This window comes from Panthera leo, chromosome A2 (assembly GCF_018350215.1).
Source record: "Panthera leo isolate Ple1 chromosome A2, P.leo_Ple1_pat1.1, whole genome shotgun sequence".
Classification (NCBI taxonomy): Eukaryota; Metazoa; Chordata; class Mammalia; order Carnivora; family Felidae; genus Panthera; species Panthera leo.
This window is the reverse complement of record NC_056680.1, coordinates 13,724,551-13,988,234: the sequence shown is the minus strand read 5'-3', so window position 1 is coordinate 13,988,234 and position 263,684 is coordinate 13,724,551. Positions and strand designations below refer to the sequence as shown.

The 263,684-nt window shown below is 55.5% G+C and overlaps 9 protein-coding genes, 1 long non-coding RNA gene and 1 other non-coding gene across 28 annotated transcripts; 6 read left to right on the top strand and 5 right to left on the bottom strand.

The window, feature by feature from the left end:
- Positions 1-17,709: 17,709 nt before the first annotated feature.
- HOMER3 (homer scaffold protein 3) lies at positions 17,710-25,875 on the top strand. Of its 5 annotated transcripts, none has more exons than XM_042928968.1 (10): positions 17,710-17,849; positions 19,578-19,659; positions 19,741-19,897; positions 20,144-20,275; positions 21,448-21,555; positions 22,640-22,761; positions 23,286-23,442; positions 23,751-23,861; positions 23,957-24,043; positions 25,145-25,875. In XM_042928968.1, the coding sequence occupies exons 2-10, from the start codon at positions 19,646-19,648 to the stop codon at positions 25,334-25,336; spliced, it is 1,080 nt and encodes a 359-aa protein (XP_042784902.1). In that variant the 5' UTR covers positions 17,710-17,849; positions 19,578-19,645; the 3' UTR covers positions 25,337-25,875. The 5 variants fall into 5 exon arrangements, with proteins under 5 accessions (XP_042784902.1, XP_042784906.1, XP_042784903.1 ...); XM_042928972.1 differs by lacking the exon at positions 25,145-25,875 and adding an exon at positions 24,185-24,445; XM_042928969.1 differs by lacking the exon at positions 17,710-17,849 and adding an exon at positions 17,878-18,531.
- Positions 25,876-25,970: 95 nt separating this feature from the next.
- On the bottom strand, positions 25,971-33,159 carry DDX49 (DEAD-box helicase 49). Its single transcript, XM_042928967.1, has 13 exons — positions 33,005-33,159; positions 32,055-32,178; positions 30,996-31,081; positions 30,785-30,906; positions 30,268-30,455; positions 29,984-30,124; positions 29,168-29,243; positions 28,821-28,897; positions 28,563-28,660; positions 27,850-27,924; positions 27,030-27,118; positions 26,877-26,948; positions 25,971-26,789 (listed from the first exon to the last, which is right to left on the bottom strand). Exons 1-13 carry the CDS (start codon positions 33,117-33,119, stop codon positions 26,601-26,603), a joined length of 1,452 nt encoding a protein of 483 aa, XP_042784901.1. The 5' UTR covers positions 33,120-33,159; the 3' UTR covers positions 25,971-26,600.
- Positions 33,160-33,435: 276 nt separating this feature from the next.
- Positions 33,436-48,769, top strand: COPE (COPI coat complex subunit epsilon). Its single transcript, XM_042928973.1, has 10 exons — positions 33,436-33,631; positions 38,567-38,629; positions 39,767-39,867; positions 42,171-42,323; positions 43,605-43,658; positions 44,096-44,177; positions 45,073-45,228; positions 47,264-47,332; positions 48,360-48,434; positions 48,570-48,769. The coding sequence occupies exons 1-10, from the start codon at positions 33,506-33,508 to the stop codon at positions 48,615-48,617; spliced, it is 927 nt and encodes a 308-aa protein (XP_042784907.1). The 5' UTR covers positions 33,436-33,505; the 3' UTR covers positions 48,618-48,769.
- Positions 48,770-51,830: 3,061 nt separating this feature from the next.
- CERS1 (ceramide synthase 1) lies at positions 51,831-70,358 on the top strand. 3 transcript variants are annotated; one of them, XR_006199790.1, is made up of 9 exons: positions 51,831-52,079; positions 54,424-54,583; positions 59,016-59,196; positions 60,864-61,025; positions 61,474-61,621; positions 61,868-61,977; positions 68,895-68,916; positions 69,237-69,623; positions 70,276-70,358. XR_006199790.1 is itself a non-coding variant. In XM_042928965.1 (8 exons), the coding sequence occupies exons 1-8, from the start codon at positions 51,831-51,833 to the stop codon at positions 69,558-69,560; spliced, it is 1,356 nt and encodes a 451-aa protein (XP_042784899.1). In that variant the 3' UTR covers positions 69,561-69,693. The 3 variants fall into 3 exon arrangements, 2 of the variants coding, with proteins under 2 accessions (XP_042784899.1, XP_042784900.1); XM_042928965.1 differs by lacking the exon at positions 70,276-70,358 and having other exon boundaries at positions 69,237-69,693; XM_042928966.1 differs by lacking the exons at positions 68,895-68,916; positions 69,237-69,623; positions 70,276-70,358 and having other exon boundaries at positions 60,909-61,025; positions 61,868-62,233.
- Positions 69,572-71,060, top strand: GDF1 (growth differentiation factor 1). Its single transcript, XM_042927302.1, has 2 exons — positions 69,572-69,623; positions 70,276-71,060. Exons 1-2 carry the CDS (start codon positions 69,572-69,574, stop codon positions 71,058-71,060), a joined length of 837 nt encoding a protein of 278 aa, XP_042783236.1.
- A 387-nt stretch (positions 71,061-71,447) lies between these two features.
- On the bottom strand, positions 71,448-108,795 carry UPF1 (UPF1 RNA helicase and ATPase). Of its 2 annotated transcripts, none has more exons than XM_042928963.1 (24): positions 108,347-108,795; positions 93,970-94,112; positions 92,257-92,346; positions 89,577-89,744; positions 89,045-89,225; positions 87,173-87,334; positions 86,405-86,522; positions 86,151-86,249; positions 85,572-85,680; positions 85,243-85,402; positions 85,008-85,126; positions 84,383-84,547; positions 84,167-84,281; positions 83,536-83,679; positions 82,653-82,866; positions 79,836-79,953; positions 79,014-79,170; positions 78,213-78,355; positions 76,898-77,072; positions 76,285-76,366; positions 74,732-74,893; positions 74,379-74,596; positions 73,884-74,006; positions 71,448-73,296 (listed from the first exon to the last, which is right to left on the bottom strand). In XM_042928963.1, the coding sequence occupies exons 1-23, from the start codon at positions 108,575-108,577 to the stop codon at positions 73,887-73,889; spliced, it is 3,393 nt and encodes a 1,130-aa protein (XP_042784897.1). In that variant the 5' UTR covers positions 108,578-108,795; the 3' UTR covers positions 71,448-73,296; positions 73,884-73,886. The 2 variants fall into 2 exon arrangements, with proteins under 2 accessions (XP_042784897.1, XP_042784898.1); XM_042928964.1 differs by having other exon boundaries at positions 86,438-86,522; positions 108,347-108,794.
- A 29,997-nt stretch (positions 108,796-138,792) lies between these two features.
- LOC122214205 (cartilage oligomeric matrix protein) lies at positions 138,793-146,413 on the top strand. The gene is made up of 19 exons (XM_042928962.1): positions 138,793-138,886; positions 139,130-139,215; positions 139,622-139,673; positions 140,132-140,301; positions 140,991-141,128; positions 141,395-141,469; positions 141,566-141,724; positions 141,823-141,927; positions 142,016-142,123; positions 142,358-142,517; positions 143,091-143,209; positions 143,399-143,451; positions 143,554-143,735; positions 143,899-144,077; positions 144,189-144,237; positions 144,558-144,754; positions 145,380-145,552; positions 145,980-146,119; positions 146,209-146,413. Exons 1-19 carry the CDS (start codon positions 138,808-138,810, stop codon positions 146,253-146,255), a joined length of 2,271 nt encoding a protein of 756 aa, XP_042784896.1. The 5' UTR covers positions 138,793-138,807; the 3' UTR covers positions 146,256-146,413.
- Positions 146,414-151,836: 5,423 nt separating this feature from the next.
- Positions 151,837-223,027, bottom strand: CRTC1 (CREB regulated transcription coactivator 1). Of its 10 annotated transcripts, none has more exons than XM_042928956.1 (16): positions 222,897-223,027; positions 181,044-181,160; positions 179,803-179,850; positions 178,139-178,276; positions 177,074-177,135; positions 175,199-175,293; positions 173,098-173,183; positions 169,069-169,109; positions 168,362-168,582; positions 163,500-163,633; positions 160,344-160,496; positions 160,185-160,235; positions 157,884-157,988; positions 154,755-154,841; positions 153,952-154,132; positions 151,837-152,582 (listed from the first exon to the last, which is right to left on the bottom strand). In XM_042928956.1, exons 1-16 carry the CDS (start codon positions 223,020-223,022, stop codon positions 152,371-152,373), a joined length of 1,857 nt encoding a protein of 618 aa, XP_042784890.1. In that variant the 5' UTR covers positions 223,023-223,027; the 3' UTR covers positions 151,837-152,370. The 10 variants fall into 10 exon arrangements, with proteins under 10 accessions (XP_042784890.1, XP_042784892.1, XP_042784886.1 ...); XM_042928958.1 differs by having other exon boundaries at positions 168,362-168,429; XM_042928952.1 differs by having other exon boundaries at positions 160,185-160,496.
- Positions 172,811-172,914, bottom strand: LOC122214648. Its single transcript, XR_006200029.1, has one exon. It is a non-coding gene; the product is annotated as a U6 spliceosomal RNA (small nuclear RNA).
- On the top strand, positions 186,411-188,601 carry LOC122214204. Its single transcript, XR_006199788.1, has 3 exons — positions 186,411-186,505; positions 187,391-187,467; positions 187,997-188,601. It is a non-coding gene; the product is annotated as an uncharacterized LOC122214204 (long non-coding RNA).
- Positions 223,028-232,219: 9,192 nt separating the features above from the next.
- Positions 232,220-260,695, bottom strand: KLHL26 (kelch like family member 26). Of its 2 annotated transcripts, XM_042928951.1 has the most exons (4): positions 260,610-260,695; positions 249,927-250,449; positions 237,521-237,703; positions 232,220-235,385 (listed from the first exon to the last, which is right to left on the bottom strand). In XM_042928951.1, the coding sequence occupies exons 3-4, from the start codon at positions 237,700-237,702 to the stop codon at positions 233,804-233,806; spliced, it is 1,764 nt and encodes a 587-aa protein (XP_042784885.1). In that variant the 5' UTR covers position 237,703; positions 249,927-250,449; positions 260,610-260,695; the 3' UTR covers positions 232,220-233,803. The 2 variants fall into 2 exon arrangements, with proteins under 2 accessions (XP_042784885.1, XP_042784883.1); XM_042928949.1 differs by lacking the exon at positions 249,927-250,449 and having other exon boundaries at positions 260,610-260,688.
- Between the last annotated feature and the right edge of the window lie 2,989 nt (positions 260,696-263,684).

Below are 263,684 nucleotides of genomic sequence, written 5' to 3'. Positions count from 1 at the left end.
CCCTGGGAGGAGGCCCAGCCCCTGCCCGTCTCCCTGGCTTTCTCTCCCTCCCTCTCCCCCTTGTTCACCCTGCTCCAGCCTCAGCACCTTCCTTGAAGCTCCTCAAACACACCCAGCTCCTTTCTTCAAACATGCCCAACTCCCTTCCACCTCAGGACCTTTGCACATGCTGTGCCTGCTGGGACACCCTTCCCCCTGATCTCAGTGTGCCTGACTCCTTTCCCTCCTTCAGGTAGGTCTCAGCTCAAATGTCGCTTCCTCAGAACAGCCCCCTCCCCATGCTCTCCCTGTCACCTCCCATTTCCTGTTTGATTTCCTTCTCAGTACATATTGCCATGTGACCTCTCCTTGTTTATATATTTGCCTTTGATGCTTATTATATCCCCCACACCCAGCCCAGAACCCATGAGGTAGTTACGCCTTGACATATATTTGTAGAATGAGTGAGTGAATGAATGAATCAACGAATGAACGAACGAACGAACGGAGGCAGCTCAGGGACCAGAAATGATAAGAACCCCTTCTGAGGCCCAGCTACAAGGTGGATTGTTTATACCTTCCCCAGTTTGGACACGGGCACCTCTGGAAGCAGCCAGGTGGGCGTGAGGGGTGAGGGTGCACTCGGCTGGATTTAGCCCTGCACTCAGCTGGCTTGATGTCTGCGGCAACGCCAGCACTCTGAGCCTCAGTTTCCTTCTTGGAAAAACAGGCATAGTAATCACTGTGACCTCTCCCACCCTCCTCCTCCTCCACCTGGGTCGGGCCAGGGCAGGGTCCAGGCATGTCAGCTGCTGTCATCACTGGGGAGCTGGGAGGCCCGGGAGCCACAGTTGGTGCCTAATCGATGCTGAAGGGAGTCTTGCCTTCTTTTAGGTCTTAGTTTGCAGATCTCCTAGTTCTTCTCTCTGCTCCTCCTTCCCTTGCCCCAGAGGGGATGATTCATCTCTCTGGCCCCTGCTGAACCCCCAATTTGGGAGAAGATGGGGAATTGGGGCCTCGGGGACCCCCACCTCTTCGTGGCAGCCCAGATGGGGCAACTGAGGCCCAGAGACGCTTCCCTACCTGTCCAGCGACACCTCTCCAGGCCTCTCAGGTATAGGCTGAGGATGGGCCCAGGGGGCTGAGCCTCCAGGGAGGTGGCCTTGCCCACCCAGAGGCACAGAGTAGGGAGGGTCAAAACCAGAATCCTCCTGATACAAGGGGGTCCAGGCTGCCTGTGCACCCTGCAGGATGAGGGCAAAAGCAACCAAACACTCCTGCTTCCGAATGCCAAGGAGTGCCCGGCATGCGTGGGCCCAGACTGTAGAAGGGATTCTGAGCACCTTCCATCAGACGCCCAGGAAATCCCTCCTTCCCTCCCTGTCTTGTTCCTTTCCTCCCTCTCTTCTTCCTTCCCTCCCTCCCTCCCTCCTTCCTTCCTTCCCTCTTCCTTCCTTCCCTCCTTCCTTCCTCCTTCCTTCTTCCTTCCTTCCTTCTCTTCTTCCTTCCCTCCCTCCCTCCCTCCTTCCTTCCTCCTTCCTTCTTTCCCTCCTTCCTTCCTTCCTTCCCTCTTCCTTCCTTCCCTCTTTCCTTCCTCCTTCCTTCTTCCTTCCTTCCTTCCTTCTCTTCTTCCTTCCCCCCCTCCCTCCTTCCTTCCTTCCCTCCTTCCTTCCTTCCTTCCCTCTTCCTTCCTTCCCTCTTTCCTTCCTCCTTCCTTCTTCCTTCCTTCCTTCCTTCTCTTCTTCCTTCCCCCCCTCCCTCCTTCCTTCCTCCCTTCCTTCCTTCCTTCCTTCCCTCTTCCTTCCTTCCCTCTTTCCTTCCTCCTTCCTTCTTCCTTCCTTCCTTCCTTCTCTTCTTCCTTCCCCCCCTCCCTCCTTCCTTCCTCCCTTCCTTCCTTCCTTCCTTCCTTCCTTCCTTCCTTCCCTCTTCCTTCCTTCCCTCTTTCCTTCCTCCTTCCTTCTTCCTTCCTTCCTTCCTTCCTTCCTTCCTTCTCTTCTTCCTTCCCCCCCTCCCTCCTTCCTTCCTCCCTTCCTTCCTTCCTTCCCTCTTCCTTCCTTCCCTCTTTCCTTCCTCCTTCCTTCTTCCTTCCTTCCTTCCTTCTCTTCTTCCTTCCCCCCCTCCCTCCTTCCTTCCTTCCCTCCTTCCTTCCTTCCTTCCCTCTTCCTTCCTTCCCTCTTTCCTTCCTCCTTCCTTCTTCCTTCCTTCCTTCCTTCTCTTCTTCCTTCCCCCCCTCCCTCCTTCATTCCTCCCTTCCTTCCTTCCTTCCTTCCTTCCTTCCTTCCCTCCCTCCTTCCTTCCTTCCCTCTCTCCTTTCCTCCTTCCCTCCTTCCCTCCCTCCCTCCCTCCCTCCTTCTTTCCTCCCTTCCTCCCCTCCTTCTTTCCTTCCTTCCTTCCTTCCTTCCTTCCTCCTTCCTTCTTTCCCTCCTTCCTTCCCTCCCTCCCTCCCTCCTTCTTTCCTTCCTTCCTTCCTTTGAGCATCAACATGAATTCATGGATTTTTAACACATCTGCTGGGCTTGCATCCCATGAGCTCTTACTCTCATTCAGGTTTACTTGTCTCACATTTAGCTAGAGGAGACTGTCGGCATTTGCCCCTTTGACAGGCCCTCGATGATCTTTAGAAGCTTCCTTGTCTTCTGGTTTCACGATATACTTCAGGCTCTTCTGGCCCATCTCCTGCCCAGATATGGAACAAGCTCTTCCTCCAGGAGCTCTGGCTTCTTTCGTGGGAAGTGAGACCAGAGCTGGCAGGAGGGGTGCTCACTGCTACAGGTCTGGTCCCTGTTTCTAGACCTTCTTGGTGGACTGGCCCAAAGCATGCTTTTCCTTTTTGGAAGAAAATCCATTCTGTGTTCCTACTGATTTTCCAAAATTACTTAGGATTGCAGAATTTTACTTAACTGCTTTGCTTTTATATTCGTACCTTTCCTCTGACACTGAAAATCTTGCTGGCTAACATTAGCAAAATCACTTATTTGCTTTATCCAAAACAATACAGTAGTTTCAGAATAGCAACATCAATATTATTACTAACAATTGTCAAAAACAGCTTAAGATTTCTTTGTAATCCTTTTTGTCCTTGGGGTAAAGCTCACCAGGGAATGTGCTGTGCGAACCATGCACGGTGTTCAAATGATCGCGTTTTAAAGTCATCTGAAGTAATTCCTGTTTGTGGCATGAAATTACCAACTCAAAACCAGAGTTAGGTTAATTTCTCTCTCTCTCTCTCTCTCTCTCAGCATATTTTTTAAGGTTTATTTATTTATTTTTGAGAGACAGAGAGAGAGCAAGGAAAGGCAGAGAGGCAGGGGAACAGAGAATCCCAAGCAGGCTCCGTGCTGTCAGCACAGAGCCCAACGCGGGGCTTGAACCCACAAACCATGAGATCATGACCTGAGCCAAAACCAAGAGTCAGACGCTCAACCAACTGAGCCACCCAGGTACCCCAAATTTGTCTCATTTTTATTTCAAGTGGTTTTTATTTTGCCTCTCTCTCTCCCTCTGTCATTTAATTTTGTTTTATAACCACACAAAACATTTACGTGATCCCAAAGTCACATTTATAAAACAAGGTAAACTCAGAGAAACTAGCTCCTTAGACTGCCCCTTACATCCTGTTTCTTAAGTGTTGAGGCTTATTTTTCCATTTAAAATATAAGCAACAAATATACACTCGTAATCCTCCTTTAGATAAGTGATAGCATATTATGTGCACTTTTCCCTGCTTTGCTCTTTGTGACATATTTAGGGATTACTCTGGTTGTTCCTGATAAGTGTCCCCCGTAGGTTGTTTCCAGTCTCTGTTATAACCAAGCATTTCACACACATCTCTTTGGAAGACATCCCTGGAAGGAGAGTGGCTAGTTCAAAGGGCAAATGAACATGCAGATTTGCTCCATACTTTCACATTCCCTTCATTGACCATGACATTAGACTATTTTACATTCCTACTCGCAATGAACGAAAGCACCTGTTTCTCCATGGCTTCATCCAGGCTATAGGGTCACACCTCTTTCTCCATGTATTTTTTTCCCCCAGACAAAATGGAAATGTAACTTCTTTCTTGTAAGAGTTTAGAAGTATGTGGTCCAGGGCAGGCATGGTGGCTGTTCCACGAAGTCCTCTGAGATTCAAGATCCTTCCTGAAACTTCCTGTCCAAAAGACACCGAGCTCAACATGGCTGTTTCAGCTCCAGCCATTATATGTGCGTTCCAGGCAGCAGGAAGGAGAGACAGAGAAGGTCAAAGAGGGCACTCTCTGTGTAATTTTAACTTGTATTTCTCATTAGAGCGTGTTTCCAAGGCAATTGCATTTATTTACTGTGATTTCTTGCCTTTTTCTTTTTACATAGGGTAGTTGATTTTCTTATTTGTTTTTGGAAACTGTATATTAGGTATACTAACGCTTTGTAATATAGGTTTCAAGTATTTTTCCCATTTCATTCATCATCTTACATTGATAATGACATATGTTGACATACAAAACCTTTGTTCTATTTTACATGTTCACTGACACCTACATCCTTTCCCTTATGACTTCTGGGCTCCGAATGGTCATTAGGAAAGTTCTCTTCATTCCCAGACAGAAGAGTACACACACATTTTCTTCTAGTGCTTGTAGAGTGTGTTTACAAGTACATCTCTGATCCATTAGGAATTATCCTACTACACCTGGTGAGGTATGGACCCAATTTTATACATTTTTGTATTACTATGCAATTGGCCCAACATCCTTTTTTCCTCTCATAGATTTGAAACTGGGCGGGGGCGGGGGAGGGAGGCTACTTTGGCCAGGGTGGCAGCATTTGAACTGAGTGGCCTGAAGGAACAGCTAGTCAGGAGGAAGAGCTGAGGGAAGGAGCTTCAGGCAGAGGGAGCAGCATGTGCAAAGGTCCTGAGGTGAGAATGTTATTGCCCTGCGCGAGGACCAACAAGGATGTCTCTGGCCGGAGCGGAGTGAACGAGGGAGTGTGGAGGGAAAAGAGGGTGTGAAGGAGAGATGTTTGCCTTTATTCTGAAGCCTGCAGGGCGCAGAGAAGGGACCAGCCCTGGTGCACGAAAGGCCCCTTCTGGCCCTGGTAAGGCGTGCCATTTGTCAGATGTGGAGGCTTAGAGAATCGAGGGGGAATGGAGCGCAGTCAGGGGGTGACGATCGCGGGCCCCATTTCCCTGAAGAGGAGCTTAGGCCTGTGGCCTCCTCCCCTCTCCTACTGCGTGAACCACGTGGGCCGACAGCCTCATCTACACCCGCTCCCTGGAGTTGTCAGAGGGGACACCGCAATTGGTGCGCGACCACCCGCGGCTGGCTCTCCGAATCCTCAACTGCACCCCTGTTCCCCGCCCCTCCCAGGCCCCGCCCACCAGGCGCGACTCCACCCAACCCCGCCCACGAAAGGGCAATCCTGTGGTTCTGGGAAACTTCGCCACCTGCCCCCCCCTTGAAACCCACACTCCTGCTCAAGGCCTCAGCATAGGCGCGCCCCATCTGGCCCCCCTAGAACCCGTCAGGAGTGTCTGGGTTCAAGTCCACTCCCCAGTAGCGCGGCCTCTGACCCCCGGCTGATCTCTGTGCCGCACCTTTCCCCTCTATGCAGTGGACACGAAAATAGCCTTACCCCCAGATCTGCCCCTGCACGTTCTTGCTTGTGACCTCGGACGTGTCACTTCACCTCCCCGAACCTCAGCTTACCCCTCTCTAAGATGGGTGCAGGTCGACCTCGCCCTTCAAAACCCTGCCCCTCGTTTCCCAGCTCTGTCAGCTTTGGCGAGCGTCTTAACTGCCTCTTTGCCTCAGTTTACTCACTGACAGTGGGCTGTTGAGAGGGGCGAACTTGGAGGGTGCGGGTTGGACGCTCAGCATACAGCCGGTTCTGGAGAAGTGTTTGAGGTTGTTGATTCGGTTGGTCCAGGAGGGGAGACGCAGAAAAGAGGCTGTGGTTGGAGGGGGCTGGCTGAAGGAAAAACCAGTGGGTTGGGGTCCCAGGGCGGCACTGAACCTCGGTTTCTTAATCTGCAAAATGGGCCTGTGAGGTTGTGGTGAGGCCAAAGGGGAATCACCCATGGGGGCTTGGTGACAGCACAGGGTAGGTGCTTTAGAAATGAGTGTTTTCCCTCTGGTAGTATCAGTGACAGCCACCCCCAATTTGTCACCTCCCACGACACCTTCTTTCCCTTACCTTGGGGAGCCACTCTTTGGAAGAGTTGCAGGCCACCTCCCACACTCTGTGTGGGTAAATGCACACAATTCCTTTGCCCTCCAGCTGTTTATACGGATAGAAGTTGAGGGAAATACACAGGCAGGGGGAGATAGGAATCGTGTGCTGTACCTCCCGCCCCTGGAGCCCCACACTTCACCTTGCCAGTTGCCTTTTTCTGGGTGGATTTTGCTTTTCCTTTCCTGGCTCTGATCCCGCTCTCTGCTGTATATCGTGCCCGGCCTTTTTGGTGGACAGGACAGCCAACAGTCGGGTTGTGACTATCGTTCCATAAGCTTTCATTTATTCAACCCGTCATTCCTGAGGACCTACTGTGTGCCCAGCAAGGCTAGCGAATGAATGAATAAAGAAATGAATGAAACAATGCCGGGGAGTAATGGGCGTTATGAAGACAATAAGAGGACAAATGGAAAGTGCTAGAAGATATATGGGGGGAGAGGTTGGGGAGTCTCTGGAGGAGGTGGCATTTGAGCAGAGTTTGGGGGACACCAGGTTGGCACCTCTGATTTTTTTTTTTTTTTGAGATAAAATTCACATTATATAAAACTAACCACTGGGGAACCTGGGTGGCTCAGTCGGTTGAGCGCCCGACTTCGGCTCAGGTCATGATCTCGCGGTTCGTGGGTTCGAACCCCGCGTCGGGCTCTGTGCTGTCAGCTCGGAGCCTGGAGTCTGCTTCGGATTCTGTGTCTCCCTCTCTCTCTGCGCCTCTCCCGCTCATGCTCTGTCTTTATCTCAAAAAAATAAACACTAAAAAAAAAAAAAACCATCAAAACAAAACACCTAACCACTTTCGACTATACAATTCTGTGGCATTTAGTGCATTCACAGTATCACGCAACCGCCACCTCTGATTCAAGAACATTTTTATTCCCCCCAAAGAAAACTCTGTACCTATTAAGCAGTCACTCCGCACTCCCTCCTTCGGAGTCTCTGATTTTAACCCACATCGTGCAAAGCAAACGTCTCTAATATTGATTTGCAAATGTCAGATGTTCAAAGAAATGGACACACACACACTCATTGCTGCTGGGAACAGACTGAAATATGGGGTACATGGGGGCGCCTGGGTGGCGCAGTCGGTTAAGCGTCCGACTTCAGCCAGGTCACGATCTCGCGGTCCGTGAGTTCGAGCCCCGCGTCAGGCTCTGGGCTGATGGCTCGGAGCCTGGAGCCTGTTTCCGATTCTGTGTCTCCCTCTCTCTCTGCCCCTCCCCCGTTCATGCTCTGTCTCTCTCTGTCCCAAAAATAAATAAAAAACGTTGAAAAAAAAATTAAAAAAAAAAAAAAAAAAAAGAAATATGGGGTACATGATATGGAAGTCGGTGTGGCCCTAAGTATCCATCAAAAGTCTTCAAATTATGATTCCACTTTTTTTTTTAACGTTTATTTATTTTTGAGACAGAGAGAGACAGAGCATGAATGGGGGAGGGGCAGAGAGAGAGGGAGACACAGAATCCGAAACAGGCTCCAGGCTCTGAGCTGTCAGCACAGAGCCCGACGCGGGGCTCAAACTCACGGACCGCGAGATCATGACCCGAGCCGAAGTCGGCCGCTTAACCGACTGAGCCACCCAGGCGCCCCTATGATTCCACTTTTAAGGCTGTCCCCCAAAAGCCACCTGGGCGGCCCAGTGGGTTAAGCGGCTGACTCTTGGTTTCGGCTCGGGTCGTGATCTCACAGTTCCTGAGCTCAAACCCCACACTGGGCTCTGTGCTGACAGTGTGGAGCCTGTTTGGGAATCTCTCTCTCACCCGCTCTCTGCCCCTCCCACATGCTCTCTCTCTCTCTTTCCCTTTGTCTCTCAAAATAAATAAATAAACTTTAAAAACAATAAAGCTTTTAAAAAGGCGATTCCCTTGGGGCGCCTGGGTGGCTCAGTCAGTTAAGCGTCCAACTTCGGCTCAGGTCACGATCTCGCGGTCCGGGAGTTCGAGCCCCGCGTCAGGCTCTGGGCTGATGGCCCAGAGCCTGGAGTCTGCTTCCGATTCTGTGTCTCCCTCTCTCTCTGTCCCTCCCCCGTTCATGCTCTGTCTCTCTCTGTCTCAAAAATAAATAAACGTTAAAAAGGCGATTCCCAAAAAGGGTCCCTGTAGCAAGCAACCTAGGAGCACCTGGGTGGCTCAGTTGGTTGAGCTTCTCTGACTTGGCCCAGGTCATGGCCCAGGTCATGATCTCATGATTCATGAGTTCGCGTCCCACAGTGGGCTCACTGCTCTCAGTGCAGAGCCTGCTTGGGATCCTCTGTTCCCTCTCTCTCTCTACCCCTCCCCGGCTTGCACTCTCTCCAAAATAAACATTTAAAAAATTTTTTTAATGTTTATTTATTTTTGAGAGAGAGAGAGAGAGAGAGAGACAGAGTGTGAGCAGGGGAGGAGCAGAGAGAGGGAGGGAGACACAGAATCCGAAGCAGACTCCAGGTTCCTAGCCGTCAGCACAGAGCCTGATGAGGGGCTCGAACTCACGGGCCGTGAGATCATGACCTGAGCCGAAGGCGGATGCTTAACTGAGCCACACAGGCGCCCCTGGGCATTGATTTTATTCTAAAATTTTCATTCACTCCACAGATATTTAGGGAGCACCTGGTGTGTGCCAACCCATGCCAAGGGCAGGGACCGCGTCTGAGTTTCGTTTCTTTTGCCAGTGGGTTTTTAACTTGCCAGTGAGCATCAGGCACATCATAAGTGCATAATAAAAATTCTTCAGGAAATTAAATGCTACGACGAGGGAGCTATTTAGATTATTTACATTATGTCTGTGTTTTCTGAAACCGTTTTTCCACCGAGCAAAAATTATTTCGGCGCTCAGGAAAGAAAACATGTAAAGAGGCTTCTGTTAGAAAACCTACACGTTGTGTCCCATGCCCTCCCTGACCCCCCAACATGTCCTCCTGTCTTCCCAGCCACCCTTCCTTTCCCCCAGCCTGGCTCCTCCTGGCTTCTCACCAAGAGTGGGGCCTGGAGCAGGTCTGGGAAAATGTACCAATTAAGATGAGACGGAGAGGGGCGCCTGGGTGGCTCAGTCGGTTGAGCGTCCGGCTTCGGCTCAGGTCACGATCTCACGGTTCGTGGGTTCAAGCCCCGCGTCGGGCTCTGTGCTGATGGTTCGGAGCCTGGAGCCCGCTTCGGATTCTGTGTCTCCCTCTCCCTCTGCCCCTCCCCGAATTGTGCTCTCTCTCTCTCTCTCTCTCTCTCTCAAAACTTAATAAACATAAAAAAAAAAAAAAAAGATGAGATGGAGCGATTTCCAGATGGAGGAACTGAGGCTCAGAGAGGTACAGTAACCTCCCCAATGTCACCCAGTGCGTAAGTTTCAGGGGAAGCTGTCTACTCTCAGAGCTCCTTCTGTGTCCCTTAAAGCGGTTGCAGGCCAAGCCCGATTCTTTCCTTCCCTGTGGCCCTGTGGTTGTGCCTCCATGACAGCCCACGTGGAGGCCTGTCTGATTTCTCAACAAGCTTCAGGCAGAAATCACTGCACTTCTCCTCGGTACCCACCTCACGCTGGTGTCGCTGGGCCCCCCGAGAAGCCTCAGTCCCAGGCCCTCGAAGAGCCCCAGTCTGGGGAGGCCAAGTCAGACACATTCGCTCTCAGCTGCACTGAGTCAAGCAAGAGCCGGGTGCTCTGTCTGAAGAGTCCGGAGGGCTGCCTGGAGGAGGGGACACAGAGTCGGGGCTTGATGAATGAGTGTGCTAGAACAGATGCACGGATGGGGAAGCTGGAGGCGAATCATGGATGATGCCTGCATCTGTGGGAGGGCGGGCAGGTGGGGGGATGGGTGGCCGGGTGAATGAGTGGGAGGGCGGGTGGTGAATGGGTGAATGGGTGGCTGGGTGGGTGGGCAGATGGACAAGTAGGTTTGGGAGTGGAGAGGAGGAGCTCGGCTTTGGGCTTCTACGCTCTGTCAGCACCCCACCACCACCTTCCTCCCGGAGACCCCAGTGTAGAATGTCACGGTGGTGGGGGGGCCACAGAGCTGCCTACATTGCAGCCCCGTCCATCTCCAACCTGGCCCCCGCAGGTGCCTCTGGAAGGGCCAGCCCCTTCAGCCACATGACTCTCTGCTCTCGAACCGGCCTGATGGTGCTCAACACCACAGAGGCCATGGCAGGGCGCTACGACCGCCAGCTGGTGGAGGGCACCGGCGGGTGTGACTCAGCAGGTCCCCGTGGCCAGCCGCACCCTGTCTTGGATGCAGACACGACTGCAGTTTCCCAGCTGGGCTCAGAGGTGCCCCCAGGACCGGCCAGCCCCCTGGGGCAACCCCTGGGAGCGGCTATTCTCCAAGGTCTGTATGTCCGGGTTTGCCTTCCCGTCCCTCACCCTTCTCACCTAGAGCTGAGTGTGGGGTCATGTGCTCCCGGGCACCCCCGGCCCCTGATTGCAGCCTGGACGTACTGTCTTCCCCTGTGTATGCAGTTGGTGCCCAATGTGTGCTCTTTTACCTTTCCCTCCGTGGTCTTCCTCCCCCAGCTGGGCGGAGGGAGGGCAGCAGGTTCCTCTGTGACCCCCTTTGGGGCTGCCCAGGGAAGCAGATGTTTCCGTCTACTCAAAGGCCTGGGATTGCAGCGATAAGTCCAGGGCCAGCATCAGAGCTGATGTGTGGGAGAGAAAGGAAAGCTGGACAAGGCGGAAAGAGGGTTATTGAGATGGACTTCCTCCCTGAGGCCCTGGGAGATATAAACTCAGAGCCTGTGGACATCCCCAAAGAAATAATGATAGTGCTAATAACAATGTCATTTGTTTATCAAGCACAGCCCAGGATACCTTCTGCATTGTGATAATAGAGAAGGCAAGTATTAAAGTCAGTCTGTCAAAAGCCTCCCGTGGCTCTCCAGGGCTCCGAGTATAAAGCCCATACTCTCTGCTGGGGCCCATAGGGCCCCTTGTGACCCAGCCTACGGGTCTGCCTACCCATATGCCCTTCCCACCCCCCTAGGTTCCCCCCAACTCACCCTGTTCCAGTCACATCCACCTCCTTGATGATGATGCTCCAAGGAGCTGAGCACATTCCCACCTCAGGGCCTTTGCACGCGCTGTTCCCCTGAATCACTACCGCATCAGAGTAACCTTCACTGACCACCCATCTTTGCTTGTTGCTTTGGCTGTTTTTCTTTCCTTTGCAAAATGCTGTCAGTAGTCATTCCACTTACGGGGCACCTGGGTGGCTCAGTTGGTTAAGTGTCCGACTTCGGCCCTCACAGTTCACGAGTTTGAGCCCCGCACTGACAGCTTGGAGCCTGCTTTGGATTCTTGCTCTCTCCTCTCTCTCTCTCTCTGCCCCTCCTCCGCTCACACTTTCTCGCTCTCAAAATAAATAAACGTTAAAGAAAAAACAAAATGGGGGGGCACCTGGGTGGCTCAGTCGGTTAAGCGGCCGACTTCGGCTCAGGTCATGATCTCGGGGTCCGTGAGTTCGAGCCCCGCGTCGGGCTCTGTGCTGACCGCTCAGAGCCTGGAGCCTGTTTCAGATTCTGTGTCTCCCTCTCTCTGACCCTCCCCCGTTCATGCTCTGTCTCTCTCTGTCTCAAAAATAAAAAACGTTAAAAAAAATTAAAAAAAAATTTTTTTAAAAAAACAAAATGGGGCGCCTGGGTGGCTCGGTCAGTAAAGCACCCAACTTTGGCTCAGGTCATGATCTCACAGCTTGTGGGTTCGAGCCCCGTGTCGGGCTCTGTGCTGACAGCTCAGAGCCGGGAGCCTGCTTCGGATTCTGTGTCTCCTTCTCTCTCTGCTCCTCCCCTGCTCATGCTCTGTCTGTCTCTCTCAAAAATAAACAAACATTAAAATAAATAAATAAGAATAAAATAAAATAAAATAAAATAAAATAAAATAAAATAAAATAAAAATAAGCATGAGTTAACAGATGAAGAACCCCCATCTTACGGAGAAGGAAACCCCCAGAGAGGCTCCCCCTGCATCCATGGAGACGGACTGTCAGACCCTTGGAGTCTGAGCCCAGACTGTCCCAAATCTACTTTCAAGCAAGTGAATGCCTTCTTCCCCCTCCCTATGGGTAAATAAGCTTCCAAAAGCTACGGAGAACAGGGTTTGGTCTCTCAGACCTGGGTTTGAGGCCAAGCTTTTCCACTTGGCCAGTTTTTAATTGGGGAAGCCCCCTGAGCCTCAGTTTCCTTTTCCATAAAAATGGAGTTAAAGGCAGGGCCATGGAGATTCCTCCTCCCCCAGGGTCTCTTTGAGCCTTCCCACACTGGACAACAATTGGGGCCCTGAGAGGCCTTGCGCTGGGCCAGGACTCTAAGGAGCCCCCAGTCCGCATCCGGGACGGAGCTGGATACAGACACTCCCGGTTGGGGCAGTGGAGGGCATCTGGGAAGGCTTCCTGAAGGAGAGGGTGTTAGAGCTGACATTTCCAGTCATAGGTGGGGCTGAGTGTGAAGGCTCAGTGGTGGGGTTAAGGGTAAAGGTCCAGAGACGGGGTTCAGCTGCTTGGCCAATGGCAATTAGGAGTCAGATTCTCCCACTGAAGCCTCCAGCAGAGCCAGAGAAGCTACGAGAGCAGGAAAGCGAGCAATGCATCCAGTTAAGGGGATCCCTGCAGTGGAGGCTGGGACGGACTGGTTTGGGGCCCACCCAGAGGGGCACATGCTGATTCTCACCTATGCCTAGCGACCAGGAATGGCCTCCCCTAGCAGACTGAGGGAGGAGGCTGCGGCATCTGAGTCACCGGGTTCCTGTAAGAACATTTGGCCCCATGTGGGCTGTCACCAATCGGGAACACGGCCCCCGGAGCCCCTCCGTGTTGCCTTCCCCGCGGCTTCCCGCTCTCTGTTCCCACAGCTGTTCCTTTAAGGCCACAGAAGGAGAGTAGGAGGAGAGGGCAGGCAGAGAGGAGGGCATGTAGGAATTTGGGAGCTCGGGGGAAGGGAACTTCCCCGACTAACGGTCCAGTGTGTCCTGGGGCTGTCTGAGCCTCAGGACTCTGTCTCAGATAAGAAAACTGAGGCTCAAAGAAAGGGAGGGTCTGTCCCCATTCTGTACATGTACAGATACCGGATTCTCTCTCAAGAGCTGAAACCTGGCCTGGAGACTGCAATGTAAATCTGATCACGTCCCTTCCTCTCTGTCTCCAAACTCTCTCATGGCTCCCCGGTACCCTTGGCGTGAAACCCACACACCACATCACCGCTTATGAGGTCTTACCTGGCTCCTGTGACCTCCTTAGCCTTCAGTGACCCCTACTCTCTTCCTATTCACTCCTCTCTGGCTACCAGAGACCTTAGCCTTCAGTGACCCCTACTCTCTTCCTATTCACTCCTCTCTGGACCCTCACTGTTCCTCCAGCATACTCAGCCCATCCCCACCTCAGGGCCTTTGCATATGCTGTGCCCTCTGCCCAGAGTACTCTTTGTGAATTATTATCCCCATCTGATCCGTCAGGAAAGGTGCAAAGAGAGGAGCTCACATGCTCAGTAACATGCATCAAATTGGTGGAAGTCAGAATTTGCACTCAGGCCCATCTGACTACCTACTCAAGCCCTGTCCCACCAGTGGGACATTTAAGACAGGCCTCCAAACCAGTGCACCATGGATCTGGATGATTCTCAGCCCCTCTAGGTCTTGCTGCCTCCAGCTAGGTACCAAAGACCCTGAGGCCTCGGACCCAAACCCCGCTGCTCAGGGAGCTCCTGGGCCGACCTGACCCCTAAGTCTCCGAGTGTCCCTACTGATGTGGCCGCAATTTTTCCGCCCCACTTTCTGCCCTTCACACAGAAGGATGGCAGAGTCTTCAAGGACGACACAGCCAAAAATAATCGGGCCCCGACCTACCTCCCAGAAGTGGGCCAGCCCCGCCCAGCCACCTGGCACCGCGGAGGTAATTAGTGCATGTGGCAAATGAGGGTAATTAGGTCTGTGGGAACCAAACCGCAGATCCAGGTTTGGAGTTTGGAGGGGGCTCAAGTGTTGCCTACCCCCACCCCCAACCCTCCCAGGTCCTGGGAGCTCAAGTCCATAACCCAGTGTCAGACCCCCTCCCCTTAGCCCTTTCATGCCTTCCTGGAGGCGGCTTGTTTAATGGATTTACTTTGTCCTTGTGCATAAGTTGAGTTGGATCTGAATTTAAGGTGGGATCACTTTCAAGTGATGAAAAATCACCAACACTGAGTCACCAAACTCTCCTACGCCATGACCCCCATGCTGGGAGATGCCAAGCCCAAGAGAAGCTTCAGCCCCGCCCTTGAGGTACCTTCAGGCTGGGGGAGTCAGAGCTGGACACAGACACCCCTAGCCCATAGGGATCAGGGTTGGGTCAGAAGGAGGGAGTGTGTTGGGGAAGGTCTAGAGGGAGACACGGAAGGGCTTCTCAGAGAAGAGGGCATTGGAGGTGGGACTTTGAGGGACGAATAGGAGCTTTTCAGGAGGATAAGTTCTGGTGGCTGGCCCAACTGGCCACGGCTGGGGGAATGGGGAGACAGAGGAGGAGTGTGGCTGGGGGAGCATATAAGGGTCCCAGAGATAAAGATTTAGAAATCATCATGCCATCGGACCTCCTTCTGTCCTTGAAAGCTCATGCCTAGTTGGGATTCTTCAACCCCTGAAAGAAAATCTTAAGAATTTGGCTCAGGATCAAAAACCACATGCCCAGACGGCCAAGAATAAATATAATGTTTATAACAACCAGCATTTGTTAAGCTCCTGGGGTCATGCCCTTTGCACACAAAGACTTGTTGGGTCCTTACAGGAAACTTCAGAAGTGAGTACCATTTTTATGCCCATTTTATAGATGGAGTAACTAAGGCACAGAGAGGGAAAATGTCTTCTTTAAGGCCACACTGCTGGTAAGAGGCAGGGCTGAGATGCACTCCCTGGTCACGTGACTCTGGAGACCATCAAGGATCAATACTGGGGTTTGGGGAGCCTCTCCTCCTTGAAGCATTTAAAGAGTTCCTGCTGCAGGTCAGTCCTGCTCTAGGTGTCGGGATAGAACCACAGAAGAGGTGGCTAGGAACCAAATCATGTCATAAACGGATCGAAGTGGCCACTGTCCTCCATACCATGAGATTGGGCATGTGGCTTTGGGGAAGAGTGACAGACTTCCCCTGATCTGGTGGGACAGGAACCCTCCAGGGAAGAGAGACAATTTAGCTTCAGTCCAAAGGTGGGTCCGATTTAACTAGGCAGAGGCCAGAGACTAACCCGGAAGAGCCACTCTGCAAATGCAGCTTCTCTAGAGCCAAATAAACTTGTTCTACTCTCTGCTTGGTCCCCTCTGTGACAGGAAGTTCATTTTCTGATATCCTCCCTCAGCACCAAGGGAAAGCTGTCGCTCATAATCAGTCACCCTGGGGTGGTGGCCTCTGCCCACACTGTAAGGACATCCCCAGGCAGAAGAGGTCTCAGGCTGGGGTGGAGGTGGCAGCTTGGGGCAGCCATGCTCGGGGCAGTCTATACCCAGGGGAGAATGAGGAACTGCCATCTTCAGGTCAGGGCTGCTCAAGGTGAGCCCCAGCCCAACCCCTCCCGGAAGCCTGAGGGGGGCCTGGGAAGTGATTCAACTCCCACTCTCTCTCATGTCGTTGCCTTCTGCCCACACAAGGGGTAAAGTCTACCTGGGCCCCTCTCCTGGCCGCCCCCACAGAGCGGCCACATGGCCGTGGCCCTGCAGCCGGCCAGCACTCGGCACACCCTGAGTGGCTTCCAGAAGCCTTGGCCGTGTCGGCACCTTTCCCAGTTACTTAATTTTTTTTTGGTAATAAGGAAAAGTCACTCTTTGCACAGAACAGACGGTATTTTCTTTGTTCCCCACAATGTTCAAAGCGTTTTGTGGCTTCAGGCCTGAAAGCAAAGCCAAGTCCTTTGCTTGTGCAGATGCCTTGTGAAGTTAGAAGCAGCTGGGGAAACTGAGGCCGCAGGCTCCGTTTCCCTAGCATTGGTGAGCAGTTCCTCTCATACTGGCTGAGGCTGAGGCTCCAGGATGGGCCAGCCCTCCCCAAAATGCCCAGATCTGGTCACCACCCAAGTAATAAACAGATAGTACAGGTCAGGGATCGCACAGAAAGTGATGGGGGCATAGCGCAGAACACAGTGAGATCCCCCTCCAAGCCCAAGACAGAGAAGTTTCCAGGCGGAGAGGGGGCAGTGGTGCTGAGCCTGGAAGGACAAGGCGGAGTATATGCCTCCAGAAAGGTGGAAGGATCCGGTTGGGCAAAGACTTGAAGCGAAATAAACCCTGATCTTGGCCTGGGAATAAGTCTCCGGAAACGACATGACCAGGAATTCACCTAAAAGTAATTTGAAGATAGCTACCAGCCTAGATGTAGGATTCTTGTCAGGGAAAACAGAAATAAAGGAACAGAGAAAGGAGACGGGACGAAGAAGGTGAAAAACAAAACCTGTGAGGTGGTCGGCAAGCTCAAACATGAGGTTCAGGCAGCTCTCTGCCCATGGATCCCGGTCCCCTTGCTTTAATAAAATCACCTTTTTTTGCACCGAAAACATAACAAGACAAAACAAAACATGAGGTTCAGAACTTTAGGGAACTGTGGGCCTTGGTTCTGAGGAGCTGGCGTGCCTCTGTCCATGAACCCCATGGCACTGTGTGACTTTGGAGGAGTCCAGAGAAAGGGCAGCCACAGGATTGACCAGCGGGCCCCACAGGTGGACTTGGGCCTGGGGAGGCTGAGCCTGGCTCAGCTCCAGAAGGACCCTCTCCTGGCAAGTGCATGAAGGGCTCCTTCTGACCCAGGCCCGAGGACCTCCAGGGGATTCACTCATTCGGTGGCAACCAGGCCCCAGTGTTCCATCCGCCCTAGGTTCTGGGACCCTATAGCATAGCAGTGCTGATAATCTAACCATGGCTGGCACTGTTAAACCATCCTCTTGAGGGAGACCAGGTGGACAGAAGCCCGTCCCCAACTGGGGATCAGAGCTGGGTGGGAAGTCAAGCAGGAAGGATTCTGAACGGTGCACCCCTGATCAAGTCTCATTAAGTGCCTGCTGTTTGTCTCTCTCAGCCTCTTCCAGCCTGTTTCTCTTTCATTTCCCGGTAACACCTACTGAGCACCTACTGTGTGCAGGCACCCACCTCTGTGCGGTAGAGAGGCCCCTGCCCCTGGATCCCTGTCAAGTGGAGAGGGAATCCCATCAAAAGCAGAAGGTCATGACCTCAGGCAGTGAGAAACGTGGGCAGCAGTGACCTGGAGGGTCAAGGCCACCCCTGACGGGACGGTGAAGCCACACGCTCCTTCTGTCTCCTGTGTCTCTCCCCCGTCTTTCTATCTCTGGGTCTGGGTCTCTGTCCCCATCCCCACCCCCCCTGTCCCTCTTCCCCGTCCTTAACCCCTTCCCCACCGCTCCCTTCCCGCCTTCCTCCCAGCTTCCGCCCCTCCCTCTCCCCCTCCCCCCCCCCGCCTCGGAGGGCCGGCAGGGGGCGCTGCGGGGCAGCCTCGGAGGCCCGGGGAGGCGGGGCGGGCGGCGGCCGCGTCGGGACCGGCCGCGATGGGACCGGAGGCGGCGCGGGCGGCGGCGGAGGCGCAGACAAAGGCGCGGGCGGTGCGGAGGGCGGCGCGGAGGGCGGCGCGGAGGGCGCGGGCCCCGGAGCCAGCAAGCGAACGGGGCGCCCGGCTGCGGGGAGTCGGCGCCGCGGGGCAGCACCCGACTCGCGCCCGGACACTCGCGGGGCGCCGAGCCCGCAGGGTGAGCCCGGCTGTCCGAGCCTGCGTCGGGGACGCGGGGGCCCGCGAGGTTCTAGGGCCCGGGGAGGGCGCGGGGGTCCCCGAAGTTCCGGACACGGAGGCTGGGTGCGGCTCGGGGAGCCCCGAAGTTCCAGGGCTTGAGAGGGCGCAGGGGCCCCGAAGTTCCGGAGTCGGGGTCGAAGAGGGCACAGTGCGAGGGGTTCCCAAAGTTCCGGACCCGGCGTTGGAGGAGACTGCGGTGTCCCCGACGTTCCGGGCCTGGGAGACGGAGGCGGCACGAGGGGATCCCGAAATTCCGGACCCGAGGCTGGAGAGGTGGCAGGGAATCCCCGAAATTTAGCAGTCGGAGGTGGCGCGAGGGATCCCCGAAGTTCTGGGGCTGGCGTTGGAGGAGGCGGAGAATGTGTCCCCGAAGTTCTGGACCCGGAGTTGGGGGGCGTTGCGCCCGTCTCGGAAGTTCCCTGGTCGAGGGTGGCACTTCCCGAAGTTGGGGCGCGCATTGGGCGCCCCGCTTCTGACGCGGATGGGAACTGCTTCCTTACTGAATATCAGGCCCCCCGGACTGGGACGCATGGGGTGGGGCTTCGCCCCCACACGCGATTGGGGATCCTGGGCACCGGGCGGGGTCGGGGCCTCCTTCGGGAGCCCCGCGGCCGGAGGCGTCTGAGGCACATGACTAGTTGGTGAGTAACTTTCCCCAAAGCTGCAAGTCTCGGCAGGACTGTCAGGACCGGAAGGGCCTGTGTTCCTGGGACCCCTGCACCCTGGAACCCTGCTTCGACCCAGGACCCGCTCCCAGCCCGGGCCAGAGCTGCCGCCCCTCCCCCACCCAGGGGCTCCGGTTTCAGACCCTGTGACCGGGGCAGCAGCTGCCCAGGACAGGGTGGGGGGGCATCCCTCCTCTGACCAAGGAGGCCGCTCCCCTGGGGCCTCCCTTCCCCCACTTTGCCACCTCCTTCCGCCAGGTCCCTCCTGGATCCTCCACGGATCCCCCTGGTACAGGTTTTGGGGGCACAGAGGTGAGGGTGGGGAATTCTCCAGGGCAACTCTTCCTGGTTTCTGTGGGGTTGTGGCTAGAGGAACCAAGAGAGGCTGGGGAGCCCCCTCTCCCAATCCTTGGTCCCACCCAGCCCTGCATGGATGGTATTGGGGTTGAGTGGTCATGGGCCATCTGGCACCAGAGTAAACTTGTTTGGCTACATCTTATCTTTTTAACTAGGCTGGGAGCTACCTGGGGGTTTGGACTTTGACTCCAAGATGTGCCTCTGCCCTAGAGTGGAAGCCGAGGTGTCTCTCTGTGGGTTCGGTGGGGGGACTGGTCTCCCAGTAGGCACCTGGTGATGCCCTGCATTTTGATAGAGATCCTGGTTTGGGGAGTGATGAGTGAATGTGGCAGAAAATCCCAAGCGGGAGTTGGCCTTGGCCCTTCTCTACCCAGCCCGAAGATTGAGGGGGTTTCCCTGGGACTTCAGTACCTAGCATGCTGAGAAGTTTACACTGGGCTATCAGGGGCCACCTGGCTCCTCTTAGAGAGCCATCTCCTGCTCAAGGTGTTGTGAGAGCTTCCTCCAGGGCCGTTTTGCTCTGGGTGATCTGCCGATTCTCTCACCTTTTTGACTGAGGTTCTATGAATGGTGTATGTACTTGGTGGTGCTTCCTGAGGTTGGACCCGCTTGGTTTCCCTAAGCCTGTCCTGGGGAGACACTCACAAGCCCCCTGTCCCCCACAGAGGCTGAAACCACACCTCCTGCCATCCTTCTGGCTGCCTCTTGGAGCCCACCCAGCCCAGCCTGACCAATGTCCACAGCCAGGTGAGTCCCTGCCTCCGCAGCTTGGCCCTGAGTCCCCCCCCGGGGATGCCCAGCCCTGCTGAGAACACTCTCCCCATGCAGGGAGCAGCCCATCTTCAGCACAAGGGCGCACGTGTTCCAGATTGACCCGGCCACCAAGCGGAACTGGATCCCAGCGGGCAAGCACGCGCTCACTGTCTCCTACTTCTATGATGCCACCCGCAATGTCTACCGAATCATCAGCATTGGGGGTGCCAAGGTCCTGGCAGGGCCTGGGTGGGGTGGCAGGCCCAAGGGGTCTCAGCAACAGGCCTGGGTCTGGTCGTTGCCTTGCCGGGTGCCTGGGGGCTGGGGTTGGGGAGGAGCCCTGGATCAGTCTCCCTCCCGAAATGGCTCAGACCAAGGATCTCTGAGGAGCTAAGACAAAGTGATCCACTGGGGGTTTCGTATTCATTATTATCGTCAGTCTCATCAACCTTGAACTTTGCTCCCCACCTCTCCCCAGGCCATCATCAACAGCACTGTCACCCCCAACATGACCTTTACCAAAACCTCCCAGAAGTTTGGACAGTGGGCAGACAGTCGTGCCAACACTGTCTATGGCCTCGGCTTTGCTTCTGAGCAGCATCTGACCCAGGTGGGCTGGTAGGATGACACGGTGGGAGGGATGGAGCTGGGCCTATGTCTTCTGGGTATACTGGGGCCCCTGGGCAGGTACTGGGTTTCCAGTCTTCCCAGCTGTAGAATGGGTATCAGAAAAAGCCGGAAGTCCCTTCCTGGTTCCCTGGCTCGTGTCTCAGCTCTGCTGGCCACTTGTTCCAATTTTGGACACACCCTACCCTTCTCTGGGTGCCTGGGATGGGCTAAGAGTTCCCTCACACACCCTAGCCCTACCTTCATCATTGCCTCCCTCCACCCTCTGCTGTCTCTAGGCTTCAGTATTGTCTCATCCATTGTTTCCCTGGATGGTTAGTGCTTTCTGATTCCTAATGAGATCGTGAGGATTTTCTTCTCTTCTAGAAGCTTTAATTTTCCTTTCAAATTTAGGTCTTGAATTAATTTCTGTGGGTGGTATAAGGTAGGAGTATTTTTTCCCACTGAGTATTCAGTTGCTGTTAGACTGTTTTTTGAAAAGATCATCCCCCTTCCCTCCCCCCACCCCCCACCGCAATGAATTGCACTGGCCCCTTTGCCCCAATCAAGTGACTGTGTGTATGTACATGTTTTCTTTAAAGAATGTATTTTCACACTAAGGAAATTTATTTTAAAATGAAAAACAGTAAGTGTGTCCTACCCCAACTGGAAAACTGGTATAAGTGGTAAATGTAAACATAAGTACAGTAAAAATGAGAAAAGGGTGATTTACTTGCCCACTGGCTACAGGTGCCTCTAAGAGGCTCTGAGCCCAAGACCTGCTTTCTCTTTGTTATAAAAAGATATTCACAAGTGTCCCAGGCATTCCAGACAGCACTCACCTGAGGCTCTCCTTGCTGAAATAAGCCTGACGGAGAGGAAAAGGGGATTGATCCCTTTTTCAAGGTGCCTCAATGTAATACACTTCCGTGAACATCCCACCCTCCACCATGATACTCAATCTGATCACTGGGGACATTTTCTAAGCCTTCTTACCACTCTTCTAGTTCATGAGATGAACTAGTTCATGAGATGCTCCTGAAGTCGCCTCCATAGTGACACGGCTGGTGCTGGGGGTGGGGGGTGAGGGTGACCTAATGGGGCTCTGGGAGAGGGGGCTGGGTTTTCTTTGATTGTTTGTTCTGCCTTTCCCCCGCTCCCCCAACCCCACCCCAGTTTGCTGAGAAGTTCCAGGAAGTGAAGGAAGCAGCGAGGCTGGCAAGGGAGAAATCTCAGGATGGCGGGGAGCTCACCAGTCCAGCCCTGGGACTCACTTCCCACCAGGTCAGCACTCCTTGTCCCATGCCTGCCAGTCACTCAACTGCTATTGAGGGTCCAGGTGCTGTGCGCGTGCCCAAGACCATATGCTCACAGATTGTGTAAAGCTAGACCTGTAGCAGAAGCCTTGGAGGAAAAGTGTCAGGAGCACATTCTGGGCGGCTGGCCTAGCCTTAGATCAGGGGAGGCCTAGAAACCAGCTTGGGGCACCTGGGTGGCTCAGTCGGCTGAGTGTCTGACTGCAGCTCAGGTCATGATCTCAGGGTTCGCAAGTTCAAACGCCTCGTCAGGCTTGCTGCTGTCGCACAGAGCCTGCTTTGGATCCTCTGTCCCCCCCTCTCTCTGCTCCTACCCCACTCGCACTCTCTATCAAAAATAAACGTTAAGAAAGGAAGGAAGGAAGGAAGGAAGGAAGGAAGGAAGGAAGGAAGGAAGAGAAAGAAATCAGCTTAGATGGCAGAGTAAAAACCTGAAGGTTGAAATGGCTAAGTAGAGGGGTAGAGTGAAAAAATTGTCCCTGGGGCACTTTCCCCTATTAATTTATTCAGCATGATCTACTGACCACCTACTGTGTGGGAAAGAGGGTTTGGGAGTTGAAAAAGTAGGCTGGTCCCTGCCCTCAGGGCTCATGGTCCAGGCTGGGAGGGGGATTTATAATGAACTCAGCCTAGTAGAAGGCTTCCTGTCAGAATCTTAAAAGCATGTTGAAATTTGGCCCCAGGGAAGGGCATTGCTGTGAAGGAATAGCATAGAGATTTCACATTGCCCCCACCCCCTTGCAGATTTTGAATATCTCAGTGGGTTTATTTAGACCAGCAGGCATCAAGTGCGCTCCTGGGAGCTTGGTGAGAGCCCAGGCAGGCAAGGTGGGGGTACAGTGCTCAGAACTCTGGTCCAGGGACCATGGGGAGCCAGAGAGGGTGGAAGAGGAGAGGAGGGGCGCGCTCCCATCCCAGTGCTGGAAAGGACTCCTGTCCTCAGTCACAACCCCAGTAACATCAACCCTGACCCCAGCCATGACCTGACTGATCCTTGACTGAAGCCACCACCCCCCCACACAGTGTGACCCCGCTTCTGCCCACGCCTTTAGGTGCCCCCAAGTCCTCTCGTCAGCGCCAACGGCCCCGGCGACGAGAAACTGTTCCGTAGCCAGAGCGCGGACGTCCCCGGCCCCGCAGAGCGCGAGCGGCTCAAGAAGATGCTGTCCGAGGGGTGAGGGGGTAGGGCCGGGCATAGGGCGTGGCAGGACTGCTGGCACGGAGAGGGACTTCTCTGAAGTCGAAGGGCGGCGGGATCTGTGTACCCAAAGCCGGGGGAAGGAGAGGCGCCTGACTCGGATCCTGCCCCTTCTGGAGCCGACCTCTCCCCTGGAACGCGCTCCCGCTTTGACCACGCCCTCTCGGGGCGGACCCTGCCCCTACCTCGCCGGCTCCTCGGGGCTAACCCTGCCTCTTTTACGCCTCCCCTGCCAAATTCTAACCCCCCGGGTGCCTCCCCACCCTCACCCCGTTCTGCGCACACCCCGGCGGGCTGACCCCGCTCCCCATTCCGTCTGTCTCCCTGAGCCGACGCCAGGCACCTACTTTCACCTCGCCCCCGACGAGATCACGCTACCCCGCGAAGTCCCCACCCACGGCCCCGCCCCCCAGCACCGCCCCGCCTCCGGCACCGTCCTGCCCTGCCCCCAAACGCAGTGCTGCCCAGCCTCGCCCCAGCCAACCCTCGCGTCCCTGCAGCTCCGTGGGCGAGGTGCAGTGGGAGGCCGAGTTCTTCGCGCTGCAGGACAGCAACAACAAGTTGGCGGGCGCCCTGCGAGAAGCCAACGCCGCCGCCGCCCAGTGGAGGCAGCAGCTGGAGGCCCAGCGTGCAGAGGCCGAAAGGCTGCGGCAGCGGGTGAGGGGACCCCTCCCTCCCAGAGACGCTCAGTGGCCCACCCCCGGCAACTGTGGAGCCCCTGCCTCCGTCCTGGGTTCACTGCCTGGATGTGTGATCTCAAGGCTGTTCCCCTGAGCCTCAGTTTCTTGTTCTGTAGTACGGGTTTGAGATCATGTCACTCTTTGTCAAACCCTGAAGTCCTGCCTGCTTCAAATCAGAGGGGATGAGTACCTCGTCACAGGTGTGCCTGAGCAAGGGGCAGATTCCCCGGGGGTCAGGAGAGCGCAGGCTGGGGGTCTCAGGGGCTGACATGCCTGTCCACACAGGTAGCAGAGCTGGAGGCCCAGGCAGCCGCGGAGCCACCCTCAGTCAGTGAGAAGGAAGGGCCAGGCCAGTCACTGGAGCAGCTGGAGGCGCTAGTGGAAACCAAGGACCAGGTGAGGGCTGAGTGCGTGTCCCTGGGCTTCACCTTCCCTGACCCCTCACGAGGGAGCCAGGAACCCCAGAAGAGACCCTGGGAACTCTTCTCTAGGAGATCCAGACACTGAAGAGTCAGACCGGTGGGCCCCGCGACGCCCTGGACGCCACCGAGCGCGAGGAGACGCAGCAGAAGGTGCAGGTGTGTGTCGTTGCAGGGGGGGGGGAGGGGTGCCTGCCGAGAGCCAGCCAGCCCCCGGGGGTGGGACAGACCTGGGATCTTTCCTTCCCGATGGGTCCTGGGCAGCTATGTGCCTCCCCGAGCCTGTTTGTTCACCCGTAGGTGGGATCAGGAAGACAGTTCCCTAAGGTTGTGAAGGACTGGGACGACCAGGTGCATGGAAAGCCTCAGTTGCAGCCAGTGTTTTGGAAAGGATGATCATCGGCACAGTTTTTCACATTCTGTCATTCGACAAGCCGTTTTCGAGTCCCTGCTGAATTCCCATGCTTGACCCCATCAAGTCCTCACACATCCCCAGCCTGAGATCAGGAGACTGCATTTGAGCCCAAGTCTGACTAGCCTGGCTTTTTTTTTTTTTTTAATGTTCATTTATTTTTGAGAGAAAGAGTGCATGAGAGAGTTTGGGGGAGGGGAGAGAGAGGGAGACAGGATTCGAAGCAGGCTGCTGGCTGACAGCAGGGAGCCTGATGTGGGGCTGGAGTTCACAAACCCTGAGATCATGACCTGAGCCGAAGTTGGATGCTTAACTAACTGAGCCACCCAGGCGCCCCTGGCCTGGCTTTCATTGAAGACTTTATCTGAGAAATGTTCACGGGACACGTTCTGAGTCCCGCAGGTGAAGATGTCAAAGGCTCTAGTGACCCAGAAGAGAGAAGTTGGGGAAATGCTCCCTCTTGCCTCCTGGGCAGAGTGCACGGCATGTGCAAAGACCCTGAGGTGGGGAGACGCTCAACATAGTCAAGGACCCACAAGGAAGCCAGCGAGGCTGAGTTGGAATGAATAAGGAGAGGAAGGAGGGGAGTGGAGTTTGTTCCCAGCCTAATGGGGTCACAGGAGGGTTTTGAGCAGAAGAGGGATGTGATCAGTTCCATGACATTCAGATTGGCCAAGGGCCCATGGAGTGTCTTGGGCAGAAGCTGCAGGGAGGATAAGAGACTAAGGCATGGCATGGCCCAGAGTGGGGTCTGATGGGATGACACTCAGATGCTGGATGCCCCAGGCAGGGCTGGTGACCCTTAAGGCTTGTTGGGGCCTCAAATGCTGCCTATCCTCTCCCTGCAGGACCTGGAGACCCGCAACGCCGAGCTGGAGCACCAGCTGCGGGCAACGGAGCGCAGCTTGGAGGAGGCGCGGGCCGAGCGGGAACGGGCACGGGCTGAGGTGGGCCGGGCCGCACAGCTGCTGGACGTCAGGCTGTTTGAGCTGAGCGAGCTTCGGGAGGGCCTAGCCCGCCTGGCAGAGGGCACGCCCTGAACCTGGCTGCAGGGTCTGCGTGGGAGCCGGGGCCTGCAGGAGCTGGTTTTATACGCAGGATTCCCGCCTGGGGCACGAGCCGGGCCGCAGGCGGCACAGTGGGCCGTTCACCCTGGCAGGGACTGGGGGCCTAACTCAGCCCGGGGAGGGCCTGGCCATAATGCCTCAGCTGGCCCTGGCCGCTCACAGCTCAGGGGCTGTTTTGGGGCTTTTCGTTGTGTAGAATTTCTAGAATCCCCAGGGCGCGTGCTGGTGCCCACATTACATTTCTAAGAGTGGCTGTGCCTGTGTGTGTTGTGTGGGCACCCAAGCATCTAACCGCCGTCCCTGGACCCCTCTACCTGCTTCCTCTGCGGTGCACCTCGGCCGCCTTCAGGCTGTGTAGGGCTTAGTGAACCACTTGCCAGTGAGGAGAGGGAGTTTCAGAGCCTGACGAGCATGCCCAGGCCACACAGCCAGGAGCCTGGCTCTGCCCAGCATAGCTGTCCCTACCTACCCCGGGCTCAGCTCACGTCTGGACCGGTTTGCCCTTAGGTGGCCCTTGGTTAAGCACCCCCCCCCCCCTTTACTCTGGCTAGAAACCCCAAATCCCACCAGGTGAGCAGATAGAGAAGCTCCTAGAACATGGTAGTGTTCACTACACATGGGAGTCATTTCACTGAACCTGACGGCTGTGTTTGGAGAGGGGTGCCGTTGGTGTGCCCATTTTCCAGATGAGGGAACTGAGGTTCAGAGAGGGCTTCTCAAACACAGGGTCACCTGGCCAGAATGGCCAGCACTGCAGTTCAAAGCTTTGGGCCTGGCCCGATGGGAATGGAGAACTGGGGCTGTGGTGGGGGCGACATGATGTTCTAGGGGACTTGGGAAGCACCAGCAGCTGAACCCTCCTCCCCTGCCCCCACTCCCACAGAGTCGGATGGGGAAGTGGAGAGACCCATTTATTTAGTGACTCGTACAACCAACACATCTTGGCTTCGGGGCCCCATGGCAATCCCCACCCCCTGCCGAGGTGACCCTGAAGCCGGGTCACTGTGTGTGGAGTTGAGCTCAACTTTGTAGCTGGTATTCTTTCCTCCTCTGCAGCCTGGCTCTTGGCAGAGGCTCTGAGAAGGGGCCGCAGGGCGGGAAGAGCCGTGCGGTGCACCACGTGGGTGTCCGTGGGTTCCAACGACAGGGACAGAGCAGGTCCGGGGAGGAGAGGACCCCTCTGACCCTTGGTTCCATGAAGGAATCCCAGGCTGGCCAGGCGGAGGCCACACAGGACTCAGGACTGGTCCTGGGTGGGTGCTGGGGGCGAGTGGCCTTCAGGGGGGGCCCTGGGCGGACGCCCCCTGCGGCCCGGCCCGCCACCCTTCTGCCGCTGCAGCACCCGCTCCACCTTCTCCTTGAAGCGCCGGTTCTTCTGCTTGATCTTGGCCAGCTCAGCCTTCCGTTTGGCCTCCAGGTCGGGGTCCTGGCATGGGGAACACCGGGAGGTGGCTGAGCTGGGCAATCGGCCTCCTGGGAACCCTCCCCCTCCCCCTGCCAGCTCAGCCCTCACCTTCCCCTCCAGGATCAGCTGCTTCCGCTTATTGATCTCCTTCTTTTCATCAAAGTTGGCCGCCTCCAGTTTCTGGCGGGTGGGAAGGAGAGGCCGTCACGGGGGCCCTTGTCTCGAAGGGCGCCCCTGGGCCCCAAGGCCTCCGATACTCACAATCTCACACTCCCTCCGCACCACATTGACCTGCGTAAGGATCTGCAGCACCTTGGCCTCCTCCACCGAGAACTCCTCCAGCTTCTTCTCTGTAGGGGCGGGAGAGGGCAGACATGACAGGGGGAAGGATTCTGGCTTTGGAGTGAGCTCCTCATGCAGGGGGGCATGCAAGACTAGGTCATGTCAGATAAGGGTCAGGCGAGCAGGAGTGGGGATTGTAGACTAAAGGAAGATCGGCAGACTGTTCTTTTTTGTTGTCAGCAGCATTAGGAATTTGACTGGAAGTATTTTCTTTAAAAACACTGTCCTTTAGGAGTGCCTGCCTGGCTGGCTCGGTCCGAAGAGTGTGCGACTCCTGATCTTGGGGGTCCTGAGTTTGAGCCTCACGTTGGGTGTAGATGTGACTTAAACACTGTCCTCTAAAGGGCAGAGATTTCTGAGTTTTAGGACAGTCTGTGCAGTGATTATAGATTTCTTGGTCTGGGCTACAAATTAAATCGTCCCGGTGGGGGAAGAGGGGTGGTGTTAAACACATCCAGACCCTGTGCCTGGGGCCTCCGACTCATCCACAGCGACCATCCATGCACCCCAGTCTGAGAAACCTAAGTCCCTTCCCACCGGATGTGGCTTTCAGCTGCTGAGGACCACTGTGGGAAGCTTCTGTTTTGATAACTGGGCTAAAAGCCTTCATTTGGGATTGCATCGGAAGGAAAGTGCAGTTTAAGCCTGCTCACGTGAGCAGCTTAGCAGGTGTCTGAGGGGGTGAGTGGGCATCTTGCCCAGAGGCACCCGCCTCCCCCACTCCCATCCCTCTACTCACTGATCTGCTCCTCGATGGCATGTACCAGGTGGATGTCATACTGCGTCACCAGTGTGATGGCCTGTCCTTGCCGCCCTGCAAGGACGTGCCATAGTTACCTGCTGCATGCTAGGGGCCAACAAAGACAAGTTCTGGCCACTAGGCAGCTCAGGGCTCCTCTTGATGGGAACAGAGTTAAGAGCTTGGTGAGCTGGTGAGGGCAAGTCCATCCCAGAGGAGACAGCAGGAGAGGCAGCTCTCCTGTCAGGCTGGCTTTACACGGGGGCCGGTGATATGGCCGACTTCCCTCTGGGGCGTGGCTACCAGGGAGTTATGTCGGCAATAAGCCTCGACGGGCCTTGGCCCAGATCTGTGCACGCTAGTTTCTCTATTCCTCATTTCTGTGAGGGTGACTGGTGCTGGAACAGCACTGACAGCTGATGAGGCCCGTGACCTTTGGAGCAGCATTCGTGTTACCTGTCGTTTGAGGAGGAAGTGGGCGCAGAGAGGTGATATGACCTGCCCAGGACCACAGGGCAGGGGAGAATCTCGTAAGCCAGAGCACTCCCTGCCTTTGCTTTTGAAAGGATGATTCCTCCAACTTTTAAGCACTACCTCTCACCTGCGGGCTATATCCCCACATCTTCTCCCACCAGCCCGTGACTTTGGTTTCTTATGGTGCGGGCAGGTTGGAAGGACAGTTGTCCAAGGGCCACCCCGCCCCGTCCACTTACCTGCACGGGCTGTCCGCCCGACGCGGTGTATATAGATCTTCGGGAGCCCGGGGGTGTTGTGGTTGATAACCACTTGCACTGTGGGAATGTCCAGGCCCCTGTCCACACGTGGAAACCAAGATGGGGACTCACCCAAGGTCACACAGCTGTGAAGTTGGGGCTGCCCCAGTTCTTGCCCAAGGTCAGCCCTCTCTCTGGTCCCTCTGTGGGGGTGTCACTGGGCCTGCACATGGGAAGGAAGACCCTGGGGCCACTCACCGGGAGGCCACGTCTGTTGCAATCAGGATCCTATAGATGCTGGACTTGAATTTGGCCAGGGCAGCAAAGCGTTCTTTCTGGTGCCAAGTTGGGGAGAGAACTGGGGGTCAGGCAGCATCTCAGCAAGCGTTTGAGGACTTACTGTGTGAGGCCTGGGACAGGGTGGAGTCTAGGACAGTCCCACCCTCACAGGGCTCACCCATGAGAAGGCCACACCGAGGCAAAAGGGTGGCAGGAAGTATTCTAGGCAGAAGGAAGAGCCTGGGCAAAGGCCCTGAGGCTGGGACGAGTCTCCAGGGCAAGGCTGGGGGTGGGGTGGGGGTCTCAGGGGCGGCCTGATCCCACACCTGTTTCATCATGGAATGCAGAGCCACGGTGGGGAAGTTGAATTTACGCAGCATCATGCACAGGATCTGGCAGGTCCTGGTGGGAAAGACACACTGTCAGCCCCTGCAGAGCCAGGGCCTCGGGAAGGCACTCTTGCCCCGGCACCCCCAAGACCACAAGTAGGTGACCCTGCACGGCTGGTAGAAGAGAAGCAGGGGTGAGGGGTATCCTGCCTGCTGACGTCCTGTCTGCCGACCCCTTCCCTGGCCTAAACCAATGAGAGCCAGCCCTACATCCAGACTTCTCTGGTAGCCAATACATTCTTGGAGGGCAGCAGCCAATTAGGAGGTCTCCTCGATGTGATGTAGACTGCGTGATCTACTCTGGCTCATGCTTGAATAGCCTACAGCCTCCTGACAATCTCCCCAGGAGCTTCAAAGGATTCTGAAGGCCTCTGTGACTGTAGAGAGGACAGCCCTGGGTACTGGAGCTGATACGCCAGGCCTTAGTGACACCCCTAGACACAGAGAAGAGGCTGCTCCAAGGCCTTCCCGGCTGCTGCAGGGGTTTTCCGGGGAGGGCCAGAGGCCCCTAGACATTTTGGTTAAGAGCAGGTCTGAGAAGCCCTAAATCCCGGCTCCACCTTCACGAGGGGAGATCTCGGCAAACCGCTTGACCTCTCTGGGCCTCCTTGAGCAAATCCTCTGAAATCTCTGGTCTGAGCAGAGGCCCTGGAGTGCCAAGACGGGCTGTGTGCCTCATACCTCTCGGGCCTTCAGAAAGAGCTATGGGAGGAGATCTGGGGGGAGGAGAGGGGCAGACCTGCCCATGCTCACTTGCACGTGTTGGTGAAGATGATGATGGACCAGTCCTCGTGCTCGTCCTGGAAGTTCTGAATCAGGTGGACCAGATAGGCATCCTTGACCTTCTCAGGCACCAACAGGTAGCGCTGGTCCAGCTGTTCCACCGTACGCACCCTGGGGATGGGCGGACTCAGTTTCCCCTACTGCCGAATGGAGCCAATGCCCCACACCATCCGTGGGCAATAACCTCTGCTGAGTGTGACCCCCAACCCTATGCCTTGCCTGCCCTGCCCCCTGGAACCTGGCTGTGGACTCACGGGGCCTGAGCCTCCCAGAAGAAGGGCTGGTTGGTGGCCAGACCCTGAAGCTCTCTGAGCGTGTCAGTCAGTGTGGCGCTGAAGAGCAGCGTCTGTCTGCGAGTGGGCACGGCTGCCAGGATGGTCTCCAGGTCCGCAGTGAAGTCAGTGCAGCCCTGTTCCAACAGCCGGTCGGCCTCATCCATCACCTGCAGCACAGGCGGCGGGGGGCAGGGCGTAGTGGATCTGGGGTGAGGGCACCGGCCAGGGCCTGATCACGTGCCCAGCCTGGCCTGCCTCCCGCACGCCTCCTGCCCAGCCTTGGACGGGGGCCCTGAAACATTCTCCCTCCGGTTCTCAGACATCTGCACCCTCAACCATCTCAGCTCCTCAGAGAGGCCCTGTCCCCAGCCACCCTGGCTAGTCCCCTTCTTGTTGATCCCTCAGCTGTCCTAATCACCCCTTTCCTAATGCTCTACTGGATGGCCTGTGAGACACACGTCCTAAAAGGATGAATCAGTGCCCCAGACCGACTCACCAGGAAGCGGATCTTCTTTATGCTGAAAGTGTTGGAGCTACGGAGGTGGTCGGCCAGGCGCCCTGGTGTGGCGATGACCACATGTGGCTTCCGGGACAGCTCTAGGGCCTGGGCCACCATGTCTGCAGGTGGAATATGAGAGGTGGGTCTGGGTAGGGGGGTCTGAGGCGGCAGGGGTCCCCTACCCAGAGCCTCCCTGGGCCCCCTGTACCCATGCCGCCGACAATGATGCAGTCTTTCAGGCCCAAAGGCTTCCCCAGGACCCGGAACTGCTCTGCAATCTGGTAGGCCAGCTCCCTGTGGATGTGAAGGGGCCAGGCTGGGTTAGATGGGGGTTCTGTGCCTGCTTCCCATTCCCATGTGTACATCTCAGACCTCCCAACTGGCCCTCCCCTGCTCACACACCCACCATAGCTCCCAGTGCCCTTGGGATAAAGGCTCGGAAACTGTACACTGGAACCCTGTTGTGGACCCTGCCCTCTCACCAAGCTGAGACCCACAACACCCCCATGGCCCTTCTCCCTCCAGTCCCACCCAAACTGGCCTCTCCTCTTCAGCAGTGGCCTCGACACTACAATCACCAAAGCCTGAAACCTAAGCGTCAGTCCCCTCTTCCCTGGGACTGGTCAATGTCCAAGTCCCCTCCTCTCTACCCCATCTCTGCCCGGGCCTCTCCCTGGCCCACGTGCCCACTTCCTATCCTCCATCTTGCCCTGTTCTGCTCACATACCCATAGAACTGATTCTAACTCTCTTCCTGGCATTCTGGGCTTGTCTCAAGTTGTCTCTCACAGGCCAACTTGCTCCCTGCCTCTCTCACACCTCTGCACAAATGCATTATAGCAGTTCCCTCTGCCTATAGAATATCCTTCCCCAAACTTGTCCCTTTAAGACACCCCATGAATGAAGTCTTCCTCCACTGTCCCTTCCCCAGGCCACACCCTCACAGCATGCAGTGCCTACCTCTCCTACAGACTGTTACAGGACTTACCAAGTCAGCTTCCATATTTGTTGGCCCAAGAACAGGAGATGTGTGTACATCCTAGGCTATAAGACTATTGATAGCTCCTGTCCAGCCACTTGCTGTGAGACAAGCCCTGTACTCAGCAGTCTTCACACATTATCCTTGTTAATTCTGTACCTCCCGTGAGAGGCGGGCATGATTTCTGTCTCCATTTTAAACACAGGGAAAGCACGCTAAAAGAGGTAAAGGTGCTGGTCCAAGAGAACACAGATGGTTAACTCACCCAGGAAGCCTGTGGGGTGCTCACCTGGTGGGTGTCAGGACAAGGCAGAAGATGCCATAGGGATCCTCAGACAGCTTCTGCAAGATGGGCAGGACAAATGCTGCTGTCTTGCCACTGCCTGTCTTGGCACAGCCCAAGCAGTCTCGACCTGGGTGGAGAGCGAACTGGCATTAACACACCCCAGGTGTAGACAAATGTTCCATCGGGCAGAGTTTGCAATAGCCAATGTTTAATGAGCAGTTACCACGTGCCCATACTGGCCCATGCCATTTACATCCTAGGCATCCTGACAAATCCTAGGACGGTGAGACTATTACTGTTCCCATTGAATAGAAAGGGAAAACGAGTCTCAGAAATGTGCCCAGGACACACAGCCAGTGAGCAGCAGGCTGGACTGGAATCTACATCCACCTGACCTAAGATGCCACGATCTCATTTTGACCCCCTCACAGAGCGTCTGAGTTTGGGGAAACCTGAATGCCCTCATCCAATTTGCATCCTAAGGTCCCCTACTTATTCCTTCATTTTTGTTTATTTAATCCCTCCACTCGTCACTTCCTAAGGTTTCCTAAGGGCATCTCTTTAATGGCAAACTGGGTTGGGCCATTAGAGCGGGGAGCAGAGTATTCACTGGACCAGAGTTCTGCATTTACTGGCAATCTTGACAACCTCAGAGTCCATTTGTAAAACTTAGATGGTAGCGCAACCAAATTTTCCCAGCAGTATCGATTCATCCTGTGCTCTGAGGTCACGAAAGTTTCTGAGATTACATCACTTGTGTATGGGCACACAGGGAGTGAACTGTGCAGCCCGAACGCCAACACCGTCCAGTCTACCTTTGGGATCCAAGCTCGCCGGTAACGTCCAAGCTTATCCCTCCACTCGCGGAACTGGCGCGAGCAAAGGCTGCGAGAAGGAAAGGGAGCCGATAGGAGTGGGGAGGTTTCCTGGGGAAGAGGCGGGGCCACACTTACCCTCCAGGATGGCGGGGATGCAGCCGAGCTGTACAGGCGTGGGTTGCTTCAAACCCAGCTGCCGACATTGTTCCACGAGCCACGATGACAGCCCCAGCGAAGCGAAGCCGGCCATCCTCCCCTCCAGCTCCGAGTGAACCACTCGCGTGAGCTGCGCTTTCCGGCGCGAACCGATGACGTCACGGAAACCTTATAGCTTATTGGATAGTCTGCCGCGTGGTCCCACCCCCTCTAGCTCACTCTGCCATTCCCAGCCTCGACCACATGCTTACTATGTTTCCCCGATTCCCATTGGCTCGTGCGATCAAGTCAAACTACAATTCCCGAGATGCCCTGCGGATCGCAGGTGCGACTCCCGTCCTTTAACCCTCGTTTAAGTCTCCCATTGGCTCATTTCCAGGCCGGAACGAGTAAACTCCATTTCCCAGAGCGCTTTGCAGCGAATCCCTGCTTCCGTCCGACGTGTCCCTCCGGAAGGGGAACGACTGGGACCACAGCGATATGGCGCCTCCGGCTCCGGTCTCGGCCTCTGGCGGCTCCGGGGAAGTGGACGAGCTGTTCGACGTGAAGAATGCCTTCTACATTGGCAGCTACCAGCAGTGCATTAACGAGGCTCAGCGGGTGAAGGTGCGGCCGCTTGGAGGCGAGGGGAAGGTGGCGGCGAAAGCCGCTTCCTGGTGGCCACTGGTCGCGCCCTGATTTTAAAAATCTTCCTTCTTCTCGCGGCATTCCCCCCCCCCCCCCCCCCCCCGCCACGTATCTCTTCAGAGCGCTGTGAGGAATTACTCTTTTCTTATGACAAAACTCAAAGCCGTGACAGTTTGTGATACTTCTCACTCCGAGAGCTTGCTCTGCGCCATGGAAGGCATTTGAGTAAGGGAGGCGTTTGTACTACTGTAATAACAATAATAGTAGTAGTAATTTTCATTTGGGGAGGGCCCACGTGTGCCACCATACCCTCGTTACTCGTGAAGCAGGGACTGTTGTTTGTTGTCATTCTGGAAGGCTAGCACCGCCGCTCGAGAGAGAAATGTTTGCCCCGACTTTGCCTGCCCCACCAGCCTGGTTATATCTACCCGTACTTGCCCATTCATTCTTTCATTCCTCATTGAGCTTCCCAATGGGTCAAGGCGGTGTATTCGTCCTGGGCTCAAAGCAGTGACAAAACTCCGAGGTCTCTTGGAAAGCTCAGGCTCCCAAGGGGGACAGTGACGGAGCAAATAAACAAGAAGTCAGGGGGTGGTGTGATGGATAGTGATGGGAATGAGGTTGGCCTTTTGAGAGCTAGAAAATAGCCTTGTCAGGCAGGGCCCAGCCTGACAGGTCCTTTAGCAGGAACTTTTAGGGAGGGACACGGACGTTACAGACACTTTGAGAGTGAACCGTTGGCGAATCTTTAAGAGCAGTGAACTTGACAGGGTCATGCCTGCCCTCATGGTTGTTAACCTTAAAAAGAAAACTCATCTATCTTACCAGCAAAATGAGTTTATTGGGGATTAAGGGAGAATTGCAATTTGGGACATGTAACCTATGGCAAAACCGTAGGCATGTCCAGAGATCAAAGGAGAGGATTGCTTTTTCACAGAGGAAAGGGAGGAGTTGAGAGGGGCTGTTATAAACAGAAAATCCTTTGGGGTAAACTGGGAGCTTGAAGTGTAGTGGCTTTTCATTGCCTGAGTTGTGACAGTCTCTTCTTGGCTAGGCAGTTACCCCGGGAGGAGATCTTTTGTTCTCCTGTGGGGGTACTAAAGTGTAGTCTTCTTGGGGGGAATCATGGTACCTCTCTTTTGCTGGGGTCTGCTTTTGACTTGGAATGTCAGAGCTTGAGAGCGCCCCCTTCTGGCCTCGTGGTTCTATTTTCAACGGAGTCTTTTTTTTTTTTTTTTTTTTAACTTGTACATGGCCTAGTGTTCCAAAGAGATTAAACAAATAAAGAAGTGAGTGAATATGTAATAACAGCTTGAGCGCTTAAGGGGGCAAGGTGAGGTAGAGAGTGCTGAGCGAAGGGCGCCTGGCTGACTCAGTCAGAAGAACATGCAACTCTTGATCTCAGGGTTCTGAGTTCAAGCCCCACGTTGGGTGTAGAGATGATTTACAAATATATACATAAACTTAAAAAAACCCTACATACACCTCTCTTAAAAAAAAAAAAAAAACAGTGCTGAGTTGGAAAATGGTGGGGAGGAGGCTGCTCCAGGTGGGAGTGGTCCGGTAAGCCCCTGGTGGCCTGTCAGCCTCACTGCCTGTCATTTGAACCTGAGACTTAACCTTGAGAAGCATCTAACCCCCTAAATTGCGGCAAAGGTGCTGAGGCAGAGGTGAGTGCCGTGTAGTCAAAGCATAAAAGGCCGGTGTAGCAGAAGTGGGGTGAGCGAGGGGGAGGATGGAGAATGAAGTGGGCAGGGGGACAGGAAGGGCCTTGGGAGCCACAGTGGGGGTTTGGATTTTATTCTGAAGGTGTGGGAGGCCTTTGGCGCACCAAGCTAAGGGATGGCAGAGCTCTTCGCTGAGGCCGCCAGAGGCTTGGGAGGAATTTGGACTTTGAAGGAGGGAAGGCTTCCTTTCTCCTGCTTCCGACCGTTGACCTCTGACGGTATACCTTGGTTTCCTTGACATTCATCTGTATAACGGGGATAACGCCTGAAATGGACTTCAGGAAGCTGTTACATTTGAAATAACACTTGTTTGATTATATCCATTTTTTGATGTTGCCATGATGAATGGCCACAAAGGCTGGCGACAAAACAAATGCATTATCTCTCGGTTGGTTTCTGCAGGTGGGAAGTTCTCCATGGCTTGCACCAGGCTAAAATCAAGGTGTTGGCCAGGCTCTGTCTTTTCTGGAGGTCCTAGGGGAGCATATGCTTCCAGACTCATTCAGGTTGCTAGCTCTGAATGTGCTAATGTGAGGTCCCTTTTGTGACATGTAAGCTGTTCACAGATTCCAGGGCCTGGTATGGACTTCGCTGGGCCGGGGCCGGGGCCGGGGGGTGGGGGTGTCCCTTATTCGACTCACCACCACAGTTGTGTGCCCGCCTCCTTGCTGGGTAGCATAGACGGTAAGAAGACTGAGACAGACCCGTGCTCAGCCTCCGGCCCTGTTAGGACTCTCTGCAGCCAGGGCTGAGTCGCTGTACCTCTCTGCGCCTGTTTCCCTGTCTGTCCAATGGGAACGATGACACCTGCCTCACTAGGGTCACTGTGAAATTCAGTGTCACGCTCATGCTCTGCTGTCTGGCTCCTCTCGTGCGTCTGTTCTGCTTACGTCACAGCAATACGTTCTTTTGAGTCTTCTCCTGTCATAAGGTGCAAACTTTCCGTCGCTGCTGAAAGGGAGGACCAGTGTGACCTACTGTACTAAGGGAATGACTGAAAACAAGAGGTGACGGTCACTGCGGGTGGAGGCAGGCCGCAGCCCAGCCTCTGAGCCAGGGAGCCGCTTCCTTTTTGGGGATGTGGGAAACGCGCACTGGCCCGAAACTATGACATTCTCCCTGATGCATCCAGAATGGGAATACTGTCCCCACTGGGCCATTTGATGTGGTCCATGGGCCACCTAAACCCTCTTGGGCAGCCTATGCTGAGTTGAACGGTATCCCCCAAAAGATATGTTCACCCAGAACCTGTGAATGTGACTCATTTGGGAAAAAGATCATTGCAGATATAATTCCATAAAGGATCTCTAGATGAGATCATCTGGGATTTAGGATAAGCCTTTGATGGGAGCATGTTCCTGCTGACACCTTGACTTTGAACTTCTAGCCTCCAGGACCTTGAGAGAATAATTGTGTTATTTCAGACCACCCAGTTTATGGCAGCTCATTACAGTGACCCCAACCTCTGCCAGCTCTGAGGTGGCCCCAGGCAGAACACGTGGTGGTCACTGCCCTTATAGATGTAGTGATTAGATGTAGTGCTGTGTCGCCATTAAGACTTTCCCTTATCTGTCAGACATTCCTTTTGTTTGTTTGTTCGTTCGTTTGTTTTAATAAAGCTTATTTGTGTTTGAGAGAGAGAGAGCAGGGGAGGAACAGAGAGAGGGGGAGAGAAAGATCCCACGCAGGCTGTGTGCCATTACCACAGAGCCCAACGCAGGGCTCGGACCCACGAACTGTGAGATCGTGACCTGAGCTGAAATTGAGAGTTGGACACTTAACCGGCTGAGCCACCCAGGTGCCCCGTCAGACATTTTTTTTTTTATTTTTTAGTTTTGTTAATGTTTATTTTTGAGAGACAGAGACAGAGCATGAGCGGGGGAGGGGCAGAGAGAGAGGGAGACACAGAATCCGAAGCAGGCTCCCGGCTCTGAGCCGTCAGCACAGAGCCCGACGCGGGGCTCAAACCCACGAACCCGTGAGATCATGACCTGAACCGAGGTCTGATGCTTAACCAGCTGAGCCACCCAGGTGCTCCTCTGTCAGACATTTCTTAAGTGCCTGCAAGATAATAGGTACTGCCCAGGTGTTGGGGACAGAGCAGTGAAGACAGCCTCAAGAAGCTGAAGGTCCAGTGTGACCATACTGACAGTAGCCCCCACCCCATCACTGGCCCCCCGATGGCACTCATCCTCAGGCCTGGCTATACCTCTGAGCCGTCTGGGAGTGGTGAGCGGCCACTCGAGCTGGCCATCACTGGTGGGTATGGGCCTCCTGGCTTTGTTCTCAGGTCATTCTGATGAGCTATCCCCAAGCAGGAAACGGCTGAGAAGCATTTGTTCAGAAAGATGCCATTTTTGTTTCTTTAGACCTGGAGGTCTGCCCAGCCCTCAGCACACGGCTTCTGCCCAAGTCCTTTGAGCCTTCTTCTTTTCCTGGCTCTGGTCAGCCTCCCTATAACTTCGTCGCCTGGCTGGGGACACAGTCCCAGAGTGACCACTGTGTGATGTCACCTCCCCAGCTCTGCGGTAGTGGGGCTGAGGGGCATGGCCCAGGCTGGACACAGATGTCACTGCACCAGGACAGCCCAGCTGAGCTCTCCTAGAGAGGCCCTCTGAGTGAAGCAAACCTTTGTTTCTTCTCTTTTGCGTGTTTAAAGAGGGTTTTGGGACAAAAACAAGACAGGAACATGCCCCATAGAAATATTTGCTACAAAAAAATAAAGTCCCCTTTGCTCATCTCCTGGGTCTCGTCAGTTCTGCAGAATCACCCATCCACCTCTGGATGGGAACCCTCGTGGGCCTGTTTTCTCTACTTTTACAAACCCAGGCACTAGGGCCTTTCCCCCCAACATCTTGGACCACGTGTACCATCGAGCAACTTCTGTCTCGATCTGCTGCACCCTGGGGGCCCCTGTCGGTATGAGTGGCCATGTGTCCCGCGGTTAAAGGTGTGGGCTCCACCCTGGCCCCTTGCTGTGCAGCGGGAGTGGGTGCTCCACTTTCCCTCACCTGGACGAACAGGGGTGAGGATTGAGCCCCTTCCTGGGGTGGTGGTGGTGTGGGACAAGATCAGGGCTGGGACTCAGGCCTGGAATCCACTGGAGACGCTGCCTGCTCTTGGCCTCTACTGAAGACCTGTCTGGCACTCAACTCCCAAGTGTCCTGACCTGCCTCTGTTTCCTCAGCCATCAAGCCCAGGGAGAGACGTGGAAAGGGATGTCTTTCTGTACAGAGCATACCTTGCACAGGTGAGCTCAGGCTGTGACCTCCGGTGTCCCTGGGACAGGAGAGGAACAGAGTACTGGGGGGAGGGGGGGTGTGTGGCAGACAGAGGATGGCAGGGGCAGTTGCTGTGGCCTCCACAAGTAGGTGGCCATTTCCCAAGGTTATAGGCTCACCAGGCCGGGGGGCCAGTGTAGTGATGTCTCCCTTTTCTTTTTTTTTTTTTTCTGTTACATAATCAGATTTCATTTGTTCGGTACAGCTTCAGGTTTGCAGAATAATCAAGTAGATAGTAAAGAGAATCCCACATGCCCGCCCTCACCCCAAGGCCCACAGGCAGCCAGCTTCCCTTGTCCCTTGCCCCCCCCCCCCCCCGCCTTGGATTGTGGCACATGGCTTCACAGCTGCCTCTACCTCACATCAGGCCTTCAGTGGTTTCCTGGTTCTGTTCATATCTTTCCCTCTGTGGAGTGTTCTGGAGCCTGATGGGACCTCCGCCCTCCTGTTGGCCAAGACCCCCCCCTACCCCCTGACCTTGAGGGTGAACGGTGTGTGTGGCCCCCAGCAGAGGGGCTGCCCCGGTGTACCTTGGAATCTCCCTGGGATGTATACCTGCATTTAAAAAGAAAAAAAAAAAAAGAATATCTCTACGTGGATGCAAAAACATTAAAACTACCTGGAAAGGAGTGTGGTGAAAAATGGACCCCTGACTCCAGTTCCCCTCCCAGCAGTGACCACCACCACCAGTTCTGAGTGTCAGCAGGGAGAGGTTTATGTCCCAGTTGACAGAAGTGCATGCCCAGACCCCCTGCCCCTAGGCGACGCGTTTCCCGCCCCCTGCCCAGAGCTGGCAGGGCCCTCACCTTGTCACCTCAGCACCAGGGGCTAGACAGTGAGCAGCCGGGGTCTTCGGCTAGAGTGGTGGGCATTGTGGCCTGACAGGTGACAAGTGACATTGTATTGGCTCCAAGCAGGTGCTGTAGCAGGGCCAGCACCTGGTAGGCTAAGGGGTCCCTGGGGGTGGTGGGTGCTGGTTCCAGGCGTTGGGGCTCTGCCAGGGCGATGCTAGAGCCCTGAAAAGCTCTCATGTGTTCCTGGGGACTGAGGTGTAGACCCCGCAGGGAGAGCGGGCCAAGCTGATGGTGTGCTTGTCTTCACTGCAGAGGAAGTACGGTGTGGTCCTAGACGAGATCAAGCCCTCCTCAGCCCCCGAGCTCCAGGCCGTGCGCATGTTCGCTGAGTACCTGGCCAACGACAGCCAGAGGTGAGGACGGGGTGGGGGGCTGGGGGGGCGTCTCTCCCCACCTGCTCACCTCCCTGAACCTCAGTGAGAGCACATTCCTACCCCGCTTGGGCATTTGCCTGAGCCATTCCGTCCGCTGCTGGCAGGATGCTTGCCCAGGTGCTTGGGTCTGCCCCTGCCTCGGCTCTGCAGGGGGGAGCCGTGTGGCCCCGCCTCTCCCTTGCGTGGAGCACCAGCATGACCCGGCAGGCTCCGCGGCTCCTCTGCACTTCCGTTCCCCGCCCCCCCAGGAATGGTTGGTTTTGAGGCCCCCTCGGATCGGGAAGGTAAAGTGCTCCCCAGGGGGCGCCTGAGATAGGGCAGCAGCCTAGCCCATGACATGGAGACGCTCTGCTCTGTGGGTCTTCCCCTGCCCCATTGCCCGGCCCCGAGACCACCACCACCCTGGAGCATCCCGCATAGCGGCAAGGAGCTTCAGAGAAGGGCCTTTCCCAACCTCTGCCCGAGGGAACTTCTTAGCCAGGACCTGATTATGACCTTGTTGATGACCATGCTACTCTCATAGGCCCGAGTCTTTGGGTCCCCGGCATGGGGGAGACCATCTGCCGTGACCCCCCACCACTGCTCTTACAGAAGACAGCGTTCTGTGTCCCGTGTTCTGATTGGGCTCCTTCGCCCTTGAAGCGTGAGGCTCAGGGGGATTTACTTGTCGGCAGTGACCGCTGAATGGGGGCCCCCAGGTTCTGACCCCCAGAACCCGTGAATGGAGCATCATGGGAAATGAGTTCTTTGCAAATAGAACTAGTCAAGGATCTTGAGAGCATCCTGGGTATGGGGTGGACCCTGAATCCAGGGACTGGTGTCCTCGTAAGAGACTGGAGACAAGATAGAGAAGATACAGAGGAGAAGGCCATGTGAAGATGGAGGTAGAATCGGGCTGACACAGAAGCCAAGGGATGCCAAGGACGGTGGAGAGAGGCCCGGGGTGGATTTGCCCTCAGAGGCCTCAGAGGGAACCTTCCCTGCCCACACTTTGGCTGTCGGACTTCTTCCTTCCAGAACCGTGAGAGTCCGTCTCTGTTGTCTTCATCCCCCCGGCTTGTGGTGCTTTGTGACGGCAGCCCCAGGACAGCAAGACAGGCGGCTCCCTGAGGCTATCGTGTCTCCCTCCGCACCTCATGAGCCGGGATGACAAGGCGCCATTCTCCTTTCAGAAGAGGAGGGGACTCTGGGACCCTGTCGGAGCAGGGCCTCAGGAAGACAGAGTGGTTCAGGCTGTGTCCATCCTGGCAGCGCAAACTGCTGCCCCTTAGCCCAGCAAGCAGGCTGTGGAGAAAGCACCAGAACCTGTAGGTTAACAATGGTTTGTCAGGGTAACAGCGTCAGGACACTGACGTCACAGTAACAGCACGCAGCATGTCTCCTCTCGGTGCCACAAACCAGGCAGGAAACTTCACGCGGTGGTCTCGAGGGCTCCACACCAACTCTGTGTCGCACCCTGTATGCGGTTCAGGTGTGCAGAGCGGGACATAGTCTCTGATTTGAAGTCATTTGTCTGTCGGGCACCTGGCATGTCACCATCCCCAGGAGCCCTCAGACACAGATCCTTGACCAGTAGCCCCCCCGCGGCCCGCGTGACATTTGCGGAGATCCCGTGGACCCTGGACAGCAGCTTTTGTCCGACAGCGACTTGGGGCCTGGCCCTTGCTTCCCTTCTCTTGTCCACTGCTCAGCGTCCTTTTGAAACGAGGGGTCTTGACTGTTTTCTGTAGGCAGATCATGGCTCGGGTGTCCTGTGGCCTGTGGGGGAACTGGCTGATCCTCGGCTAAGCCTTGACCCCAGCCCGGCCCCCAGTCCGGCATGTTGCCCACCTGCCAAGTGCAGCCGGCCTCACCGAGGAGGCAGCGACATCACTGGTGTGAGATTCGTCTGTGTCGCTTCCAGTCTCCATGAAGCCACCTCTGGTGACTCAGCCTGCCCCTCCACGTCCAGGGGTGGTGTGGACACTACAGCCCCCCAACTCTGAGGGCCAGGAGAGCCGTAGGCTTTGGCGGTCATTTGTGCTGCCTTGTGGACATGGCCCGTCCTGCAGCACGTCCCCTCACCAGGCCTGAAACCACCCAGCCTCGGTTTCTGTGTGAGGGTGAGAAGTGCCTTGTGGGAAGGCGGTGAAGCTGGCACCCAGTGGGGCTCGCCAGAGACATTTGCAGCTCTTGTGTTCCCCTGGGGGCCTGACTCCGCCTCTCTGGACCTGTCTGCTCCTGCGGGGGCTGAGGCTGCTGCCCACCCCTGCCTGCAGGCCCTGAACAGCCTTGTGTCATAGGGACTCGATTGTTGCCGAGCTGGACCGGGAGATGAGCAGGAGCGTGGATGTGACCAACACCACCTTCTTGCTGATGGCCGCCTCCATCTACTTCCATGACCAGAACCCGGATGCAGCCCTGCGTGCCCTGCACCAGGGGGACAGCCTGGAGTGGTGAGTGTCCACCCTGTCCCCGGGAGAAGGCCTGGAGGCCTGAGCGGCCCCTCCGGGCTCCAGGCGACTCGAGGCCTTGTTGGCGTTGTCATGGGAACGGTGGGGGGCTGCTCTGAGAGACTGGTGGGGCCCAGGCTTCCCATTCAGGCAGCAGCTCCTGTTCTCGGTCCAGGAGACACTCCTTTCTGCACGACTGGACTGCTGTTCCCAAGGACACGGCTCCTGGGACTGGAAACCCTCTGTCCCCGATGGCAGAGTAGAAAGCACCTTTGTTTCTGCCTGTGGTTTCTATACCCCCACCCCCACATGAAGCCTTTGTGTTCTTGGGCCCTGGGCCCTGGCCTTTCCTTGCCCTCCCCAGGTTCCCCCAGGCCCTCCCCTGAGGCTGGCCCACCATTCGGGGCACTCTAGGGCTGGGGTGCTGAAGCCCCTTGCAGCACGCAGCCGCCCCCCCCACCCCCCCGCCCCGGGGGTGACTCTGGGCCAGCATCGCGTCCAGGCTGCTGTGTCCAGGGCTCTGGCCCAGAGGGAGCAACAACCGTCCTCTGTAAACTCTGCTGCCTGCTGTCCCTCTGTTGGTTGGTCCCCACACATTCATTTTGTATCTGTTTACATCCCCCGTCAGTCCAGAAAGGGATTCACGGCGGCTTAGAAGTAGGTCTGGCGCACGGCCTACAAGGCAGCGGACTCTGCAGAGTTCCTCAGACTCCTGCAGAGGCTGAGCTGGGTGTTGGGTCACGAGCTGGTGGGAAAAGGTGGGAACAAGTGTCTACGTAGGTCATCAGTGGGCACAGCTGTCAGGCAGAGGGAAGCCGTGGGTGCGGGAACGGAGGGGGTAAGAGCCGCCCCCCCTGCAGCACCTTTGTGACCGAACTCACGCCCTGCTCTGGGGGCCGACCCTGCGCTTGGCTGCTCAGCTTGCTCTCTGGGCTCCTGGCATCTGGCAGTTGTCAGTGTCGCCTTTACACCAGGAGTGGGGTGCGGACATGGCGTCTAGCCTCAGGATAGTCAGAGCCGGACACCTTGGGACCCGGCGAGAGCTCCCGCCCCGAGCGGACTCAGTGGTGAAATGTGGGAGCCAGGGCCCCAGGAAGCGGTGAGAGGCTTGGCCCAGCGTGCAGTGTCTGGGTCTGAGTCCGGTTCTGCCCGGCGTCGCCCTCTGCGAGGCAGGGCCGGTGGCCTGAGCTCTCCTAGGAATGTTCCTGGAGGTGCCGCCCCCACGGAGTGAGCCCCGCAGTAGCGTGGCAAGGGTGCCCCCTGACTGCCCGCTGTGTCCCGCAGCATGGCCATGACCGTGCAGATCCTGCTGAAGCTGGACCGCCTGGACCTTGCCCGGTAAGCCTCTGTTTGGCCCCACCTGGGGCTCTTAGGGCTGTCTGAGCAGCGGGCCAGGCCACATCGGGACCCCGTGCTCTCGAGAAGCCAGGCCTCCGCCTGCTGGGGAAGCTTAGCATGGGGACCCTCCCTGCGCCCTTCCCGAGGCCCAGAGTATTAGTGCTGTGATCACTTCTCCTAGTACTTAATTCTAGTCCATTGTGGTGATGCACTGACATCTACTTGCCCACCCCTGCAGGATGTTGCCTGGGACGAGGGGTGGTGCCGTCCGTGCCTCAGTTTCCTTATGTGACGTGGGAAGTGGGATCTGCAGAGTTGGGGTGGGCTTCACAAGTACGCGGTGGGGGCTGTCGGGCCAGAGCCGGGAGCCAGCACCAGTGTGTGCCTCACGAGCAAGCGGTGCGGGGGGCTCCCTCCCACCCTTCCTGTGTCCCCAGGAAGGAGCTGAAGAAAATGCAGGACCAGGACGAGGATGCTACCCTCACCCAGCTGGCTACGGCATGGGTCAATCTGGCTGTGGTGAGCCCCTGGGCCGTGCTGGAGGGTTGGGGGGAGCATCAGAGAGCTGGGAGGTATCCCCTGCCTGCAGTGCTGGCCGCTCCCGTGGGGAGAATGCCGGTGTGGGGTTCTGCGGACACATCGGATCTCTGCTTCCTTTGGAGCCAGGGCCCATCCCCCAGGAGAGCCCCCCACCCCTTGCACATTTCATTTCCCACTTTGTTCATCCCAACCCCATTCCCGGCTCCTCCTAGCTGAGTGGCTTAGCCAGAGCCAGAGCGGATGAGCTGGGAGGCTCTGGAACCAGACCTGGTGTACTGACTGGGCCACCCTGGCAGTGTGGCCTCCTCATGGGGCCGACCCGGGGCTTGGCTCCTGCTCAGCTTGCTCTCCGGGCTTTTGGCATTGGGCAGTTGCCAATGTCCCCCTCCTACCTTCTCCTCCACCCAGCCCCTCCCTCCCTCCCGCATGTCTGCCCCCATCTCTTGGCAATGGCCTCTTTTCGGGCTTTTGGCGCTGGGCTTCCTTTCTCTGAGCCATTTTTTTATGGGTTTCTTAAAACGTGTTCCCCATCCTTGTGCGCCTGCACTGCCCTTGGGGGCCTGAGGCCTCACCCAGGCCGCTTTCCAACATGTGTCCAGTTCAGTAGGGTGAACCCTGCCCACTCTTTGTGCCAGCTTGGTGGTGTTTCCACAAGCACATCTTGGTCTCGGGCTCCCCCACGAAAGTGCTGCTGCGTCTTTCACAGGCAGACAGAACCTGAGTGGTTGGGGTCAGGACTGCCGGCGACAGAGAGGGGCCGCCCGTACCGGGATCACCTCGGCAAAGTGCTGGCATCCTGCTCCAGGAGGGAGCGGGCAGCGGTAGGGCCGGGAGGCAGGGTGACACGTCAGTGGTGTTGGAACTGTCCCTGCAGGGTGGTGACAAGCTGCAGGATGCCTACTACATCTTCCAGGAGATGGCTGACAAGTGCTCATCCACCCTGCTGCTGCTCAACGGGCAGGCGGCCTGCCACATGGCCCAGGGCCGCTGGGAGGCCGCCGAAGGCGTGCTGCAGGAGGCACTGGACAAGGTACATCGGGCCCAGCCCACACCCCGGCTCCTGGTGCGGGCGGCGCGGGGCTCGGGCTTTCAGAGGCACACTGGGCAGAGGGAGACCCCGGGGGCCTGTGCTGTGTTCACGTTGGATTGTATTTTAATGCCAGGTCAGCTAAAAATTGGGATCGCAACTGAAAACGTTGATTCTCTTTTCTCGCGGAAATGCGAGGGATCCCATCAGCTTGGGCTTCCGCTGGCTTGAGCGGAGCAAACGTTCTCTCTGTCACCTTGACTGCCTGGTCTGGGGGCCTTGACGTGATTGTCACCTGAGCCTGTACTTGAAAGAGACACCTGCCATTTATCACCAAGGGGAGAGCAGGCCGCAGACTGGGAGACGTTGCCTGGCCTGTCCTTGTCTAGAAGAGGGACCAAGGGCACTGTCCTCTCAGGGTAGCCCCAGCTGTCTTCTCCCAACCAGTATCGGAGGTCGTGTGTTATTTTTATGATCAGTAGAAACATCAATTTTCTTTTCCATTTTTGGAAAACATTTTTTTTTTAATTAAAAAATTTGTTCATGTTTGTTTTTGAGAGGGAGACAGAGTGTGAGTAGAGAGAGGGAGACACAGGAGCTGTCAGCCCAGAGCCCGAGGCGGGGCTCGAACTCACAAACCGTGAGATCATGACCTGAGCTGAAGTCGGCCGCTCAACCGACTGAGCCACCCAGGCGCCCCTGGAAAACATTTCTTGATATAACGAGAAATGGACACCGGTAGGAGGCCTTCTCTCCTTTATCTCTGGGAGGAGCTGAGTTGCCATCAGAAGGCTGTGTGCAGATCAGGGATGGGCGTCAGGTGCTCCTCGGCCGCACACGCGGAGCTCCCGGCCCCGCCCCCTGCCCTGTGCCTACGCGGGTCCCCACGCCTCCTTGACAGGGTCTGACTATAGCTGGACTTCTGTATGCAGTTAGGGCTAGTCAGGAAGGCCTGGCCTGGTGGGGCGTCTCTGCCCCAAAGGAGAGGGCAGTAGGGTCCCCAGTCAAATGGCGCCCATCTGTCCTCGTTCTCTGAGACACCAGCTGGGCTGGCTTGCTGCCCCATGGCCCTGACCCCCTGACGGCCATAGGTCTTCCATGGCATCGCTCATCCCTGTGCCTGTGGGCCACCCCATGCTTCTGACCGTTTTCCCCATTCCTTTTGGAATGTTGCTCCTGTGAGCTCGTGTTGTCGTCCCCCATTAGAGCAGCGAGGCGCCTAAGGCCGGGAGAAGGGGAGTTTCCCCAAAGAAGGGCAGCCACGGAGTGGAGCCCGGTCTGTGCGGGAGGCTGGGGTCCTCGAGCCCACAGCTGTGTGTCCGAGTTGCCGTGTCTCTGCTCCATGTGCCCCTCAGGGCTCCCTGCGGCGTCCCTGCCTCAGAGCCACCAGGGGCTCCGTCTGGGGTTCCTGGCCAAGGGGGTCCTGGGCCAGTTCCCAGGGTTCCCTCTGCCTTGGGGCCCAGCGTGGGCGGGTGGGGTGAGGTCAGCCGCTTGGATGTTCTGGTAATTTTCCCGGCAGCTTCTTGCCGAGGCCCCCGGAGAGCAGGAGGCACGGGTGGGGTCTGCCCCGGGTCTTAGACCTCATTTTTACAGCAAGAGGGACAGCTTGGCTCTGAGGGTGTGGACACTGTCTTGGCCTGGGCTCTATCACTTTGAGATTGGTATGGTAAACACACTCGTTCCACAAGCAATAAGCCGCGGGGCTCTGTCCCATCCTAGTCTGCAAGATGAGACAGCAGGCGCAGAGGGGAAGCCGCTGTTTCAGGGAGGTGGGGAGGGGCTGGGGCTCCCTCATAACCGCGCTGCCTCCTAGGCAGAAAGGAGGGCCTCGAGGTCACTGCCTTGCAGGGTGGCCAGTGGGCGCACTTTGGGTCTTGCACCACCCCCTGCCCCGCCTCTGAGGGTGTGACCTCGTGTGGGTCGCGTCTTCACCCTGGGACAGTGGAAGGCATCCTTCTGCCTCATATGGGGCCGGGCCGGCTGAGTTGGAGGCCTGGGGGAGCTGACCCTGCTCGCCTGGTGTCCCCCATGTTTGCAGGACAGTGGCCACCCGGAGACACTGATCAACCTCATCGTCCTGTCGCAGCACCTGGGCAAGCCCCCTGAGGTAGGACCTTCCGGGGCAGGGGATGTTTTCTGGCCCCCGCGGTGACATCCTGAAGTGAGCGGGGCTCTGTGATGTGGCCCCCGCTCCAGATGAAGCTCAGGATCTCGGGCAGAAACCCATTCCTTTGGAGGGGGTCACTTGCCATCAGCCTGAGGGGCCCTGGGAAGTTGGTGGTGCACCCCTAGGGTCGTACCTTGGCCAAGGTTATAGGCTGCTGCTCCCATGGGCCCTACAAACTAGTGGGCTGTGGCTCAGAGGGTGAGCTGAGCTGGGACCCCCACCTGTGCCACCTCTGGGTCGGGGGGTGGGCAAAAGAACAGAGGAAAGGGGCTCAGGGGAACAATCCCTGTGAGCCCACCTTGTTGGAGGGCAGGGAGGGTGGGAGGACTGACTGGCCCAGTTGGCCAGGGGCCCTCCCAGGGTTTCCTGTCAGTCACCCATCCCTTGTGGAAGGGCCCCCAGAGCTAGGGCAGTGCAGCACAGACAGGACGACTCTCACTCACCCCAAAAATAGCATGGACTCCTGGTCTCGGGAAGACAGATGCCCCCGCCCTGTGCGGTCAGGGCTAGGCCCAGGGAGGTGGGGTGAGGCTGGGGGCAAGGGGTCTGCCTAGGGTCCAGGTTCCATTACCAAGATCTCTGGGGTTTCTCTGTACGGTGTGCCCAGAACAAACCCACCTCCCCTCCTAACCCTGTCCCGCCTGACCTGCCCTGTGCTCCTCCTGGCCCTCCGCCCTCTTCTGGGGCCTGGGTCCCTGGTCCCTTCCAGTCTCCTCACCCTGAACTCTGTGGCACATCCTCTGTGGGCTCTGTGCCAGGCGCTGGTCCAGGTGGTCCCCCCGCCCCCACCCCGCCCCTGATGGTCCTCTGTCGGCCTGATTTCAGGGTGGGTTGATAGAGGTAATGGGAGACCACAGCTCTTGCTTGGTGTCAGCTGGGAGGTCCCCACCCCGTCCCTCCCCTTGCCCTGTGTGTGAGAGCCACTTGGGGGGCCCCTAAGCATCTAACCCCGCCTCACCTCCTGCAGGTGACAAACCGCTACCTGTCCCAGCTGAAGGATGCACACAGGTCCCACCCTTTCATCAAGGAGTACCAGGCCAAGGTGAGCCCAAGCTGGCGGTGTGTCCCAGATCCCCAGACCCCTCAGGCTGGGCCAGGGAAGGCCCGTGACTGGGGTCCCAACTCATGTTCTCTCTGTTTCTCTTTCTGCGCCCATCATTCGCAATCCGCGTTGAAGGAGAATGACTTTGACCGGCTGGTGCTGCAGTACGCTCCCAGCGCCTGAGGCTGGCCCCAGACGCGGTTCCCGGGCCGTGGCACAGCGAGGCCAGGCATTGCACCCGCCCTGCTGGGCACCCATCCTCGTGTTCTCTCACGTTTTCTGGCCAGAAGCTTAGCCTGGCCCCATTTTGTCAATAAATGTCTCCACCACAGGTATACCCCCCCCCCCGATCCATGTTTGCTCTGGCCACTTTGGGAGGGACATGTGGGAACCATGGCTCGAAAGGGACGGTCTTGGGCACTGTCACCCAGGGTTTTTCCTGGGGGGGGGAGCCGTGGAGACCAGGGTCTGCGAGCAGCAGGTGCACACCCCTTGAACAGCCACCCTATGATGCTGAGCTACAGGTGGCACAGCCGTGTCTCCCAAGCTCATTTGGCATCCAGGGAAACTGAGGTACAGGGTGGTCACAGCCATTACGAGGGGCATCTGGGCTCAAAACCAGTATCCCGGGGTCGTCTGTAGGTGGTGAGGGAGGTAGGAAGTGCCCCGGCCTCAGTTCAGCCACATGGGGAGGGTATGTGCAGGGAGCAAATCCTCCCCCGCCCTCCACAACCCCACCCAACCATCTACTGCCCTGTGGGGAGTCCTCAGCCGGGACTGAGGCCTGCTGCTGCTGGGGCTGTGGGCGTGGGAGGGCACAGTGGCTGAGGCACCGAGCTCTCTACCTGGAGAGAGAAATCCATGGTGAGCACCCTTCCGTGAGAGAAAGCCAGGGAATTAGCTGGAATCTCTATCTAGAGAGAGGGAGGTAGGCAAGCAGGGGAGTGGTGTTGGCTGGGCCTCTTAGATGAGGTCACCATTGAGCTGTATCCACCCAAACAGCTGGAAGGAGCTGCCAGGCCAGGTTCCCGGGGGACCAGCGTTCATTCAAGGCCGCATGAACAGCCCATGCAGAGTCCCCGGAGACCGCGCTGGGCTCTGCGAGCTGGACGGGGCTTTGTGCTCTTTGTCCCTAGGTCAGTGTCTGGGCCTCTCCAGGAAGAAGATAAGATACTGGGTTGCCAGAGTCTGGCCTCATCTACCTCAGAGGTGGTGCTTGGTTGCCAGGACGGGACGTAGAGCTCAGGAGCCCCAGCAGCAGGGCCCACCCTTGTCCCATCCCTGCCTGGTGAGGAGCTCAGCAGGGGAGGGAAGTGACAGAAGAATCCCCGGGCAGAGGCATCTGTCAGGGGTGGGGAGGGATGGCCTGGGGATGAGCTCCTCGGGCGAGAAGAGGCCTGCCGTCAGGTGGAACAGGGAAGGGGACCCTTAGCAGCCCCTTGTCAGGTCTCAGTTGCCAGCACCAGGAGCCACCTTTCATTTCTGCCCCGCCCCCCACCCGTTGGTGGCCTTCCAGCTGGTCCCGCCAAGATGAAACTCTACACATCTGGGACTGGGCTGGTGGGCGGGGGCGCCTCTCCCATTACTGATGGCTGCCATGGTGACCAGATAGTGCTGGGTGGGAGGGCGGGGGTGGGGGACTTGGAACATCCAGGGCTGCACCACAGGCCCATACAGGGCTCTGGGGACACATATAGTTTTCTGAGCATCCCTGAGTCCTCCTCTGCCTGCTGGGCAAGCTGCAGCATTAATCATGTCTCTGGCCTCCAGCTGGACCTTAATACTTGACCAGACCAGGCAGGCCTCATACCTCCCACATGCTGGGCCTGTCTCTTCCTGGTCTGATGGGTGGGATGGACCCCTGCCCACACAGAGTGCATGGTCAGGAATAATGAGTAGGAGGTACAGTGAGCAGACTAACAAAAAGATTGATGGGAAAGTCAAGGGTGCACCGAGCAGGTGGCATTTGTAGGTGAAGTCTGAAGGAAGTTACGATCCCTGCTGGCGCCTGGGGGAATAACATTCTAGGCAGCGGGAATAACCAGTTGCAAAGGCCCTCAGGCTGGACTGTAGGGTGGGGGGAGGGCTCCTAGAGGCACAGTGAGGTGGCCAGTGTAGCAAATGGGAGCAAGATGGAAAGGAGAGCATGAGGGTAGGTTGAGTCCCAGCGAGAAGCTGGCTTTCTACTCTGCATGATGGAAGCCATGGAAGGCTGTGAGCAGAGGGAGGACAGCAAGCAGGCTCCTTCTGGTATCTGTGTGGGATAAGCAGGAAGCCAGGATACCGGGCAGGAGCCACTAGGGGGGTTCAGGGCCACAGGAGGCTGTGCATGTACAGAGAGGTGACTGAATTCGTAAACATTCAGGGCCAACTGAATGTGTTGCTCAACTGGACGAAGGTTAAGGAGGAGAGACGTGCGCCTCCTCAGTCCTCTCTATTTTCACCCATACACCTGAAGGTCAGGTCAGGCCTCCCACAGGGCCCACACTGTCGCACTCTACATCTTAAAGGCTTTGGGAAGAGGTCCAACGTGGGAGGGAAAGCAGAACACAAGAATGTGGGAACCCTGGAGGGTTGTCAGTGTCAGGAAGGTGATATCCCCAACAGGTGACCTCGATCATGGCCACTGGGGGCTTCAGGCACAGGGCCTGATCAATGGACAGTAGAGTATCACCAGGGGTGTTCCCGATGGAACCAGTAGTCTTGATCCAGCGTCTGAGTCCCAGCACATGAGTGCCCACTCCCTCTGCCTCCCCTGCAGGCCTGTGTTAAACCTGCTGGAGGGGAGGCCTGCCAGGTACTCAGGGTCATGGATAGCAGCAGGTGGCTCTGAGGCCAGGAATGGTGAAATCCGAGGGAGGGACGAGACAGGGCCGGAGAAGCATGCTGGGGGGCCCTGGAAGGAGAATTATCGAAGGGCGGGTGCTCACCGTGCCCCACATCGCGGACACTGAATGGTGGGGTGGGGGGGCCCAGGGTGGGCACGGGGCACTACGGAGCGGGTACCGGGTCCAGGACCGGCGGGCGCCGGGCAGACTCCGTCCCCCGCTGCTCCGCGCCTCGCTTTCCTCCACTGGAAAATGGGCAGGAGCGCGGGCCCGTCTCCAGGACGCATCGCGTCAACGCCGGGTCTTATACGCCCTGGGTCGCCGCCGCCGCCGCCTCTGGGAGACAGAGCACCCTTGCGCCCTCAGGGTCTCGGACGCCGAGACAAGCCCCAAGTCCCCGCCGCCCGCGCCCCCTTCGGGGCGGAGCTTGCGCCGGCCCCGCCCCCCCAGCCCCAGCGCTCCGGCCGGCGCGCCCCCGGCCCAGCTGCGGCGCGTGACGCGAGGCGCGCGGCTCCGGCGGCCACCGCGGGCGGGCGCAAGCGGCGGCGGCGGCCGACGAGCGGGCGACATGGCGGCAGCCGGGACGGCGGCGGGGACGGCGGGACCCGAGCCCATGCCGAGCTACGCGCAGCTGGTGCAGCGCGGCTGGGGCAGCGCGCTGGCGGCGGCGCGGGGCTGCGCGGACTGCGGCTGGGGGCTGGCGCGCCGCGGCCTGGCCGAGCACGCGCACCTGGCGCCGCCCGAGCTGCTGCTGCTGGCGCTCGGCGCGCTCGGCTGGACGGCGCTGCGCTCGGCGGCCACCGCGCGCCTCTTTCGGGTCAGTGCCACCGAGGGCCGGGACGTGGGGCCGCGGGCTGGGGGGGCCGGGCTGTTATCGGGGGCCCGGGCCACGGACCCCGGGCCCTCGTGTGCCCCTTTCTGCCTCTACGGGCCGGGTCGCTGGAACGTGGGGCGCCTGCGGCTGGAGGAGCTGGTCCCTTTAGGGCTGAGAGGGGTGGGGGTGGGGTGGATGCGGGGGTGTGGCCGAGCTGTAGGAACGCCGGGCCGTGGGGACCCCCACACGGATGGGGTGTTCGGGATGTAGGGGAACCAGGGCAGACTTAGACCCGTCAGTGCCGGACAAGGCGGCCCCGGGCGGTGGGAGAGCCCGGGCCGCCGCGCGCCCTTTTAGGAGGGCCGAACCCGGGATGGAGGAGCGGAGGACGCGGGCGAGGTGGGCTGAGGGCACTGGAGCCGCCTGCGCCTTGCGCCTCGGGGCCATGCGGAGCGCGCTCGGAACCGGAGAGGGGCCCGAGGTCCTTGGGGCGGCGGAGCTGACTCCTCCGCTGCTACCGGGAAGAGGCCGGAGCTACCCGGTCGCTGCCTCGCGCATGTCTGGAGTCAGCGCCACCCTCCGACGTGGGGAGGCAAAGGCCTGGGCTCCCCGACCACGCCGGTGGTCGCAGTCTTGGGAGGTGGCACGGCCTGGGTCTCCAGGGCTGGACTGGGCTGCCTCCGAGGGGCTGCGTCCGAAATGCCCAGTTTCTAGCGAGTCTGAGGAGGCTACCGCTCCAGTTGGAGAGTGACCCTGTGGGTGACATTGGCGCCTGGCCTCCCTCCCATCCTTAGGGAGGGGTCGCTGCTAGGAGAGCTGCTGGGAAGGCATTTGGGCCCCTAGCTTGGCTGCGACTCCCCCATGGACCGACTGGGGACACCCCGCCCCAATCTGGCTGGAGGTGGCAGGGGGTGCGGGGACAGAGTGCTCGGCGCCAACAAAGGGGCCTTTCTCTACTGGCTGGGAAGAGGCTGGCTCTTGTTAAGTCAAGGATAGGGTGTTGTTTGGCCGCCACTGTCCCCACCACCGTCCCCGTATCACCCACATGGGGAAGAGACCCCAGCCACCACCCTGCTCCAGGGAGGGGAAAGCAGGCACATGTGCCCCTCCACAGGTCAGCCTTGGTCCATATCTGGCTTTGTTGCTCCCCCTATACTTTCCCAATTTCCAGCTGGGAAGTGGGAGATCCAGGAAGTTGAGGGTCAGAGCCCAGGCGGGGCATGTGGTTGGTCTGGGACAACCAGAGTGGAGCCACCTCCCTCCCGGAGGAGCAGGCTTGGCAATGAGGGGGGGCTGGTGGCAAGATCGCAAACACCCTCCCTTTTGGAACCCCCGGAGCTACCGTCAGTCCAGGTGGGACGAGAACAATTCCAGGCTCGCCCTTCCCAAGAAATGGGTGGAGGGGCTGCCCTCTCCTCCAAAGCTCATCTTCTTGGCAGCCGCCTGGTTGCCAGGGGTTACCGAAACTGGCTCCAGCTGTCTCCATGGCAACTGTTGGCGCTCCGGGCCCCCTCAAGCCTCTCCTGGAGGGAAGGGGGCGGGCTTGACCCAGCAGCCCTGGAGCCCCGCCCCCAGGGAGCTTGAGGCCCAGGCTCCCGGACTCCAGGGGATCTGTGCCCCCCTCCTCAATTTCTCCATGCCTCACCACTGCATGACCCCTCTTCCTTCGAGTCCTCCCTGGTGTCCCCCTAGGTCCCTGTGGCTCAGCTCGTGTCTTACCATCTCACTGAACATTCTTTCCTTGCCCTCTCCCCTTTCCCTCTCTGCCCCGTTCCCCGCTCCGTCCCTCCACATTTTCATGCTCTCCCCCAGCTACCCACCCCATCTTCCCCAACCCACTTCTTTCTACCCCCAAATTCTGCCTCCGAGGTACCTCCCATAGGGATCACTTGGGCCTCCGGCCCCATCTCCGGGCCCCATCTCCGTTCTGCCAGATGCCCCCATGCTCACCTCCAGGCTCTCTTCACAGGTTTATCTCCACAGTCCCCTTCATATCTTCTCTTTAACCCCCCTCCCTCCTCCCTGTTATATCCCCAGCGCCCTCTGTGACCCCCAACTCCCCTGGGCTGACCTCATTGGTCTCCCTTGTCTTACACTCACATGTCCCCCTCCTTGCCATCAGGGCTTTCCCTCAGGTCTTCCCTCACCCGCCTCCCCACCCTGCACCGGACAGCTGGGCACTAAGTTTAGCCCTTGGCTGGCACACGTGGGCTCTGGTTACGCTCTAGGCGACTGTGGGTACTGGGCCCGGCCCTCCCCAACACCACCCAGCCTGGAGGGCCCCTGAGCCTGGGTTTCCTGGCCCTGGGCCCCTAGCGCTGATGGCCACCCACCTTCTCACCCGTAGCCCCTGGCCAAGCGGTGTCGCCTCCAGCCTAGAGATGCCGCCAAGATGCCTGAGAGCGCCTGGAAGTTTCTCTTCTACCTGGGTGCCTGGAGCTACAGCGCCTACCTGCTCTTCGGCACCGACTACCCCTTCTTTCACGACCCACCCTCTGTGTTCTACGGTAGGGGCCTTGCCAGATGGAGCAGGGTCGGGGAGGGTTCTGCTCTGCACATGGAGAGGGGTACGTGGGGGAGCCAGACACTCATCACACGTCTCATGCTGGATATCTTCCCCAAGACAAGGCCCCAAGGTAGCCCCAAGACAAGGGTAATCAAAGGGCTTTGGAGACAGGAAAATGCCCTCTTTAGACACTGGTCCTATTAGGGCTCAGGGAGGCACAATGAGTGAGGTGAGCCCTTGTGTGGGCCCAGGTGGGCATTCCAGGTGTCTGGAACAGCATGTGCAAAGGCCCTGGGGCATGCGTGGGCTTGGTGCACGAGGACAAGAGGAACATAGGAGGAGTTTGAGTTTTCTCCCAAATGAGATGGGTTTGTGAATCATAAAAAGCTTCTGGCTACCATGTGGAGGCAGGAGAGTCTTGGACAAGGAAGAAAGTGGCCCAGTGGGCCTTACGTGGCTTATGTGGCTTTGACCAGCTTGGCAGAGAGACAACGATGGTGTGAAATGGCTGCAGCCGTTGATTGGGTCAGATATAAGGGTTGTCAAGGCCTGAGCTTGGTGGCACAGGCAGGAAGGTGATGGCAGTGCCCTTTATTGTCAACAGGCAGCCTGTTACAGAAAACCCTGTGACGGGGATGTCAGGATTTCTCTATTCCTGTGCTGACCACCCGGGCTGTGTACCAGGGACACACATGGACATGTTTCCTGCCGTGTGACACAAACAGTTTCCGAAGGCTCCTGGTGGCACCAAGCCCCACGCTCCCATCAGAGGGCTGGGCACAGAGCTGCTGTGTTTCAGTGTCCTGGTGACAAGCCTGTCTTGGTGGGACCATGTCACCCACGTGGCCATTCTTATGAATCCCTAGAGGGCAGGTTTTAGCCGTCATTCAATTTTTCCTTTATGTGAAGGAACCACAATGGAACTGTCTCAGTTTCAGGCCTGGAGCTTTTTCTGGCTTTTTCTTACAAATTATGCTGTGATCACATGCTTGCAGGTTAGCTGCTTATTCGCATGTGCGTTTAGCGGGCGCCTACTGTGTACCCGGCACTGTGCTGACACGGCTGTGAGCACAGAAGCTCCCAGCCTTGATGTCTTGTGGTGCCAGTGAAATGCGAAATCTGTGAACAGCCTGATGAGAAGACTTGGGGGAAAGGTGGGGGGGGGGGAGGGAGAATTTTCTACAGGGGTGAGGATGGCCTCCCCAAAAGTGACTTTTGAATGGGGACCTGGAGGTGCCTAGAGCCGATCAGAACTGCACTGGCCACTGCGGGATGGGCACACTCCTGGCAGATCAGAGCAGCGAGGAGCCCCCCAAGACAGGGGGTACTTCCCGGAGGGAGCAGAGGGGGGTTTTGACAGGCCCAGATGAGCAGGGGAATGAGGGCAGGAGCCAGGGCACAGAGGGGCTCTGCCCAGAATGAGAGAGAAGTGGCTGGTTTGAGAAATGGTTTGAAGGTGGAACTGGTAGGATTCTTTGCCAAGCCCGAGGCTGGGGTGAGCAAGGAGAGTGGGGAGGACTCCAGGGGCTGGGATCTGGAGCGGAGGTTGGTGTGTATGTGTGTGTGTGGGGGGGGGGGGGGGTCAGGGAGAGCAGGAGCTGGGTTTGGGACACCCAGGAGCTGCTCCCAGAGGCCAGAGAGGGGGAATGTGGCGGGGGTGACACCAGAGCAGCAGGTGGATGTGAACGTGGAGAGCAGGCTGGCAGTCCGTGAACGGAGCCTGGCTCCCGAGGGCGCAGAGGTGCAGACAGAGTCTGGATGATGAATCGTATTTGTGCCCCCCCCCCCACCCTGCCTCAGACCTAGAGCTTGAAGCTGGAGGGGGACGCTCACCCATGGTAAAAGTCCTGCCAGCGTGATAGGTGGAAAACTCGGTGTCCTGTTTCCACAGTGAGCTCTGTGCATTGAGGCGCCTCCACGTTCCTTCCTTCTTTTTTTTTTTTTCATGTTTATTTATTTATTTTGAGAGACAGAGAGGGAGAGCATGAGTGGGGGAGGGGCAGAAAGCGACACGGAGAGAGAATCCCAAGCAGGCTCCACGCTGTCGAGCACAGAGCCCGGCACGGGGCTCGATCTCACGAACCTTGAGATCATGACCCTGAGCCGAAATCAAGAGTCAGATGCTTAACTGACTGAGCCATCCAGACGCCCCGACATCCCTTCCTTCTAAAGAGGGACAGAAGCACCCGGCGGCTGTGTGTGTTGGGGGGCCTCCACTGCCTGCAGCATTCCCACGTGGCCGAGGACAGAACTCGGAGGGAGGGCCCTGCCACAAGTGTGGGTTTTGCTGTCAAGCTCTGGGGAGCCCCCAGACCTGGCAAAGTGGTGGGAGGAGATCTAATCCACCGATGGGGGAGGGGTGGCTGCATTTTTTGTTATTAGGTAAAATATACGTGACATAAAATTAACTAAAATTCGCCCGTCACGAGTAATGCATGAGTCCACTTATACAGGGTCCTGGAGTAGCCAGATTCACAAAGACAGGAAGTGGACCGGTGGGTGCCAGGGCTGGGGGAGGGGACGGGGAGCGGGTGTTCAGTGGGGACAGTTTCAGTTTTCCAAGATGAAAAGAGTTCTGGGGATTGGCTGGAGTCTTATAACATGAAAGGAGTTCACACATAACAGTGTGAACATATGAATGCTACTGAACTTAAAAATGGCTCAGATGGCAATGCTTATGTTGCATGTGTTTTATCATAGTTCAAACAAATTCACCATTTGGGGGCGCTCAGGTCGCTCAGTCGGTTAAGCTTCCCACTTCTGCTCCTGTCATGATCTCGCGGGTTTGTGGGTTTGAGCCCTACATCGGGACCTCTGCTGTCAGCACAGAGCCTGCTTCGGATCCTCTGTCCCCCTCTCTCTGCCCCTCCCCTGCTTGCGTGTGCGCTCTCTCTCTCTCAAAAATAAATAAACATTAAAAAAAAAATACAATTTAAAAATTCACCATTTTAAAGTGAACAGTTCAGAGGCATTTAGTGCATTCCCAAACTTGTGCCACCATCACCTCTGTCTAGTTCCAGAACATTTCCATCACACCAGAAGGAGACCCTGTCCCCATGAGCAGCACTCCCTCCCCGGCCCTGGCACCCCCGAATCTGCTTTCTGTCTCTACGGAGTCTCCTGTTCTGGACGTTTCATACACATGGGATTGTGCGTCACGTGACCTCTTGTGTCTGGCTTCTTTCACTCAGCCTCTTGTTTTTGACGTTCATCCACACGGTCGTGTGTGCCAGCGCATCGCTCCTTTCTAGAAACGGCTGAGTGATGTTCCGTCGTGTGGCCGGACCACGTTTTGCTCACCCCCTCACTAGTTGACGGGCACTCTGGGTTGCTTCCACCTTTTGGGGATTGTGAACAGTGCCGCTGTGGATGCGCGTGTACACGGAGCCCTGGTTTTCGTTCCCTTGAGCACATACCAGGCATGGACTCGCTGGGTGACGGAGCTTGTGTGTTCACGGCTGTTGAAGCCGCTATGGGGAGTGGAGAGTCGGGAACAGGCTCTGGAAGGTCAGGGGGAGCTGGGGCGGAGCCGGGCGGGAGGCAGCGGTGCCCGGCCCAGGGTCAGGGTGGCGAGGGCAGAGGAAGTGAGCAGAGGTATGGATGGAAGGGGGCCCTGGATGGGGGTCCAAGTGGATCCCGGGTGCGTAAGAGGTCAAGGCACAGACGAAGAATTGTCACTGAGGCGAGGGCACTGAGTATTTTTAGGGGACGGCCAGGCTTCCGGGGAACATGAGGGTCTGGTTCCAGGTCTGTGAGGCTGGGGGACAGGAGGCCCCGGATGGAGCCCAAGGAGGCCGTTTTAGGGAGTGGCCAGAGAACAAGACACAGTCCAGAGAAGTCCAGGTCAACGCAGACAGAGCCCTCTTGGGGAGGAAGTAGAGGTGATGGGGAGAGCTGAGGGGTCAGTGTCACCGGGAGGGTGTGAAGCCTGCATATGGGTGGGCACAGGTGCCAGGAGGAATGGGGGTGGCTGCAGGAGCCGATGAAGGGGAGTCACAACCCACCTGGTGGGACAGTCCGTACTCATGGCATTGGCAGGTCCGATTTCTGCCTCAGACGTCCCGCCCAGCATGGAGAGGCAGGGGGCAGCCTCCATCCGGCTGGGATTGGAGAGCCCAGGCCAGGGGCATCGGGGCTGGCTCAGGAGAGCCCGATGAGTAAGAGAAGACAGGAAGGGGGGGCCAAGCCAGAGTTGGAAATCCTGCAAGGGACAGATTTCAGGGGCAGGAGCACCTTTTTCTATAAATCTAGAGCTGTTCCGAAAAATAACAGCTATTCGTAAAAAATAACGGGTAGAGAAGGAGAACAGAAAACCGGCGACCAGGACACCTGCAGAAATGGGTGGCATGCCCTGGCTTGTGGAGGACGCACCCCAGCTTGAGGTGTCCTGGAGGCCCTGTAGGTCCCTGCCAACACAGTCCTGCTATCCCCAGACTGGACGTCGGGCATGGCGGTACCACGGGACATCGCAGCCGCCTACCTGCTGCAGGGAAGCTTTTACGGCCATTCCATCTATGCCACGCTGTACATGGACGCCTGGCGCAAGGACTCAGTGGTCATGCTCGTCCACCATGTGGTCACCCTGGTCCTCATCGTCTCCTCCTATGCCTTCCGGTGAGTCCGGGAGCAGGCAGGAGGGCACAGGGCACAGCATGAGCACAGAGAGGAGGCTGGCATGGGGCACAGGCTACTGACTGTAGGGGAAGGGGGCCACGGTGAGTATCCGCGGGGGGAGGGGTGGTTATGAAGAGAGATTCCAGAGGGACGGGGTATATCAAGTGCAGAGAACCCCCCACTCTGCTCATCCCCCCACCCATCCCCCTCCAACCCCACGGCAGCCTTGGCCGGGTCACGTAGCAAGTGTTTCCTGGCCGCCTGCCACGCACGGGTGTGCGTGGTGCAGCTATGAACACGAGAGACCGACCCTGGCATCCTAGAGCCACTGCAGCCAGCACATGTGGCCCCTGAGTGCTTCAGATGTAGCCTATCCGTACTTCAACACGCATAGGTGTAAAATCCCACGCAATTTCAAAGGCAAAGGAGAGTGAATATACGTGGCCAATGCTTTTGCTGTACCAACCGCATGTTAAGATGACAATATTTTGGATGTACTGAGTTCATTAGCATATAGCATTAAAATTAATTTTTATCTCTTCTTCTTTACTGGTATGTATGGTTTGTTTTTTGTTTTTTTTTTTTTAATGCGGCTGCTAGACAATCTAAAATAACAGACGGTTCACGTCCTCTTCCTATTGGACTAGCTGATCTAGCTACACTCTCCAGTACGGGAGCTGCTGGCCACTCGGGCCTATTTCAACTTTAATTACACGGAAGTAAAGTCGTATATTCTGTTCAGCCACACCAGCCACATTTCCGCTGCTCAGTGGTCACATGTGGCTGATGGCTCTCGTATTAGACAAGGCAGGTTTAGAACATGCCTCTCATTTTAGAAAATTCTATCAGCACTGCTGTAGAGTAGAATCCGATGATAAAACCCAAGCAAACAAATGAGAAAAGAACTCGAGAGTTTGTTTAAAAGTAATACCTGTGAAGAAAAATCAAGCCCGGAGATCAGGGCCGCAGGGGTGGTGAGGTACAGATGGGTGGCTGGGTGACAGGTGAGCCAAGACTGAAGGGAGGTGAAAGAAGGCTCCACGAACACTGGGGAGGTACACGTTAGGGGATGGTGACAGCATGTGCAAAGGGCCTGCGGCACATGAGCTGTCAAGAGGGCAGAGTGAAAGAGCCCAAGCCACACCAGGCTGAATTCAGGCCCAGTGGCCCAAGCAGCTGTAAGGTGGAATGCTGAGGAGGGATAGTGGGACTGCCTTCAGGCTCCTTCAGAGCCTACTGCCGACTTGCCTTTCCTGGGCAAGTCTGCAGCTTGCAGCAGTGTTCAGGTTAAACAAACAAAAAACCTAGGAGTGTTAGCATGGCAGTGATGTTTAAGGTGAGGGAAAAACTTGTAGGGGATCTGGATACAAAATGGCCCAGGCCACTGAGGGTCAGGGGTCCCAGAGATGAGAAGGAACAGACAACTTCCAGGGAGGCTCCTAGGTCACCTGGGGACAGTGAGACAGGGAGGGTGCAGATGGGGCTGTGGAGGGGCAGGTACAGCTTGGGTGCTGCCACTGACCTGGCCAGTGGCAGGAATGGGCAAGTCACGTGGGCCAGGGAGGACAGCTTCGAAGGGGCCTACAGGAAGCTTGGGGTGCAGCCTTGCTGCAGGGCAAGGGTCCCCAGTGTAACCCGCTCTCTCCTGTCCCACTTCCTCCCCCCAGGTACCACAATGTGGGCATCCTCGTGCTCTTCCTGCATGACATTAGCGACGTGCAGCTGGAATTTACCAAGCTCAATGTCTACTTCAAGTCTCGCGGAGGCTCCCACCACCGGCTCCATGCGCTGGCCTCCGACCTGGGCTGCCTCAGCTTCTGCCTCAGCTGGTGAGTGGGGGGGCAGGGAAGGAGGCGGAGCTGGCGGGAAGGGGCGGGGCCAGGCAGGGGAGGAGGTGGGGCTGGCGAGGAGGGGCGGGGCACTCGGGAGGAGGTGGGGCTGGCGAGAAGGGGCGGGGCACTCAGGGGAGGAGGTGGGGCTTGTGGGAAGGGGTGAGGCCAAGCGGGGAAGGAGGTGGGGCTGGTGAGGTGGGCAGGGCCTCCCGGATGGGAGAGCCACGGGATTGGGGGGGGGACGGAAGCAGGGCAGAATCAGGATTGGGCCGGAAAGGACAGAGCGGGAATGGAGACGGATGGGCAGGGGTGGGCGAGGAGACAGGGGTGGGTAGGGATGTGCAGGGACAGGTGGACGAGTCCAGATGGGACAGCACAGGGGCCGAGTGGGGCAACCCTCCCCCTCTCCCAGACAGCTTCCCCCACCCACCCCTCCCCGCTGCAGGTTCTGGTTCCGCCTCTACTGGTTCCCGCTCAAGGTTCTGTACGCCACGTGTCACTGCAGCCTGCGCTCAGTGCCTGACATCCCCTTCTACTTCTTCTTCAATGCGCTCCTTCTGTTGCTCACCCTCATGAACCTCTACTGGTTCCTGGTGAGTCGGAGCCCCCAGCTCCTTGCCCACCGGCTGCCCCTCAGTTGGTAGTCCTGTCCTGGCCCCCCGGCCCCAAGCAGTGGTCCAGGCACAGGCCGTTCTCGGGCACACCCGGGGCGGGGCATATTCGGCAGCAGGAACGGCGCCGTGCGCTGGGCTGGTGGCCCCGGAGCGCGCGGCCTCTAGGAGGGCAGCAGGATCAGGGCAGAAGTGGCTTTTTCTCACCGGTGCCTCCCCCTCCCACAGTACATCGTGGCCTTTGCTGCCAAGGTGCTGACGGGCCAGGTACGCGAACTGAAGGACGTCCGGGAATACGACGCGGCAGAGGCCCAGAGCCCCAAGGCCAGCAAAGCTGAGTGAGTGTGGAGGGGCCGCCGCCCCGGTTCATTCCTTTAGCCACGTCTGTCCGGCCCCGCGCTCTGTGGGCCGGCCCCGGAGACAAGGCAGCGGATGATGTCGCCACGCCACGGACGCTGCATCCAAAAGAGCCTGCATCCAAAAGAGACTGTAATAAAGGCATGGATGATGTAGCAACAGAGTTAGATGCTGTAAGGACAGACAGGAAGTGCGTAGACAGGTGTGGGGGTGGGGGCAGACTGGCGAAAGGCAAGAATCGGGGTAGGAGCCGTGAGGCCAAGCTGAGGAGCTGGTCCAGTGGGTGAGCAACCATTAGCCAGGCCAGAGAGTGACCTCTAAGCAGGTGGCAGTGGAGGTGGGGACGCGGGGGTGCCATGGTGGCCCAGAGAGCCCCCACTCTGTCCATGTTGACTCTTCCCGGCCTTGAGGTCCAGCAGGGCAGCCCAGTGGTCAGCCAAGCAGGAGGTAAGGCTGGGGGCTCAGGCCCTAGGAGTCCTAGGGAAGGAGGAAAAAGGGGGGTCCTCATCAAGCATCATGGAGGTAGGCCCCCAGGACTCACCAGCCCCAGGTTGTAAGCCAGATGGTATATTCAAAGCCCCTAGCCTGGAGGGGCCCCAGGAGTGAATGGAGGCAGGTTTGGGTGGCCAGCAGAGTCTAGGGTGCACGGCACCCCGGAGACAACACGAGGAGGGTTTGAGCAGCAGCGAGGTAGGAGGCTCCCGACGACTCACAAGGCACTGAGCCAGTGGCCCCTGTGACTTGGCTGCTGGAGGCCTCATCAGTGAACGACCTGGGAAAGGTGGTTTCAGGGAAGCAGTGGGCTCAGAGCTCGATGAGATAGGTCAGAACGGGCAGTGAGGAGGGTGAGAGAAGCAGAGATTTAAAACATCTCCTTGGAGTTCAGAGGCAGGGGAGCAGAGAACTGGAGGATTAGCAGAGCGGAGAGCTGAATCAGAGGAGGGCTCTGTGGCTGGTTCACATGAATAAAAGCACTTTGCACCCTCAAAGCAGGAGACTACAAGTGGGGACTGCTAAGGCCAAAAAGCTGGCACCCAGGGCAGAGAGGGACCAGACAGGTGAGCAGGGGTCACAGACATGAGAGGCTGGGCAGCAGGTGTGGTCTCCCCAGCTGGATTGTGTGTGGGCCTGTTGGCCAAGGTGACTGATCATCACGAGGCCGTCACTGTCATCGGGGCATGTGGGCACAGGGGCCATAGTGGGAGGAGGAGAGTGATCAGATCCCAACTGTGCTGTTTTAGGCGAAACAAATAAAAAGAAACAAAGACAATCCAAGACTTCAGGGCTGTGTGCACTGGCAGAGGGGGATTAAGAGTCTAGTTTGGGGGATGTTAGATCGTCCGATGTCCAGGGAACATGAATTGGCCATTCCACAAAGACTTCAGTGAGGTCTCGCCGAAGAGTCTGACCAACCCTCAGAGGCTTCCAGAAAAAGCAACGGCTAAAGAGAACTCCAGGGGTGGGAGAGGGGAGCACCTGCTTGGCCAAAACTAAAAACCCGAAAGATCTTCCTGCTGTAAACTAGTGAACTCCTGGTGGAGATGTCCTTGCAATGCAGAGCCCAAGGCAAAGAGCAGGCCAGACCACCCAGCCCTGCTCAGTGCTGCCCCCTCCTCTGTCTGCCCTGCGAATGCCCAGCCAGAATGCGCGTTGAGGAGCTGGCACCTGGCCAGCATTTCCAGTAGGATGAAAGTACAAACTCCGTGCACAAATGGCAGGGCATACCAGGGAACACGCTGCCACGATCGACCCCATGGGCATCACGAGCAGAAGAACCAAGTTCCCCAAGGTTGGCTAGAGTTAGCTCAGTTGGGTATAAAATGGAATGGGCTAAAAAGCAAGGAGCATGTGGAACGTGCTACAGGAAAGTGGTCAGGACGCCTCCAAACCATCAGGTCATGGAAAACAAGGAGGCTGAGCAACTGTCCCAGATCAGAGGAGACTAAGAAGACACGGTGACTGAATGCCGTGTGGGATCATGGACCAGAAAAAGGACATCCGTGGAAAGACTGGCAAAATCCAAATAAGGCCTACACTTAGTTCACAGCCTGTCCCAGCCGTGGTTTCCTAGTGTGACAGATACACTGTGGAGGTGTAAGACGGTAGCATTCAGGGAGGCTGGGTGAGGGCTACACCCGAGCCCCCTGTACTGTCTTTGCAACATCTCTGCCAATCTACAATTATCCGAAAATAAAAATCTTACTAAGAAAAACAAAAGGCGTGAAAAACCATCACAAATGACGTTGGATGTCATTTTACGTTGCCGGGGCCCTCGTAACAAAGTACCACACGTTGGGGGAGCTTTAAAACAACCGAAATTTATCCCTCACGGTTCTGGAGACCAGAAGTCTAAAATTGCCAGCAGGGCCGTGCTCCCTCTGACGTCTCTAGCAGAGGATCCTTCCGTGTCTCTTCCAGCTTCTGGGGACTCCGGGTGTTTCTCTGCATCACCCCAATCTCCATTTTCTGTCTTCGCATGACCTTCTCGTCTCTGGCTCTCCTCTCTTGTAAGGACACTTGTCCTTGGATTTAGGGCCCACCCTAAAGCCAGGATGAGGTCATCCCAGATCCCTTCACTTACATCTGCAGAGACCTTCTTTTCCAAATAAAGTCACATTCACAGGTGCCAGAGGTTAGGATGTGGGCGTACCTTTTTGGGGACCACTCCTCGCCCTGCTGTGCGTGTTAAGACTCGTACAATTAGATACAGCTGAAGAGAGAATCGCTAACTGAAAAGCTGTGAACAAGTGGCCCAGAAGACAGCGAAAACAGTTGGAAAAAATGACAGCTAGAATCCCCTGGGCTAGCTGAGTCCTCACAGGAGAACAGAGAGAGACCGTATGAGAAGATGTAACGTGGAGCATTTTCCAGATGTAAAGATGTAAACCGTAAAGAGGACGAATAAAAAGACATCCAGGCCTCAAACACACCACGGTGAAAAATGCAAAACAGCCACAGAAAAGATGGCCAATGAACCGTAACACTAACAGCAGCGAGGGACGCTGGACGACCGTGGAGGAAACTAGCATGTCAAACGCTGAAGCAACTGGGAATTTCACACGAATTTTTTTTTTTTTTTGAGAGAGAGAGGGCGAGTGCATGCTCACGAGTGGGGGAGGGGCAGAAGGAGAGGGAGAATCTCAAGCAGGCTCTGCCCTGTCAGCGCAGAGCCCAACGTGGGGCTCGATCCCACGAACCCTGAGATGAGAACCTGGACCGACATCAAGAGTCGGGCGCTTAACTGAGCCACCCAGGTGCCCCCTTCATACACAGTTTTGACAGCATTTGCTCGAGGACGCCTGGCTGGCTCAGCCAGTGGAGCACACGACTCTTGACCTCAGGGTCATGAGTTTGAGCCCCTCTTTGAATATAGAGTTTACTTTTAAAAATGAATAAAATCTTGGGGCGCCTGGGTGGCTCGGTCGGTTAAGCGGCCGACTTCGGCTCAGGTCATGATCTCGCGGTCCGTGAGTTCGAGCCCCGCGTCGGGCTTTGTGCTGACAGCTCAGAGCCTGGAGCCTGTTTCAGATTCTGTGTCTCCCTCTCTCTGACCCTCCCCTGTTCATGCTCTGTCTTTCTCTGTCTCAAAAATAAATAAACGTTAAAAAAAAAAATTAAAAAAAAAATGAATAAAATCTTTAAATAAAAACAATTACTCCAGAGACAGGACACCCACAAGAACGAAACCTATGAAAATGTACCATGCATAGTTCTCGATGGGTATATTTCAGAAAACAGAAACACTATCCCAAGAGGCAGATCAGCAGATGAAATGATACATACCTGGGTGAAAAATTTTAAATGCCTAATTTGATATTTAAAGAGAGTGAGGGGCGCCTGGGTGGCTCAGTCGGTTGAGCGACCGACTTCGGCTCAGGTCATGATCTCACGGTTTGTGAGTTCGGGCCCCGCGTCGGGCTCTGCGCTGACAGCTCGGAGCCTGGAGCCTGCTTCCCAGTCTGTGTCTCCTTTGCTCTCTGCCCCTCCCCCACTCATGCTGTGTCTCTGTCTCAGAAATAAATAAACGTAAAAAAAAAAAAAAAAATTAAAAAAAAAAAGTGAGGCCTGATGTAGTAAATATCAAAATGGGGTTGGGGCCTTTGCACTTGGCAGGAGGGTGGGGTTTACCGTTAGCAGATAGTAAATACTTCTGTTAATGCTATTGGGGCATAGAGGGCAGCCCGGAAACAAAACAAAACAAAACAAAACAGGTACAACAAAATAAATGCAAAAAAGAAGGTTAGTGAAAGCAGGATAAGTAATGCAAAAGAAGAGGGTAGAATCCCAAATATCACGCATCCAAATACGCATACGCATGAAATAATCATAATGGTTGCAAGACTTTTTTTTTCTTTCAATATCCACCTCTATACTGGTTAAAAGACTTCAAGTCCAGAGTACATGAAAGTTGCGAGTAAAAGGATGGGACAAGAAATTCAGGTGGCATTCTTGATCTGGAACGTTCCACAGTGTACAACCCAGAATCTCCACTTGAGGGGACTGAGGGAAGTGGTCTGGGCTCACAAGCCGCCCAGAAGCAGGGTGAACAGATGTCCTTTTGAAGCACAGGGCAGTTCTCACAACTGACCAAACCCAGCCCCCGGGGGAAATCTCAAGCACTCAGAACCAGGATCGTGCAGGCTGCACGGACAAAAATGCAGTGAGGTTTGAGAACAGCAAGGAATGACGACGGGGACCACTTTTAATTCGGAGCTGCAAAAACAAAACGTGCCAGCGAGGTAGCACCACCCCCGTCCTCACTGTGCTCGGCCTCATTCTCTCTCTCTTCTCACCCCTTCCCCCTCCCAGAGCCCCTGGTCATCTGGTGGGGACTTACACAGCTCAAGTGCCCCTCACCCAGCCCCTCAGTCTGAAGCCCCCGTCATCGCCTCAGGCTCTGCCCGGATCACCAGCCATGGGGGGGGGGGGCCCTCCTCACCCCACACTCGCTCTGCTGACCTGCCCCACGGTACCCACCACCATTTCCTTGCTGGCCTTCCCCCCCCTCCCAGGCCCCTTTCATTCACCCCAACTTCCAAGTTTCTCTCCCAGCTCACGGTGCTCCTCTGTGCACCAATCTCCGTCTCCAGGTCTGCTTGACATCCCTAGCATCTTTGAAAACATCCGGAACCGGCCCCCATTCCCACCCCAAACATCCTCTCCGGAATAGTTTTTCCATTGCGGTTGAAGGAAACTCAGGGTGAAGACCTGGCCAAGCCCTAGGGAGTTCCCTCACTCCCCCTCTTCCTTACCTCTGAGGAAACATCCAGAATCCACCCGAGACGCTGCCTGCCCTCATTCATCACCCTCCAGCTTCCACCCTTGTTCTGATTCTTTTTTCCCCATAGTGGTGCAATGAACCTGAAAAGCATAAATCTGACATCATAGAGAAGCCACACATCCCCCCCAAAATACTGACACTAGTTTTGAGGGGGAGGGGTGCTTGGAAGCTTGTACAGAAAAATAGACCAGCATCATTGGGAAAGTTCTGATAAAAAGGCACGTGTGAGGGTACCCATCCTTGAAGGTATTAAACATAATATATAGAAACCGAAACAGAGCTGAGTCCATAAATAGAATAGACTCTAGTCCTAAAGATCACTGGGAGGCAGGAGCTGTCAGAATACTTGGTAACCATCTGGAGAAGAGCAAACCTTCGTGGGATCTCGAATCAGCCCGAGGGCAAACTCCCCACGGATCAGATATCGCGGCCAAGCAGAGGCTGTGAAATGAAACCAGAGCCCGAAAGGGAGATTGTGTCGTCTAGCAGTTGAACTACGAGAACAGTCCAGAAGCTGGGAACCCCACCTCTGCTCTGCTCTGCTCTGCTCAGGGAGCCAGCAGGCAAAGCCAGAAGAGCAAGGGCAGATGGGAGGCCCACATAGGGCTCATCTATAAACTCACAGATCAAGGGCCCCTGCCTGTTGCAGAGAGAGAAAGAGAGAGAGCCAACCACGGGAAAGGGGGCAGAGGATGGGATGCGTGCTCCCAGGAAGGGAATCCAGTGGGTCTAGCCCAAGGGAAGAATGGATCGAAGTGACTGAGTTCGTGTCCAGTGTAGATCCTTACATGAAAGGGTCTCTGAGCTAGATTGCTCTGCAAAGTGAGGGGATGGCGATACCCTTGTAGGCTAGTATCTGTGAGACACCAGCAAGACTTGTGTAAAGCACTACACAGAAGCAAGACCCCGAGGCCGAGTCGCAGCAGCGGCTCAGGCACACTGGGAGTTTTCTATTCTTTCTGATGTCTGGATCGTGAGAATATATTACCAGCTCAAGAAACTTGATACATTTGTATGTAAACGAGAAGGTGGAATCCACTTCTGCGGAGACAGACCATGTGCAAAGACAGGAAGGGCTCGCCTAAGTGGGAAAAGGAATAGGCAATACCATGACCATTAAGCCACAGTAAGATGCGGTTTCCGCACCAGCAGGCACTGGCAAAGGCACCAAGGAGCAGGGGCAGAAACCCTTGTTGAATCTGGTAAGATGGTCGTGGGCAGACCCCCAGTGCCCAGGTCCCCTCCCAGTCGGAACCCCAGAGACCTGCCACTGATACAGGCAGGGGAAATGGAATTTACAGAGAGCAGTGGGGCACACGGGAGCGATTTCGGCGTTGCGTTTTTGGAAAATTAAGGTGCAGAAGACGGAAGTCAGGCGGAGGGCTTTTACTTTCCAGCGGCCGGGCTGTGGATGGCTCAGGAGGGAGGAGAGAGGAGGGTTTACGCCATGCCCAGTGGGCGGAAGGCAAGGTCTTCTGGCCCTGTGGGAAGGGAAGAAGGACCCAGGTGAGCCCCCGCCGGGTAGGAAAAAGAGAAGTGGAGGGCAAGGCAGTCGGGACAGGGCAGTATGTGGGGCATGGGGCCCGGGGCTAACCGCGGCCCGGTTCTGGCCTCTAGGAAGCCGCTGAGGAATGGCCTGGTGAGAGACAAGCGCTTCTGAACTCCTCGACCGCCTTCGCATCCCCTAGGACCCAGCCCCGCCCGACCACGCGCCCCCCTCCAGGGACCGACCACGCCCCTCCCTCGGGACTCTGGCTCCGTCCAGCTCCGCCCCACCTGGGCCCTGGCCACTGCCCGTCACCTCCCCCTGGACCCCTGCCCGGCACCCCCGAGACCCCGCCCCCGGGGGTCTACCTTCGTCGGGCTTCAGAACCGCGGCCACGTCCCCCGGGACCCTGACCCCGCCCAGCCCCAGACCTCTGTCCTGGCCCCTCCAGGGACCTCGGCCCCGCCCCCCAGCCTGCAGGTCGGGGGAGTCCGGAGGCCCCTGAGCACTCGTCCGGCCGCCGCCAGCGAGGAAGATGCCATCGCCGTGCCGCCGTCCTGGCCGCCGCGTCCTTTTCCTCCTCCTGGCCCTGCTGCTGCCCTCGCCGCCCCCAGCCCGCGCCCCAGCGCCGCCGGGCCCCGCCGCCACCCTGCTCCAGGCTCTCGGGCTGCCTGACGCGCACCGGGGCGCACCCACGCCCCGGCCCGTACCCCCCGTCATGTGGCGCCTCTTCCGCCACCGGGACCCCCAGGAGGCCAGGGTGGGCCCGCGGCGGACGCCCCAGGGAACCACCCTGAGACCGTGCCACATGGAGGAACTGGGGGTCGCCGGAAACATCGTGCGCCACATCTCGGACCGCGGTAAGTGGGGCCTGCGTTGGGGGCGTGTGTCCGGGAGGCCGAGACTCCTCTGTGCGCCCTGCCACGAGCCTCCAGCGCCGCGTGGGGGAGGCCAGAGCACCTCCGAGTGTCCCCACTCGTCCCGTCCAGCCCACGAGCAATCTGGGCCTCCTCGATCTGCTCTTCCCCCGTGGACACCTGCGGGCACCGGTTGGAGTTGTCCCAAGGCAGGCGCCCTTGCACCCGGCAAGGCCCCCAGCTTGCAGCCGAAGCCCTGCCCCCACCTCCCCCATCCCGGCCCCCACCCCCGCTGCTTCACACCATTTGATGCCTTTCCCGGAGATACCACCTCTCCAGCATCGCTTCCCCACGAGCCCCCAGGCATCCGTTCGTCTCTTCCCCTGCCTGGGGTTGGCGGGCAGGCTGCCCTGCGCTGGGCAGGACTTCTTCCTTGCAAAAGATGCCCTGCCCCCACTCTATCGCCCCCCCCCCCCCCCCCGCGCCACTTCACACCATTTGACGCCTTTAGAAGGCAGTTTGGCGCCCCTCTTCCCCAGGCGCTCACCTTTCCCCCACCCGCAGAGACACCGCCCCCCCCCCCCGACCCCCTAAGGGCAGGCCGGGCAGGGCGCTGGGGTGCAGCGCGAGCCGAGCTCTCTCCCTGCCATCCCAGGTGCGCCCACCCGGCCCCCGGAGCCCGCCTGGGCTTCGGGGCAGTGCCCTGAGTGGACCGTCGTCTTCGATTTGTCAGCCGTGGAACCTGCCGAGCGTCCGAGCAGGGCCCGCCTGGAGATGCGCTTTGCGACGGCGGCCGCGGAGGAGCCGGCCGGCTGGGAGCTGAGCGTGACTCAGGCGGCCGAAGGCGCGGTCGCTGGGCCCGTGCTGCTCCGCCAGGTGGTGCCCACCCTGACGGTCCCGGTGCGCGCCGAGCTGCTGGGCGCCGCCTGGGCCCACAATACCTCGGCGCCTCGCAGCCTCCGCCTGGCGCTGGCGCTGCGCCCCCGGGTCCCCGCCGCCTGCGCGCACCTGGCCGAGGCCTCGCTGCTGCTGGTGACGCTTGACCCGCGCCTGTGCCACCCACTGGCCCGGCCGCGGCGCGAAGCCGAGCCCTCAGTGGGCGGCAGCCCTGGAGGCGCGTGTCGCACGAGGCGGCTCTACGTGAGCTTCCGCGAGGTGGGCTGGCACCGATGGGTCATTGCGCCGCGCGGCTTCCTGGCCAACTACTGCCAGGGCCAGTGCTCGCTGCCCGCGGCGCTGTCCGGACCCGGGGGGACGCCCCCGCTCAACCACGCCGTGCTGCGCGCGCTCATGCACGCGGCCGCCCCCGGTGCCGCCGGTCTGCCCTGCTGCGTGCCTGCGCGTCTGTCGCCCATCTCTGTGCTCTTCTTTGACAACAGCGACAATGTGGTACTGCGGCACTACGAGGACATGGTGGTGGATGAGTGTGGCTGTCGCTGACGGAGCCAGGCAGGGGCCCAACAATAAACACTGCGTGGTCCGCTTCCCTGTCTCCGGTCTGGTCACCTGAGGGCGGGAAAGGAAGCAGCCACATCCATCACCACCCACTGCCAGGGCTTGGGAGTGTCCCACAGTGATGCCACCTGCCCAGCCCTCCTAATGCTGGGTTCCCAGAACCTCATCTCTAGGCGGCCTGACATCTAACGTGCCTAAGAGCCTGGGAACTGCCCACTGCACCGAGGTCACCCCCTAGTCCCTGCTGTGCACATCGGGCCATTCTCCGCTTTGCCATCCAGGTGACCCCAAGGCTCCCAACCAGCCAGGTCCCCAGACCAAGTGCTCTGCCATCTCCCTGCAGTTGATCTGTCCCGGTGTGAACACAAGAGCTGTTAATTAAGATTTTATTGGTGACAATAGAGCTTAAAACAAATTGACCAGAAATCAAAAGTTACATTGCCTTGGTACATATGCTCCTTGATTTGGAAAACTCAGAATTAACTGCTGCTATGAAGGTGAAGAACAAAGCAAACAGCACAAAGCAGAGGCAAGGCATTCCAAGGGAACAGAACAGGGTGGGTGGGTGGGCGCAGGTGTCGCCCACGGGGTGTGTCGCACAAGGGGTCATAGCGGAAACCTATCCAAACTCTATGCCTCTATGTGGCCTATCAAAAGAAGGGGGAAACCGAAAGCCCTACAGCAATGGTAATAAATAAGAGGCCTTGCCAGAAGGAAGGTGGCCTGTGTGTCCCCGTCTCCCACGTACGAGCTGGAATCTGGAGGCTTTGAGATCAGGGCCAGTGTTCGCCTCACTGGGACGGGGAAGCTGGGGGGGGGCGGGGGGCGGGGGGCAGGGTCACCAGGGCCTGGATAGGCAGGGAATGGTCCCCAAATAGGTGGTTGCCAGGGAGACAGTACTACCCCACCGTGGTGCGCAAGGAGCTGGGGGTGGCTCTCCCAGCTACAGTAACTTCCCGTGTTGTGGCCCAAGCCCCCTCGGCACAGAACCAACCTATTTCTGATACATGCTCCTTCCCCCCCGCCCCCCAAAAGCAGAAATCACTCCACCCTATCACACCTGTGCCCACAGGTAGAGGGGCTCCCAACTTGGAGGGTGGGGTGGAGAACAAGGTTGAGTGGGGCACTCAGCGTGTCTAACCAGCCACGGGGACCGTGGGTGCCTCCCTGGGGATGGGTCCTCTTGGCTGCTGCTGTCTTCCATCAAATCCTCAGGAAGGACCCTAGGGAAGAAGCCACTGGCCAGAGAATAGCCACCTCCTCACCCTCTGGCCTCACAGCCAGTCCTGCCCAAGGCCCCTCCCAGGGTGGGGCGCGAGTCCACCGCGTGTAGGAAGCACTTTGCTTCTCAGAGTCCAGCGGAGACTGGGGCTGCCTGGCCCGGGACGAGACGGTGCTCTCTCACCGCCCTGACGTGCAGGGAGAAGCCGCCGGAAGCTAAAACTGAAAACAAAAATCCTCCTCGCGATCCCGTCACAGGTGTTGATCCTAATCTTGAGATGTGTTGGCTTGTTTAAACTTCGTTCCTGGAAGCTTCTCACATCTTCCAGGTCCACCACTAAGATTTGAGAGACAAACTCAGGAAAGTATGTTTTTCAGTACTCCTTTGAAAGAATCTTTAAAAAACAAACAGAAAAACCCAAAACACCGTGTTTTCTTTAAATGAAACCCTCTTAGAACACAGGCAGCGTGACCAGGGCAGTTTCAGAGCTGGTGTGGACAGAACCCACACCTCCTCGGGGCTCTCCCGGCATGGCCGCCCCGGCAAGGAGCCTGCTCGGCACAGAAATGCGAAGTTTTTCCTGCTAAAACGTAGTCCCCTTTCAATAAAAGAGAAACAGAAAGAAAAGAACAGAGGAAAGGGCTACTCTGAGATGAGGGTCTTCCTCCCTCCGCCCTGGTCGCAGACCCAGGTGTGGACGCGGCGAGCGCTGGGCCTCCTTGGCGAGCGGGGCTGGCAGGGCTCGCTGGCGGGCGGTCCTCCGTGGCCGCCCGCCTCCCGCTCTCCCTTCTCCTTCTCCTCGCCGCCGCGGGCCAGCAGTGGGCGCTCGCTCTGTCTCGGGCTCCTCTCTCCCTCGGGTGCTCCTCTCCCTCTCCTGTTGCTCACAGTGGTGCTTCAGTTTTAGCAGTGGAAAACAGGTATCCATTTATTTTTATTTTTTATTACCCAGAATAAGATGCTGATGGACTAAGCCACATAGCTTAGCTCTTCCGCCGCCACCTGTGGGGAGGGAGGGAGGCAAGGGGCCGTCAGAGAAGGCAGAGCCCCACGCAGCTGGGCAGCTAGAAGGTGCGGGGCTCTTCCCCCCACTTCCCTTTGCACCCGTGAAGCGGAACCTCAGAAGCTGGGTGCCCAGACTAGTGACTCCCCACCCAGAGAGAAGGAAGCCGAGAGTTTAAGGGGCCTCCTCTGTCAGCGGCACCAGCACCCCACCTCCCCAGCACACGCACGGATAGGGGACCGGGCCCATGCTCGCCCAGCTCTGGTCACGCCACAGTCAGGGGAACCATATGACAGGGCTTTCAAGGAACCCGGAAGGCCCTCCTGCAGAGGTGCCCCTCCGCCAGGACTCCCACATCCAGCCCTTCCTCGCTGAGTTCTAGGACTCTCTCAGGAGGGACTATGATGCAGAGACGTGTGTATGAAGCTCCCATCCTCCCACTGCCATGAGCAGATGTACAGGGAGAGAAAATGACAGTTCAAAGGACAAGCTGGCCTCTGGGGGTCTTGAGAGCCCTCCCCCGCATTTCCCAAATCTCCCATCAGATCCAGTTACTGGTGACGACCTCCTGCAGGGATCAGCTTGCCTTCTAGTACTGGGACAGCCCTGTCACTCCGCCGTGCTGGTACGCCCGCTCCCCTTGGTACGTGGAGTCTTGCGACAGCGCCACATCAATCTGTGACTTAAACTCATCGCCAAGGTAACTGTCCTGAAAAACAAAGTTGGGGAAATAAGCACCCGAGCAGAGGATGTGCTAAAATCCTTGCAGCCGCAAGAACCTGCTCCATGTCTGGCCCCTCACCAGCCCCAGAGAAGGATCTGGGCAGCTCGCTTCTGAAGCCTAAGCGGCACAGGACCCACACTGGTTACCTTTTGACAGAACACAGGTAACCCAAACCACCGCTTAAGACAAGATCGGAGAGGTAATGTTCCAGACCCCACAGCACCCCCTGCCAAGGGTAGGATACGTAGGAGGCCATCCTTCTGAGAGGCGTGCTCAGGCCGCTAGAGGGGAGCGTGTGAGGTCTGCATATGGGGAGGGCTCCTTCCGACTGTCCTGACTTCTCTGCTGCTGGCTCACCTGGGACAGCTCGGGCTGGGAGAGGCCGGGCTGGCTCATCTGGGAGGGCTGGCTCATGGAGATGTAGCCCTGTGTCAGGGCGCCCTGGGAGAAGGGCTGTGATGCCACATCCTGGCTGGCCTGGCTGTTGGGGAGATTCGTCTGGCTGGGTCCAGGGAGCCCAAAGCGGTTCTTCTGGCGCCCCCCACGACCAGTCTTGCCTTTTGGGGTACCCCGGCCTGAAAGACAGCAGTCCAGGGTTCCTTGAAGGAGGTCTGCACCTGACAGACCGGCCCAACCGCTCAAAGCCCAGATGTGAACAAACTCCGACACCAATGCGCTTTGTCCTCGGTGCTGCTGCCTGGCGCGCTCACCTGCGGCTGGCCCGTTGGCTTGTCCAAAATACCCTGGTGGTGGCATGGGTGGCATGACCAGGTTGAAAGGGATGGGAATGTTCATGGCAGCCACGTGGCTGGGTCCCGCACTGATCATGCCGATCTGGTCGTGGGTCTGGAAGTACATGTTTGAGGGCCGGCCTGCAAGACACAAGGTAGACAGCAGGTGTCACTGGCCATATCCAAACGAGCCTATTGCCTGGCCCCCAAATGGCAGTCGGAATGGTCGGAATGTCCATCTTGTCCTGTCACTGCTCTGACTGCCACAGCGTTTCTTCGTGAGGTCCTGTAACGAGGCCACCTGATACAGAATCTCACAACTCAACCCCCACTCTCGATAGCCTCCCTGGGGCTGGCTCCTGGGAACAAGCTTTTCTCTCACGGGATTTGGAGAATCAATGGCCTACAAGCATCCAAACTACACTTCATTTCCAACTGGGGGGAAAAAAAAAGAGTCCTTTGTAGGGCAAACTTTTTATTCGTATTACACGCACCCCCGTCTCCACCACTCCACGGAAAACCCCTGAGCTGACAGACTAGTGGATCCTACGAAGGCAAAGGCCCCCCGGTACCCCCAAGGCTAGGGATGTCCCAATCTGCACAGAGCTGCCCTAGGGGCTGGGGAGCCAAAGTGAGCTGCTGAGGCACGAGAATGTGACCTTCTGGTCTGCCCCCAAGGGTCGAGAGCCTCAGCTGGGCCCACAGTGCACTCAAGGAGGAAGGATGGGCCCAGAGTACCCTCAACTACACGACAACTCACTGGATGTGCCAATGAGATTTGTCACCTGAACCCAGCAATCGGAGTTAACAGGCAAGCGAGGAAAGGGGGTTCGCCCACTTCACACAAGACCAGCTGCTAGGGCATACCTGGCCCCAGGATGGCCAGTGAGTACATGAGGGGACAAGGCTCAATGTAAAATGCGGGCATGTGGCCCCAAGCACCTGGGCGAGGCTGTCACCTTCTGTAGAGACTGGTGCAGGGAAGCGTCCCAGGAAGCAGGGACCCGGGGAACGAATGGGAACGATCTAGACACTGGCTCCAGCAAGAGGAGGTACTCCATGCAGCAAGAGTTAAGGCTCAGCCTTAGGACACAGAGACCCCACACAAGAGAGCAGTCTGAGAAAACAAGCAGAAACTTGGGGAAGGCAGTGAAACCAGAACCAAGACCGTGGGGGGCCTGGAGGTGCTGCAGGAGTGCCCCTCCCGCTGAGGAGGTGAGCAAACGGCGGGGTGGGTGGGGAGCGCTGCGGCCTGCGGCACGGGAGCAAACGGGCAGCGCTACAGTATCTGCCTGGAGACCTCTACAAGGCAGAGCTATGGTATTTAAAAAACATTTTGTATTTAGAAACGGACAAAGACCAATTCTTTGATTTCAGGCAAGGGAAAGCTAGAAGGAACTCTCTTCATCAGGCAGGTTTCTGTGGACTGAGGTTTGGGAGATCACCCCAGGAGTGACCGAGCCAAAAGGTGCAGGCGTGGGAATGATCAACATCCACAGGGCAGTGTGGTCCCCCCCACAGAGCAGACTCACCCTGGCTGCTCCGATCATAGACTGATCCTGGGATAATGGCCTCCCGAGCATCATACATGGCTGTTGTCATGAAGCGGGCTCCCTGCAAAGGGTTTAGATAGGTGAGGAATTTATCACCTTGACACAAGGAAGAACTTTCTGAAGATGTGATGGCTTGGCCACCTTCCAGGCCATGACTAGGCCAACGCTGAGGCTTGCTGGGCCTTGCCCACCCCTCCTCCACAGATCTGGCCTTTGGTGCTGAATGTTTGTCTCCAGGCTTCACATCAAGCAGCATCACCGCTTCTAAGTCCCCCAGAGCACTCCGGCTTCACAAGGTTTCCTAACTGCCTGTGTTCAACTCCTAGGCGCCACCCATGACTTTGCATCCCTAAAGGCTATGTCCAAACAGGCCTAAGAATGCTTGTGAGACCTGGGCCGGGAGAGCTCTGGGGCAAAGGCCAGCGTGATCACTCCAGTACACACACACGTGTGTTCACCCTCGGCTCACACCTACTACAGGTCATACCTGCCATTGCCCATTACCATGTGCCAGGACACCGGCCTGGGGAGAAGGGGGTTCTTGGCACAGTCTTCCTCCACCCCTTTCTGGCCACCCGCAGCCAGTGCTCACCGGGTTGATGGTGTTGACCAGCTTCCTGGGCTTGCTGAACTGCATGAGGCTCTCCCGAAGGTTGTTCAGGGGCCCCTCCACCAGCACCTTCTGCTCCTTGTAGTAGTTCAGCAGGTGGTTCCAGAGCGGCTGCTTGGACAAGGCCTTTGGGTTGCCCACGATAATGACCCCATACCTGCAAGGTGTGGGCCCAAGAACGCGGTGTTCAGGGTTCTGCACGGTGAGCAGAACACCACGAAGAACAGTGAGGAGAGACTGAACAAACTCAAAATCCACATCCAAGGTGAGAGGAGCCAAGCCCAGGCCGCTCTCCTCTCATCCCACCGACTAAATCCCTCCCCAGACGCCTGGCCTGCCTGTGACAGTGCCCAACGTGAGGCCTGGGGATGGACAGGTAGGTTGCTGGTCATGGTGACCTGGCAATGGAGCCCACCCTGCAAGCTGCCAACAGTGCACTGGATAGATCTGCAGGCAGTTTCTAAGGAATCCAGATGTCAAAATACAACAATGAGCAGATGAGCTCACAGACGAGTCTCTCCGCAGCCATAAGTCGGCCTCCTGGGAAGTTATCGGCAGTCCCAGCAGACTCTGTGGCCTCAGGAACCCTGACAAGCTGGGGCATGGAACTCAACACCCAAGCCAGGGCCTGGCTTCTGGCAGATGCTCACCCTCACCTAGCCGTGGCAAGACCCCCAAGTTGAACTTGGACCCCCACTGTTGGCCACCAAACGAGAGCACCTTAGAAGGGGGGAGGGGGGTAACAGACAAAAACCAAGATACCCTGCCTGACAGGGGAAGGAACCAACGTATGAGGGCAGCTGTGGTCTGGTTTTACTCAAGGGTGACACAGGAGGCCACCTAATTCTCTGGGTGCCCTCTGCTATCATCACTGTTTCAAAAAAGGTTACACTCCAGGACCAAAAGATTAGATTTCATGGATTAAAAGTCTCTACAGGGACACAACCCATGCTACTGCGTTTTGATCTTAGGTCAAAAGGGCCGAGATGACACGTCCCACAAAACTGAGGCCACAGAAACCCAACAGGACAATAAACAAAAGTGTCTTGCAGGGAGGCATTCTTTCTAGATTGCTGCTTGTGAGTGCTCTGACCTCAGGCTGCTGAAGCCCCACCCCGCCCTGTAAGGGTGTGATGTGAGGACTAATCACAGGAAGAGGACGACCAGGCAAGGATCAGCTCTCGGGTGGACCCTCCCAGCTCCAGATTCCAAGGGAAAAGTCCATCTGAAGAACTCCCATGGCAGGAACGAGGCACCCGACCACTGGCAAGGTCCAAGGGGACTTAGTCCTCCATACCGTGCTCTGGTCAGAGCCACATTAAGCCGCCTGGGGTCGTTTAAAAACCCAATGCCTTGGTGCTCGTTGGCTCGCACACAGGAAAGGATGATGAAGTCCTTCTCTCGTCCCTGGAACGCGTCCACACTGGCAATCTCCACCTCCTACAAGGGACACATGGTCACAGTCAGTTGGCTGCCTTCAAGGACCCTCAGACTGTGTGAACTGTGTTGAGACGCACCGTCCCATCCCACCAGTAAGCCTGGGACCAAAAGCCTGCAGAGCCCCCTGCTCAGTGCACCTCTGGGGAGCGAGGAGGGGGTCCCTTTGGCTAGGCCTGCTCCCACTGGGCCTTCCCAGTCCCCAGCCCCACTCTCCTAGCCTTCCTGTGCTTTGGTTGTCTTTTTAACCTTGGCAATTTGTTTCCCAATAATGAAAGCATACATGCCTATCACAAAAAACGTTAGACTGTACCCAAGTTAACAGAAGAGAGACCGCTTGTCTTACTTTGCATTTTAGTTCACTTCCACACAGAGAAATAATTATCTTGTCCTGTATTCTGGAGGTTTTATCTAGGAGCTGACACAACAGTGAACAGCGTTTTCACGACTACGTAATATCCACTGTAAGGCTAATGCTAACAACTACACTACAGTGTTCAACCTGGGATTATTTTAAGTTTTGCTCTGAAAACTATCCTGAGAATAACCTGAGGGAACCTGGCGCCTTCACAAAACTATGCCAGTTCACACTCCCGGGCCAGGAGATCAGGTCAAGGTCAGCTCCTATGTGGGGACCCAACAGACCCGATCAGGTGTGCACCTGGTAGAGCTTGGTGTGCAAGGAGCCGCTGAACTGCATGTACTGCACCAGGTAGGAGCGCTGGCCCTCATAGGGTGTGATGATGCCGATCTGGTCAGGCTTGGCACCCGCCTTTAGCAGCTTCGTGGTGATCTTCTCCACATTTGCAGCTTCCGTCCTACGAAAATTAGCCTTTCAGTTCCTGGGCTGTACCGGTGGGCTCCTGAGGCTGTGGGAGGTATGGGGACAAGTCCCACCTCCAGGGTGGCCCTGTGAAGGCCCTGTCCGGCGCACATCATTTACCAAGGGAGTCACAAGGGGAGAGAAAAGGCTCACACGTGGGCTTAGAAATATTTGCTCAACAGGGGTGCCTGGGTGGCTCGGTCAAGCACCCGACTCTTGATTTCCGCCCAGGCCACGATCTCAGTTTGTGGGATCGAGCCCCTTGTAGGGCTCTGCGTGAAAAGTGCAGAGCCTGCTTGGGATTCTTTCTCTCCTCTCTCTCTGCCCCTCCCCTGTTTGTGCACACTCTCTTTCAAAATAAACAGATGTTAAAAAATGAAATTACACTTGATCTTAGCCAAAAGGCCGAGAGATGATAAAAAATAAAATTATACAATTCTTTAAAAGAAAGAAAGGAAGATCTGCTCAATAGAAAAAATACATACTGAAAGTGCAAGATGGAAATAAGATGTTGGTGTAGGTGTCCAAACAGAATGAGGACAAGGAGGGCAAGGGCAAGTTTTAGCACTGGGTTAAGAAATGAACACATTAGCAAGTGGTGAGTGGCCACGTGCCAAGCTACCAACGAAGCTTGTAAACGCCACAGTTGAGTCTGCTTACCTGTTAAGGTAGGAGGTGCCTGAGCTGGCGATCTCCTCTTGGCCCTGGGTCACGTAGAAGAACATTGGCTTATCAGGTTGGGGCCACTGGAAGTCAAACCCCTTCTTCACTCGATCCGCTGTCATCAGGGAGGGAAGAGGCAACACTTCACATTAGAGAAAAAAGCCACAGCCTATCTGGACTGAGCACAAATGGAGCAACGCAGAGACCGTGACAGCACAGTCAGAGGTACATGATGGAACAGGAAGCAGCAGCCCCGGGCAGGAGCTCCTGGTCCGTGGGACCCTGGGGAGGCCATCAGAGTGGGTCGGGTCCACTGCCCCCAAACACCCAGGATGCAGTGAAGCCATGCATACCAACACCCAGCTGCCTGATGCACAAAGCCAGCTTACCCACTGAACAGATCTCACTGGTTGGTGCTTTCTGTGGCCTGTTTAAGAAACCTCTGCCTACTTCAGGGCCACAAAAATATTATTTTCATCTGGAAGCTTCACTGCAGTGCCTTAAAGGATTCATAAGCCCCTACAATGGGCCTCTGTGGATGACACGGTCGAGTCCACCTCATCCCGTCACAGATCAAGGTCTATGATGGGTGAGTCTGCCCCCAGACTCTGTCTTGGGCACTATGTCCACAGTATCCTGGCAACTGCAGTTTTTCAGTAACTTGTGACATCTGATAGTGTTAAGCCAGCGCCTTCACTGTGGTCTTCACGTTCACCTTGGCCATTCTGGGTCCTAAACATTTCCTTTTAATCTTAAAAACTGGCTTGTCCGTTCGTATACCCCACCCATCCCTTTGGGAACTTTGGAGCTGCATCTAATCAACAGATCAGCATGAGAAAAATGTTACTTTTGCATCCAAACAGCCTAAGATCAATGACCCCCTTTGTGTCAAGCTGAGAAAGAGATCACATCCAGGAGCCAACTGGCTAGCTTGGTGGCTCATTAGCCCAGGGGCTGCTGGCAAGCATTTAACCACGGAGGGTGGTGGGGGCAGGGGCCGCTCTATAGCGCCTGCCAGTCTTAATGCAAATGCTCCTGCCACAGCTGATGTCAGGCCACTCCAAGAATGGGTCTGGGCTGGTGCCAGCACTGCCCTGGACAGGGATCACCTCAGGGCCCAACGGGGCTCCTGGAAGATGGTCAGGTTGTGTTTGGGGTTCAGAAGCTAATCATATAAGAGTGTTCACTCAGTGGAAACTCGCTAAGCTAGGCACTTAGGATTTGGGCACTTCTTTACACTTCAATGAAGTTAAAAACATGAGCTTTACTGGGTGCTGACTACGTGCTGGGCACAGAGGACACAGCAGGGAACCACCACTCCCACTCCCTCTACCCCACAAAGCCAATGCCACGGAAGGAGGCAGAGCAGGGCCGGCAAGGGCCTGAATGAGAGCTAAGTGATGGCTCTCCCAGCTACTGTCAAATTACAAACAAGCTCCATTTGGCCTGGCCTTTCCTAGCCCCACCACCCAATGGACCAGTGATGTTCTAAGTCTCACGGTGACGGTAGTAATAACAGCACCATCAACTCCCAGGGCTGTACTGTGCAGTGGCTGCACGGCCCTGGTCAGGCGTGCGCTTTCAGCCTCCACCTCACCCACACAGCAGGCCAGACAAGGCCGACAGGGCAGGCTGCGGCATTAACCAGACATTAAGAACGCCATTCTCAGGGCCCGTTTACATTCTGAAAAGGTGAGGAATGCAAACAGCTCCCAATTCCGTGGGTTGTATCTACTGACATTTACTGTATTTTGAAACCTAGAAATATAAAATACAAATTCCTTTAAACACATTAGCAAAAATATTTTTAACGAAAAGTAGTATGTCCTGCTAATATTATCTCTGAGGTTTTGCTACTCAGTTCACAATTCAGCTGACTCTGCTTCCGTACTCAGTCTCCCGTGAGCCCTTGCAGTAGGGCGATCAGGCCTCACAAATGCATGCAGCTGGGAAAGGGAAGAGTGTCTCAGAACTTTCTCCACAACTGTGGAGTTCTGCAAGATTCCACACCAAAGCTGGACAGGAGGTTACCCTGCAGAATGGTGACAAGAGAGCCTTTCTCCTCCGCCGTGCCCTCAGGATGGCCTTTGACTTTGTAACACCCCTGCTGGCTGTCAAATGGGAAGTACTTGCTCACCAAGTCAAGCAGAGCTCCTAAAGATTTACAGTCTTCACAGACATTTGTCACCACCACAGATCTCATCAGAAAAGCTTCTCAGCATTGAGAAGACTTGGTCAGCTCAGGACAGGGACAGGAGATTTCCAAAACTCTGATTTTCATTTGAACCCTCAGGTTTTATCACTGGTGGTAAATACTGTCAACTGTTTTCCTTGAAGCCACAGGCTGGCTGGCAGCACTGTCCCCACTCATGCTGAGGCACCGGCCAGCCCTCCAGGGTTGCTCCTGCACCCTCAGCACCAGTGTCAGCACGGTAAAAGGGCACGTGACGCCTCAGTGTTACTATGAGAGTAGTTTGGACTTCAGTGCCGGGAGCTCCTGGGGCCTGGGCTTTGAGAACCTCAACAGGGCAAGGAGTTAGAGGGGCCGTCAGCTCTGCCATCTCCTCTTCTGCCTGCTGTGTGATAAGCCCCCGGGTGCGAACTCTCAGACAGTGACTGCATTCTGCAAGGACATGAGCTCCCCTCGCCCACACCCCAAGGACATCCCATACTCCAGAGTGGACGACATCCTGTCCCTCTGACCACTGTGCCTCTCTGAGGTGCCCCCTACACACAAGCGATCAGCACATAAGGCCAGGTAGGCAGTGACAACAGGTTTCGTCACCCCAGGCCCCACTGTGGGCCGAGCACTACCTGCGGTGACGCCGTTCTGAAGAGAGCCCTCGTAGAAGATGTTGGACGGGAAGGCACTGAGCGCTGGGTGCATCCGATACTGGACCTGGAGGCGGATGGGACGGATGCCCAGCACTACCAGGCGCTCGAAGAGCGACTGGGACAGTCCAGCCTTGGCGGCCTTCTTGCACATCACCACAGGGCCCAGCTGGCAGTGGTCGCCCACGAGGATGAGCTGTGGCGAGAAGCCCACACAGGTGAGGAGCTCAAGTACGAAACCGCCTAGACACCCACTCACGGGGTACTAAGGGGCCCCGAGGGGCCCTGAGACACAACCACCCAGCCGCGCGAATTCAAGCAGTTCCATCTGACCAGGCGCCAGAAAACCTGCCGCCACATACAGGTATCCAGGCTTTCCCAAAAAGGTTCGTGTTATGCCACCTCTCTTTCACAAAAGACCACGTTAGTATGGTAATGGCTTTTTCCGTAAAAGCACAAATCCTCTGCCAATTTATTTTGGTTGTCAAAAACAGGAACTAACACAGGCCTTTTGTAAAAGCAGAATGGTGTAATGCGAATTTTTGGAAAGCGGGGATGTTCTTCACTTTATCCCATTTTGGCTTATGAGAGGCTTCAAGGGAATTCTTTACTCTTGGACGGTGGGGGAGACCTGTATACGAGACACACAGACATGCACTTGGACCCAAAGAGCTCTCTGTGTCACCCATCTTTCCAAGAACCCCTCAGCGGACCCTCCATGCATCCCTCTGCTCTGCCAGGACATCATATGGCATTACAGAGCATTACCAAAAATAAACCTCCAGCACTGAAATTTACATGAAACCGAACAAGAGAATACCCACTGGTTTTCAAACAGGACTACAGCGAACGTGACATGGCCCACCTGCTTGGCGCCAAGAACCACAGGGACCATGCACTCTGGTTCGGTGGCCTGGGTGCTCTCGTCAATTAAGATGGAGCGGAACTGCATCTTGGCGAGCCTTGGGTCCCCTGCACCCACACACGTGCAGCAGATGACATCTGCATTCTGGAAATGAGAGCAGGCGAGGCCTCAGGGCATGGTAAATGTTGCCAGGCCCCAAAGGGCAGAAGGGACAGGACACGGACCACCCCCCAACCCTGACACCTATGGCAACAGGCTGTCCCACCCAAACAATCTCTAGGTCTAGGCTGCAGGGACACTAACTTTTGAGATCCTAAGTTGGTGAACTTCATCAGAATAACCCCTCAGCACAGAAATGGTTCTGTGCCTCAAGACAGCCTCTGAGAGGCAATGCAGAGCCAGGGAAACCTTAGTTTGTTAAAAAAGAGCAGGAGAATGTTGCAGACCCACTTCCCGGCCAAGGTGCACAATCACAGTGAAGGTAAATACGGGAGGTATGGAAGTTCTCCCTCAAAAGCAAAAAAAAAAAACACAAAAAACCTGACCTGGAGATGCCATCCTACGCTTGGCAAACTCAAACAGTTCCCACAGCCAAACCGAACACGACACCACCCCACAGGTAAGAGCTCACCATGAGCAGCTCCCGCTCGGCGGTGCGCTTCAGGGCCCGGTACCGCTTCTCGTCGGCAGAGGACAGCTCCCCAGTCTCGTCCTTCAGCTGCTGCAGCTTCTGTAGCTCCGGCATGCTGGAGGCACAGCAACACGTGAGCGGGCACAGGAGGCAGGCGCTGCCAGGGCCCGCACGCGGGAGAAGCACCACGCTCGAGGCAGGCGGCTCAACACCCACCTATCCATGTTCCTGATCTGGTTGTGCAGGGCCAGGAATGACACCGGGGAATCAATGGCCTCACGGCTCTTCGCGCAGAGCCGCACGACTTTCAGCCCAGTCTGGTGGATCTTCTCAGTCAGCTGATCCACAGCTATGTTACTCGGAGCACAGACGAGCACAGGCCTTCAACACAACGTGAACAGACGTCTCAGGACTCGCCCAGGGGAAATTCAGGAAACGCCAACTGCCAGCACTGGCCTTCTGAATCACAGGTAGTGGAACCCGCTCGCAATCTAAGACTAACGCCAGGAGTGAACAAAGCTGAAGGAGCTACAAAACCCGACCGGTCTGCGGAGCGTCCTGTACCCACCTGGTTTCTACACTTCTCTCGCGCAGCAGTGCTACTGGGTCCCGCATCCTCACCCTCCCGTCTGCACCGTAAAGACTTTCAAAGCCCCTCGAAGCACACAGGCACAAAACTCAGGATACGTCAACCCATCCACCGCCTTTACCAGAGCAGCAGGCTTTCTTGTTAAAAGCAACCATAAAGGCCAGACCTCATACAAATAATACAAAAAACAGCCCCCGGGCAGCCTAGCAGACAGGCCTCCCTCTTTCCACCTCGGGCCGTGCTGAGCCCTACCCGTTGCCCTGCCGAGCCAGGTGGTAGACGATGGTGGCAGAGGTCACGGTCTTCCCCGTGCCCGGTGGCCCCTGAATCAGGCTCAGTGGTCTCTGCAGCACAGTCTTCACAGCGTAAACCTTCAGACACAAGCAGCTTTTAGGCTGCAGCCGCCCCCGCCGAGTGGAGGGCCACCCACCCGGCAGGCTCTGCCGGCCAGGCCAGGCCCCTTCCACCCCCCTGAAAAAGTGAGAACCTGGGAGTGGTTGAGGTCTGGGAGCCCCTGTGCCGTGAAGCGTTTCGGCAGCTGGCACTTGATGATCACATCCTCCACCTCGTGGCCGAGCAGTTTGTGGTAGATGTAGCCTGACACGGAGGTCTCATCCACAGCAAACGTTTTCAAAGCACTCTGCATCCTGGAAGGAAAACTCAGGGTCAGCAACACGCACGACCCAGACGGGTGAAGTCTTGCCCTCTGGGATGCAGAGAATCATCCAGGTGCTGAAGGCAGTGCCTGCGCCAACAGCAAGTGACTGACTGCACAGCAGGTGGCAGGTGCGCCCGCAGGGGGCGAGGTGGACATACCTATCGAATGAGGTTGACTTCCACACGAAATCCACCTGGAAGTTGTGAGTCACCTCCACAGGGGCGCCCACACTGCTCCGAAGCTCAATGGCGATCTCATCGCCATAATCTGTGCCACTGAGTTAAGTTTCATCTTTGTCAAAAGCCGGGTTTACCTTTCTGAGGAGACTTTTCATTAGGCTACTGAGGAGAGAGCCCCCTCCTCTGCGCCAAACAGAGAAGGCCAGCCTGCCCCAGGCGCTCGCGGACAGACGCCGCTGTGTGTGGCTCACTACAGCCAGCTCCCGCACCCTCCCTGGGCGCACTGGGGCAGTGCAGGCACGGAGCGGCCCCACCCCGGCCGGGCTTCTGAAGGAACTTCCACAGAGCCCCGGGGTGCAGAGCTGGGAGCACCCTAGCCTCAGGCAAAGCCGCTCTTTGACCGGTCTGAAGCAGACCGCACGCCCTCAGTACAGCTGAAGAAAGGGCTCGGCGGCAAACTCCCCTCAAAGGGGCACCTCCAGCCATGGCCGCCCAAGACGCCCTTTCTTCCATCTGCGGCGCTCAGGACAAGCTCGCCTTTCTTTACTCGAAGGATACTATCAGGGACCTTGATGACGTGGCCGATCCCTTTCCACAGGGGTGCCAGATCCCCTTTGTATCTCAGGCATATCTCATCTCCCTGCATGAGCCGCATGTCTTCCAGAAAAAAGACAACAAGAAAGTTAGCGTTTTCAACATGTGCCGAGGCTGCCACCATGAAGAGTTTAAACAAATTAAGGGACACTTTACAAGGGAGAAACTAGGAATTTTATGCTACTTATGGTCACAAATATTTTAAAACTTAAAATCACCTCTTAACCAAATTATGACTAAATCCTCATTACCAGAGTCAGTCTTGGGCAAAGTGAAGTAGGCGATTCTCTTCTTGTTAAGGCCCAGGTCCCACCTGACCGTGATGTTATCTTGAGTCTGAGCACATGAAAGATAAGACCCCTGTTAGCCTGAGACACAGACACAGGCCTGGACTCCTCGTGTCTGGGTTTCCACAGGTGTGTGCCCTATGGCAACCTTACGAGCCATGACGTCGGGGTACAGCGAGCGGCACCCAACAGCCTGAAACACCGACAAGGGCATATCCAGAAGAGAAGCCATTAGGACCCCCAGAACCCACTCAAGTTGACCAGGAGACCCCCACACGGTGTCTGCTCTTGGAGGCGGCTTCTCTGTGAACTGCAGAGGGAGAAGGAGGCTGACAGCTGATCCTCGGAGCTCCCACTTCCTATGTGTTCTTCGTGGAACTGGTACGAGGAGCGCCCTCAGCGTGCCATGGCTCCTCGGGTCCGACTCTTGTAGCTGTGGGCAAAGGCTGCGAACCCAACTGTGAGGGATTTTTGTTGGATTTTAAATCAGAAAACACTCAGGCCGGTGTTTAGCTCAGAGTGACCGGGCGTCTGCCCGAGGGTCACGCCCTCGCCTGCCCTCAATCCACCGTTCTGTCTCTCAGGGCACCGTGCCTCAGCCCGCGTCAGCGTCCGCAGTTTGCAGAGGAAACTGCCCTCCCCAGACCTTAGGAGAGACGCTGTGTTACAACGACCGAAACCCTCCTGCACACACATCACCTGGGACTCTTTCAGTTTCTTATCGTAGTCGGCCTCCAGCTTGACCAGAGGGCCGAATATGTTCTGGTACTGGTAGGCGTCCTCGTACCGCAAGAGGACGTGCTGCGGCTCCTCATCCACACCGGGCTTCTCCAGATCCTCCAAGGTGGCAGAAGGATTTTCCTACAACACAAGCGCCACACCGTGTTCTTGCCCATTTTCACCGACATACGACAGGAACTACACACGAGCTCACTAGTCACCGGAAGAACAGAGCATATCCATCACCTCTCAGAATGAGTCGACGTTGGCCTGACACAGAGAAGGGCACCAGCAGTCAGTGGTGTCCACCCCACAAGGAGAGCCCTCGTATGAGGAAGTGTATGTGGCACAGGGAGGCAGACGCTGGCCCGGGTCTTTGCTCAAACTTCAGCCATTGCTCCTAACCCTCCTCTGCCCAGGGCTACACCAGCAGGGCGAATATTGGCAATGACACCCCAAGTACACAGCCTGACGCACCTATACCATCAAATGGCCGCATCCTCCAACCAATGCCTAGCCCCTGAACTAGGAGAGAAAATACTTCTTTTGGGGTACAAGGAAGACCACTAGTTCCCTGGGTGTGTAAACAAAAGGGGAGCACCCCCCCCCCATTCTTTCTGACCCTGTGCTGCACCGACGGGGGTGACACACTCTTCCCTGGCCGGGACAGAACAGTATCTGGGCTGTGGGGATATAAACAGGAAACATTTATAAATCTGGCAATCTGAAAATCGAAGCAGAAAGGTACCCTGCTAGATGACACTGCAGAAATATTCTGACTTGCACTCAAAAATAAATTCACATTTAAGATTTCGGATTAGGGGCACCTGGGCGGCTCAGTCAGTTAAGTGTTCGACTTCAGCTCACATCATGATCTCATGGTTCATGAGTTTGAGCCCCGCATCGGGCTCTGTGCTGTCAGTGCAGAGCCTGCTTCGGACCATCTGTCTCCCCCTCTCTCTGCCCCTCCCTCCCCTCATAAAAACAAATAAAAAAACATTGAAAAAAGAAAAAGATTTTGGATTATATATGGGCTCTTGGGTGGCTCAGTCAGTGGAGTGTCCGACTTCGCCTCAGGTCATGATCTTCCAGTTTGTGAGTTCGAGCCCCACATCGGGCTCTGTGCTGGCAGCTCAGAGCCTGGAGCCTGCTTCAGATTCTGTGTCTCCCTTTCTCTCTGCCCCTCTGCCACTCACGCTCTCTCTTTCTCTCTCAAAACTAAATAAACGTTAAAAAAATTTTTCAGATTATACAGGTACCTAATTAAAATTTCTAGCCCAGTTACTGAAATTTTATCATAAAAGCTGCCAGAAGCAGAGAAGGGCTTCCCTTGGGAAGGAGATCTGTTGGGCGGGGCAGGCACCCCACCACGCAATATGGAAGCCCCTCCCCTTCACTCCACCAGCTGCCATAGGCCCTGCCTCTCTGACCTGTGTGACCTGGACCCTTTCCCCCTGAACATTCACCCCTGGCCTGGTGTCACCCTGGCTGACACATCACAGGCCCCACGGGGTTGTACAGCACCCTCACAGTCCTGTTTCCCCAGGCCCAGGGTCCTCCCAGCAGGTCCATCCACAGACAGTTCTGGTCCTCCTCCCTCCCACTACCCACCCTCACCCTCTCCCACCCTCTTTCCCTCCGCAACAAGAGAGAAATTCCAACAACCGGAGCTGTCCTTCCCCACAGGCCTGGCAGGAGGTGGCCACGGGCTTCTACCAAGGGGCCACTCAAGTACACAGGGCAGTCTCTCCTGAGCTCCTTCCAGAATCTCCTGTTTTGAACACACTCCCAGCAGCTCCCCCTGGACCAGAAATGTGCTGAGGCAGATTTGCATTCTCAGCAGGCCCTTACCTTCCAGAGCTCCTCCAGCTTGTTGATCTGCTGAGCAGTGATCTGCCGGGCCCGCAGCTGCTCCTGCTCAGAAGGGATCTTGACCAGCCAAGAGAGGAAGCAGCGGTCCTGGATCAGGGGCTGCCACTGGGAGCTGTCCCAGTTGATGTCCTTGAGGCTGCTCTGACTGGCGCAGGGCTGCCTACAGAAACACCGTGGGCAGGGAGAGCCCAGGTGAGGATGACCTCTGCCCCCAAGGCTTACTTTGCACCCCAAAATGATGTTCCCTACGTTTTATTATGTGATCACATTACCTTTAAATTGTTAATAATACATTGCCTCTCCCCATGCACTTGAGCTCTGAACTCTTAGAACACTGCTTTTACACAAGTGTTTTCATGACATAACCAGAACCCGCCCAGAAGAGTTCCTCAACACACTCAGTTCTGACTAGCCCCTCCCCCGCAAATGTGCTCACACCTCTCCCTTGGGCAGAATAGGGCCGGCTGGCGCCGAATGCCCCGCCCCCTCCAAATCAGGGCCCCGCCCTCACCTGCACAGGAGCACCACTACGGAGTCCGCTTTGGCAGGGATGAAGCCGAGGAGGAAGACATTGCGGCAGCCACAGTTGTAACACTCCAGAACTGTCTCCCCCAGGGGCCCATCCTTGTGCAGAGTCACCTCTTTGCATTTTGCCCTCACGAGGTGATTTACAATGTGGCTGAAACCAGGAAATGATAAATAGTTAACACCCAAAGTTTGGCTTTTCACCACTTCCAATTTTCAAGCCCCCCGTTAAAAGTTCCGGTACCGTTCACAGTCCATTAGCAGGGGCGGTCACACCTCATCCATCTGGCATCCCAGGGGACCAGCCCGCCCCTGAACTGGCTCCCCACTGAGCGTAAAAATCAATCCGACTTGAACAGCCTTTAAGGAAAACTTTCCTAACACGTTTCACATAGTTCCTGCTTCTTTTTTTTAGTTCCTGCTTTCTGAAATCCTACGTATGGGGCCTGACTGAACATATCACTGAGGCCAAGACTGCTGTCCCGGAGAAGCAGGAGGTTTTGCCCCTTCCACCGCTCCTCTCTGTTTGGAGAGGCTTCTTTCTCGGTGTAGTCTCTTCTGGCCACTGTGCCTGCTTCCAGGAGCAACAGCCCCTCCTAATTTGCTGCAGGCCGGGAAACTCGATAACCAAACATATTAGAAACCTGAGGACAGTAAAAAACATGGAGCAGCAGGGCCCAGGGCTACTCTCAGGAAGCACAGGGCCGGCTCTGAACTATCTGAAACCGGCTTGTCTCGCTCTTTCCTTACTGCCGCGTGGCCTTCCCATTTCCGGGACAGAGCTCGCTTACACCCGGGGCTTGCAAACTCCACCCTAAGACAAGTCAGCCTTGCTTGGGGTCCAACAAGTGGTGCTTGGCTCTGCCTTGGGCTCTCCCAGCTACCTGAACGCCTGTCAGACACTGAGCACTGAGCACGCCTGCTGGGCTTCCAGCCTGCCTTGCTGCTGCCGCCCTCCCTTCACCTCCGGGGAAACCCCTTCTGTTGCAAGCTTCAGCTGACATCCTAACCCTCTCTGGACCCATGAAGCTAGTCAGATTATCCAACCAACCGTCACCGCTCTCAGCATCCACTTTTCTGAAGCTGTCACACACAACTGGGCATTTTACCAGACTCTGATTTCCTCTGTCTTTTCTGCACCCACCTCACCCCACCTACACTGGAAGCTCCCTGAAGGCAGTGGCTGCCCCATTATCTTTATAATCTGGCCTCATGCAAACATGCAGTGCTGGCTGATAGAGTCTGTTTTCTCTTAGAGGCCTTTCACTCACTTCCCTGATCTTGGCTCTGCTGACCGGAAGCTGGGGTTGCCAGCTAAGTTTTATTTAATTGCTTTTCCTGCAGGAGAGGAACTAATGCAATCACAGTAATGCTGAAATTACCCAGAACATTCTGAAAATGGGACATGATACTGGTTACCCTGAAGATGCTTTTCCTTTCAAACCTTTAAAATTAAATACCATGGGACGCCTGGGGGGCTCAGGTGCTTAAGCATCTGATTCTTGATTCAGCTCAGGTTATGATCTCACGGTTTGTGATATGGAGCCCTGAGTAAGGGCTCTGTGTTGACAGCATGGAGCCTGCTTGATATTCATATTCTCTCTCTCTCTCTCTCTCTCTCTCTCCCTCCCTCCCCCCTCCCTTCCTTCCCCCCCCTCTTGTGCTCACTCTCTCAAAATAAATGGAACATTTTTTAAAAAATTAAGCATCAGTCCCCTTTCTTGCCTCACTCAGAAGCTCACAGTTCGCACTGCTCACTCTAAGATGACACGAGATCTGTCCACTGTCCTCAGGCAGTACGAGATGGTGAGGCCTGGCCTACAGCTGCTGAAGACACAGGAAGAGTGGGGGCTCTGCGCAAATAAACTTTCCTATGGGGTTTCGCCACTTTATGTCTCTAAAACACGAACCCCAGAAAATGCTGCTTTCTTGCCGAAGACCAGGCGCCATTTCCCACAAGACTCTGCTCTGCTTCTCTACGACAGAGGAGTGAGCTATCACACATGATGGCAGCCTCTGGAGAAGCCACTAGGACTGGACCCTCACTGGTGGTAGGGACCAAGGAGTCCCATCACTAGAACTAGACAAACAGACTGGACTCTCCCTGGAATCCAAGCACCAGCACAAAACTGGTCTCACCCCAAATACAAGAGACCCAGTCACAGCTGCTGCTGATCAACAGCAGGAAGGGAAGCCCAGAGACGACGGTCAAGTGAACTTAATTTAATCCGATGATTCAGGATCTGGCCCGTATTAGCCTCAGGACTGCTCCGATGAGCTAAGGCCAGAGGGAGCCTTCTCAGGAAGCGGCTCCCATGGATGCCCATTACTGTCTTGGGAACATCCTCCCCAGGCACCCAGTAATGAAGACAAACGGGCGTGCCAGGAGCTCATCTTGCAGAAAAATATAAATAAAAACTGGGAACGAGAATTAAGCCAACCCTACTTGCATAATAAAAAGAACCACAGAGAATAAATCAAGGGTAAATACATTAAGGCATTCACACACCACCATCTGTTTCAAGTTAAACCAGTCACAGAGGAGGGAAAAAACCAGGTTTGTTAGCGTGATTTTATATTGTGCTTTTGCTTCAACATTTCCATAATTTACACACAAATCTGAGCACAGCACTGATTAAAGACACATGCGCGGTTTGATTATCTACCTGCCAGAAGTATTTCCACGTCCATTACAGAACCACTTCTTGCTGGTATTACAGTAAACCACGCAAGCAGGATCGTGTATTCCGCAGTAACTAAAAAAGGCAAAACATCAACAGTTAAAGCTGGAAGGTCTTTCTCTGGTTTTAATTTGGCAGGATGTAAAATTCTTTCCTCTTACAACATTTTTAAATTTTTCATTAAACACATACTCAAACCCAACGATCCCACTAGCAAAATCCAATCAGTTAACTGCAGAGGCTTCTTGACCCTGCAAATGCAGGGAAAGGGTTCAGGGTGCTGGGGAGCTTCCTCAGAGAGGCCCTAGACAACAGCAAAGCCCCTTCCAGGTGAGGGGTGAGAACTGTGGAAAGTGCCAGGTGAGCCCAACAATGGAGGTCTGACACCCCAAAGCAACCCCCTGTCACTCCCTTTGGCCTGAAGTTTCCAGAACTGTGACTTAAAAGAACGGAAGTCAGCATCCCTGGCTCTGGGCACACAGAAGAGTAAGCTGTAACCACACCACGTTCACAAGGCACTCCACATCCCAGCAGAGGGCGCCATGCTCCTGGGAACGCTCAGCTCAGCCCCAGCAGCAGAGAGTCTCAGGGCGCAGACTGAGCTCAAGCTTGCAAGGAGCACCTCAGGAGAGCCCCCAGCCTCATTCTTCTGAAAATCAACACATCAAAAACAAAAACTGGCTCACCACAGAGTCCTCTGTGCGTATGAAGCCAAGACTCAGTCTCAAACTGAATGTGGGTCAGCCAAGAACCTTCCCTGCAACACCCCACACCTTGGGGACAGCTGGGAAGGTGAGGGGGTGTGCAAACTTTAACCACCTGCAGCTTTACCGGAACCACTTCACTGTCAAATGTGTAGGCAACAGGAACACTGACACATCACTAACACGTACATAAAAACATTTGTAAACAAGAGTGGAAACAAGAGCCAAAATAAAGTTAAAAACAAAAAGCCAAAATTGTTATAAAAAAAAAAAAAAGTCTGTCCACAGAGCAGGGAAAAGAGCAGCACTATCCTGTGGTGGGCACAGACTCTGGGGGGGCAATGTGCCCGAGAGGTGGGCAAGACTGAGCCGTGGCCCAGGTCTAAAGTGGCCCTGACTGGCCGGGTGCCCTGAGCAAGATCATTTCACCTCTTTTGGTCTCAATTTTCTTGCGTATGTGTAACAAAGCAAGAGTAAGTCCAAGCTTAAGGGTCAAAATGTAACAGATGGATCCTGCTCTAGATGAGAATTCCAAATTTGGTCAACAAACAGGTCTACCCACTGATTATTCAACTCCAATTTTGGGGGAATTTTGAACACATCAGAGAGGCAGATATTTTAAAGTATCCTACAATCAATCATCTCTTTGTAAGAGAAATTTTAGCTGCTGTTTGTTTACCCTCTAAACCTAAATGCTCACCAAATGTGAGGAATTCTTTTGAATGAGTGAGCGGAACAGGTACCAGGAACCAACCACCTCAAGGCCTGAGAAGGAGAGTCTTTCCCCTACCCTCTAGGTGAATTAGGGGTGTCAGAGTGTGCTGACCCCACCCTCCTGCTCCTGACTATGTGTACACAAATCTGAAGAATCTCCTTATTTCGTAATACCAAATGTCACAGTTCATTGGCTTAGATGGGCTTCTAAAGCCAGCAAACCCACTCAGAATGAAAAAGCTCTGCGGGATGAGTCTGAGACTCTGCCGTCGGCACTCACCTGCAGGCATGTACAGGGAGATCCTTCGTGTAATAGGTATCTTCTTCATCTTCTTCAAAGTTCAACTCGGCCAACAGCTGGCTGGTCTTGGCCACATTGTCATCCACAGCCCCGTTCTGCAGAATGCCCTCTGGTCCACCGACCTACGGCAGAACAGTACCATCACCACGCAAGGCTGCAGCTTCCAGGCCTTAGCCCAGGCACGTGACCTCTCCTCAAACGAGCAGCCGTGGTGACCTTCCCACAAGTGCCGGCCTGCTCTCCACCTAAGACAGTTCAGCTTCTTCTGACTGGACTTTTTACACTCTCCCTATTAAACCCATCTGGACAAAAACAGGGTGTTGGTGACCTAGGTCATCCACCCTGCCTCCTGCATATCCAGGTCCAATCCCATCTGGTCACGGAGCCATGAGCAAACTGGATGCTGAGGAAAACGCTTCGTTCCCATGACTGAGGGTCACAAGGAGCAGGATGACTTTTTACAAAGTTGTTGCAATCCCCTCTGGGGACAGTTGCACAGTGTCAGGACAGAGGGCCTGGAATGCCAGCAGAGTGATGGGTCCCACCAAAGCCTAAGCACCAGACGTAAAGGCTGTGTCCACTGGAGATGAGGGAGAGCAGTTTTCTCACTAGTCAACATACTTCCTCCACTGCCAGTTTCCCTCTCCAGAGGGCAGCCCTTCTTCCTTATGAATTAGTAGTTCAATGTTAGGATGACCTTCCAAACTCAGGCTATAATCTTACTACTTATATTACCTTTTATAAGTTACAACTGCAAAAACATACCAAAAGGCAATTTTAACAATAACCCATGAATTTCACAGGCACTTCTACTGAGCTCACATTTCCATTCAGAGGCACATGGATTCAACTCGCCAGAGATTAACGGGCATTCCTAAAGCCACCGCCAGGAACCTCAGACAGCAGTCAACAGTCCTTGTCATCTCCCCATCCTCCCAACAGGAGGAGATGACACATCTCCCACATGAGGTTGGGTCAGGCAGCAGGAGTGTCGGAACAGTGATGAGGACGGGGAGGAATGAATGACAGAAGCCCCAGGGCAGGCACCAGATTTCTCTGAGCAGTGAGACAGGATCAGACACTGGCCCCCCCTCCCTCAAAAAGCCCTTGCCACTTAGAGCCACACCATGTGGGGTCAGCTCAGGCCAGTGCAGCTCAAGCCAGCAGTGCCCCCGGGGCCTTTTCCTGTCCACTGCTCCAGCCAAGTTACCTGTAAGATTCTAAAGACAGCAGATCTCTTGGGGATGTGGAGCTGGGGGGGGGGGGGGGGGGGGGTTGGAGAGGGCAGCACACACCCAGTTACACGGGGGAATCAGGAAGTGCATTGCCCCCTAGGGGGCATTCTGGAAACTGCAGTGGCGCATTTGGGTTGTGAGTAGGGGGGTATCTACAGCTGTGTCTGTAATGGTCTCAGCCCACATTAGAACCCCATTTCACAGCTTCTGCCACTACTTTAATGCACTTTTTTCAGGCAGGCAACAACCAAGTTAAATGAAAGAAAACTATGCTTTGTTTGAAAAAAAAATTTTTTTCAAAGAAAAAATCAAAATCAACATTTGGATTTTAATGCAAAGACAGTACTGTAACAATCACAAGCACTTCTTTGTGAACCCCTGATCTTTTTTTTTTATTGTAGTAAAATACACATAATATAAAATGTACTACTGTAGCCATTTTTAAAATATTTATTTTTGAGCAAGAGAAGGAGGGGGAGGGGGAGGGGGAGGGGGAGGAGGAGGGAAAGAGAGCAAGCACAAGCAAGCAAGGGGCAGAGAGACTCCACACTGCCCAGGGCTCCACACTGTCAGCGAAGAGCCCGCCGTGGGGCTTGAACTCATGAACTGTGAGATCATGACCTGAGCTGAAATCAAGAACTGGATTGCTTAACCAACTGAGCCACCCAGACACCCCCCTCCCCCTTGTAACCATTTTTAAGTGTACAGCTCAGTGGCATTAAATACAGTCCTATTATTCTACAATTATCACCAACACCCATCTCTACAACTTTTTCATCTGAAACTGAAACTCTGTATCCATTACCAACCCTCCATTCCCCCCTGAGCCCCTGGGACCCACGTTTCTACTTTCTCTGAAAACTTGACTACCCTAGAGATCTCATATAAATGGTCTCATAGTGTTTGTCTTTTTGTGACTGGCTTATTTCACATAGCATACTGTCCTCAAGATTTATCCATGTTGTAGCATGTGTCAGAATTTCCCTTCTTAAGGCTGAATAACATTCCACTGTATGGACAGACGTTTTGTTTACCCGTTTACTCTTCAGTGGGCACTTGGGTTTTTTCCACCTTTTGGCTGCCATGAACATGGTATACAGCGATCTCATCAAGTTCCGGCTTTCAATTCTTTTGGGGATATACCCCAAAAGAAGCAGACTTGCTGGATCTTATGGTAATTCTATATCTAACTTTTCTGAGGAACTGCATAGTATTTTCCACAGAGACTATGCCATTTTACATTCCCACCAACAGTGCACAAGGGTTCCAATTTCTCCATAGCCTCGATGATACTCATTATCATTCTTCTGGTTTTTTTTTAAATAACCAACTTAACGAATATGAGGTAGTTATCTCATTGTGGCTTTGATTTGCATTTCTATGCTAGCTAATGAAACTGAGGATCTCTTCTTGTGCTTGTTGGTCATTTATATATCTTCTTTGGAGAAATGTCTATTGAAGTCCTTTGCCCATTTTTAATTAGATTGTTACATTCTTTGTTGAGGTGCTTTGAAATTCTGATCGTTGGCTATCACTTCAAAAAGTCACCTGTTTGGCAATGTTTCTCTTGACACATGCAGTGGCAATGCTACTGTGAGGCTGCCACCCAGGGCCAGCACTGCTGGCTCGCAATGTCTCCTGGTATGACTGTGTTAGGCACGCACGTGTTGGTTTTCTTTTTAAGAGATTTTTTTTTTTAACATTTATTTATTTTTGAGACAGAGAGAGGGAGGGAGCATGAACGGGGGAGGGTCAGAGAGAGGGGGACACAGAATCTGAAACAGGCTCCAGGCTCTGAGCATTAGCACAGAGCCCGACGCGGGGCTCGAACTCACGGACCGCGAGATCATGACCTGAGCCGAAGTCAGGACGCTTAACCGACTGAGCCACCCAGGCGCCCCAACACATGTTGGTTTTCTGAAAGTGTGTGGCCAGGTCACAGCACCAGGATTTCATCTTATGGCAGAGAAGGAGGTATGCATCTCATGCTGCAGAAGGCAGCAATTAGAAATTGACATCTGCAGGGGTGTCTGGGTGGCTCGACTGATAAAGCAGTTCAGGTTATGATCCCAAGGTTCCTGAGTTTGAGCCCCCACATCGGACTCTCTGTTGTAAGCATGGAGCCCTCTGCAGATCTTCTGTCCCCGTCTCTGTGCACCTCCCCTGCTCATGTTCTCTCAAAAATCAAAAAAGAAAAGAAAAAGAAAAAGAAAAAGAAAAGAAAAGAAAAGAAAAGAACGAAAGAAAGAAAGAAAGAAAGAAAGAAAGAAAGAAAGAAAGAAAGAAAGAAATTGACATCTGTGATCCCATTTAAACTCTTAAAGTCAGTAAACAGGTTCCTCAAGTATTTAAGGTAACAAGGTTTCTGAGAATATTATGGAAGGCAAACTTTTTACTTGATCTAAAACTATTCTTTCCAGGGATGCCTGGGTGGCTTAGTAAGGCGTCCAACTCTTGATTTCGGCTCAGGTCATGATCCCACAGTTCATGGGTTCAAGTCCTGTATCAGGCTCTGTGCTGACGAATGCTGGGCCTGCTTGGAATTCTCTCTCCCTCTCTCTCTGCCCCTCCCCTGCTCATGCTCTCCCTCTCAAAATAAATGAACTTTAAAAAACAAACAATTCTTTCCATAGATCTGGTATCCTGAGCTTAAATGCATATTGACACCTTTTATGACTTCACTCTGATCAGCTTTCATCTTTCTAAAGAGAAATGTGCTATCTTTCCAATCCAATCTCAGCAGAAAAACACCTTAAAACCCAGAATTAGGGAGCTTAGGTGGCTCAGTTGGTTAAGCATCTGACTCTTGATTTCAGCTCAGGTCATGATCTCATGGTTTCATGGGTTTGAGCCCCGGGTTGGGTTCTGCACACTGACCACATGGAGCCTGCTTGGGATTCTCCCTCTCTTTCTTTGCCCCTCCCCTGCTATGCTCTGCCCCTCTCAAAATAAACTTAAAAACAAACAAACAAACAAACCACCACCACCCAGGATCATCAGAAGGCTAAGAAGGTGGTCCAGGAAGGAATAAGCATGCAGCTCCCCCTCTCAAGCTCAGAATAGCATTTACATTTTTTTTTTTTTTTTTTTTAAAGAGAGAGCATATGAGCAGGGGGTGGGAAAGAGAATCTTAAGTAGGTTTGGAGACTGATCCCATGACCCTGGGACAATGACCTGAGTCGAAATCAAGAGTTGGATACTCAACTGACTGAGCCACCTAGGCACCCTGGTACTCATATTTAAAAAAAAAAAAAAAAAAAAAAAAAAAAATTGTTTATTTTTTGAAAAAGAGAGACAGAGACCAAGTGTGAGTGGGGCAGAGAGACACAGGGAGACACAGAATCTGAAGTAGGCTCCAGGCTCTTAGCTGTCAGCACAGAGCCCGAAGCGGGGCTTGAACTCACGAACCATGAGATCAACCCAAGTTGAAGTCAGATGCTTAACCGACTGAGCCATCCAGGCGCTCCCCAGTATTTATAAACAGCTGGATTAAATACCTAATAATATCCTCAATTTTACTTCTTATCCCACAATGTTTAGGACATTTACTATCTAGCCTTTTAAGAAAATGTTTACAGATTCCTTATCTAGAAGAACTCCTAAAATATCTTATTAGATTGCATAAGCTTTTACGTGTAAAGAAATGCCCTTGGTGATATCTGAAGCTTTACTGTCCTGAAACATCAAAATTGGTCCACAGAGTAATACAGAAAAGTGCATACCACCTGGGTGCCATCTTCCTACCCATTCCTGCCTCATCTGGGCCTCAGATCCCACAGTTCACCTCCCCTCACCAGGGGAAGGCCTGAACCAGCAGAGGACACCTCCTGACCAGCCACATGGGGACCCACCCTGCACACTTACCCCTTCAGGTTAATAATGGGGAAAGAAATGTAGGTCTACTCTCAGAACTCTTGGGAGACAATATGATACAGATACAAGGTCAGGTAGACTTTCCACACCTCCACTAGAGCTGGGGGCCCAGAGAAGACAGTCCAGATTCTCCAAGGCCCAGTAGCCCTCCAGCCTCCTGGTTAGGGAACGTATAATGTATACGTGGCCCACACACACACACACGCACACACTCCCAGCTCCCACTCAGCCCCACTCCTGCCCAGCTACGATCTGGCCACAACACAAACTGACTTCTATAGTGGGATTGTTAGTTTCTCCCTCTACTCTCTGGAAAGTTTTAAGATAAACATTAAGTTCAAAAATACATCTGACCTTAGAAACTATAATTAAATTAGTTAAAACAAAGCTCTAACTAGAGAGTGCCCAGCACAGAGAAGGTCCACAACCCATGCCAGGTGACAAGACGGGAGGAGTGAAGGGTCCTTGGCCAGAACAGGACTGAGGTCCTCCGAGATTATCAACCCCTCACTTCCAGTCAGGACCCCCGCAGCCTGCAAGGCTCAGAGAGGCAGCACCCCCGCACCCACAGGAACCCTGAGCCCACTCCCAGGCATCACATCACTGGAGAAACAGTTCCCTCTTCGCCTCTGCTCTGGGTAGAGGTCTGCAGATGTTTTCTGCCCAGGGACAGTTTCATACAAGCAACTACAGAATTCACTGTGTACACCAGAGTAGCAGGAAGAAAGGTTGCTTCAGTCCCACAGAGGAAAAGCATGTAAATTCAAAAATCACTCCCAAATGTGCTGGTAAGAACTTTTAGACCACAGATTTTTACTCCAAACCTCATAAGCATTGTACCACGCAGCATGAAATGGACCTTTCAGTCCCTCAGTCTCTGAGTCTGCCAGTGCTCCGGGGCCTTTGCACTCACTGTCCCTTGGTTTCTGCACAGCTGGCTCTTGGTCCTTTGGGTCTCAGTCCACAGGGCGCCTCCCAGGGAGGCCTCCCCCATTCCATCTGTGGAGCCCCAAAGCAGGGGTCCCTACTATGACCCCAGGACCTAGAAATGAGCCACACCCCAGGAAGCCCTCATAGTGTAGGCTAAATGAATACATCTTCACACTAAAAGCATAAACACTGAAATGTAAAATAATTCATCTCATCAATAAAAGTATTTTTCTATCCTGAGGTTTAAATAAAAAGAGAGTGGGCAATCACCTTTCCCTCAGGGTAAGGAGAGGCTGAGCCTCACCTCTGGAAAAAGCTAACAGAAGTTCTGGCCTCCCCCCAGCTTTCGAGAAAGTTTCAAAACGACAGGGAATAAACAACTCACATAACCATCACCTGGATCCACCAGCCACGCACACTTTACCACACGTGCTCTGTCCCTCTGCACACACACACTTTTACTTTCCTGACCCATTTCAGAGTCGCAAGCCCCAGGACAAGCATCTTCTCCATGTAATCACTATACAAGCCTCACGCTTGGGAATTATGCTGATAAAACTGATATAATACTGCTATCTAATAAGCACAAGCACAATTCCCCAACACCCTAACGTCCTTTCTAGTTTTTTTTTTTTTTTTTAATTTTTTTTTTTAACGTTTATTTATTTTTGAGACAGAGAGAAACAGAGCATGAACGGGGGAGGGTCAGAGAGAGGGAGACACAGAATCGGAAACAGGCTCCAGGCTCTGAGCCACCAGCCCAGAGCCTGACGCGGGGCTCGAACTCACGGACCGCGAGATCGTGACCTGAGCCGAAGTCGGACGCTTAACCGACTGAGCCACCCAGGCGCCCCCTTTCTAGTTTTCTACATTCAAGACCTAGTTAACACTCGTTACTTATGCTGTCTCTTTAGCCTTCTTTAATCCATCAGTTTTAACCACATGTAACTGCTGACATTCAACCATTTCTGACCTACGAAAATGCCTTCACATGGTCCCACTCAAGAGAGTGGTCCCCAGATTCTGGATAAAAAGGATCCTCACCGGCCTCCCTCTTTACAGAGAACCCTTGTTCTGGTCAGCATGCTGAGTCCAGGCCTATGGTTCATTTCAATGCTCAGAGTGTCCTTGATGTGTCCGAGGCATCCCCACCTCGACCTGGGCTGCCTCTGCATGTCCAGCCCTGGGATCATTACTCTCAAAGGAGCCCACTCCACGCCTGCAGGGAGAAGCCAGGGTGTGATGATGGGTTCAGTCCAGAAGCCAGGACACCTCACAGGACAATGACACAGACTGGACCCCAGCTCAGTGGCATGAAAAGAAGAGGGAGAGGCTGCCCTGGAGAGCAAGCCAAGATTCATAACCATCACATAAATGGTGGACCTCACTGGGGGCCAGACCAAGTCAAGACATCTTCTCACGAGTGAAGAATCTGTGGAGAAAGGGAAGCCCTGTGGATTAGATGATCCCAAAAAACGACTGTCAGTGCTGTTCATCTGACAACAGCAGTATTGCCTATGATGGAAAGATGCTTTTTTGTTTCTAGAAACGCATAGTAAATATAGGTCAAAATGATTGTGTATTGCTAACTCATATGGCTCAACCTCAGAAGGAAGGATGAAATAACACGTTGGATTTCTTTTAAAGCTCTTCTGCGATGAGAATAAAGGGCCAGAGGACAAAACTGCTGAACTGAGGAGATGGATATGCCGGGTTTGTTTTCTTTACTTGCAGAGAATCCATAACCAACGTTTTTACACAATATAGATGGACACGGTGGCCTCCATGGAGTCCGAGGAGCCATGCACTCAAAAAGAGTGACGGAAGGCAAGCACAGTTCTGACCAAATGCCTTCTACTCCAAGATGAGGAGAGCCACCTCCCCCAAGTCACTGGCATCCCCGGCAGCTGAGCTCTGCAAGGAGCAAAGCAGACACGAAAGTGCCATCCTCAGTCGTGACAAAGGGCTACCCGCAGAGCTCAGCAAGCAGCCTAGGTCTAGAAGCCATCCAGGCAACAGTCTGCAGGGATCCAAAGAAGCCCGGCTTGGCTCAGTAATCCAGCTCACAAGCTGCTACCAGACTAACACATACAAACAGGCACAACGATCCTTTCCCAGCCATGGGATCCCAGGACCCAGCATCTCCATGTTTACTAGAGGAAGCAGGATGCCGCTCTCAAGGAAAGCTCCTCTGCCAAGAAGAGTTCAAAGACCCCCTGAAAGCAGGGCCCCGAGACCTGGAAAATGAAGCCCTGAAGACTCAGCCAGACTCGCTGCCCTTCCACACCTTCCAGGCCACACTCTGTTCCGGGTCCCACCAAGCAGAACTGGGAGTCATGACCCTTCTCTGCGGGCAGGACTATCCCGGCAACACTGCAAGACCACCCTGCCAGGGCAACAACCACAAATGCCCCTCAGTTGAGAGCCAGTGCCCAGAATCTGCTCCCTCCAGCCTCCGTGCATGCTGCTCTGGTGGGGTCTCTCCCTTTCTGCAGAGCCTCTTACCCTCTCTCTCAGGGCAGTGTCTCCAAAGGGTCTGCTGACCAGCGCCAACTCCACCCATACCTCCCATCAGAGAGGAGCCCTGCCTCAGCCTTGGGGGATCACGGGCCCTGACAAAAACCACAGACAGAACTTGTGTCTGCTCTAGCCATAATTCCTTAGGAGGACTCAGGGGCAACAGGGTATCCAGTGCAGTCAACATGTCCCAGCAGGAGTGGCCACTCTGGCTGCCTGGTACTGTAGTAGTTCACACACTCACATTTATACACATGCGCCGGCATGCACAGGCACATATCTGACCACAAGGCACTCTGCCGGAGCTCCCCTTCTGGCTTTGTCCACACTCTGCCAGGTCTACCTGCCATCTAAGGGCCCTTCCTCTCAAGCGAGGTCACAATATCCCCTCAGCAGCTCCATGAGGCTCTAGGATCCAGCCCGAGCCCCTGGCACGGCGTATCAACCCTTGCCCGCACCCACTCTCCTCCACACCAAGCCAAGTGTAGCGCTCCATGCCCACCTCTCTGCCCAGCAGCATGCCTTCCTGAACTCAAGGAACACTGCTCACAAAAGCTTTCCCTCTGCAGGGCAGACCACTCCCTCTTCTGGGCCCTCATGATCCCAAAGGTCAACCGCAGTCTGAGCAGCACCTGTCATTTCTAACACAACAGCTACAGATGGCAAAGGATTCACTTTGACCCCCAATCCTCAGAGAGCACAGCAAGGCAAGAAGCAGGACTACAGAGAGGGGCAGGAGACAAGGACCAGGCTGAAGAGACTGGCCTGACAGCATGTACAGTGGGGTCAAAAGTAAACATGAACAGATATATGGGGGCTCCCAGGCTCACCCTGAAAGCAGCGTGGCCAGGCCTCCGTTCCTGACTCTGCACCCACGTGGAGGGCCCAGCATACAGGGTGGTGAATCTCCCCCAACAGGTGACTGGGAGTGGCTGAGCACGGGGTCACTCCATTTCCCTACATTAGAGATGCTGATGAGAAACTACAAAGATTAACAGGAGCAAAAAGGGGAGGGGCAGGAAGGAGAAGGAGCAGGAAGGGGAAGAAAAAGAGGCATGAAGAAGAATCAAAGACCACGAATTGTGTGATGGTCGAACAACTCTGCAAATTTACTAGAAAAACACTGAATTGCACATTTACATACAAGACTCTATGGTATGTGATCATACCTTAATAAAGCTATTAGAAAAACGTCTCCTTTTTTTGGTTGTGGGAGCAGGATTGAGAAAGAACTTTGTTTTTCAGTTAACACTGGTATTGTTCAAGTGTTAACTTTGCCCCCAATCGTATTCAATCTGGGTTAAGAAATTAGGGTGAACAGAGTAAGAAGTCATTTTGCTTATTCACCAATGACACGTAAGCCCTTCCTCTCCCCTAATCGCCCATGGAGTCCTAACCATCTAGAAACAAACTTGGGAAATCCAATAAGGGGAAAGTGCTGAACGAACACTTGCCAGAGCTCCTGCAAGGTTACCAGTGTCTTATCTCCAATTTTCTCAAGGTGTGCTTATATCACCGCTGAACTGAGTGTTCACAAAACCAGATGGAAAAAGTCCCACTCAAATTTTAAACTCACCACTTTTGGGAACCCCTAGACTGTACTGAATTCATTCCTCCTCTTCATAAACTACAGGCCAATAAGCAGAAGATGATCTGTTTACCTGGATGGTCAAGAATATGTTAGGACAGCTTTCCATGATCAATTCTGAAGACTAGGTAGCAACTCTTTACTCAAGTATCTACCACTTGAAGAGGAAAAGAAGCTCAAGTGTATGTACTCAAGACTACAACTGATGAAGAGCCTTTGTTTACCCATTTACCTGTTGATGGTCACTGGAGTTTTTTCCAGTCTGGGGCTCTCAAGAACGAATCAGCTATAAATGCTCAGAGCAGCCCCATGTGTGGACAACCACCTTTGCTTCTCTGCTGGACCACAGAGAAATGGGTGAACCATCCCATCAGCAAGGTATGAAAGTTACAAGTGGCTTTCCAGCCTTTTAAAAAATTTGAGCCACTCTTATGAGCAGGTAGTGGTATCTCCCTGTGGCCTTTTCAGTTTCATTGAGGTGTAACTGACATACAATCAACAGTGCATGCTTAAAGTGTATAGTTTTATAAGTTGTCATACATCAGTGTATGTAAACACCCAATCAAGATAACCAACACATCCATCACCAAGTCTCCTTATGCCCTTTGTCACCCTCTCTCTTTTCCTTCCTCCTTCTCCCAACCACTAATCTGTTTTCTACTACTATTAGCACTTTCTAGGGCTTCATACAAACAGAATCACAGGGTATATATTCTTTTTTTTTTTTTTGGTCAGAGTGCTTCTTTTACCCATAATTATTCTGAGATGCATCCATATCATTGTGTGTATCAATTCCTTTTTCTGCCTGGGTAGTGTTCCCAACTCTTACATCTTTACCATAATTCCCATATTTGGAGAAAACATGACAGTAGCAACCATCAAAAGGATATATTCCAACTAGACAGGGCAGAAGGTTTATAACACCAACTATTATGCAAAGCACTTCTGAAATTACCTTTCCCTGCCCTCTGATGGGCAGGGGAAGGGCCCACGAAGAGTCAGATAGGCAAAAGAAAATGGTCCCTTGTATCTTAAGGACACTTGGCAGGATTATGTCAGCACTTTTCATTCCATGATCTGGAAGGCTTTGATAAATATCAGTTTCATTTCATAAGCAAAACAAATGTTTTTTGAACCAACTTGTAGCTCAGCAGGAGTCACCCCTGTGCCATTCTACCCTGGCAGGGACACACATTCTGCCTTTAAACAAACTTTCAGGTAGGGGCGGCGCCTGGGTGGCTCAGTCGGTTAAGCGTCCGACTTCGGCTCAGGTCAGGATCTCGCGGTTTGTGAGTTGGAGCCCCGTGTCGGGCTCTGTGCTGACAGCTCAGAGCCTGGAGCCTGCTTCCGATTCTGTGTCTCTCCATCTCTCGGTCCCACCCCTGCTCATGCTCTGTGTCTCTCTGTCTCTCAATAATAAACGTTAAAAAAAAAATTTAAACAAACTTTCAGGTAAAACCAACTAAGCAAAACTGGTATCAAAAGTGGCTGCACGCTGGGAAGGAGCCTGGCAGCTCCTGCAAAGGTTATGCAGAGTTACCACACAACCCAGCAATTTCACCTACAGCCACACAGAAACCTGCACATGTTCACAGCAGCATTATTTATAATAGCTACAAGGATAAACAACCCAAATGTCCACCAACAGATGAGTGGATAAACAAAATGTGGTCTGTCTGTACTGTGGAATACTGTTCAGTCAAAAAAGAAATGGTAGTAGATACATGTTACAGCATGGATGAACCTTGAAAACATACTTGGTGAAAGAAACGAGACACAAAAGACCACATATTGTCATTTATATCAAATGTCCACAGTAGGTAAACCTGAGACAGAAAGATCAGTGGCTGCCTGGGGTTGGAGAAAGGAGGATTGACAAGCTAAGAGGTATGGGGTTTCTTTTTAGGGTGATGAAAATATGCCAAAATTGACGATGGTGAGGGCTGCACAACTCTGAACGTACTAAAAGCTACTGAACTGTACACTTTAAATGGGCAAACTGTATGCTACATGGATTCTATCTCAAGAAAGCTGTGAAACAGAAGTAGCTGCACAGCACTTGATAAGTTACAGCTACTCATTCAATAAGATAAAATCAAAAGGCATTCAGAATGGGTTTGAGTCTTTCTGGAAGCCCCACTGTACAGTTAGTTACCCAGCCAACTCTTGAGGACAAATAAGGAAAATCCCAAATGTTGTAGGCAGCCAATGCCACCAACTGGCATAGGGAAGAATCAACTTTTTTTCCACTTTTCAATTCTATTCAGACTTTTCCTGCCCCCAAATTCAGAGCCTTCTCTTACGACACAAAGGATGTAACTCCCATTCCCCAAACACAAACTTGGGCTACACGTGAGTGGGTCATCTGAGTTAATTAAAAGTAAAGAAGGATAAACCCTTTTGATGTCATCAGAACTCAGGTGAGCTCAACTGCAACATTTACCTCTGGTGGAGAGTTTTAAAGCTCCTATTTTATACAACTCAGTGCTCAGGTGCAGAAAAATAGATTATTTCAACTGAAAGAGAAGGGCATGCCCTGTAACTCACTGATCACAAACAGAATACAAGGAACAAAACTAGAACTCAGAGCTGTTTTACACTGGCCAGAAAAACACTGGCCAATATAAAGAAAAGAATATGCAATAAAAGTCTTAAAAAGAATTTGCAATAAAACGATTACCTTTACCAACCCTGAGCTGCCACTAACCATGGCACATCGCTCAACTGAGTGATCTTTATCCTCAGCCTCCGGACGCACTGGACACAAGTTACAAACAGCGTTATCTGGTCCATCCAAACTTGAGTCCAGATTTCATGTATGTTTCCGGTCCATCCAAACATAAGTGCAGATTTCAGGTATGTTGAAAAGTGTAACAAAAATAAAACTCCTATACCCCCATTTCACAGCTGTGAAAACAGAGAGGTCTACAGGTGTCATCATGAGTGTCCAACGGCTCATTCGTTTCTCCAGGCAAACTCTCTCCTATCTTCCTCCACCATATGTAAACCAAGCTGAAAAAAATACATACTTGCACACCTGTTCTCCCTGATGCTCCACCCATCAGGCATCTATTTTTAAGGAAATCTGGGGTTAGAATGAGTCAAATGTTTTCTGCTTCTATTAGGGGCTAAAAGAAAATCCAAGTGGGTGGTCTACCCACGAGAGTGACTCAATCAACTAGAATGCTAGCCCTCCTCCCCCAAGGACAGAGTCTGAGCTCACTCTGGCTGAGGATGGGGTGGCTCCCCCAGCCCTGACAGTGGATCCTCATGCCAAGGAACACCTGTGACAAGGGATCCCACCCCAAAACCCCAGCCAGTCCCCTCTGCCACTCCAGGGCTGGGACCTAGGTTCAGGAAGTGCGTCCCTAATACTTCTCATAACCCAAACCCAAACTTAAAATACCTAAGTAGCTTTCCCTAAACATTCACATCATTAAAAACAAAATTTTCCAACGTGGCAGTACCACTTATGTAAAACCCACTATCACTGCCCCCATTGGAGGAACAAACTCAAACCTAACTTTTCCAAGACAGAGCTGGGGAGTTACATAACAAGTCGGTTTCAGCAACAGGCAATGCAAGAAGGAAAAACAAAACGCAACCTCTTGAATAATCTTCATAACCAGCGAGTGTGGGGTTCTCAGCTGGAGGCTGAAATTCCGTTTCTACTCCGGGAGCTTCGACCCTGCCCTCTCCAGCGTCCCTGGGCCCGGGAAATTTGAACCCGCGGTTTAGTGGGCATGACCGGGGGCGGGCGAGGGGGAATGCCCAGACGGCTGGGACCACAGGTGGGGGGTGGGGCAGGGAGGACGGATCACCACGGAGCTGGCTTGAACAGGGCACGGACTCAGCTGGAGGAAAACTTGGGGACAGGTCACCCCCGACGGCAGGTCACCTCGGACACGCCCAGAAGGCGACTTCGGGCAGGTGACCTAAGACGCGGCCTGAAGTAGATCCTGACCAGATCACCCGACCCCACCGGAGCGGGACTCGAAACAGGTCTGCCCCGGCCCCGCTAGAGACCGGGAGCCGAGGCAGGTTACTCCGGACCCGGCCGGATCGGGGAACCCGGGGAAGGTCAGCCTGGGCCGGGCCTGAGTGAGGGACCTGGAACAGGTTACTTCGGACGCCGCCGGAGTGCGGGACTCGGGGCAGGTTCCCGGGCGCCGAGGCCCGGCCCGGGCTTCCGGCGCCGCCATGTGCCGCTCACCTGCGCGTCCAGCTGTCCGGCCGCAGCGCCCGCGCCAGCGCCGACCGGGCCTCCCGCACCACCTCCTCCGGGGCCGCCGGGGCCACCTGGGGGCGTCTGCGTCTGGCTGGGGAGGGTGAAGTCGGTGAACTCGAACTCCGAGCCCTGCGTGTCGGCGCCAAGCAGCTCGGCTTCCTCAGTGTCCAGGAAGGTGAGCGTCTGCGAACTGGGCCCGTACGCCTCCACACTCATGGTGCCGCCGAGTAGGGCCCTCAGGCCGGCCCCGCGCCGCACTCGAGCCCGCCGCCGCACTGAGGCCTAGGCCGCAGGCCTCGGGCCGCCGCCGCCGCCGCGCCCACGCCCCTGAACCGGACTGAAACGCCCGCCGCTGCGCGAGCCGGGCCAAGAGCCACGCGTGCCGAGCCGCCGCCACTGCCGCCGAGCCCCTCAGCGACGCTGCTCCCCTCCGAGCCGCCCGCCACTCGCAGCCCCCGGCAGGAACCGCCGTCGCCGCCGCCGTCGTGCGCGTGCGCGAGCCCGACGCCGGCGCAGGTGCGCGTGCGCGAGCCCGACGCCGGCGCAAGCGCGCGCGCTCCTCGGGGACGCCTCCAACCGCGCCCGGACACCCGCAGCTGAGCGGGCCGGCGGAACAGGCAGGGCGCACGCGCGGGGGGCAGGGCTTCTAACCGCCGTCGCGGCGGCCTCACGAGGACGTGGTCCCGCCCCAACCGCTGTTCAGTAGCGCTGGGTGGTGGGCGGTGTGACCGCGGTGGTTCCGTCTGTAGGGGCGGCGAGACTGCCTCGGGTTAATTGAGCACTATCCGGTTGCTTTCCAAAGGTGGTCTCGGAACACCCAGTTGCGGTATACCTCAAACTCTGGGAGAAGCTTCCTGGGCCTCAGTTTCCCCATCTGTGAAATGGGGAGGGGGGGGAGTACCTGGCACAAAACAGGTGGTCAGCATTCATTGGTTGAATGAAAGAATAGGGACAGCCCTTATCATGGAGGCTGGCCCAGGGCAAAGGTGGTTGCTGCTGCTTTTTAGGACAGTAATCATCATAACAATAATGTTAATATATTAGCTATACTAACGTTATAATGCTATATTGCAATTATTAATTACATTAGTTATAATTACATAATTGTAATCGCTATTCAGAGGTAGTATATGGCAAAGTTGATCGGGAGCACTTGCTCTGGGGTGAAATCCAGACCGAGACACCTTCTGGCTGTGTGACTTTGTACAAGTGACTTCAACTCTCTGAGCCTAGAGTTTCCTCCCTGGGGAGAGGTTAAATACTATCCATTATGATAGGATGAAGAGGAGCCCCGGGCTGGCTCAGTCGGTGGAGCCTCCGAATCTTGATCTCTGGGTTGTAAGTTTAAGTCCCACGTTGGATGTAGAGATTGCTTAAAAATCGAAACGTTAAAACATATAATAAAGCAGATAGGATGAAAACTACATTAAGGAAAATTCCACAGGGACAGGGATTGGCTTTGTTCACATCACACAGTCTTCCCCAAGGGGATAATAATAACCCACACATGGGTGCTAAGTAAAAGTTTGTCCCAGGCTCAGCTACTGGTTTATGAACTTAACTCCAAGCTTCAGCTTCCTTTTCTATATAGTATCTCAGAGAACCTCCCCACCTCCAATTCCCTATTTGTCCCGAGATTCTGGGGCTCTCTAAATGCTTGAAGTCAGTTCATAGGGCTCCTGGTTTGCACAGCTACACTAAAAGTTCCTGATCCTGAATGGTTCTTCATTTTCCAATACTCCTGTCACTACATAAGAGGTTCCTTTTTCTTTCTTTACATCTTTTCTGGCCTCCTACCATGCACTAAAATGTGGGAATACAGAAATTGAATAATTAGGTCCCCTCTCCAGGAAGACACAGTTGAAGAGGAAATCCCAACAAGCCAATGGATGGTTTCAATAAAACATAAAGCCCTCTTTGGAAAATATCCAATTGAATTGGTAGAAGCATTTAAGACCAATCCGGTAACACCCATCAGAGTTTTAAACACATCCCCTCCCCCTCGTCCTTTGACCTAGCAATTCCACTTCTAAGGATTTCCTCTTATTTTCTACATACAGTCACATCTGCAAAATGACATTTGGATGGTACACTAAAACATTATTTAACACAAAAGAAGTTGGTAATGGAGGAATTGGTGGAGGGAGAGACACAGACACATAAAGAGCCAATAGCCACATGGCAGAAATAAGTACTTATCGGTAATTATTTAAATGTAAATGGATTAAACTTTTCACTAAAAGGGCAGAGATTATCAGATGGATTTTGTAAAAATGATCCAGGGTGCCTAAGTGACTCAATTGGTTAAGTGTCTGACTTTGGCTCAGGTCATGATCTCGCGGTTCATGAGTTCGAGCCCCACATCAGGTTCTCTGCTGTTGGCACAGAGCCTGCTTCAGATTCTCTGTCTCCATTTCTCTCTATCCCTCACTGTGCATGCAAGCTTGTGCGCACGTGCTCTCTCCCTCTCTCTCAAAAATAAACATTAAAAAAACATATTAAAAAAAATGATCCAACTATATGCTGTCTACAAGAGACTCACTTTAGGGGTACCTGGGTGGTTCAGTCGGTTAAGCCTCTGACATCAGCTCAGGTCATGATCTCACGGTTCATGAGTTCGAGCCCAGTGTTGGGCTCTGTGCTGACAGCTGTCAGCCCTGGAGCCTGGAGCCTGCTTCGAATTCTGTGTCTCTCTCTCTCTCTCTCTGCCCCTTCCCTGCTCACGCTCTCTCTTTCTCTCAAAAATAAACATTAAGGGGCGCCTGGGTGGTGCAGTCGGTTAAGCGTCTGACTTCAGCCAGGTCACGATCTCGCGGTCGGTGAGTTCGAGCCCCGCGTCAGGCTCTGGGCTGATGGCTCAGAGCCTGGAGCCTGTTTCCGATTCTGTGTCTCCCTCTCTCTCTGCCCCTCCCCCGTTCATGCTCTGTCTCTCTCTGTCCCAAAAATAAATAAAAAACGTTGAAAAAAAATAAAAAAAATAAATAAACATTAAAAGAAATGTTTAAAAAAAGAGAAACTCACTTTAGATTCAAAGACACAAATAGGTTGAAAGTAGAGGGATGGAGAAAGAAATCGAGCTGGATTGGCTATACTAATATCAGGTAAAATAAATGTTAAGATTAAAATTGTTACTCAAGACAAAGAGCACCATATAATGATAAAAGTTTCCATCTATTAGGAAGATATAATAACTATAAACATACATGGACCTAACAACAAAGTCCCAAAACGCATAAACAAAATGTGATAAAGTTGAAAGGAGAAATAAACAATTTAACAGTCTCTGTGGCTTACTTTAGAGAAAAGAAGCCAAAGGCTTACCAGAGGTTAGAATGTTAGAGTGGATTGCAATTTAAGACAATCCTCAGAGGGTCCAGAGGACACACCTTCCGCTGGGACTTTGAGAAGTGAATTTGCAGGGAGGTGGGGGAGGGGCCCAGCGTCCTCGAACTCTCTGATCACTCATTTCTGCAGACCAGAACTTACAGTGGTGACTGCTGCCACTGAATTGAGAAACCTAAATGAAATGAGAGTAACCAGACTCTAGTGGTAGGGGCCAAGTGGTGGCACTCAACCACAAAGGCAAGGCAGGTATGGTTACCATAATGGATAGCAGAGTCGAAGCAGCCATGAGAAAAGTCTGACCCACAGACTATTCTGTGGCTTTAGCTAGCTGATCATTCTACTCCCAGAAGTGAAATAAACGTGAAGCTTACTAAGTCCTTATTTGCTCTACACAAGCAGAAGAGTCCTAGATCAAGTGAACAAAAGTCCATCTTGAATCATAAAAAACAGAGTCGGGGCGCCTGGGTGGCTCAGTCGGTTAAGCGTCCGACTTCGGCTCAGGTCACGATCTCGCGGTCCGTGAGTTCGAGCCCTGCGTGGGGCTCTGGGCTGATGGCTCAGAGCCTGGAGCCTGCTTCCGATTCTGTGTCTCCCTCTCTCTCTGCCCCTCCCCCGCTCATGCTGTGTCTCTCTCTGTCTCAAAAATAAATAAACGTTAAAAAAAAAAAATTAAAAAAAAAAAAACAAAACAGAGTCGCAGCCCCTCAATCAACTTCCAGACTTGAGCCAGTTCACAAACCCAAGTCCTTTGAATGAAGGGGAGGCTGGGTCACCTTGAGGAAGGACTCCAGCACACTAGTGAAAATTTATACTGTTCATCTTTCTCTCAGCCTTCCACCACAGGACCTCTGGCCCTTACCAGGGTGACTGCATTGGGGAAAAGGCAATAATCAGACCTTTCGGGGATTACTGGACGTTGGCTCTGAACTGACATTAGTTCCAGGAGACCCGAAATGTCACTGTTGTCCACCAGTCAGAGTGGCCCTCCATAGGCCCTTATGGAGGTGAGATATGGGTTCAGTGGTCCCCAAAACCATCCTGTGGCTCTTCACCTGGTTCTGGAATGCACAACTGGAATGCACACTTAGCAGCTGGCGGAATCTTCATATCCGTTCCCTGATCTGTGGAGTAAGGGCTCTTATGGGGGGAATAGCAGAGGGAAAGCCGCTGGAACTGCTTCCACCTGAGAAAATGGTAAACCAAAGCAATACTGCATTCTTGCAATTCCGGAGATTAGTGCTGCCACCAAGGACTTGAAAGAGGCAGGGGTGGTGATTCTCACTACATTCCCGTTCCCCTCTCCTCCATGGCTTGTGCAGACGACAGATGGAGCTTGGAGAATGACGGTAGATTATTGCAAGCTTAACCAGGTGGTCACTCTAATTGTAGCTGTTCTACCAAAGTGGTTTCATCGCTTAAGCAAATGAACACCTTCCCCTGGTACCTGGTATGCAGCTATTGGGCTGGTAAATGCCTTTTTCTCCAGCCCTGTCCATAGGGCCCCCCAGAAGTAGTTTGCTTTCAGCTGGCGAAGCCAGCCGTACACCTTCACTTTCCTATCTCAGGGGCGTAGCAACTCTCCAGCCTTATGTCATAAGTTAGGTATCAGGAATCTCGATCGTCTTTCCCTTCCACGAGATACCACACCAGGCCATTACACTGATAGCGGTATGTAGATTGAGCCTTGTGAGTAAGAAGGAGAAAACGCTCTACACTTATTGGTAAGACAGTTGCATGTCAGAAGATGGGAAATAAATCTGACAAAATTTCAGGGACCCTCTATCTCTGTAAAACTTCTAGGGGTGCAGCAGTATGGGGAACGTCGAGACTCCCCCTTCTAAGGTGAACGATGAGGTGTTGCATCTGGCCCCTACCACAAGCCAAAAAGAAGCACCATGTCTGGTGGGCCTCCGTGATTTTGGAGGCAACAGATGCCTCCTTTGGGTGGCCCACTCCGGCCTGGGTGACTCAAAAAACTGAGTTTTAAGTGAGGCCCAGAACAAGAGAGAAACCGAAATGACGGCCCCAAAAGTTGCCCTGCCACTTGGGCCATGAGATCCAGCCATCTCGATCATGTTGGAAGAGGCAGTGGCCGATAGAATTTGCTGTAAACAAATCGCAGTGCAGGCCCTTAGGATTTGGGGGAGAGGCCTGCCGTCCTCTGCAGGCCTCTGTAGGCCTGCTACCGGGCCTTAGTAGAGACTGAATGCTTCACCATGGAGCCACCAAGGTACCATATGACCTGAGCAGCCCAGCATGAACTATATATTGTCTGACACATCAACGTAAAGGTGGATGTACACGGCAGCCCTCCACCATCGTATGGGAGTGGTATATACACGATCTGGCCCAAGCCGACCCCAAAGGCACAAGTAAACGCCACAAAGAAGCAGCCGGTTGGGGCACCTGGGTGGCTCAGTCAGTTAAGCGCCCGACTCTTGGTTTCAGCTCAGGTCATGATCTCACGGTTCATGGGTTTGAGCCCCGCGTTGGGATCTGCGCTGACAGCACGGAGACTGCTTGGGTATCTCTCTCTCCCTCTCCCTCTGTCCCTTCCCCACTCACTCTAAATAAATAAATAAATAATAGGGGTGCCTGGGTGGCTCAGTTGGTTAAGCGTCCAACTTCAGCTCAGGTCACGATCTCACACTCCGTGAGTTCGAGCCCCGGGTCGGGCTCTGTGCTGACAGCTCGGAGCCTGGAGCCTGCTTCGGATTCTGTGTCTCCCCTCTCTCTGACCCTCCCATGCTCGTGCTCTGTCTCTGTCTCAAAAATAAATAAAAACATTAAAAAAAAAGTTTTTTAATAAATAAGTAAACAAACTTAAAAAAAAAAAAAAAGTGGCCCAAATGCCCATGGTCCCCACCTCTGCTGTGTGGTCTCCTCTCGCCTGTAGCTGTATCTACGGCCTCATATGAAGTTTATTATGATCAGCTGGCAGAGCACGTGATCTCAGGTCTGGATTATACGATATACAGGCACCACCTAAAGGGGACAGCTGCAACACTACCGTCCCTCTGGGACATCCCTTAAGGACAATGGTGAAGGGCAGTCTGCCCAGTGGCAAAACTTCAAGCCGTGCACTTAGTTGCTCATTTTGCTTGGAAGGAGAAAAGGCCAAACATGCAATTTTATGCTGATTTATGGGCTGTGCGAACGGTTTGTTTGGATGGTCAGAGAATTGGAAGGAAGACAATTGGAAAATTGGTGACAAAGAAATCTGGGAAGGAGGTATGTTAATAGGCCTCTTTGAACAGGGGACATGTGAAGATATTTATGTCCCATGTGAATGTTTACCAAAGGGTGACCTCAGCAGAGGAGGCTTTTATTTTGTTTTAAATGTTTATTTATCTATTTTTGAGAGAAAGAGAGAGAGAGAGTGAACAGGGGAGGGCAGAAAGAGAGACGGGGAAAGAGATTCCTAAGCAGGTTCCCCAATGTCAGCCCAGAGACTGACGCAGGGCTCGATCTCATGAACCGTGAGATGGCGACCCGAGCGGAAATCAAGAGTCAGATGCTTAACTGACTGAGTCACCCAGGAGCCCCAGCAGAGGAGGATTTTAATAATCAAGTGGATAGGATAACCTGTTCTGTGGATACCAGGCAGCCTCCTTCCCCAGCCACCCCTGCCCATTATCCAGTGGGCTCATGAACCTTTTGGCCATGTGGCAGGAATGGAGGTTATATATGGGCTCAACATGAACTTCCACTCACCAAGGCCAGTCTGGCTTTCGCCACCGCTGAGTGTCCCATCTGCCAGTAGCAGAGACCAACGCTGAGCCCCCGATATGGCACCATTCCCCGAGGTCATCAGCCAGCTACCTCGTGGTAGGTTGATTACAATGGTTCCATTATGGAAAAAGGAGCATTTTGTCCTTACTGGAATGATACTTACTCTGGATACGGAATTGCTTTCCCTGCATGCAACGCTTCTGCCAAAACTACCATCTGTGGACTTAACAGAATGCCTTATCCGCCATCATGGTGTTCCACATAGCACTGCTTCTGACCAAGGAACTCGCTTGCCAGCATATGAAGTGCAGCGATGGACCCGTGTGTATGAAATTCGTTGTTTTTTCCCATGCTCCCCACCACCGTGGAACAGCTGGTTTGGCAGACCAGTAGTGGAACAACCATTTGAAGACTTGGGGGGGGGGGTGGTGCCAGCAAGGTAGCAATAAATTTCCGGGCTGGGGCACGGTTCTCCAGGAGGCTGCATGTGCTCTGAATCATCACCCAATATGCGGTGCTGCTTTTCCCACAGGCAGGATTCACGGATCTGGGAATCAAGGGGCGGAGATGGGAGTGCCACCACACATTTTCACCCCCAGTGTCACCCTCGCAAAGTTTTTGCTTCCTGTCCCCATGACCTTCCGCTCTCCTGGCCTAGAGGTCTTCATTTCTCTTTTTTCTTTTAATGTTTATTTATTTATTTTGAGAGAGAGAGTAAGGGAGGGACAGACAGAGAGAGACAGAGAATCCCAAGCAGGCTCCGTGCTGTCAGTCCAGAGCCTGACGCGGGGCTCGAACTCAGGAACTGCGAGCTCATGACCTTGAGCCGAAGTCGCAAGCTCAACTGACTGAGCCACCCAGGTGCCCCTAGAGGTCTTCATTTCAAAGGGAGGAATGCTTAGACTGGGAGAAACAACAATGATTCCACTGAACTTGAAGTTAAGATGACCACCCAGCCACTTGGGGTTCCCCGTGCCTTGGAGTTAATAGGTGAAGAAGGGAGTTACTCTCCCGGCTGGGTTATTGATCCTGACCACCAAGGGGAAACTGGCCAGCTACCTCACAATGCAGGTAAGGAAGAGTGTATATGGCATGTAGGAGATCGCTGAAGTTTTCTCTAAGTATGACCATGCCCTTAGGATCACCATTAAGGTCAATGGAAAATTACAACAACGCAATTCAGCCAAGACTACTAATGGCCCAGACCTTTGAGGAATGAAGATTTGGCTCATCCCGTGAAATAAAGAACCATGCCCACTCAGGTGCTTGCTGAGAACAAAGGGAATATGGGATGGGTGGTGGAAGAAGGTAGTATATACCAGCTATGGCCACATGACCAGTTATGGAGATGAGGACTGTCACTGTCATGAGTATTTCTAACTTCTTTTGTTCCGCATGTGTGTGTATAATGTATACAGCAAATACCTTTGTTTTCTTCCTTATCTCCTCATCATGTGATGTGATGTATTGACTTTATATCATAGTATGTAAGTATGGTTAGCTTCGCATCATAGTAATCAACTTACAAGATATCGAGGTCAAGAATAAACATCCCCCAGAGACTTTGCATTCTTTCTGGAGAAAGGATTAATTCATTCTCATTTGTACTCAGGAGAATTGTATCATGTTTTGTGGTAACAGCCCAAGCAGACGAAGATAACACCCTTCTTGAAAATCAACTGATCACGAACTTCAGGCTTTATTTCTGGATTCCCCATCCTGTTGCATTAATATATTTGTTTGTCCTCATGCTAGTACCCCTCCATCCTGATTACCGTGGTTTTTTAGTAATTTCCAAAATCAGGAAGTGTGAGTCCTCCAATTGTTTTTAAGGTTGTTTTCTGGAGGAGAAATGTCTATTCAAGTCCTTCGTCTCTTTTAAATTATTTATATTTTTATCAGCATTGTAAGAGTTCTTTCTGTATTCTGGATACAAGTCCCTTGTCAGACGTGTGCTTTGCAAATGCTTTCTCCCAGTCTGTGGCTTGTCTTTTTCACTCTCCTGACGGTATTTGTCATAGCAGAAATGTTTTAAATTTTGGTAAAGTCTACCCTACCTGTTTTCTGTTTTGTTGATTGTGCTTTTTATAACCAAGTAAGGGACTATTGCCTCATCCAAGGTCACAGATATCCAAGGTCTATATGGTAGGGGTCCAACCTCATTCTTTTGCATGTGGACATCCAGATGTCCCAGCACCATTTGTTGAAGAGATTGTTCTTTCCCCACTGAACTGTCTTGGCACCCTTGTCAATGTTTTTTTAGTGTAAGTATGTGCCGTGCAATATTTGGAATACGCTTAGGCTAAAAAATTATTATACGTTCATCGGAAATTCAGATTTGCCCTGGGCATCCTGTATTTGTATTTGCTGAATCTGGCAACTCTATACTGGCATCTAGTGGGTAGAGACCGGGGATGCTGCTAAGTGTCCTACAACCCACAGGTCAGTCCCCTCAACCTCAACATGAAATCTGGCCCCAAATGTGAAAAGTACTATTCTCCTGCTGTGAAACAAACATGGGGACAGCATCACCTGACGACCAGCAAGTTAGTGGCACTGGCCCGTTTTTCCGGGAGTAGAAACCGAGGCTCAGAGCAGTGAAACACACTGCTTTTGAAATCCAACGCTAGGGGAGTTGGGGGTGGGATTTGCCTGGATAGTCTTAAAAATGGTCCAGGAGAAATTGTCCCAGAAGGGAACCATGAGGCGTTTCAAAGGGGCTGGGTATCCCCCCTTGCTGCAGGCATCTCCGATTTGAAGGACTCAATCTCCAAGGAGCCCACCCCACCCCCCACCAGGGCACTCAGATTGAGAAGGTTCTGGATGGTCCCAGATACCTGTATTGTTAACACTGACCACTGCGCGTCCCCCCCTCCCCCCCCCCCCCCCGCCGAGGGCTTTTTTTTTTTTTTTTAGGATGTGACATGGAAAGGATGAGAAAAAATAATGCTTGGTTTGGCCATATTCTCATCACTGGGAGTTCTGCGACCACTTTTGTTGACTTGGTTACTAGTTGTTTTTAAAAATCTAACAGGCAAAGGATGCCTGGGTGGCTCAATCGGTCAAGCGTCCGACTTCGGCTCAGGGCATGATCTTGCAGTCCATGAGTTTGAGCCCCGCATCGGGCACCACACTGACAGTGCAGAACCCGCTTGGGATTCTCTCTCTCTCTGCCCCTGCCCCGTTTGTGTGCACATCCTCTCTCTCTCTCTCTCTCAATAATAAATAAATAAACTTTTTAAAAAAACCTCTAACAAGCAAAAATTAACACTTGCTTCCTATAATAGGTTGAATGGTGTTCCCCCAAAAGATATGGCCAAGTCCTGCCCCCCCCCAGGACCTATGGATGTGACCTTATTGGGACAAAGGGCCCTTGCAGATCTACTTAAGTGAAGGACCTCTAGAGGAGATCGTCCTGGATTTAGGGTAGGTCCTGACTCCAATGACAAGTGTCCATACGAGAGACAGAAGAAGAGACACACATAGCGAGAAGGTCATGTGGACACAGAGGCGGAGTTTGGAATGATGGGACCACAAGCCGGAGAACACCTGGGGCCCCCACAAGCTGGAAGAGACCAGGAAGCATCCTCTGGCTTTGGCAGGAGCACGGCCCTGCTGACACCACGAGAGGATAAATTCATGGCCTAAAAGCCACCCGGTCTGGCGTGACTTGTTACAGCAGCCCCAGAAAACTAATACCCCCACCAGGTACCCTTCATCTAGAACCCTCCATTCAACTTATGCTCTATTTGGGGGGGGGGGGGGCGGGTAACTCTATGTGTTACTACAAATGCATGTCCATTTTTAGCTGGATTGTGTTTAACTTTATAAAGGTCATCATGCTATCTGTGATCTTAGGGACACTTATTCTTTCTTATGTGGTGATTCTATTTCTGAGCTGTGACCATGTTGGTGCCCATCTCTCAAAGCTTCTGATGGCTTTCTGGTCTCCTCTAATCAGCACTGAGCCATGTTTGCCCAGCTGTGGACACCTCCAACATATCCAGCAACTTCTCTCGGCCAAATTGCAGGGCATGTGAATATTCCACTGGAAGAGGGGGAACCGGCTCCTGGTTCAGCACGGCCACCGGAAGTAACACCAGCAACCCCTTCCGGCCCCATCTGTGAGGTTCCCCAGGACCCCCATTCTCACCACGCTGGGTATCATCTCACTTGGTCATTTTTTCCAAACAGCTGGATGCGAAGTGGTATCTCACTGAGATATTCAGGTTATTCTGACGCAACTTTTTAAAAGATTGAATTGAAAAAATTCACATAACATAAACTTTACCGCCTTAGCAATTCTCAAGTGGACAATTCAGTGGCATTTAGTGCATCCATGACGTTGTGCAACCATCGGCTCTATCCAGTTCCAGAACATTTTCGTCACTTTAAAAGGAAACCCTGGGCCTTTCATGCAACTTTCAAGTAAAACTAAGCAGCTGTTCAATTGGCATTCAATCTTTGTTTGTTTTTCCTATTTGGGAGAAAACCAGGTTTGTGTGTATGAGACAGAGGGTCCCTGACTGTAAAAGTAGCATATTCTTTTTTTAATTTTAATTTTAATAGTTTAAAATTTGTTTGTTTATTTTGAGAGACAGAAAGCGAGCGGACATGTGAGCAGGGGAGGGGCAGAGAGAGAGAGAAGAAGAGAGAGAATCCCAAGCAGGCTCCACGCTGTCAGCACAGAGCCCAGTTCAGGCCTCGATCACACAAACTTTGAGATCACGACCTGAGCTGAAATCAAGAGTCGGACACTCAGCCGACAGCCACCCAGATGCCCCTAAAAGTCATTCTCAGTATATTCTTTTTTTTTTTTAATTTTCAAAAAATGATTCTTTACTTTTGAGAGAGAGACAGAGCACGAGCAGGGGAGGAGCAGAGAGAGAGAGGGAGACACAGAATCTGAAACAGGCTCCAGGCTCCGAGCTGTCAGCATAGAGCCCGACGTGGGGCTCAAACTCACGGACCACAAGATCATGACCTGAGCTGAAGTTGGATGCTTAACCTTCGACTAAACCACCCGGGTGCCTCCATTCTCAGCATATTCTTGATGCTGAGAAAGAAAGAAAAAATCAGACAAAACAGAAGAGTGGAATATAAAACCACCTGGAGCCTCACAACCCAGGACACGAGGTCGACCCTGATCTCCTGCCTGGACGGTAACATGAAAAAAGCTGACACGAGGAAGTGATGGCAAGGATGAGGAGAAACCAGAACTCTCTGGCACGCGGGCTGCCAGAAACGCAAAACGGCCCAGTGGCTTGAAAAGGCAGGTTGGCAATTTCTGCAAAAGGTAGTGACAGACCCACCACGGAGCTCGACTCTTCCCTCCTTGGTGTCTCCCTGACAGAAACGAAAGCGGGTGCCCATCAGAGATCTGGGACATGCATGCTCACAGCATCGTCCCCTATGGGAACAAGCCCAATGTCCATCATCCGGGCAATGGATGAACCACAATGAACCAGGGACACTCACCACAGCACAGATGTGCCTTCAGGGCATTACGCAGAATGAAAGAAGCCAGACCCAAAAGGTTACGTACTGCAAGGTTCCGTTTATTTGCCATTATAGAAAGTGCAACGTGATGTCAACTGCCAGAAAACAGATCAGAGGTTGCCCGAGGAGAGGCGAGAGAGAGGCACGACAAAGGGCAGGAGGGAACGTTTGGGAGTGACGGCTGGGTTCACTGTCTTCGCCACGGGGACAGCTACGCCAAATGCATCAGATCGTTCACTTTGGCCACGGAGGGCAGCCCATCAGTGAGCTAACTAGAGCAGGCCCGGATTCACATCCCTGCCCTGCCACTGGCTTGCTGTGTGTGTGACCTCTCTCCCATGTCTCCGCCTCCCGATGCCTCACCTGTGAAATGGGATTCTAGTGGCCCCACCACCCCGCGGAGTATAACTTAGGGCAGCACCTAGCCCGCAGCCATCAAGCACTGGCTCGTGGCGAATGCTCAGCTCTGCTTTGCTTTGTCCACATTTTAACAACTCATCATTGAAATTAAAAAAAAAAAAAAAAAAGTCATTTCAGACCATGCCAAAGTCCCATCAGGTTTCCACCACGGGTGCGTATGGTGTCTCTCTCTCTCTCTTGACCCCTGGCTGGGTCCCCCCCGTAGGTCTTGGCCAATCCGGGCCCATCCCACTTGGTGACTTAAGCCAGCGTGGGCTGCACTCCTGAATCCACCCGCCAGTCCCGAATTCGGAGCTCTGCCCCACATCCTGGTCCAGCCCCTCCTCGAGTTCCCTGCCAGCCTGCGAGTCCAGGAAACTGGAATTCTTCTCTCGCACCAAGAGAGGTCCCTCAAGGGTAAGCAGCGGCCGCGGCCACAGGGAAGTTCCACAACTCCGGAGGAAGGCTACTTGGGATTACAGCCGCTTCTCCCAGCCCAGCCGCCAGCCTTTTTTGCAACCCCCTCTCGTCGGGGTCCCGGCTTCCGCAGATGTGGCCCTCACCCTGCCCTTGCTGAGATGGGGCCAGCTCCAGCAAACCCGGACCCCAGTGAGGGCCCCCCCAAGAACAGTGGGCTCTTGTGGGTTTCTGTGGGCGCCCCTCCGGAGCCCCGTTCTTGCTTCAAAGGAGTTCTTTGTGAAACATGGATGTGTGGCCAAGGCCCCAGCGATGCTGGTGGGGAAAAGAAAAATAGGCATGTGTGTGTATTTTATAGCTCTTCTCTGCTCCCTGAACGGCCTCTTTGAAGGTGACGATGGGTCACAGCAGGCCTCGGGTGGGAGGACAGCTGGCGGCCACCTTGGTTCTAATTTGACCATACGTTGCTTTTTTAGGGGATGTGCTGGGGCGTCTGGAGAAGTGGGTTTTGGCTTGGCCTCGAAGCTCGGTTCCCACAGAGGCTCAAGGCTCCGATTGTGGGCGGCAAGGCTCCGAGGAGGAAAGGCAGTCCCTGGGGACCCCCTTCGAGCCTCGCACGAGGCTGCAGGCTGGGAAATGTCTGGGCTGGGATTCCGCTGTGGCCATTTCAGAAGGTGTTGGGGTGGGAAATTAGCCCCTCCTCGTGGGCCCCGACGGCATGTCACTGCCACCGGTTTTCAGATAGCTGTGTGGCCTCTTCTAGCAGAGAGATGGATAAGCAGAGTCCTCAGAAGCCAGGAGCTGGTGTATTGTGTTTGAGGGTAACAAACGAATCAAAAGGAAAACGGACCACATCACACCTACTAGGACGATCATCATCTAAAGTGGAAAAGACCCAGCGTTGCCTCCCGGAAGTTTGTTTGTTGGTTGGTTGGTTTTAACATTTATTTATTTTTCAGAGACAGAGAGAGCCAGAGCACGAGTGGGGGAGGGGCAGGGAGAGAGGGAGACACAGAATCGGAAGCAGGCTCCGGGCTCTGCGCCGTCAGCACAGAGCCCGACGAGGGGCTCGAAGTCACGAACGGTTAGATCATAACCTGAGCCGAACTCGGACGCTCAACCGGCTGAGCCACCCAGGCGCCCCTGAATCTTCCGCTTTAAAATGGTGAATTCTGGGGCGCCTGGGTGGCTCAGTCGGTTGAGCGTCCGACTTCGGCTCAGGTCACGATCTCACAGTTCGTGGGTTCGAGCTCCGCACCGGGCTCTGGGCCGACGGCTCAGAGCCCGGAGCCGGCTTCGGATTCTGTGTCTCCCTCTCTCTCTGCCCCTCCCGCACTCACGCTTTGTCTCACTCTGTTTCTCAAAACTAAATAAATGTAAAATTAAAAAAAAAAAAATTTTGGGGCGCCTGGGTGGCGCAGTCGGTTGAGCGTCCGACTTCAGCCAGGTCACGATCTCGCGGTCCGTGAGTTCGAGCCCCGCGTCGGGCTCTGGGCTGATGGCCCGGAGCCTGGAGCCTGTTTCCGATTCTGCGTCTCCCTCTCTCTCTGCCCCTCCCCCGTTCATGCTCTGTCTCTCTCTGTCCCAAAAATAAATAAAAAACGTTGAAAAAAAAAAAATTAAAAAAAAAAAAAAAAAAAAAATTTTAATGGTGAATGGGATGTTATGTAAATATCATCTCAACAAAAAGAGCACAGAGAGTGCTCGGAGAATCGATAAGGTGTTACCTGCAGGATATGTTGTAAGTGACACGGCGCATGCCGGGATAGAGGAAGTGACCCTCCGCGAACCCCATGTGCGCAGGCAGAGGTGTGAGAGGTGGACACGGGTCATTCCGAGCATGGAGGATGTCTGTGGAAGGACCTTATATCCAGATGCACCTAGAAGGGAGTAGATGTGCGAGAGGTTTGCGGGAGCTGATGGAGGCTGGCAGGGCCATCAGACCACGCAGCTGCCACCCCGAGAAGGAGGGGAGGAAGGGGGGTGGGGAGAAGCTTGGGGTGGGAGCCATGAGAAGGTTCAGGCCAGGCTGAAGGAGTGCTCCTATTCCGGCCCTGCTCTCTGTCGCTGATAAGCGGGACTATTCCAGAAGCAGTGGTAGCCGGATCATCATTGTAAGCGGGAGTGCCCGCTGCTGACCTATGCGTCGCCCTTTTCTGCCCCACGACCCCTCCGTTCATGAGCCTCTCACGTGACAAGTGATAAAGGCAGCCAACATCACCTGGCTGAGTCACGTGGTCTGTGTGGTTGCTCCGAGCCCCTTCCTGGTGGATGCTTTCCGGAAGGTGTTGATGCTGATACGAAAATCCTCACGCCTGGTCCAGTCCCGTTCGCCCGTGGATGCCTCTACCCCTGACTTCCTTGTCTCTGTCCTTTTCCTTATGGCCCCGGCCCGGGAATCCATGTAAGCTCTCATCCTAGGTCACCTCCCCCTCCCACAAAGTGGGGGGCTCAGGGGCTCCCTCACAGATCTGCTTACGAGGAAGGGTGCCTTTCCACTGCCCTTCAGACCCCCCTGCACGAGGCTGGACAGCAGCCACTGGCTTGTGCCTATGTGCTCAGAGCAGGCTCCAGGCTCTGAACTGTCAGCACAGGGCCCGACGTGGGGCTTGAACCCACAAACCGCGAGATCATGACCTGAGCCAAAGGCAGACGCTTAACCGACTGAGCCACCCAGACGCCCCTCAATTTTTTAATTTTTATTTATTCATTTTTTTAATGTTTATTTTTGACACAGAGAGAGACCGAGTATGAGTGGGGGAGGAGCAGAGAGAGAGGAAGACACAGAATCGGAAGCAGGCTCCAGGCTCCGAGCTGTCAGCACAGAGCACAACGCGGGGCTCGAACTCACAGACTGCGAGATCATGACCTGAGCTGAAGTCGGACGCTCGACCGACTGACCCACCCAGGCGCCCCTCAATTTTTTAATTTTAAAGGCTGCTCAAGGAACCAGCCCTTTGTTCCAGCAATACCCGAAGGCAAGCCCCGTCTCCCAGCCTCTGGGGGGTGTAGGAGCGAAACTTCAAGAAGCATCCCTTAGCAAACCCAGATGGGTTTCACAAGGACCAAGCCCTCCCTCCTGCCAGCTTTTTGCTCATTTCTCTGTCTATGAAGCCCACTTCCCTGTTCCCCCATTCTCCCTGTGAAAGCCAAATTGATGTTAAGTTCATGCCACACTGGGCCCTTTTCTTATTGCAAGAGTATGTCCTGACTTTAGCTAGGGTCTGGCTTCATCTTGGACAAGCTGGAACTTGTTCCTCTGGAGGGAAACTTCAGTTTTGCCCTCGAGACCTTTCAGCTTACTGGATGAGGCCCACCCCAATTCCTTAGGGCCAACTGGTGTGGATGATAATCACATCTACCAAAATGTCTCCAGGGCGACACCCAGGCCGGTGTTGACGACTTAACAGCTTAGCCACGTTGAGATGTAACAATGTCCATTGCACTGTCTTGGGATCATCAAGGGCTCTGGCAGGATGAGTCCCTTCTTCTTCTTCTTCTTTTTTTTTTTTAAAGTTTATTTTATTTATTTTGAGAAAGAGAGAGTGAGAGAGAGAGAGAGAGAGAGGGAGAGCACAAGTGAGGAAGGGAAAGAGAAAGGGGGGAGAGAGAATCCCAAGCAGGCTCCGCACTGTCAGCGCTGAGACCTACGTGCGGCTCAAACTCCTGAACCATGAGATCATGACCTTAGCTGAGATCAAGAGTCAGATGCTTAAGAGCCACCCAGGAGTCCCAGGACGGGTCCCTCTTGTTCCCACTGTGTCCCCAGCACCTGACAGGGACCGGTGCACAGCGGGAGAATAGCAGGTGTTTGTTGAGTGAATACACAATGGAAAATAGAGCAGCTCCCGGCTTTAGCCCAAGCCTCTAGGGAATTGTTCCCCAGTCTGGGGGACAGGGGTGAGGGGGGTTTGCTTAGCTGGAGAATCTGCAGAACCTGGGCCTCCGAGGAGGGCAAAGGAGGGCGGGTGGGGGTCTGAGCCACTCTGCAGAAGGAACAGTGGGGTGACAAGGCCTTTCCACTCTGCGGTCAGACTCCTGGCCTCGAGAGCCATAAAACAGCCCTGCTTGGGCTGGAAACATTTTCCTTTAATATGTTCCTGGAGGCGTTGGCAGGGCCTGTAAGGAAAATTCCAGGGGAATAAGGAGAGAGATCTTCAGCATCCACTGAGGGCTGAGAGGTGGTGGCTAGACCCGGGGCTTTGGGGGGACCCAACTGGCCTGAGGGGAGTCCAAGGGACCCCGGGCAGAGCCAGGCAGCTGTCAGTGCGTTATCTGGGTTCTGGGAGGATCCCTCGGCCTGACGGACCTCCCTGAGCCTTGTGGTGGCGGCGACGGCGGGTGGCCTCACCGGTCGGTCGGAGACAGCTTTCCGCAGGAATTTGCATAAGGCTGTTTGGAGATGTTCTCAGCAAGCATGAGCGTGTTGAACCCACAGGGTGCTGAGGTCTGGGGAGGGAGCCTCCCAGGGCCCGGCACAGGGCCACGGGGGTACGGGTCCTATGTGCCTTCTGCTCATTCACCTCCTATGGCTCCCCACTGCCCTGGGATGGAATTCAGACATTCCACGTCATTCCACGTGCTGCCAGACCATCCAGCTCCACCACCCCGGGTGAGCTGGGCCCCACCAGATCCAAGAACGCCTCCTTGTTCTCTGTCACCGCCAGGCCTCTGCTCACACCGACGCCTACCACCCCAAGCACCCTCTGTGGCCTCTGACCTGGCTGACCCTTACCCTTCCTTCAACTGGAGCTTACAGGTGCCTCTTCCTGGCCCCCCACGGCTACCTGTGTATTCGCCATCACAGCTGCACCCACCCTGGCAAGTAGTGAGAGCAGTTCTTGGTTATAAGTCCTGGGGTGTTGCTGCGGGAAGTGAGGGGACCTCGGAGGGGTAGATGTCTCTCCAACTTTGTCATTGGGACCGGTATGTCCCTTTGTGCCCAGGAAGACACAACCCCACCTACTACGTGCCAGGCACAACGGGATGCACTTGGGCGGGGGCGGTGGCGGGGTGGGGGGACGGTAAAACACAGTGCGTGTTGGCATGAACATACAAAGATGATAATTTCGAAGACTGGAGAGTATTTGGAAGAAAGTTGCGTGGTGGTATTTATGCTCAGGGGTCGGGGGAGACCTCCTGAGGTGGTAACATTCAAGCTAAGATTTGAAGGATGATAGGAAAGTATCTTGTAAATATAGAGGATGAGCATTCCAGATAGAAAGGATGACTGGCTCGTGGGGCCCCGGGGCAGGAAAGGGCTCGGGAGCTGGAGGAACAGGGAGGGGGCTGGTATGGCTGGAGCAGAGTGAGTGAAGGAGGAGGAGACAGGCCAGAGGGATGGGCTGAGGCCACGTCACGTGGGGCTTTGCAGGCCACAGAGAGAAGGTGGGTTTTATTCTGAGAGAAATGGGGAACCATGAAGGGTGTGTGAGCGGGAGGGAAACACGATCCGATTTATGATTTTGAGACATTCCCTGTGGCTGCTTTGGGGAGGAGGCTGGGGCAGCGTCCAGGCAGGAGTCAGGAGGGCAGACACCGGGGCCGGACGGCAGAGGAGGAGAAGTGGTTGGATTTGTGTATTTTGGAAGCCGAGGGGACGAGAGCTATTGGAGTACTGGACAGAGGGGGCCAGGGAGGAGTCTCAGACGCCACCCAGGTCTCAGGCCCAGCACTGAGTGAATGGTGGGGTCGCTGCCTGAGACAGGAAGACTTGGAGAGGTGACGTCAGGCACCAACAGCCCCACCTTGGCCGTGAGCTTGTGGTGTCTGGTTGGACCCATGTGCCTGGGCTGGCTGGCCAGACTCCAGATGGAACCGTGGACTTTGGAGGCAAAGAATGGCCTTTGATGTCTGGGCCTGGATGGCGTCCACCGGGGAGAAGCAGGCAGGGGGCACGGGCCAAGCCCTTTACGCCCAACTTTTGTGCAAGCAGGCAGGGCCCGCCCCGGGCCCTTTTATTCCAGCTGGAAACCGGGACCAAATTGAAAAGTCCAGATGTGGAGTTGGACACAGTCCCGTGACCGTGCGGTCTGGGGAGGCCCAGCGGCCAGGCGTCCAGTGGGTCAGGCCTCCGTGTGGCCTCGCTGGCCACCGCCTGGCCGGGTGTGGGGGGCAGGATGGCTTCGCCTTGAGTCTCTGGCTGCAACAAAGGTTAAAAAAATAATCACCAGGCCCGAGACCTCGCCCCTCCCGTCATCAACTCCAGCGCCGGGTGGAAAACCGGGCCCCGGGACCCCCGCCAGCCCACAAGGCTTGAGACTTGCCCAGGGGCCTGTTCAGGAGCAGGGGCAGGGGTCAAGAGGGCAGAAAGCTGGATCCCAATCTTTCTGTACCCATGAGAGGTGATTCAGTTTTCCATCTGGAAAATGGGGCATTGTTCTAGAACCACATCATCCTCAAGTTCTGAAACACCTACTGTGCACTAAGCCCGGGGCCAAGTGCTGGGGACTTGAATGTTGGACAAGCCAAGGCCAGTTCTGCCCTCACAGCTTCCTAGGTGGGCTGTGGAGGATTCGCTGGGGCACCTGGGGGGCTGTCGGTTGAGCATCCGACTTGGGCTCAGGTCACGATCTCAGGATTCGTGGGTTCGGGCCCCATGTTGGGCTCTGTGCTGACAGCTCAGAGCCTGGAGCCTGCTTTGGATTCTATGTCCCCCCCCCCCCCCGCCCCTCCCCCACCTCTCAAAAATAAATAAACGTTTAAAAAAACTTTTTTTAAGATGAAGGATTTGCTGGACAAGGGCTGTCACACCCTTGGGACTTGGTTGTTCCATCTCTATGATAGGGATAAGAATAGCCGTCACCTCTGAGAGCCACCATTATTCCTGGGACAGCTTCTTCTTGCTGGACTGTGTATGACCCAGCTTGGAGCACCACGGTCAAGACCCCCATGGTCCCAAATGTTCCAGGCCAAGGGGGCAAGTTGACTGTCGAAAATCAGGTCTTCTGCGGTGCCCGGCTGGCTCAGTCAGCGAGCATGTGACTCCTGATCTCGGGGTTGTGAGTTCGAGTCCCATGTTAGTTGTAGCGATTACTTAAATTTTTTTTTTTTAATTGTTCATGCTTATTTACTTTGAGAGAGACACAGACAGAGCGTGAGCGGGCAAGGAGCAGAGAGAGAGGGAGACACAGAATCCGAAGCAGGCTCCAGGCTCCGAGCTGTCAGTACAGAGCCCGACGCGGGGCTCGAACTCACGGACCGTGAGACCATGACCTGAGCCGAAGTCAGACGCTTAACCGACTGAGCCACCCAGGCGCCCCAAAGCTAATTTTTTTTTTAAAAGGGCGGGGTGGGGTGGGGGTGGAAGGTAGAGATTGGAATCAGATCTGCCTCGTGTTGACTGTGTGGTCCTGGGCAAGTGTCTTACCCTCTCTGGGCTCCCTGCCTCCCTCCCTCCCAGCTCTGGATCATGGTCACCAACCTGATCTTAATGATTCCCTTCAATCGTACATTTTCCCATTTCAGCCCTTTGGGGCTTGAGGCAGGGCTGGGAGCAAGGGAGCCAAACACCATTTGAGCTGCCTTGGAACTGGTGATGGTGTGAGAAGGCCCCTCCTGTGGGCTCCTCCACTACTCGCCAGCCATTGGGAAATAACAGGCTGGCGGTGCAGCCGTTCTGGGCGAAGCCCGTTTCCGGTGATGTTCAAGGTTGCCTGGTACCCGGGAGAGGTCAAGAGGCCACCAAAGCAGGGAAGGGCCTTGACGGGGCCTGGAGCCGCCCTCAGCGGCACCCTTCCGGCACCCCTCCTGGGTCAGATCTGGGACTGTCCCCCTTCCCAAGGGCAGAGGACAGCAAGAAGGGCTTCTGACAGCGATTGGAGATGGAGGTGGAGGACGAGGACTTGGCACACCGCCAGGGTCGTCCCCATTAAAGCAGGTCAAGCCTAACAGCCTGGGATCCAGAAAGCCCACGGAGGCAAGAGTGAGGGGTGGGGGATCCAGTCTCTACCGTTTGCCTACTGAGAGTGGCGTCCAGGAGGGGCTCACCGCCACCCCTAGGAACACACTCTCACACCTAGAGAGGCCGGCTCAGCCCAGACCACAGTGATTGGCTCGGGGAGGGGCATGGGACGCGAGCTGGGCCAATGAGAGGCAGCCCTGAGACCCGCTGGGCCTATCAGAGGAAAGATGCTCTGTTTCCTCTAGACCTTGGCAAATGTAAGCCTGGCCCTGGCCCACCTTGCTGCCCCAAGGGGCCTGAAGAGCACCGACCAGGGAGGTGCAAATCAGAGCTTCGAGGAGATACCACCTCACACCCGCTAGGATGGCCATAATCACAAGCCTGAAAGCGAGTGTTGGCAAGGAAGTGGATAAACTGGAACCCTCGCGAATGGCGGGCGGGGCTCGTCAAGTGGCGCGGCCACTGTGGAAAATAGTGTGGCAGCTCCTCAGAAAATTAAGCATCGCGTTGTAGAACCCAGGAAATCTCACGCTCAGGCATGAGACTCAAGAGAACTGAAAACAGGTATCCAAACAAAACTTTGCACAGACACGTTCCGGGCATTTGTTATTCGCAATTGAAAAAAAAAAAAAAAAAAAAAAAAAAAAATCCAACAAACCCAGACGTCCGTCAGCTGGAGAATGGATAAACAAAACGCGGTCTATGCGGACGATCAAATGCTATTTAGGCATAAAAAGGAATGAGGCTCTGATACGTGCCGCAACACGGATGAACCTTGAGGACGCGCCCAGTGAGAGAAGCCAGACACAAAAGGACACATGTTGTATGATTCTGTTTATAGGAAATGTCTAGAACAGGCAAATCCATAGGGACAGAAAACAGATTAGCGGTTGCCAGGGGCTGGGAGAGGGGTATGGGGGGAGGGGTGCCTGCTAATGGGTACCAGGTTTCCTTTTGGGAGGAAATGAAAATGTTCTGAAATAGATAGAAGGGATTATCGCATGGCATTGTAGAAGTACTAAAACCCAATAATTGTACACTTTAGAATGTCGAAATGATACATTTTACGTCATGTGTATTTTACCACAATTCTTTTTTTTTTTTTTAAGGAAGAAGGCAGCTGACCCAGAGATCCTGGAGGCTTCATTTGGGGCTCTAGATCCAGCCATGCCTGAAGGCAGCCCTGCCGTTGAGGTAAGGCAGCAAGAAATGGGCTGTCTCTCTGCCTAAAACTTGGCGTTTCAGAAAGTCGGCTGTGTTTGTTCTTGCCCACGTCCCCATCATGAGGAGAAGAGCCTCACCGAAGGTGCTGGGGGCCTCAGGAAGGGCCAAACCCCACTCCCTGGCCCTCTGCTGTCCCATCTATAAGAGGAGAGGGGGCAAGGTCCCGCCATGCCAGCAACAACAGGTCCCAGTATGGACTCACTATGGTGATGTTTCGTTGCCCATCACAGGCCTGTGAGCAAGGTGTTCTGAGCTCAGCGAAGGGAAGAAATGGAGGAGGCCCACGTTCCTGCCTTCCATGCGGTGCCACTTTTGGAAGCAGACTGCTGGGGCCTCAGGAGGAGGGTGGCTGGGGCCCCAAGAGGCAGCCCAGCTGGGTGCTGATGAGCTCGCACCTAGCATCTGATAGCTGTGGGTTCAAGTCTTGGCTCCGGCCCTCTGTGATCCTGGTCCTGCGGTTTCTCTTCTGGGCCTCAGTTTCCCCTCTCCAAAACAGACTGGCTGTTCTGGGTATCAGGTGCAGCGTCTGCTGGGTGCATAGCTGCTGTCTCAGGGGATCTCATTAATACATGGATGTGCCTGGTGGAATCCGAGCTGGGCTAGGACTGCTGGCATGGGCAGAGGCGGGTGCTGGGTGGGGGAGGGAGGGGGGACAGCTTGCCAGTTTACTGCCACCCGGAGGGGGATGCAGCCAGGGTACAGGGTACAGCCTCCCCTCCATGCCGTGTTGCTGTTGGCTTCCAAAAGGATATGGATGTAGAAGTCACTCCTTGACTCTTTTTCCACTTGTTGCCCAGCACTCAGCGTTCCGGCGCGCCTGGCCGGAGGCTGGCACTGTTTCCGGGCACCTGGACAGCCTCACTTGGCCCTGAGACAAGCACTCACTGAGTGGCGGCTGGCGGGCTCCAGGCGTCGGCAGTGGCGTGGCCCTTCTCTCCTGTGGCTGCTCCAGAACTGGGGAAGAAAGGGCCTCGGAGCTCCCATGGCCTCCCGGGGCATCCTTGGACAGCGACAGGTGAGGGTATGGCCAAGAGGGAGGTTCTGTTAGGGTCAACTCGGAGACTCCATCCTGTGGCACCTCAGATGTGGGATGCCCCAGTGCCATGTCTCAGCCTCCCCGGGGTCCTGTGGCTTCCTACGGCTCTGTGTTTTCATTGAATGGTAGCCACATCACCCTAGGTCTGTGGCTCCGCACCATCATAGCCCCGTGGCTCGAGGGTCCCCACGATCCTACGGCTTTAGCAGACTGTGGTCCCACGGCCCCATCAACCCATGCTGTTATGACTTTGTCCCTCCTTAGTTCTGTGTTTCCTTGTTCTGTGGTCTCATGACTCTTGGATTATTTGCAACTTCATGGCTCTAGGAAAAGGTGAGTTATTCAACCCAGTGGGAAATAGACTCAGGAAGCCTCAAGGGGTGGGTGTTCCAGTGACCCCCCCCCCACTTAGCACCATGTGGACCAACGGCAACACTGACATCACCCCTTTTCCAGAGGGCTCCATGTGCTTGTTACCGTTCTACAACTCCCGCTCAGAGTATGCTGACGGTTGCTATGGTCTGGCCGTTCCTGGAGGGTTTTTATTAAACCTCAGTCTCCCTCTGTGGCGCAGGAATATGGACACACAGAGAGCCTGGTCTGGCCTAAAGGAGTGACCTTTAAGTCAGGGTAAGTAGGGGTCAGCCAGGTAAAGAGCCAGGTAAAGGAAGAGTGCTCCAGGCAGAAGGCACAGCCTATGCAAAGGTCCTGAGGTGGGGAAAAGCCTAAAAGTAAGAGGCACAGAGAGGCAGCCAGTGAGGCTGGGCTGAAGGCTAACTGTTCACCTCCCCTTTGTCTCATGTAAGGCAAAGGGGGCAGAGAATGGACAAAAAGCTCCTACTGTGTGCTTCAATTTCATTCTCTCATTGACTCATAGTGATCTCTGAATGGGGTGGCCACATAGCCAGAGAGGTTCCCGGGGGTCCAGCCCGCCAGCCACCCACCGACCCATCCAACTATTCACCCACCCACCCACCTATCCACTCACTCCTCCATGCATCTGCCCACCCATCTGTCTGGCAATCCATCCATCCACCCAGTCATTCCATCCATCCACCCATCCATCCATCCATCTACTCATCTATCCGCCCATCCACTCATCATCCTTCCTATCTGTCCACCCATCCATCCATCTATCCATCCTTCCATCCATCCACCTATTCACCCATGGACTGCAAACATGGCTCATGGCTCTGTCCCTGCGCAGGGACACCACACCCCTTCCTGTGTTCCAGCCCTCCTCCCCCTCCACTGCTCCCTCACCCCTCTGTCCCGGCCACACCTGCCTCCTCCGTGAACCTCCAGTGCATCAGGCCCGTCCCACCTCTGGGCTTCTGCCTCTGCTGTGCCCTCTGCTGGGTGCTCCTCATCAGCCGGAACCCATTCATCTGCCCCGGCCTTGGCACCAACATCCCCCCACGGTGGCTTCCCTGACCCCTAGGCTCCGTTTCCTCTGGCCCAGCCGGCTCCTACTTCTGTGTGGCAAGCGCTCCGGGCCACTGTATGCACTTGTCCACCCTCGAGGCCGCCCACCTCGGGGCTGAGAATCGGAGAGCACCTCCTCCCTGTTGGCTACGAGGCAAAGGGTCTGTATGGTGGATGAAATTATTTGCTTTCACCCCACTGATCGATAATCATTTATTTGGCCCCCATTGTGTGCCAGTCTTCCCACACTGGGGCTGGGGCTCCTCCCCTCCCAGCAGCCTCCCTCCCCCACTGGCCCATGCCCTGGTCTGGGCCTCTGCCTGCCAGGCAGCCGGTGAGTAAACACACCCCGCCCTCGGCCTCCTGCCCCATCCATCACTGACCCGAACAAGGGCCTCCTGTTAATGAGCTGGGGTGGGGGCCAGAGAGGGGCAGGAGGACGGAGAATGAAGAATCGGGATCAGGGCTCTGGTTCCTGTGCTCCCTGCTGCCCACCCACCCATCGTCCCCAGACAGCTGCAGAAACCTGGGTGGGGGACCCTCTCCCTACAGCCTTCACGGGGAGGGGAGCGTGTGACTTCCTTCTCTGAGCATCCAGTGCCCAAATCGAGGCGACAGGACAAACCTGCCTCTCTGAGCCTCCGTTTGCCCATCTGTAGACGGGGGGGGACATGAATGACTGCCACCGTGGAAAAGTCTTCACTTTTTATAGAGTAACTTACTCACTTCTGGTGACGACCCTAAGATGTGGGGGGCTCTTGTCCCCCCATCTCATCTGGGTTTTTACTGCTCCTGTTAAGGTGTAAAACTTTAGGTATTTAGGTATCCTGTTAAGGTGCAAAACTTTAGGTATTTCCATTCTCCACTTCATTAAACAGAGAGAGAGAGAGAAAGAACAAAACTTGTGTAGTTAGCCACACAGGCTGTCTCTCTCCCCGTAACACAGACACAAGTTTGTTTTACTATTACCTACAAAACTCTCATTAAATGTCAGAGGAAAGGAGAGAAGGGCGGGGTGGTCATTTGCCCCTTCCACAGCGATCTCTGGAAACTTATGAAAATAACGCCTGTATAATTTCATTCTCTAAAATCAATACCCATTGAATGCCGCCATTGGTAAATTCCAGCAGGTTCTTAGTAACGCTCTTTCTCCCTTGTAGCAACTCTTCAGTACGCTGGCTGACCTGGACACTTAAAAATTTACATTATAATAAGCGTTTGAACGTGGCTCTTCTCCCTCTCTCCCCCCCCCCCGCCTCCCCCCAAAAAAAGAAAAGGAAAAAGAAGAAACTGAGGCACAGGCAAGTTAAGCAACCTGCCTCAGGCCTCACAGCAGAGCTGGGGTATGAAACTCACGGTCCCCACGCCAGAGAACAGGACCTTCATCACTGTGCCCTGCTGCCCCCTATGGTGATGAGTTCCTGCCTCCCCGGCCTGGGAAAGGGGGAGCAGAAAGGGGAACCCCACAAAAGTGGTATGGCAAGGTTTTTGAACGTTTGGCACCTGCTCAATAAAATTGTAGCCACTATATTTATTGTTTATCTCCTTTCTCTATCGTCACCTTCCTGGGAACCTGGGATGGTACGGGGACAGGGTTGGGGCAGATGGAAAGTGGGAGTGTAGGCAGGGCTTCTTGAAGTTCACAGTGTAAGTCAGGGTGGGTGTGCCCGACTCCAGTGCCTGGATGTCCCCCTGGCGCCCATTCCCGCGCCCCCAACTCCTTGGTCCTTCTGGGGAGATGGGTCCAGTGGGGCCGTCCGAGGCAGGCTGGGTCAGGCTCCTCAGTTATGGATGTAGCAGTGGCCAAATGGCTTCCCTCACTGCCCTGATGAATTCCCCAGACCCTGAGCCTGTGGCCGGGCCCGCCCAGGGCAGGGCAGCTGCCTTCCCGACATACTTTCCCTCTGGATTCACGAGGAGAGGCGGCTGGGTGAGCTGGGGGCGCCCGCATGTCTCCTGGCCCGGCAAACCCCTGCCAGGAAGGGCCCCGGGGCCCCATCACACAGGCACCAGCCCCTCTGCCCCAGCCTGGCCAGGCTCCCGGAACCACTGGGTCTGGTGTGATGGGAAGGGGAGCTGGCTGGGGCGCCAGCCAGAGAAAGGCTCGGGCCAGGAGGTCCTGGGCAGCAGAATCTTCACAGCTAATGAGGGGCCTGGGCCAGCATTTCTCGTCTGGATTCTGTGGCCAAGGGCAATGAGGGGGGTGTGAAGGCCTTAGGGGTCCCGCCTTCCCCAGTTCTAATTCCTGCTGTGTGACCTCGAGCTGTCTCGTCTCTTTTCTACGGAAAATGTGAATAAGGACAATTTGAGGTATAAGTGACAGTGTATAAGTTCCATATTGTATAGCAAGGCTAATACCGCAGCCAGACGTCGGGCACACGGTAGCTCATTCAATTCTCTCAACAACGACCGCTCCCGTTTTATAAGCGAGGCACAGAGGGATCACGCAACTTGCCCGAAGTCACACAGCAAGGCTGTGCCCAGCCGACGTTTGAACCTAGACCATGTGTCCCCCAAGTCTGTCCTAAAGTACAGTGGTGGCAGTTATAACTATTATTAATAGTAATGATGTTCCACTAATGATAAGGAATAAGAACATGATATGCTAATCCTAGTAGGTAACTTCACGGCTCGCCAGCCCCTTCTCTCTCTGAACCGGGAGATCCCCAGGCTGTGACAAACAGAACAAAACACAGACAATCCCGGGGCGCCCGGGTGGCTCAGTCGGTTACGCGTCCAACTTCGGCTCAGGTCATGATCTCACGGTTCGTGAGTTCGAGCCCCACGTCGGGCTCTGTGCTGACAGTTCAGAGCCTGCTTCAGATTCTGTGTCTCCTCTCTGTTCCTCCCCAGCTTGGACTCTCTCTCTCTAGAAAATAAACACTAAACACACACACACACACACACACACACAATCCCAGTTCCCAGAGTCAGGGCATCCCAACCTTCTCTGCCAAGAATAGTCTGCCAGGGGTCCCAGATGGCTGTCATACAGACAGCCGCCAGCCCCTGAGCCCTGCCCAGGAAGAGCTGGGAGGGCTTCACGGAAGAGGGGGCATCAGAGCCCAGACTTGAAGGATGGAAGAAGGAGCCCAAGTGTCTTTTTTTTTTTTTAATGTTTATTTATTTCTTTTTGAGAGTGAGAGAGACAGAGAGAGACCGAGCATGAGTGGGTGAGGGGCAGAGAGAGGAGACACAGAATCCAAAGCAGGCTCCGGGCTCCGAGCTGTCAGCCCAGTGTCGGGTTCAAACTCGTGAACTGTGACAGCATGACCTGAGCCGAAAGTCTGCCGCTCAACCGACTGAGCCGCCCAGGCGCCCCCGGAAGGATGGAAGAAGGTATTTGGGGTCAGGGGGAGCAGTAGGTGCAAAGACTGGGAAGGACACGTAGAGAAAGTTATTCTGTAATGTGAGGCCGTGTGTGGTGCGCATGAGAGAAGGAGCCACTGCCGGACGGGGGATCTCAGGGTTGGTGAGATCCAGGAGGTAGGAGCACGAACCCAGACTGCTCGTCCCTGGGCCCCTGTTGTTTGATCTGCAGGCTGGGACATCCTCGGGACCTCTGCCTTTGCCGTTCCCCCTGCCCGGAATGCCCTTCCCCGCATTTCCCCGTGGCCTGGCCATGAACAAGGCCACGTGTGTCCAAGTCTCAGCCCCGTGCCCAGCCTGTGGCTTCCATGTGCTCTTGTCTCAGCTGCATGAGGCGCACGCAAGCCCACAGGCCCCGCCGGAGTTTGTGGTTTTCCCAAGAATTCCAGTGCCGGCCGGGAGCGGCCCCCAGGTGTGCTGGACGCCAAGGAAAACAGGAGGTGAGCTCATGGCCCGGCCGCAGGCAGCAGGCAAGGTGGGCACTGTCAGGGCACAGGCTTCACTAGAAATGCCCAGGTTGGGGCTGACTGTTCCCACCCAGCCTCCCCGCCAGGCCCGCTCCTCCTCCCTCACCCTCTGTGGCTCCCTATTGCCCTTGAAGACAGCCTGAGCTCCACACCGCTGGCACTGCATCCTCCTGAGCCCCCACATCTCTCCACCCTGAGATCATTCCTTGTAACAGACCAGACTCCTCTCTGTCTCGGAATCTCCACATATTCTGTTCTGCCTGGAATGCCTACCACCATTTTTTTTTTTTTTTTTTTTTTTTTGCCTGGCCATGTTCTCCTCACCTTCCTGGTCCCAGTTTAGCATTCCCTCCTCCTCGGAGAAGCCTACCCAGATTCCCCCCACACCGGGCTGGGTCCAGCACCTTGTTGGGGCTCCCACTGCTCTCTGTGTATCCCCATCACAGCTCTGGCCCCTTTGGGTGATTATGCAAGCAGCCTCCCCACCAACCTGGGCTCCCCTAGGGGAAGGGGCCCCCTCTGGCTTGTTCGTCCTGTGTCAAGAGTCCAGCGCAGGACGTGACACACGGTAGGTGTCCAGTGTGTGTTTGTGGAGTAAACAGATGTGTCTGAAACTCCCCCCTCCCCAAGCCACACGTGCTTCACTATGTCAGAACTGTCTTCACTTCGCTCTGCTGATCCGAGTCCTTCTTTTCCTTTAGGTTTCCCTTCCACCTCCTCCGGGAAGCCCTTGGTGACTTCTCTGGAACCTCCCAGGAGAACAGACCGGGCTATGACCCTGCTCTGATTTCACCCTTGCCCCTTGCGGTGGCCTTGGGCTAGCCACTTCCCCTCTCTGGGCCTCAGTGTTCTGGTCCATACGACCGAGGCTTTGAGCACTTGGAAAGCGGGTGGAGAGGGTTAACTCCAGAAAGTCGAAGTGTTTTGTAGCTCAGGAGCGAGGCTGAGCTGGGAGGGACGATTTTCCTGATTAGAAGTAATTTTTATTTTTATTACAGGCTGTTCCCACAGCAGCTGGAGCGGAGCTCGGAAGGTATGGCGAAGTCTCCGCAAACAGAAGTCCTGGCCACCCCCCTCAGACCTCCTCCAGCGGGAGCCCTTTAATTTGCGCACTCCTCTGCTGGGGATGGAAACAGGCACCGAGAGATGTCATTTGCCTCATTTTGAAGCAAGTGAAGAGGGAGTGGAGGGCCAGTCGGCCTGACTGAAAGCAGAGTCGGGGGTGGGGGTCCGAACTTTTAGCGTCTCTTGACCCGTTCCCCAGGTGTGAGCTGAGGGGAGCCGCCGTGCGGATTGCTTCGTACTCAGTTAGGTCCCAATCTTGGCATACAGCAGGCACTCAATAGAGAAGTGAGAGAGAGGGCTGGAGGGTGGTCCCACTTGACTCCCTGCCCTATCGACCCCTACCCCGGCTCCCCGTGACTCAGTTTCCCCGCCGTGTCCGGGTTCAGCAACACCGGGCGGGGCCTCGAACGCAGAGGCCAGCGCCATCTGTTTACCTTGCGGCTGGACGCTGGGCAGGGCCGCGGGTGGGCCGTCCCCGGAGCCGGCTGAGCCGCTGGGATAAATACGCCCCGCGGGCCTCGTGGGCAGCAGAGAGCGAGCTGCAGTCCAGCTCCCCGCCGCCGCCATGGTTCCTGCCGCCGCCTGCGTTCTCCTGCTCACCCTGGCAGCCCTCCGTGCGTCGGGCCAGGGCCAGATACAGATAGGTAAGCCGCCCCGTCCCCCACGCGTGGCCTCGACCCCCAACCCTACCGGAGGACCCGTGAGGCCTGGGGTCGCGGCTTCTTGGGGGCTCAGGGACTGCTCATCGGGGCATGCAGGTCGGAGAAACCAGGCAGCAGGGCGGACGCTCAAGGAATGAGGGAGTCCCAGGGCCCTGCTGCGGTAAGGACTGGTGTGGCGGGGGTCCCCAAACCCCGACGCCCCACCAGCGCCCCCTGTCGGCGCAGGTGCAGATCTGGGCCCGCAGATGCTTCGGGAACTTCAGGAAACCAACGCGGCTCTGCAGGATGTGCGGGAGCTGTTGCGGCAGCAGGTGCGGACCGGGGGCGGGGGGGGGGGGGGACGGAGAGTGCGGAGGAGGGGAGTGAGGCCTGGAAGAGGAGGAGAGGCAGGGGGATGGGAGAAGGAGGTGCCGGTGGAGATGGAGAGGATCGTGGGTACCAACATCCAGGGAGGAAGTTGTAGAAAAGAGGGAGAAGGGAGTCCCAGGGGTAGAAGGTTCCGCGGGAGATGCCAGGGGTCTGTGGAGGGGGGGGGGGGAGTCCCAAGGAAGGAAGAGAGGTGCTGGGAGGATAGGGAGTCCGAGGGGGTGGAAGGAGGGTCCGAGGGGAGTGGGTGGGTCTGTGGGAAGGGAGTCTGGGGGAGGGGAGAGGAGACTCAAGGGAGGAAAAGAGGGATGGGGCCTCGCTGACTACACCCCGTCTCCCCCTGCACCGCAGGTCAAGGAGATCACGTTTCTGAAAAACACAGTGATGGAGTGTGACGCGTGCGGTGAGCACAGCTGGGGCGGCAGAGGCGCGGCAGGCGGGGAGATCGAGAAGAATTGGGGAGACAAAGACGGAGACAGCGAAGGAAAGACCGGGAGGAAAAGGGACAGGAAGAGACGGAGGCTGCCAGATGGAGAGACTGGATGAGGGATGGAGAGAGACGAACAAGGAGGGGGAGACAGAGACTATGGGAAGGGAGAGGGGGACACACGAAAAGAAGCAGAGGCCGTGCGAGAGATGGAGGGAGATGCAGAGACGCTCTGGGAGAAGCAGAAAACTGATGCGCGCGGAGATGCAGAGACTGGAAAAGCCTAGCGGGCCTGGAGCGGGGTCCGGGGCGGGGTCGCAGAAAGCCCGGGATCTCGCCACGCCCCCAGGGGCGGCCCTCCAGGAAGGGGCGTGCTCCTGATAGACTCCGCCCCCGGGGCTGGGCCCTGACCCGCCCCACTTCACCACCCGCAGGGATGCAGCCAGCGCGCACCCCAGGTCTGAGCGTGCGGCCCCTCTCCCAGTGCGCGCCCGGCTTCTGCTACCCAGGCGTGGTTTGCACTCAGACGGCAAGCGGCGCGCGCTGTGGACCTTGCCCCGCGGGCTTCACCGGCAATGGCTCGCACTGTGTCGACGTCAACGAGGTGCGCCCGTCCCCCACCCCACCGAGGACCCCCCTATAACACCGGTCCCTACAACTACCGACGTCCCCAACGATTTCTTCCCCGGCTGAAAGTGCTCACCCGGAGGCCCTCTTCACCTCCGGGGGCGCCCGTGCGGACGACCCCCTTGACGCCGGGGCGGGGGGGCACTCATCCAGGCCACTTCCCTTACCACCAGTGACGCCGGTCCCGCCAACCCCCTCCGTAGCCAGTGACGGCCGCCCCGACCACTCTCCTACAGCCGAGAGTGGTCCGCCCCAAAGGCCCCCCTCACCTCCGGGGCTCGGAAGCCCCAACGACCCTCCCACCACCGCGAGGAGCCCGCTCGGACGACCCTCCTACGGCCGGGCACGCACGCCTCGACGGCCACTTCCCCCCTCTGCTGGGGACGCCCGCCCTCACAATTCCTTCCCCCGCCCTTGAGCACCCAGCCCATAGGCTCCCAGGAACAGCCCCTCTCTCTGCCAGGTCGCTCCCCTGCCCCCATCAAGGCGAAGTCGCGTCTGACCCCTGGAATAATGGCCTTTGCCCCACAAGCCCCCTCCCCCCTCCAAGTGCTGGCTAATGGCCCTTGAATTTCCTAAGTTCAAGCCCCCCAAATCTTGAGGCGCCGCTCTCGACGGGGCTCTCCTCCTGCGTCCTCTGACCCTCCGTGGCCTTTCCTCCCCCAGTGCAACGCGCATCCCTGCTTCCCGCGCGTCCGCTGCGTCAACACTAGCCCCGGCTTCCGCTGCGAGGCTTGCCCGCCCGGGTTCAGCGGCCCCGCCCACGAGGGCGTGGGGCTGGCCTTCGCCAAAGCCAACAAGCAGGTGAGGGCCGTGGAGGGGTGGGCTTCATCAGGGAAATGGTCCGCTAGCCTTGCGGCTATTTTCCTGCCCGGCTTCAGTGGGAAGGGGTGGAGCCCGGGCCCGGGGGCCCGGGGGATGGATGGAGGAAGGGTCCTCATCAAGATGGTGGAGGTTGGGGGAGGAATGTAGGTAGGGGAGAGGTAGGATGCAGAGGAGACGTGAACCGGGTGGGAGGTATGAGGGGTTTCTGCGCGGGGGCGGTGACCTCTGCGCTCCCTGCCATCCAGGTTTGCACGGACATTAACGAGTGTGAGACCGGACAGCATAACTGCGTCCCCAACTCCGTGTGCGTCAATACGCGGGTAAGGCACGGTAGGAGCGGGGAAGGATCGAGACACTGGGGGAGGGTGAGAAGTGGCAGGCAGCCCGAGCTCACTGCCCGCGCGGCCCGGGCCCAGGGCTCCTTCCAGTGCGGCCCTTGCCAGCCCGGCTTCGTGGGCGACCAGGCATCTGGCTGCCATCGGCGCTCACAGCGCTTCTGCCCCGACGGCACGCCCAGCCCGTGCCACGAGAAGGCCGACTGCATCCTGGAACGCGATGGCTCGAGGTCGTGCGTGGTGAGTGCGGGCGAGCAGAAACGACCTTGGCATGGGGTACGAGGGGGTGGGGTGGGTGGCGAACACGCCGGGGCACCTACTCACCACCCCACCCGCAGTGCGCCGTTGGCTGGGCCGGCAACGGCCTCGTCTGCGGCCGAGACACGGATTTGGACGGCTTCCCCGACGAGAAGCTGCGCTGCCCGGAACGCCAGTGCCGCAAGGTGGGCGGGGTCTGAAGGGCCAGAACGGCGCGGTGGTGGGCGGGGCTCCCTAGCCACGCTCCTCACGCCGGCTGTGCCCTCCCCCCAGGACAACTGCGTGACGGTGCCCAACTCAGGGCAAGAGGACGTGGATCGCGACGGCATCGGAGACGCCTGCGACCCGGATGCCGACGGGGACGGGGTCCTCAACGAGCAGGTGGGGCCAAACGTCGGGGCCTAGGTTAGGCAAGGTGGGGCTGTGGCTTGGGTGAGGGAAGTGGCCTCAGAGGATGTGGACTGGGGCGGGGGGGGGGGGGGCGGGGTCCAGGAAGGATGCCCGCTGCTCTGCGGAGGAGGCGGGGCCTCGGAGCTGGTCTGGTCTGGGCAGTGACATTTGCCCCTCCAGGCCTGACCGGCCCCCCCTCCCCCCGTAATCGGCCCTGTCCCCCAGGACAACTGTAAACTGGTGCGGAACCCAGACCAGCGCAATGCGGACGGCGATAAGTGGGGTGATGCGTGCGACAACTGCCGGTCCCAGAAGAACGATGACCAAAAGGACACAGATCAGGACGGCAAAGGCGACGCCTGCGACGACGACATCGACGGCGACCGTGAGAGCAGCAGAAGGGAGGGGGGGAGGGAAGGGCAAGCACCGAGGGGCGCGGCTTGCCTGAGGGCGGAGCTCGGCTAGTTTTTGAAGCTGCTGCGGGTGAGCTCGGTCCAGGGCTCCAGGGACCACGGACTGTGCTCCTGCGGGCAGAAAAATAAGGCTGGGACACGACGCGAAGGGGCAGCGGCAGGAACATTTGGAGGAGGGGAGGGCGGCCCTGTGTCAGATGCTGCAAGGAGTTAAGTAGTTGAACAGAGACGTGAGCCTGCAGTTTAGGGCCAGGGAGGTGCCAGTTTTATACCTGGGGCAGACACTCAGTATGGTGCATTCCCAGTGCCAGCGGAGGGTCCAGCTGAGCTTCCTCTGTGAGTGAGAGCCGGTCCCTTCGCCCGCCGTCCATCAAGTCTCTGAGGCTTGGGCCAATGCCCTACTTGATTTAACTTTGTAGCGCTGGGAGCCCCGAGAGGCGCACGACTGTGTCCCAGGCTAGCCCCAGGTTTGCTGCTGCCTTGCCGAAGTTAGCCTGGTCCCGCCCCCAACCTGGGATCCTGTGCTGTCCCCCTGCTTCTCGCAGGGATCCGAAATACGGTGGACAACTGCCCAAGGGTGCCGAACTCAGACCAGAAGGACAGCGATGGTGATGGTGTAGGGGATGCCTGTGACAACTGCCCCCAGAAGAGCAACGCAGACCAGGTGAGTGCCGGAGGCACCCCAGCTGGGTCAGATCCCTGAGGTGAGCTCCAGACTAGTTAAGGAGACTGAAGCGCCGTCTAAGCATGGTTCCTTGGGGTCAGGAGGACCTTGGTTCTGGAACTTGGGGTCGGTGGGAGGCTTCTGAATTCCTCTGCCTTGATTTCGGACTCCTGCATCCACCTTCCCTAGAGTGATGTGGACCACGACTTTGTGGGAGACGCTTGCGACAGCGACCAAGACCAGTAAGGAGGCCATCTGGGGTGGGGTGGGGACTGAGGGTGGGCAACCCCGACGCAGCCCTCTGGGAAATCTCACTGTCTCTCTGTCCCACCCACCAATTCTAGGGATGGGGATGGGCACCAGGACTCACGGGACAACTGCCCTACAGTACCAAATAGTGCCCAGCAGGATTCAGATCACGATGGCCAGGGTGACGCCTGCGACGAGGATGATGACAACGACGGGGTCCCTGACAGTCGGGACAACTGCCGCCTGGTGCCCAACCCAAATCAGGAAGATGTAGACCGTAAGGGCAGGGGGCAGGGCCTGTGGTGGGTTAGAGGCTGTTGTAGAGACCTTGGCACGTATGGGAGGGGCTGGGACGTGGTATGGGCGGGACCTATAGCAGATGTGGGCGTGACTAGGCCCTGGGCGGGGCTGGCGCTGACTCCACCACGGGGGTCTCTCAGGGGACGGAGTGGGCGACGTGTGCCAGGGCGACTTCGACGCGGACAAAGTGGTGGACAAGATCGATGTGTGTCCGGAGAACGCCGAGGTCACCCTCACTGACTTCCGGGCCTTCCAGACGGTCGTGCTGGACCCCGAAGGCGACGCTCAGATAGATCCCAACTGGGTGGTGCTCAACCAGGTGGGGACAGGGACCCCGCGGAAGGTGGTGGGATTGGGTCCTAAGCTGGGGGCGGGGGAACCGAGGACCCATGCAGCAGACCTGAGGCCCTTCTTCCCTTGATCCCATCAGGGTATGGAGATCGTGCAGACGATGAACAGCGACCCTGGCCTGGCTGTGGGTGAGACAGGGAGAGGGGTCCAGGCCATACAGCTAGCCGAATAGGGGGCGGGGCCAGGGGCGGGTCTGAAGTTAGGAAAGGCGGAGCCAGGTTGAATCTGGGCTCTGGGGTCCAACAGTTCTGGACTCTGAAAGAGCGTGACCCAAGGCATGTCACAGGCCCAGGGATGTGGTCATGGCTGGACTCGGCCGGTAGGGATGGGGCGGGTATATGGGTGGGGATCTGGGCCTAGGGGCAAGTTGGACTCCAGAGGGGCGGGGGCGGGGGGGGGAGGCAGGGCCCCAATGGGGAGAGCCCCACTGCTCCCTTCTCTTCCCCAGGTTACACGGCCTTCAATGGCGTGGACTTTGAAGGCACGTTCCACGTGAACACGGTCACGGATGACGACTACGCAGGCTTCATCTTTGGCTACCAGGACAGCTCCAGCTTTTATGTGGTTATGTGGAAGCAGATGGAACAGACATACTGGCAGGCGAATCCTTTCCGTGCAGTGGCTGAACCCGGCATTCAGCTCAAGGTGTCCGCGGCCCTGCCTGACCTCCCTCAGTCCCTGAGCTCTCTAGGAGGCCCCAAATCCTCCCAAGGTCTCCCAAAGCCTTTACAGCCCCCTAGCATCATCCTGTGGACCTTAGAGTCCTTTCAGCACCCCCTGGATTCCTACAGGCCCTCAAACACTCCCCTAGGGCCCCCAAACTTCCTTCGGGCCCCGAAACCTCACGGAGCCCTAAACTTCCCCTCAGGGTCCAAATCCTCCTGCAGAACCCCTAGACCCCAGTAAGTCACTGAAACCCTCCAGCAAATTCCCCAAATCCTGTAGAGCCCAGTTTATCCCATGGACACCCAAAACTTTCTATGGGTCACTAAGTCATCTCGCAGACCCCTCCAAATCCTGTCAGACTCCAAACCTGTCCGCGGACTCCCAAATCCTCACGTGAGCTCCCAGACCATCCCTGCCCCCCCCCCCAAATACCCGACCTGCAAATCTCCACGTGGCCCCCAAGAAGGCTTCCTTGCAGGTATCCCATCCAGGCACCTGAGAGCCTCCCACCACTGCCAAAACCCGTCCCACCAGGCAGGGTTCTGCAGGGCTCCGATAGGCTGTGCAGTCTCTGACTCTGTTCCCCTGTCCCTGGGCATGGCAGGCTGTGAAGTCCTCCACAGGCCCCGGGGAGCAGCTGCGGAATGCACTCTGGCACACAGGGGACACAGCATCGCAGGTGCGGCTGCTGTGGAAGGACCCCCGCAACGTGGGTTGGAAGGACAAGACGTCCTACCGCTGGTTCCTGCAGCACCGGCCTCAAGTGGGCTACATCAGGTGGGGACCTCGCCCCTTGCCAGTGGACCAGAAGTCCCTTGCTCTGTCCTGGCTCCTGGAGGTTCAGGGGACCTCGGTACCCTTACCTGTAAAATGGGAATGATACGGGCAGGTAGAATTAGCTGTGTTTGGCTCTGGGACATGACACTTCTCCTAGGACGCAGGACACAGCAGGTCCTCAGACGGTGGGGTCCTACTGTGTTTCTCAGTCCCCACTGCACTGCCAGGAAGTCCATCCTGTCACGCAGGGAAGCTGAGGCCCAGGTCAGAAGCCCCACCTGCCCTGAGAGTGGCCCAGGCAGGGGGGGGGGGACACACGGCCTCCACTCCCAGAGAGGAGGGGACTCGTCTTCCAGGGCAGACGCCAAGGCCTCAGAGGGGAGGGCCTAGCCCAGGGCCCCACCTCGCTGTCCCATCCTCCCCCCAGAGTGCGGTTCTACGAGGGCCCTGAGCTGGTGGCTGATAGCAACGTGGTCCTGGACACGACCATGAGGGGTGGCCGCCTGGGGGTCTTTTGCTTCTCCCAAGAGAACATCATCTGGGCCAATCTGCGTTACCGCTGCAATGGTGAGGGGAGAGCCCTGCTTGGGGGGCGGGGGTGGGAGTCCATCCTGCCCAACCTCACCCCCTCTCACTCGCTGGCCCTTTCTCCACAGACACCATCCCTGAGGACTACGAGACTCAGAGGCTGCTGCAGGCCTAGGGACGGGCGTGGGGACCCACTGCTGGAGGAAGGTCACCCCCAGGGCTGCCCTCAGCACGCCAAGCAGGGAGCTCAGTGCCCGGCTCCGAGGGGTGGCTGGACTGGGGGAGGGAAGGCTGAGGGGCTCAGAGAGGACGAAATAAAGTGTGTGCGGTGGAGTGGCTGGCTGTGGTCTCTGCTTCAGAGAGATCGTGGGGTGGGGCCCGGAAAGGCTGGGCCAGGGACCCCAGACCTGCTAATGACTACCCGTCCCCTTGCCCCGAGTGGCTGGGGACCAGCGGCCTGACTAGGAGTGTCCAACACTGACTGGGGAGGCCCCGGGCCTGCCACTGCATCCTACCCACTTGAGGTCACAGGGCTGGATCCCCACCACTGAGTGCCTGCCCCCAGGATCCTGGGGTCCTTCCCCTTCCAGGCAATAGGCCCAACTAGCTGGCTAGGGGTCGGGGTGAGGGGCTCACACCTGGGTGTCCACGTTCATGTGTGTGTGTGTGTGTGTGTGTGTGTGTGTGTGTGGCGGGGGGCCTGTGTGTGGCTCCCACTTGATATACCTACTGGCCCACGTTCCATCCCCAGTGTAGGGGAAGGGGCAGGAAAAAAGGAGAGGAGGCAGGGACGAAAACATTGGATTTTTATTATGTTTCATTACAAAGGATGCAAAGGTACAAAGACAAAAGCGTCCACGCCAGAGAGGATGGGCAGGGGCCGGCCGAGTGCGCCCTGAGCCGCCCGCCCCCACCCACCGTGGGCACCCAACCCACGGCCCACGGACATCCACAGCAGAGTGTACATGCTGGGGGCAGGGGCAGAGCCAGCCTGGGGACAGAGGGAAACAGGTGGAGCAGGGCTTGGACCGGCAGGTTTGCATATATCAGTGGTGCCGCCCAGCCCCTTGGGGGGCAGTTTCCTATGGGGGGGGGGCACAGCGGGGCCAGTGGACCTTGGCTGCCAAAGCCCTCCCTCTCAGGGACTGGTGGCAAAGGCCACAGCTGTGTCCACTTGTCCCGAGTGGACAAGAGGTCGGAAGTGATGGGCTAGGATGGGCTGGGCATTGATTGGCCCCAGAGTCCAGAGCCCTGCGAGATGGGGGCAACACCACGCCCTGCATGTGCCACATGTCCCTGGCATCTTGGGACGGGGTGTTGAGGGCTGGCCAAGAGGGCGGGTGGAAAGAACTATTTGGAGCCAGCATCACTCTCATGTCCAGACCTTAGCCCCCACCCTGTCGGGGAGGACCCTGAGGCCCGAGACCCATGGGTCTGAGTCAGTGACAAGAGGGAAACTGAGGCCCAGGTCACAAGGGTCTTTTTCTCACCGCCGCCCCGCCCCCACCCCCACCCCCCGCCAATGCCTTTGAAGAGTATCCCAGCGCCCAGGCCTGGGGATACAGGTTACCCCATCTCCCTCTCCTGGGAGTGGCCACTTTGGAGAGAATGTGTCTGTGGCCAGTTGCCTGTGGCTAAGGGTTATGAAAGGGCCCTGAGCCCCACCCAACCAGGAACCTTGGAGGCCAAAGGCCAAGAGAAACCAAGGAGAGTCAGCTCAGGCTGAGATGGTAGGGCAGGGCCTGACGGAGGAGTGTTCCAGGAACCCCTAGTCACACACTGTGAGACCCCCAGAAGGTGGAGGCACAGGTCCCAAGGAGAACGGGAGCAGAAACAGACCTAGCTGCCCGCTCACCCCGGGCAGGCCTCCAGCAGTGGGGGGAGGCGCACAGTCCTCCCCACAGTTCTGCAAACCAAGTGGGAAGGGCTCAGGGGGCCACAGCTCCCTCTCCTGGAGCATCACCTGCAGGGGTGATGGGTCAAGACCAGGGGCACCGGACACCCTTGACCTTGTGGCCCCCCCTACCCTACCCCCACAATGAGAGCCTCTGTGGCCTCTACCTAAAGGTCCATCAGAACCCAGTGAGGGTGGTGGGTGCAGGTGCTGCTCTGTCAGGACTGGGGGTGGGGAGTGGAGGGCTCCCCAATAACCGCCAGGCCTTACCACACCCAGACTGTACCTAGGAGTGGGGATGCTTTCTTTGGAAATGCAGAAAACCCAGAATCCAGATGGGGCTGGGAGTTTGGAAGGATGCTTGGTTATGAACCAGCTCAGGGTCGGCTGAGATGTGGAGGTCTGGGGAGGGGGCACGTTCCCATGTGTCCTCGGCTGCCCTGGGGGCCCCTCTAAGGATAGTCCCTCATGGGGGCTCATTGGGCCCAGGATGCTGGACGGTGGGGAAGGCAGTCTCTACTGCTTGAGCCCCACTCAGCCCCCCGGAGACCCGACGCCTGCTCCCATCCTGACCAGGCCACAGCTAGCACCTGGCATACAGCTCAAAAACTGGACACCCACCGCTGGACATACGGATGGACACAGAGCCTCTCACCCTCCACGTGGGGGTCTCAGAGTGTTCGACGTCCATTCTCATCTGCCCCACTCTGACACACGGGCCTCACAACAGGGCCCACTTGGCTAGGCATCCTCCGGGGAGCTCAGCCACCCAAAGAAATCATGCCAAACACACAGACATCAGAACCCTCCTTTCCCAGCCCCCCAAAACCCACAAGTAGACAAGAGCAGAAAGAGGCTGCAAAGGCCAGCCTGAGTGTCTCAGGACCCCTGTGCTCAGTGCACACCCTTGGGGCAGGCAGGTGGCTCAGAAGCCAGCAGGGAGGTCTGGGTGGAGGTGCTGCTGGGGAAAGGCCCCAAACACACACGGCTGCCCTCCCCTTAGGCCTTGCTAGTCCCAGGGAGTCCTATGGACAGCAATGGCAGGGGGGACTGGACCCACCACAATTAGGGCTCCTTCTCTGGCTTATCCCCCACAGGAGAGTGTAGACAGTTTTTGGGTACTGTCAGCTGTGGCCCCTGAATTTTGCTAAAGGGTCAACTTGCCCCCTGAGCTTTCCACTGAGGGTCTCAGGGCCTCTTGCCCCAAGGGGCGGCCCCACCCCACCCCCACCGCTTCCTGCCCAGAAGTATGTCAGAAGGAAGCAGGGCATGTGAGGAGAATGGCGGGGGTGGGGGGAATGCGGGATGCCCCGAAGAGTGCTGCCTGTCTTCTCCCTGGTAAGGACATAGTGGAGGAGGAGGTTGGCATGGGTACCTGTGACAGGGAACACGATCCCGACAAGACCCCTTCTCCTCCCCCACATCAGCCCTGGACACTGTGTGTGGGGGGTGACTTTGATGGGTGGTGGCATAAACCCTCTTCTCTGAAGGACACAGAGAGGGGCTGACCCCGGGCTCTACTTTGGCCCACAAGCCTCTGTGGGGGTAATAAACTCATTGCCCTGGGGGCTTGGAGGACAGAGGGTAAACTGAGGCAGGTGGGAACACACTGTTCGGTTTGTGTTCCTGGGGCAGAAATTCGCACAGCTGTAGGGGACTGAAATCAGGAGCACTCAGGGGGCAGCAGTGGGGGGACAGACAGGCCTAGCCTCTGACTTCATGTGGGCTGAGCATCCAGGCCTGTCCAGAACGAGCGAGCGAGGACACAGGCGGCGGGGTCTATATACAATATTCAGGGGCCCCGGCCCACCCCTCACGGCGCAGCTCGCCTGAAATCACAGTATTTTCACATCACAAGTTAAAGGGCTGGTTCCCTTAGGCTGTCCTGTTTCAGGAAGTCTTGGCAATTCAAGAATATTTAGTAGAGAAGCAATATTTAAGAAATAAACAAAATCCCCTGTTGCAGACCTCAGGAGGCCTGCCCAGGCCCAGGCAGGGGTATGAACCCTTTGAGGACACAGGGATGCCTGGCCACTGGCTCCTGGCTGGGACCCCCTCCCTGGGAAAACTGCACCTATGCCCCTCATGAGCCGAAGTGGCCATGTAAATACAATGTCGCCTGTGCCCCTGGCCAAGAGGATGCTGGAAACAGGCTGCAGGGGTGGACACCCTCCCTCTCCTGCCCATCTGCACTGAGAACTGGGTGCCGGGCAGACAGGAAATACGGGCTGACGAGGCTCCCACATGGGGTCCACGATGCCTTGTTTGAAAATTGCATCCAGGAAGGTTTATAATTTTATTAAGGCCATTTTTTAAAAAAGTTCTACATACAAGTCTAATGGTAATCAAACTCTTCTATGTACATGTAGTTTTCTTAAAAAAAAAAAAAAAAAAAAAAAAAAGTCTCACTCTTTGCTCCCAGCCCCTACCTCAGTAAGAGGCTGGGCCCTTGACCTGGACGGACTAACCCGGACTAACCCCGTGTCCCTTAGCCCAGACGAGGGTATCAGGGGCCAAATGACTGAGGAGGGGGCCTTCTTACACCTGTGGCAGCCCAGTCACTTGGCCACGTGCTAACAGCCCGGCCCAGGAACAAGAGAGATGGATGTCATTAGATCAAATCTGGCTCCCACGGACAGAGGCAAGGGCTCTTGAGACCCAGAGGCAGTGGCTGCGACGCCACAGAGAAGAATCACACCGAGCAGAAGGTGTGGGCCCGGCCTGCAGGCCAAGGAGCCAGCAAGAGCTCAGGATGCGGCTTTGGAGGGACTGCAACAGAAGTTCCTATTTCAGAGCAGCTGACGGAAAACAAAGACAGCCCCGTCACCCCTCCCGGGGCCTGGAGGGTACAGGGACAGCCCCCGGCACGGTGGCCGAGCCCTGATGGTCACCACGGCCTCCGGAGGCACTTCAAGAGGCACCTGGAAACCTCCCGCTACGACAACACTGCTCTCTGTCCCCCCAATCCAGCCCTGCCGGGAAGAACCATGAAAGGGGTAGCTGAAGGGGACGGATGTCAGCTGGCTCTCGGGGTGGGGGGCAAGAGGACAGCCTCATCTTGGGGACGTCAGGACAGAGGGGCTGCAGTTGCCACCAGTCTCGGGGTCTGGGACTAGTCTTCCCTGAAGACCAGCGGACACCTTGAGGATGGCCAAGCAGAGCTGGGTCTCGGAGGGACCCTTCATAAAAGCCGTGGCTCCCTCCTGGAATTCTGCCTCTCACGTGGCTGGAGCGGAGGCACCTCTAGCCACCTCAAGCTTCTGCCAGAGAGCCTACCAGGCCCAATCCGCCCTCACTCAGCCCTTCCGTTTTGAGACAATGTGGGCCTTAGCTAAAACGGCCAGAGACACAGCTCAGATCCGGGCAGGCAGCAGACTGCTTCCAGTTAGCTTAAAAAATATATAACATGGGATTTCTGGAATAAAAACATGCTCTCAGGCAAGTATTGGATCAAAAGAGTCAGCTACTTGTCTACAACCAAAGTGGAAATACAAACCAAAAGAAACAAACAAACAATAACACAACAAAAATGCCCTGGCCGCCCCCTCCCGACCCCATTCTTTAAATAACAGTGACAGTGACCAAGGTACAGAGAAGAAAAGATGAAAACAGGTTGAGAGATGAAAACAACCCCCAGAAACAACCCCTGCCTGCACATGCATCCCCCCTGGAAGGCCCTTTCGTCCTGGCCGGGGGCTTCACTTTCAGGGCAAAGGCGGCCACAGAGGGACCTGGCTGGGGGTGGGCAAAGCGGGAGCAAGGGCCCCAGGAAGATTTAGCTGCTTTGCATGCTCTGTTCACACCTTTTATGTTCTACCTCCATGGGATGGATTCTAGCATTCTCTGAATGTGCTCAGAAATATAAAAGACAGCAGTCAAAATAGTGTTTATTTCGCTTTGTGTCTGCCCCTCTCTCTGGTGCCTTCTCCCCTTGGCAGGGTGGGGCTGGCTCTCTACCTAACCTGGGGCTGGGGGTGGCGGGCAGGTCGGGGGACCAGGAACGAAGGAAGGCAGTGAGAGCTGGACAACAGTCGGAAAATGCACCTCAGCCCACCGCCGCCGTGAACCACAGCGCCCCCTCCAGGCCGGCGGCCCTCCCCAACACGCTTTCCGCATTTTACAGGGGGACGGCTCATGGCCCAGGGTAGGGGGCGAGAGAGCACGCGCAGGGAGGCTCCGCGGGGGTGACACGCGGCCTCCCAAGGGAGGTGGACAGCTGGGGGGCGGGCGGGTGGGCAGGGGGCGCTTGGCGGCATTGCAAGCTCAGAATCACAAGCTCGGCCGTTTGCGAAGGACGGAGCGCGGCCGTCCCTGGGCTCAGGGAGACGCCGTCGGGACCACTGACCGGCGGGGTGATGGAGCCGGGGGCTGGGCGGCGGTGTGCCGGGTGTGCAGCTCACAGACGGTCCATCCGGAAGGTGTCCTCGGTGGCCGGGTCGGCCAGGACCATGTCGGGGTCGTTGAGCATGTGCAGTCCATCCAGGGTCAGGGGGTCAATCTTGAGTTCGTCCAGGGGGAACTGGTTGTCCGAGTCGAAGCTGACATCACCGACCCCGGCCAGTGTGCTGGTCAGTTCTTTAGAGAGGCTGGGAGGGGACTCTCCCGTCACTGGAGCCGGGGGTAGGGGGGGAACACAGGACAAACAAGCCTCAGCGTGGCCCTGGCTCTCTGACCCCACGCCCTGTGACTCCGCGGCCCCTGTCAATGCTCAGGGAAGAGGGGCTTGGGCCACACCAGGGGTGCTTACATGGGGGGTTGCCCTCTAGGGGACACTGGCAACGTCTAGGGACATTTTTACTTGTCATGACTAGAGAAGAAGGAATGCTACTGGCATCAGGTGGGTGGAGACCAGGGATGCTGCTCAGCACAGGATGGTCCCACCACCTCAGAGAAAGATCTAGCCCCTCGTTATCAGCAGTGCCAAGGCTGGGAAGCCCTGAACTAGGAGCCAGGTCAAATGTTTAGTGTGACCTGGCAGGAGCAGGGGCCTCTCCTGCTCTGCCAGGAGGTCTCCTCCTTGTACGCCACTGAGAAGCAAACCGGGGTGTGTGTGCACGTGTGCATCAGGGACCCTCCCTGTGGGTTGGGGGGATGTCTGAGTTCTCCCCAGAGAGACCCGGATTCAAACCTAGGCTCTCTCCTCTACTTGCAATGAGACCTTAGGCCTTAGTTTCCCAGTCTGAGACAGGGGTATAAAAGTCCTTCTGGGCTGTTGTGGCAATCCCAGGAGCCTGATCCTTCTTTCAAGTCTGAAGCTTCCACCCCCAGAGCATCTCCTGCAGACCACTGCTCACACCCCTGGGGTAGGGAGGAAGCACTAGGCCTCTAGGGGTCCTGGCCACGGACTTCTCCGTCCTGGAGAGGTCAGTGGGACCACCAGGGGGTGTCACCCTCAATCCTGAGACAGTCCTGGCTTATAAGGAAATTGCTTCTTTCTTCAATAAAACCCACAATCTACAGGGTGGAGCAGAGGCAGCAAAGGGTCTGGGTTCTATGCCACGTGGAGTAGGGACTTACTCACATGTGCTATGCATGTCCCTAGGAGCCTGGGCGCTGTGCTCGTTGGGATGCTCATTGCTGTGTGGCCTGCCGCATGTATGTTGGCTGCATGTGACAAGCCCTGCCATGCAGGGCCCACCCCCTAGTCACCTGCAATCCCACTATTCTCAGCTAATGGGGTTCAGGGACCTGGGGAGCAGATGCAGGGCTGGGTGAGTGACTGGCTCTGTCCTGTTCTTGCTCTGAGCATGGGACACTGGAAGCCTGGTTCAGGGTCTGGCGTGTGTCCCCCTGGCCTGTCCCACAACCCGGCAACGAGTCAAAGTTGGTGGGGTCTGGCCTCCTTTGGCCCAGTCCTGTCACGACTCATCGTGCAGGGCGGGGGCGCCGTCTCTCCCGGGGATGAGGCCTCTCGCAGCTGCCGGGCCCCCCACTCTGCCCGAGACCCCCGCCCAGGATGCCACACACGTGGCCTCACCTGTGAGGATGATGTTGGGGATGCTGCTATGGCTGGGGTAGCCAAGCTGCTGTGTGTCTGGCAGGCTCCCGTGGCTGCCCGTGAGGCCCATCATGGCCGCCTGCGAGTAGTTGAGCGTCGAGCCCGGGCTGTACAGGCTGCTGGAGCTGATGGCGTTCTCCATCATGTTGAACTGCTCCAGCTGCCAGGGGAAGCACACAGGCGTGAGGCCGGCCCTGCTGAGCCCCTGGCTATTGCCGGCTGGCCTGCCCTGTGGCAGCCGGGACCACCTCCTCTGCAAGACGCCCAGCACCCACGCTCAGACACTCGGGGCTGCTGAGCGTGAGATTCTATGCCCAGGGTCTCCCCCTCCGCCCTCTCTGAACCTGCCCAGGCCTGCCTGCACACGGCCCCCTCAGGGCTCACTGGATGGATGGATGGATGGATGGAAGGAGGGACGGGTGCGTGACCTGCTCCGGGAAGCGGCCAACCCTTCTCATGCCCACACGCCCCGGACCCTGGCCTCCACACGGAGCCAGCTCTACCTCCCGGCAAACCCACATGCACGGCCCACGCTGAGGCACCGATGCTACAGCCGCTGCCTGTCCCTGCCAGTGTTCACCGCCCACCCTTCCTCCCCCTCTGCTGTTGGCCTCATTCTGTGGGCCAGGCACAGATGCCTGGGGAGGCAAAGCCAAGCCACCCCTTCCAAGGCCTGGAGACAGGAGGGAGCCTTAAGAGCGAAGCTCACGCCCGAGGGGCGGGCGGGGTCCGGGTAAGCGTCCGGGTAAGCTGTGGGCGCTGTGACCCGGGCACCCGCTCACCTGGTGGGACAGAGCATTGGCCTGCCTGGCCGCCATCTGCTGCTCATAGTACGAGTCCCCAAACACGCTGCCCAAGGTGGAGGAGTGCTGCAGACAGAAGAGAGGCCCGCTGTCATCACGGTCCCCCGGACCAGGTCAGGGGCTTGCTGGGGCTCAGGCTGGTTGTGCCCACAGGGAGGCCCCTGGAACTTCCTGGAGGATGCTCAGGATAAAGGAGGCTGAGCATCTACCTCAGGCCTCTTGGGAAAGCCCACAACTTCCAGGATGGAGGGGTGCCTGGCTCACTCTGAGCAGGGTGCTCCCCAATCTCAGGATGTTTCTTTCTGCCACCTGCTCCTGGGGGGCCTCAGTACCCCAATAGCCCCCAAAGAGCCATCCCCCATCTCCTCTACTTGAACCCAGGAATGGGTGACCTGGTTTCCATCAGATGGAAGACAGGGGGGCCACAGGGATTGGGAACCCCGCCTGAAGGGTTCCAGAGTAAAGTATGTGACCGGGGCCAAGGCAGTAGGTGCTCTGAATTTCAGGATGAGAAGCGTACTTGGCGAACCTTGTCAGGCCCCCAGGGAGACATGGGACATGGTAGCAGGCCATACATGTGGACAGGACAGGCGCACAGAGCCAGATGCTGGCCAAGCGAACATAAGACAGGCACACAGAAAGCCCCGTCTACCTATCTGTCCATGGCTGCCTGCCTGGGGGACCCGAGGACCCATGGGTGGGCAGGCAGCCCAACTCCCATTCTTCCACGGCTAGCCGGGAGACAGGTCTGCTCCCAGCAGAAGAGCAAGGGACTGGGGACCCTCATAGGCAAAAGAGACACCAGAAACAAGGGCTTGGAGCCCCTGCTTATTCCTATGATGCCAGAGAGAGAGAGCAGGATGGAGCCCGGTGGGACAAGGACGGGAGGAGGGACAGCCAGTGCATCGTGGCCAGACCTCACATGAGGCACCAGGCCGCAGGAAACAGATCCCCAGCCCGGACACCAAGTCTGTTTCCTCCTTGGTCAGTGGGCTGAGAGCAGAAAGAAAAACGGCCAATGTGGCAAAAATGCCACCTTTGCCCTAAATATAGCCAGCTTCAGGTTTGGAAAAGGGGGCTGCAAGGTTGTGGATGGGTTTCCCCATAGAAGAAGCAGCAGGTCTGTTCTGGGGTACCTGTTTCCATCCCCGTGGCTTTGGACTCAAAGAGGCCCATCACAAGCAGGGGACCCAGGCTAAGGTTTCGTTTGTGAGGCTGCCATCAGAGTTTGCCAGAAAGGTCTGCTCAGGGTGGAAGGGAGGAGCACAGCACACAGTACCAAAGGCCAGCTGCCTAAGGCCCGAGGTGCAGCCAGACAGACACAATGTCCACTCGAGGCCGGGGAGGTGAGGGGAGGCCCCGGCCCACGGGGCCACACTGAGTGCAACCTAGGGATCCAGGTGCAGCATGAAGCCAGGCCTGGCGCCGCCCACCCGGCATGGTCTGCCCCCTAGTGGGCCTCTTGGCCATGTCAGGCCCGTGTCTGGCTCGGTCCAGGTAACGTGACAGCCCTGACCTCACAGCCACTTGAGCGGCCCACCTCCCTTGCCAGCACCCAGTGGATGGATGGACAGACCAACACACAGACACGGGCTTCACAAGACGGCAACACGCTTTCTGCCGAGGATAGACCAACCCGCCTTGGTCTAGGCAAATCTCTACTGAGAAATCTGCTCCACCCCCGAATTCCTCTCCTGCCTCCTGTACAAAAAGAGACATTATTCAAGGACCAGCCTCAGGAATAGGCCCCACTCGCCATTTCCCCTGCCTGGACCAGCTTCTCCCCTCCCTCGGCATCCCATGACACCACGTGACCAAACTAGACACTTCTCGGGAGCCACCAGGGCTCAGAACCGGTGTCGATGTATCCAGAGCCCACAGATACCAAACTGACCTCTGGCCTGCCCTGAGCTCACTGATGCCCTCCCCACCTGCCTATGGAGCAGGAAGCTGCACACAGATGGTCCCAGCAGGACCCCAGGCCACTGTTGGGTGGTGGAGGAAGGATCCTAGGAGAGCTCCTCCTACAGCAGATGGAACCATGAGAACAGCCTTTCCTGAACAGGACACCTGCCATCTCAACACACAGGGCCCCATGTGGGCGTACTTCTGAGAGCTGGGGAAATGGGGACAGCGGGCCACACGTCCCCTGGACCAGGGAACTCAACACTGTTCTTGCACGGTCCTGCCTGGTGAGACAGCTGTTCTCCTTCTTTAGGAGGGGAGGAAAATCCTTTCTCTTTTGTGCCCTGGACCAAAAATGAGGCTTCAGGGCCTCGGGCACTGCTAAGAGGCTCCTAGGAGCTTCTCAGCGTGGTGACATTTTGGGGACGGCATGGCGGGGTCCTGAGGAGGCTCTATAGCCTGGAAATTTCGGGCCCTGATGGCAGCTCTGTGGGCACCTCCTCTCTGGTGGAATGTTGCAGACAGAATTTGGTTATAAGCTGAGAGTTGTGCTAAGGGGACTCCTGAGGAACCCAGATGGGGGTATGTTGCATGTATGTGTGTCACAGGTTGGGGTCCAACCGCGTTGGGGAAAAAACCCAAATCTGATGGATGTGGTCGAGCCCCGCCTGTTGCCTGGGGCAAGCCGCAGTCTCCTCGTCTGTGAGATGGGGACATGGACCCCACTCAGAGAAGCTTCCTGTGAGGACACACCCTTCTGTGAGGCAGAGGGAGAAGAGTCTGAGGAGTCAGAGCCCCAGTCACAGGCCGGCCACCGCCTCAGCTATGCCCCAGAGCAGGTGGAGCCCTCCTCCACTCTGGGGAGCCTCGGGCGGGCAGGCCCGCGTGGGGATGTGTGCACAGGCTGTGGGACCCCGGGGTGACCCTGGCAAGAAGCCTGGGGGTGTGGCCAACACCGAAGTCACGAAGGCAGGTGAAGAGCCCACCGCCTCCAGCTCGGGCTCCGCACCGGCCACAAAGACACGGCGGGAACGTGGCAGCTCCTGAGCCGGGCCTGGTGGGGCGGCGCCTTCTCCTCCCCGCCCCAGCGGAGTGGACGAGATGGGATGGAGCGAGGCACAGATGGTGGGGGACGTGGGGGGGGGGGCGCGAAGCAACGCTGGGGCGCGGGGTGCCGGGAGGGGGGGAGGCGGTGTCCCTTACTTGCGGGGAGCTCCCGGGGGAGAAGCCTTGATTGGAGACAGGTGAGGTGGGAGACTGGTTAGCCGGGGAGCCGGCACTAGTGCGGTACTGCTGCAGAGCCGGCGCCTGCGACGACAGACAGGTCAGGACGCGCGAGGGGCCCCGGGCCTGGCTTCCTGGGACTGGCCGTTCCCCGCCGAGCATCCCCCCGAAGACCCCCCGCCCAGCGGGTGAGCACGGTACCAGGAGCACCTGCAAGTGGTGCGGGTCCCTGCGCCCTGTCGGAGCCCGGGGCCTTTCGGGCACGTGTCTCCAAACCCAGCTCCCGGAGGCTGGGGGGGGCGGGGGCGGGGGGGGGGCGTGGTCAGAGAACCCAGCTTCACGGAATTGCGCCGGAGGACCGTCGGGGGGGGCGGGGGGGGCGGAGGGGTCCACCTTAGCTTGGCAGGCTTCAGAGCACCCACACGAACACACACCCGCACCCACATACACACGTGTGCACACAGCCATACCTGTGTACACACAGACACACCCACACGCACGTGGGCAACACAAGGCCCAGGGCCGGGCAGGCAGCCGCCGCCTTCTGCTGCCGACTCTGGGCAACAGCACAGCCTGCCCACCTCGAGGGGTGGTGGGACCGACAAACAAGGCCATGCGGGGCACACCGCAAGACGTCCGGTACCCGGCAGTCATTACACCGGCACCGCTTGGGACGAGCCTGATGCATTTGCTGTCCAGAGACCTCCCAGGGGCGGCCACCTCCTCACCTGAAGGACAGAGGGCCTTAGCTTCTCACCAGGGGCAGGACGGGCTGGGGCAGGACGGACTGGGGCAGGACCTGGATTTAGCCCCTGCTCTGGTCCCAGTCCACCCAGGACCTGCTGTGTGCCTCTGGGCAAGCTCCCTGACTTCTCTGCGCATGTTGTTCACTGAGGCCCGGCTGACCAGCCCAGGGCCCCATAAATGCTCGGTCTCCTCCATTTCCTCAGTGGCCTGTTCTGAGTAGTCTGGAATAGGGGTTGAGCCTGGGAGGGGCACGGGGGCACAACTGGCAAGGTATCAGTGTGGGAGGCGCCAGCACGGTCACTTGGCAATGACCGGTTCGGGCCTTCTCAGAGTTGGAAAGAGGAAACTGTCCAGAGGGATGTTCTCCTTGCTCACTGGAGGCTGCACGAACTCAAGAAAGAGGCAACCAGAGCCCTTGCCCCCAAGGGGCGCAAGGCAACAGAGAGCCCCGGGGGTGGAGGGGTAACATCTGTGCACCTGGCCCAGACATCCCTGCCTCCATTGTCTGCCCAGCTCAAAAGTGAGGCATCACCGCTGGAGGGCGTCAGGGAATGAGGTACTCCAAGCAGGCTCCGCCATCAGAGCTGCCCCCACACCAGCCTGTTTCTGACAAAGAAAAGGCTTGTGCACATTCTTGTCCGGGGGACCCCTGGGGTTTGCCCTCTGAGGGGTCAGAGCAGCTTGGAAACAGGTCTCTCTCCACCTACCCCACCCAGCTCAGGGGGCCTAGTCTCTGCAGAGCACATCATGTTTTGATGACATTTATCTTGGGGTTGGCAGCCAAGGGCTGAGTGGAGAGGGCTTGCTGTACCCTAAACGTAGTCCCTATTGCTCTAAATATAGTCAAAGATAGCCGAGACCACTCCCTTCCCACCAGGGCAACCAAGGTGAAAGTCTGAACACTCGAGAAGGTTTGGGAGTGCAGAGGTCGAAATCAAGCACCCATTACCCTGAGCCCAGGTCCAGGCAAAGGGTCCCATGGTCTGAGCTGTAGGACCCCAGGCCCCAAGCAGGGAGTCCCATGGTCTAAATTGCACGTCTCTGGCCCAGGGCACTGTGCTGCATGAACCACAGGGCTGGATTCATCCCTTCTCCTCCAAGTTCAACTCTGTCCTTCTAAGTCCCAGCAGTCTGTTCCCCAGGCCCTGAGAGTTCTGTGTCCTCCCTGCCCCCAAGGGAGCCGTTTTTGGATGGGAAGGGTTGAAGTACTGGGCATCAAAGGGCATGGGAGAGGCTTTGCGGTCAGACACAGTACAGTCCATCTTGGGTGAAGTTTGGGACAAATGATCCCTGCTTGTGTCTCAGCTTCCCCATCGGTACAAGGGATGACAACCTTGGCCTGGCAGTGCTTGCTTCAGCCCTGACCCCTGGCCAAGCTGGTCTTGAAGGGGAGCCTTGAGGAGGCTTCAGCTACACACACCTGAGTCTTTGGGCCTTGGGAGCCCAATGAGGGTCTCCCACAGCCCCTGGGATCCATGAGCCGCCCCCCCCCCCCCCCAAGCCAGGCCCCACACGACCCCATCTTAGGCTTACCGAGGTGATGTCGATCCCCATTGGCGGCTGGCCCGGGTTCTCTGGGGGGGACTGGGGGAGAGAGGACGGTACCGTGACCGCGAGCGGGGGCAGCTGGGGCCCCCGCGTCAGGCTGGCGCTTGGCATCAGGGGGCCGCCTGGGGGGAGGCCGACGGGCACCTGTGGGGGTGGCGGGGGCGGCTGCTGCTGGGACGCAGGTGGTGGTGGTGGAGGGGGCTGTGGCTGTGGCGGTGGTGGCTGCTGGGAGCCCGCCTGGGTGAAGAAGGCGTAGGGCAGCTGCTGCTCCAGAGACAGGGCATCCATGGCCACAGCCTGGGGGAAGAGGAGGGCGTCACGTGGGAGGCCATGGGCAGAAGAGGCCAGACTATGAGTACCTGGTCCCCAGGGGGGCCCCATGGCCTGGCATGCTCAGCAAAGATGTTATGGATAAACAAAGAGACATCCAGACCTTGGACCCCCTAGAGAGGATAGGCCTTTCCCAGGGCCACAGAGGGTTAGGCTGCACCTGGACAGGACCTGGGCTTCTAATCCAGCTGTTTGTGCCCTGCGCCCAACGAGCCTTTCCTTTGCCACACACCGAGAGGCGGGCACTACCTTGCATACCCGCTAAGGCTCAGGGCTCCACACTCCGGCAACCCAGCAGGCAGCCTGTGCCTAGACCACTCTGGGTGATGGAGACGGTGGTGTGGCCACTCAGTAATTATCAGCTCAGGCCTTCTTGGGGTTGGAAAGAGAAATTTTTCCTGGTTAGAGGGAAGTTTTCAACATTTGTGAGTCTATATGGACAGTTCCTGGGGCAGGCTGGGGCTCCTGCCCTCTGAGGGCGGTTGGATGTGACCAGGAGCTACAGGATATAACAGAGAACAGAAGGCCCAGCCTCTAATAAGTGGCGGTTACATGAACAAAAAACAGTTTCCAGAAAAGGCAGGCAGGTCTAAGGGAGAAGGCACAGGGGTCACAGATCGAGAGACTGAAGACACATTGCCAGAAGCTACCCATGGCTCTGTCTGGATCCTGATCTGAACAAGCAGGCGGGAGACACAGAGGGGAACGGGCTGAGGCCAGGCAGTGGAAGGTATGCCTATCAGTTGTGTTATAGGTAGATAGTGCCCTTGAGGTTATGTTAAAAAACAGACAACAAAAATATTACCTATTAGGGATTTTTAAAAAAACAGGCAAAACGGACAAATTCCTAGAAACACACAAACTACCAAAACTGATCCAAGAAGAAATAGAAAATCTGAATAGACCTATATAGCAAGAAAGGAGATTGACTCAGTCATCAAAAACCTCCCAATGGAAAATATTTGGAAATCACATACCCAATAAAGGGTTAGTATCCAGAATATATAAAGAACTTACAAAATTCAACACCCCAAAACCAAATAATCCAATTAAAAAATGGGCAGAAGACATGCATAGACAGTTTTCCAAAGACATACAGATGGACAAAAGACACATGAAAAGATGCCCAACATCACTCATCATCAGGGAAATGCAAATGTATCACCTCACACCTGTCAGAATGGCTAAAATTAACCACACAAGAAACAACAAGTGTTGGCAAGGATGTAGACAAAGGGGAATCCTCCTGCACTGATGACAGAAATGAAAACTGGTGCAGCCACTCTAGAGAGCAATACGGAGTTTCCTCAAAAAGTTAAAAATAGAACTAACTACCCTACAATCCAGCAATCCCACTACTAGGTATTTAGCCAAAGAATACAAAAATACCAATTCAAAGGGATACATGCACCCCAGTGTTTACAGCAGCATTATTTACAATAGCCAAATTATGGAAGTGGCCCAAGTATCCATTGATTGATAAATGGATAAAGAAGATGTGGGGGCTCCTCGGTGCCTCAGTGGGTTAAGCATCTGACTCCTGATTTTGGCTCAGGTCATAATCTCACAGTTCGGGGGCTTATGCCCCAAGTCAAGCTCCAGGCTGACAGTGTGGAGCCTGCTTGGGATTCTCTCTCTCTGTCTCTCTCTCTCAAAATAAATTTAAAAACTTAAAAAAAAAAAAAAAAAGGAATACTATTCAGTCATAAAAAAGAATGAAATCTTGGGGCACCTGGGTGGCTCAGCTGGTTGAGTGGCCAACTCTTAATTTCGACTCAGGTCATGATCCCAGGGTCACAGGATTGAGCCCTGTGATGCTTAGCATGGAGCCTGCTTGGGATTCTCTACCCCACCCCCAACCCCCACTCAAGCAATCTCTCTCTCTCTCTCAAAAAATGAAATATAAATAAATAAGTAAAAATAAATTTAAAGAAAGAATGAGATCTTGCCATCTGCAATGACACGTATGGAACTAGAGAGCATCACGCTAAGTGAAATAAGTCAGAGAAAGGCAAATACCATATGATTTCACTCATACGTGGGATTTAAGAAACAAAACAAGCGAGCAAAGGAAAAAAAGAAGAGAGAGAGAAACCAAGAAACCAACTGTTAGCCACAGAGAAGAACACACTGATGGTTGCCAGAGGGAAGGCAGATCGGGGGACGGGGGAAATAGGTGATGGGGATGAAGACGTGCACTTGTGATGAGCAGCGGGTGATGTACGGAATGCTATATCACTATATCATACACCTGAAACTAATGTTACACTGTACGTTACCTACCTGGAATTTAAGTTAAAACTTAAAAAAAAAAAACCCTCAAATTTCCCAACAAGGATAGGCTAAGACCCAGGGGCTTTGCTGGTGAATTCCACCAAATATTTAAAGAATCCACACCAGCGTTTCTCAAATGCTTCCAAAGAAACAAAAGAGGAGGGAATGCTTCCTAACTTAGGGCCATAAAGGCCCTAAATTGACTAAGTAAAAAAGAGAAGAATCAAATTACTGAAACCAGAAACAAAAGTGGGAACATTACTACCCACTTCAAAGAACAGAATTAGGAGTGCTCTGAATGATCATATGACAGCACACTGTACAATCTAGATGAAAGAGACCAATTCCTAGACACATACGAGCTACCAAAAAAAGCAGAGGAAACAAAATTACGGTAAACTGAGAAAACAAAAAACCTCTCTGAACATCTCATTTTGGAGAAATTCAACCAGATCCTCAAGAAGGGGAAGTGACATAAAGAAGGACACCCAGTCACACAAATCTGCCCATGACAGCTACAAGAGACTCCAGGCCAGTACTTAATACATTTTCACGTGCTTGAAATTTTGACAAATAGCCAGAAATGTTGGGAACGTTTGTCTTCAAGGTTCTATAGGCCCCTGGAAGGAGAGGGAGGCCTCCCTGAGGGGCAGAGCAGGCCACGCCTCCCCGCCCCACCCCACCACGCCCTCACACCTGAGTGATGGGTGACAGCTGGGAGAGGGTGGGCGACACCTGCTGGGCCTGCTGTCTCCTTGCCTCTGTGTTCAGGGACAACGGGCTGACGCCAGCTGGACGGTGCTGTGGTGAGGAGCCTGGCGTGCTCATTCCTGAAAGGGAGAACAGGAGAGAAGGGTGGGCATGACTCTGGCCTCCAGAGGGCTGCTCACACACCTTGGTCACTGCTGGGAGCAGCCCAATCACTCAGACAGAATCCATTGCGTCCTAATCACCAAACCCAGGGTGCCCCCCTCCAAGGCCCCAATACCTGTGTAGACTCTGTTCTCTTTCCTGCTCCATCCCCATGCTGGCTAGCACTATCCCACTGATCCTGCCATCCCTCCCAGGGACGTGTCCCACAGGCCCTGCCAATCAGCACTTCCCTGCCTCTGCACCACCACATGATTGGCCCCCAGATGGACATGTGACCAGACTGGCCCAATGAGAGCCTGCCCTGGGACTTCTGATGGAACTCCGAGAAGGGAGGTCTGGAGCTGTGTGAGGAGAGCACCATATGGCCGCAAAGGGAAGAGCCAGCTGGAGAATCAGGGGCTGAGGAGAGGCAGCACCTGAGCTCTAGATCCAGCCACAGTGGTGCTTCCTGGTTTTGGGAGATAATCGGTTCCCCTTTTTTGCCTAAACTGGCTTGGGTTTTGGTTAGCTTCAAGCAAGGTGGTCCTGCCCAGAGGCTGCAGTTTCCTCTACAGCCTCATGCTCTCAAAATTGTACCACCCTGTAACGAACTATTCCTTCAGCCAGATCTCCTTTCAGCCCCAGACCCGTGTATCTGGCAGCCCCTCCCCCATCTCATGTCCACAACCTTCTCCTCTCACCTCATGTGCTCTCCATGCTGGACCATCAGCCCTGCTGGGCTGCCCAACCTAGAAACTCAGTTACTCTCTCTCCACTTCCAACACCCTTGCTCCCGATCGAGCTCCTGTCAGGAGGGCTCCGTGTTGCCCCTTCCGTCACCCTGGCCCCCTCCCCCCGGAATCCCATCCCTGGATGTGTCTGTTGTGAAGGAGCTGAGTGAGGTCAAGTTCAGTATGGAAGCAGTTGGGGCCTGCTGGGTTATCCTGGGGCACGGTGCCAGGGAGAGACCTCCTGATGCTTGCAGGAACCCTGGGGGATTGGCTTGATCTCCCAGTCGGTCTCCTTGTCCTTGCGATGGAAACGATAACAGCCACCCTCAAGAGTTCACTGTGAGGCCCTAATGAGGTTGGGAGCAGGCTCTCAAGACAGTCTGGCCTGTAGTCAAGGCCGGTGGTGTAGAAGCCTGACTCACCTGGGGTAGCTGGCCCCATTCTGCCGAGGGCCGTCAGATTAACCTCGGTCCAGCAGGTGAGATGGCAGGTTCACAGGCCAGTGGGAATGCGCCCAGCACACACTGAGGGGAGATGACGGGCGGCCTTCTCTCCACCCAGGGCAGCTGCTCGCTGGCTGTGTCATCTGTGCGAGGCAAGCCCGGTCACGCCTGCACTTCCCCTCAGTCGCCCTGGCAGCTCCACTTAGCCGTGCACTGCAGGAGGGCCTGGCAGAGCGCTCCCAAGGCAGAACCCCGGGTTCCAAGTTATACACAGAACTCGGGCCCCAAAATCAAGCTGCTGCAAACCCAGCAGCATCAAGGGGGGCGCGGACAAGAAGCCTGAACAGGAAGAGTCTGGGAGATGCCTAGTCAGGGAACACAGAGTCGGGACCACAGGCTGCTCCCTCCTCTTCTCTGAGCATCCACTGCCTCTGACATCCTTTGGGTTGTGAGCACTCAACACCCAGGGAGCAGACGTCAGGGCTCAGTGAGCAGCAGAGGCAAATACCAAGAGAGGGTCAGTGGGGCAACAGGGGCAGGAGGGGCCTGTGGCATACGAACTCGACCCACCACTGCTGGGCCTTCTGATTCTTCAAGAGAAGCCAGAAGTCTAGAGTTTTACACACACTCTCCTGATTTTCAGATGTTGATTCAAAGCATCACGCATGCAATCACGGGCCAGACAAAACACACCGGTAGGCTGGATTTGGTGCTTGGGTTGCCAGCCTCTGTCTATCTTGAGCACAAGGGAGTTTTTAATCCTCCGCTGGGCTGCAGAGTGAGCTCCTGGTCTCACACTGGGCGGCCACCACCCCAGGAGAGGCCAGTTGGGCTGGGAGGGCGCACGGACGCCTTGCTGTTGAATTCCTTTTGGCAACCTGGATCACCTTTGGGAAAAGGAGTGAGGCCAGCTGGAAGGGAAGTCTGGGGCGGGCAGGGAAAGCTGCCAGGGGAGGGCAGGCCAGGTGGCAGGGGCCCAGCCAGAGGCACGCAAGCCTCGTATGCGGGGCTGGCAGGCCTTGGAGCTGTGCCAGGAAGGAGGACCCGGGCCTGCCCTCCTCCAGGTTCTGGCCAACGACCAGGAAAACGACCTCAGCAAATGTTTAAGAGAACGAGAGGGGCCGCTGTCTCCTTGGAGGCAGAAGCCTCCCATTCTTCCTCGAGGGGCTCACGTTCCAACTGGCGGGTGGGCTGGGGGGGCCATCTCCACGTGTGCCAGGGGCCAGCGGCTCGGCTTGATTTAAAATGAGCCCAGAAAGCGGAGCCCCTGCCAGGCGAGCAGCTAGAGCGGCAGGTTCGCAAACAACCGAACACATGTCAGACATTACTGGGCTGACGCTCCCAGCCAGGCGGGCCAGGGTCTGGGCCCCACGCTCGGGGTCTGCGCTTGTTCCCGCGTCTATGGCTTTCACATGTGTTGTGTTTTCCTGTGCTTGTTTAGACTCGGCATGGGCTGGAGGTGCACAGCTCCTGGGCGGGTGCTGGGGGGCTGCCAAGGACCCTCTGGAGGAGGGGGTGGTGCTCTGGAGGCCACACCAAGACGTGAGGAGAAAAGGGGGGACCAGGAAACAGTGGTGCCTACAAAAGGGGGCCCCTCCAGTGTCCCCAGAGCCAACCTGCTGATTTCTTGCTTTGCATAGGCCTGTGTGGACCCTCCCTGCCCACCCACCTCTCAGGGGGCCATGGGTCTCAGGCTCCCCTGAATCTGCTCACTTTGTCCCGGGGTTGGGGGGGACAGTGGAAGCTGACACCCTCTGCCTAGCGGCTGAGCCTCGGTGGGCACGGGGCCAGGTATGTACACGCAAGAACAGAGCCTCAATGCTCTTAGGCCAGGGTCCTGCCCCGCTTTTCACTGTTCTGGCCTCTATTTCCTAGTCTGGAAACCTAGGAACACTTGCACTGTCCATAACACCCCTCACCTGCCTCTGGTCCTGTCAGCACCAAAGGCCGGAACAACTCCGGCTCAAGTGCCTCTGTTCCCCGTAACGTGGGCCAGACAACTTCACCTGGAAGTCTCTCTACAGTGTTCAGTGGGGCCCTGCCCTGCCACTGGCACCCCTCCTGATAGCCTATTCTCCCTGGGTGGTTAGAAGGGCTGTGGCAAATGTGAATTAGAGCGTGTGATTCTCTCTCAGAAAACCCTGCATGGTGCTGCCCACCACGCTTGGGACAGAGGTAAGACAGGCAGATGGACTGGGCGAGCATCGGCTCCTGGGCAGGATGCAGGGCAGCAAGGTAGCGCTCTCACCGGTCACCAAGTCCTGACATGTGCGGACTCACAGAGGGGTCCACATTCTGCCCATCCCACCAAGAGGCTGCTGGGGCTGCCTTGTGTCCTCCCTGGATGCAAACCCACACATCCCACAGTCAACATGGGTGCAAGAATCACACTGGGGACATGCGGGTCACAGTGGGGACGTGGGAGAGCCAGGCCTGGCCCAGGGAACAGATGAGAGCAAAGTAGTGACTCAACAGCAGCAGGGTAAATGAAGAAAAGCAAGAGTGAGAGGCTGGAGGTGAGAGTGTGGGCAGGGGGCCACGATGGCTCATTGAGAAGAGGTGTGAGCAGGGATGGGGTGGGCGAGGGGTCCTGCAGCCACCTGGAGGAAGAGGTCTGTGGAAGAGAGGTGGCACATGCCAAGGCCCTGAGGTGAGCTCACTGGCCAGAGAGGAGATGGTGTGGGGGGGTGGGAGACAAAGTCGGAGGGTGAACTGTAGTTGATCTCCTGGGCCCTAGGGGTCTCAGGTTTTCACTGGGAGGGAACCGAGAACCCGTGCAAGATCCTGAGCAGACGAGAGCCATGAGGTCATGGCCATCCTGGCTGAGAAGAGGCTGAGAGCTGGTGGGGGAGGTGGGCAGGCAGGTGGAGGCCATGTAAGGTAGAGAAGGTCCAGGTTGGCCCGGGTCCCAATGGTGGGGCTGACGGGATGCATCAACAGGTCAGGGCAGGCAAGAGAACAGAAGAGGCAAGCCACTGGGAAACCGTGCTGCTCGTCCCCAGGGAAGCAGGGTTGGGCAGCACTGGGAGCTATTAGGAAGGTGAGGGGCCCATGGGATGTCCCCATGAATGTGGCCTGGACTGGAGTGTCCCAAGCAGGTGGAGTGTGGGGGGAGCAGGTCAGGACTGGTCCTGGCCCTCCACGAAGAGCTGAGGACAAGGAGAGGTGGGGGGAAAGCCCGGCACACCCCGGCCGGGTCAAACTCTTGGGGGCTCCCCTCCTAGAATGTTCTGGACTCACCCAGACTCTCTGAAGCCCCCAGTACACCCTCAGAACCACTGTCTGATCCCTGGGGACACCGCTGAGTTTTCCCACCTCCAGGCCTTCACCAAAGCCGTGCCCTCTGCCTGGGATGCCTTTCCTGGGCGATACTGGGAAAGCCCAGCCCCTGTGGTAGGTTCTGCCTCCCACTCCATGCCCAGCATTTTGGATGTCACCCTGCCAAATCTTTATCCAAACCCGTGCGTTGTCCTCACTAGGTGTTCAGCTCTGCCAGGGAAGGAAGTTGTCCCGCCTTCTGGCCTGGCCTTACCCTGGTTGGCGCCACCGATGCCCAGATGAGTCAGGTTGGCCGCGAGGTTGCCGGTGCTGCTGGAGCTGCTGAGCGCGGGGAAGGTGGGCTCCTCAGGGTCCAGTGGGGTCGGGAGGGGGGAGGGGAAGTGTATGTTGGTCAGGTCGGGCAGGGAGCCCCCTGTGTTGTGGGTGGCGGGGATCAGGGCTGTAGTGTTTTCCTGGTCAGCGGATGGAAAGATGCTGGGGGGAAGGCCAGACAGAGGGGGGAGGTGAGCTCTCGCTGGCCCATTCTTCCCCAGAAGCTGTGGCGGGGGAGCGAGGTGTCGGGGGAGACTGGTGCAAAAAGATCAGGCGCTGCCATGCTCAGAAAATGACCGTCGGCCTACACCTCCAACGGGACCTCAGGAAGCAGCCTACCTATCTATGCAGGATAGGAGGCTGGGATGAGGGTCCTCCTGCAGCTCAGGGACGGGGGGTGTCTGAGGAGCCGGCAAGCTGGAGCTGAGCAGGGGTGGTGGGGGCGGGGCTCGGCCACCTCAGGCAGGGAAGGGGAGCAGGGCCCCATGTCCCCCCCGCCCCCTGTGAGGCTTGTTGACTGGCGGCCAGCGGCGGGGCGCCCCTCTTGTCAGGACTTGCAGCCTGTGAGCTAGCGGACGGGAAGCCCTGCGGTCATCTGAGCGGCCCTGACAGCCCTGGGCATGCAGGGTGGGCCCTGCTGAGACTTACTTGATCCCGGGGACCTCGCAGGACTTGGGCCTGGACCCCGTCTGAAAGAGAAGACAGCGGACACTGAGCGGGCCTCCTGGCGTGCTGTGGCTCCTCGGGGCATGGCTGACCATGCCACAAGGGCCGGAGACGCTCAGCAAGAAGGGAGTTTATCAGGTCCTGGAACGTCTCACAAACCAGAACCAGGCAACCTCAAAGGCAGAGGGGCCTGTCCCAGACACGCCCAGGGGCAAAACCAAGAGTTATGTGCAGAGGGGTCTCTACAGCCCCCACCTCCAGCCCCTGCCCTTGGTGGCCAGCAGGCACATCCAAGCCTAGCTGTCTGCCCATAAGGTGGGCACAGCAGAGGAGTGACATGGTCCCTTGTCAGCAGGCATTTGGGGAAGACGGTGGTTTGTCCGGTCTACACACCTGAAAACCCCAGGCACCACCTCAGCAGTGGAGCCACTGGAAACGTGGGCACCCCAAACCAACCTCCCATTCCATTCCTGGATCAGAGTGGGAGGGGATCCCGGGGCAGGGGCCACCTCTGCTCAGCATCCACTTGTCTACGGCAGGAAAGTACATCATGTGGGGCAGCACGAAGAGGCTCAGATCGGGCACCATGAACACACAGAGGGCGCTCCCCATGCCCCTAGCTGACCCACCTTCCCGTGGTCCCTCAGCTATGGCTCCCACAGGGACCGTGGGGCTGTGCGTGCTCCCGCGCACCCACCACCTGAGGATGAAGACTTTGCCTGCCCTGTGGGGCTGGGAAGGGGGTCCCAGGGAAACCCTGTTGGCAGCAGGACCCTGGCTGGTTTCCTCCTCTTCGAGCTGGGGCCACTATGCCAGCCGAGAACTGTAGGCTCTAGGCAGAGCCCCTAGACTCTCATTCAAGGACAAAGGAGGAAACCCGCCGGATGGCGGCAGACATGACCGGACAGAGCCCGCGTGCTGACGGAGGGCTCTGGCTGTGTCACCTTCCCTCATTCTCCATCCACCTCACAGGCCCTCAGGCTGATGTGTTCTTTAGGGATTATCAGATAAGAAGGTGGATGCACTGGCGGAGAGCTGTAGACTCCGTGTGCACACCCAGTGTGTGTGTCGGGGGGAGGGGCTGGGGGGGGGCCCCACAGTGACTGGGGACCCTGAGGGGTGGTGTGCGACCAGCAGCATTAAGCCTCTGCGGAAAATGCCAGAGGGACAGGTTTGTACTTGGCCACTGGCTCCTTAATTCTGTGAGTAAACACTTGCTTCATTACCGGATTTTTTCAAAGCGTGATGACAATGACTTTCTAAAGAACCTTTCAAAAGCATTCCACGAACATTATGGAGATAACAGTGGATTTCTAAACAGTATTAAAAATTCACCCATCATTGCCCCCCCCCCCCCGCCCACCCCACTCCCCACAAATCCAGTGGAATTCCTTCACTGACATCCTTGCAGCCACATCATTTTGCGTGCTAGTTAAAAGTTTAGCCATGATGCTGGGCTCTGCCGCCCTCTTTTCTCACGATGTCGAGTGTGTTTGCACCAACCCCCACCATCTTCCCTGTCTTCATGGTTCAGCAGCACATTCGGCTGCTTGCAACCCTGATGTCTTTCTTTACCCACTCACCTCTCTGCGACTAGGTGTTTCAGTGGCTTCCCGATTTTGTTCGGGTTGTTAGAATTCTTTTTGAATTATTTTTTTCCCCCTGAATATGAAAATCCTATGCCTTCTTTGTGCAAAACTGGAACATGCAGACATGGATAAAGGGCTGACAATGGCGCCCGCACCTGACACTCGAGGGGACACGCCCCGTTTGCACGTCTCCCCTGGGACTGGTCCTATCACACCCAGGCATCTGTGTGTACACCCTGGCATACCTTGGAGATACTGCAGCTTCAGTTCCAGAACACCCCAATAAAGCAAATATCACAGTAAAGCAAGTCAAATGAATTTTTTGGTTTCCCAGTGCACAAAGAAGTTATGTTTACACTATCCTGCAGTGTAAGTATGCAATGACAGTGTTTTAAAAAAACAAGTTATGTGTCTTTAATTAAAATACTTTACTGCTGGGGCGTCTGGGTGGCTCAGCTGATTAAGTAACGGACTCTTGATTTTGGCTCAGGTCATGATCTCATGGTTTGTGAGATCGAGCCCCACATAGGCCTGACAGCACAGAGCCTGCTTGGGATTCTCTTTCCTTTCTCTCTGCCCTTCCCCCACTCATGTTCTCTCTCTCTCTCTCTCTCTCTCTCTCTCTCTCTCTCCCTCCCTCCCTCCCTCCCTCCCTCCCTCCCTCCTTCCCTCCTTCTCTCAAAATAAATAAATAAACTTAAAAAATACTTCACTGGGGTGCCTGGGTGGCTCAGTCAGTTAAGCATCCAACTCTGGGTTTCAGCTCGGGTCATGATCTCAAACTCAGTTTATGAGTTTGAGCCCTGCATCAGGCTCTGCGCTGAGACTGGAGCGCCTGCTTGGGATTCTCTCTCTCCGTCTCTCTGAGACTGGAGTGCCTGCTTGGGATTCTCTCTCTCCCTCTCTCTGCCTCTCCCCTGCTCATGTTCTCTCTCAAAGTGAATAAATTAAAAACAAAACAAAACAAAACAAAACAGTTGGGTGCCTGAGTAGCTCAGTTGTTAAGCATCTGACTTTGGCTCAGGTCATGATCTTACAGTTCATGAGTTGGAGCCCCGGGTGAGCCCCACTTCTCTCTCTCTGCCCCTTGTTCACTTGCACCCTCTCTCTCTCTCAAAAAAAAAAAAAAAGAGTTAAAAAAATTATTTCTAAAAATGCTAATCATCTGAACCTTGAGTGGTGATCATTAATCAAACGTCACATAACAAATAATGAAAAAATATGAACAATTGCAAGAATTACCACAATGTGACACAGAGACACAAAGTGAGCAAATGCTGTTGGGACAATGGTACTGATATTCTTGCTCAACACGGGGTTGCCACAAACCTTCAATTTGTAAAAAAAACGCAGCACAATAAAGCAAAGCGCAATAGAATGAGGTGTGCCTGTCTATCTCGAAATGTTTTATGCTTTATCCTGTTCTTTCCACAGAACAGTACCATCATGAGTGTCACTCATGCCTTTAAAATTCCTTCAAAAATCCCAACTCACCATGTGCGGAACTTTCCGCACGGGGGACTGAGGATACTTTCCTTATAAGACCCCCTTACTGTCGAACATTCAAGTTGTTTCCAGTTGATTTCGAAAGTTCTGAACATCTGCCTTTGAGGAACACATCGCTGTTTGTTCATTTGTCACCTCCCTACGATTTCCTGGGGGGGATGAGCAATGCATGTTGCTGCCCCTTTCACCACACCCTGACCAGCAATGGGTTTTAGTTTTTTGTTGTTGTTGTTGTTTTTTTAATATTCAAAACAGATTTGGTGTTAAGTGTATTTTGTTCTATTCAAATTCTTTGAAATTTGTACTCATGGCACAAATTCTATCTTACCACTAGACATTTTGTAGGTTGTTGGGAAATTTGTTTCTGGACCTGGAGGTAATACAGAGATTTCAACTCAACTGGAAATTCCAAGTAGACTTAATGGAAGTTTAAGGATGACTGTAACCATGTATAAACAATGACAATTACCCAATACTGCGGGTTAGCAGAAAGATCACAGGCTAAGAATTAGGAGGTATAGGTTCTAAACCCTGAGTATCTTCACAGACTTGGACAAATAGGTTCACTATTTGTATGTACTGTGAAATGATCGCCACAGTAAGTCTAGTTCACAGCCAACGCCATACATGAAAATACGGCGCACTTCATGAATCTGCGTGTCATTCTTGTGCAGAGGCCATGCTAAGCTCTCTATGGTTCCAATTTTAGTATATGTGCTGCCACAGTGAACACGGGTTTTAATTCTTCATGGCTTCTGACCAGTATAGCAGGTCTATTTAACACTAATGGCAGGCCTGGTCAAATCTGAGTGAGGTTCACACTTCAGGGAAGGTGTGCTATTTCTCTACCTTTGGCTAGGCTATTAAAAAAAAGATCAAGAAGGAAAACCGTTTTTGAAAGCCCTTAGACTCTTACCTTCTTGGTATCCCATGCTTGCTTGGGAAGATTCTTATCTGTCTCCGATGTGGTTTCCTCCATTCCTGGGACTGTTAATAGTAAGACTGGGGTGGGGTGGGAAGAGAAAGAAAATCAGAACCTTTTCACTTTGAAGCTATGTGGCACCAAAGTGGGGAGCTTCCCTGACACACACAGGGTCATAACCATGACACAAGTGTAACTGCCCCAACAGTAACTTCTGGGGACTGCACTAGAGTACAAAAAAGGGTTTCGTTCAAAACAAAACAAAAAAACACTTAAAAAACAAAAAACAAGCCAGAGACCCTGTGATTCAAAAAGAAATGAAAACGGGAGCTCTGGAGCTGAGGACATGTATTGATTCTGCCTCCCATGGCAGGTCCTGGAGGCCTCAGGTTGCAGAGAACAGCAGAGAATTTCTCCCGGCCTCCTCACCCTACCTGCCTCTTTGTGGTCACCTGCATCCTAAGCCATGCTGCTCAATATGAGCCGGGGCTGGCTGGTCTACTCACGGTAGCTGTGGCCTCATGAATTAGTTGCAATGCCAGCCAGCCCCAGAGGAGGAGAGGAGGGCAGGGAAGGTCTGGAGGACTGGATGGGCATCATTTAAGGCCCTGGAACCAGCTGTGCCTGAAGGCCCCTTTCTTAGGACCTTTTGGTTAAGGTGAGATTAAACACTTTCTTTATGAGACCCAGTTTCTTTACACCTATTGGAAGTTCAGTCTTTCACTTTCAATAGAGCCATACTGAACACAGCCAGATGGGTCAACTCCTCCTTCTTAAAAACCAGAGAGACTGAACTGTGGGGGGGTGGGAGGGAAGCCAGGCTAACCACCTCCCTCCCTCCTGCCCCCATCACTTCTTGGGCCCCTCGTGGAGAAACAGGGGCAGGTAACATGTCTCCCCTCTCCCCAGGCCAAGGACAACTGGACTCTGAGCTGCCAAGGGCCTCCTGGGTTGCAGCTCCTTTCCATGGTCACAGAGTCCCAAGAGATGACACTTGCCCTGGAGAGCCCACCCTGAAAGTCCCATTTTCCTGGGGAACCCACCAAGGAGACAGCCCCTTCAAGAACAGCTTCCAACATTGGGAACAGGAGTGGAACACCAGATGCCCTGTTCTCTTCACCCCCGGACATTTGGAATCCTCACTTTTATTATAGAGACAGTTCCTTCTGCAATTTCACCTTTGCTGTCTGATGAACAGGGATCCCAGGAAGATGGCATGCGGAGACCTCCCCCCACCCCCGCCACCGTCCCAAGGGGCGAAATTCTGGTTGATAATCCTTACTCTATAGCAGAAGCTCCCTGGTATGTTTACATGTTCACACAGCACAATGCTACTCCAAAATGGGTGTTTGGACCTTAACTGTACGTGATCAATTCTCTGGTTTCAGTGCCTCTGGGCAGATCAAGCCTGCTGGGGTTTCCTGAGGCTGGCCACACAGCACTGTCCTTCTCTTTAGGTGATGGTGCCCCAGTTTTTCAGATGGCATGCATCGTCCTAGAAGGTCCTGGGGACACTGCCCCAGTGCCCAGCTCTCCCTGAGGAGAGACCAGGGGCCTAGGCACCGATCTGCCCCAGGGGTGTATGCATGGCTCGGTCAGAGAGGAGCCTGGGGAAGAGGTGGGAAAGCAGCAGCCCCTTTCCCACCCACAGTAGGCAGAATGGGCACATTCTGGGTGAATCAAGAGGGTTCTGAGCAGCAAAGCCAGGAAGTATGAAGCCCTGGATAGAGCTGCACCTAAAGCCGAACCTCTCTAGCTCCGGACTCCTTGGTCATGAGCTGATAAATGCCTCCTTCTGCTTGGCTTGCTGCCCACTACAACTGACAGAACGTGTAAGGCCCCCATCTGTGGGGCTATGGCCTGAATCCATGAGTGTTTGCAGAGGCTGTTTTCTCTGCCTAGAAAACTCCTGGGTACTCTTGAAAACCCAAATCAAGCAGCACCACCTCTACAAGTTTCCACACCCCTCCCCTTGTCCCATAGCACCCACTGACTCATCCTTTGCCGGTCTCTCCATCTTCGAGCTTGTGACCTCTGGGAGCATAGGGGCCACCCACTGGACTCGCCTGACCCAAGGAACGATGCCCGTCAATACCTCTTTTCTGGTGTGCATCCTGGGACCCGCCCGTAAAGGGCTCTGGTTGGGTGGGTGTCATTGTGCTCTGGTGCAGGGCAGAGTCAGAATTGGTCCTGAGGAGAGGAGAGAGACAGTGAGCCTTGGCCCCAAAGCGGACGATGGGACAGTCCTGGCTCCACTCTATCCAGGACATGATCAATGGGACAGGGTGGGAATAGTGGGTCATTTTTGTGAGCTGTTGCACCTGCATAAAACCCTAAGGACATTGTTCTCAAAAGAACCACAGGAGTGACCGTTGCTTTGATCTGCAAAGCCTGTTGAAGACAAAAGCTGCAGCAGAGACGTCCCTCCGTTCCTAACCAGCTCCTCCCTACCCCCATCCCCTCTGTAGGCTTCTCAGCTTTAGGGAAAGGATAGTGCCTTCCTGCTGATACTCTCTGGAGAGGGGGCCCAACGGTCCCACAGTGGCCCAGTCTTGGGGGTACAAGTCCCCAGGCCATCACTGGGTCTCCTTCTGGTGACAAAGACCAACGGGCAACCCTGCCCCCGAGGATAATCAGTTACAAACCAGGGGTAATAGGCAGGAAGGGGAGGCAGTGATACGAGGCTCAGAGAACGACCCAGAAAGAATGCAGCCTCTGGGGAGGGGAGGTGGCATGAGGCACTATTTGGGGGGCAACCAGCCCAAAGGCTGCCAGGAGCCCTGCCTTCTGCACTGGGGACAGAGTAACTCAATGTACTGCCAGCTGCAGGTGCCTGGAGAGAAAGTCCCCAGAAGACCCCCTCAGGCACCCAGGAAAATGTGGGCACCCACGGGGAGCTGAGCAGATGAGCAAAGGTGGATCCAGCCACATGGCTGGCACTCTGGGGATGAAAGCAAGAGCAGCATGAATCCAAAAGGGACATGCCAGCCGCTGAGAGTGACATGGAGGAAACGATTCAAGGAGAAGAGCAGGCTATAAAGGACTAGGCTGGCTGAGTCTCTGACCCTGGGGCCAGCCCAACAGTGAGAGGCTGGTCCGGATCCTGGCTCCCCTACCAGCTGTGTGTCCCTGAGCAAGCATTCTGACCTCTCTGTGCTCAGTTTCTTTATACTGAAAATGCAGAGAATAAAAGCTCACCTACTCCACAGAGCTCTGTGTGTTTTATGTTATTTAACGAATATGACGGTTGAAATATGGCCCGATATATAATACATGCTTGGTAGGAATCTAATTACGTTATTGAATTACCCATTACATTATATATCGTATTTCATACTTTTTTTTTTTTTTAACAGTTTGCTTACTTTGGTCTTTGTTTAATGAAATCATTCATATATATATATATAGATATATATATCACAAAATCTACCATTTTAACCATTTTTAAGTATACACTTCTCTGGTATAATTGTATTCAGACTGGTGTGCACCTATCACCCATTATTTATTATAGGTATTAACTATGGTATTATTATTCTAGACTTCTGCAGATGAGGACATTATTTTTTTTCCTCTTTCAGGTACCATTTATGTGTATTCCTAATCTTCTGGTAATAAATATAGAATACTTTTATAATCACATTTTCAATGACTGTTCAACAATGTGGGAAACCACTCAATATAGTATTAAATGGAAAAAGGCAAGTTACAACACTGAATATCTAATGTAATCTCAACTCTGTCTATGAAAGAAAAAAAAAAGTCATGGAAGGAGGAAAAAAAATTCCTGGAAGACTCTGAAGCTATGACCTTGGTGTTACAGGGATAGAGCTAATTTCTAGAAACTTCTGGATACTTCTTAGTTTTGTCATCTTAAAGTGACTGCATATTGGTTTTCCAAGCACAAGCATGATGTAAGTTTGTTTTTGTTTCCAACAAGAGGGCTGAGGGCCGGCTCTGGGTCACTGACCTTCTCCAGCTGGTGTCCGCGGGCGGCGAGAGGTACACGGTGCCGTATGGGCAGCTGTCCGCTTGAGTGTGAGTTAAGGGGACAGCGCTGTTGGCTCAGGCCCCACCCCGAGCCCCAGGAACCTCGTGGCCAGGCTGCTGGGAGCCTGTGAACAGCTGGGGCCGCAGGGCGGGGGCCTTTCCTGCCTGGCTGCGAGCAGCCCCCGGGGTTCAGCCCTATCCACCTAGCACTCAGCACTCACCCCCTGCAAGCACACGTGCAGGCTGCACCCTTTCCAAGAGGGGCCTCGGCTGTGAAACTGGGGCCCATGGGGGGCAGTGGGGAGTCTGGTTCAGTTGACCTGGGTCTTGACTCTTAATTCTAGGCTGACAGGGCGGCTCCCGGGGCCCGAGGGCTCTGTCTGAGGCCCAGCTGGTCAGGCTGCCCCAGCCACGGAAATGAGAACCGGGAAAGAACAGGCTTCTCTGTTCTAGAATGCTGGGGGTCCCGAGAGCAGCCACTCAGACTCCAGTGATGGTCGGGGGCGGGGGGGCCTGGCTGGCCAAGCACCAAGGGGCGGCCAAGTCTTAGGGGGTGGGGGAGAAACTCCTGACGATCTCTGCTTGGCCAAGGTGCAGAGGCGAATTCTCTGTCTTCAGATGGAGCCTCCCTTGGATGGGTCTGGGTCTGGCTCAGACCCCCCTCAGCCCCACTGCCTGGGCTGGGCTGCCTTCCACATGGCCCCAACATGTGGACACCCTGCTCACAGCCTTTCTGGGTTCCACTGCCCAGACAGACGTCCAACATAGAGTGGTCCGACCTCACGTTACCCAATCCTCGCCTCACGCTGCGTGCTCCAGCAGCCTGTGTCCCCGTTCCCTGTGTGCCCCCCAGCCCCCAGCCACAGGCTCTTCAGCCAGCCACACTGCCTGCCTCCTCCAGGGTGGCCCTGCAACTGCGCCCTCTCCTGGTGCTGCCTGGGAGGGCTGGGACAGCCCTTACTCCATCTCCAGAGCTGGCAGCTCAGTCAGCTAGACTCAGGGTCCCGCAGTCATCCCCCACTCCCGTCCTCTGGGTAAAAGATATCTGCCGTCCATGTTTGTCCACTGACAAGGGCCGGCGATGTGGGGAGCCGAGCCGGCCACGCTCTCGGTATACTCTGTCCACCAGCCCATGGTGCCGGGTGGTTCGGCTGGTGTCCAGGCCCGAGGACTGGAAGGGCGTCTGGGCGAGGGGAGGGGTAGGGGAGAAGGAGACCAGAAAAGAGAGAGAAACCCAAACAGTTATCAGCTGTGGCCTAAGATCCAACCCAGCTCTGCCCCCAGGATCTGACCTCAGGGCCCCCCGCTCCTGAGACACCCTTTGTCACCACTCTGCAGCCCAGACGGGCTTCCTCCTGCAGCCAGGGCCCCCAGCCTTTAGCACTGCCAGGGTAGGGGCGAGCTGGGGATCCTGGGTGCCGGGTGGCAGGCGTGCAGTGCGGCCGGCATGCACGGGCCAGGCAGAGCAGCACAAGCTCGGGGCCCGGTGCCGGCTGGGGTGCCAGGGGTGCAGACGGCCCAAGCGCCCCCCAGCCTCGCCAGGTGCAGACAGGCCTCCGCCTTCTCTCTCTGGGCCCGGCTGGCCTCCTCTCCCCACCTACGTCATCCCCGGAGGGGCCTGCCAAGAGACAGCCCCCAGGGCTTCCAGCCGAGGACGTCAAGGGGCCCACCTGGCCAAGTGCTGGCTCCCCAGAGGCTCCTTATTGAGCCCTGGCCGGTTCTGATTGAGATAAGCCCCCACTCGCCCTCCCCCAGCACCTCATCCCTTTACCACTGGAGCCAAGTGCAAGCACTTTCCGGAGCCCTGGCCCACGGCTTGGTGGAAGGGGCTTCCTTCCAGCACCTGGGGCTGGCACGAGGCCCCCGGCCAGACCCTGCTCTCTCTCCCAGCTCCATGCCCCTGGGGCCCCTGGGAGCCTGCTCCCTGCCTTCCCTGGTGCCATGGGGCTCCTCACCACCTGACTGGGGCGAGACTGGCAATCTTAGCCAGCTCTGGAGGCAGCCGGTACCCCCCACCCGGCCATCTGGCCCTTGAGCCCTTCTGTCTTCTCTGGGCAGCCAGGCAAAAGCAATTTCCTTCCGGAAGACTGCCACTGGCTGGAATCACTGCTCTTCCCTACCCGTCCAAATGCCTGAGCCAGTGTTCAGGGCTGACTGCTCTCCCTGGAGTCTGGGGCCCCCTGTCTCTCTCTGACCCAGAAAGGACCCTGCCAGCTTGGGTCTTTTTACACTTTTTGCCGCCAAAGGGCCTTGGGCCTGAGAGACTTCAGTGGCCGAAGGAAGGTGGGAACCTTGCCATCCAGGCACAAACAACAGAGGGCAGGGGCTGTTCATCTCCTCCCAGAGACGCCTAGAAGGCCAGAGGGGAAACCAAGACAGCTGAAGCAGAGCCAGAGGCAGAGAGAAGCTCGGGCCCGGCCACAGCCCAGCTCACCAGGCTGCACCTAGGATCCACACACTCGTAAGTGTGCATGTGTCACAGGAACGAACCATGCAGCATTGATGCCCATGCTCGGAACCCCCAGGCGGGGGTCTCTCGACACAACCACACGCACTTCCCCATACGGGGCAGGGGGAGGTGCAGAGTGGATCCACTTCTGTTTGGCGGACAGGACACATCCCGCCAGGCCACTGGGGGACCACGCAGTGATACCCAGCACCCGCGCACGTGCCAGGGACGCCGAGGCCTCAGCCCAGGGGCTCATTTACCAGAGAGACAGGAGCCGCTGCCAGGGCCTCCCCCAGATATCCGCTGGGCTGAAAATGCAAAGAACCGAGACTTTGAGACACTCCTGCCTCATCCGGCCCCCCAGTGGGATGTCCGCCAGGCCCCAGTATACCCTTGGCCCGAGGGGGCTCTATGCCAGCCCTAGGCAGGGCCGTACTGGGGGGCTGCCCAGAGAGATGCTCTCCTTGAGGGAGAAGGGGATGGGGGAAACAGAGGAAGAGGAGAGGCGGGAAGAGGGGAGAAAACTCGAACCAGGAAGGGCCTTGACAAAGAGGTCAGGCTCCCGGAGCACGTTCAGGATCGGCGCAACGGCTCCACGTGTCTGCTCCAGCGAGGAGGCCATCTGAGGAGGGTCATGCTCCGAGGTGCCCAGGGGAGGCAGAGCTGAGCCAGGTGGACCCAACCTGAGTCCAGGTGCCCTGCTGCACTCCAGCAGTGTTGTGGGAGGAGTAGGAGCTGGGGAGTGACTCGGGTGGGTGGGGGACTGAGCTCCATGAGGGACGAGTCTGGCTACACCTGACCTGTCAACACATGGACAGACGTGGCTGTTTCTGAGGCCCTGTCCCAGCAAAGGGGCGGGTGTGTGGCCGTCTGATGGACCTGTCCCTACAGAGCCCAGACAAGCAGGGGATGGCCCCGGCTCTTGGCCCTGCTCCCAGGCCCACCTTGCCCTTGCTTCCACCTGCAGACCAGGGTCAGGGCAGAGCTTGGGGTAAGAAGCCAGCCCTGAGCCCAGGCAATGGGCCTTATCTCTCATTATTTATGATAAGGACGTGCACAGCGGCTGTGTGGCCTCCGGGAGCCGCGTTGTGTGCGCCTCTGCCAAGAAACGTTCGCAGACAAGTGGGGTCAGGCCACAGGGCCTCCTTCTGAGAATTGCTGGGCTTGCGGATTAGTGAGGCAGGATGGAGCCAAGCCCCAGAGGCCCCGAGCGGTTCCCGATGCCGCACAGCCGGCCAACAGGTGTAGCGGCTGCCGAAACACTCTCGGCCAGACCACAGCCTTGCTGGGGGCTCTGCTGACAGGGGACAGGCAAGGGCCAGGCCATCTCGGGGACAGGAAAAGAGTAGGTGGGGGCAGGGTGAGGCGGGCTGCGGCAATTATTTGGTGACCCCAGCTATCCACTGCGGCCGACACACATGCTTTCTTGCTCTGTGACCAGGGTGGGGCCCAGATGTGACACGTGCCAGGCGGGAGGCTGTGTGGGGGCGTGGGGGCTCACCTGGAAGGGCAGATCCACGGTGCCACTCCCGATCTGGTTCACGTTAGGCAGGGACCCACCGTAGTACTGGCCACGGCTTGGGCCCAGCTGCAGGTACTGAGACTTCTGGAGCTGGAGCTGCAAAAGAAGGCCGCGGCTACAGTGGGGGCTGGAAGCCCACCCGTGCAAATTGTGAGGAGCGCCACCCCAGGGGCCCAGAAAGGAACCAAGCGGTGGGCCAACGGCATCAGTCGCGGAGGGTGCGGGACCCTCTGACTCTGATACTCAAAGGAGCCAGGTGTCTCTCCCCGCAAAATGGCAGAATCAGCAACCCAGGATGCCCCAGGCAGCTCTCCCTAGGTAGGGCAGTGTGCCCTGTGGGCGGGGGGCTGCCTCCATGAACTTGGGGAACCTTGCTGGTTCACTCGCACGATTTGTGAATGAGCAAGAGAGCATCGGGCAGATCTGGAGCCTACAGCCTGTGGAGGAGGCCCCTCACCCACCCAGGGGAGCCATTTCTCATCACAGCCAAAGGCCGCATTCCCGGGGCGCGGGCCAGAGGCTGCGAATTGACACCCGGACACAGGAGAAACTGTCTTTCCAATGGCCTGAATCAGAGGGGCCGTCTCAGAAGCACAGCCCTGGCTTTCAAAGCGCAGGATGTGTGATCCCTCCGGCAGCACACACAGGGCAAGCAGGTCTGCCAGACCCCGCCCGAGTTCTAAGGGGTCCTGCCCAAGCCCCCAGGCTCCATCTGCCTGTCTCGCGGGCCTCGCCGGAGCTGGGGCCAGTGGAGGGCCTTCATCTGGGATGGCCGAATGCCTGCACGGGCCTCTACCCGTCACTCACGTGGGGATCTGTCCCACTGGGCCACACCTCAGAACCAGCGGCCCAGCCCCCTGGCCGGCCGTGGCTGCCTCGGAGTGAGGCTGGGACCTGGCCTCGTCTCCCTTGAACAGCCGATTCCACTTTCCTGGGAATAACAGCAGATGCCCCTGACATGGTCAGTGCCACTCACGGCCCCCAGGACTGAAGGCTGAAGGTCCACGACGCCTGTCACGCCGGCTCTGGGAGACAGACGTCATGTCCGAGGGTTGGTGGCTGGGCATGCGGGGAGGGTGGGCGTCTGCTCCGGCCCCGGCTGGGGCGGTTGCTAGGGTCGACACTGTGTACACAACAAGGCCGGCTCACGTTCCTTCACAAACAGCTCCTGGCAGCGCTCCGTGAGCTGGCTGCCCGCGCCGCCCTGCTCTCCCACGCCGGCCCCTGCTTCCTGGGGGGCCTGGGATACTGGAGAGGGAAGCGAGGCTCAGGAACTGGCTGCCCGCCCAGCAGAGCACCTCACCCAGGTAAACAGCTGTTTCCTGCAAGCTGTGGTGGGGTCAGAAGGGAGGATGACCTTGTTCCATCCTTCGCGGGTGGTTCTTGGGGTCTGCAGGGCCCAGCCCAGGCTCTGTCTCCAAAGGCTGGAGACGCTCACCGTGAATACCCCGCTGCGTCCCTCTCACCCCACAGTCATGCAAGATGAAACAGGCCAGCCCCCAGCCAGGGGGAGAGGGAGACTAAATACAGGGGGCCCCCACTCCCGCCTAGGCACAAGTCATCTCAGATCCAAGACACTCCACATGCTTCCTTGTGTCTGAGCCTTATGGCAGAAGCCTGCATTGCACCCACCTCTCAAGAACCATGTGGCCCCCTTCTTGGCCTTGGTTTCCCCCTCCCTAGTTGTCCAAGAGTGTGTAGGAATGCATGGCATGTGACACAGAAGTGCTTACACTACATGCATTTTTGTCACAGGCTGAGCTGCCAGCTCTGGGACCCTAGCATCCTGTCCAAGCACTCCACAAAGCTGCCATGTTCCAGGCCTCTAGAGAGCCTGGCGTTGGGGATGATCTACAGGACTGGGAACTGACAGGATGCTCTTGACTCACATGCTGCTGCAACACCAGCCCTTCCAGGCCCCACCTCTATCTGAGTCTTTCTTTCCAGCACTGGCCTCCCCACCCAACTCCCCTTTGCTATAGGACTGTCAGGCTTTGGAGTACAGCCTCCGGGTTTGGAGTAGAAGCTGTGTGGGGCCCTGCTCTTCCTTTGGGGGACCTTGTGCCTGTCCTTGGTTGCATATTGGCTATGTAGAAAAGGCCTAGAGAAGTCTGACCTTTGTCCCCAGCTCCTGGGAGGCGGAAGCCCTCTGAACATCCTGCCTGGCAGGACTATCTTTGTTTGCCTGGGCTCTTGGGCCACACCGAGTGGTCTATGCCAACAGTGTGATGTAGGATCTTGCGCCATGTGGAACCAGCTCGCCCTCTGCGAGGACTAGACGTGGAGGTCACCCATGTGGCAGTCAGCCAGGTCCCTGTGAGTCCAGTAAAAACCCTGGACACCGAGGCTCAGGGGAGCACCCGTGGCTGGCAGTACACCATGCGTGTTGTTCACACTTTGGTGCTGGGAAAAGTACAAGCTGTCCACACGACCCCACAGAGAGGGGACGACTGGAAGTTCCATGCATGGAACGCTCCTGGATACCACCCCAGGCACCCCTTCCCTCTGCTGACTGTAATCTGTCCTTTCACTCTTAATAAACCGTCACTGTGAGTGTAACAGCTTCCGGTGAATCCTGAGTCCATCCTCCCAGTTGACCTGAGTGTGGTCTTGGGGACCCCCTCACTTTGCCAAGAGCTGCCTGCCCTCCTGTGCCTGGCCAGGAACTCCAAGGAGCAGAGTACTGAGGTGAGAAGATGCCAGCCTAGGGCTCTGCCCCAAGGACCTGCTGCCTCAGAGGGTGCAAAGGAAGGAAAAACAGCAGAGTGAAACCATCAGGCAGGACCTGATGTGCTGCTGAATGTTAAAGCTCATGCCTCTTCCTGTTGCCAAGCCAGTCTCTCATGCATCCTTCCACACAGCAGCCCTCACTCCGTGTCCCCACAACGGCACTTGCCCCTGACCTCGCCAAAAGAGCTCTATAAACCCAGCATCCAAGCCAGGGCCTGTCGCTCAGCAGCACCTGCTCACGGAACAAACAATGTATGAACACGTTAGTGAATCAATGAATACCACTGTTCCTGCTCCCAGGGGCTGCCTTTCACAAGCCAGGGGACAGCCCATCTGGAGGCACATAGGGCTTTTCAGAAGGCCAACACAACTCCCCAAAGTATTAGAGGCTCAAGGTCAAAATAGAGCTTGGATGCCTTCTTCTCCCCCTACCTCATCCTCATGGCTGTTGGAAAAGGGCAGTGCAGACAGCGAACTGAGGCCCAGACAAGGCTGTCATATGCTGGAGGCCACCTGCTACAACAGGAGACCTGCATCTCCCAGGGTTCCTCCCTGCTTATGGCCTGTGGGTCAGATAGCCCAGGGTCTGAGTCCAGGCTCCCCGATTATGAGTGGACCCCATTCCAGACGTAGAGAGCCTAGGCTGAGGGTGTGTGGGTACCCCATTACCCATGCTTTTGCCATAGCCCGACCTCTGCTCTCCCCACTCCTTGGTCCCAAAGCACCCTGAGTTTGTACACCCCCAGGGCCTTGACCTGTGATGGCCCCCCTTCCATGCTCATCCCACAGGGCCTCCCTGACACCCCACTCAAGGAGCAGTCCCCCCACCCCCCACCCCAGTCACTATCACATCAGCCTCTGGTTTTTTAAGTTTATTTTGAGAGAGACAGAGTGCAAGTGAGGGTATGTGGGGAGGGAGGGGGGAGAGAGACAGAGAGAGACAGAGAGACAGAGAATCACAAGCAGGCTCCACGCTGCCAGCACAGAGCCCAACATGGAGCTTGAACCCACGGAACCATGAGATCATGATGTAGGCCGAAATCGAGAATCGGACACTTAATTGAGCCACCCAGGTGCCCCTGTTTTTGTTGTTTTTAATAAAGTTTTCATTGTAGAAGTTTTAGATTTACAGAAAACCTGCAAAGGTGGTACACAGTTCCCCAACATCCCTCACCCAGCTTTCCCTAAAAGCCATCCTCCTGCCTTACTGGGGCAAAATTAAGAAAGTGACAGTGGGGCAGCACCCCTGGATGACCCAGACCCCACTCATGTAAAGCCTCCCAATTAGTCTAATAGTGTTTGCTGTATTGGAAATGCCCTTGACCCTGTCCACCACTCCCTCTGGTCTCCACCAGACAGCAGGTACCCAAGACTCATGGTCTGCTGGTCACACTGTGTCCAGTGCCAGGCCTCTGTGTAGTCATGCTGGACCTCCAGTAAGTACTGCCACATGTCTGCCTCACCTCCCACCATCACTGGTCCTTCCAGAACAATATTCCAAGACCAGGCCTCTCAAACCCTCTTGCTCTCAGGTTTGAACCAACTGACCAAGCAGCATCAGGCCCTGGGGTCAGAGGTATCTCAGGGCTGAGGCCAGCAGGGCCACGATGGATGGCCAGGAAGCACAGTGCAGACCTCGGCTACCTTGTGCTCAGCATCTTCCCACTCCAAGCATTTCCGATGGCACCCCAGGGGTCCCTGAGCCCCCCTCATGGGCACAGAGCCCTTCCCAAGTCTCAGGACACTTGCTATCACATGAGTCCTACCTTCTGTGTCCCGGGGCTACCATAACAACTGACCACAAACAAGGTGGCTTGAAACAGGGTAGCTTAAAACAATAGGAATTTACCCTCTCACAGTTTAGGGGGTAGAAGTGCAAAGTCAAGGGGTGGGCAGGGTTGGTTTCTTCTTGAGGCTCTAAGGGAGAGTCTGTCCCAGGCCCTGGTGGCTCTGTTGTTCCTGTGCTTGTGGCCACACATTCCTTCGGTCTCTGCCTTTGTCCCCATGTGGCCTCCCCCTGTGTCTGCCTCAAATCTCCGCCTCTCCTTTCTCTAACATCTGTCACCAGATTCAGGCCCCACCCTAATCAAGAATGATCTCGGGGTGCCGGGGTGACTCATTCGGTTAAGCGTTGGACTCTTGACTTTGGCTCAGGTCATGATCTCATGGTCGTGGGATCGAGCCCCACGTCTGGCTCTGCCCTGACAGCGTAGAGCCTGCTTGGGATTCTCTCTCTCCCTCTCTGCCCCTCCCCTGCTTGCTTGCATGCCCCCCCCCCCAAAATAAATAAATAAACATTAAAAAAAAATGATTTCATTTTGAGCCCCTTAATTGCATCTGCAAAGACCCTCCTACCAATAAGGTCACATTCCCAGGTTCTGGGATAAACACACAGACACACCTTTTGGGGGGACGCAATTCAGCCCTAAGACAAGTCCTCCGAGGGGAGAACCAGCACACTCCACTTTCCGGATGTGAAAAGTGAGGCTTGGCAGGCAACGGGACTGTCTGAGGTCACCCAGCTTGGAGGCGACTGAGGAGGGCACAGACTCTACTCCTGGAACTTAACCCCTGCATGACCCTGCAGACCAGCAGGTGGCTGGCACCACGGAGCGTCAGAGGCCACGTGGCATCGGGGATGAGAGCACACCAGCTCCTCGAAGCTTCCAGTCAGAGCATGAATCGCAAGCCCACACACTGACTCTGTCAAGGTGGGATCCAGCGCAAACTTCTCTGTAAAAAGCCCCTTTGGGTCCTGCCTCGGCCCAGGGCCCCGCGTTTCCAGGCAGGGCACCCCCACCTCCTGATACAGCCTGGGCCTGGGACACCTCACTCCACTAGCCCACACAAAGTCCTCTCCCCTCTCTCCCACATTGACACCCATTCCCTGTGCAGAGCCCTATGTCAATGGTCGCTTCTCCAGCCTCTCCCAGCCCCATCTTGCTGATCCTCGGGCACCGCGCACATCCCCCACCTCTGTCCATGCCCACACCCCTGCTGGACGCCTCCCCTCAACCCTGGCAGAGTGGAAGCCACAAAGCTGGGGAACGGGGGCGGCCAGGAGCCCTGGGAAGGTGTGCCATGACAAACACAGACACTTCTCCAGGGCAGCCCCCAGGCCTCCAGGGCCCTGCAGATGATGCAGATGCACCCCCACCTGCCAGCCCCTCCCGTCCTCTCTCTCGAGATGAAGCCGGCCTTGGCTCCCCCCACCCACCACCCCTCCCAGCAATTGCCATGGCAACAGGCTGGCCTTCTAATGAGATTAAGGGGAGCGGGCATGCTGAAGGCTGAGCTCTGTCCTCCTGCAAAGCCAAGCAGGCTTGGGGGCCATACTGCCGAGGGCCAGGGAGGAGCTGTGTGCTCTGAGCAGACCTTGGTTTCCCCCTCTCACCAAAAAAAGGCCTGCACAGTCTGGCCCTCTGCTCGCCACCAGCCAAGTAGGACGATGCCTCAGGCTGTTTGCAGTGGCACTTCCTCCTCCACTGGGTCAGCCCAACACTACGCACCTCAGCTCCACCTCCACGGGGATCACCTCCTCCACAGTTCACTGTCCAAAACCTCCTGATCGAGCACTGCCTGTCTCCTCTCGTCAGACCGTCAACCCCAAAGGACCCTGGCACAATGGAGGAGCTTGGTATCCACACGAGGAACCTGCTGTCCGGATGAACATGTGAGTATAGAAACAGTTGGCGGATGCACTCAGAGTCCCAGGCAGGGATGATTTTTCTCCTGCATCCACACGGGGAGTACCTGCCCCCTCTCAGGGAAACTGAGGCCCAAGGGAGAAGGGCCAGCTGCCCAAGTGCGCAGGCAAGGAACCACCCGCGCGAGGAAGGTAGCGAGTGAACGCCTTCTCGAGTGCAAGACACTTCGGGGACCAGAGCACAGAGCAAGACCCCAGGAGGTACACGCACCTGGCCCAAAGTCCTGCACCTCAATCCTCCCCTGGTGGAGCCTTCAGAAGGCTGCCAACGGCAGAAAGGCCCCTGAATGGGCCACCTGTAGGGGATGCTCCCTGAGACGAAGGGGCCAGAGTTTTGGCAGGTTCTCCCAGCAGCCACGGTGGCACGTGGACGGAGCCCCCGAGAACCCCTGAAAGGATGTGATTCTGAGTCACGTGGAGCTGCCAGTGGGTTTTCTGGGGTCACGGCTCCCTGACACGTGTGCATACCCCAGTCTGTGTGGCTACGTCCCTCCAGGTTCCTTCCAAGGCCTGACCCCAAGAGGTTCCCCAGTCTCAGCTCAGGCACGAGGCAGTGAATTTGGGGAGGGCAGACAGCCCCTCCCGGGCTCCACTCATCAACCTGGGCCCCGACACTGCACAGATGATTTCAAGTGACGTGTGCTGTGGACACCTCATTGAGGCCACAGAGGATGGACTCCAAACACCCCAGGCAGAGTCACCCCGGGGAAAGAAGAACCAAGGGCCGCTCGCTCCAACCAAGGACTCTCAGCCCCTGCCCTGTGGCCACTGAGAGACCAGCAGTGTGACCACTCATGTCACATGTCCATGGGACACACCATCTCTCCCATGGCTCCCCATGCCTCCCCAGCCCTCTCTGGAAAGGACCGGAAACCTGGGGTTCTGAGGGAGACAGCTGTGCACGCACAGGTGCCAAACCAAGAAGGCCCACGAGTGCTTTTTCTGTCTTCCTGAACTTTTTTATCAAAGTGAAATTAATATAACGTAAAATAAACCATTTTAACATGTACGATTCAGTGGCACACAGTTATATGTTATACATGAGGTCATACGCAACCATCACCTCCATCTAGGTCCAGAACACTTCCATCAACCCGAAAGGAGGCTCCATCCCGTTACCTGTCATTCCCTCTCCTCCTCTCCCTCCCCCACCCCGTGGCAACCACCAACCTGCCTTCAGTCTCTCTGGATTTGCCTGTTCCGGATGTTTCACGTAAGTGGAATCACATAACGTGGCTTTTTGTGACTGGCTTCTTTCACTTAACACAACGTTTTTGTTTTTGTTTTTGTTTTGTTTTTTAAAAAATAATGTCATACCCAACGTGGGGCTCAAACTCATAACCCCAAGATCAAGAGTCACTCACTCCGCTGGCTGAGCCAGCCAGACGCCCTCACTCAGCCCAGTGTTTCTAAGGTTTATCCATGTTGTAGCATGTGTCACTGCTCCGTTCATTTTTGTGGCCGAGTTATAGTCCATGATACAGATGGACCCCATTCCGTCCACCAGGTCGGCTGTTGAAGGACATTTGGGTCATTTCTGCCCTTTGGTGACTGTTGACTGGCGCTGCTGCGAATTGAACAGGCGAGTACACGTGTCTATTTGAATCCCTGTATTCAAGTCTCCAGGTATACAGCTAGGAGTGGAGTGCCCGGGTCACATGGTAATTCTGTATCTAGCTCGTTCAGGAACTGCCAGACTTGTCCACTGCACCATTTGACATTCCCACCAGTAGTGGTCAAGACTTCCATCTCTCCACACCCTCACCAACACTTGGTTTCTGCCACCTGATGAGTGTGAGGTGGTCTCCTGTAGTGGTTTTGAGTTGCATTTCCCCGATGACTAATGGTGTGGAACTTTGCACACACTTACTGGCCATCTGCGTATCACCTTTGCAGAAACGTCTATTTGAGTCTTTCGCCCATTTTAAAACCGGGCTGTTGGGGTGCCTGGGTGGCTCAGTCAGTTAAGCATCCGCCTCTTGATCTTGGCTCAGGTCATGATCTCAAGACTCATGGGTTCAAGCCCAGTGCCAGGCTCTGCGCTGACAGTGTGGAGCCTGCTTGGGATTCTCTCTCTCTCTCTCTCTCTCTCTCTCTCTCTCTCTCTCTCTCTCTCCCTCTCCCTCTCCCTCTCCCTCTCCCTCTTCCTCTCTCTCTCTCTGCCCCTCCCTCGCTCATGTTCTATCTCTCTCAAAGTAAATAAATAAGCATTAAACAAAACAAAACAAAACAAAACTAGGCTGTCTTTTTCTTGTTGAGTTCCAAGAGTTCTTTATATATCCTGGATATTAATCTCTCATTGGCTACGTGGTTTGCAAATATTTCCTCCCATTCTGTGGGTTGTCTTGTTACTTTCCTCGTGGTCTTCTGACACACAAACATTTTTAATGTTGACAGAATCCCATTGGTCTATTTTTCTTTTGTGCCTTATACTTTCAGTGTCCTGTCTAAAAACCCATCACCTTATCCAGGTCCGGGACTATTTACACCTATGCTCCCTTCTAGGAGTTTTAGAGATTCAGTTCTTACGTTTAGGCCTTTGGTACGCTGAGAGTTAATTCCCGTGTAAGTCTGCTGCTGCCCCACTCTCACCCACTGCCGGCCGAGAGGGCTCTGCAGCAGCGAGGAGCGCCAGGCTGGCCCCGCGGAAGCGTGCTGGTACGCTGGAGTTGCTCATCAAACGTCTGCTGGGCGCGGGAGGGAATGCTGAATGAATGAGGGAATGAATGAAAGCGTCACAGGCGTGTGGCCGAGCGTGGATTCCAGGCTGAGTCACCCCTGCCCCCGGCCCCCTGGCCGACTGAGACACTCCCCAGCTGCCTCCTCACTCGTTCCCAAAGTGTAAATACAGACCCAGATACACAAACACCGAGTGCGCCTCGGAATGCCTTTAATCAGGCTCTGTTGCCGCTGCCAAATTCCCAACCCTGGCTGAATCAGAGGGTCCTCTGTGAGCACGTCTTGTTTCCCTTGTTGGTGGCGGTTGTTGAGCACAGACGTTCCGGCTGGGATGTGTGAAGGGTCTCTCGGGGCCTGCGCGCAGCACAGCTGGCTCACGGGGGCCTCTTTCCCTGTGAAGGAGACCCCGGCCCTGCCAGCCGGCCGCGAGCCAGACCTGGGTGGGGACTTGCAACCGCTCTGAGACGGGGAGACACGGCTTCACCTTCATTTTGCAAGTGGGGGAACTGAAACACCGAAGGAAGCACAACGGGCCTGTCCCGAGGTCACTCAGCGAGAGGAAGGGGCCTCAGTTACAAGCCAGGGTCTTTCTCCCGCAAATCTCAACCTCCCACGGGCGGCCCGCAAGGCCCTCCCCTGCTTTCTGCCCCCGGACCCTTGCACCAAATTCATTCTTTTCTGGAACCTTCCATGGAGCTCCTTCTCATCATTTAGGTTTCAGCTCAAATATCGCTTCCCCCAAGAAGCTCTCCTTGACCCCCTACTTCTAAAATAACCCTCTGTGTTAACTCTGACCACCATAACTAAATACCACAGACTGGGCAGCTTGAACAACAGACACTTATTTCTCCCAGTTCTGGAGGCCAGGAGTCCGAGATCAGGGTGCCGTCTCTGTGAGAGCCCTCTTGCTGGCTTGCAGAAGGCCCCCTTCTCCCCTTCTCCCTGTGTCCTCACGCGGCCTTTCCCTGTGGTGCGTGTGGGTGGAGAGAACTCTCTCTTCCGCTTCTCATAAGGACGCCTGTCCTATTAGATCAGGACCCCACACTTATGACCCCAGTTCACCTTAGTCACTTCCTCCTTGCAGACCCCATCTCCACACACACTCACACTGGAGATGAGGGCTTCTAATAAATGTGAATTTAGGGGACACAATTCAGTCCACAGCACCCTCTCACGGATATGTTGCCTGCCTGTGTCTGTCCGGCGGGCCGGCTTGCCCAGACAGCTGGGGTCCTGCTTGTCAGGTCTCTGTGGGCACCTCAGGGATGAGTGCCTACCTCCAGGAAGTGACCGGGGAGAGCTATTATCTGGAACTGGAAAACTCAGCCTGAGTCCTCTGGGAACACCACCCACAGCCAGTCAGTCCCAGGCAAAGCCCAGGGGCCCCAGGAATGACCCAGCAGGAGCCCCAAGGGTCCCGGGTGGGGGGGCCTGTGGGGAGAAACCTTCTCGGGGCCTGGCCCTGGAGAGCCCAAGAGTCAGTGAGATGAGGGTGACAAGCAGTGCGTGCTCCTCCAGGGCTACAGGGCTACCAAGACACGATGGGTGGAAAGTCGGGGCACCATTTCCAGAATCAGTTGCCCAAATACAAAATAATGCACCTGCTCACCAGGGTCGCGGGCTGGCAGATGGACGACAGTGCTGGACAGCATCTCGGGCGGCTACAAGGGAATGTGACAAAGCAGGAACAGCCCAAGGTAAATCAGCTCAGCCCCTGTACTGGGCTGACCAGTGGCCCCCAAAATTCACACCCACCCGGAACCTCAGAGTGTGATCTTGTTTGGAAATAGTTTTTGCAAATGTAATCAGGTAAGACTCTTGAGATAAGGATACCCCGGATTTAAGGAGGTCCTTAAATCATACTACCAGAGGGGCACCTGGCTGGCTCAGTCGGTAGAGCGTGCGACTCTTGATCTCGGGGTGGTGAGTTCAAGCCCCACATTGTGTGTGCAGATTAGTTTTTCAAAAAGTCTTGAAAAAAGAAGAGGACACAGAAACAGGGAAAAGGCCACATGAGGATGGAGGCGGAGAGTGGGGTGACACAGCCACAGGCCAAGGAACCCCAAGGACTGCTGCAGCCACCAGAAGCTGGAGAGAGGTCTGGGACAGATTCCCCTCCGGGGTCCCCAGGAGGATCCAACCCTGCCCACGCCTTGATCTTGACTTCTAGACTCCAGAACCGTGAGAGAATAAACTTCTGTCGTTTGAAACTTCCCAGTTTGTGGTTCTTTGCTATGGCAGCCCCAGAAAACTAACCCACTGGGGCTCCGGGGGAGGCAGGGCCAATCAGAGCCAAGCCCAGGGCAGGTGAGGACCCTAAAATTAAACAGCTGGGGAGGGCCGACCATGGGGACCCTCAAAGAACAAGCTAGTAAGGGTCCGGGTAGAGGGAACAGCAGGGGCAGAAGCAGAGGCCCAGGGAGACAGGGACAAAAGACAAGGCCAGGTCAGCTCTGGGAGGAAGTCACTGCGGAAGGGCAGGGAGGGCGACACTGGAGCCCAGACCAGGACAGCACAAGGGATGGTGAATGCCCGGCTGGCAGCTCGGGGGCTGATGATACCACAGTGGGCTCACCAGGCAGGGGTGGCTCACCACAGTGGCAGCTGCAGAACGGCCCATCCCCAAGACACAGCTCCCTGTCGGCTCGTGGGAGCACTCGGCGTGACCTCACACCAACCCCACCCCCCCGAGACCCTAGGGGTCGCACCACGTGGAGCAACTGACCAATACCAGAGCTCAGCCCTGGCTACACATGCCTCCCTCTGGCCTGTGTCTGGGCACCACGTCCTACGGGGCCGGGGTGGGATCCAGCGAGCAAGGCCCGGGCAGCACGACTTGCCCCCCGCCGCAGCCCCTCACCCACATACCGACTGCAGGGCTGCGGCACATCAGTGTCGGACCCACAGGGGGCAAGGCACAGCAGGCCAGGAGGCTCCAGTGCCACTCACCCACCTCTGCCTTGTACGAGGCCAGGCAGGCCCAGGGGAGGCGTGAGGGCCCCAAGTGGGAGACGGGGTGGTACTTTGCGGGGTCCACACACGGCCCAAAAGCAAAGCCCAGTGCGGCCAGCAGAGCCAACTGCACATGCAGGCTGCCTGCTGCCGTCATCGGGTGGAGGCCATGGATGACCCTGGACTGTTGAGGTGGCTTTTTACATTTCAGATTATCTGTTCCCCCTGGTTCCACGTCATGGTGTCCACGGGGGAGGAGGCCGACTGCCCCACAGGGGACAGGATGACCAGCACATGAGAGCCACCCCACACCCCATCTGTCTGAGCGCCAGGTTCCCACAGCACAACGGCGCATGCTCATTGTTGGCCAGCATCTCCGGAGACAGGCGGCCGACCCTGGCACACATCAAGGCCCCGTCCAAAGGGCCAACAGCAGCTGGCTTCACCTGTGACTTCTGGAAGCTCTCCCGGCCTCCCAGGGCCTGCCCGGCCCTGGCCCAGTAAGAGGCTCCGGGGAGGTCACAGGGCTAGGGGGCTCATGCCCAGAGGGGCTTCGAGAATGAGGCAAACACAATCAAGTCAACTTCTAAAGAAGATCAGGCTTAAATAAGTTACTTGGAGCTGCCAGTTATGACTACGTTCTACTGTTACTTGCTTTCTGGTGCTGATAAGATCTAGATCTCTGATATTTTTAAGTCCAAACCGCTTGGACACTGCAGCTCCTTCCGGGTTTTGCTTACCCACAATTCATTCTGTACAGCTAATTAAGCTGAAGAAGCCTGGGAATAAAGTTTCGAACAAGGTTAATAAAGTTCCTTGCCTAATAACAGAGGGGCGGGGGGGAGAGAGAGGGGTGTCAGGACAATGTGGGTGGCAGGGCACCAGGGGAGGGGGTGTTTCTCCAAGAGCAGAAACCCTGACCCCAGAGGCTCTCTCCATCCACCCCGACTCTTGGACACTGTACAAGTTTTCTGGGGCTGCCATAATAAATGACCACAAACCAAAGAGCTTAAAACAACAGGAATTTATTCCCGCACCAGTCCAGAGGCCAGATGACTGAAATCAAGGTGTGGGAAGGATTGGATCCTTCTGGAGGCTCTGACGGAGAATCTGCCCCAGGCCTCTTTCATCTGGCTGCTGGTGGCTGCTGGTGGCTGCCGGCAGCCCACAGTGTTCCTGGGCTTATAGACACACCAGTCCAATCCTGACCTCTATCTTCACATGGCCTTCTGCCTGTGTGTCCCTGTTTTGTCTTCTTGTAAGGACACCAGTCTCTGGATTTAGGGCCCATCCTACTCCAGGAGGACCTCATGCTGACTTGATGACATCTGAAAGATCCTATCTCCATAAAGGTCTCATTCACAGGTTCCGGCTGGACATAAATCGGGGGGGTGGGGAGGGACCTACAGAGGTCCCATGCTAAGAACCTCCCACAATGGCCACACCTTAAAGCTCAAGCCCCAGTCTTTCTCCCATAGCCCTTGGGCCCCCAGGTGGCACTCTCCCCTCCTGAGTCTCCGTTTCTCCCACTGTCACCTGAGAGCTGAGGGGTGAAGCCAGGTGGCACAGGGATCCACCCAGCACACATCAGCCACAGCAGAAACAACTGGGATCTTGACAGGCAGGTGGTCAGCAGCATCTGCGGAGTCATTTGGCAGGGTCCGTATGGAGCCTGAACAACGTTCCTGCCCTCTGACCCAGTAATCCCACTTCTGGGAAGCTCTCCTGAGGGAGATCGTCCAAATAACAGATTTATGCGCAAAGATGTTCCTGCATCATCAGTCGTCAGAGCAAGGAGCTAAACTGTGCTGCAGGATCAGGCCAAGCCAGGGCGTAGCCTCTACTCTGGAGAAGTGCAGAGGACATGCCCCCCCCCCCCCCTCCGAGCTGGAGATGGATGGTAGGGAAAGCGCCCTCTGCTGAGATCAGTCCACGCGGGCACAGGCAAACCGAGGATAAGGCTGGGCCGCCCCCATCCCAGGACATCCCCTAGTGGGGCCGGACACTGAAGTACAGGGGGCCAGGCGGGAGAGCAGGGTAGCCAGCAGCCCCATAAATGCCCCCTGTAACAGGAAAGGAATTCTCCAGAACAAAAGAAGGGCTGTGGAGAACCACGTAACAGGGGTGACAGAGGCCACCTGAGTTCAAAGTGGGGCCCAACACTCCATGTTATCCCCCCAGGACAGAGACTGACACAAACTCAAAAATAAGCCATTGCAATGATCTGGACAGTGAGGGGTCCTGTGAGAATGGAGAAGGCTCCCTAGAGACCATGGGGAGGGACACGCCAGTTGGATGGAGCTGGGAAGGCGGTACTTGGGGTGCAGAGGTCCCACAGAGTTTAGAGAGGAAGTTCTCCCTACTCAGGCTGAGGGGCCTAGGGAGTGGTGGGTGATCTCACACATGGACAACTGCTCACAGACATCTGCCTGGTCCAGTCAGGACAGAGGGGCACCCCACGCTCTGGGTAGCCCTCTCCCCAAAAAGGGCACTAGGATGGTAGGGACAGGTAACTATAAGGCAATGTGAGTTGGGGGGTGGGTAGGCAACAGTCAGGAACACAGTAAGAGCAAGATCCAGCCAATGCCTCCCCCTGCTTCATGTGGGTGTCATGTAAGCACTCGATGTGGGTCAACTCAGGTACATGCAGTGGGTTCACTTGTATCCTTGAAAGCTTCTGTCCACATCCCCACCCCTGCAACTTGGGACTTTGACTTTATTCAGAAAAACAATCTTTACAGATATAAATTAAGTATCATGGGATGAAGAAATCTTCCTGGGTTGTGTGGGTGGGCACTCAACCAATGACAAGTGTCCTTATACGAGACACACAGGGACGAGGCCATGTGGAGATGGAAGTAGAGACTGGGGTCACATGTCACAAGCCAAGGAACACCAGAGCCCCCAGGAGCTGGAGAGGCCAGGAAGGATCCTCCCCTAGAGCCTTCAGAGACAGCAGGGCCCTGCTGACACCCTGACTTCAGGTTTCTGGCCTCCAGAATGGTGGGAGAATAAACTCCTGCTGTTTTAAGCCCCAACGTCCCCCCCCCTCCCCCCCCCCCCCCCACGCCCCCACTCCGGTCTCTGGTCCTTGTCACAGCAAGCCCAGGACGTGCAAACCACGGCTCCCCTGAGCCGGGACAGATGCCCACCATCTCCCTTTCCCAGGGGAAGCTGAGGCCAAGTGAGCGGTCTCTGAACCCCAACCTCATACCAGGAAACCCACTCTCCCCACCCTCCCCGCCCCAAGCACAGAGAGCACCTCATTACCTCTTTCGTTTCATGTGAAAATGAAATTGAATTCCAGCAAGCACAAAAAACAACATACCTCCACCCCAGCCCAAGACCTAACAGCTGTCACTACCTCGTCATCTCAGACGCTCCTCCTGCAAAGTGGTGGACGAGGGGGCCCTGAGAATGCCGCCACAGGCCTGTCTGTGCTTCCCTCCAGGTGATGCTGGATGTCATTACTGTTGATGCACTGACTCACGTCCTGCCTTCCAGGGGTTCTGAGGGGATGGCGGCCAGGTGGCAACCCTCTCACTCCATCTGGGCCCCGCATCCTTCCTCCTCAGGAGCCCCTCTGACCATCCAGAGCTCACAGCTCTTTTAGGCATCCCCAACTCCAAAGGGCCCTAAGGCAGGAAACACCAAACAGATAAGCACATGCCCCAGGGTTCCCCACAAGGTCCTCTGTGCAGCCGGCACCAAGCCTATTGCTGGGAACGCTGCCCTGCACCTGCCACATCACAAACATCGGACCCTTTAAACTGCAGTGTGGTGGCGCTACACGTCCCCAGGGGCCAGACAGCCCCACAGCTGGGTAGAGCTCTACACTTGCTGGCCTTGGTAGGATGGACGCCTGCCTTTCCCAGGGCCTCTCGCATCCATTCCTGGCTCACAGGGGCTCCTGGGGCAGGAGGACTGGGGCAGACGGGGATAGATGTGGGGAGACTGAACGTCAGAACGAAACCAATGTATAAACTGTAGAACCATTCGTAACTGCCCAAAGGCAGAAGCAACCCAACAATGAAGGGGTAAATAAAACATGGTCCGTCCATACAGTGGAGTATCACTCGGCCATAAAAAGGAAGGAAGCACTGACTCACGTTACAACACGGGTAAGCCTCAAAAACATCGTGCCGAGTGAAAGAAGCCAGACACAAAAGGCCACGCGGTGTATGATTCATTTATATGAAATGTCCAGAACAGGCAAATCCGTAGGGACAGAAAGTAGATTAGTGGGTGCCAGGGGCTAAGAGCGAAGAGGTAGGGGGAGCGGGGAGTGACTACTAATGGTGACGGGGTTTCTTTTCGGAGTGAAGAAAATCTGTAACTAGCCAGACATGGCTACAACACCACCGTGAATATACTAAATGCCACTGAACTGTTCACTTCAAAATGGTGCGTTTTATCTCGGTTTAAACATTGGTGGCTCTTGGCCATCCTTGGTGTTTCTTGGCTTGTGGCTGCATCACTGTAATCTCTGCCTCTGTCCTCATGTGGCCTTCTTAGAAGGACACAAGTCACTGGATTCAGGGCCCGCCCTACTCCAGATGATCTCATCTCCAGATATTCAACTTAGTCACATCCTCAAAGACCTTTTTTCCATCACATATTCTAGGGGTTAGAACCTGGACATATATGTTTGGGGGACACCATGCAACCTCCTCCACCGGGGTTGCTGTAAGGCTGCTGGGGAAGGGGCTGCCGAGCGGACACATGGCCCGTGTCTGTGGAGCACAGCCCAGTTCGTAATCACTTGACCTCAGTTTCCCCAGCTGCAACATGGGGCCGGGAGTGCCTCCCTGGCAAGATGGTGGGGCGGTCAGTAGGATTCTCACACAAGAAGTGTCACACGGTGCCTGGGACACGGAAAGCCTATGCACAGACACCAGGGGCCCGCCGTGCACGTCCACAAAACCCACAGCTCTGCGCCCAAACACTAGAGACCCCCGCCCACCTTCAGCTGAGCCCCTGGCCTCACCGTGACCCAGGTACACTCGTGTGCTTGAATGTAAGGTGGGGTACGTCACTGCACCTCTAGGGGAGCTGGAGCCTCGCTGATGGCCAAGGGACCTGCCTGGCAGAGGGTCTGCAGTGGGCTGAACGGTGTCATCCCAAAATATGCATCCACCTCCTAACCCCTGTACACATGGGAATGTGACCTTATTTGGAGATGTCTTTGAAGAGGACGTTAAGACAAGATCACGTAGGAGTCGAGTGGGCCCTAATCCTATGACTGACTGGTGTCCGTAGAAGAGGAGGAGAGGCTGACACAGACACACGGACACACAAGGAGAAGACCATTTGGAGGCGGAGGCAGAGGCAGAGATTGCGGTGGAGCAGCCACAAGCCGAGGAACGCCACAGCTCCCGGAAGCTGCAAGAGGCAAGGAAGGGTCTTCCCCGAGGGAACCTTCAGAGGGAGTGCGGCCCTGCCAACACCTTGATTTGGGACCTCTGGCCTCCAGAACTGTGAGAGAATACGCTTGTGTGGTTTAAGCCCCCCGCTTGGTGGTTATTTGTTACGGCGGCCCCAGGACACTAAGATGGGCACAAGACCCTACCCATGCACGTGTAGAGAAAACTCTGAAACGTGTCATTTCTCCGCCTTGACTCTGAACACGCCCCTCGGTGAACGCAGCCCCTGCAGCGGGCGACCACACGTCTCTACCTGTAGCCGAGGGAACAGACCCCTTGCAGCCTGATGCTGAATCTCGCCACCAACTGGGTAACACAAATCACCAGCCGGAACGCCGGTCACGAGAAGCAAGCGGCCCCTCAGCCCAGGCAGGGAGCCAGACAGGGACACCTGCCTCCGTAACAGGTCCTGCGTCCCACCTTGAAAACCTCAGGCTGAGTTTCTGACAGGGGCCCGACGTGCCTCGGGGGAGTGGGGTCCCAGACTCGGCAAGGAAGTCAGCATTTCTCTTGCCAGGGGGTCAGAGCCCGCGGGCCTCCGGTATCACAGGTGCCACAGGGCGGTCTGCCAGCAGCTGCCTTGGGCTGATGGCAAACAAATGCCTTTCGAAAATGGCATCCACATGCTGACACACGGCCTTGCTCGGGTTCTGGGTTGAAACCACCTCTTGCGAGCAGCTCCTTCAATGCTGCCTCCCCCCAGGATGGCTGGCAGGGGCCCCGGGAAGATAAGACAAAAGCGAGATGCCCTCATTACCATGGGCCCAAAATAGCTTTATGCTCCATTTTTTAGACATAGCACAACTATGGAGTTACATAATAACAATGAGAGCCATTTTGTGGTCCAGACCCACTCTGTGCCCCTTGGGTGCCTGCCCTGAGCCCCCCAAGCCCCCACATATCCTGGGCAGCAACTGCTCCAGGCATGGGGACAGGGCAGGGTTGGCCCCTTCACTGCCTCACCGCCCTCAGACCACATGCTCGGCTTGGTGACGTGGGCCCTGCACAGAAGTGTGTGTGGTCCAGTGGACACTTCCCACAATAGGCCTCACCATGGAGTAACTGTGACCTGTCCAAGGCCATGCCCCCCAGGGAAGAGAAAGCAACGACAAGGATTCAGAAAGGTGAACACCGTGGTCTTATGGGGAAGAGACCACTGGTGGCTCCGGTGGCTGGACAGGTGACATGGCAGAGAGACTGTGAAGAGGTCGGGCCACAGGGATAGCCAGGACAGTCTGGAGCAAGGCCTGAGTGCTGGACTGGGGAGCTGAGGCCCTGGCAGGGGGACACTGCAGAGTCTCCTCAGACCCCCCCTCTCCCTCTCCCCCTTGTCACTTCTGTGAGAAAATCCCAGCAGCTCAACCTCCAGGGCCGTGTGTGACCCTCTCCCTGGTCCCAGTCCGTGTCATATCACACCAGGACACCCACACAGCCTCCTCCCCAGTTCTCCTGCCCGAAAGCCTTCTCTGCACACGGCTGCCAGGAGCCCTTCCTTTCCTTTTCTCGATTAATTACGTTCAAGTCACCTCACCCTCCTGTTTTAAACACACCAGTAGGTTGCCATCCTATTTAAAATAAAACCCGACCCCAGTTTGGAGGTTCTGGAACAAGTTAAACTGAGTTACCACAGGACACGGCAATTCCACTCCTCCGTATACATCACAACAAAATAAAGACTAATGTCTACATCCACACGTCCACACACGTGCTCACAGCAGCCAAAAGATGGAAACAACCCAGGGGTCCATCGATGGAAGAACAGATAAACAAAACACAGTCCATCCGTACAACGGGACGTATTTATTCAGCCATGAAAAGGAATGAAGCTCTGAGACACGCTACAATGGGGATGAACCTCGGAAACATCGTGCGGAGTGAAAGAAGCCAGTCATAAAAGACCACGTGCTTCATGATCCCATTTATACGAAACATCCAGAACAGGTAAGTTCATAGAGACAGAAAGCGGATTCGTGGCTGCCAGGGGCTGGGGGTGGGGGGTAAGGAGTGACTGCTCAAGGGGACAGGGTATCCTCTGGGGGTCACAGAAATATTTCAGGATGAGATAGTGGTGACGGTTGCACAACACTGTGAATGTACTGTCATTCAGTTGCTCACTTTAAACGGCTAATTTTATGTTACCTGAAACTCACCTCCATGATAAATAGATCATCAATGAAAATCAAACCTGACCCCACCGCCAGGCTGGCTGGGCCATGCCATCCTCTCCCTTGCCCCCTGCCCCACCTCCTGGGTCGTCGTCTTGCTCCCGGAGATGGCCGAGTCCCTCTCCCCTCAGGGCCTCTGTCTGTGCCAGCCCCTCCTCCTGCCTGAGCTCCCCCCCAGCTCTGGGGATGGCCACACCCCACCCTGGGGTGGCGTGCCGAGCCCCCTCCTCCAAGAAGCCTTGCCTCACCCCAAAGCCGCATCTGCTGCCTACCCAGTGCGCGGCCCTGACCCGTCCCTTGGGCCCAGGAGGACCGGAGCAGTGTCCACAGCTACCTGGGGTCTAATGGGGGATGCCACCGAAAAGAGGAACACGATGTGTTCAGACACACCCAGGTGCCCAATGCAAACACACACACACTCTCGTGTGCACAGCTGTTCACAAATACGTGTGCTCACTCACTCGTGAACATGGACATGCGTGCATTCACGTCCTCCCCCAGGACTGCGTCTCTCACTGTCGCACCCCCGACTGGCTCCCACATCTGCTCTAGCACCAGGCCCAGCTGTCACCCTCTCCCACCTCGATCCACCTGGTCCAAGCCCCACCATCTCTGGCCCCACAAATGTATAAGCCTCCTGCCTGCGTGCCCAAATCAATTCTGCAGCCTCCAGTCCTCTCTGCAGCTGGCAACCAGAGTCCCGCCAAACCGCCAACCTGAGTAGGTAGGTCCTACAGCGCCTCTCCTCACTGGACCTTCTGGTCCTCACTTCCCCAGCAGCCTCTACCAACACACAGGCCCTGCTCCCCACCACGCACCCCTGCCCTAGGCTCCAGAGGAGCTGCATCCCGGCACCACCTCCAACAATGATCCTCAGAACAACGATCTGCGGGACCCACGAGGGTGGACCACGGCTCACCATGGAATGAATAATCCTCAGAGCCCCCAAGGCTTCTCCCTGCCTGCAGCCCGACATGGGACCTGGCCCTCAGCATCATTCCCCCTCGGTGACCACCCCCCCCCCCCCCATCACACAGCTGCACACGTGCCCGGGGTTATGATTGCAAGAATTCAGGTGGCAGTTCCAAAGAGCAGCAAAGCGGAAGCTACAGTAGGAAGGAGTACCAACCACGGCAAACCCGACTAAGGAACGCGATACGGCGCTGAGCAATGCTGGCTTACTCGCTCCTCTACTGAGACAAACCTCAAAACCCAGTCCAACTCAGAGAGACGCCAGCCCTGAGGGTCCATGTGAACACAGGCAAACAGCACTCTAGTCTGGGATACAAAAATACCATGACAAGAGCAAAGGTGCACGGGTATCCTGGAGGGTGTCAGGTGATCGAGGGGGAAGCGGTATCCCCCGTGCTGGGATCAGAGCTTTCACTGAGGTGTTGCCTCATGCACGTATCTTTCTGTTGTGAGTTGAATTATGTACCCCCAAAACGAGATGTCCAAGTCCTAACCACTGTACCTGCAATGTAACTTCGAAAATGGGGTTATTTGCAGATGTGATCAAGTTATGACAAAGCCACGATGGAGTGGGGTGAGCACTAACCCAATGATGGGGGTCCTTATAAGACAGGACAGACATGGGGCGCCTGGGTGGCTCAGTCAGTTAAGACTCCAACTCTCGACTTCGACTCAGGTCATGATCTCACGGTTCATGAGATTGAGCCCCGCGGCGGGCTCTGTGCTGATGGCATGGAGCCTGCTTGAGTTCCCTCTCCCTCTCTCTCTCTGCCCCTGCCTTGCTCATGCTCTCTCTCTCTCTCTCTCTCTCTCTCTCTCTCTCTCTCTCAAGATTAAACAAATAAACTTAAAAACAAAACAAAACAAAACAAAACAAAACACCAAAAAGGATGATAGGACAAAAAGGAAGGTGGAAACTGGAGAGATGTGGCTACAAGCTGAGGACGCCCAGAGCCACACCAGAAGCTGGAAGACACAAGAAGGCTCCCACCCGGAGTTCCCAAAATGAACCGACCGGCCCTGGCGACACCTTACTTTCAGACTACTGGCCTCCAGAATATGAGACAATAAATTCCTGTTTTAAATCACCGGGTTTGTGGTCATTTGCTGCGGCGGCCCCAGGAAACTAATAAACACAGTGCCTGAACTGTCCCTGAACACTCCCAGGGGACCCTCCGCAAGACTGCCCTCCGCCTGTGTGCCCCAGAGCACAGTGGGAGCAGGAGGGGCCCTGCCCTCAAAAGGCACTGAAGGACGGTAAGGAAGGTGCAGGCAGCAGGCAGCAAGATGTGGCCAGGGGGATGGAGACCCCTGAGGTCATCACCACCTCTCAGAGTTGGGAACGATGCCCCAATCGTGCCATCCTGAAAAGCTGAAAACTCTGCAGAAACCCTTCTGATGAGCGTGGTACAAGCCCACCAGCAGTGACATCTGATCTGTGGATGGAAGGCTGCCTCTGTCTGTTCTCAGAGCATCAGTTTTGCTGCAAACAAATTACCAGGTCCATACCATGAGGCTGCCCAAACTCTACTGAGGGTGCTCCCTAATGTCTGCATGTACACTATGCCATCGTCCTAGAGATGGAACCAGTATGATTTCTGGAGCACCCGTGACCCCTTGCTTCAGGAGGTCTGCCTGCGTGAATGGCTTGCCTAGCATCGTGGCCCAGGCTGGAAGCCAGTGGGGAGTCGTGTGGGCCCTGGCGAGCACTTCCACTCCGAGGCCTCTGGGTGGGCCCCAGTGCGAGCAGAGGAAGCCAGCACAGGCCGCCCACAGGAGGCACATGGCTGCTATTTTCAGGGTGGGTTTCCACACTCACAGGCCCTCCCTCTAGGACAAGGAATGGACTGTGTGGGTATGGGGCACAGCTAAGCTGGGGACTCACGGGCAGCCATGGCACAGGCATCCAGGAGCAACCCCTGGGTACACAAAGGGGTTCCCCACTCTGGTCCATGCCCTGGGGCTCTGCCCTGGGCGTACTCTGCAACATCCCTGGGCCTTCGCTTCTTAGCACACGAATGGAATATTCCAGATGCACCAGGGCAGAAATCCCAGCCTTCATCGATTCCTTGGACACTGAACTAAGACTAACCAGCAGCGAGCTTTACAGTTACAGGGCCATGAGCAAATGCCACAAACCTTGACAACGTAAAGTAGTAACACGGCCAATAGAATCAGGAGTGAGTGGGGAGTGGAGGGGAGACCCGTAAGTGGGCACAGAACCCCAGCTCCCAAGGAGGGATGCAACCAAGAACACAGAAGAAGTGGTTTACAAAACCAGTCTGCTCTTGGAAGACCCTCAAAAAGTGAAAACACAGAATTACCACATGACCCAGCATTTCCACTCCTAGATATAGACCCAAAAGAACTCAGGCGTCCAAACAAAAACTTACACACACATGTTCACAGTAGCACTCGTCACCAATTGTCAAAGAGTGGAAACAACCCAAGTGTCCATCCATGGATCAGTGGACAAACAAAACGTAGTTTGGCCATGCAATGGAATATTACTCAGTCATAAAAAAGAATAACGAAGCCCTGACACAGGCTACAATGCGGACAAACCTCAAAAACATCACACTGAAAGAAGCCAGACACAAAAGGCTGTATGTTGTACAATCCCATTTATGCGAAATATCCAGAACACACAAATCCATACAGGCAGCAAGAGGTTTCCAGGGGCTAGGGAAGGGAGGAGGGATGTGACTGCTAACAGGGACCAGGCTCCTTCTGGGGTGATGGAACTGTTCTAGAACCACAGTGAGGTGGTGGTTGTACAACGCCGTGAATGTACTTAATGCCACTAAACTGGGTCACTAAAAAATGGTGAATTTTATGTTACGTGAATTTTACCACAATAAAAAAATACAAACAAGAAATGAAAAGCATTCTCAACGTCCTGGCTCAGGACAAAGCACACATCAGCGTGAAGGTGAGCAGCAGGCAAGGCCCAGAGTGTCTCATCTCAAGTCTGTGCCTTTGGGACAACAGCATAGGTAGGGAACTGTCACCGAGCACAGTGTCCCTGCCCTCAGAGCAGTATCACCAAACTGGGAAGCCACTATGGCCCTATGTGTGTACCCAGAAGAAGAGCATGGCCTGTCAGAGACCCTCGGCCACGTGGCTTCTTGGCCACTGCACATCCCCTCTGCAGGCAGCCCAGGAGTGGGCGGATCCACACGGCACCCGTGCCAGGGGTGGCACGGCCGCCTGTCCACTGCAGCCCAGACAGCCTCGGGGTCCACGGGCCCACATCAGAGCCTGCAACCTGGCAGGCAGGAGCACGGTGGCCGCAGCTGCGGCCTTCCTGAGGTCTGAGAAGCATTTTAAAGAATGTGAACTGGTGGCCAACTTTTAAATTTTTTTTTTGAAATTAACTTAAACATCAGAACTGCTGGCTTCTCCTGAAACACCAGAAGTGCCAACAACTCAGGGCCTGGATTCCTGGCTGGTGAATTTTTATCAGACAGAGCAGGGCCAGGCATAAAGGCACCATGGGTCCCCTCACACCCCACACCCAACCCCAGGCCTCCAAGAGGGTCGGCACAGCCTGAGGTCACCCAGCTGGCCGCAGACCCAGGGCCTCCAAGCCTAGCTCATCCCTGCTGCCCTCACTCCAGCTGCGTGGCCTGACCCAAGGCCTGGAGGGAGGAAGCCCCCACCCCACCCTAAGAAGCAGGCCAACTGGGACGGGAAGGTGTGGAGCTAGGATGCTGCATGTGGGCCAAGCAAGGCCCGGAATGCAGGTCTCACCCTGAGCCAAAACCCCAAAGAAATCCACTGTTGCCTGTTCAGCATTTAACCATTAGCAGCCCAGCCCTGAGTGGATGCCAAGAGGCCTGCAAAGCCCTAAGGAGGGGACAGCAATGAAGGCAGAGGGGTCAGCAGCCAGGCCTAGGCATAGGCTTGCTCAAGAGCCAGAGGTTCCTCAAGGGCAGCCCACACTACACCCACACCAAAGCACCCACCTGAGAATAGCTCAACACACAGCCCAGGAGCCCAGGCTGCTCACACCGGCTCCTGTCTTTGCCCTCCAGCAGTCCCTGAAAATCCTGCATGTCTGGCCCAGCCATCAGGGCCAGTCCCCTCCAAGGAGGGTCCACAGGGCATTGCCTGGGGCCAGCAGGATGGGAGACCTGGGCGGGCAGTTGGAGACAGAGGGAGCCCATCACCCAAGGGTGCTAGAAAGGAGGCTGGCAGGGGAAGCCAGCAGGCCCATGCTGGCTGGGGATAAGCTCTGCAGGCTCATGAGCTTGCCCCAAGCATAAAGCACAAACAGGTCCTGGTGTGCTCCAGGCAGAGAGACCAGTGGAAAAGAAAGAAGGCTGAGGATTTCCGAGTGAGAAGGCCTGTGCTGAAAACAAGCAGGAAATGGGGGGGGGGGGGGGGGGGCGCGTGGGGGGAGCAGGCAGGTGGCCAAGGAGGGGACACGAGCTGGGAAGAGGACTCCAGGCAGGAGGCCCAGCGAGTGCAAAGGCCCTGGGGTCAGAATGAGCACGATGGGGGGAGGACCAACATGGAGGGGACAAGGGGGCCAAACCGCCCACCAGTAAGCAAGGAGGTGGGGGGAGGAGGGCTCAGAGCCTTGTGGGACCTCACTGAGTATGATGAGAAGCCACTGCAAAGATTTAAGCCAAAGTGACCTGAACCACCTTCCCCTGCATAGAGTCCTCTGTGCTGGGAGGAGCTGGATTGAGGGGCCAAGTGGGGTAGGCAACATGGGAGTGGGTGGTCCATCCTTGGCCGATGGGGCACAGACCAGATGGGGATGGGACCCCTGACCCCACTGCCTCCCAGGATGGGGCCCAATGAGACATCTGGACAGGTAGTTACTGTCTAGGTACAAGGAAGACTGCCTAGGCAGATAGAACCTGGGAACACTGGTCCCAGAGACTGAGTACTCCCAGGTCGCACCCCTGGATGTACTTATAGCTTCCCAAAGGGTCCGAGGACGGTGTCCACAGCCTCTCTGAACACAGCCCCTGCCTAGGACACTCTGTCCCTCTCTCATCCCCCATGCAGGTGCTAGACATCCTTCCTCCTGATGTCTCCCTCCTTCATATCCAGCCCCAACTCAGACCATGTGGCTAGTAGATAATTATGAAAGGTGTTGCAGCTCTTCTCAGTTCCTGTCACTCTACCTGTCCCCTCAACCGGAGGCTGTGCCCACTGCTGTAGGCTTCCCACTGCCACACTCGGATGAAGTCCATCATGCCTGCAGGAACATGAGGCCAAGCCAGGGGCACTCCCAGCATCCTGTCCCCTTGGCTCTACCTTCTCACGCCCACGCACCCCACAACAAGCCTCTGCAGCTGCCGTGCCCCCTACCAGGTGCACCTTCTCCTACTCCCCGGGCAAACCTCACTCAGGGTACCGCTGTGCTCAATATGGCTGCCCCATGCCCCATCCGGCACCTACTGCTCCAGAAGTGGCTGCCACACCTGAACCTCCAAGCACCCAGCAGGCTCGGAGCAGGTACCGGTCAGACGTTTGTTGACCGGAGGAGCCTCTCCAGCCTGGCACCCGTGGCTGCCCTCATAAGGGACGCCCTCCCTCATCCTGCTGCTCCTCCTCCAGCCTCTGCCTTGTGATCCCCTCCTAGCTCTTTCGAACATGATTCTGCGTGGATTCAGGCCTCTGCGCCCCTCATGTGTCACCCCATCTGGGGAGGCCCTGAATGCCAAATCAGCCAGCAGCTCACGAGCGCCACCTGCCCCTGCCCTCAGAATGCTGTCCAATGCTGAGGAACCTCCTCTATCCCAGCAGTCCCCACCAATCCTCCCCTCCACACTCCTGCTCCTCCTGGCCCGGGCCAGTGGCACCATGGTCTTCTTGTGTCGCAGCCTGTGCCTCCCTCAGGCTTCCCACACTCACTGGCCTGGCAGGCACCTCTCAGCTCCTGAGTCCCCCAGGACCCTATGCCTTCCAAAGCCGGTCTCTTGCTCCCCCTGACCAATCTTTTCTCAAGCTCTGCCTAAGACTCAAAGCTAATCTTGGGTCTGCCCCTCCCCTACCCCATCAGCTAGTTTCTGGATCATGTCCAAGCTCCCCAGCTTGGCTCTTGCGGCCCTTCCAGATCTGACTCCCACCCCTCTCTCTCTTCTCTCGCCACTCACCCCCTACCCAGATTCACCTTATAGAACAGTCATGCCCCTGACAATCCCCCTCCAAGCTTCTGTGCCTCCATACATGTCATTCCTCCTCTTCCCAAAGACCCTTCCCCTCTCTACCTCCCTCCTGTCCCACCACAGAGCTCTCCTCTTCCAGGCAGCCCTCCCAGCTTGGCCCCACCCTCCTGTAGCCTCTTCTCTCCTCTAAGTCGGTAGCCTCTGCAGGGCAGTCAGCAGACACAACTTCCTACATAGAGCACCAACTGCGCACAGGTATAGTCCTAAGGGCTATCCATGCACTGACACAGATGACCCCCTCCACGAGTGCACCTGAGGAGTCACGATGGGGAATCTGACAGGACCCGGGTATATGCTTGCCCAGCGTCACACAGCTGGGAGGAGGACAGCAGGACTTCATGTTGTTAAGAGGCAATACTGCCCAAAGTAATCTAGAGTCAATGCAACCCCTATCAAAATCCCAACAACGATTTTTGCAGAAAGAGAAAAATCTACCATAAAATTCATATGGATCTCAAAGGACCCTGAATAGCCAAGACAACCTTTAAAAAAAAAAAAGAAAGTTGGCCGACTTAACTTCCTGACTTCTAAACTTACTACAAAGCTACAGTGATAAAGACAGTGTGGTACTGGCATAAAGACAGACATAGAAACCAACGGCATAGAAAGCCCCGAAATAAACTCTCACATACATGGTCAAATGATTTTTGACAAGGGAGCCAAGACCATTCAAAAGAGAAAGGACGGTCTTTTCAACAAGCGGTGCTGGGAAAACTGGATCTCCATAGGCGATGAACGGAGTTGGACCGACACCTTATTCCATATATAAAAATCGACACGGATCAAAGGCTGAAAGCTAAAACTATAAAACTCAGAAAAAAAAAAAAAAACAGAGGAAAGACTTAATAACATTAGATTTGGCAATGACTTCTTGGCTATAACACCAAAAGCATACTCCACAAAAGGAAAAATACATAAATTGGACTTTATCAAAATTAAAAACACTTGTGTAACAAAGGACACAATCGACACAGCGAAAAGGCCCCGTTCTCATGGAACGCGAGAAAACATTTGCAAATCATAAATCGGATAAGGGATTAATATCCAGAACGTCTACAGAACTCCTAAAACTCAACAACAAAAAGCAAATCAAAAACGGGCAAAAGACTCGAATAGACATTTCTCCAGAGAAGATCTACAAATGGCCACAGGCACATAACAAGACGCTCAATGTCACTAGTCATTAGGGAAATGCATATCAAACCACAATGAGATACCACCTGACACCCATAACGATATAATAAAAAACACTGGAAGACAACAAGTGGTGAGGATGTGGAGAAACTGGAACCCTTGTACCCCGCTGGTGAAAATATAAAATGGTGCAACTGCTGTGGAAAACGGGGCAGTTCCTCAAAAAAAATTAAACAGAGAACTGCCATATGATCCAGCAATCCCACTTCCGGCTATATACACCCTGGAAGCAGGGATTGGTTCACCCGTGTTCACAGCAGCCGAAAGGTGGAAGAGACCCAAGTGCCGACCGAAAGGTAAGTGAATAAACAAAATGTGACACATACATACAACGAAATATCATTCAGCCTAAAAGAGAAAGGAAATTCTGACCCACGACGACACCGACGCGTCCTATAACACTGAGGACAGCGTGCTCAGTGAATTAAGCCCATCACAAAAAGACAAATACTCCGAGTCCACTTATATGAGTGGTCCGATACACAGAGACAGGAAAGTAGAAAAGTAGGAGCCAGGGGCAGGGGGAGAGAGGACGAGGAATTAGTGTTTAATGGGGACAGAGTTTCAGTTTTGCAAGATGAAAAAAGTTCCGGAGATGGGGATGGGAGCACCACAATGTGAACGTATTTTATGCCCCTGAACCACACATTTAAGAATAATTAAGATCAGTAGGCCCCTGGGTGGCTCAGCCGGTTAAGCGTCCAACTACTGATTTTGGCTCAGGTCATGATCTCACAGTTCTTGAGTTCAAGCCCTGCACCAGGCTCTGCACTGACAGTGTGGAGCCTGCTTGGGATTCTCTGTCTCAAAATAAATAAATTGACTTAAAAAATTAAAATAAGGGGCCCCTGGGTGGCTCAGTCAATTAAACATCCGACCTCAGCTCAGATCATGATCTCACTGCTCATGAGTTTGAGACTCTGCTGATGGTTCACAGCTTGGAGCCCGGAGCCTGCCTCAGATTCTGTCTCTTCTCTTTGCCCCTCCCCCACGCGTGCCCTGTCTGTCCCCCTCTCTAATATAAATAAACATTAATTTTTTTAATTAAAATAAAATAACAATTTTTAAGATAATAAATTTTATGTATGTTTTACCACAATTTAAAAAAAGAAAACTATAAAAAGACAATTGGCACTATGGGATTCCTGCCCAAAACCCACCACCTCAGCTCAACTGCAAGAAAACACCAGAAAACCACCCTGAGCAACAAAAAGATAGAGCGGTTCTCATCAAGGGGCTGAAGGTCACAGATGACACAGAAACCCTAAGCAGTGGCCCTGGATCAGAGACCAAGGACACACGACGACCAAATGCGACATGGGAGCCTGGACGGGATCCTGGGCCAGAAAAAGGTCACGCTGGTGGACATCTGGGGAAATCCAAAGGCAGTCCAGAGTCTAGTTAATAGAACCGTGCTGACACCCACACTGACACGTGACATGTTCAAGGTGGTGAGGAGGTAATGAAATGGTCTGTGCTTCTCGCTGAATCCAAAACTATCTCAAAAGAAAAAGTGAAGAGAAATGAATAAGCCCACTGCCCACCCCCCCCAAACAAATCTGAACAGCCATGTGGTGGCATCTGTCACATGCCAAACCATGGCCCATGGGTGCAAAGGGTGAGACCCTGCCCTCACAGCTGTCCCACGGGGCACCCTGATGCCAGTCAGGCACAGAGCTGTGTCCTAATCCGTACAACTCTACAGATGGGAAACTGAGACACGGAGAAGTGGAGTCATTTGAGGGAAGCCAGCAGAGGCAGGGCTTGAGCCAGAGAGAGCCACTTGGCTAGTCGCTGGGGTGATGGGGGGGACACAAGTGGCCTCCAGCAGGGCCCTGTTATGGACCCTCAGGGCTCCTCCCTCTGCAAGTGCTGAGCCAGCGGTGAGGGAATTAGCATCTCCTTGCCACCTGCAGGCAAAGACTGAGGCTGCCGGGCCTACAAATCACTCCCGGGGCTGTGCATTGATTCCGTGATGATTTAATGAGCCGCTCCCGTCCTAATTACAGCTATCAAACCCCGCCTGCCTGGGAGGACAGAAGGAATGGAGAAAGCACGATGCTCACAGGTGCAAAAGGACCCATAGAAGAGGGCAGCAGGAGCTGGTCTCTTCAGTTACTTGAGAAACACTGAACTTACTGAGAAAAGCTTTTTAGCCAGGCTGGGCGTGGACACAGTGACCCCTTTGCGAGACATGCTCTGCCGCCCCACGTCCCCAGCCCCCCCAGCCCTCGGGTCAGAGGACTGGCTGGCCCTGCAGAGCTAGCCCCAGGCACTCTGCCTGGCTGGGCCGACACTTCCTCCCAGAGATTTCCAGGCAAATGACCAGCTGGCAGTCACCCCCCCCCCCGCCCCCCACCCCCCCTGCGCCCAGGTGAGCTGTGTCAGATGCACGGAAGAAACAGGAAGTGCTTTAGGTTTTCTGTTTTCAATTTTCATCAGTTTTCAGACATAAATGATTTTTTTTTTTTAAGGGAAAAAAAGGTGTGGCGGAGAGCTTCCCTGCAAGCCCAGCAGCAGGGAAGGCAGGCTGCAAAAGTTCTCAAGGGACTCCACCCCTGGACAGGGAGCCCTAGGCAATGAGGGAGAGACCATGGAGCATTTAGGCTGTATCTGGGAATGAATGCTGGTCCACTAGCTGACTCAGGAGGTCTGTCCTTCCAGGCAGAGACTCACCTCTCTGGACAGAATGCCACACCCCAGCTTTGGGTTGAAGCCCCCATGACCAGTGGGGTGTCAAGCTGGGACCACAGAGAGAGGAATTTACGTATGAAATTAGGACTCCGGGTCTCTTGCAAAAATGCCTTTCCTCAGTACAGGGGCCACCAGAGCACAAAGTCAAGGCTATTTAATATACCGCCCCCCCCCCCAACCTCATCATCTGCCTGGGGAATCAGATTCCTGATTCTTAGATGAAAGAACATCTGCCAAGTCAGCAAGTCCTGGTTTGTAATGAATCTAGCACCCATGACCTCTGGGGGGCGGGGGGTGTGGAGGGAGGAGACTCCTGCCCCAGTCTCCTCTCATGTCCCTGCAACCCCTCATATGGCAGTCAGAGGAATCTTTGCTAAACCTACATCTCACATCACAGCCCTGCTTAAAACCTTCCTAGAACACCCCACTACCAGACCCTGACCAGGGCCCACAAGGTAGCATTCCCTGAGCTCGATCAGGTCAGGATTCCCCTCTATGACAAGCTTCAGGGTCTCCATTCCCATGGCTGGTCCTCATCCCCCGGGCTCAGTTCAAACATCGCCTCCCCCAAAGGGTGCCCGCCCCATTTCACTCTCTTAGAGCCATGACCTCAGGGCTGGGGACCAGCTGGCCACTGTTTCTTGTGACTTGTTCAGCAAGGCATCCCCACAACACAACACCAGGTAGGTGCTCCATACACACTGACTGGAGCAATGGACCTTCCAGTCCAAACTGTGGCCACTGCAGGGAGACCTCACTGGGCAACCTTGACACTTCTTAATGCTGCTTCCCAGGGCATCATGCTGCCCCAGGCCCACTGGCCCCAAGCCCACATGCGTCTGCAGTCCATCCCATAATACACCACACATGGTCAATACTCCAACCTTCTCCCTGAAGTTGTTCAGGCAGACTGAAGCTCCAGAAAGACCACCATGTTCCCCCCACCTGGGTCCTTGACCCCTCGGCACCATGTTATGTGTTCCAGATTGATAACAGGAAGACACAACACATTCTTGGTATTTAAGGGGGGTAAGCCTGACTGTGTGGTGGGAAGTTGGCCCTTTTAAAGGACGCTTGCACCTAGGCAATTCCAGAATGAACTGGAGACAGGCCCGCCCTCAAGGAAGTCACAGTCCAGTGTCTGCTTAGCACCTGCTGAATGCCCACTACGTGCCTGCTGAGTATCTGCTGAGCATATCCTGTGTGCCTGCTGAATTCCTGCTGAATGCTTGCTGAACACATACTGTGTGCCTGCTGAATGCTTGCTTAAGTACTTATTGTGTGCATGCTAAATGCCTGCTGAGTGTCTGTGGTGTGCCCACCAAGAGTCCACTATGTGCCTGCTGCCAGGTACCTGCTGAGCACCTGCTAAGTACACACAGTGTGCCTGCTGAACACCCGCCGCCTGAAAAGTGCCCACTGAGCGCCCCCATGCGTTCACTGTGCACACACCTCCAGGAGCTCAGCAGCAGCGACCACGCAGTGAGCATCTATGTACTGGCCCGATTCTGGATGCCTTACGTGCATTAACCTAAATCTGACCACAAAGCGACCAGAGACCCCCGTGACCTCTGCTTCACAGAGAGGAAGTAGAGCACAGAGGAAACTCACCCAGATCTAAGCTCACCCAGAAGGAAGCAAGGAGAAGCCAAGCCCTGGGCTTGGCACCAGGTGCTACAGAATCCCCCCACATTTTCTGTACTTTGTTTCCATTTGGCAAATAATAAATATTGACTCTCTCTATGTCCTTGGCCCGTGAGGCAGGCAGTGGCTTCCTTGTTTGTGCACCTGGACCCCCATCCGACCGGCAGCACCATGGCTACGCCCAGCCGGGGCTGGGCACCCACCTCTGGCATTGGGCTGGATGTGGTAGCAGGAGGAAGGAGAGGGGGTGAGAGACACCCCAGCCAGAAACAGGGGGCCATTCCATCCCATGAGCTCCAAAGCAAAACAGGACTCTCCCACCCCCACCCCTGGTTCTCTCTGGTTCCCCCATCACAGTGAGCCCCACCTTGCCCTCCTTCCTCTGACCTCCTGATTAACTCTGTCACTATTACCCCCTACATGTCCCAAATCAGCCCTCCCTTTGTCCTCACCATGGCCCACCCTAAGCTGCTGCATACCCCCTCCCTGTTATGGAGCACAAGGACACACAGGTAAGGACACACAGGTGAGGCCACACCCGGTGCGTGCATGCACGGGGACAAATGCGATGAATGTCTGGTTTGCAAAAACCCAGGGACAACCTTCATGATCCTCAACAGATGGATATGAACTAAAGTCCAGCATACAAAAGGGTCCCTCTATGCCTACGTTAAGAAAAACATGAGCCCCAGAATCAGGCATGGGTTCAAACCTGGCCCCTCCACACACAGTGAGCCATATCGCCTCTCCCACCAGTTTCTCATATCTGCAACAGGAAAAGCAGCAGCTCTTTCTCGTGGGTTACTGCAACAACCCACTGGCCATACACACGTGGGCTCTAGCAAGTCTGGCTCCTGCCACTCCCTGCATCTTCCTGTCACTTATGTTGTCATCCTGCTGGAACCTTCCATGGCTCCCCATGGCCCACATGCAGGGTCTGGCCCAGGGCTCTCCACCACCTGCCCCACCTCCCTCGCCACTGCTCTGCCCATGAAAGTCTATGCTCCTAGAGCACAGGGTTCTAGGAGCCCGGAAGGCTCTGCTCCACCCTGACCGGCTGGCAAACTCCCAGAGCAGCGTGAAAAGAAAGAAAACATACAGGACACTGGGTTAGTCCAACTCGGATCGAACCCCAACTCACCTGTTTCTAATGCTCTGTGACATTCTCCAAGCCTCAGTCTCCCCCTCGAGAAACTGGGGAGGATACCATCGCTGCCCGGGGGTGTTGTTACCTGTTGCCAGGCTTGACGCTCGTATCTCACGGAACCGGGGCTCCACCCAGCCCTTCTGCGCCCGCACAACCCCAGCATATCGAGGGCTGCAATAGCAGGGTTGCTCAGCCTTAGCACCGCAGACACCTAGAGCCAGATTATCCTCTGGGAAGGGGCTGTCGGGGTTGGGGGGGCACCACAGGTGGGGTGGGGCTGTCAGGGCACTGCAGGGCGTTGAGCAGCATCCCCACTCCACCCACCAGACACCAATAGCATAGCATCCTCCGGCTCTAAGTCCTGACAACCAAAAACATCCCCAGATGCTGCCAAATGCCCCTGGAGGCAGAAATGGATGGGGTGAGCACCCGGTAGGTACCACGCATCTTTGATGCTTCCAGGCCACATCCCACCCCTGACATCACCACGGCATTTTCCAGAGGGTCCCATTTGAAAAAACTCCCTAGCACCAAGTACTCTGAATCCTGACCCCTGAGCCTGCAGAAACAGAAAGCCCCCAGCACCAGAAACCAGAAAGCCCCCAACACAGAAAGCAGCAGAAAAGGGCTGACACTTAGCCTCCCACAATACCTGCAATGGCCCAGCTCTGACCCAGAGAAATCTAATTAATTCCAACCAGGACCAGAAGGCCCACTGCAAGGACAGGAGTCACTTTGCACTGTACCCCTGGCCAGCTTTAGGAACAGTGACAGTGGAACACCTTCCTTGGCTCTATGCACCAACAGATACCACCGTGCCACCAACCTACCGCCAGACAGCTGGTTCACACCCCTGACCAAGGCTGGCCCTCTCCCTCTGCTTGGCACAGCCCTGGTGACCACAGTGCACAGGCCTCTTGGAAAGGCCTGCACGACAAGGTCTTCAGGTCCCCACTCAGAATTCAGGCTCCCACAGTGGATCTTCAGAAGCAGAATCTGGGAGGAGTCCAGGAGTTTGCATCCTTCATCTCCAAGGTGGTTCAGGGGCCCCAGAAAGTGAGAGAACAACCGCCCACCATCTTCCCAACCTTCCCTGTTGCTCTAAGTCAGCAGGTCTCAAACTGCAGGACAAACCCATTGTCCTGGGGCCCGCAAACTCCTTCTACGAAGCGCCAGACGGTACATATTGTCGCCTCTGCAGACCGGGTGGTCTCCGTCAAAATGACTCAACTCTGCCACAGATGAGACATAAACGAATGGGCGTGGTCGCGTTCTAATAAAACTTTATTTACAAAAACAAGCGCAGCTTACTGATCCCTGGGTTGGCAGGTTAAAAAATCAATTCAGCGGGTCCCCACTACCATTCTACGTTAAATAGAAGAAAACTGATTATATCTACTTTCCCCAGGTGTTGACAGGGTCAACAAAGGGAGGGCTGGACTCCTTGGAGAAAGTCGTTTTGATTTTATGTTTGCTGCTGGGTGCTGGGAAGCCACAAAACACAGATTTCTAACCATGAGTCAGTCAAGGAAGTGAGCAGGTATCTTCAGGACTAAGCCCTCAGCTCTCATCCTGTCCCTCAGCTGGTCACACGCTCCTCTTGCCCAGCAGGTGTTTGCTTGAGCCCATTTTCACTGTGCGGGCACATGCTCAGGAGCGGAACTGCCATGTGTATTGATTCAGCAGGTGGTGGCAGGTGGTGACAGGGTGCTGTGGCAGGGTCCACCTGTTCTGGGGAATCCAGGAGGACTTTCTGGACCTGTAGTGTGCATGGAACCAGGGGTGTCTGGGACCGGGCATGAGCTCTGGGAAGGGTTCTCTGCCCAGGACCTCAGGCTAGTGGGGGACACTCAACAGTCACCTGTGGGAAGCACGCATGGAAAGGCTGGAAACGAGGCTGGGGCTCCCTCCTTTCAAATGACAACTTAAAAGCTGGTCTCTTGCAGGCTGTGGAGACTGCAGCTCCCAGCCTGATCTAGGAAATGACTTTCATAGGGAGAAGAGCCACCGGTCACACACAAAGGGGCATGTGATGCACCCCAGAGCCACCACTTCTGTAACAACAATAGTTAATGACAGAAAACATGTATTCCCGGGTCTAAGCCGCCAGAGGAACGTGGGTTTAGCTGCAGAAACAATCACATCTCAGAGAAGCCAAGACCCAAGTGGGACCAAGCATGCTCTGGCAAGCGATAGAAGGTTCTAGTTTATGGTTTTAATTCCTTGTTTTGGACACGTTCTGTGTGATTGTCTCAGGGCTGAGCAGCAACTCTACTTCCCAGCTAGGACACCACTCTGGGCCTCAGTTTCCCCATCTGCACAATGGGGAAGACGACACCTCCTCTCTGAGGGGGGCTGAGCATCAAGGATCAGGGAGTGAGTAAAGGCCACATGGTGCCAGGCAGGGATCAGGAACCAAGGGTGCAGAGGGCAAACTCTACCCACTGCCTTAGGATACAACCCAAATACTCATCTCGCCCCCGGGCCTTGCTCCTGGTGTTATCCCTCTGGTTCAGTCACCACTGGCCTGGGGGCCAGCGACGGACTGTGGGTCTCCAGTTCCTGATGACAGACGAATGAAGGGTGCACTCTAGGCCACACGGCCTGTGCCAGTGGGCCAGAGAAGGACAGATGTGTGCATCTGCAGACAGCCCCCAGGCCCACTGTCCCAAGGTGGTTTCAGCAAGGCACCCAGACTCTGCCTTAGCCAGGGGAGGGAGTGACCTGGGGCCCCCGTCACAAACGACCACAAACTGAGAAGTGTAAGACAACAGGACTTTATTCCCTCACAGTTCTGGAGACCACACGTCTGAAATCTAAGTGTCAGCAGGGTCGCATTCCTTCCAGAGGCTCTAGGGGAGGATCTTCCTTGGTCTCTTCCAGCTCCTGGGGGCTCCAGGCATCCTCGGCTCACGGGTGCAGCACTCCCGGCTCTGCCTCCGTCATCACATGGCCTTCTCTCGTATGCGCCTGTGTGTTCTCCTCTTATGAAAACACCAGTCACTAGATTTAGGACCACCCTAAATCCAGTATGATCTCATCTCGAGTTCCTTACCCTGATTTCATCTACGTCTTTTCCAAATAAGGCCACAGCCACAGGTTCTGGGGGGCAGGACGTGGGCAAATCGTTTTAGAGGCCCCTATCCTGTTCAACTCAGTGTGCAGCTCACAACCTGGAGAGCAGGAGACTGCTGGGGCTTTCTGGGGGCGGGAGATGGCTCACTCCATCCTCTCAAACAGAGCAGCTCGGGGAGTCCTGCGTGCGTGTGTGTTGAGGCTGCAGATGGCACCAGACACTTGAAGCAGCCGGCACAGAGGCAAACAGTGCCAAAGCCAGGACTGGGGCCAGGACCGGGGGCGGCCTTCACGCTCAGCTAACCCGAGCCACCGCTGCGCTATGCCTGCCGCCCAGGGACCCGTTTTCCTCCAGCCTGTGCAGAGCCACCCCCATAACAGGGTAGGGCCAGGAGAACACCCTCCTTCGGTGCAGCCATAACCGGCAGCCCTGGCTGGGCCGCCACGGACTGCTTGGCGCGTGGGCTTTCTCTGGCCCAGGTGCTGCTCCCTGGGATGCTCAGTGATCAGCCACACACAGAGCCTGCTGTGTCCCGAGTCCCGGGCAGGCAGGTGACACACCCCGTTCCTTCCCCTCGCCCCCGCCACGAGATCTACCCGCACATTCAGACGGCTCTGTTGCCGAAGCATCACCAAAAGCCACCGATCCTGGTCACTGCCACAGACACCTCCTTGCCCAAGTCACCTCTCCCCAGTCCCCGACGTAGGTGCTTAAGCAGCCTCGCACCAGCTGCCTGCTTCCCGTCTCACGGCCCTTGCCCGTTCAGCTCACAGCCATCTTTGTGAGACACGAAGAGTCCTCGAACGGTGAAGCGGGGAGTTACTCTTCGGCCAAGCACCTCCGTTCCTTGGTACACACTCAAGGGAGAAGACCCGCAGCCACACAAGCTCCCGGGCGCGTATGTCCGCGACAGTGATACCCACAATGGCCAAAAGGCGGAAACAACCCAAACGTCCCTTGATGGATGAATGGATATATGGAAAGGAGCGGAGCCACAAAATGGAGTATTATTCAGCCTTAAAAAGGAAACGACACACAGGCCCAACATGGTGGATGTACTTAATGCCGCTGAGCTGTAGGCACAAAAAGGGTGAAGGTGGTAAATTTTATGGCCTGTGTATTTTACCACAATTTTTATAAAAGGAATGAAGCACTGACACACACGACAATGTGGATGAACCTTGAAAACATCGTGCCGAGTCAAAGAAGCCAGACACAAAAGGCCACACCTTGTGTCATTCCATTTACATAAAAAGTCCAGAACACACAAATCCATAGAGACGGAAAGCAGATTAGTGGTTGCCAGGGGCTGGGGGAGGGGGCATGGGGTTTCCTGCCGGAGTGATGGAAATGTTCCCAAGTTGACTGGCGACGGCTGCACAACTCTGTCAACATACCCAAAACCCCTGAATAGTACGCTTTAAGGAAGTAAACCGAACGCACCGGGAATTGCACCTCAATAAGCAAAGGCTCGCCATTCACCATCACAAACCCCCCCAGGGCCCCCCCCTTGGTGAAATCCAGGGCTCGACAAGCCACTCGTACCTCACCTCGACTCTTGTTCTCTCTACATGCCAGCCTCACAGTCTTCTCACGTGTTCTCTCAACCTCACCAAGCCCTTCCCACTTCAGGGCCTCTGCACCTGCCTGTCCCCCACCTGGGGAACTCTTCCCCAGTGTGAGGGGCTCCATCTCACCACCAGGATGTCAGCCCCCCACCCTCGCCAGAACTAGCACATCACTCTGTTGCCTCTCTCCAAGAACATATGTTGTGTTCATTTGCAGGGATCCTCCTATCCCCCCTAAAACCACACTCGCTCCCCCAAGAGCATGGCCCTCACATGCCTCGTATGCTGCCGGCTCCCCAGCACCCAAGATGGTCCCTGAACAGTCCCTGAAATGTGCCGCTGCAACTTTACAGGTCAGGATTCTGAGGCCCAGAAAGGTTAAGAGACCTGCCCAAAGTCACACAGCAGAGCACCACCGCCCTCCCTGCACCTCGGGCTGCCCCAAGTCTGAGGACAAGAATGGAATACTCATGCACCCACCCCTCTACCCTGCGATTTCAAAGTGGTCTCCCTGACATCACACCCCATCCCAATACCAAATCTGGTCCTCGGGGTCCCTGTTCCCAGGTGAGGTGACAGCATGGATTTATACAAAAAGGCTGCATGCCTGCTTTCACACGACACTGACATGCCTACCATCAACCGAGGACTGTAGGCTGACACATGGGAACTTAAGTAGCCCTGCTCGTTCCAAGAGTGGACATGCTGTCAAAGAATTCACGGGAAGGAGCAGGTACCAAACCGGCCATGTGCCACCTGTTCAACGTAGAGGTGAAACTTCAGCATCTATCACAGGGGAAGGCGATGTGGAAGGCTGCAGCCACGGCCGGGCAGAGGGGATGCCTGAATCAGGTGTGTGCACTTCACCTGCACCAGGCACCGCAGATACGCCACTCATCACATGCAATGGCCAAACGGGGTTGGAAAGACTTTGCTCATCCTGGCCCCAGGTGTGGGAAAAGCCATCGGCCTGTCCAAAATGGCACAGCCATACAGGTGGGCAGAGAGCTTTGAACTCTATCTGCCCAGGTGCAAAGGTTGCACCCCTGCTCATTCAACCTTTCCTCCAAACTGAAGGATTTTTAGCCTAAGCACTGCTGCCATTTGGGGCTGGATCACTCTCTGTGGTGGGGGACATCCATGAATTTTGAGGTGCGGAACGGCATCCCTTCTTTACCTACTAGATGCCAGGAGCACCTCCTCCCCCAGATGACACGACCCAAATGTCTCCAGACATTGCCCAATGTCCCTGAGGGACAGAATTGCCCCCAGTACAGAACATTGCTCTGTCTCACAAAATCCAGTGTGAGCTCACCTCCACCCAGGGCTCATACCCAACTCCCAATGTGAAAGAAGACAACAGAGAGGGAGGCGGGAGACAGAAATGGTTCCCAGGACCGAGAGAACCCCTATCCACGTATCTTAAAAATCTCTTCTAAATCCATCAATAGATGACAGAAAAATAAACGTGGCCCTCCTAGTCAGTGGAGTATTACTCAGCCATTAAAAGCAATGAAGTTTCTTTGATAATATGCTACGATGTGCATGACCCTTGAAATTATCGTGCTGAGTGAAAAAAGCCAGACACAAAAGGCCACATGTCGTATGATCCCATGTATATGAAATGTCCAGAACAGGCAGATTCATAGAGACAGAAAGCAGACTGGTGGTGGCCAGGGGCTGGGGGAGAGAAAAATGGGGGGCTGGGGGAGAGAGGAATGGGGAGTGACTGCTGGTGGGGATGGGAATTCTTTTGAGGGTGATGAAAATGTTCTGGAATTCGCCACTGGTGATGGTTGCACAACTCTGTAAATACACTAAAAAACACTGATTTTTACGCTTCCAACAAGTGCGTTATATAGTACACGAATCAATAAAGCTGTTATTTTAAAGAAACCTTTTTAACAACGATAATACATTTCCAACCCCGACACAGAACCCAGACCTCCAATCATGAAGACAGACGTCAGCCTTGTGTGACCCCCTTCTTCTTCCTGCCACACTACATACAGCTGAATGCTAACACATGCTACATGCTGGAGACACGACGAAGTAGACACTCCTGCCCTCAGAAGCCCTGATTTATGGGGACACTCGAGGCGCAAGCTTGCTTGCTTGCTTGCTCGACTTCATTCATTCATTCATTCATTCATTCACCAATTATCTCTTCTTCGACATCCTAAGCAAAAGCACAAGTGGCTGGAGCAGGAACAGGCAGTACCCGGTCAATGGTGGGCACCCCATCAATAGGTGCCAAACAAATACAACGAAATAGAGATTCGCATTCCAGCCCACACAGTCACGACCTCACAGAGAGACAAGCAACTAACTAGTAAATAACGTGACCCGAAAGTTGCACCTGAAGAATCAGAGACTGAGGCTCATGTCACAGAGGTATGTCTGCCTGGGACGGTCAGACTGGAGGCCAAATACGGACACCGGCTATATAGGGGTCCCTCCCCAAGGCCGCAGGGTGCAGGACAGGGGGAGGGTCCCACCACTCTGCAGGAAGCAGCAGAGACTGTCACCTGTGCGAAGCGCGCTCTCCTCCTTGAACCAGAAGGAAGGACTTGCTAGGCACCCTTGACAAAAGAGGATACTGAGGCCCGAGGAGACTGGCACCTCAGTGCAGTCATTGGGTCGGAGAAACGGGCCCAGGAGAAAAGACAGACCTCCAGCTCCAACCCTGCTCAGGGCCCGCAGTGGCTTCCCAGGTGAGGTTAGTAACCTGGTCTGCCCCTGCGTGCCACACACACCCATCAACCTGAGGAAGAACTGTCCCTCCATCCTGGTCCTGACAGGCCAGGAGCCATCCACGGCCAGCTGTCTCTTGTCTCAGTGGGAGGAACACAACCTGGTCCCCACCATATGGGCTACATGGGGAAGGGGTAGCTGTCTCCACTCCAAGCTCTAGAATGGAGCACAATCTGCCTTCCTGACCACCCTCAGGTCCCCACAGGAGAGGACGCCAACAAAACTTTCCCTCGGGTAACCCAAAAGAGAGAGGTACCGATCCCACCTCCAGTCTGCAAATGGGCATATACCTGTCCTTCCTCCAACACCCAGGGAGTGAAGGCACAGGTGACAAAGATGCAGAGACACCTGTCCCTTCAGATAGCAATGATGTCGGGGCAGCTGTTCCCCTCAGGCGGCAATGATGTGGGGGCACTGGTCCCACACCAGGTACCGACGATGTGGGAGCACGTATCCCCCTCCCCAGGTAACAATGATGCGTGCAAGCAGCGCCCAGTTCATACACCTCAGTGTCCTCCTGCCTCCCCTAGGTAGCAGTGATGTGGAGGCACCTGTCCCCCTCAGGTAGCAAGGATGTAGGGACACCTATCCCTCCTCAGGTACCGATGATGTGGTGGCACCTATTCCCTCCAGGTAGTAATGATGTGGAGGCCCCTGTCCCCTCCAGATAATAATGATGTAGTGACACCTAGCCCAACCTCCAGGTAGCATAGATGTGGGGGCACCTGCACCCTTTCAGGTATCGGTGATGTGGGGGCACCTGTCCCGCCCACGATGCCCGGGGCGTAGGAACACCTGTACCCTCCGGCTGTGCCAAGCCCCGCCCCACGGCGCGCGCCCCGCCCCCGCGGCGCGCGCCCCCCGCCCCGTGCACACGCCGGACACGCGCCCCCTCCCTCCCTTCCCGGCCCCGAAGGGTCGACGCGGGCAGCCCCCTTACCCGCGCGGCCCGCGTCAGGCTCAGGTCCTTCATGACCTCCTCGAAGGCCGCCGTCTCCTCTGCCTGCTTCTGGTTGTGCAGCGCGATCTTCTCGCTGAATTTCCGCGGATTGTTCGAAGTCGCCATCTTCTCGCCGCCACCTCCTCCTCCTCCTCCTCCTCCACCTCCTCACCCCCCCCCCCCAACACTCGCCAGTGGCACCGCGCAAGCGCCGGCTGGGCCCGCGGGCGGCGGGCAGTGCGCAGGCGCCTTGGCGGTCGTGAGTGCGGCGCAGGCGCATGGAAGCAGCGCGCGGCGCGGGGGCGAGAGCGCATGCGCACGCCCCTCCGGCGCGTTCGTGTCCAACAGAGGAGGCGGGGCGGGGGGGGGGGGGCGGCGGTGCGGAAAGAGTAGGATTTGAGCACATGCGTAGTGTGCAGACTCCTGGCCCGCTGGACAGCGGCCGCCTGGCTGTCGGACGTGCATGGTTCGGGGACGGGTCCAGGCGCTGGAGCCCCCAAGAAGGAGACCGCCGAACCCAAACCCTTCCAGTTTACAAGGATGGGGCCAGCAACCCATAAGGACAGATAGCACCCCGAGGCTTGCCGGGGCTCGAACTAGTTCAGCTTTGAGACCAGTTGAAGGAGTTGCTCATTCATGCATTCATTCATTCTACGAATATTTATTGAGAGCCTGTATGTGCCAGGCACACTGGGGAAAAGGCGGGAGCAAGCAGACGTGGTCCCTGACCTGATGGGGTGTGCAGTTGGGGGGAGGGGGGGCGGGGACCGACATAGCCAATAAATGACCCAAGAACATTTCTGATGGAGATAATTGTGATGTGGAAAATAAAACTAGCGATGGACTGGCAGGATATTGATGTTAGGGAGGGAGACTCCTACCGCCACCACTGTCAGGGAAGTAGGGGGGTGTCTGAACTGAGCCCTAAACCTTGAGCTCAGCCCCCAGCCCAAAATCCCAGGCATCATCTTTAACACGTTGCTTTCCCTATCACCTTACATTTGACCAGTTTCTACTCTCTGTATCCTTAAGCCCAAAGAAGCAGAACTACAGGGCTTCAGCCTCTCTCTGCAAATTCCTCCAGTCTAGTCTTACTGAAGGAATGCAGCTTTGCCATGGAGTGCTAAAGGAAAGGTCCAGAAATCCCACCCAGACCAGACCCAGCAGTGCAAAGGGTAACAGGATCTTCCTAGTTGGCAGAAGAGTGACCCAGGGAAATGAGAGGTTCTGACGTCTAACTGTCCCTTCCCAAGCAGAGGGACGACAAACACCAATATCAAAAGGTTTATATTCGGGAGGCTCCAGGAGTTTCCCATCATGGACAGGGCGGGAGCCAAGAGGGGCAGCTGGAGGAAAGTGGGACAGCTCTCATTGCACAAAAGTACTTTTTACTAGGGCAAGGGATGGCTGGAGGGGATGCTGGTGGTGATCACAGAGGGACATGAGTACTTTCTGAACACGCATTTATTTACACATTACAACAGTTTAGTGAACTGTCCGTATTAAATATATATAAAACGGGATTTTTTTAAGTTTATTTATTTTGAGAGAAAGAGAGATAGAGAGTGAGCAGGGGAGGGGCAGAGAGGGGGAGAGAGAATCCCAAGCAGACTCTGCACTGTCAGCACAGAGCCTAATTGGGGGCTTGAACCCACGAACCATGAGATCATGACCTGAGCCGAAACCAAGAATCTGACACTTAACCAACTAAGCCACCCAGGCTCCCCTCTATATAGGTTTTAATTTTGAGTCTCCTGGGCACTGCCACTACTTTATTTTATCCTTTTTGTTCATATGGTTTTGAGCACTTTCGTGGACTTCTAACCTTTTCCCCTAACAAGCATCTGCCATCCCCTTTTGGGTGCCAACAACCAACTGCCCTTCATGGAACACTCTGTAATTTTCAGTCCATGATGTGGGGATGAACTCACATCATTCAGTCCATGTGTGGGCTTCACTACCCCCTCTCCCCACAAATACCCCATCCCAATTTGGAAGTCTGCCAATCAGCAGAGCACATTGCTTTGCTCTCACGATTGGTTCAGGGCAGGCATGTGATCCTGTTTATCCAATGAGATCCAGTTCTGGAATTTTTGCTTGAGCCACGAGAAAGAAAAGCATCCTTTTTGCTTGGATGGCTGGTTTGAAAGAAGACACAAATTTGCCATTCCCGAGGTCACCTGAAGAGAGATGGCCCAAGAGAGTGACCCCACACAGAGCAAAAAGAGCCAAAGGTAGAGAGACACTGAGGTACTGGATCCGGCCATGCCTGAAGCCCAACACTCTGGCGTTACCATTTATATGAGCCAATAATTTATTCTCCTTTTTGCTGAAGTCGATTTGAGGTCCATTTTCTGGTCTCTGGCACTGACTGAGACTACAGCTTCTGTGAATCAGGTGCAGAGCTGGGCGTTCTACAGATATGGTTTCCAGTTCCAGCCACCATCCTGTAAGATTGGAGAGGAAATAGAGACAGAGCAAGATGGCAGCTGTCTGTAGCAAGTTGAGTGCCAGAGCCAAGCCTCAACCCCAGGGGTTTGTAAGGTTTAAATGATGTTAATACATGTCAGGTGCCTGGCTTATAATAAGTGGTCAAAATTGCTGGTTACTCTGATCACTGACATACATGCCTCACCAAGCCAGTTTCCGGGCAGAGAAAATAAAAAAATCAAAAAGATTTGGGAGGTAGCAGGGGTTATCAGGTCACCGAACCGGGCCATGCCCACAGAACAGAGGTGAAGAGCCAGTGCTCATCCTACTCACCCCCATTCACCCCACACCCAGGCAGTAACTCAATCCGTCCTAAACCCTGATGATGAGTCAGAGGAAGCTGTGAGCCTGCTTATTGCGCAATGGCCGGACAGTGACCCAAGCCCTCCTCCGGCTCCATTGACCCCCAGCCCTGAGGAAGGCGAGGCTGAGGCGTCTGGTGACCAGGGTAGAACCCAGCCCTGCCGTTTTTGCTTTCCTCCCTCATCAAAAAAAAAAAAAAAAAAAAGCTGCTAACACTAGTGTGGTCTGGATGGGCTTCTCAGAGCAGCCCGGGGTCTCTGTAAATCAGGGTGGATCTTGGGGCGCCTGGGTGGCGCAGTCGGTTAAGCGTCCGACTTCAGCCAGGTCACGATCTCGCGGTCCGTGAGTTCGAGCCCCGCGTCAGGCTCTGGGCTGATGGCTCGGAGCCTGGAGCCTGTTTCCGATTCTGTGTCTCCCTCTCTCTCTGCCCCTCCCCCGTTCATGCTCTGTCTCTCTCTGTCCCAAAAATAAACAAAAAAAAAAAAACGTTGAAATCAGGGTGGATCTCATGCTCCCCATCACACTCACGAAAAAAAATCCACCCTCCTCCTGGCGGCTCAGGAGGCCCCCGTGCCCCTTTCCCCCTCCCTGGCTTCTCACTGCAGCCACTCTCTAGCCTCCTTGCTGCACCACCTCCGGATCTTGATGTGTGCTGTTGTCTCTGCTGGCTGCTTTTTCATTGTTGTGGCACCATCACAGTTGGAGCCTTCTCATCTTTCAGGGCTCTCCTCTGAGAGACCCTCCCTGAGGGTCCATCTGAAATATGCCCCTGTGTGCGTCCCATGACCCAGGAACATCCCACTCTCTGAAGGCAGCTGTTTCTAGGGTCCTATCTGCTCCCTGCTAGACCGACTGAGATCAAAAGCTGAAAGTATGTTCACCCTACCCGAACATTCCTGGGCTCAAGTTCCCTGTGTGATGCACAAAGGACACAGACACACCAATTCCTTACTCGTAAGGCTTATTCTCTATCCCTTGAAGGTCCTGAGCACTTCAAGCCTCATTTTATTTTTTTTTTAAGTTTATTTATTTATTTTGAGAGAGAGTGTGTGCGGGAGGGGCCGAGAGAGAGAAAGAGAGAGAGAGAGAGAGAGAGAGAGAGAGTCCCAAGCAGGCTTTGCACCATCAGCATGGAGCCTGATGAGGGGCTCGAACTCACAAACTGTGATATCATGACCTGAGCCAAAATCAAGAGTCAGACGCTTAACTGACTGAGCCATCCAGGAGCCCTAAGCCTCATTTTATACTTGCCTGTTGATTCTGTTTTCCTGGGTCCCCAGAGCTAACATAAAACTAAGCACAGAGGGCGGATTAGGAAGTGTTTGTTAAATGAATCATTTTCTGCCTGGGAAACTCCTATTCATCCCTCAAAACCCACCTCAAATGCCTCCCCACCCCCCCCCCCCGAAAGCCCATCCTCACCCCAAAGGAGAGCTGTATTCCTTGCTCTAGGGTCACCCAGCCCTGGGTCCTTCTCCAGCCAGTCCTGACCTAAAGGGGCTGGGAGTGTCCAATTGTTGGATAGTTTCACTTTATTTACAGAGCACATCCAAGTGTGAGCTAAGAAGTGAGTCCTTTTAAGCCACTTCCTGCTGGCTGCAGGATATAGTTTTCTCTCTCGGCTTCATAGCTCTATCTAGCTCTCTTTGTTCCCAGTCGGCTTCTCCAATGTCCTCTCCCACTCTTCCCTTTCTCAGGTCCGCTGCTCCAGCCTTGCTGCATTCTGCCTCAGGGCTTTGCTAAGGCTGCCTCCCTGCCTAGAATGCCCTTCCTCTGCATCCAGACCGTAGCACCCCTCAACATAAAGCTTCTAAATACAAGCTAAATTAAAACCTAAACTCTAGGGGCACCTGGCTGGCTCAGTTGGAGGACCACAGGACCTTTGGTCTCAGGGTTGCGAGCCCCACGTTGGGTGTGGAGATTACTTAAATGAATAAAACTTAAAAAAAAAAAAAAAAAAACCCAAGGGGTGCCCGGGTGGTTCAGTTGGTTAAGTGTCCGGCTATTGATTTCGGCTCAGGGCATGATCTCACGGTTCATGAGTTCGGGCCCCACGTAGGGCTCAGTACTGAAAACGTGGAGCCTGCTTGGGATTCTTTCTCTCTCCCTCTCTATGCCTCTCCCCCTCTTGGCACTCTCTCTCGCTCTCGCTCTCAAAATAAGTAAATAAACTTAAAAAAAAAAAACAAAACTAAACTCCTGAACATTCCTGTGTGGTCCAACCCTTAGGAATTCTCCAGCTCTGTGAAAAGAGGAAGGTAACTTCACCTCTCTGAGCCAGGCTGTCCTGTGTTAAATGTGGATGGTGGTACTCTTTCCCGCAGGCTCTTGGGAAGATTAAATAGATAATGCGTGTAAAGCACTTAGCTCAGCGCCTGCTTCCTCGCAAGCATTCAATAACTGTTAGGAAAGAAAACCCTACCTCGAGATGTTAGTTTTCGTGCCTTGCTTTTCTGCACTGCCTTATATGGAATCTTAGTCAATCCGGGGTACCCACATCGGGTAGAGGTGAATTCGGGCCATCGGAGCGGGAAGGCAAAGAGAAAAACCATCCAGGGCCCGTCTTTGACTTCCAAACCAGGCCCCCATCAAAGTTTTGAAAGGCAAAGCAAGAGCCAGGTTTGATTATAAAGCAAGAGGGGAGAACCCGAAGGCAGGCAGAAATGCCCTTTACCAGGAACTCACCCTTTACCCTTGAATAGGAAGAGGTTAGATGAAGAGCCAGACCCCTTATCCCCCCATCCCGGGCTGAGTTAGGTGAAAGGAGGGGGACAAGGTGGGGTTGCCAAAGACCGAAGGAAGAAGCTGGAGCTGAGGGGCAGGAACTCCAGTCCCTCCCTGGTAACCACCCATGCTGAGGGGATGCCTGGTGTAGGCCTTCCAGTGACACCTTAGTGCCCTGCGACTTGGACAAGCGCCCACCGAACTCCCACACAGACCCCCTCGTTGCAGTCCAAAAGAACAGAACACTTACAGCCCCAACCTACCTGACAAAAAAAGAGGGCTGGCCACCAGGGGGTGGATTGGCTGCAGGAGTCATAGAGCAGGCTTTTCTTTTTGGTGGCCCAGCATCTGAGTCCCCATCCAAGTCTGGGGAGTCCCCATATGCCAAGGTAGACCCTCCCCCACCGACACCAGAAGCCTCCGAGCCAACAGTATGACTGATCAAACTACGGGCCTCAGTTCCCCCTCGGTCTCTGTGTCCTGCCCTTTGCAACACTATTTCATAGGTCGTCCTTCTTTTTTTTTTTTTTTTTTTTTTTTTTTTTTTTAAAATTTTTTTTTTTTTTAACGTTTATTTATTTTTGAGACAGAGAGAGACAGAGCATGAACGGGGGAGGGTCAGAGAGAGAGGGAGACACAGAATCTGAAACAGGCTCCAGGCTCTGAGCCGTCAGCACAGAGCCCGACGCGGGGCTCGAACTCATGGACCGTGAGATCATGACCTGAGCTGAAGTCAGACGCTTAACCGACCAAGCCACCCAGGCGCCCCATAGGTCGTCCTTCTTAAGGTGGAGGCTGTTTCCCCAGTGCTGATTTTGGACTTGGCCATGTCAGTTGCTTGGGCCAGACAACGATTTCCAAATCTGGACCTTAGAAGGCTCCCACGGTTCCACTTGTCCTCTGGTACCATTGGAGAACACATGTTGGCTAGCTGCTGGTCCGGGGATGTGAGACAGGGGGATCTGTGCCTCCTGGATATTCCACAGCCTCGTACCCAGAAGCAGAGCATGCCCAGCCAGCGGCAGCCTAGAACAAGCGCCCTTCAGCCGAGTCATAGACAACACGAAAAATAAACATTCATTTCTGCATGCCATTGAGGCTTGGGGTTGTTTGTTACCCAGCAGTAGCAGCTAATACGCCGATGTATTCTTTTCCCAGGAAGCTAGGGCATACTGACACAGGACGTGGGCTAGGCCAACAGGACGTCTGCATTCTGGAACAAGTGGTACAAAGAAATACCATTGAGCATCTGGTTTTCAGGGGCAGCTACGGCTGAGTGCCAAGGGCAGATGGCAGTACCAGCTGAGGCATCTGGATTCTGTGCTGAAGGCAGAAGTGTCCTCACCAGCCACTTCCCTGGCATGATTTCAGGTGATCACTCTGGCTGCCACCCCCCTTGATCTCTGGGTTTTCTGAGCCTGGTTTTGCAGCCCTCCTGCCACTTCCGTGAACAACTGAATGGTCTTCCAATACACGCTTTTGCTATTTAAATTAGCCAGAGGCAGTTTCTGTTGCTGGCAAATAGAAACCCTGACTTACGTAAGATGGGGAACTCCCAGCATGTTACATTTATAATATAATTTTGAAACTGTTTGGGTTACAAGTATCAGAACTACCTGAGCACTAATATCTCAAGCGACACAAACATCGTGATTTCTCATAAAAAGGAGTCCGGAGGTCAGAAGTTCCAGGGTGGGACAGGTGGCCCTGCGATTCCAGGGCTTTGGGAGGTGGCATCTCTGCACCTCGCTTAACGTGCTCCTCGTGGCCACAAGATGGCTGCAGAAGCTCCTGGCATCATGTCCTCACAGGAAGCAGTAAGGGAGGAAAGGGGGCAATAAGGCCTCTCCCTTGTCCAGAAACCCCCACCCCGACCTCCCCTGAAAGCCGGCTGGCCAGATCTGGGAAATGTGCCCAGATCAAAAACAACCCCGGCAAAAGGCATTGCCAAGAGTGGCTCAGCCAAATCCTAAATTAACCCCCGAGGCTGGGCACGCTGTCGCTGGCACCAAATCAGGGCTCTGTTGGTGAGGCGGGAGACATGGCTGCCGGAATGGCAATAAGCAGGGTCAGCGACAAGACATAAGCTGGGGCCTTGTAGGCAGGAGCACGGCTTCATGGCCCTCTTGCCCTCGGGACCCGCAGGCAGCTGGTGCCCGTGGACACTGGAGTGGATGAGGCTCTGCTCCCACCTCCCCATCCCGGGACCTCTCATTTGTGCAGTGAACATTCGGGCTACGCTTCCAAGGCCAGGTGCCCCTAATAAAACCCGTGCACTGAGGCTCCACCATGAGAAGCAAACTCTCCGGGGCCTGTGAGAACACGGGAGATGGAGCTACGTTCTCGGAGACAAAGCCAGGGGCGGGTTTCCAAGCTGGCCAGGTCCGGGGCAGATTCCCACCTCACAGAGCTCCCTGGAGGCCCCCTTGGCCTCGCTTGCTGCGAGGCCCCAGAAGTCACACTTGGCCTGCCTCTAGCGGGCCTGAATCCCACCATCCCGGGAGACAGCGTTTTCCCACAGCCCGAGCCCAGGTGTGGAGGGAGGCTCCTGCCGGCCGCATCCAGGGCCTTGGTGGGGAAATGGGACATCTGGAAGCAGACGGGCTTTCCCCAGGCTCCGTCCCTACATGCAGTGGCTGGCCGTTCATGGCCCAAGCCATCCTGGATGAAAGGTGAAGGGAGGAGATGAGCTGACAGGACCCAGAACCCTTTAGGATATACCATGCAGAGAGGCCCGGGCAGGTCCAAGGACGAGTGTGAGTGTATTTGTGTGAGCAAGTGCGTGTGCATGTCACTCAGCATACGAGCAAGGCTACGTGTGAATACCAGTGTGACCATGTCAACGTGCATGCCACAGTGCACGAGTGCAGGTGTGCATGTGAGCTTATATGCGTGTGCGTGCATTTGTGCAAGCATGTGTGTGCAAATGCATGTTCCGCCTTTCTCTGAAGGACACAAACGTTCACCAAGTGAAGATGCAAGCCAGTTTCTGCTAAATTAAAAACAGCTTTTTCGTGTTTAAAGTTTACAATACGAAAAATAATTTTCCTTTCTTCCGGGGGGGGGGAGGTGGTGAAGAGGGAGGGGCAGGGGGCCCCTGAGAACATTCCATGAACCAGCCCAGACGGTTATGCACAATCGACCCGGTTAGATACGGCGCGCCCCCCCCCTCCCAACCCCACCCCCTGCGCCGGCACCCCTGCCAGCTCATTGGGGACAAGATGTTCTGAGGTGTGAGCTGATCTGGGGGGACTTGCAGCTGGCAAAAGATTCTCACTGCCCCCCTGAAGGGGCCATGCCTCTAGCAGGGAAGGGTTCTCTTTAGGGGAGCTCAGGTTGGGGAGGGGGGTGAAAAGGGACTGGAATGTTCTGGTAAGTCCCCAAGGGCTGCCGCTTTTATTTCAATGCCCCTGGCAGCATGGTCTCCTTCCTGGTTCCCAACCAAGTTTTTATTTCAACACTGCCCCCCACCCACACATCCGGCTTCGCTCTGGGGCCCCGAAGGCTGCTGCACAGGAGCACCAGGCCTGTGGGTGCATTTTGAGGGTGATCCTGGAAGCCTCCCATCTCAGAAAGCTGTCCATGGACAGCAGGCATTCTCCGCCAACATACAGCCTGGTCCGTGGCGAGGCCAGGCATGAGAGCCGGGGTTGGGGGCAATTCACGGAGCTCTCAGGCCCATATGGAATGGTGATGATTTCATGCTTCCTTTAGGACTGCCCTGCGTCTCCCCCATCATGGCCTCCAGGGAGAGGGGCTCCCTGGCTCCCCAATCTCACACCCCAGGACTGAGCAGATGGAGACAACCTGCCAGGAGCTGGGGGCTGTCTGGTGGCCGGGGATGAAGCCAGCAGGCACATGGAACAACCTGGAGAGAGTCTCACCGAAGGCCACCCAGCCCAGGGCGGATCTGTCTTCTCCTCCAGTCCCTAGGTGGAAGTTCTGGCCACACTTCCCACTGCCCCACGCCCCTGAGCCAAAGGCCAGCCCCTCTTCCAGCCCCTCTGCGATGCTGGAAAAGGGTGAGGAGGGGAGAGGAGCCCCTAACCACACAGAGGACGTGAGGAATCTGTGACCCATCAGGCCCCACAAGCTCAGCGCTGGGCCCTCTCCATCTCTTCACCATAACATTTTTATTAAATGAAGGAAAATATTAGGAGACGACATCTGCTAAGATATGAGGTTAATTCTTTACACGGTGAGTGGGTCACAGAGACACAACATCAATCGTCCGTTAGCAGCAGAAGAGACACTTTAAGTTGCCCCGAGGGTACAAATCCCATTTATAAGATAGCAATGCCGGTGTCTTAAAAGAAGCAAAACAGAACCAAAGGAGGAAAAAAAAAACACAAAACACTAAAACAGCAAAACCAAACCAAACCAGATTTAGAGGTTTGACACCAAATCAAATGTGGCCAGAGATGCCGCAAAGCCCTTGAAGGGAAGAGCCTGCACCACCCGCCTGATCTCCCTTGCTGAGGGCACGGGCCCTGTGGCCTGACAACTGGAACATGGGATGGGTGGGGTGGGGGTGGGCGTGGGGGGCTGGAAAAAGGGAAATAAAAATCATCAGACTTGTGGAATGCAGACACACTGAGAGATTCTAAAGGTGTCCCCCTGGCGTGTCGGCCCACTCCTCACTGAGGACCCCTGAGACGCCCAGCACCAAATAGAAGGCTGGGAAACCATAAGGACCCTCTCTGAGAGGCGGCTGTGTTTTCTCCTTCTGAAAGTGGACGGCAGAACACGTTGAGGGAGTTGGGACAGGAATGAAGATAAGTGCGAGACCCTCGTCCAAGGCCATCCTCCCCACCCTGGCGGCTCAGGCTTATTGGGGGCAGGAACATGCCCACCCTTGAAGTCAACCCTGAGCAGGGCGCACCCCTGCCACCTTACCAGCTCCTGGAGGTCTGTGTGTTACAGAGTTTGGGGTGTGTTTATTTTTTAAAAACGCACAGTGCAAGAAACTTGGGAGGGGGCAGGGTGCAAACCATGGGTTTGGGGCTCGACGCTAATGAGCTTGCATCTGAGCGTCTGAGACTGCCGAGCTGGGGGAGGAGAGAGAAGTGGGACGTAAGCCACACAACAACACCCCAAAGGAGACCCCGATTCCCTCCATGAGCGAGGATGTGGGGCGGGTGAGGAAACCCCCGCTGCCGTGACATGCCGGCCTCAGGGCCGGCAGGCTCCCTCGGTGGGCACGAAGCCAGGATCTGCTTCGGGAAGGAAGGAGGGACCCCAGGGAGGGGCCTTATCGACGCAGCAGGCCCCAAGATGTCAGGCCACGGGCCAGGGCGGGTGGTTCTGCGGTCCTCACCCCCGGTGTGCGCTCACCAAAACCCCTGGCAGAGACAGCATGAGGCTGGGCCGGGTCCCACGGGTCCCGGGAGCTACCTCCTGGTCCCGGACCGGGGCAGCAGGACGGGGGCACAGGCGATGCCCGCGAACGACTCTGGGAAGTGCAGGTCGCGTTCCCACTCGTCCGTCTCTGTGTTGTACACCTGCACGATGCCCGTCACGTTGTTGAGACGCCAGTTATAGCCCCCCACAATGTAGATCTTCCTGTCCAGCAGGCAGCAGCCGGCCTCTGACTGGCCAGCCCGCATGGGGCTCACGCTGGTCCACTGGTCCGTCTCAGGCACGTAGTACTCCACAGCCAGCACGTCAAAGCAGCGGTCCACGTGGTCCATGCGGCCCCCGAGGGCGTAGATGCGGCCGCCGGCACCCACCATGGCGTGAAGCACGCGGGGCTCGCTCATGGGCGCCTTGAACTCCCACTGGTCAGCGGCGGGGTCGTAGCAGTGCAGCGCCTTCTTGTCCTCCACAGAGATGCCGTAGCCCCCCGAAATGTAGAGGCGGCCCCCCGCCGAGGCGCCGGCGTGGCCCCAGGTGCGGCGCTTCAGAGAGCAGGCGTAGCCCCACTCGTTGCGCCGCGGGCAGTACCTCTCGACGGAGGCCAGGCTGCCGGCCCGGTTGCGGCCACCCGTGGCATACACCATGCCGCACAGCACGTTCAGCTGGAACTGGATGCGGCTCTCCTGCATGGCCTGCAGCCGCAGCCAGCGGTTCAGGTGGGGGTCGTAGCGGTAGCAGGCGTCCACCGCGCCCTCGCCGCTGCGGTACTGCAGGTGCTGGCCGCCCGCCACGTACACGAAGTTGTCCAGCACGGCCACGCACGTGTGGCTGCAGCCCACCTCCATCTCCGTGAGCTCACGGAAGTGGCGGGCACCGGGCTCGGGCAGCTGGTACACCTTGCTGCTGACGGAGCGGTCACTGTCCGTGTAGGGCGTGCCGCCGAAGGCGACCAGGGAGGGCACATCCGAGCGCACGGCCGTGCGCGGGGACTGCATCTCGTGCTGCCGGAAGGGGAGCACCTGGTAGTTGAAGGCCTCCAGCAGGTACTGCCGGCACAGCACATCCTCCACCATGATGTCCAGCGGCTGCACGCTGTCCACCAGGTCCGACGACCGCATGAGCGGGAAGCGGATGTGGCAGAGCACGTGGCTGGCGCGCGGCCGCCGGGCCGGGTCGTGCTGCAGCCAGCGAACCGCGGCGCGGAACAGGTCAATCTCGGCACAGCTCTGCAGCCGATTGCTCTGCAGGAAGAAGACGAGGCGCTCCAGCGGCAGGTGCAGGAAGTCCTCCTCCTCAGCAATCTGCAGGAAGTGCTGGAAGGTGAAGGCATCCACCGACTCCTTGAGCGAGGCCAGGCTGAAGGTGGTGGCCATGTGGCCGATGTTCAGGCAGGTCTCCACGCTCATGGCGGCCTTGAGGAACTCCTCGCACAGCTCCACCACGGGAAGCATCTGCAGGAACACGGCCGCACCCAGCACGTCCTGCACGCAGTCCAGGTCTAGCGTCACCTCGGCGCTATAGGCAAAGTCGATGATGTGCCGCAGGCCGCGGGCCGACACGCCTTTCAGCTCGATGACATCCTGGCTCGCCTCCCTCATGCCACCCGTGAACATGGCCCTGAAGTTCGGAAACACAGCATGTAGGCTCGGGGCTGCCAAGGGGCATCGTGGCCACCCAGGAATAGCCCGGCCCCTGGACACCATGCGCAGGGCACGGCCGGCCAGGGGAAAGAGGCCAGATGCTCGTTAAAGACACACAAAAAAAAAAGAAAAGAAAGATTTTTAACCCACCCGAGCCACATGTCTTCCCACAAACAGCAACTCCCCACTCTGCCCCTCTATTTTGGGGCCGGGCTCATCCCACCCAGGGGTGTGGAGTGCTAGGGCCCGCTCGTGGCGGGGCAGGTACGGGTGGGCAAAAGAAGGCAAAACCTTGGTTTTGACGCCGGAGACAGGTGCAGCCCTACCTTGGCACCCGGCCCTGGAAGACCACACACACAGCAGGCTCAGGAGACAAGGTGGGGACCCCAAGAACACCGCGCACCATGGTTCTCAGAGCCCAGCCCCTCACCAGCAGGCACATGTGGGCCCGTGGCCCCACCTTCCCCAGCCTGAATCTCAGCCCTGTCACACAGGGACGGGGAGAGGGTTAGGGTTCCCCGGTCAGAGTACCCGCTAGGAGGCCCCACCCGAGGTCACTGCCATTTCCAGAGAGAGGCCAGACAGTCAGGAAAGCCCCGCCCCGAGGATGGCCCACAGGAGCCCTAGCCCACCGTGAGACTCCCAGTGACACCAGCTGTCAGCCTTTCTGCCTGCTCTGGAAAGCAGTGCTAGTGTGAGCACCAGTGAGAGAAACAGGACCTGGGTCAGAGCACCCCGCGGCTTTTGGGGTCCCCCGGCCGGAGGAGGGGAAAGAACCCCAGCACCTGCTGGGAGTTCATCGGAGGTTCCTCTCACGGGGCAGATGTGCGCTGTGACGGCTGACCAAGGAGAAGGAACTCCCCTCATCCATTCACCCAACGGATACCTGTCCTGAAGTCACACAACCAGCGTGGTCTGGGGTCAGGTCCCAGAGTAAAGACAGTTGAGCCACCAGCTGACAACTGCCCGCCCCTGTGAGCAGCAGCGCCATGGAGCCTTCTAGGAGCAGAGCTCGGGCAGCCCCCCGGACCCTGCCTCTTCTTGTCCCCATGAGTCCCATCAGCCCATTGAAGACAGAGGCAGCCACGGCGACGGGAGGGAGCTTTGCCTTTTAAGGCCTTGCCGGCTGCAGTGCCAGCGCAGAGGAGCCTTTAAAGGGCATTTCTGGCTGGGCCGGCCCACCCGTCCCCAAATCCAGAATAAAAATAGAAACGGCGCCCCAGATGGCTTGGCTGCTCCGTCTCCCCAGAATGGCCTTGTTGGGCCGGGGGGGGGGGGGGCGGGCAGCTGGGGGGCGCACCGGGCAAGCCATCCCAGCCTCGCCACCCTGGCCTCGAGGACCGTATGGGCCTCGGAACGAGACACAGTCTGCAGGGGCACTTCAGCCACCACTGGCAAAGTGGGGCCAGAGAACCACCCCAGGACAACGCCCCAGCTCTCTCTGGCAGGGTCACAGCCTGGCAGGAGGAACCGGCCAGCTGGTCACTGAGGAAATGAGGAGACTGTCCTCGGCCCGTGACAGCCCCCAGCTGGTGAGAATGGCCCTCGCCCTTCTCCAAGGGGCCCTCACCCCCCTGCCCAGCCCAGCGTAGGGAAGGAGACTTTAGAAGACCCTCGCAGCAGACTGACCAGTACACCCAGCAAGGCCTCACCCAGCATGAGGGGACTGCAACACAGTCACAGGTACAGGTGGGGACCCCCATCTAGGCATCCCTCCTATCCCTCAGCCTGAGTAGAGGAACCACGAGGACAGAGACTTATGTCTGTCTTATCCCTGCTGGAACGCCAAGGGCAAGCATAGTGCCTGGGACACGCCAGTGTCAAACACAGACAGAGTGAAAACTTGGCCAAGCCCTGCCGCTCCCCCAGGGCAGAAACGGTTAATCCAGTGCCCACGGGCCACCTCCATCCCCCAGGCCTGTTCTGCTTGCCTGCACCATGGCCCCCAAGTTTGAGAAAGTTACAAACCCAAACAAAGCTACAGGTTTACCGAATGCGTGGCCAACGCCGGCCATTTTCCCTCAGCGACGTGCTGGCTGGCTGGCACTGAGATCACACTCCCTCTCAGTAGGGTGGGCGCTCTCCAGCCTGTCCCCCGAGACCTGGGCTCACCTGAAGTAGTCGCTGCAGGCGGCCAGGACCACCTTGTGCGCGTGGAAGGTCTCTCTGTTGATGGTGAGCACGACGTCCAGGAGCTGGCCCTGGGCACGGAGGGCAGCGAGGCCCTGCAGCAGGCTGGTGCTATGGCCGGGCGCCGAGAAGGTGCACTTGAGAGCTCCATTTTTGTCAGCCATGCTGCAGGAGAGCAGAGGCGGGGGCTCAGCTCAGCGGCCACAGGTCTGTCTGATCTCTGCCCGGGGACACTGGGCTGGCTCACCTGGGCTCTAAAGATGCCTGAGGCGCCAACTCGCCAGGACCAGCCCTGGAGAGGCAGAAACAAAACCTGGGTCCCGGCCGCATCTGCCACCTGGCCACCAACTGGCCTTGGCAAAGGACACCGCTTCTCCAGCCTCCGTTTGCCACCTGTGAAAGGGGCAGGCTTTCTGCTCGAACTGAGGAGGCTCCGATGTCCCTTTTGTTTTTTCATTGAGATAAGATTCACATAGCATAAAATGCACCATTTCAAAGTGAACAATTCACTGACATTTACTACCGTCACCGAACATTTTCATCCCCCCGAAATGAGACCCCGTCCCCATCAGCAGTCACTCCCCCTCCCCCTCCCCCTCCCCCAGCCCCTGGCAACGGCCAATCTGCTTTCTGCCTCTGGATGTGGCCCCGCTGGACACTTCATGTAAATGGAATCATATACCGTGTGCTCTTTTGTGTCTGGCTTCCTTCACTCAGCATGTTTTCGAGGGTCATCCACGTAGCGTGAATCGATGCTTTGCTCCTTTTCATGGCTGAGTAATATTCTATCGTGTGGCCAGACCGCAATTTCTTGATCCCTTCACCCATCTGTGGACATCTGAGTTCCTTCCACCCCTCCTCTTAAACTTTATTTCATTATTTTTCATTCTCAATGTGTCTCCTGAGTGCGTGTTCTGCAGTGCAGGACTCTTCGTGTCACAGCACTGTCCCCCATACCCTAGCAAGCTGCCCTCCCCCCCACCGAGGGCAAACCTCTCTTCTCTCCCCTGCAGGGGCTGGGGGTGGGATTAAGGTGCCGGCACAGGGCCCCAGCACAGGCATGGAGGAGGAGCTCTATGACTGACAGCTTCCAGGGCAGCTCCGGTCCCCAGGGTTGGGGTGTCGCAGGCCAGGAAAGGCCAACCTTCTTGGAGGCCCAGCTACTCTGACACCTGCCCAGTGAGCTCCTTGTGCCCAGCACCCCAGGGGAGGGCAACCACATGACCACAAAGTCATTTTCTGAAGAATTTGCTTCTAGGCTATGGTGACTGCCCAGTCTAGGCGAAAGGCCCGTTGGTCCTACTTTCCAGGGACAGGGACACAATGAGTGGCTTGTCCATAGTCCCAGAGCTGTAAGACAACACAGCAAGATTTGAGCCCAGGCCCAGGACATGACAGAGTAGGTAGGATCTCCCTGTCTGTCAGGGTCAATGAAGCAGGGGAGGTGGAGGGGCACGGCAAATTGTGGGTAAGTCACAAAACCGAGAATATCTGCCCTACAAGCATGGGTTTACCTGTGGGGGCGGTTCGATGGGGGGATGGGGACAAGTGAAACAGAGGTTCCTGCACCTCAAAATAAGGACTCAGGAGGCAAAGGTCATCTTAGAACAAACAATAAAGCTTTAAAAAAGAAAGAGGTGGAAACAACCCAAAGGTCCACCAAAGGGCAAATGGAGAAACAAAATGTGGCCATCCACACAATGGAATATTACTCAGTCACAAAAAGGAATGAAGCTGAATCACGCTACAACGTGGACGAACCTCAAAAACAGGACACTGAGTGAAAGAAGCCAGTCACACAAAGTCATAAATTGTATGGTTCCTTTTGTATAAAAAGTCCAGAACAAGCAAATCCACAGACACAGAAAGCAGATTAGTTGTTGCCAGGGGCTGGGCGTCAGGCGTATGGGGGATGACTGCTGATAGACACAGGTCTCATTTTGAGGTGATGGAATTGTTCTGGAACAAGTTAGAGGTGATGTTTGCACAACACTGTGAATGCACTAAATGCCACTGAATTGTGCATTTTAAAATGGTGGATTTGGGGGGCGCCTGGGTGGTCAGTTGGTTGGTCCGACTGGGTGGTCCGACTTCGGCTCAGGTCATGATCTCGCAGCTTGTGGGTTCGAGTCCCATGTCAGGCTCTGTACTGACAGCTCGGAGCCTGGAGCCTGCTTCAGATTCTGTGTCTCCTTCTCTCTCTGCCCCTCCCCTGCTTGTGCTCTTTCTCTGTCTCTGTCTCTCTCTCTCTCTCTCTCTCTCAAAAATAAATAAACGGTTAAAAAAAATTTTTTTAATAAATAAATAAAATAAAATGGTGGATTTGGATCACCTGGGTGGCTCAGTCTGTCAAGCATCCGACTCTTGGTTTCGGCTTGGGTCATGATCTCATGGTTCATGGGTTCAAGCCCTGCACTGGGCTCTGCACTGACATTGTAGAGACTGCTTGGGATTCTCTGTCTCCCTCTCTCTCTGCCTCTCCCTCCCCCTCCCTGCCCCCAAGATAATTAAAAAAAAAAAAAAATTAAAATGGCAGATTTTAGGTTATGTGAATTTCTCATAAAATTTAAATAAATAAATAAAAATAAACAAAAGGACATGCGGGCCTTCTCAGGTCCTGCATAAACCCTGCCGTAACCACCAGCACCCCCACCGTATACGAGGATCATTGCTTCATTCACCCCCACATCCCCTCCCTTCCAGCATCACTGTCCCCTCTGCCGTCTCATCTTAGAAAACTTGTTGAATGCCTTAAAGAATGAATGGTTTAGGCGGCCCTACTACATCATTTCACCTCCCAAACATTAACAGGAGGGAATAATGCCATCACCTCTAGGGTCAGGCCCCTGTAGGGTCAAGAACCCCCGCCAGGGCTCTCCCAACCCATGCTTCACCCCACCCACCCCAAGGCAAGGCCAAGTATTCTGCTCTCTCCCCAAGGCCCCCAGCTCTCTGGAACTTGCTTTCCCATTCCTGGGACTAACGCCTGCCCACAAATGAGGGCCAGGAATGTGGGCACTGGTCTTTCCAAGAAAGCAGGAGAAAGAAGGCTCCTCAGCCCCCACTGTCCAGCAGCTCCCCAAACAATACCACGGATAAAAGAGCAGATGCCCAGCACGGGGCATACCGTCAGCACTCAATCAATGCAACTGCTGCCAACTGGAGGCCTCTGCCCTGGCACAGGCTACCAGCCTCAGTGGCCCTTCCAAGAGAGCCTCAGGAAAGGGAGGCAAACCAACCAAGGGGTTGCAGGGCCCTGGGGTGCTGGCAATAGGCCTGCAAGGTCCCAGACCTTTGGGACCCGGTGTGTGGGAGAAAGGGACATAAGACACAGCATAGGGGACATGGGACACGGCAGGGAGGACATGGGGAAGTGGAGGGGGATACAGGACATGTCTGGGGGACATGGTCTGCACTTGGCAGAAGGCTTTCCCATCCCGGGAGGAGGGAACGCATGTTTCAGAACCCAGCACCATGGTCATCTGGGCTGGTAATGCTGAGATGCCGGTGGTGCCTGTGGCCAGACCCTGGGTTTGCCTGCGAGGTTTGACATGCAGCCCCGCTGAAGGCCACAGAGGGAGGGAAGGAAAGGGGCCCAGAAAGACCCCAAGTCTCTAGCTTGGTCTGGCCACCTCTCTCTGCCAGGTAGAAGGGATGCCCGTGTCACATGCCCTGTGCCCCTCCCACATTGCTACATCTAGCCCGTCGTGCCTGACCAGGCCGCCGCTGGGACTTCAAGTCTCTGTTCTTCCAGTTTCCCGAGACCCCACAGTGGCCCCAAGTTCTGAGGATCACAAAGAGAATGTCACTGGCTCACAGATCCACCGGCTTCAAAGCGTGGCCATCCTCTGGCCAGGGCTGCCCGATGGGGTCTCACTGTGCCTTCTCACTGACATCCTCCAAGGCCACATGCCGCATGAGCCTCTAAGGACCCTTGAGGTGCTCAGATCCGTGCACCCTTCCCCTGACCCTCCTCTCACCTCACTGGCCTGTCAGCCCCTTGTCCCTTTCTGGTGGCAGGGACTATACAGAATGAACAAGATGGAGAGGGCTTGCCCTCACTGGGTGCACAGTCTGGGGAATGGAGACCCAAAGTGGTCGAACCGTCCAGAATCAGCTTCGCACTGCAGCTCTGAGTACCTCACAGCTGGGGAGGGGACAGGAGCCCGCAGCAGAGATGTGCAGAGGATAGGGTGCCCCTAGCCCCACCACACCCACAGTTAAGACAGTGACACCCAGCCTCTCCCTTGGAGCAGAAGGCTTGGCCGCATCCTGGGGATTGGCCCCAAAGTCCCAGCTTCCATAAAAGGCCTGTCCTGAGAAGCCAACCCTCTCCCTGGGGCCCCTGGGGCCCCTGGGGCCCAGACAGCACAGGGAACCACCTTTCCCCACACCACAGGGCCCTCTGGCCTGGGGCCAAGCACTCTACCTCTCTGTGGAGCAGAGTGGCCCAGGGGTCAGGGATAGCTGGTGTGACCCCTCAGAGCCTCCCTCCCAGGGCCAGGGAGTGGAGAAGAGGCGCGTCTCCAACCCCACCACGCGTGTGAACAGGGACTATGTCAAGACACAGACTCACACTCAGCAGCTAGGGGCAGCCCCGGGGATGGCAGTGCCACTCTGTGGACACCTTGCCTCACAGACTTTGTACATGTGTGCCCCTACCCCAGCCTTTGCCGTTACGCTTCATTTTTTTTCTTAGAAGTTGCTGGGAGATTGTGCGGTAGGGCAAAAGGACTTTGTGTGCTTCCTCTAAGCCCTAAGAACTGTCGTGCCAATGCATGCTTCCAGCAGAAGAAAGATTTCACACCAGGGGCAACTTCGTCCTGGAACTGGTCGGTTCCTGGCCGTACATATCTACTATGGTTCTTCATATAAAAAGAGCACCAAAAAATCAATACAAAGTCAGCAACCTCACAGAAAGGTGCACAAAGGATGGTTCATAGGAAAGGAAGCACAGCTGGCTGGAGAGACCTAAGAGTCAGAAGGGCTCACGATAAAATACGTGCACACAGCAAGGGACCGGCTTCACCCTTCATGTGAGCAGAAGCATTGTGGCTGGTAGCCAAGACTCACATCAGTTCCCAGTGGGAATGTGAAGTGAAACAACACCCAGGAAGCCAGTTCAACAGACCTAGCGAAATTCTAAAGGCTCACGTCCTTGGCCCAGCAACTCTACTTCTGGGATTTATCTGAGATATACTTACGTGTGCAAGATGAGGGACGCAGGAGGATATTTACCAAATACCGTCTCTGGGGGCCAAAGATGAGAAACCAGCTAAACCCCTTCCAAAGGGGTATGAAGAATTATTGGACCTTCTGACCAAGGGCTGCCCTCAGCTGAGCACAGGGTCCGTGTGCACCTCAAGCATTAAAATGCTCCTACACAGGAGTTAGCCCAGAGCCCCCGACCAAGCCCACCGCACAGCTGCTGACAGGGTATGAGACCTGAGCTGTGCTGAATGGGGGGGAAACGGCCCCTTTCTGCACACACCTCGTCCTCCTCCAGGCCCTTCTCCTCATGCCCCTGGCAAGGCTCGCTGTACCCTCCAAGGCTGTTTTCCCCCTCTCATCTCATAGATGGCACAGCTGTCCCTGAAGCCCCCATCAGCACCCACCACACACACCTCACAGCCTCTGGGGAGTTCGGGGAAGGAGGGAGAAAGCCAGCTGGAGTCCCCAGGACAGACAGGCTCGGCTGGGCGGAGGTGGGCAGGAGGAGGAGGGAGGGCTGAGGCCTGGGACCGATGACTAAGGGTAGGACCCATTACTCAGGCCAGCCCAGACAGGGGGCGGCCGGCGCGGCGGGGCCACGGGCCCCCAGGAAGGCGGCGGCGGCGGCCCTGAGCCTGTCCGAGTCTCCAGACGGCCACCCGAGCCACGGTCACCCGCACTGAGTCATCGGAGCCAATGCGTCAGCAGCCGGGTCAGGATGTCTCTGGAGGCCGCTTACTGCCGCCCCAGCTGCACCCTTGGCCTGGATCTGGCCTCTGAGGGGCTACACATGCCCCCCTCAGGCCTGGCCTGAGCTCAGGGATGTCCTGACCCCATACTGCATCCCCCAGCACTGTCATTGGGCACCTCTGGCCAGGCCTAGGCCTCTACCGGACATGGGGACACAGCCACTGCCTCCCTTGGAGTCTCCCCTACACCGGGGCTAATGTAAAGTGGGACCGGGCAGGGTGAAGACCCCAGGGGGACTATCTGTGGCGAGATCTCCACAATCCCCTGGGGGTCCACGGCCAGCCAAGCCCTTTGCCCACCTCGTCTCCAGCTCCTTGCTGACACCCCCCCGTGTGGTCTCCTTCCCCACACAGAGCAGTCCTTCGTGGGGTCACCCCCAGAATACACCACGGGCTGGAATCCTTGTTTGAGAGTCTGTTTTAGGGGGACCCAACCCAAGACAAGATGGCCAAGTGGGGAAGGCCACAAGAGGTGCAGGACCACACCAACTGCCGTCCCCACGCCCCACTGACAGGGCCCCACAGTGGACGCGGGGGCTGCCCTGGAAGTGACACCTGGTGGGGTGGGTGCTCCCCAACTCCTGCCCTCATCTGGCTGCTGGCCCTGGTCCCCATAGTTGGTTTCCCGACCCTACAGGAGAGATCTGAAGCCCCGGAACAGTTCTTTTCATTGGAATGTCAAAAAAAAAAAAAAAAAAAAAAAAAAAGGAAAGGAAAGGCAAGAACAAGAAAGAATTTCATGGAAACATTTCTTTGGGGTTTTGTAAAATCCTTTCCCACCCCCACATGGAGCCCGAAGCTCGGGCCAGAACAGAGTCTGACGGTATTGCCCCTTTAACATACTGTTCTGACATGCAAATTCCCTCACTTCCCCTCAAAACGGAGAGCACTTCCACTTTCAAAGCCAATTTCGGTTTTATTGTCCATGTGGCTCGATAGAGCGCAGCAGCACAGCACAGCTGGTTGGCTCACACCCCGGCCGACGACGTACCAGGGAGCTGCAGGCCACTCCGCCCGAGGGTCCCGGGTGCGTCAGCAGGGAAGATGCTGCATTTCACAGGAGAGAGGGGGACAGAGACTCAGAGAGGGGGACAGAGACCCAGAATGAAGGGGAGAAGGAGACTTGTGGGGGGTGGGGTGGAAGAGAGACCCAGAGAGGAGACAGAACCCAGGGCGGGGCGGGGGGGGGGGTAGTGTTGGAGAAGCTCTGGCGGCCAGCTGGTCCACCTCTCTGCCCTATTTCACACAACACCCTCCCCTACCCCCTGTCCTCCAGCCATACCGGAAACTTCTCTGCCTTCTCTCTCCCGTCCACCTCTGACTCTTTACAAGGCAGGCCCACTGACTGAGCACATGCCGGGCCGGGTTCTTCACGTGCAACCTCATGAATCTCCCTTCAAGACAGGGAAACTGAGGCCCAGCGCAGCCCTGTGCGCAAATGTAGTCGCAGGCGACTCCAGCTTCTTGCTATACCGCAGCCTGCTGACTGCCAAGGCCGCAGCACTGGCTCCTGGACATGCAGCTCCGTGGGTAAAAAGTGCATCTAAGCCAGAGTCCCACATGCCCCACAAAGGCAGACGCCCCCAGCTACTGTTGCCATGGTTCCCACAATATTTCACAGCTCCGGGTACTGTGCTCCCAGCCCAAAGGATAGAGTCACCATGTTTTGGCACCTTGCACGGGCCCTCAAATGCTGAGGCTGGCCAGCAGCCTCCATGCTCACGTCAGTGAGCTTTCTCCTGGGACTGCTCGCCAGAGGCCAGCCCGCCCTCCTCACCCCTCAGGCGGCAACAGGCCCATTCCTGGGGCTACCCTTCCTGATAAGCTCCAAAGGAGCTGCCTGCAATTGTCTCATGAGGCTTGACCCCTGGGCTCCCAGGGGCGCAGACAAAAGACCAGAGCTTCTGGGTGGACAAGCGTGGAGCCCAGGGGTAGATGCAGGTCCTTCGCTGCAGCGTCCCAGCAGGCCCGGTCACCAAACCACTAACAGAGACCCAGAAGGGACAAAGACTCAGAGGGAGAGGGAACAGAGACCCAGACAGAGGAGGACAGCCAGCCAGGGAAGGAGACAGAGACCTAGAGAGGCAGAGAAGAAATCCAGCCAGGGCCCCCGGGCCCCACGTTCCCCCACCAAGCCTGGGCCCTCTCCATGCTACCAATGGTTGTTTATTTCTCACTCCTAGTCATCATGCTGGTTTTTCTCCCATGTCTGCTTCAATTATTTAAAACACGATGCCCAGAGCCAAGGCCTACTATCTGTGCACCCTGTGAGTAAATCTGTGTATCCCGGGAGGGCAGGTGCACCGGGCCAATGGGGTCTCACCCACTGCCCCCGACCCAACCTGCCTCCAAGAACCAGAGGCGTGGGCATGACGAAGGCCCACTGTGAGCCCATCCTGGAAGCATGTTGCCTGTAGAGATGCCCTCCCTGAGCCCTGCAGAGGAGCCCCAGGCCACGCCAGCCTACTTCACCTTCTTCATGGCATCACCATCACAGCCATCTCCCTATGTGTATATCCTTACCTCCCGTCCGTCGGGGTTCGTCAGGCAGTAACAGGGTGACAGAACAGAGGGGCTGTCAGGGAGCTCCCAGCAGGAAGTGACCATGCAGCCTGCAGGCCCCTGGGGCTGGCAACTCCTGAGAGCCCCCACGTGACAGCCAGGGAGGCTGAGGTGGGGAGGAGGTCATCGAGGCAAGCGGGCAGAGGTTCCCACATCCACCTTGAAAGAACCATCCTGAACCTCCCAAGGGCCCGGCATGGGGAGAGAAGTAAACTCCTCAGGACTTGGCGTAGAGGCTAGGTTCTGCCCCCACACAGCACAAGCCTGCCAATCAGAGCCCAGCAAGCCCACATGGAAGCCCCCCACGATTCCAAGTGCACGGAGCCTGGCATGGGGTGGCCACGCTCAAGTGCCGGTTCTACTCAAGGCGGGCCCTGACAGCTTGGCCATCCTGCCCTTCTACGACAGGGACAAACCACATGAACCCCCGCCTCCCCAAATATTTACTGGGTCCTTGAGGAGAACTCTGCAGACACTGCCCACCCTCCCACCGGGGTAAGGCAACAACATCAAACCCCATCTTTCTCCTGCCTAAGCCCCCCATGGCCCTCCACAGCCTCATTCTTCATGGGCCGCTGTCAGCCCAGTGCCCCTCAAGCTGGGCGGTGACCTCCTGCCTGGACCCTGGGCCATATCCCAATCTCTGAGTGAGCCCAGAACACATGGGGACCTGGCCACTGCCGATCGGCCAGAGGACCCTGTGGGCAGCACCCCTCTGATCCCATACCTGCCCAATTCTGGCCCTTCTCAAGCCTAGAAAAAAGAAAAGGGGACACCCAGACCCTACTTCCCTCACCAGCAGGAAGCTCTCTGCCTTCGCAGTACCTCCGCCCCTCCCTGTCCTGGCGAGTGAGCACCCACTCCATACTCGGCTGGAGTAGGTGCAAACCTGGCTCCCAGCTCACCTCTCGGTAGGCAGTTTGGAAAGGAGGACCCCACTATTATCTTACAGATGGGGACACCGAAGCACAGAGAGGTTCAGGCACCCGACCGAGGCCATCTCAGAGCACACAAGAGGCCTGGTGTCAGCCGCTCCATAGCCCCAGGTGGGTAGCCCCATATCAGCTCCATGACACAGATGGGGAGACCGAGGCTGGGAGAGCTGAAACCACTCCCTAAGGACACTGCACCATGAGTGAACGCAGAGCTGGATAGCGGGAAGATCCAGATGTGGCTCCTCAGTGTTGGCCAGGGCCAGGGTGGAGACTATCCCACTAATCCTCCAGCCACTACAAGGGATGTAATCCCATCCTGCCAGGTCACTGGGAGAGTGGGAGAGCCCCATCCAGGCCCCGAGGCTTCTCTGACCCCCAACCCAGCTCTATTTGCCCCCCGACTATTGCTCCATCGGGCACACCACCCATCTGTTCCCGAAACAGGAACCTCACCAGGGCAGGGCAGGATGGGTTCTGTCTCCTGCTGTGTTCCAGTACCTGGCACCGTGCCCAGCACGTGCTCAGAGCTCAGTCATGCTCATTGGTTAGGTGGCTGGATGGCTGAGTGGGTGGATGAGTGGATGGACGGACGGACGGACGGATGGACGGATAAGTGGGTGGACAGGTAGGTCGATGAATTGGTGAGGTGGCAGGTGGATGGCTACCAGGGGGCAGCATTGGCTGGAGCCCGACTCATATCTTTGCTTGCTGCTGATAGCTACCGCATATGTCTGCCCTCTTCATCCCATTCATTCAACCTCCTGCGCCTAGTTCTGGGACTGAGTATGTTATCCTTTGATTGGGCTCAATCAGGAAGCCCTCACCAGGATGTTTTCTGGAATGTCTGGCCTCCACACTTCGCTCATGCTGTTCACCATGTTGAAGGGCTGACTCCTCCTGCCTCCCCCCCAACCCTCCTCCTTATGCCACACTTCCAAGTCCACCAACCCTTCCATGCACTCTGGCACATTACCCTCCCACCTTCTGAAAGCAGAAGGGTCTCCCCATGGCCATGTTTGCCCTCGCGCCCCGGCCAGGGTTCTCCACAGCCTCCCTTTCGCCTCAAAGCCCAGCCAGGGCCTCCAGGTGAGGGGCAGCAGGGGCAGACTCGTGGACAAGTCTCAGGTTGAGGCTATGCCTATTTCGTTCCCACCCACTGACACAAGGCTGATCCCAGTCAGAGCCCATCGCCCCGCATGTTACCCCCACCACACTGGGCTTGACGATGGAGCCACTTAAATAAGCAAAACCTCTGCAGGTCAGGCAAGTAGGCCCATGGCTACATGGCCCCAAAGCACCACTCAAAAGCCCAGTGAGATTCTAGCACTGCCAAACTCCAGCATCTCGGCGCCAGCCCGGCCACCTCCCCTGGCAGGGCAGGTGTTAAGGCCCTAAAAGGGACAGTTCTGCCAAATGGCACATGCTCATGACCAGTGGTGCTAGGCCAGACACAGGCAGATGCAGACATGGAGATGGCTCAGCCCAGTCCTTCCAACAGCAGCACAAATCCAGGCATCAGAAGGAGCCTGTCATGAATACCTCCATTTTAGGGGGTGCCAACATCCCTCCCCTCTTCAGATAAGGGTTTCCTGTTTTCCTCAGGGAGCCTCCTATTCCCCCGTGGTAGGAATCAGGAGACCCTATCCCTGGGCTGAAAAGGGAGACTGGTGACCAATTAGAGCCTCCCAGATCCCTGCCTACACTGATTGGTCCCAGGATGGGGGTGTGACCCATGTGATCCAATCAGAATCCTCCCTGGGACTTTTGCTGGAGCTACGAAAGTGGAGATTTGCCTTTCCCCTGTGATTGCTAGGATGACGGGGAGCAAGAGGGCTGAGAGAAAGGAGTCACAGATTCCAAGGGAATCATCTGAGCCCTGAATCTCAGTGTACCTAAAACTAGAACTCTCCCTGAACGGTTTTTTTATGTGAACAATGAACTTTTCTTTTTTTTAACGGAACACTTTATTATCTATTTAATTTTTTTTTTTCTTTTAGAGAAAGAGAGAGAGCACATGCAAGCAGGGGAGAGGGGCAGAGGGGAAGGGAGGAGAGAGAGAAACAGAGACAGAGAATCCTAAGCAGGCCCCATGCTCGGCATGGAGCCCGATGCAGCACACGCTCCCACAACCCCAGGATCATGACCTGAGCCTAAATCAAGGGTTAGACGCTCAACTGGCTGAGCCACCCAGGCGCCCCTGAACTTTCATTTTCTAATTGAAGGCAGAGAGTTGAGTTTCTAGACTTCATAACCAAAGGGGGCTTTCGACGTCAGAAATCTCTGATCCAGGGCTCCTGTCCACCACACTGCAGATGAGCCTCTAAGAAAACCACCATGGAATGAACACTTCTCCGGCTGCTGCCTCTCCCTACCCTGCATTTAATCTTCCCACCCCGGGGGGGCGGGGGGGGGGGGATGGGAGGAGCCGGGGGCGTTGAGGAAGTCCAACCTGGGCAATTGGCAGCAAGTGGGTAGTGGCCATACTCAGCCTGAGTCCTGTCTGCCTGTGACAAGACAGCTGGCTCCCCATGAAAGGTCAGCAAGCCACCCGTGGCCCCCACTGCGAAAGTTCAGCAACTCTAAATGCTAAAATGCTGGCGGCAAGCCTAAGGCTGGAGCTGCAGGGCGATGCGATGCCATCAGCCTCGGCAAGAAAAACACCACCCATTGCTGCTGCAAGTGACTCACGTGCAGCATAGACATTTGTGTGCTCCCAACTGCCCTGCCTCACCCCCTTGCAGGACAGAGAAGGGGAGAAAAGAGAGCGGGAGATGCCCTCCAGGGACCCCCCAGACTTCACCAAGGCAAGCACGTGGTTACCACTTTTAAACACAGTCCTGTGAGTTGTCCATGTCGAGGCTGCCTCGGGGATCCTCAGTGGGGCTCCCGTACCTGCCACCCCCTAAACCCCGCCTTGGGAGAGTGCCCTACTCTGGGCTCCGGTCTCGGAAGATTCTGGTGATCACGACTCTCTGCTCTGCTTCCTTCGGCAGGCTGCTTCAAATTCTAACATCCCGTTGAGAGGAGAGCTCTCCGGATATGCAGCCCAGCCCGCTCCCGCTCCCGGCCGATCCGTCTTTGACCCCTGTGGAATTCTGCAGTTGTGGCGTTAGAAAACATCTTCGGCCTCAACTCGGGTGACCCCCCTCGAGGCCTTTAAAAGCCCAAAGGTCCACCCCTCAAGATTTCCTCCAGGCTGAGCTGTTCAATTCCGGAAGCTGCTTCCCTCACAGGAAAGGTCTGCGATTCCCCAAAGGTGCCGGTTACTTCCTCCCGAATCACAATATTTTCAGTGTGCGGTGAGGCGGTGTGCGCGAAGCAGTCGGCCCCTCGGCTGCTCGGGGTCTGAAACCACGCTGGCTGTGCCCCAAAACCCGCTCCGCCGAGGAGGAATGCTAGGGAAGCGCTCTCGTAGCCGTGGGGGATGAGTTCTGTGAATCCTGCGCGGTCCTCTCTGGAGAGAAATGGGAAAGGGGCGGGGGAGGAGGAAGAGACTGGAGACTCGGGGTTAACAAGTGTTAAGAGCTCGTCTGCACAGCTGCGGAGCGGCTACCACAGGAGGAGGGCGGGGCTGCCGGCAGTGGGGACCCTGCGGCCCGGGCCCCCACTTCCCACTGCAGGCAGCTGGACAGGGAGAGCGGCCGGCCGTTTCCCGTCCTCCGCACACAGCGCTGAGATCCTGTTCGTTAACTAAGTCAAGCACCCGCAGAAGGGGACCGCTCACTGGCTTCTCTCTAACGGGCTGGTTCACTGACCAACATGCCCGCTCCTGGTTCCCTACCCAGACCGTGCCGTGAAATAAAGCGAGGGAACGGAGGATCCTCACCCAGCGGAGTGCGGAAGGCTGTTCCAGAAGCCTCTAGGTCAGGCCAGGTCCCCTCGAAAACCTATCCCAGGCTATGTGTGGGCTATTTGCTGGAGCAAATCGGAGCCACCACAGGGAGGCTCTGCCCTTAGGAAGCATACATTCTAGGGGACACGGGTCTTTAAGCACACAGAATGTACTGTGATCACAGGGCGGAGGGTGCAGAAAGGCAAGTGGACAGAGCCACCAGGCCCCAAGAAGGCCACCCGGGGGCTGTGCAAAGCACAGGGACGGGACACTCCAGCCAAGAAGAGCCAGGTGGAAGGCCCAGGAGGGGTGGCAGCAGAGTGCTGTTGGAAACCAGCAGGGCCGCAGAAGCACAAGGACACAGCGGGTGGGCAGGGCCTCACTGTAGGGTGGGGGTGGGGGTGGGGGTCCCATGGAGAAGTAAAGGTTGTTCTGAAAGTGAGGAAGCCCTCAGGCAGGAGGCAGGCAGAGCCACGTGGTCTGATGCCTGTCTTGGGAAGGACCCCCTGGAGGGCAGGGCAGCAGCCACTGGGAGGGCAAGAGCCCACGATGGCGGCTCAGAGCAGGGATGAGGAAGAGATGGAAGAAGGGGCCAGACAGGGATGTGGCTCAAAGGTGGAACCAACATGGTGGGCCAAGAGATGAGGGGAGGAGACAGCAAATAAATGTGTGTGTGGGGAGTGCTCTCAAAGCGAAGCTTCCAGCAGGGGTGCGGAATCCAAACTGGAGAGACCTCCCTGGGTGGCTAAGACTAGGCCAAAGCCTCTTCTCAGGAGAAGGGACATTCCTGGGACCAGCAACTGCTCGCTGGAAGACCTGGGGCCCTTGAGCAAGGAGAGGCACAAGGGCACAAGGGCTTTCCAGAACAGAGACAAGCCCTCAAGCCCTCCGGGCTGCTGTCCACCTCTGCCCCCCATCTCCACTGGATGCTCACAGGCAGCACATCCTCAGGCAAGTGGGGCCTCATCCTACCTCCTGCCAGCTCACCTGCCCACCTGTCGATAACCAGTACTCACTCCCCGGTCTCTGGAGGGAACCTGAGAGCCAGTGACTCCGTGCCTGGCCTCCACTGTCCATCAGCACATGGCACAAGTTCAATCTCGAATCTTCCCCAAACTCATGCCCACCTCACCATCTCTACGGCTCCTAGCTAGGTCCAGGCCCCCTCGTCTCTCGAAAGAGGGGTCCTTCTAAAACATAAATCTGACCCAGGCTCCCCTGACTCAAATTTTGCACCCCCTGAGTCTCCTGGCCTCCTCCTTCCCACCCTCTCCAGCTCCTCTCTGCCCTCATGACTCCTGAAAAGCCAGGCTGCTCCTCCTTCAGAACCTTCACATGCCACTTGCCCATACCCAGAAAATAGTCTACCTCCCACGACCCCCTTCCTCTGAGCTGATGACACTAACCGTCAGACTCAGCTCAGCCACATCCATGAGGCTCTCAGAACCTTCCAGAAAAGGCAGGAACGTCCAACTTGGCCTCAGGATCATTTATGGCAAGTGTAAAGAAATGACTACAGGGGCGCCTGGGTGGCTCAGTCGGTTAAGCGGCCGACTTCGGCTCAGGTCATGATCTCGCGGTCCGTGAGTTCCAGCCCCGCGTTGGGCTCTGTGCTGACAGCTCAGAGCCTGGAGCCTGTTTCAGATTCTGTGTCTCCCTCTCTCTCTGACCCTCCCCTGTTCATGCTCTGTCTCTCTCTGTCTCAAAAAAAAATAAATGTTAAAAAAAAAATTTTTTTTTTTTAAAAAAAAGAAATGACTAGGGGCGCCTGGGTGGCGCAGTCGGTTAAGCGTCCGACTTCAGCCAGGTCACGATCTCGCAGTCCGTGAGTTCGAGCCCCGCGTCAGGCTCTGGGCTGATGGCTCGGAGCCTGGAGCCTGTTTCCGATTCTGTGTCTCCCTCTCTCTCTGCCCCTCCCCCGTTCATGCTCTGTCTCTCTCTGTCCCAAAAATAAATAAAAAACGTTGAAAAAAAAAATTAAAAAAAAAAAAAAAAAAAGAAATGACTACACAACTGTCCTGCTAACCCCGCTGGCATGTCCCACGCGGGTAAAGCCTGTCTGTCCTGGGGGCCCAGGGCTAGCGTCAGGCACAGCAGCAGGCACACAGGAACCATAGGACAATCACCAGAGGAAGAGAAAGGCATCAAAGGAGTCCCGTCCGCAAGAGAAAGGAGCCAGAGCCAGGGATGCCAGAAGCCGCCTATGTGGAGGAATTGTTTCTATCTGGGCCTTCCTCCCCTCCCCTTCTCCAGGGCCTTCAACCCCAAGTCTGTAACACGCCCTAAGACCAAAGGGTAGCAATGCAGAGAAAGCCCCGCTTTTAAAGTGTCCGGGGTGGGCGATACGCGCGCAAACCTCCGACCTGGTCTCGCTAAGCTCTCCCGTGTGGATCGGCAATAAAAAATAATCGGCCTTGAGAAAAGTGGGATGACACACCGCATGGGCTCCCTGGAGATGGCACTGTGATAGCAGAGGCTAATAAAACCTTTCTACCCCTATGGCCGACGACAAGAAGGCTGTCCCCCAGGGGGGTCGCAGCTACCAGGTGGAAGCCGTCCAGCTGTGAGACAAATGCTCCACAATTCGGGGTGAAGTGAGTGGTTTTCAGAGCAATTTCACATCGTGAGCTTGCAGGACCCTGCTGGCGAGGCGGTGAGGAAGGGGGCGGTGAGGAAGGGGGCACCTCACTGCCTGAGGAGGAGCTGAGCTTCTCCGGCCCCGGCCCTCTAGCACCTCCGGCCCAGCGCTCCCTCCAGCCTGCCTCAGACTCCACTGCCCCCACCCCAATACTCTGTAGCGACCCACAGAGCTGTGCTCTGCCCTCTGTTGCCGGGGGTGCGAGGCTCGCCTAGAAGCGCCTGCCCTCTCCATGTTGCAGAAGCAGCTTGGACTTGATGTGTTCCATTCTCCTACTGCCCCTGCCACTGACCCTCTCACGGCCACCAAGTCAGAGTGCCACCATCCTCCCCACTGCTCAGGACAACTGCATGTTTGTGTCCCCCTAAAGTGCACACGTTAAAGTCTAACCCGTGACGTGATGGTATTCAGATGGCCGCGGGGGGTGCTTTGGGAGGTGATTGGGTCATGAGGGTGGGGCCACGAATGGGATCAGTGCCCTTATAAAAGGGAACCCAAGGGTGCCTGGATGGCTCCGTCGGTAGAGCATGCGACTCTTGATCTCGGGGTTGTAAGTTCGAGCCCCACGTCGGGTGTAGAGATTACTTAAAAATAATAAAAATCTTAAGAAAAAGAAAAAGGGGTCCCAAAGAGCCCCCTTGCTTCTTCCATCATGAGAGGACACAGGAAGAAAACAGCCATCTGTGAGCCAGGAAGCGGTTTCAGCAGACACCAAACCTGCTGGTGCCTTGATCGAGGAATTCCTAGCCTCCAGAACTTTCAGAAATGTGTGCATTATTTGTAAGCCACCCAGTCTATGACATTCAGCAACCAGAATAGACTAACACACCAGCTTTCTCTTTTCCCCCCTGCCACACTGACTCGTAGGCAAGACTTGCCCAAACCCCACAATCCCCTCGTGCCCCCTGCGGCTGCAGCGGCCAGAATGTCGGCGGTATCAGGACTGCAGGGTGACGTCGCCATCTCTACATTAACATTTCGACGCACACGCCACATCCAGGTGCACCCTCACATAGGTCACTTCGTCCCAGATCCCCTTCCCAGTCGGCCTTCCCAGATGAGCAATTTAAGGCACGAAGGGTTGCAGACATGCCCGAGGTGCACGGTGAGTACCTGGGGCCGCCCTGCTTGCCAGGAGGAGGGACCACAGACACAGGGGGCTCTGATGAGGCCCCCGATACCACCAGATCTCCCAGAATTCTCAAGGGGAGGAGCTGAGGCCCCATCTCTGAAGAGTCAACACTCCCTCTCTCCCTCCTGGCTGAAAAGAGGACAAAGCCAAAGGAACAAGAACCTTCTCAAAAGGCCAAAAGGTCCCCCAGTCTTTCACACAACGGTTGGGGGGCTGGACTCTTCTAGGGCCTCGGGGCTGAGTGGTGACAATCTAGGGCACAGGCAGAGAGGGCTTGTTAAGAAAGTTTAAACAAGCAAAGGTCACCAAGCCAGAAGCAGATGCCTCGCTGAACTGCCAAACCCGCTCACGCTGTGTCTGGGCCATAACTTCCCATGAAAACACCTGCGGCCGGCACGTCCCTTACCGGATACCCTCGACTCAGCCCCCGGGAGCAGCGTGAGTCAGCGAGACGGGGCCCCATCCAGACGCTGTTAGGGAAGATGGGCCGAGGACCGAGGATGCCAGTGACCCAACATCTGAAGAGCCTCCGTAGCAAGAAGGTCCCTCCAGAAGTCAACCGGCCCGGTACCTCACAGTCATGGAATTTCAGCCGGGGAAGTGCAGCTCCCAGGAGAATTCCTCCACCCCCTCACAACACCCCGAGTGGCCACAAACCTCCTCTCCCTCCCGAAACCCAGACCTTCGTGGAAGGCCTGAGGTGGAGCTGGGAGGGGGCCCACTAGAGAACAAGTGTCTTTTGTGCGAGTGAGTCTGCAGCTAGGACCCCACCTCCCGTCTGCAAGCCCTCGGCTGAGACAGCCACGCTCCATCCATCCCGGAGGTTCAGCTTGGTTATTAACGACCATCTCTACTAGGCAACGAGTTTTTTGTTGATCCCTCGAGATGGGAAGGAAGGAGAATAAGCTTTTCTCTTTCTTTTTTTCCCCCTTGGTTGCAGAAAAGTGAAGTTGGAACAAACAAGTTATATAATGCTGGGGGCGGTGGGGGGTGGGGGAGCTTAGTCCCTCCTGAGGACAGTTTCTTGAGTTGTGGGACCGTTGGAAAGGCCAAGGGGAAGACAGGAACCACCCCCACCCCTGGCCAAATGACAAAACCCTTCATGGGACAAAAAGGCAGATGCAGGCGCCTCCTGGCAGACTGGAAAACCACCTCACAGACAAGGCCAGCCTCCCCCAGCCTCAGCAACCCCGCGAGTCTCCCTGAAAAGGCGAAGGACTGACCCAATCCCGCAGAGGGGACTTCCTTCCCGCCAGACTGCAAGCTCTAGAGAGCTTTGCCACACCCCTTTCAAATCCATCCCTTCCTCTCTCCCTCCCCGCTCCCGGCCATATTTCTCGAACATTTACTTCCTCTGTTGCAGCCTTGCTCCAGGCATACAAGACAGCATGAGGCAGACATGCTCTCCAGCCTCAAGGCGTGCCCACTAACAAACATACCAAGTAGCGGCAGGTGGTGACAGCGTGATCGAGGACACACCACAGCCATGAGACCCAGCGACTTCACTCCTGGTATATGCCCCAAAGAACTGAACACAAGTGTTCCGACCAAAACCTGAACGTGCCATGTCCACAGCGGCAGTATCCAAAGTAGCCAAAAGGTGGAACCAACCTAGATGTCTATCCATTGTTGAATGGATAAACAAAATGTGCTATTTCCACATGGTGAAAATAAAAAGTCATAAAAAGGAATGGAATACTCATACACACTCCAATGTAGATGAGCCTGGAAAACGTGCAAAGTGAAAGAAGCTAGACACAAAAGGTCGCATGTTGTAGGACTCCGTTTACAAAACAGGGAAATTTATAGAGACAGAAATTGGATGCATAGTTGTGGGGGGCTGGGGTGGGGGAAACAGGGGGTGACTGTCAATAGGTACAGAATTTTCTTTTGAAGTGATGGAAATGTTCTGGAACTAGGCGGATGTGATAGTTCCTCAACATCGCGAAGGTACTAAGTGCCGTTGAATTGTTTGCTTTAAGGGAGTGAGCTTTATGCTATTTAAACTTTACCACGTAATACAAAGTGGCCAGAAAAAGTGTTCTTGGGGCTAACTGAGCTCAGGTGGTCAGGCAGATGGCCCTGAGAGGCCATGACCTTGGAGTGTGGAAGTATGGAGGAGATGAGGCATGGGCATGTCATACACTGGTCCTCACCGGCCCATTTGGAATAAATGAAGGAATGAATAAATGAACAATGCTACAAAGGCCTCTAACCTCAAGGGAGCCTTGGCAAAACACTGTGTGCCACAATCTCCCTCAAAACCCGATCCTCTTTCTATACGTTCCATCTCACCATATTAGGGATTCTGGCCCCTTCTCCCCATACCAGCACCACAGGGATAAGAGCACCTTCCCTATCAGTTACTCTAGACAACGGTAATTTTTCACCGGGATGGATGGAAGGGAGCAAATGGGCCTCTCAGAGGTGGGGGGGATGTCTTTTTAAAAAGTGCCTCCATTTAGGAAAGATTTCTTAGGGGCTCAGTAGGTTAAGCGTTCGACTTGGACTCAGGTCATGATCTCACCGTTTGTGGGTTTCAGCCCCACATCAGGTTCTGCACTGACAGTGCAAAGTCTGTTTGGGATTCTCTCTCTCTGTCTCTCTCTCTCTCTCTGCCCCTCTCCTGCTTGCTCTCTCTCCCTCTCTCTCTCTCTCTCTCTCAAAATAAATAAATAAACTTAAAAAAAAAGATTTCTGGGGCGCCTGGGTGGCTCAGTCAGTTGAGCGTCCGACTTCGGCTCAGATCACGATCTTGCAGTTCATGGGTTCGAGCCCCGCGTCGGGCTCTGTGCTGACGGCTCAGAGCCTGGAGCCTGCTTCAGATTCTGTGTCTCCCTCTCTCTCTGCCCCTTCCCCACTCATGCTCTGTCTCTGTCTCTCAAAAATGAATAAACGTTAAAAAAAATTTTTTAAAGATTTCTTAGATACAACACTAAAAGTGTGATCTATAAGAGAAGAAAACTGATAAACCAGACTTCATCAAAATGGCAAAATTTCCAGGGTGCTTGGGTGACTCAGTCGGTTAAGCATCCAACTCTTGACTTCAGCTCAGGTCATGATTTCACAGTTCGTGAGACAGAGCCTGTTTGGGATTCTCTGTCTCCCTCTCTCTCTGCCCCTCCCATGCTCACACGGGCATGCGCACATACACACACTCTCTCTCTCTCTCTCTCAAAAAATAAACGTTTTCTTTAAATGACAAAATTTTGCCCCGTGAAAGATATCATTAAGAAAAAGAAAGAAAGCGGGGCTCCTGGGCGGCTCAGTCAGCTACGTGTCCAACTCTTGGTTTCAGCTCAGGTCATGATCTCACAGTTCATGGGATCGAGCCCCAAATTGGGCCCTGCACTGACAGCATGGAGCCTGCTTGGGATTCTCTCTCATTCTCTCTGCCCTTCCCCTACTTGTGCATGCATACACATTCTCTCTCTCAAAATCAATAGATAAAAACTTTAAAAAAGAGAGAGAGGAAGGAAAGGAAAGGAAAGGAAAGGAAAGGAAAGGAAAGGAAAGGAAAGGAAAGGAAAGGATAGGATGAATCACAGAGAGGGAGAAAATGTTTGCAAATCATATATCTAATAAAGGACTTGTATCCAGAATACATAAAGAATTCTTAAAAATCAACAATAAGAAGACAACCCAAATAGAAAACGGGCAAAAAATCTGAAAAGACACCTTACCAAAGATATGAATAGTCAATGATACCACGAAGAAGTGTCCAACATGATTATTTATTAAGGAGATGTAAATTAAAACCAAAATCAGGGGGTGCCTGGGTGGCTCAGTTGGCTAAGCATCTGACTTCGACTCAGGTCATGATCCCACAGTGTGTGAGTCTGAGCCCCACATCAGGCTCTCTGCTGTCAGCACAGAGCCTGCTTGGGATTCTGTCTCCCTCTGTCTCTGCCCCTCCCCCGCTCACGAGCATGCACACTCTCTCTTAAAAATACATCCATATAATGGAATACCCTGCAGCAATGAAAAAGAACAACCTGCTGATACCTGTGACAACACAGATGAACTTCCAAAAACATTCAGTTAAGGAAAAGAAGCCAGACGTAAGAAGCCACATATTGTAGAATTCCATTCATAGAAAATTTCTAAAAAGGCAAAACCAGAGAGCAAAGGCAAATCAGGGTGTGTTTGGGGCAGGGGGTTGGCAGTTTGGTTGACCGCAACAAGCTTGAGGGAATTCTTGGGGGTGATGGAGGCCTTCTAAAAACCGGATTGTATTGGGGCGCCTGGGTGGCTCAGTCGGTTAAGCGTCCGACTTCGGCTCAGGTCATGATCGCACAATTCATGGGTTCGAGCCCCACGTCGGGCTCTGTGCAGACAGCTCAGAGCCTGGAGCCTGCTTCGGATTCTGTCTCCCTTCTCTCGGCCCCTCCCCCGCTCTCTCCCTCTCTCTCTCTCCCTCTCTCTCAAAAATAAACATCAAAAAATTTAAAAAATAAATAAATAAAAATAAAAATAAAAACCGGATTGTATTAAAGCATGCACAACTCTGTGAACTTATTAAAACTCAATCAACTGCTCAGCTAAAAGGAGTGAATTATGTGGTATGCAATTAGTTATACGTTGCTCTTGCCCCCAGGTTATCCCCTCCCTGGGCCCAAGGCAGGGGCCCAGAATTAGCTGCCCCTTTTTATGTGTTTCTTACATGTCGCCTCATGCCTGGTCAACAAGCCCTGCCAACTCTACCCCCTGAGTGTCTTACAAATCTTCTGAGCTCTCCTCGCTTCCCACTGCAGGCCTCTAAAGCCCAATTCATGTGCCGACCCATCAAGTCTTTCAGGTCAGCACCAGCCCAAGTCTCCCCAATGAGGACGGCTTCCACAGCTCACAAGTAGTGAACAACTTCAGCACTTATCACACTGAAATTATTCGCTTCCATAAGCTCACCATCAAGAAGAGCCCAGATTTCCTCCTCGGCCAGCCAAGGCTGGCAGGGTTTCCTAGGGGGCCAGGATGGGAGGATCCCGGCCACACTGCCCTTGTGCAATGGGAAGAGGGAGGTTGTGCTACTTAAAGCACGTGTTTTCCCCCTCTGAGAATCCAAAACAATGCATACAAACACCTTCCATTTTTACACCAGTTCTGGGATTCAAGCAACCAGTCTCAGGACTTGGCCAAAGGAAAGGGGAGGCCTCCCTCTGACCAAAGAGGGTGAATTCTGCCCCCTTGGTCTGTGGGGAAGACCTTGCTTCAAGTCCTTTCGCCTGCGGGAGGATTTGAACCCCACAGGGATGGGAGGAACGAGCACCCAAGATGGATGCTCCTTGTGTTTTCTTTAGACCAAAAGCTCCCCAAGACGCACCCCAGGCCCTTAGGACCCCGGGGAACTCCAGACCCCTCCTTGCCCATCAGAACTCACTGAGACCTGGGGAGGCAACCTCCGCCTCCCCTCTCAGGTTCCAAGCCCTTTAGGCCTCTTTCAGGCCCTCAGGTTCATTTGAGCCACCACCTCCAGCCTTCCACAGTCCTCATCCCTGCCAGGACCCCACAGTATGCCCCCAGGACCGCATTTAGACACCTCAGGGTCCTACAACACCCTCCAGTAAGCCTTGGACCTCAGTCCCTCAAGCTCCCCTCAGTCCACTGCTTAGGGTCCCCAAGACTGCCTCAACAAGCTCAAGACTGCCCCATGGTCCTCTGCTGAGGCCCTCTCTGCCTGCCAGAGCCCTTGGCATGCCCAGTTCCCCCATGACCCCATCACAGCCTGGAGTCCATGAATTTTCCTTCAGACTCCCATGCCCCTCAATGCCCCCGGAGATCCCTAGGGCCACATGCAGATGCATCGAGGTCCTGCGGCCACCAGCCTGCCCTCACCTGCCCCTCAGCAGCCCTCGGTCCCTCTCAGTACTCCATGACCCCCTGAAGCCCGTAGTCCCCCGCAAAGACCCTCGAACCAGCCCAGGAGGCTCCTCAGCCCCTCAGGATCCCCCGGGCTCCCCACACGTTACCCTGGCCCCGGGGCAGGTACCGGCCCACCTTGCGGGCGGGTCTCACCTGCTGGGGCGCTCGGGGCCCGGGCCCGCTCCGAAGCCGCCGCCACCAGCGCCACCACCGCCACCGGACTCCGCCATCTTCCCGCCGCCGCCGCCGCGCGTTCAAGTGACGGGAGCCGCGCGCGCCGGCCCGGGAGACAGAAACGCGGGGGTGGGGGGACGGGGGCGGGCGGCACCGGGCCTGCTCTGCAAGGAGCCCGGCCCTGGGCGAGGGGTGGGGCCCAGTCTAATGAGGGGGTGGGTCTTGGGCGGAGAGAGGTGGGGTCTGCGGAAGGGCTGGGGCGGTGAAGGCATAGCCAATTCAACCCAGGGTAGAGGGGCGGGGACTGGGTGGGGGCGGAGTCTGTGAGAAGGGGTGGGGCGTGGTCTAGGTGGCGGGGCCTAGGCTGGGAAGGGGCGGGACAAAGGCGAAGAGTGAGGGGTGGGTGGGACCCCCGGGAGGGGGCTCGGAGAGTAGATGCTGGCCCGAAGGTGCAGTTCGGCTGGTCTGGGGCGGGGTCTGTTCCAAAAAGGGGGAGGGGCGGGGCCGAGATGGGGAGGAGCATGGGGAAACTGGTCCAAGAGCTCTGAGAACTTCCCCCCCCTTTCCAGGGTCACTCACTCCCCAAGACCTCCCTCAAACGTGGGAATTCATCCCCTGCCCCGGCCTGAGACTGCCAACCAGGCTTTGGGTCCTAACTCTCCTCTGACCCTCCCAGAGCCTCCACCCTCAAACCCAAGAACATCCACCTTCAGACTCTAGTCACCGGCCCTCATATCCCCAAACCTGCCTCACCCACATTTCTGGTTTTGACATCCCCAAACCCCTGTCCTCTACTCCAATCCTAACTCCCACTCCCCCAAATCCTTGCCCACAGACCCTTCAAAAGCACACTTACACCCCCAAAGTCCACTCCACCAGACCCAATGCCCTTGGACCCCAAAATTCCAACCCCCCCACAAATACCTAATCTTCAGCCAAGGCTTAAAGCTGTGCATCTGTGTCCCTCCTTTTTCTCTTTGTTCTCCTTCCTTCCTTTCCTCCCCTCCCTTCTTCCATCAACCCCCACTGTAGACTCCATGGAGCCCAGGGCCAGCAAAGCCTTTGTAAAGCTTCCAGAGCCTTCAAGGACAGCCCCCAAAGTGTAGCCTAGAAAGCGTAGAATCTCCACCCCTCCAAACCTCTCTTGTGCAGCCCCCAGCAGGGTCCAGGGGTCCAAATGAAGTTCAGAGCTTTCCCTGCAATCAGCGTGAGGAGAAGGGGGTACACATGCAAACGGCAAGGAGGAAGCAAGGGGCCTGCTTGAGCAGCCTCCTGCAGATAGAACCAGACCTGGATCCACCCGCAGCAGAGGATCGGGTAGGTACACAGTAGATACTCAGTCATTTGTGTTAAATGCTCAGGAGTTGACATTGTGCAAGTTGACAGATATCAGGTGCTGAGAGGTCCCGCTGACTTCTCTAGCACACAATAAGCGCTCAGTAAATGTTAAATATGTGCACGCATGACCAGCTCAAGTTCTGGCAAGCTCTGCACACGCACACACCCTTGCCCGCCCGAGGTCCGCCTGCCACTTGAGCCTTTGTTCCAGATGAACCACATGCAGGCATCAAACCCTGCTCAGCAGAGACCTACAGCTCGCACGCCCGCCACACATACGGCTGCAGTCAATGGCATCCATATGCACTCACACTTCGTAAACACCAAGATCCGCCCCACATGTCAGACAGACAGACATACAGCTGAAGATAAGCGAGAAGAGGTTCACTGGGCCCCTGGCACACTACAGATGCATGGTACGATGGACATACCAGGCATTCCAAGATCGTGTGGCACCGGACAGCCAGTGCAACAGCCCCGAGGCAGGATCATGCTTGGAGTGTTTTCTGGCAAGGGAAAATTGAAGGAGACGGAGAGGGGAGGAGAAGGCGGGGTGGGAAGCAATGAGTGGTGCTTTAGGTCACAGAGAACCTTGTGGACCGTATCTTGAATTAGGGACATTATTTAGGAGGCAAGTATTTAGTCCAAGTGATGGGACTCATCCCAGGGAGAGGTGGGAAATGGTCCTAGCTGGGATGTACTTTGCAGATGGAGCCAACAGAGAATACAGCAGATAGAATGTGAGAGTGAGGCAGAGCGAGGCCAGGGACCTCCCCTAGGGTTCTTGACCTGAGTCTGATTGGCTGCTGTACCGGGGATGGGACACAGGCAGGTGGAAAACCTGGCAGGTGGGGGAACTGGAGGGCCCACGAAGGCTACCGCACACCCTCATCCAATAATGCTGACCTGTGGTCTGGCAGAGCTTGGAGGCAGGACACGGCAGACAGCGTCCACAGGTCTGGCCACCATCTGGCCCACAGCTGGCATTGCTCTCCCAGAGGCGGGGGGCCTCACCACCTGCTCCCCTGCTCCGGACCAGCTGTGGGACTCGCGGCCCCAGGTCAGAGCTCTGAGGCCTCCTTGTAACCCCCAGGTGTTGCAGAGGAGGAACAGGAAGCCTGGAAGCCAGCCTCGTTTTCTCACAGCCTCGGGCTGGGGCCAGCGTCCACCCTGTCTGCCCTTCGCCGCTGAGTGGTCTCAGAAACAAGCTGCTGATGCTCCCAATGCCTCCTTTTGCTTCTCTGTAAACTAGACAGTCAACATCGAATAAATGTCACTAACCTTTGTTGTTACCCTTAGTTCTGCACCTACTTCTTATAAGCCTCAAGGCCTTGGGTGGGACGCTCCAGCACTTTATCCCTCAGTTCTCCCGAGTTTAAAGTGTCCCTGTGGGACAGAGCAAGGCCAGGGTGAAATAAGCAACACACAGCACTCAGGGCAGCTCAGGTAGTAGGCTTCAAGACCAAGGCAGCTCCCAGCATTTTTCCTCCCCTACTCTGGGTCCCCAAGCCCTGCTTGATTTTTTTCCCCTATTTAACAAACTCTGTATGGTATTTCAGTTTTCCCCTGTTTAAAATTGAGACAAAGGGGCATCTGGGTGGCTCACTCTTGTGTCTGACTCTTGATTTCAGCTCAGGTCATGATCTCACAGTTCATGAGTTCGAGCCCTGTGTCGGGCTCTGTGCTGATAGTGTGGAACCTGCTTGGGATTCTCTG

Excerpts from the sequence above, each read along its gene's own strand:
- HOMER3 (XM_042928968.1), top strand. Across the intron at positions 19,898-20,143 it reads TCAGCATTGGGGGTGCCAAG|GCCATCATCAACAGCACTGT; the intron begins GTCCTGGCAGGG and ends ACCTCTCCCCAG. Across the intron at positions 20,276-21,447 it reads CTGAGCAGCATCTGACCCAG|TTTGCTGAGAAGTTCCAGGA; the intron begins GTGGGCTGGTAG and ends ACCCCACCCCAG.
- DDX49 (XM_042928967.1), bottom strand. The coding sequence starts at position 33,119 with ATGGCCGGCTTCGCTTCGCTGGGGCTGTCATCGTGGCTCGTGGAACAA. Across the intron at positions 28,661-28,820 it reads GCAACAGACGTGGCCTCCCG|GGGCCTGGACATTCCCACAG; the intron begins GTGAGTGGCCCC and ends ACGTGTGGACAG. Across the intron at positions 27,925-28,562 it reads CGGGCGGACAGCCCGTGCAG|GGCGGCAAGGACAGGCCATC; the intron begins GTAAGTGGACGG and ends ACGTCCTTGCAG.
- COPE (XM_042928973.1), top strand. The coding sequence starts at position 33,506 with ATGGCGCCTCCGGCTCCGGTCTCGGCCTCTGGCGGCTCCGGGGAAGTG. Across the intron at positions 43,659-44,095 it reads GACCGCCTGGACCTTGCCCG|GAAGGAGCTGAAGAAAATGC; the intron begins GTAAGCCTCTGT and ends CTGTGTCCCCAG. Across the intron at positions 47,333-48,359 it reads ACCTGGGCAAGCCCCCTGAG|GTGACAAACCGCTACCTGTC; the intron begins GTAGGACCTTCC and ends CACCTCCTGCAG.
- CERS1 (XM_042928965.1), top strand. The coding sequence starts at position 51,831 with ATGGCGGCAGCCGGGACGGCGGCGGGGACGGCGGGACCCGAGCCCATG. Across the intron at positions 52,080-54,423 it reads CCACCGCGCGCCTCTTTCGG|CCCCTGGCCAAGCGGTGTCG; the intron begins GTCAGTGCCACC and ends TCTCACCCGTAG. Across the intron at positions 54,584-59,015 it reads CCCACCCTCTGTGTTCTACG|ACTGGACGTCGGGCATGGCG; the intron begins GTAGGGGCCTTG and ends TGCTATCCCCAG.
- GDF1 (XM_042927302.1), top strand. The coding sequence starts at position 69,572 with ATGGAGGAACTGGGGGTCGCCGGAAACATCGTGCGCCACATCTCGGAC. Across the intron at positions 69,624-70,275 it reads GCGCCACATCTCGGACCGCG|GTGCGCCCACCCGGCCCCCG; the intron begins GTAAGTGGGGCC and ends CTGCCATCCCAG.
- UPF1 (XM_042928963.1), bottom strand. The coding sequence starts at position 108,577 with ATGAGTGTGGAGGCGTACGGGCCCAGTTCGCAGACGCTCACCTTCCTG. Across the intron at positions 83,680-84,166 it reads CCGAGCGGGAGCTGCTCATG|AATGCAGATGTCATCTGCTG; the intron begins GTGAGCTCTTAC and ends TCTCATTTCCAG. Across the intron at positions 77,073-78,212 it reads GTGGCTCTGACCAGAGCACG|GTATGGGGTCATTATCGTGG; the intron begins GTATGGAGGACT and ends CACACCTTGCAG.
- LOC122214205 (XM_042928962.1), top strand. The coding sequence starts at position 138,808 with ATGGTTCCTGCCGCCGCCTGCGTTCTCCTGCTCACCCTGGCAGCCCTC. Across the intron at positions 143,736-143,898 it reads AAATCAGGAAGATGTAGACC|GGGACGGAGTGGGCGACGTG; the intron begins GTAAGGGCAGGG and ends GGGGTCTCTCAG. Across the intron at positions 145,553-145,979 it reads CCTCAAGTGGGCTACATCAG|AGTGCGGTTCTACGAGGGCC; the intron begins GTGGGGACCTCG and ends TCCTCCCCCCAG.
- CRTC1 (XM_042928952.1), bottom strand. The coding sequence starts at position 223,022 with ATGGCGACTTCGAACAATCCGCGGAAATTCAGCGAGAAGATCGCGCTG. Across the intron at positions 177,136-178,138 it reads TGGACAAACATGGACGGCAG|GCGGACAGCTGCCCATACGG; the intron begins ATATCTTTTACC and ends ACTCACACTCAA. Across the intron at positions 169,110-173,097 it reads AAGCATGGGATACCAAGAAG|ACGGGGTCCAGGCCCAAGTC; the intron begins GTAAGAGTCTAA and ends CTTCTCTTTCAG.
- KLHL26 (XM_042928949.1), bottom strand. The coding sequence starts at position 260,686 with ATGGCGGAGTCCGGTGGCGGTGGTGGCGCTGGTGGCGGCGGCTTCGGA. Across the intron at positions 237,704-260,609 it reads GGCCCCGAGCGCCCCAGCAG|CATGGCTGACAAAAATGGAG; the intron begins GTGAGACCCGCC and ends GCTCTCCTGCAG. Across the intron at positions 235,386-237,520 it reads GCCTGCAGCGACTACTTCAG|GGCCATGTTCACGGGTGGCA; the intron begins GTGAGCCCAGGT and ends TCCGAACTTCAG.